Source organism: Microplitis demolitor, chromosome 7 (genome assembly GCF_026212275.2).
Source record: "Microplitis demolitor isolate Queensland-Clemson2020A chromosome 7, iyMicDemo2.1a, whole genome shotgun sequence".
Classification (NCBI taxonomy): domain Eukaryota; kingdom Metazoa; phylum Arthropoda; class Insecta; order Hymenoptera; family Braconidae; genus Microplitis; species Microplitis demolitor.
In genome coordinates, this window is record NC_068551.1 from 981,950 (window position 1) to 1,270,307 (window position 288,358).

General features: G+C 32.9%; 14 protein-coding genes and 1 non-coding gene across 25 annotated transcripts; 6 read left to right on the forward strand and 9 right to left on the reverse strand.

The window, feature by feature from the left end:
- Positions 1-8,802: 8,802 nt before the first annotated feature.
- LOC103575484 (serotriflin) lies at positions 8,803-71,783 on the reverse strand. Of its 4 annotated transcripts, none has more exons than XM_014442530.2 (6): positions 71,289-71,783; positions 17,971-18,062; positions 16,510-16,646; positions 15,363-15,508; positions 12,723-12,929; positions 8,803-9,823 (listed from the first exon to the last, which is right to left on the reverse strand). In XM_014442530.2, the coding sequence occupies exons 2-6, from the start codon at positions 18,050-18,052 to the stop codon at positions 9,580-9,582; spliced, it is 816 nt and encodes a 271-aa protein (XP_014298016.1). In that variant the 5' UTR covers positions 18,053-18,062; positions 71,289-71,783; the 3' UTR covers positions 8,803-9,579. The 4 variants fall into 4 exon arrangements, with proteins under 4 accessions (XP_014298016.1, XP_053596965.1, XP_014298017.1 ...); XM_053740990.1 differs by lacking the exon at positions 71,289-71,783 and adding an exon at positions 51,566-51,641; XM_014442531.1 differs by lacking the exon at positions 71,289-71,783 and adding an exon at positions 45,528-46,555 and having other exon boundaries at positions 17,980-18,062.
- Trnat-ugu (transfer RNA threonine (anticodon UGU)) lies at positions 53,391-53,463 on the forward strand. Its single transcript has one exon. It is a non-coding gene; the product is annotated as a tRNA-Thr (tRNA).
- LOC103575483 (uncharacterized) lies at positions 59,159-62,076 on the forward strand. Of its 2 annotated transcripts, XM_053740988.1 has the most exons (11): positions 59,159-59,312; positions 59,379-59,626; positions 59,791-59,883; positions 59,952-60,048; positions 60,117-60,231; positions 60,672-60,792; positions 60,878-61,029; positions 61,102-61,160; positions 61,235-61,346; positions 61,679-61,816; positions 61,898-62,076. In XM_053740988.1, the coding sequence occupies exons 1-11, from the start codon at positions 59,171-59,173 to the stop codon at positions 62,070-62,072; spliced, it is 1,452 nt and encodes a 483-aa protein (XP_053596963.1). In that variant the 5' UTR covers positions 59,159-59,170; the 3' UTR covers positions 62,073-62,076. The 2 variants fall into 2 exon arrangements, with proteins under 2 accessions (XP_053596963.1, XP_053596964.1); XM_053740989.1 differs by lacking the exon at positions 61,898-62,076 and having other exon boundaries at positions 61,684-61,774.
- Positions 64,146-65,586, reverse strand: LOC103575482 (dynein axonemal assembly factor 6). The gene is made up of 3 exons (XM_008555287.2): positions 65,304-65,586; positions 64,471-64,697; positions 64,146-64,403 (listed from the first exon to the last, which is right to left on the reverse strand). The coding sequence occupies exons 1-3, from the start codon at positions 65,416-65,418 to the stop codon at positions 64,146-64,148; spliced, it is 600 nt and encodes a 199-aa protein (XP_008553509.1). The 5' UTR covers positions 65,419-65,586.
- On the forward strand, positions 65,732-69,101 carry LOC103575481 (lysine--tRNA ligase). 2 transcript variants are annotated; one of them, XM_008555285.2, is made up of 6 exons: positions 65,732-65,838; positions 66,551-66,683; positions 66,759-67,208; positions 67,274-67,519; positions 68,000-68,779; positions 68,943-69,101. In XM_008555285.2, exons 1-6 carry the CDS (start codon positions 65,807-65,809, stop codon positions 69,030-69,032), a joined length of 1,731 nt encoding a protein of 576 aa, XP_008553507.1. In that variant the 5' UTR covers positions 65,732-65,806; the 3' UTR covers positions 69,033-69,101. The 2 variants fall into 2 exon arrangements, with proteins under 2 accessions (XP_008553507.1, XP_008553506.1); XM_008555284.1 differs by lacking the exon at positions 65,732-65,838 and adding an exon at positions 65,956-66,259.
- LOC103575480 (deubiquitinase OTUD6B) lies at positions 69,656-70,962 on the reverse strand. The gene is made up of 2 exons (XM_008555283.2): positions 70,752-70,962; positions 69,656-70,672 (listed from the first exon to the last, which is right to left on the reverse strand). The coding sequence occupies exons 1-2, from the start codon at positions 70,819-70,821 to the stop codon at positions 69,828-69,830; spliced, it is 915 nt and encodes a 304-aa protein (XP_008553505.1). The 5' UTR covers positions 70,822-70,962; the 3' UTR covers positions 69,656-69,827.
- A 432-nt stretch (positions 71,784-72,215) lies between the features above and the next one.
- LOC103575485 (39S ribosomal protein L3, mitochondrial) lies at positions 72,216-74,404 on the forward strand. 2 transcript variants are annotated; one of them, XR_549309.3, is made up of 8 exons: positions 72,216-72,446; positions 72,532-72,634; positions 72,714-72,950; positions 73,025-73,156; positions 73,224-73,384; positions 73,455-73,644; positions 73,708-74,021; positions 74,090-74,404. XR_549309.3 is itself a non-coding variant. In XM_008555289.3 (7 exons), the coding sequence occupies exons 1-7, from the start codon at positions 72,385-72,387 to the stop codon at positions 73,942-73,944; spliced, it is 1,122 nt and encodes a 373-aa protein (XP_008553511.1). In that variant the 5' UTR covers positions 72,216-72,384; the 3' UTR covers positions 73,945-74,404. The 2 variants fall into 2 exon arrangements, 1 of the variants encoding a protein (XP_008553511.1); XM_008555289.3 differs by having other exon boundaries at positions 73,708-74,404.
- Positions 74,405-74,699: 295 nt separating this feature from the next.
- LOC103575486 (importin subunit alpha-4) lies at positions 74,700-78,561 on the reverse strand. 2 transcript variants are annotated; one of them, XM_053740987.1, is made up of 9 exons: positions 78,420-78,561; positions 77,921-78,072; positions 77,443-77,545; positions 77,004-77,208; positions 76,722-76,882; positions 76,409-76,635; positions 75,698-76,298; positions 75,524-75,615; positions 74,700-75,322 (listed from the first exon to the last, which is right to left on the reverse strand). In XM_053740987.1, exons 2-9 carry the CDS (start codon positions 77,984-77,986, stop codon positions 75,230-75,232), a joined length of 1,548 nt encoding a protein of 515 aa, XP_053596962.1. In that variant the 5' UTR covers positions 77,987-78,072; positions 78,420-78,561; the 3' UTR covers positions 74,700-75,229. The 2 variants fall into 2 exon arrangements, with proteins under 2 accessions (XP_053596962.1, XP_008553512.1); XM_008555290.2 differs by lacking the exon at positions 78,420-78,561 and having other exon boundaries at positions 77,921-78,315.
- Positions 78,562-79,845: 1,284 nt separating this feature from the next.
- LOC103575501 (uncharacterized) lies at positions 79,846-87,848 on the reverse strand. Its single transcript, XM_053740428.1, has 7 exons — positions 87,626-87,848; positions 87,399-87,550; positions 86,780-87,049; positions 84,143-84,570; positions 80,257-80,460; positions 80,111-80,184; positions 79,846-80,034 (listed from the first exon to the last, which is right to left on the reverse strand). Exons 1-7 carry the CDS (start codon positions 87,815-87,817, stop codon positions 79,897-79,899), a joined length of 1,458 nt encoding a protein of 485 aa, XP_053596403.1. The 5' UTR covers positions 87,818-87,848; the 3' UTR covers positions 79,846-79,896.
- LOC103575488 (elongation factor 1-beta') lies at positions 83,858-84,949 on the reverse strand. The gene is made up of 3 exons (XM_008555292.2): positions 84,764-84,949; positions 84,143-84,570; positions 83,858-84,070 (listed from the first exon to the last, which is right to left on the reverse strand). The coding sequence occupies exons 1-3, from the start codon at positions 84,841-84,843 to the stop codon at positions 83,916-83,918; spliced, it is 663 nt and encodes a 220-aa protein (XP_008553514.1). The 5' UTR covers positions 84,844-84,949; the 3' UTR covers positions 83,858-83,915.
- LOC103575487 (ribonuclease P protein subunit p38) lies at positions 85,113-86,772 on the forward strand. Its single transcript, XM_008555291.3, has 5 exons — positions 85,113-85,284; positions 85,364-85,417; positions 85,476-85,592; positions 85,659-85,875; positions 85,981-86,772. The coding sequence occupies exons 1-5, from the start codon at positions 85,205-85,207 to the stop codon at positions 86,578-86,580; spliced, it is 1,068 nt and encodes a 355-aa protein (XP_008553513.1). The 5' UTR covers positions 85,113-85,204; the 3' UTR covers positions 86,581-86,772.
- A 1,086-nt stretch (positions 87,849-88,934) lies between the features above and the next one.
- LOC103575502 (serine/arginine repetitive matrix protein 1-like) lies at positions 88,935-93,479 on the reverse strand (the record flags this gene model as incomplete). The annotated part of the gene is made up of 1 exon (XM_053740429.1): positions 88,935-93,479. A coding segment is annotated over one exon (2,199 nt), but the record flags the coding sequence as incomplete, so codon positions are not given.
- Positions 93,385-101,574, reverse strand: LOC103575489 (cyclin-dependent kinase 5 activator 1). The gene is made up of 4 exons (XM_008555295.1): positions 100,448-101,574; positions 99,114-99,356; positions 93,632-93,990; positions 93,385-93,471 (listed from the first exon to the last, which is right to left on the reverse strand). The coding sequence occupies exons 1-3, from the start codon at positions 100,898-100,900 to the stop codon at positions 93,646-93,648; spliced, it is 1,041 nt and encodes a 346-aa protein (XP_008553517.1). The 5' UTR covers positions 100,901-101,574; the 3' UTR covers positions 93,385-93,471; positions 93,632-93,645.
- A 4,895-nt stretch (positions 101,575-106,469) lies between these two features.
- LOC103575503 (uncharacterized) lies at positions 106,470-108,444 on the forward strand. Its single transcript, XM_008555316.1, has 4 exons — positions 106,470-106,755; positions 107,728-107,993; positions 108,073-108,203; positions 108,299-108,444. The coding sequence occupies exons 1-4, from the start codon at positions 106,470-106,472 to the stop codon at positions 108,435-108,437; spliced, it is 822 nt and encodes a 273-aa protein (XP_008553538.1). The 3' UTR covers positions 108,438-108,444.
- A 4,124-nt stretch (positions 108,445-112,568) lies between these two features.
- Positions 112,569-190,497, reverse strand: LOC103575491 (protein gustavus). Of its 4 annotated transcripts, XM_008555297.3 has the most exons (7): positions 141,143-141,877; positions 136,565-136,600; positions 119,016-119,410; positions 115,674-115,903; positions 115,264-115,594; positions 114,848-115,006; positions 112,569-114,767 (listed from the first exon to the last, which is right to left on the reverse strand). In XM_008555297.3, exons 1-7 carry the CDS (start codon positions 141,175-141,177, stop codon positions 114,631-114,633), a joined length of 1,323 nt encoding a protein of 440 aa, XP_008553519.1. In that variant the 5' UTR covers positions 141,178-141,877; the 3' UTR covers positions 112,569-114,630. The 4 variants fall into 4 exon arrangements, with proteins under 4 accessions (XP_008553519.1, XP_053596453.1, XP_008553521.1 ...); XM_053740478.1 differs by lacking the exons at positions 136,565-136,600; positions 141,143-141,877 and adding an exon at positions 190,178-190,497; XM_008555299.3 differs by lacking the exon at positions 136,565-136,600.
- Positions 190,498-288,358: the final 97,861 nt, after the last annotated feature.

Below are 288,358 nucleotides of genomic sequence, written 5' to 3' on the forward strand. Positions count from 1 at the left end.
ATATATTTTTTTGATTATAAATAAAATGCTAGCGTGGGCCATAAAAATTTTAGCGTAAAAAAATAAATGCAGTAAATTTTTTTTACTATTACCCATAAATATTTGTCAAAAAAAAAAAAATAAATAACTCCCTTTTAATTTAGTACGCATAAAAAACGTCTATTTTAATGACTTATAGTCATGTCACTATTTCGATAAATTTTTTATATTTTTACGAGTTTGAAATTTATTTTTTAAAAAGTAGTAAATATATAATTTTATAGTCATCAGATTTTAAAATTTGAGTACAGTTAGAAATTACGAGATAAATTTTTAATGTCACTAAAATTTGAAAACACTTAGAATTATAATTAAATGTCAACATAAATTTTTAACGGTTCTTTCATCATTTTGCGATAATTTTAATTGCCGGGGCACAATGGGGCATGCCAAAAATTTTTTATCTATAATTTATTTTTTTGTCTATTAAATTTTATTCCCTCAGATTTAATGAATTTGTAATGAGATTTCAACAATGTTAATAAAAAAATTTTTTAACAGCCCGATTTCACCCTGGGCGTTTTGTATCATGAGAATTCTATACGAATCATGAAAAAAAATTTTAATTTTAATAATTTTAGACAAAAAATACATAGTTTGGGAAAAAAAAATTACACCCCTACAGCGGCATCTTTTGTTCAGATTCACCCTTACGTCATTTTTATTGCAATATATATAGAAAAAAAAATGACTTTAACAAACTCATAGGTATCGTATAGAAGCCAGAACAAATGATTTGTCCGTTTGAAAATGGGAAAACTTAGATTAGTGCATTTGTCACTCAGTAGTAACGCCCGTATAAAAAACCTCAAGATGCATTTTACCTCTTTCTATTATACTTTTTATTGCAACTACGAATTACATTTAACGTGAATCATCTTTACTTTTTTTTTTCTTCGTAACAACCTTATTTCTTCTTTCTCGTAACTTTAAACCCGTCCTCACTCACTCATTCACTATATATATATATATATATATATATATATATATATATTTATATGTATATATAGATATGTTTTCGTTCGACAGCTAAATGACTATTTTACGACACGTTCTAAATGGTGATTGGTAGTTGATACCCAGGAAATAGGTACTTTGAAAAACAATTTAACTATAATGTTGACCTTTTTATTTTTATAGACAGAAAATACTACTGGTAGGCGTCGTAGATTTATTATCAATAAAAATATTTTATTGAATCAATAACCCCAATAAAAAAATTATCTTCCGATCGACGTCAAAATTTCATTACAGACATTAACGTTTATCAATAAAAGTAGAAATTAGCAAACTATCATAATAGCCAACGATAGAAGTTTCACTTAATATAGAAACCCGAGGCAAAATGGGACACGGTCCTATCAGTAAGCGCCCAAGGCCAAATAAAACAGTTGATTCAAAAAATAATTTTTTTCGGCAAGTTTTTGGTTCCGCCTCATAGATGGGATAAGTTGAGTCTCAAATTTTTTTCTCAATAACCAGGTAACTGAATTTCACGCCAAAATAATAGTAAAATTTTTCCTGAGCCGAAAAAGGCCCAGATTAAAGAACATAAGGCTTAGTGGGCCCATAGTTGGGCCTAAAAAAACCGGGAATAGACTAATTCAATTTATCAGCAAATTTTCGACCTGTTTATCAAAAATAACAAAATTTCGGTGTGTTTCCGGCCAACTTTTGACTTTTTCTAAAAAAAGAATATGGCTTTAGCGAAATGTCGGCTAAATTTTTCAATTTTCCTTTAAGAAAATTTTTGAAATAACTGAGACACTACAGAAGTCCTAGCGGTCAAATGCATCATCCTATTAAGTCCAAATAATTTGTAAGCCCGAAAAATATTCATATATGTAATGAATAGGGATCGTCAAATAATAAATAAAATTATACGAACGTTAATTAAGACTGCAGTAAGTCTCGGTAGCCTCATTGTCTGTAGAGTTCACTACAGTCTACGTCACTAAATGTATCTGGATTACATTAATAAACGAAGACAAATGAACAACAGTGCGTCTAATAATTTCCAATTAGTGAATACCTAGTATGCTACTGCCAGTAATTCTCTAGTATCGATTACAATTTCTTCAGCTCTAATCAGAATTAAGTGATTTTATTTTTTTACATCCCTCGCCTTTGCATCTTCAATTAATAAAATATTAATTACACAACGCGGTGGGATTACTTGTTTGCCCGAAATAAATTCATCATATTTTTCTAATTAATTAGATAGTCATATAGATTATGAAGCATTCCATGCGTGCTTTACGAGAAATTTTCCACTTGAAAAGGAAAACAAACATTTAATCTAAACTGAAATGAAACTGGATTTAATCTAACTGCCGAGGGAATTATTCATCATGAGAACCGCAACCGGTCGGTTCAAAAGTAAAATAATATAAAGAAATATGTGGATGGAGGGTAGGAAATAAAATACATAGTTTACTTAATAGGGGTTTAGTTACGAGATAAATAACTCTGTAGTTTATACGAAAGATGAGTTCCAGTTCGCGATCGACAGACAAATGGGAGCTAAAACGGTCAACGGTCTTAAAATGTATTTTACACTAAAGACAAGATGATCCAGATTTGCTGGCGACCAGATCAAAGATTCTCTTGTTGAGTCTCGTGCCACGTTAACATAAAAGGAAAGGTTACGACCCACTTCGTCAGCATCTCAGATTATCTGGGTTTATTATTAAAGAAAATATATAATCTAAGAAAATTTAAGGGAGACAAATTTCGCGACCAAGTATTTTGATAAATTTTTTTTTCAAGCTCTTAAGATTGAAGTAAGATCGACACACAAAGAGATACCCAAGTAATTAATTTAAAAAAAAAAAAAATTTTTTTCCTTCTAATAAAATTAAAGAATTCATAAAGAAATTTGAATATTTTTCGAGAAAAAAATTTCTTTGAAAATTTTACATTGCCCATTTTACCTCAAGTACTTTGTATGACCAAAAGTCATAATAGTCATATTACAAATATAAAAATATATCAAATTTCGGAACTGAATTTCGATATTTAAAAAATTTCAAATTTTTAGGTATTCCACCTTACCCCGATTTTCCCAGTACATTGTTGGAGTGCTGATATTAAATGAATCTATATATATCTAATTAAAACTATAATTAACTGATATAATTGAGTGTAGAACGTATAATTGACACATATATCAATATTGTAGTTTAACTAATTTCGACTTCGGAGAACTAGCAGCTGTCATTCATTTCGAACGTCTAAAGCTAACTGCAATTATTTGTACATATATCTACACATTAATGCACTTTGGCATGTGTGTGAGTATAGGTAGGATTGTCATACGTGACAAGATATATATAACAATAGAATCCTTACCTAAGTAATTGCTTGTTTAGTAAAATGGCTACATTGAATAATCCAACGGTTTCTCTTCCCATTCCGGCAAACAGTTCACTTCAAATATACTCTGGCTCAGCTACTGAGGAGTCGCATCCGTTCTGTTTGATATTCATGCCGAGCTACTGCAAATTTTGATATGTATTCGACGTTATTGATAGGATACACATTCGCTTAGATAATTTTAGATTAAAAATGTTAATTAATCACGATTATGGTTATTAAGGGACTGGCTTTGAGCGATTTAATTCAAAAATTTTTCAGCTTTATTTTTGTAATTTTATTTTTAGCTCGAAAAGCTCAACATTTTATTAATAGTAACGTTTTCGAGTTGATTGACCTCAAAAACAGCAGGAAATTTTGAAGTTGGTTCTTCGAGTCAACCATTTTTCAGATTTCTTATCCATGGATATTTTCAAAAAGATTCTGAGTACTCAGGGGAGAATGGGTCAGCCAAAATTAAAATAAAAAAATTTTTAATAGATCGCAGAACTGAATCCAAGTAAATTTCCAGAATTCCCTCCAGAAAAAATTTAATTTACAGTCTTCCGAAAATATTATTCCAATAATTTATCAATCCGCCATATTTAATTACTAGTCTGCATTAAAAGCATTCGAAGGTGTGAAATCTTACCCCTAGCTTGTTTGTTCGCAAATAATAACGGGGATTAAAAGTGTGCATGTAAATCAGGTATTTTTTTTTATGTATTATGAATGTGCATCAAACATTTGTCACACTAATGACTGACAGTTATATTTGTTGCCACAATTTATAAATATTTTATTAACCGGGTGTAGATTAATCTTAACAGCGTGGACAAATTATTGTTGGACATGTCAAAGTCTGATACTAACAAGAGTAGAGCCAATGATGTTTATCGGATTTACAGAACCCAGTGTCTCCCAGTGATCAAAGGGAGTGTCGCAAACTCGCATTCGTTGTCCCGCGGGTTTGTTGTATTGGGTAATTTATATGTGAGGTCACGCGAGTAATCAGTCCGGACTCGCGTGGCTGTTTTAACCTAAAAGTCGATTCTATCAACGGTGCACGCGATGATGACAGGTTCCAACTACCAACTGTTATACATATATATATTTATATATATTTTATTTTTTGCAATGCCTAATACATATAGAAAAGTAACGTTTGCGTGAGTTGCGTGTGTTGACTTTTTTATATATTTTTTTTAACTACAAGTATAATCAGAGAAACTTTGTTATGACTCTTGAAAAAAAATAATGCATCGATAAATTCATACCTCTGTATTATATAATATAATAGAATGACTAAGTCACGTTTTGTATGCAAATTTTTTTCGCGCAATTGATATTTTAATAATTAATTTCTCACCGCGACCTGCGATGTTGCGCGACCTAATCCAAAAACATGGGCGCGAATATTTTCTGGAGTTTGAAAAAATTTTTGGTTAATTTTAAAATTTCCATTTTTCATTTTTCTGGCTATTCATAGAATTGTCATACATTGGAAAAGTATTCCAGCCACGTAAGATCTGATTATTTTGACGGTGATGAATTTGAAAATCATGTTTTTTAAAAAGTATTCCAGTTAGAGCCACTGAAATTTAGAATCTTCATTCCGAGAATTTTTTTTTTTAGCTGATAGTCGGTATGGAAATTGGGACACGATGGAATATCTGACCCGATCAGCAGCACGATTCAAATCACGACAATTTTTTCCTGTCATTTTTATCCGGAAACTTGAATGAAATAATAATAAGGGTAAAATTTTTTTTTCTGACAAAAGACATTATCAAAAAATTTTTTTTTAATATCAGATGTCCTTTTTACCCGCATTGTGCCCTCACTTAAAAATTTTATGACAATCAGAAATGAAATTTAGAAAAAAAATTATTTTTGCGACATTTTTTTCCAAAAATTGCCATTGCCATGGACTGAAAAATTTTTTGTTAAGATGGAGGCTTGAAAAAAGCAGAGTAATTGTCGCAAGTTAATTACGTGACAAAAGTTTAATTACTTTTAAAGCCACAGAAAAAAAATAAAACGGAGAAGAATAAGAAATTAGAGTAAGTTCAGTTGCATGAAATGGCTTCCCAAGTATTTTCTCAGTGGTAATTTCTACAGCAGTACTCAGCAACGAGAACGTACTTAAATAATGTAATGTGATTACTCTCAGCAACGTTAACTCCAAGATGTACTGATAAATTAACATGCGTATGTGCTGGGAGAGAATCTGAGCACTTTTGCATACGTTAGGGTTTAATTATATAGGAATAAGTAGCTGACATAAATTGTTAGTTTCCAACTCTATCGGAGCAACAGAAGATAGAATGTGTACCCAGCAGGGCTTTTTGGAATCTCCTTCAATCCAAGGATCTGCAGTGAATGGTATTTGCCTTCGGTAATCTCAGCTTCATCAACGCATTTTCAAATCTTCATCATATTATTATACCAGACTGCGTTTGCTCGACTGTAAATACCTTGTCGCTATTACCTACTGTTCTCTGAGACTCAATGCTAAATGTAATTTATGTTTACTAATTTATGCAAATAAAAATTTTGATATTTTTGCATTTCAATGAAGCTCTTGGTTATATATTTAAACTTTAACTTAGTATATAACGGTAACTATTTCAGATAGATAGGCTTTATTTATAGTATTTGGAAAGGAAATTTAATTTCCTACAACTTTGATCTCTTTAAAAATTTCTGTAAAGTCAATTGTTCAGAAGTTATAGCCGTTTGAACATTCATATAATTTTCATAATGATTCAAAAACATATTTTCAAAAATTTAAAACGGCTGTGGCTTCTAAATTATTGATGCTATGGTAATTTTTATGAGAAGGAAAATTGTAGGAAATGAAATTTCCTTTCTAATGACTAGCAACGAAGTCTAATTAAATGTATATTAACTCCCGTTATGAATAATGTTTTATTATTTTTTTGAATAAAATTAGGTTCGTAAATTCGCTGACACAGTTTCGGGCTCAGACTCGGTAAAAATATTGTAAAAAAGTAGCAACCTCATAACACCACTAAATATTAAGAGAGCTTGTTAAAAAACAAGTAGACAATTTGATAACTGGATATTCTGCACTAGTTCCCAACGTATACGTACATAATACGTAATAATAAACCGGATCATATCTTTCTGTGCCACGGCACCCGTTTTCTTACAAGTAAATATATATATTTTATCTTCCGGCCTCCGAGGCGGGCATCCCTGTCTTGAAACACTATATCCCTGCTGGCCCGACAAAAAGCTCGAATACATTTCCGCCAATTTAACAATACTAACGCCCTTGTTTATTTAACAATTCACTATTCCTTGCTAACATTTTATTTATTCCCAGGACCTATTCAAAATAACAAACTGACATTTTTTTTTTATTTCTTTATTTATTTATTTATTTATACGTTCTCAATCAATAAAGTATGAAATACCTGATTTATTTTATTAATCAATTAACCGGCTTTTTTTTTCTATTAAAATTTTATTTATTTTTATTTAATTCAGTATATGGATCAAATTTTTCAGATAAACAAAAAAATTAATTACGAGTTACCAAGAAAAAATAATTATATATGATCATATATGTTCATATATGATCAGATAGTATTTTATATATAATCATAAATGGCCATATATATTAATATCAATCTAATCATATATGATCATATCAAACCTAATCTGATATGATCATATTTGAACATATAGGATATCATATAAGTCATATATGATCATATTTGGTATTATGCATCATTAATGATCTTACCTAATGCCACGTATGATCATATATAGTCATAAAAGTGTATGGAACTTTATATATGATCATATATAACCATATTGTTTATGTATGATCATAAATGATCAGATAGGGGCTTTTTATGGGTCTAATCATGTCTGAGTGTGTTTCAAGGCTACAGATCTCTAGAACAGCTCATATAATGACTATATATATATATATATATATATATATATATATATATCAATTTTACTTAGAGTGATTCTGTAAAAAAGTTTTAAATGAGAGTAGAGTACCACTCAACAGTTCGCGTTTGAGGTGTTGAATTTATTTATTTATCATCTGAAAAGTCACTGCTGCCATTAAGTTGTGAAAAAAAAAATAATTTATTTAAAAAAAGTGAATAAATTATTGAAACTCAAAGCAAAGTATATTTGGTTATCGAAAAATGAAGGAGATAATAGGATGATTTTTCAACTCGATGGATACTCTGAAGGGTTCTTAAGTATCAAGCAAAGAGACATAACGAGGAAAAACGACAAGTTGAGACGCGGATAAGAGATAGTAGCATTCAGTTCCCGCTTTCCGTTCTCAGAAGACGGAAAGAAACTCTTCTTGCCCTTACAATAGCTCAGCCTCCTTCACCCCTCAATAACGATCCCTGCGTAGAGTTTTCCCGGGTTTTAATTAATGCGGCACAATCTCCATAGAATTACAATTAATTTTATTTATTACCAATTATAATTATCTTTATACATATATTTTTGATCACAAATAATTATCTCAACACATTTCCAACTTTATTTTTCCATGCGTAATATTTTATCTCAACTTATTATTTATACATCTAATTTATCTAATTTTAAACATTTTTCACATTTAATAATAGTTATTAATAATTTGAATTTTTATTAAATTAAAATACATTTTTTCACCATTTTAATTTTATAATTAAAATTATTTATCGACAAATATTTTACATTTTTCATTTATTAATATATATATTTATATTTATAAGTTATGTAACACATTTATCACTTAGATAATTTCAAATTAAATTAACTAGATATATATTTATATATATTATATATTTACTCAAGTTCGATGCACCTACAAAACGATAAACTGCTTCCAAAAAAAAAACTCTTAGTTTTTTTTTTTTTTTTTTTTTTCAAATTTTCGTGACGCCAAATTTAGTATCGGGGTAAATCGGGCCGTTAAAATAAAATGAGGGTAAAATGGGTCGTCCAAAAAAATAAGATATTATTAAATAAATTTCCGTAGAGGAATTTTGAAAAATTTCAAATGATCCATTTTGCCCCCTCTTTATTTTCCAAAATGGCCACAATAATTCTTACCCCAAAAAGTTTCTCCTTAGTAATTTAAAGTAAATAGCACCGTAATTTAAACTCGAGTTAAATATTATTTCATAAATATATATTATTATTAAATATGTATGTATTTATATAAGTATGTATATATAAGAACTTGAATATATGATAATAAAAATAAAGTAGCAAACAAGTTTTTCATTAAACTTTATACAGAGCACGGAGAAGTAGCACTTTGATAATGCGTATATATATATATATATATATATATATATATATATATATATATATATATATATATATATATATATATATATATATAGCTCTCTACTTTATGTACAGATTGCATGCATAAAATACAGACAGTTTATCGTTTACAAATATCAAAAAATCTCGCTCCCGATTTCCATGCCCCAAGGGAATTTTCACTCTAACAGTATCATATAACACTCGGCTCTCATGTACCCTTTATACGTTATATGCAAATATCAACTACATTATTTAAATATTTAAATACATTATACATTTTTTTTTACTCTTTTTCCTACATTTTGACAATCTCCCGAAAATAAACACATTTTTGTAAAAAATAAAACTGCACACCCCCAACTGCCTCTCCAGCTAAATTTCTATCCTCTGCAATTTTTCCAGCAGCGCAAAATAATAAAAAATGTAAACCAGTCAACAGAGGACACCCTAATAAACAACTTCAAAAAAAATTCCAATAAAATCCGTTGATATTTAGCCGAAAAAATCGAATCCGTACATCCGTACATTTTAACGTACGGATTTACGGATTCTCTGTAACTCGAGAACTACTTGACCGAATCAAATAATTTTTTTTTCTACGTATTCAGAAGTGAATTGTCTGTAGCCCGGGTGAAAAGTTTCGACTAAAATCCGTTTTGAAAGTTCGTAAAATTAATGAATAAAAAATTCAAAATTGGTGTGCATTTTTATTGAAACTGTTTTTAAAAAATTCCATTGGGGCAAAGTTTTAACTTTTGTACTGCATGACAGAATTCACATACATTTTAATATATTAATTAATGAATAATTTAGAGATTAAATGAAATTATCACTGTCGATGGTGGATTTGGACATCGGAGTTCACACAATCTTGTCCCGGCATCTGCAAGTAGCTCGACAAAATTGACGGCGCTCATGTCCCTGCTGTGTGTCACTTTCGCAGAGCCAATTCGGCCACGTTTCGTAGAGTTGTCGGCAATTAGCCCACAAGTCAGCCCAGGGACAAGAATTCTTGCAGAGTTTACCAACCCGACAATGATCCTTGCAGCTGCTACATGGAGCCCCCGCTTTGTAAGGCGTACCAAGACGATCTGGATAATTACCCCTAATAAAATAACAGATTCGTTAATTATTCAATTACCAATCACTTAATACTGAGCACTAACTACTTGATATTTAATTGTCAATTAACGAACAAACTTTTCACAAATAAAATTTAATTCCTCCATTATTTTGTTTTATTTAATTTTAAAAACTCGAACTAAGCTCCGAACTATTGATTTAATTATTTAAGTAATTATTTAGCAGCGGAATTTATAATTGACCGCTCAAAACTTGTCGACAATCCCGTGAATTTTATTAAATAATTTAGTATATTATGAATGTAAGATACTCGGAATGAGATTGCGGATGAAATTTTTTTATTAAACTTTAAATTTACTGCTAACTGTGCGTGTCATGAGTATTAAAGTTTATGAGTGTCTAGTTCGTTTTAAAATTTAATTTTTACCTAGAAAAATCTGGATTATAACTTTATTCTATACTCGTTATTTATAAAAAATATAATAAAAAAAAAAAAAACAAAACACGTACCGCTGGAAAATTGACCGTCGTATTTTGAAGATTTTTCACTGAGTAATTAAAATCTAATGTATATTAATGTTTAATTAGTGGAAAAAAGTTTTCCATTGTTGAGTTTTTATTCGTTTTTTCTGTCTCTAAATTAATCAGTTTTCTTTTTCCATCGAACGAGGACTTTTTCTTCTTGAAACTTAAAAACTAAGTTATTATTTAAAAATTAATTAAATTTCAGTCAATCTTTAAATTCGAATAACTTATAAACTATCGAGTTTAAAAAAAATTTGACAGAATAACTTTTTATAGCAAATTAAATTATCTACAAATTTATCTCTATACATTTTTATTGTATCTTTCATAAATAAGTCGCAAATTTTATTTCAAAGTCCCCGTTTGTGAAAAAGTCCAAATTTTGAATTCAAAAAAATTCACGCGTCTTAAAATTCAAATTCTGAGCTAACTATTGAAAATACGGCTAAAATACCTCTTAGCTTTTTTAAAGGAAATTAATTTTTCTACAAAAAAGTTAAGAATGACTTTTTCTGTAAGTTCAATAGTTTACACAGAATTTGAATTTAAAGTAAAGTGTAAAGATCAGAAATAATCGAGACAGTGAATAAATAAAAATTATAAAAATACTTTGTCTTAAAATAGAAAAGTCAGAGTTCACATAAACCGATAAAAAATAAAAAAGGCTCGTTTATGTCTCAGAATAAAATTCCAATGTCTTGAGTTAAGAAATGTCACAGAAAAGAATGCTGTTGATTTGATCAGTAGTTGCATTTATGTTTCTCAAACTTTTTCATATATTTTTCTCGATAACCAGTTACGGTATCACGTTTCTGCGGCTTCCGGCATTTTCTCGGCGATAAAAACGGAAGGAAGACTCGGTGACAGTTTACCGTAGTACAAAAGTCACCCGTCGATCGATCTACCGATTTTAGACACATAAATTCCCTTTTTTTATCATCCATCACTTTATTTATTTTTATTACAATCTCATGTCTGTCATCCATTATTAAATTTTTTTCATAAAACTCAATACATGGAAATTAAATATCTTAATAAATATATTTATTGTCCGTCTTGGAAAATTTATAGATTATTAAAGTAATATTTGGCACTCGCGCACCGAATTAAATCGTGATTTAGAAGCTTCACTAAATGCCTCTTTGTCACGAGACTATTATTGCTTTATGTGAGTAATAAATTTCTTGCCGATAATAACAAAGAGCTTCATTGAAAATAATTATTTTCCCTCGGGAAATAATTTAATTTAATAGACTTTCAATTTATTAAATTATCAAAATTTTGTCCGTTTTGCAAAATTTCAATTGAAATTCATAAAAATATCAATTCGAGATATAGTTTAAGAAAAATATACGAAAAATTTCAAAAAATCAATTTTTTTAAGTCCATGGCAATTTTCAGTTCGAAAATTTTGAGTTTTCATACAAAAAATTCAAATTTCAAGCTGTCAAAAAATTTTTTGAATTTTTATGCCATTAGTTTTTGGAAAAAAATTTTTGTAAATTATGCTTTCAATATTTTGAAAAAAAAAAAAAAAAATATATATATATATATATTGTTTTTTGAGCAATCAAGTTTTTGGTGATATGTAAATAAATGTCTGAAAATAAGTCGAAATAAATAAATAAAAATATGTCTCGAGTACAAAGATAAATAGCATTAAATTTATGAATTTACGATGTATAGTATGACCTCACGGTCGTTTGGCCGTGAGTCTTTGCAAGAACCTCAACTCTACTCTGTAAACTGTGGATCCGAAGATCTGTCGGCAGATATAAATGAAAAACGAGACCGAAAAATGCATTGTCTTTTTGAAGCGTACTATTTTATCCCGGAGAATGTTGTAGCCGCGACATCTGTTATTTTTATGGGACCCGCAAACTTGCATCCCATATTTTTCTCGGCTTGTATTAGAAAGCAAAAAGGAATAGAAAAAAAAAATGAACAAATAGAAAAAGGTTTGCTCTAGAATGGATGAAAGTAAAAAATGTTGAGTTAGAGCGAGAGTTAGACTCGAATTTATTTTCGTGCTAAAGAATCAGCTTGAATGATGTCGAAATACTCAGCGAGCATGACGAGAGTGAATAAAAGATTGTTTGGTAGCTTTTTTTTATATATTTATAGTGTCGAAAAAAAAATAAATCGATTCGAGTGCCGAAGGATGTTTGCCGAGTGGAGGAGGTGAATAAAATTTCTTTAACATTTCCGTGATGTGTGAATCGCAGAGCACAGAAAAGTAGAGTGGAGTGAAGAATAATAAAAATAAAATTGGGCAATAAATAACCTTTTGGGTTTTACGGTTTACTTGACGTTATTTAGCACGCGGTCATTGTTAATGTCCTGGAAAAAGTTCTGGATTTGGGATTGAGGAGGCGATAAAATTCAGTAATACTTACGCTGGACAGTAGTTGCAGACGTAACTGAAGTAGGGCTGTCCACGTGGCCCTCTGGTACCATTGCACTTTGCCCATCCGCAACCCACGCGATGGGTTGGCGCCCACACCATCTGCGTGTAATGCCCGACCTGGCTCAGGTCATTTTTTGCGTGCGGCCCGTATTTGAATATTTCGTGCTCCAGGTACCAGGTTTTTATCGCGAAAAACCTGAAAAAAAATTTTTTATTTATTAACAAAAGTGGGGCAAATCGGGCAACGGGATTTCATTTTTTACAGAGTAAAATTGAGGGATTCAAAAATTTTTGGATGACTAATAAGTAAAAGAAAATTTTAACGTTTCTTAAGCGGTCCATTTTGCCCCGTAATTTTTAAAATAAATTTCCAGATTAAAGTTCCATAAGTAACTGAAATAATAATAAATTAATAAAAATTTTATCTCACTAATTTCTTGTTAAAAAAAAAATCCGCAGGGCAATAAAAAATTTTGGCACTGTCAAATGTAAGAGTCAACAGGTGGCGTTGGCGCAGTGACGCCAAGAATGGCGTCTCGTATGACGTCCGAGTGCTCATCTGATGGGATTATTCTTTCCAGGCGACTGATTCTCACAATGCGAAGTAAAAGCTCTTTTAAACTTAAAAGTTTGTGAGATTGGACGGACGCATTCTCATAAATTGCTGACGCATATATCTCCTACCCCTGTCTTGAGAACTGAATACTCGGTGGCAATACAAATCGCTTGAGAAAGCAACTGATCAATCGATTCGCTAGATTTCGATCGACCATTTAGTCCATGCTCATTCGTACGTGTAATCTGATTTAGTTTCACTGCCAAATCAGAAACTTTCATGCTAACTCTCGACTACTCGATACCCAATACTCCCAACTCGGTATTGCCAAAGAGCTTTTTTGCTTTAGAATATTTTTTTTTTTATTATTTTCAGCTATCGGTGGCGAGAAAAAAGTTGTCGTATTCTCAATCGCGCCTCTACTCAGGATTAGATCCAAAAGCTCTCGACACCGTCGGCGAAAAACGAAACGTGATTCGATTCAAGGAATTGCACCAGTACCCACTGAAAATGGAGCCAAGACGATACTGATACCAAGACATTTAGTTTTTATATTATCGCCGGCGAAATAGCTTCAGTTAAATTCGTTTTATATAAGCAAAAAAAATTAACCTGCCACCCACCGCCCGACTCTTGTGTAATAAAAAAAAAAATATTGTTATATTTATTCTGCGAAATGTGACACGTAAGGGAAAAATTTCTTATCACATAATTATCTCCAGCTATTTTTTTCTCTTTTTGAAAACCTCACTTCCGTTGAATAAGTGGAATTCCCGTCCTATCTGATTACATTATACGTTTATAAAAAGAAACTGGAATAAGAATTAGGGTCAGCGGAGATTAAATTGTCAAATCGTAGATTTTTTTTTTTGGGTTTGCTTGGAAAAAAAAATCAGGTACCCGGGCTGAATTTTTTGCTCTCGGATCATTTAGTTGAGGGTCTGAAATTTGTGGAAAAAATTAATTTTAGTGAAATTAAAATTTTTTTCGTCGTTTTCAGAGGGTTAGTAATCAGAATTTCCCGAAATTAGTCCAGCGAGTGAGTTTATTTTTTGGGTTCGCTTGAAAAAAAATTCAGGAGTCTCTGCTGAAATTTTTTCTGCCAAGTTATTTAGTGTAGAGTCTGAAGAGTGGGAAAGATATCATTTTGTGTAAAATTAAAAATTTTTTTGGGAGTTTCAGAGAGTTTGTAATCAGAATCTTCCGAAATTAGTACAGCGAGTGAAAGTTTAGTTCTTGATTCTGGTGTAAGTAATATTAGAGTTTATTTAGTAAACCACAAATGGTTAGGACGGTTGAAATTGAAACTAAGAAAAGTGGTCAAAAGTTTACAAGAGTTATAGAGAGTAAGTTATAGGTTGCGGCACCTGACGACGCGCCCATCTGCTACCCATCTGGGGCGAATGTCACGTTCCGGAAATTTTAGCGCTGCACGACTTCAGATGTAAAACTACCAAACTTGCAAGATGCAAAGCTCCACTTATTATAATTAATACTAAGACGTCATCAAACATTAAGATTTACAAGTTTCACTGACACAACAAATCCTTGGCTTTTATTTTTTTCTTCTCGTCAGAAAAAAGTTTTTAAAATCCACACAATGACTACTGCTATTCTATAATATTTTATCTTTGAAACTGGCGGTATTTTTTACTGATAAAAAATACCAGTAGTTTTTCTCAACTAAAGAATACTCCCAGGTATCGTAACTCGTGGAAAGAAAGAAAAACCAATGACCCGAAACGCGAGACGGAAGCTCACAGATTTGCTCCCGTTTTCTCAGATATTTTCTTATCGCAACCTCGCCATTTTTAACCTATTAAAGAATAATATTTGCGCGGATTTCAATCGGTTGACATATATTTGATATGAATATCATACTATATGATCCGCGTAAAATGAAATATATTTTTATTTCCAAGAAATCTCGGAAATATTTCAGTTTAAAAAAAAAAATTCAGGTTCTAATAAAATTATTTAATGTCAATTTAAATTCACAAAAAATTCCAGAAGGGGTAAAATGAGCCGCATAAAAAATTTTTTGATACCAAAAAAAAAAAAAATATAACTTACCAAGGAACTTGAGCTGTTGAAATAAATATATTTTGTCCGCAGCTACCGAACGCGTCGATATGCAACCCCGTGGCATTGTCATGTGTGAGTGCATAGCAGGCCTCAGCCCATCTTTGCGCTGCTTTGGCGGCTCCGCTGTGCCATTTCTGAAACATTTAAATGAAAAAAAAAAAAAACAATAGATTTTAAATGCATAAATCTTAAAAATTGAACATCGACAGATACCTCGCGTACGACAAATATTTATAAATTTATTCGAAAAAAAAAAATATTAAACATGAAGTTTTATTGATCACGTTGGCTATTGACTCGGACGCGGACGCGGACATGGACACGAAGACCGGAGACAGATTGGAAAAAGAAAAAAAGCAATCAAAGTACTTTGACGGGGATATATATAAATATAATATGTTGGGATATAGAACATTTAATAAAAGGGGAGTAGAAAAAGAGCTTGTCCACTCGTTTATTCACCCGAGTTGTTCGACACTTTCACGCCTCATGATACAATTATTATGACAAGCCCGAGAAGAACAGTGTCAATGACCGTGCCAAGCTTTTGTAAGCTCTTATATAAAAAAATCTCCTTCAATAGAATGGAAAAAAGAGATAAATAAATAAACGCCCACAAACTTATTTCACTCAGCATTTTTTATGCTTAACAGCTGAATAGCCTTCATATATTTTACTTTTTTGTTACCATTTTTTTCTCCCAGTCATTAAAATCCCCAAGGCTGAATTTTTAACAACCAGAGCTTTCGAAAGAGGGTTCGAGTTATTGTTCAAAGAAAAATTTTTTATTTTCGTAATAAACAAAATTAATCAATACATTTTTAAGTAATTTAATAAAATTTTTCAATTTTTCAAAATTTTTCTGTAAGCAATTTTTCTAAAATCAATTTCAGTTTTCGTAAAAATTTTCCGATTGAATAAATGAAAAAAATTTATCCATTACTCTGAAAGTCTCTCCCTCCTCTAGAAGCTTGAATTGTTCGAAAAAACTTTCCGAAAATTGATATTTTAAAAAACTCGCATGTCCCTTAATTTTCCCATGACTAAAAATTTTTTCCTTGATCTGTATGTCCTCAGGCCTCTTCCCCATCAATCGAAAAATGATAAACAGTAATAGTAATAAAATAATAATTACCATAGCGAGCATGTTTGCAGCTGTCGGAGTAACGTGAGTCCGAAAAAAGTTGTGGTAAAGAACAATTTTCCTTTGAACTTTTTTATTACTTGGCGTTAAGACTCTCGTGGGAATCTTGTCACCGTACAAACGTGGCACTGAAACAAAATAAAATAAAAAAAACTCACTCTTTTTCTATTTCTTTTCTTCGTGTTCTTCTTTTCTTGTACAATACTGAAGAATTGTACAAATGTGGGTATATTTTACGAAACACTAGTTATAAGAAAAAAGCCAAAAAGAAAATCAGGAAAAATAGAGATGAAGAAGGAAAAAAAAAAGAATGAAAGTACATTACTGCGACACCCTCGAATCACCGCATAAAAACTTATACATGCAGACTTCTTGGTCCTTTCTTTTTATTTTATTTTCTGTTCTTATTTCGAACCGAATAACTGAACCCGGGACCGGAAAATGACGGAAAAAATTTAATCATAAAAACCGATAAACCATCAGCTGACTTTGCGTTATTTATAAAAGTATTTTTAACGATGCTATTGACGGTTAAACTTTTTTTATTGAGAATAAGTGATGTGTGTTTTATAAATTTAAAGCCCGAGTGATAAGAAAGTCAAATGTTCGTGCGTTTTAGTGAAATGAGGTCGAGCTAGTGGCTGTTGTTTAATCTACTTAAAAGGTTCTTTCCCAAGTTCCTGTTCTGTGGATTACCATATTTTTATTATTACTGAGTTTGTAATCACTTAATCGTTAGTCATGGTATTACTTTTTTCATTTACACACGATTTAATCGCTGATTTATATTTTATATTTATTATGATAATTAAATTAACCTAAAAGCTTATACCGGCTCTGCTCGGAACAACTTTTCAACTTATTTTACATCCGAGTTGACCAACACTACTTTTTTTTTCTTTTATTACTCAGAGATTTATTTTATTCATTTTTTATCTCGGATAATTAATTATTTTCTTACTAATTAATTGTGTGATAATTTTTTTTTTTTTCACTCGTGGAATTTTTTATAATTCATTACGTGCGAAGTTGAAATTTTTTTGAATTTATTATCGCAATTATAATTTAACTACTGACGGAAATTATTTTATTTTGATAATTAAAAAAAAAAGTACTTCAATTTATAATTTTTTTTTTTTATACATAAAATGTGATTTTGGAATTTTTTAGTCTGTAGAAAAAATTCGGTTTAAAAAATTAAAAATTCAAAGTTTTAATTTTAAAATTAAAAAAAATTTTGAGTTTTGAAAAAATTAATTATTGTGATTATGAATAATTAATTAAAAGTTAGACAATTTAAATTTTTTACTCAAGAAATAGAAGAAAAAAAAATTCATGGAAAATGTATGATCGAAATTAGGACATAAAAAAATGGCAGACATTGGAATCAAATGACAGCTTGAAAAAAAAAATGAATAATAATTACGAAATGAATAATAATTGATACTCTACTGGGCTTACTGCGATCCGTTTCCCAGGGCACTGCTGCTGGCAGTGCAGCGACCATGATAATAAACATCCAGAGAAGCCTCATTTTGAATATCCTGAAACATGAAATTTCAAAAAATCCTCATATAATTTTGCTATGCAAATAGAGAAGGTGTAATGCACATCACCATTATTGTTTATTAGCAAATAATGCTCGAGCTAGTTTTAAAAACACACTTTATCACACAACTTTCGTGATAACATACTCAGAAGTTAGACGATGAAAATAAAAAAAAAGCTAATAAGGCGAAAAGTAGGTATGAAAAAGTTTTCAGACACTCTCAAGTTATTTCTTTTGAATTTTCCATCTTACGGCTTCATATGCACTTCGGAAAATAATAAATTTTATTTACTGTTCTATCTTTTCTGTCAATTTTCGAACGTCTTCAATTTTTTTTTTTTTCTTAGAATTTTCTATTTGAATTTTTTTTTCCAATGGAAATGACTTGAAATTATAATTGAAAATTAATTTTCCACAGAAAAAAAATCCATGAGTTTAAAAATTTTTATTTTTATATGAAATATATGCGTGAAATATTAAATTATAATTTTAAAGAAAAAAAATTTGTGTATAATTATTAAATTATTATTTTTTATTATAAAATATAGCCATTAAAAAATTAAATATCCTGCAATTAATTAAATTAATAAAATAAATTTACGCCAACGATAAATAATTTTTTTAACGACCCGCTATAAAATAACTCGTTAAAAAAAATACAAGAGGAAAATATAAAAAAAAGAATAATAATAATAATAACCATGATGTCCTTGAAGAAACTCGTAGCCCCGTAATTAACTGTCCCATGCTAATTACTTTGCTCTAATAATCGTTAGAGTGTGTGCTAACGATTCCCATCTAATGTAATATTTTTTTTTTATTTTTTATTGTAATGACCTCCTCTCCCTATTTTCACCAGAATATAAATTCACACTGCTAGTATTACCCAGTAATTTAATGAACTTTATTTTTAACAACCCAAGTTAAAATACCTACCGCCCTTTTAATTAATGCGCTTTTAATATTTCATTAATTTAAATCAAAAACTCATAAAATCTAGTCCAAACTATATTTAATTAGCTCTCATTTGAATTAGATGTAACCGAAAAATAATTTATGGTTTTTGTTCAATTCCAGGTCAGGTTAATTCTCGAAAACTTTTTAAATTTATATTTAATTTTAACTCTCGTCATATTTTTTATCTATTGTCGAGCATTTTATTATTTCATTTTATTCTCTATTTCGAATAAATAATAAAATTTTAATAAATTACTATTGAAAATTCATTAATTATCAGATTGCATTAATCGAACGAGTGTTTAAGTCTTTGATCATGTGAATATTGTTGACTGTTTTATTGAGAGAAGCCGCGTGTCAAATAAATATATGTATATATAAATTAAAACAATTATTTTCTCTTTGAATAAATTTTATTGGACTTGTCAGTTCAAAGTGTCGAAATTAGTCACTTTGAATGAAACGGTTGAGGTGAAAAATTATTGTTTTTTTAAATTAATTTGAAAAGTATTTAAATAAATAAAAAAATTGAAAATTCGAAATACGGAAAATTTTCAAAATTTTATTCATTGAGTCTGAAATAAAACAGAAAATATCAGAAAGTGACGCAATGGATTTTCCAATGCATGAAAAATCATAAATTTTACTATAAAATCCTTCGAAGAATTTTGGAAGAAATTCAAAATTTGAAATACAGTAAATTTGCCGAATTTTGCTAATTTTTAATGAATTGAGTTTCAATGAGCGCGAATTTGAAAAAAAAGGCCGTAGAATGACGCAGTAGGCCTTTGAATTAGTGGACAATTAGGTCTCCCTTTAGAAAATTTTTGAAAAAATTCAAAGGTTGAAATTCAAATCCTTTCTTTGGTCCGACTCTCAACCACCACTTTTAGTACTAGCTCTCTTGATCAAAACCCGGTCAACCATTCACTATTCAATACTTTTTTTTTAAATAATAATGATAGTAAGTAGTATTCTAAAGAAAACAATAATATTTAAATAATTGAATATAAATGTGAAGTATATATATGTAAAAAGTGAAAATAAAAAAATTGTAACATTTATATTTTTAAAAAATATAAATGTAATGGAACGTATATAGAGCGATATGTGTATCCCATTTCAGTGCTGCCTTATCCAGTAGAACGATGTCGTTTAGTTCACAACACCCAGTAGCTCTATAACATCGTTCACTGTAACTCCAGCACCAACAGGATCTCGTTTTAAGCTTACGATTACGCCGGCAAAAGGAATAAAATAAAGTTATTCTAGAGTAAAATAAATGGTTAAATTCCAGTGACATCTGTGGATCCACTTTTTACAATTGACGTTTATTTTATCGAACCGATTGTCGAAAAATAATACAACCCTTTATATATCCAGCTTATTCATTTTTTACAATTGACAAGAGAAATTATTTTCAACTCTAAGTCGTCCACACATGCGATAACTCCCCGAGCGGTCAATTTAAAAATAATTTGGCTCGAGTAATAATTCAATACTCTGTAAAGAATCGGGAGTAAATTCAGTGATCGAGATTTTATTTAAATCCCAAGGGAAGTGAACTAATCTAGTCATTCACTTTGAAAATTTTTTACAGTGTAATTAATAGAGTTAGTTAATTAGCAAATTATATAAGTTTTTTTGAAAAAATTTTGTTTGGTAATATTTGATGTCTTTACTTGAATTTAACTAGTTTATAAATTTATCTGTCGTAATTAGGGCGACGTTCGATGCCACTAGCAAGATGGTCACTTTGAAACTACGATCGTTAAATTTTATCGCACTTTTATTTGACATTAAATTCTCCCTTTCGTGATTGGTTCATTACAAACTAATAGTTAAGCGCGGGTTTAAGTAAATAGTAAAGTTCAAAATTATTTTTATACGTGACAAAAAAAAAGTTAAGATCTCCATAAATCAAAAAATCGATAAATTATTTATAAGTAAATATCAAAAATTATTTTTTTGACAGGAGATAAATGGGGTAAGTTTGTCGTTTGTAAATTACATTAAAAAAAAAATTTCATTTCATGGCCATTCTGTCCTTATAGAAATAAAAATTCACCTTAACCCGCTCCATTTTACCCCAACCCTCCAGAAAATTAATAAAACCGTCATAAAATAAATATTTCATCAGTTTTTGAAAGGAAATTTGAACAAAAATTAATTTTTGTTAATTAAAATTGAATTTATTACAAAATTAAATAGCGATGGGCGATAACGATAACAATAATAATGATAATAATAATAATAAAAGTATTAACCGATTAACTGAAGTAGAACTAGAGGAACAGTTTAGCCAATTTACCAAAAAAAACTATGGTGCAATAATATCGTGGTCCAATATCGATTCACTATTTCCCAGTAGCATATTCTAAACGGCAGTGGCTGTTCGGTAGCTTCTCCCTGCAATTCTCCAATTCTCTTTATTCGCGAGCAAATTGAAAACATCTATTCTCACCGCGTAGTTGTCTCTGGAAAATGCCTGGAAATTCTCCCCTACTATACACAGATTCAATTCAAAATAAAACAATCCTATAAAATCGAGGTGGATTTTTTTATTCTTAAATAAATATATTAATAAATAAATATAAAAAATAAAATACAGTCAAGTGTCTGAGGATCTCGAAAAAAAGTATTTGAGTAAGTACTTTATAAGGGACAATGGATGAGTTTAAAAAGTAAAAAAGATACAAAAGCAAAGAGTTTGCAGGCCAGAGAAGAAATAAAATAGACAAAATGGCGATTGACTAGTGGATACTGTTCTTAGGAAGCAGAAGTACCCGAGCGAGAAAAAAACCCAAGAAAGTACTTTACAAGAGTCTTACAAAGAAAATAGTAAAGATGCAGAGGAAGCTATTTTTCCCGTCATTCACTCCTACGACTTATTCTTTTTACTCTTTTACTTCTAAGTAAAATAATTCTTTAACTTTCCAATGCCCATACTCTCTAAGTAAATTTATACGAGTGAAACTTTTTGCTGAAATAAAATTCCCTTTCCTTAAATTTACTCAATCAAGTCTATTTATAATAAATATTTACCTTCGGCTAAATATTTTACTCGTTTATTTTGGGAAACTCAAGCGCAGGGGACGCGGGAAAATTTTTTAACAAATGGTGTCCGGGAGAAAATGGGCAGTTTAAATTTTTCCATTCGATTTCGCGTGATTTTTACCGATTTTGGAAGAATTGACTGTAAAATGGGTCATGTGAAAAATTAATTACGTCATGCCCTGATCTGAATTAATTATAAAAATGAATTTATTTGTTTATAAATATTTATTAAAGTGATAGAGTTGATATAGTGAAGGTGTAAATGTCATTGGATGAATGTCTGTAGTGCAATTTCCCTGAGACCGAGAGAGAATCGTTGGCCCGTGCTATGACTGTCGATATCGGGCGATCGAACGAATCCCACACCACATTCGATTCAGTGCACGCTCACTCTGACCCCCTGCCGGGTCTCCAAGGAGAGGAGGTATCTGTCTCTCTCCCTCTCTCTCATTTCTCTTCTCATTCCGGTCCCGGTGAATATGCATGAGACGAGCAGCGCGAGAATAGAACGCCTTGCGTTTCAAACTCCACTATTCGCTGGCTATACAGCTGCAATAGTACTAGTACCAGCAGCTATAGTAGTCAAAGTAGTAGGAGTACTGTCTACACCAGGGGTTGCACCAGGGAACCAAGGAATTTACAACTCTAGTGTGAAAATGGAAAACCCGAGATCAGTATAGCCAATTGCGTTTTATATAGAATAGCAAACAATTTGTGAACTCGATTGGGATTTCTCAATGTTACGTTATCGCTCTGTATATTTGTTTAAATCCAACTATTTTACATATATATTTTTTTTCATTTTTACATGTCGGGTGTATTTAATTCTATTCATTTTATTCAAGTCCTTGATAAATCACTATCGATTACTATTGAAACTATCACTCACTTACTAATTTCCCGGGTCAAAAAAATAATAAATTTCACTCAAATGGATGCCAAGTAGGTCAAGTTAACCCAAAGTAAGTAAAAACCAAACGTGTTTTTCAATGATACTAAAGTTCGCCTACTTATAATAATTTTTTGATTTTTTTTTAAAAGATAAATTATTGAAAAAAAAATATTTCAAAAAAATGCACTTATAGATTTTTTAATTTTCTACATGTGCATATTTTTAGTTTTTGTTTTTTGTAATTTATTTGCTGAAAAAAGAAAACCGAAATTTGTTAATTGTCGACAAATTTAAGAATCGTGTTTTTGATCCATTTTTAATAAAAATTATAAAAAAAACTGCTTAATTAAACACATATTTCAATTAGGAAATAGAAAATTTTTCACCAGCAATAAACAATTTTGAAAAAAAAATCAGTAAATTTAAAGTTTAAAAAAAAAACTCCGAAAGGATTTTCCTGAGGTGAATCGAAATCTGGGCTCCATAAATCCGCAGCCAACCTTTTCGTTATACTCTACACTATATACACCCTCCATATACATCTATATATATATTTATATACACTATATATTCTCAGTAGCATTACCGGGTGAAACTTTTGCCTCTAGTTGCACGTCTACTCTTTTTGGCACGCCCAACACTCGTCTGCATGAATCACGATTACATTTCTCCGTAATAGTATATAATACATATGTGGTTGTTCATTTATACGTATATATATCCATACTCATACATATATATCTCGGGTAAAAAGGGGATCTTTTTAACGAGATCAAATTCACTCGCATTGCTTCAGCGTAATGAGACACGCTCAAATAAATTCAAATACCTTAAAACGAAATTTTGTCAAAAGAATTATTATGATATTATTATTAAAATATCTCAAGTATCATAATAATATATCATATATTTTTAATAATCTCATAAATATTGCGTTCATTATTCAACACAATTTCCTTTATTATATTTTTTATTTTAAATATCCGGTAATTAAATAATAATAATAATGATCGAATTCACAAATTTAATACTCAACACCCGGCTACATTTCGATGAGGCGAAATATTTAATTATTTATACACGAAATATGTGTAATAAATTAAACGCTGCTTTTGTAGATTTTTCAATTTTTTGAAATTAATAACGCGAGTAATAAATACCTTGTTAATTAATAACATATCGCGTAGAAATAAATTTATAAATTACAATGGCGGCTTATTCAATGCAAAACAAATATATGTGTATGTACATATATTTATTATGTAAAAGAATTTGGAATCCGAGGATGAATTTACGAACAAACGTTTCATTGATGTGGCTTTCATTGAAATAAATTAAATGGTTATGTATACTCGCTTTTGATGATTATTTTGCGCACTCGAACAAAACGTTTGAGCTTTAACCGCGACCTAATTCTATTTTATTTATTTCAATTAATTAATTATTTACATTTATTTCAATTTTTAATTAAGCTTCTGTCGACCACTAATAAGAAATTTAATGCTTGTTAATTTATAGAAAATTAACATCATTACCCGGGTAGAAATAGATGGACTAAAATTCGCCGGAAACGGCTGAAAAGAATTAATTTCACTGAAATCGTACCAAAATCATAGAATTTCAGTCACAGAGCCCTAAATTTGACCAGAATTTCGCTGAAACCATAGACTATTGATGGAAAAGGTCGAAATTTGACCGGAAACACACCGAAATTTGATTATTCTCAAAAAACAGGCCGAAAATTTGTCGATAAATTGAGTCAGCCTATTTTCGATTGTTTTAAGACTCAGCTATCGGCCATTTTTCGACCTAGCAAGATTTCAGCCCTACTTTTACTGCCTGGAAATTTTTCGGCCGAAAAAAAAATTTTATTATTATTTTGCCTCGAAATTTTTGTACCGGAGTTAACATCAAAAAAGGTATTTAATATTTTAAAGAAATTGGTGTAAAAATAAATGATAATTATTTTTGAAGAAATATATATATATATATAATGTACCATAAATAGGAATGAAACTTTATGAAAACTGACGTTATCTTTATTAATGACTGCCTCGGGATGTTTAGCCAACCCATAGACTTGATATAAGGATTATGTTACTAAAACCCACGATGGATTAACGATACTATTATTATTATTATACCTCTATCATTAAATCATTATTTATGATGCCCACTACTCGTTAGATATTACATCTCATTCAAACCTCCGGAATAAATGAATATATTTATTAATAAATAACCATACATATAAAACCCGATATTTCATTCCATTTAAAAATCGACTAATTTTTAATATTCAAATATCTTGTTCCCAATATTTTATTATTATTATTTTTTTTTTTTTATATATATACTTTTTTGTCGAGGACGGTATAAAAATAATTGAAATAGTTTTTGTGTGTTTTCTATTGACGGAGCGAATGCAATACAACTTTATTATTAATTTATACGTGTCGGTCATTTCAATATAAAAATTCAAAACAAAGGAAATGTTTCTAATAAAAACGTTGCAGTGATGTTTGAAATATTTATCGTAAGCAAAAAATTTCCATAAAAAGATTTTTTAAAAATTAAAACAAAGATAAAAAATATAAAGTAATTTTAATTGAACGTCAAGAAACCTGTCAATCAATTAATCACCAATCCCAATCAGTTCAATAATTGGATGTCTCTCAATGCTCGAACTAACCTCTTAATTTTAGTAATTTAAAATTAACCAAATTAATTTTCTCAATTTGAATATGACCTAAATCAATAAATCAATTGATAAAAAATTTCATAAAAATTTTTATTTTTTTTTTTTTAAATATATATCGAGGTGACATTTAAATAGAGTATCAATTATAACACGAGTAATTTACAGCACGCGAGTTTAAAATTTAATTAAAATCTTTAGACATAAGTCTATATATATATATATATGAGTAAACGTTAGTGAGTATCAAGGGAAACTACTAGTGGACATGCTACGACGTGTACAATAATCGTGTTATACTGTACATATATGTATGTATATGTATATATATGTGGATGCAGAATAGGGTTTGTCGATAACTAAACTTGTTGTTGTTGTTGTTGTATTATATGACAAGAGGAAGAGCACACAGTAGAAGCAGATGAGAATAATAATCATACGATAGTTGGAAGTACATGTGGATGATATGCCGATGCAATGGAAAATGGAAGATGGAAAATGGAAGACTATAGTTAATGCTCTGAGAGGAGTAGAGATGAATTAGGATCGGGATCAGGATATGAAAGCGGTAGTTTGGTTGTTCGGTAGCAGATGGATGCAGGAACATGGGAGCTTAGGTGGCTGATGAATGGGACGGCATCTGACCGAACTGAACTGAATGGAACGGAACCGAAGATTCCAGTGTTCTGTCGAGTAGTTATTAGTAGTTAATGTGTACGTATGGTCAGCCATTGTTTCGCGGGTGCATACGATCTGTTTCGAGCGATACTTAATCATCTGCTAATATACTTTGCTTCTTAATAATTAATTACTGGCTTTGTTTTATTAATTGGTGAGATGATTAAGATCGCAATGAATTTCCTTGCTCTATTATTCAGGGGATTACTGGCGTTAACGTGGGGCGTTAAATCCGGTAATAGCTGATAATGGGATATATCAGTACTGATAAATTTTATATATTTTATTTGAATGGGATTTCGACAACTGGCTGATTTGGTCAAGTATTTAGAGAGCGCTGATATCCAGACCTCGGAGATTTCGATAGAATAAAATTATTCTGGGAAAAATTCACAAGCTCGGGCTACGATGAAAGGATTTATAATTATAAATTTTAATCTCGAAAAAATCGATGACAAAAAAATTAATTACTTCACCGCCCCTCGGGATTAAAGACATACATCAATGCGTCGCCGAGGGAATTCTTCAATTTTTTTCCGCGTAATTACTTTTCGTTTCGTGCAAGTCTGCTGGGATTATCACGCACATTTTTTCATATTTTTTTTACTCATTACCCTCGACCATAAATTATAGTCTGTATATATATTTATAGAAAACCAGCCTACGCGGTACTGAAATAATTCAATATCATAAATATGAAATATCTATACATACATATATATTTTATATTCTACCTACTTACATTATTATTCTTAACTCTAAAGAAAACCCTGATTACAAATAGCCTGGAGGTGTTGTTAGTAATTTAACGCACTAGAACAAAAATAACCTCGGGATAAATTTCACAACTGCGTTCATTAAAACTTTCTTTTGTAATAAACTTTAAGCTTAAAGACAAAGAAAAATTATAAATAAAAGGGAAAATAAAACTAAAAGCTAAAAAACAAATAAAAATTCAAATACTACTTGAAAAAAAAAAAAAAATTCCAGAAAATTTAATTGAAAAATTTCTTTAAATAATTTATCATTTATTTCCAATAAATGACAAATATAAGTGGCAAGAATAATTTATAATCAATCAAGAGATGTCAATTTGACACCAAATATTTAACGTCAAAGGTTAATAATTAACAAGAAGATAAATGAGGTTAATGAGAATTTGAAATTGAGAAGGGTCTCAGATAGTCTTTTGACAAAAGAGAAGGTGGAAGAGTAAAGTATACTGGGACTGGTTTATAATGATAACAGGAAGTGTAGATGCATGAAGCAGAAAGTTAAAAGTCCTTGCGCCCCTGACAAGTAAATATACATGTCTATACATAGATATATATATATATGTATGGATCTATAGAGGAATAGCTGAATAGAGGAGGTTGTTTGCCGTTACGTGGGGTCGTTCGATAATCAATGAGGTCGATGCAGCAGAGTATAGAGAGCGTAAGACGTTGTTATGCCGCACATAACACACGCCAGTGAGTACTAGTCGGCTTTATAGCTACGTCATATGAATAAGTAGTGAGCTATTGGGTGGCTGAAACATGAAATACACATGAGATACGTTGTTGATGTGTTGCTCTAATGGATCTTATACCTTACTGACCCATCATTCATTCGGCCTTACGGGTATTAATTTATAACCACTGGTATTATGTCGATCCTCAATCATTGTTAGCATCATTTAACGCTTGGCTATTCATTTCAAGCAATAATTGTGATTTATCGAAAAGTTTTCGGGCTAAATGGACGTCTAAGGAGGGTTTTAGAAAATAAATTTAATTTCCTACAACTTTTGTCTGATTAAAAAATCTTGTAGAACTGATAGTTCAGGAGATAGCGGCATTTTAAGTTTTGAAAAAAAAATTTTAATTTAAAAAATTTTAAATAATTATAACTTGTCAATTATTGACTTCAGTGAATTTTTCAATGGAACCAAAGTTGTAGAGAATCAAATTTCCTTTCCAACGACCATATATGACTTATATTTTTTTTATATATTTACTGAGATACTGGAAATTAAAGCCTTGACTTAATAAATTTAAAAATGACCGTAAATATTTATGAAGTAATTAAAATAAAATAAATAATGAGTTTAAAAAGTTTTGTAGAATTTGTAAAATATTTAAATATAAATATATGTATAGGTATAAAGTTGTCCTATATAGTTGGATATTAACTAAAGTCAGAGTCGATCGGCTCATGAATACACGGAAAGTGTCACTTTGGGATGCTAATCCTAGTCTCGAGACTCTTGAGAAACTATTCTCACCCCTATCCAACCCACCCCTTCCGCAACCCAATCTGCCGAGCCACGTAGAAGAGGGTGCCAGAGATTAGCAACTGAGTAAATGTCGGCAAGATATTTTAGAAATTCCGATAACCGAACAAACAACTTGCTTCTTATAAACAGTTTACTTTTTTTTAAATTACACTATTTTTTAACGAAGCACTGAGTTTAATTATCGTAATTGCCCAAGTTTTAGTATTAAAAAAAAATTCAATTAAACTTGATAGAACATCGATAAGACATATCTGATTTGCTACAATTGCGATGGCATTAGTCTGAGCATTTGGACAAGCTTCTAAGAGCTAATACCTTGCGATTCCCTTCTACCCTCGTCTTTACCCTTGTCCTTATCCTCATTCTCATCCTTATCCTTATCCTATCGCTGTCTCTGTCCTTCCTGTGTCTAAAGTAACCACTTTTGCTGGTGTATCTCATCCCTCTTCTATTATCCCAATGAAATTTCTCTTTGGCCACAAGAGATTTAGACAATTCCCAAAATTCCTCATGCGAATCACTTATGTCGTGCAATACAACATTGACAAATTTCACGTTCTTGGGCTACGATACACTAATACGCTACATTATTGGGGATAATCCTTTCGAATAGACATTTATCTTTATTTACAAAAAAAAATAAAAAATGACCAATTTACGCATAGAAATTTTTTTTTATATTCTAGGGAAAATATAAGAAATTTTTCTGTGATAATATAATTTGCTATTAAGAAAATTTTTTAATTGAAATTTTTGGGTAAAAATTTTTGAAAATTCTAGTACTGGCGATACTTCAATAGACAAAAAAATCATGTGATTGATGAATTTTGGATCTAAGTGAGACAAAATGGCGGCGGTGTAACAAAATGGCGTCCTAATGCACACTAGCGCCGTAACAAATTAAATTTAAAAATCCCGCCATAAAAAATGCATGTATTTTAATTTTTTTGAAAAAAAAAAAAAAAAAAAAAAAAAAAAATTGCCGCTATTGGAGGAAAAAATAAAATCGATAAAAAATAGTAATAAAATTAGGGATAAAAAATGAACACGGGTGTTCTACAGACTGAGCATTAAGGCCAATTGAGTTAGGGGTAGTTAATGAATGCACGGAAAATCAAAGGCTCAGAGCTCTAATAGTACTATAGACTCGAGATAATACACGGTCGTAAGCAAAATTTTCATTAATAACTCCTTTGACTTATGATACTTAATTTTACTTCCCCGACTCTGGGTTTCCAACAAATTTAAATCTCCCAAGTTTAACTCAAGGGAAAAATCTTTATTGAAACAGAAAGCACAAAAGTTTTGTATAAATCGCAGGGATATAAAATCCTCCGACATTTAAAAGTTTATTAAATTTTTATTTAAACCTACACCCTAATTCGTACCCAAGCATTTTGTTATTTTTCTTTCTTACTACTCTTTATAAACTTATTATTAAAAATACCAAATGCTACTTTTCATTTAAAATTACTCCGCCGGCAATTTATTAAATTTTTAATTAAACCGAATTTCATTTCTTTAAATTTTATTTCAAATCAATAAAATATTTTTTTTTTTATTAATTACAAAAGTAAATTAAAATTTTGGATTTGAAAAAAAAATTCCTCAGCTGCCTCATAATGCCGGCGCTTAATTTTCCCTTCCTCTAATTAAATATTAAACAAATTTTCTCGTATTAAAATCTGCGTAAATAAGTAAGTAACAAGATGGAATTTTGTAATGATAATAATAAAAAATGTAATAAAAATAATTAATCCAAAAAATGTAAGTACTAATTGCATTAAGCTACTTACTCAGCAGTAATATATAGATAGCGTTAAAATCTCTGGGGTGCAATGTGACTGCAGGCTCTCTACAGACATCAGAGTACAATAATAGTGGTACCAGTATCAGCATTGTGGAGGTGAAAGAGGAGATACCACATTGGTCAGTAAGTACCGAAACGTTTGGTATTTTCCCAAGGGGACAGCTTCTCACCATAGCTGAACTGTCCTCTGGCTACTGAGATCGATAACAATGCATCTGTGTCAGTTGTAGTCCGACAAATTTCTGACCAGTAATTCGGACACTTTTATTTTTTTTCTTCGAAATTCGGCTGCACAATTTTTTAAAATTTGGCGGCAAAATTTAAAAATATAAATTTTTTTATAATTTTAGTTCCAGTAGGGTCTTATGGACATGTTTTACTACATACTTAAAAAATTTACTTTTGTTAGTTACTGTATTTTGAAATCGGGCAGCGAATGGTCGTGGGCGGGTGATAAAATTAATTAATTAATTAATTAATTAAAATAATAGGAATGTAAATTGAGTAAGTTTATTATAAACTTAAGCCTTAAATCTTGTGGGTGTAAAATTTGTTCTTGAACAGAAAACAAACCGAATAAACTGGTAAGTCGGATTAACCAGAGAACGAGTTTGCTGATTCAGAAGGAGCCCGGGACGGGATAAATTTCCGAGGATGTGTTGACGCCCACGTTTGTGTGTGGCCATAGTTTAAAACTACCCGACGACTTTCATTAGCTGACCGTCCTATTCTATCTAGTGTGTGTGTGGGTGGACAGGCGGACTCTCAGGTAATTCTCACTTACGAATCACTGAAAGCCCTCGTGTATTGTGTACTGAAGTGTGTCCGCAGGAAAATTCATCTCGACATTTAAAAGTCTAAACATTTTATGTATTTAATTGTATGTCGACAAAACAAATATTTTTTAATCAACAGAGGTTTCGTAGTATGCTAAAAGTTACCTACTCTTCCAGGTTGATAAATAGTCAGCACATGTGGAAATATTTTACAGAGTTTACGTTGGTTTAGAGTTTTATGCACTGATTATTAAAATATATACTTTTTAAATTCATATATTTACTCCTGAGTTATTTTTTTTTTTTCATCCTAATAACTTTTATATTTTAATACTAAATAAATTTGTATATATTTCAAAAAATTTATATTTTCATTTATTAAGTAAATTTTTTTCTTCAATTAAAAAAATGTCACTGAACAGGATTCGAACCTCGATCCTTCAGATGACGTAAAAATTCTTTAGAATACTGACGTTAATTATCTACTGAATTATCAATAATTACCGTAACCAATTGCTAATGTGATTAAAGAATTAATTATTTAAATTGTAATAAAAAAATGTAAGACGTCATTTTATGACGTAAACTATGAAGTAGCAGTAGAGATAACGGGCTTAATTGAGAGTATTAATATGGATAAACTCACACATAAGATTTGCATGTTCAAGTCAAATGCACTTACACTCCCGGTTCCACAGCATCTTCCATCAGTATATATCTCATCCTGAGAATTCTATTCACTTGTGCTCTTGTCTTTCTCCCATTTCATCTTTAATACTGAGTACTGAGTTCTGAGTACTGAGCACTGAAGTGAAGGTACTTCTCGCCCACTTCTCACCTGATTCCGTTCATTTCGTGAATATATATCTGTATATCTATATATACCTCACTGGGTTGATTAAAGCCAAAGTTCTCATCCAAAAGTTATCCTCTCGGTCTCTCACTCTCTCTATCAGTCTTTCTTAGGTCACAAGTGAAGTAATAGTCAGTAAGCGGCGGTTAAGATTTGCTCTGGTAGTGTCGTAGTAAAACCCAGAAACTCTTTGCGTCTCTCATTCTCGGTTTTCACCCTCCCTTGCTCAACCGTTAACTTCTTTAGTATAAACTCTCCAGATATATATGTATATATATCAGCAGTAACGTGAGTTCATCATTAACGTTCTTGCCATTTAACTTTTCTTTTTTTAAAACCACCGTTTTTTTTATCACAAACTCACCGACTGTGACGAATTGTAACGACGAATTGGATGATAGCCTCTAGATTTATGAGAATAAATCCTAGCGGTTGGTTTTTATATTTTTTATCTTTAGATTTTTATTTTTCATTCCTTGAACTAAAACCCGCCAATTAATGAGTTTGTTTTTATAACTCGAAATCAGGTCAAATTTAAAATGATAATATTAATTTTTTTATGACAGCAAAAAACATATTATGAAAACATATTTTGGTACTCTAAAATATCATTGAAAGTTTATTTAAGCAACAGCGTAGTAAAATAGTTAATAGTCATATAAAAACAGGCGCTCGCGTATTTACAATTGAAATAGATAATAAATATTCATGAAAATACATTTTAAATTTAACAAATAAACTTAACTCGGGCAATTACGTATGCAGAATCTTTAAATCAAAACATCTTACAAACAAATTACTCGTCTGTACACTACCCTAGATTAATATATTTATCCATTATTGTTTGTTTGTTTGTTTGTTAGTAAATAATTTATGATAAATGACAGATGCATTACTTAATTGCATTCTTATAAACAATCCAAGGTTCCTATAAAAAAATTCACCACAAAAATTTAATCTCTCGACTACAAAAATATAAATTCAAATTTTGATCATTATACATTTTTTATCATTTCATCTATTTTAGGTCATCAAAAAATTGATTAAAGACTTTTTCATTGTAATTTGTTTTAATTCTGCTCTACATACTCCCAAGTAATTAAAAAAAAATATTACAACCCACTGAAGCGAGAGTTTTATCAACAACCGTCACTATATAGATCAAAATATTTATTTTTGGTCATTATACATTTATATTATCAGTTTTTAATATTTTTTGACAATTTTTGTACTGTATTTTTTTTTAAATCTCATCTACAAGCTTCCTAATTAACGACAAAAAATATTGCAACCTAGCCGACTCTGTTTCATTTGAAAAAAATTTCTAATTATAACCGCAAATTTCAAATTTAATAGAATTTAAAGCTGCGTTAGTAATTAAAACCTACTTAATAATTTAAAAATGATAATTTCCGCGGCCCTTGACTGCATAATTACATGTCTATTGTTTCTTATCATAGTAAACCCATTGTACTTGAATAATTTTGCCAATCAAGAGAGAAGACTTAAGAGCAATTTGAAGACTAAGCCTTCATTATTGCAAATTAACCTTAATATCAGCGTACCTGAACATCTCTCAAGGCATTTCAAGCTAAATGAACAAAATTTGTAATTGTTTGCTAAATCTCATGACTTGAACATTAAAAAATCTATTTTGCTTAAAATGATCCTGATAATTATTGAAAAGTTTATCAATGAAAGTAACTCGAGCCATTTGATTGCACAATCAATAATATCTACACATTTCTATCGTGATAAATTGTCTGAGAATTGAAAGGCAGCTCGGAGTAGTGTATAACCACAAAACCACCCGCAACTTTATGCCGCACTGTGTCGAAACTACAAACGTTCAATCGACACTTTCCAGGTCAAGGATGTCACCTTACCTCCATTAATTCACATAACATTCTTGTATAAATAATGCCCTTAATTTATTTTAAAAAAAGAATTGTTTAGAAAAATAGATGAAATAAATAAATATTGGAATATGTTATTTATATAAAAAATAAGAGAGTAAATAAGGATTTAAAGACTTAGCGAGTGAGTGAGTGAATGAATGAATGAATATTTTTATGCAAATCCAGACGCTGACATTATTAAAATGAGTGTTGGAGTTTATATTAAATTTTATTTAAAAAAAAAAAAAAAAATATCTACGGAGAGTATAATAGAAAAAGAAACGAATGTCATAAAAATAAAAAATAAATTATAACTTTTTTCATACAGCTGATGAAATTATTCAGCAGTAAATAAAAGCTTAAATATGATGGATTTTTAAATTCCGTATTTAAAATATGACAAATAGATTTTTTTACAAATGTAAATTTATGCAGAGTTGAAAATGGAAAAGTTTTAAAATTAAGGCTGTCTATTAACACGCGAGTTTTTAGTTTTATTTTTTTTGAAAGGTTGAGTTGTCAGTAGGGAGTTTAGTCTGTAGGGTCTCAGCCGGTACGGCGTATGGGGCCAGATCGAAAGACTTTATAGCTGGGTGTGTGTAGTCGTGGCGCAATTTCCGGTGTAGGTTGAAGCGCGTTATCGAGCTTTTGCACGCGATGCCAATCTCGATACTGTCAGAACGATTAGAATACATTTTCGATGCGTCGTGTTTACTTTACACAATTTTGCTTGTTATACTTTTGATTTATTTTAATTTTTATGCTTTTGTCTCTATTTACAACCTGTTTACTCTATCGAAAAATGGCAACACTCATTTTTTTAAATCAAAATTGTTTTGAATCACAAAAAAATTAATCATACTGAAGTTAGCTGACGTCTATTAATTTATGAATTTTTTTTCAAACAATAAATTGTAAAAAAAAAAAATTTGAAAAAATTGCACCGATAGTTTTATAAATTTTTTACATGTGCAAATTTTTTGTTTTTATTATTTTGTAATTTATTTGATGAAAAAACAAAATCAAAAATATGTTAAAGAAGAAGGAGGGGTTGAAATTTAAAAAAATTGTACATAGAGCTTACATGGACTATGTGGGGTACTTCGGGTCACTCAAAATTCTGAAAAAAAATTCGCCCTAATTTAAAAAATTAAATGGTTGATTTTTCATAAAAAAAAATTTGAATCTTGATGAAAAAATAAATTAAAAAAGTTCTTTTAGATCTATTTTGGAATTTTTAAGTGAAAGCTGAAGGTTTTAGCTGAAATAACTTTTTTCATTTTATTTTTAACGTCAATTAGTTCCAGACTTATTGGCTGACGAAGCAAAACAGTCGAGTTCCGTTAAGAATTGTAATGGTGAAAAAAAAAGCCTTTCTACGTCAAAACCACTAAAAGCAACGTAGAGATATTTTGAGCTTTCACATGAAATTTAGCCACCCCGTAGTTACGGTTTGTAGACTTTCAATAACTTTTTCTGGCTACGACTTTTTTATTAATTTTCTCTGCATTTGTCAGAGGAGTACAAGCTATGGAGATACAGATCAAAATATCCTGACGACAGTCTAGACGTTTTAATTAACTAAAAAAATTTGCTTTATATAAACGAGCAAAAATAATGTAATAAAAATATTCATCCCTTTTAACAGGGATTGAAAATATTTTCCGACTATATTTAACTAGACCTTGAATAATTAATTATCAATATCCGGATAATCGGAGAATTATTGATGAGATAAGATAATCAAGACCTACATTTCATTGTAACTTTTTTTTTTCGATATCGATATTCGATCACTGGTTTTCTGAATTGATTACACAATTATATTTTGTAATTAACGAGTTATCTGCTTAATTTATCTAATGAATATACTGAAGATCCAAGCAAACGAGACGAACTTTTTTTTTTTAATCCTTCGATGCAAATTAAAATTTTCCAGCAAAAAATTTTTTCTTTGCAACCGTGGTCCATTTTACCTCATGGTTAATTTTTTCTGTCATTTTCTTTCAATAATGATGAGATTTTTTTCTAATTTTTCATAAATATGCATGTTAGATATATTTGTTAAAAATGCAGAGAATTGGAATAGATATTGGAGACCAAAAAAATAAGAACAATCAGTATAGTGCTCTCTTTATTTGTTCCAATTGCAAAAGACTCGTTTAAATGTGTACGAGTACATTTGACACGCGCGAATAGAGTTCGAAGGAAGATAATAATAAAAAAGTTAAAATAAAAAGAAAAGACAGGAAGAAAAGAAGTGGAGGAAAGTAGTAGTAGCATAAGCGTGGAAACGAGAGGACAAAGAGAGAAACAGAACGGGAATGCGGGTTAAAGGAAACGAGTAAGGTTGAAAGAGGGATGTACCTAGTGAACGGAAGCGAGACACGTTCATGGATAACGAACCGACAGTTCGGAATTTAATTTTGCCCCCGGGAGAGCGAACCAAAAAAAAAACGTTAAAATCAAACGTACACTAAATTCTACAGCATGGAGTTATTTTTTTTGTTTTATATATGTTTTATGATATCTAATTAAATATTTATGTTTATTACGGTCTAATTAAATTTACTCTGTCTTTGAAAAAATACACTTTTTTTTTTTTACCGCAATCGGAGTAAAAAAATTGAAGTATTATTTTTTGATTGTCGGTATTTTTCAGCAATTGGTGGAATTTATTTTCCAACTCGATTTTTTATACTTCATATTTTATTTCTCATTTCGTGTTTTACTAGAAATATCGCCAATTTCATTTTTAAAATTCAACTGTCGAAACCTCGAAAAAAAATTATTGTAATTTTTTTTTTTTATCCAATTTTGATTATTTAAATTTTAGACACGAAATCTTGGAAAAAAAATTTTTAACTCCATAATTATATTTATTATATTTTTTTTTGACTAAAAAATGTAAAATTTTTCTTTGAAATATGATGTCATAAAAAATGTAATAGAAATTTATTTATATTTTGATATAAAAACTCGGTTGTTTATAAATTGAAATGAAATTTTCCCTGAACTGTTGAAAAGCAAAAAAACTAAAGCACACTGACATCAAAGAAATATAAAATTACAGTAGCAGCCGGGGTATTTTTCTCGTTTATTAAATAAACCAGCACATTGATCACTTATCGTCTCTTAAAAAATAGTTAAATAAAAAAACCGATGCAATTAATTTGGTACTCTAAATCAGCCTCACATCAGCATCAAGTGCACTCGTTAAAAAAACTCTCGGAAATAAAATAAGTAAAAAGATATAATAGAATAGAATTGAAAAAATGCAAAGCCAAAGAGATTTATTAAAACGTGAGTAATGAATAGAGTCTTTGAAATGAAAGAAATGTGGACTACCGCTACTTAGCAGATGTCAAACAGAATAATGGACGCAGAAAACGACCTTAAAAATAATACAAAAAATAAAAAATAAATAAACAACAAAATAAAAAAAAGAATATTTATCTATTTCCATTTAATTCTCCGGCGGAAGGACGTGGGTGACCCTTTTTGTCCCTTAGGACAATATTTATACTCTTTGTAAACCTAAAATATTTTTTTTCTCATTCCTCCTCAGTCTTATTCACCTCAGCTCAGCTTGTCTTTGATACGAATACTACAGGAATGATATATATATATATATATATATATATATATATTTATATATTTATTCATCGCTTATTGCGTCTACTGACATGACATGATGAGGCTACACATCAAATGTCAACATATATTTGTACGTATATGTATTTATCATATTTATTCCCTCATGAAAAAATTTTCAGATTGAAAAAAAATAAATTGTCATTTTTTTATCAGCGAAAAATGTTTTGAATTTAAATTTCACTAGAAAAATTGCGGATTTTTTGTTACAAAAAAAAATTTTAAAAGCGTAAATAAAAATTTTTTTATTTAACCCCGGAGTCTTTAACCGGTGACTTGACGTGCTCGAAAGAGGCTTGGCAAGAGGCCAGATTCGAGAATTGCCCTCTGAAATACTACGGCGTAGCCTAATTTTCACTGCATGGATTTTTATAGAAAAAATATAATAAAAAAAAATATATATATATATATTATATATAAACAGAGAAGGATAAAAAGTACGAAAACTTTTTTCACGACATGAGTACGTGAGTAAATGAGTTATGTTGGACATTACGGGGTAAATTATAATCTAGAGCGTGTTTTTTTTTTTTGTTTGTTTTTTTTAAGAGAAGTGGGTTACAGCTAAGGGTAGTGGGATAATTAATGTCATTTTTTTTTTTAAATAGATTTAGGTAAATGAATAATTTACGGTAGAATTATTTTTCACAAACAAAAATCAATAATTAAATTATTTTAAAAATAATTTTTTTTTTTTTTAAATTCCCCATTTTACCCACATTTTTTTTTAATGTCAATTTATTCGTGTCATAAAATATAAGTGAGATGAAAAAGATTCAGTGTTAAAGTTCATAAAAGCATGTTCTTACCCCCACCCCTTTTCACGCGACGGATCTGCGGATTCGATTTTCCGGTTCAACTGTCAATTAAATAAATATCAAAACGCTCTAAACTTTAATAAAACATTACCAATCCAGCAGTTTAATTAAACGAAAAAAAAATCAAAATTACAATTAAAATTAATCTCTAAACAAGGATATAATTAAAAACAAATGATATGGAATTACTGAGGTATCAAACACGGAACAAAGTTTGTGTGCGTCAAAGTTGAGTAAAGGGTATAAGTTAAAGAGGAGTAAAGTTTGACAAAGTACTTCTCGTGTAGGTTCTGATCAGAGCGAAGGTGGGGTAAAAAGGCGCCTTAGAGTTGCTGACAGGCATGCGGCCTCGGTTTTAATAGAAACAATGTTTAGTTAGCTGCCGCCTGAAAGTACCAGTCGAGTGGCACCAGTGTACTGATGGTTAAAGCTCAGGCGCATTTTATGTACGCACAAAGTAGAGTTGCATTGGCATTAACAAGCCACGTAAATCCCTCACCAGCTAACACAATATACACAGAATCTCCATTCTCCCAGCCCTTAGTTTAAACCCTCCCACCCCTACTGGCACTAGTACTCGAAGTTCTGCTGGTACTGGTAGTGGTACTACTTGAAACTCTTGTATTTATCCCCTTTAGATGGGTGGTGCTGGTGCTGGTTGTCGTATAACTTGTTAATTAGTAAGAGCGTGTCGCTCTTACCACGAACCAAGCGTCGAAATTGCCCCCAATAAAACCGAGATAACAACGTGCGCCTTAATGTCATCGTTTGCGCGACCTACTGCTCACCTTTTTCCTCTTACTCTTATGTTCACTTGGGTTTCTGTTGTGCTACTTGTGTTTGTAATACTTGGACTTATTTTACTTAAACTTATTCGTCAGCTCCTCTTTTAATGGCTAAACCCAATTAACCCAACCAACCGGTACCCTACAGATACTTTAAACACTTTGCAGCCTTTTATTTCTACTTAACTTTTTATGGCTTTTGTTATTGCACGTAAAAAGTACTGAATGTTGAACCTAAATGTTCTTATTTGTTTTTTGACGTTAATGCTACTGGGCGCTGAATTTTAATGGTGGGCATGAAAATATTTACGGGAGAGATCGCTGATCTTTTTAGAGTTAAGAGTTAAGGGCTCGAGTATTATGATTATGATTATAAATGGACATCATAGGAGGTTTTTGGAAAGGAAATTTGATTTCCTACAACTTTTGTATCTTTGAAAAATCTTCTAGGATCGATATTTTTCGAGATATTGTTTTTTGAAGGTTTGGTTTCGAGGTTAATGAGAAAAATAATTATAAAATTTGAATAATGGGAGTAAGTGGTCGGATGCTTGGAGGAAAGTAGAGTAGATATAGTGAAGAAATAAATAATATATAACACAAGTAAGATCTAAAAGGGTTTAATGTCTGAGAAGATCCTCGGCTCGTTAGACGTAAACTCGAGAGGGTGAAAGTGTGTCATAAAAGGAACTTATTCATACACTTACGTACATACTTGGTATTTAATGTGTTCAACTCTCAGAGCTCAGTGCTCGTACGTCACTACGCGCTTTTACACCCTATGTCATAATCTCTTTATGTTCAGCATTTACCGTAAATATTTTAATATCACGCGCGCATTACGTAATAAAAAATCAGTAGAAACGGCCTCGATGATCAGAATTTAATTTTAATTAAACTTTAAATTAAAATAACTTGGAAACTATTGAGTCTACAAAAAAATTTACAAGGTTATTTTTTGTTGCAAATTTAATTCTCTATAAATTTATTCCTATACATTTTTATCGTATCTTCAATAGATAACTCACAATATCGATTTTAAAGCCAAGTTTATGAAAAAGTTATAAACTCAACGTTATTAAAATTCATGAGACTTTAAACTTAAATTCTGACTAAACTATTAATAATACCGCAAATATACTTCTTAACACTTTTGTAGGAAATTAAATTCTCTGCAAAAAAGGTCTTTACAACTTTATCTGTAAATTCAATAGTTTCGTCTTTATTTTAATTAAAAGCCAGGTTAATAATTTATCTAATTTTCTAATTTTGGCGCGAACATTTTTTCAAATAATTTCTATTGTAATTATTTTTGCATGACACAGTTTTGGAATAGACAATTGTAACTACAATCGGAAATTGTTGGTCATACATTAGCGAATTCTTGCGAAATGGTTAACGATTAATTGCCATGACAATTGGATCGTGGTGATTAATGACATGAGTTGTACTTGTGGGCCAACTGAGCGTGTCTGTCATGTGTACTTGAGTACACATACCCATATATGTGTGTTGACCAGTATGTGAGTATGTGTGAATGATTCGGAATTGTGTGTGAATCTTATCGGATGGAAATTTAATAGCGTGAGTTGACATCCCCGGGTTGTTTATCGAGAAACTCGTCCGCCAGCAGCTGAGTATAACAAAACAATGTGGACCGCCAGGTTTCAAAGCATCAATACTACCACTAGCTGGATATTCTCTTTGGATTTGTTATCCTCTATCTCTGTACCACCGCCACAAACCGGATATTAAACCGCAATTCAAACTGATTAATACTTGAACCAACATACACTGAATTTAGGTGACAAAATTAAAGTCGAATGATATTTGTGGTTGTTATTTCTATCTTGATTGTTTTTACTGTAAAGTTATTTGCTATTGATCGATTGTCATTGATTGCCATTTGTCAGCTTTACTATTTATTTATTTCAAAGTCCCGTTAGTTTTTGAATATTCTTTTAAGCAGAACTTTTTTTTCCACTTACGTTCCCCCACTATTTTTTTTTTTAATGAAGAAAAAAATTTTAAATAATTTTTGTAATTTTTAGGGGCAAGTTGGGCATGTAAAAGTTTCCTCGTTAAATAATTATTTATTGACTAATTAATTAAAAAAAAAATACAAGTCGTAAAAATTTTACAAGCGATTATTTTCTACCGAATATCTGTCAGCGTGAATTAAGTAGTCATCCGTAAATTAGTAGGCAGTATAAAAATAAAAATAAATTTTAATAAAAGAGTAGAAAAAAATGTTAATTCGAGTTGATAAAATGAAATGTCTATTTGAGGAGAATAAAAAATAAATTAATTAAATTTGATGTTAAAAGAGAAATAAACAGGAATATATTATAGAGATAATATCGAATATACAATAGAATATCTGATAGATAATATCGTATGTAAATATTTAGTAAGCAAACGTCATCAGCGTTTATGGTAGGTGACAATACATAGAAACGCGGAAATGAGGGTCCTGCTGCTAATGTTCGTACACGGAATTCCACTTAAAACCAGTAGTTGTTGGTTTGCTATTCTGTAATCATCTGGCTTTTATTCAAACTAAACACCAGCAAATGACCGAGTGAGACCGAGAGAGTCGGCGCTCTCTGGATCGACGTCGACACTAAACTTAGACCATTATTACACAGAGGGCCGGAGGGTTACCCAAGCCCAAGCTTACGCAGCCATTATATACCTTGATGAAATTGAAACCTTTTGTATGAATCATTTTCTCTCTTATCTTTGTTCAGGCGGGATTGCGTTATTATTATTATTTTACTTTGATCTCTGACGTTTTATTAAAATCTCTTCATTCGATATTTTTTTATTCATTTGAAATATTTATTCATTCAAAATAACATCTTAATTAAATTTAAAACGTCCAATTAATATTTTGAAATTCAGACATTATAAACGTGTTTGTCTTTTAATTAATTTCTTGTTAATTTATTATCATTTCTTTTTTTTTTTTTTTTAAATTGAATCTATTCAATTCCTTTGCTCAATATTTTTACAGACAATTTAATAGATTTTATTCTACATAAAGACTCTTTTATATTTTATAGTAAAAATAAACTCTACTTCTTTAGAAATCGACCGAAAAAAATTAATAGGCTTTCTTTTAAATTTTATAGAAAAATATTTTTAAACATAATTTTTTTTTAATATATTAATTAATTATAAGCAATTTAGGTCATAATAGGGACAAGATTTTTTGAAATGAATGGTTCAAATTTTTGATTTTAGGGCGGAAATATTGGTCTTATAAAAAAAGTTTTCAAACAAAAGTTGTAGGAAATTTAATTTTATAAAGAAAATGTCTCTTATGATTTTTTTATACGACCAATATTTTCATCGTAATTTCAAAATTGAGAATTATAATGAATGATTCAAATTTTTGATAATTATGAAAATCTTAATTTTGAAATTACGGTGAAAATATTGGTCATATAAAAAAATCATAAGAGACATTTTTTCTATAAAATTGAATTTCCTACAATTTTTGTTTGAAAAATTTTTTTGTACGACCAATATTTTCGCCGTAACATACCAAATTTGACATTGCCAAAAAAATTCTAATAATTTTAGGTGGCCCAATTTTCCCCTCACCTGTTTTTCTCTATCAGATATTAAAAAAAAATAAAAGCCGTCGATTTTACCTCACTGGCCTTATTTTCCTCTTTCCTATTTTTAAAATCAACAATAAATTTTCGCATTCGTTAAATTATTTTTAAAATTCAACATTCTAGAGCAGAAGTATAAAATTAAACGTAGCATAAAAAGTACAAAGTGGAATGCAGTTAACATGTAATAGATTCACTCGATCGCCTATCATCCCAACTCTCGAGTACTTAAACACTAATTTTACTTTACATGACTCTCGAAGATCGCGTGACTCTAAATACATACAAAGTACAGAAACAAACCACTCGTGTATACAAAATTTCAAAAATTGTTAGTGCTTTTGCCTCAATGCTGCCCCGATCCATACAACGAACTAACAACTCAGTAAACAATTTCATATAATTCTTATAAATTACCTTCAGATAAACGATCGACTTAATTTTTCACCGCAACAGAATTTATACTCGCGATCTCCTTTATTATTTTTCCCATGTGAAAATTAAATCAATAAATACTAGTTACGTAATATGTAATTGCAATCATTCAATATTTCTATCATGACATTATAATTTTAAAAATAAATATATATATTAATAATGCATTAAGCTATTAATTACTCATATGTAAAATAAGTTATGAGTAATGACTAATGAGTAATTAATTGAACACATGTCAAGCATTATTAATAATAATATTATAATTAATATAAATAATACATATATATATATATATATATGATAAATGCACAAGTGCGTTATGAAACAATTTATAATTAATAGCCAAGTATTATCGAAGTAATGACTATAAGTAATAATTAATTAGTCGTGTATACATTTAATTATCTGAGAGTATCTTTTACTTTTGCGTACTGGATCAAATGGATTTCAGTATCAAGTTCTCTTCTAGTTAATAGCGATCGTTAACCTTTATCGTGTTACTGATAATTTTAAAACTAGAAACTAGATCAACAAATGGGGGAGGGGTGGGAGTGCCTCGACGGACTGCGAAAATTTGATAAAAAAAAATTAGTCAATTTTTTTATGAATTTATGAGCGATATCTAGAAAAAACTGGGTTACTTGGAAATTAAATTAAGATTTCTTTTGGGCTTTCCGTGGCGGGAATTTTTGAAAATTAAATTTAATTTAAAATTTGAAATTGGCGGTAAAAATTAAATAGTAATTTTTGTGTAATTAAATGAAGGAAAATAAATTATTTTTTTTTAAAATCTACGTCATACGTGAATTTGGTTACAAATCGATGGAATTGATGGGCTCTGATCAAATGTGTCAGTATGTAAATTTTTTTACTTTTTTTTTTTAAATTATTTTTTAGACAGTGGGCGGAACAAAAGCATAAATCAAACGCGAGCTTAGTAAAATCCCTATAAATGAAAGCAAACTTTGTCATTAGTTCAAAAAAGGATTTTCGTTCATTTGTTCGGTGTACAGTTAAACCTTTTGTCAAAACTTTTAGAGAGATTTGTTGTGAACAATTAATTGACTGTTTGATATTTAAAATAAATGATTTTTAGTAGAAAAACATTTTTGATAAAAACATTTTTTCTATACAGAATACCGATAGAAGAAAAAATAATATTCAATTAAAATCCTAAATTTGATTAATAATATTCACAAAAAAAAAAAGATAATTTAATTTTATCTCTCTATTAAAAAATTTAAATAATACCGACAAGTAATAAACATTTTTTAGTATCAATGAAAAAAAAGTAAAAATAAACAAACAAACCATCAATTAGGAATAAAAAAAATATTATCCAGAAAACACCCAGGCATAATTGAATAGTAATAAATTCGGAGTTATAAATAATGACAAAAATGACGTATGATTAAATAACGGGCGATTAATAAATCAATTACTCTGAAACACCCATCAGCATAATTATAATAATGATAAACTATCAACCACGTGAATGTGAATTGTTTCGTCGTGTCATCGGGTGGTTAGACATCCCGACGCTGAATATCTGTCTCCGGACCGCAGTAATTTATAGAATGCCTATTGCCCAATGTACCCATGTTAATTCATCCACACTCACATCCTCTACCTCAACCTAAGCCTCTTTCTCTTTCTCTTTCTCTTCCTCTTCCTCTCCTCGTCCCCGGGCCCGACCCGTCCTCGGCATCGTCTCTGTCCCTTTCCTATAAAACCAGCCCACTCTCGACTTCTACTCACACAAACACACATGCACACAAATCGATAATTATGGCATAAATCATTATCGCAACATGATTTTGATGAATGATAACTGTCACTCGATTTTACATAATCAACTAATGCCAGTTATTTAATGAATTTCAAAATAATTTTAAATAAATAAAATTCATCAGAGTGTAGGGGAAGGCTGGGCAAAACGGACCACTCCAAAAATTAAAAAAAAATTTTTGTACATCTTTGGGTCTCCCAAATTTTTTTTGACTTTTTTAGGCAGTGGCCCATTTTGTCCGCCAAGGAAAAAATTTTTTTCTATAGCATTTGAAAATTTTGTTTATTTCAAATAAAAGTCAAAAATATTCACATGCGCAATCCATTATTTGCCCGCCCTTCCCTTATATATTCAAATATATATATATATATTTATATGTCACTAATTAGTGACCTTCTATTAAAATTATGTATATATAAAATTTATAAAGTTGAAAGCATTAATTAAGACACTCACCTAAGATATTACGCTGAGTGATTAATTAACAGTCTAGACGTCAAGAGTGTCACCTCTTAATACACAGTAACTGCTAATTACTTATAATACAACCCAATTAAACTTCGAGACGAGTTTATGTCATCACAATCACTCGATACTTGACAAATATAATTATTTATATTTATGTTAAATATCACTTTAATAATAAAATTAAATAAATAAATAATTTATTTATTCAAAAAGTCAATGACCAGCGTTGATAATTTATTTAAACATAAAAAAGTAATAATGAGTTCTAAGTTGGCCCATAAAACAGCCATCAGACAGCTTTGCACTAAAACATCTTATAAACATAATCGAACGGTCTAAGACCTTAACCCACGACGATAAATCACTACGTGTTGGGTTCTTATGTCCGTCTGGTTACTGCTTTACTAAACAACTTATAAATATATTATATTATACCCTTATTCTTTACTCATATTTATTATTATTATCATTATTAGGCTGTTGTTCGTGGGTCAATAACATGTCAGAATTTATAATTTTACAAGATCGACTTCTGACATATTTTGTTATTTATTTAATACTGATAACTGTCACTATTTTTTCTTCACTTAATTTTATTGGTAAAAAAAAAAAGTTATCGAGGCTCGAAATTAACGGAAGCTGAATTAAATCTTTAGAGAAGATTATGGCGAGATAACGAATGTCCAAATACTTGGGACAAATCTGATTGAGTTAAACTTCTGAATGACGTTTGAAATAGTCAGTCTGCGGTAAGAATCTACCACTTGAATCTGCAGTGAACCAGATGGTCACTGGGTACAAGTTAGCACAAGTAATCCTTCACCCTCTCTTGGAACCGCTGACCTTCCGCGGGATCTTAATTTGATTTAAATTTTTTTGAATTAATTTTTGAATTTTTTTTTTACTGCGAATTAGGCTGGGTTGAATGCTGGGTCAAGTGGTCGTTTTACTATTTTTTACTCGGACACACTGATAAATATCAATGAGAGAAGGTAAGATGAGCGTGTAGAACGCGACGCCGGCACGTATCGTACTGTCGGATTTAGCAGCGCGCGGCTCTGGGAACAAGCGCGTAAACCGGGTGGCGCAAACTCTTCGCTCTACTCCAGTCCTGTCCATAAGAACGCTCAACAAAAGTATTAAGTACTTGGCGTGTTCTTGGTACACTAGATACACCCCAGTAAACTACACTAAACTAGTTATGTACATTATATTTTTTTTATATTTATTTATACTTCCAGTCACATGTTAATGTTATGCCATTTTATTTTTTTATCAACGCAAACTTTTTGTTTATGATAACTTTTTTACTTACGATCGATGTAATATCATTGTTGTTTAAACTTAATATTTGTGTACAGTAAGAAATTTAATAACAACTTTATTCTCAAATGGAAATGCATTTTTTTAATGGAATGTTTTTTGAGATTTTCTTTGTGAAAGACTAAAATTACTGATACAATTTTTATTTTTCATAGTCAAGAAAACATTTTGACGGATTAGATTGTCTATTTTTATTGAACTTTAGACGACAGGAAGATTGAGAAATAAAAAAAAATTATTTCAGAACCAGTCCATTTATTTTAACGGAAATGATTATGGTTTTTTGAGATTTTCTATTTTAAAATAAAATATTTAGATATAATTTTATTTTTTTTTATCAAAGTAGACATTTTGACGAGTAAAATGGTCTATTATTTTTTAACTTTAGACGACGGGAAGATTGCAAAAAAAAATTTCTGGATTTTGAAGTCAGCCGTTCGGATTCAGCGGAAACGATCTTGGTTTCTTGATATTTTCTAATTGAAAATGAAATATCCGTCAATAACTTTTTTTGTATATTAAAGTAGTCATTTGAACGTGTAGAATGACGTATTTCATTTTCATTTTAAACAACAGTAAGTGTCAGAAAAAAATTTTCAAAAATTTCAACGAGCCCTACATTTATGTTTTGAAAATGTTTTTTGAGATTTTCTCTTTCAAATAATAAAATTTTATTATCAACAGTCATTTTACATAAAAATATACATTCCAACAAGTAAAATGACGTATTCATATATAATTTTGCCTTTAAAAATATTGAATAATTTTAAAAAACTCTTAAACGCTTGAAATTTCATAATTTTCCCTACGACAATAAATATATTAACTGCTAGCTATTGTTCCACATTGAAGTAAATTCTAAATGAAATATTTTACATCAACAATTGTAAAAAAAAATAATCTCTATTCCAAAATTTGATTCAAGAACTTAAAATTAAAAAATATTTTTTTATGCAGAATAAATTTGTAATCTGAATATAAAATTTATGTACATCGTAAATTTACTCGGGTTGTAACAATAAATAAAATAAAAATACTGAATACTTTATCAGAAATATTCAATAATGTACTCATCGTTGAATTCATTTTAGAAAAAGTCTAGTACATTGATGTAAAGAGCTTGCGAGTTACAAGTTTATTCATATTTCCGCGATCACATTTATCCTGAATCGTAATCGCGTCGAAAAGAAGAATCTTCGGATATATTCCCTGATTTTTATTTTTAAAATAAATAGAAAATTATCGTAATTTCATACGATAGAAAAAATTTCATTAATAATTAATTGCTACGAATAAAAAATAAGTTTCGCGAATAACTTGTTCTGGAAATATTTGAAAACTTTTCTCAAAAAAGCAGGAAACAAAGGGTTTGAAAGCTTTTGTTTACTGCAGCATTTTCTATTAAATAATATGTATAATATATATATATAACATATATGAAACATAGTTATGAAAAAACCTTTGACAAGTACTTGTGAAATAAAAATCTAAATAAATATTATAAAAATAATTATAAAAATATGTTTGGTTTTGTATTAAAATAACAAAAGCTTCTCCGCTGAGGTCTAATGGCTTCGAGTGCAGGGTAAATCATATTTATTGTCAAAAGCTATTTTAATATAATGCGTTTAATAAAAATATTTGCTTTTAAAATTTTTTTATAGACTAAATTGCTTTAGCATTTTATTAAAAATATTTTCAAAAAAAAAAAAAAAAAAAAAGTTGAGTGAATTTCGTTCATTAAAATTATTAGGTTTCAATAAATTTAATTGATTAAATTTTTATTGTTCCAATTTGAATGAAAATATAAAATTTCATTAGAAGACAATGTAATAAAATATTCAAGCCATAAAAAATGATAAAAGATAAAATTTATTTAAACTTATAATTGGGTCAACTTTTTTTTTTACGATATTAATTAGCAATTTATTAATCAAGCCACTCAATAATTCATGATTTCAAAAAAATCTCAGAGACCTCATTCTGAAGAATTTTTTTTTTTTTTTGTTTAAATTTTTAATTATTGGGCCTCAGTTCGACAAAAAAAATTTAATCGAAATTTTGAAGTTTTTGTAAAATTTTTTTTTGCCAAGCAAAATTTCGTTTTCGTACATTAGATTTAAAATAGATTAAGTTTAATAAAATAATTCAGGTTATCGTTAGAAAAACTACTTTTATAACTTTAAGTAGATAAAGACTTTATGTGTCGTGACTTAAAAACCGATAAAATGATTTAAAATATATTTATTTTTTGGGTTCGTCATTTTTTTTTATCAATACGATAAGACGAAGTGAAAAAAAAACTAAATCAAAAATAGGCCGACTATAATTTTTTTTTTTTTTATGGTAAAATTAATTGAGAAAGTTTTTAAATTTTTATAATAATTTTTTAACGAAACAATTTTCTAATTAACCCGTGATCCGAGCATACGATATTAACTATTGAAAATTAGATTCCCGGTCAGCATAAAATTTAAAGCCTCCGGCTTGTCCTATAAATCATATCACTAGAATCGATCCGCGAGCCCCGATAACCAAAAGCAATCTTCCCGCGTGGATTCTCCAGGTTACCGCGGCTTCATTTTTTTCTTCTTCACCCGCTTCGGGATCCACCGTACTCAACTTTTTCACCTTTTACTCTATTTTTAATTTACTTTTTGTTAATTCTTTTTCTCAGTACTTTCGCTCGTTAGGAAACTGTCTTCCAAAGTTCCGCGGTACTAATTCCCCGAGCAGATAAGCCGACATGTTCGCTAAGAATTGACAGAAAAAAAAAAAAATAAAAGTGTAGAGTATGTAGATTGAATTTATTATTTTAGTTAAACATTTAACGAGCAGAGTCGAAATCGCGCTTTTAATTATTCATTACTAAGTATTTTACTTCATTAAGCTTCTCATATATTATTTATCATAGAATACAATATTTATTCAATACTAATAAATTCCCATCAAAAAAAAAAAAAAAAATAATAATAACAAATGTTTATGGTGGCCATAAAACCTTTCTTTAAAATCTTATCTACTCATCAGGTCATTAAAGTCGAGTATATTAAACCTTCAGAGAAAAAAAATTATGCGACTCCCGATCTAAAAAATTTCAAATCATAATAAATATCCCGAAAATTAGCTAATAAGGCCATACAATAAACTTATCACGTTAAAGCTATTATACGTTAGTTAATAGTTCGATTATGCTTCATCATGATCGGAATCTCGAGCGGACCGAGTGGGCTTACTATCCGGTGAACAACAGCAGCAGCTCCAGCAGCAACAAGACAACTAAACTGAACACTAAACTAGTGTAGAGTCCAGGCCGGTCTGCACGGATAGTACTTTCCAAGTAAAGGGTTATGCAGCGCTTTCAGTGCGGTTGAATAGCTGTGCACTCCCCCCAACCTTCATTTATAGCCTCCAGCACCCTCCAGTGCTTTAAACTCACGGAAGAGTAAGAGGTTCCTTGGGAAGTTTCAATCAAGTTAAGATTAGTTAAGATAACAATGCATAGGCGTACTGGCGCTATATATATTCATATCTACACCCATGTGTTATAAATATATACACATACACATATATACATGTAGTAGTCGAAGCTGATCCTATAATTAATAGAGTAGGGTAATTGCAATTAGTTTAGGTATGTCGTTGGCATTAATGACGAATCATAAAAATGAACGTTCGATAAAATATATATATATATATATATATATATATATATATATATATATATATATATGCACATTATATACCCTTATACTCATGTGCATATTATATATTTATATATGTATGTGTATATGTGTGCTTAACTTCCTGGAGCTATAAATGGAAATGAGTGTGCAGTTGAGCTTCGGGTAAGTTCAGATACGGGAGCTGGATCCCAGCCTCAACTCAACAACTTCTATTCTACACCTTTCGAGAGTATAGAGGTTAAATGGATGCGCTAGGCTATAGAATAGTGTAGAATACCACGGTATGGAAAAACTGAGCTTTTTTTTTTTTACTCTTTTTACTGCCCCGGGATTTGATCTCGAGAGCTCGCGAGCTCGTGACATTAAGACCAAGTCGGTGATAAAAAAACCCGAGGAAAATGCACGAGATAAAGGTCGAGTAGGGCTGCTGGGTAATGTAATGTGCTGATGGGAAGTTGGTATTTATGTTCGATGTGAAAAGAAATTGACCTTAACCTTTTGTGGGAAAGGTTGTTATGCCTCTCTCAATTAGCTGAATTTTTTTTACGTCTGATAGTTTTTGTTGGGTGAGAAGTTGGTAATTTTTTGTTGCGAGATAATTAGAGTTTTTTTTTTTATTAGAAACCGTAATTTCGATTGTTTTTGATAATTAAAAAAAAATCATTTATTGAAATTTTAAATTTGAGTCCACAAATTGGTTTTTTTTTTTTTTTTTGTTTTAAAAAAATTCTAAATAAAAGTTTGAATAAAGCCTCGAGCGTTTGCTTACAAAATGAGCTGGGGCACTAAAAAATAAAGTATTAAAATTTGGTCTAAAAAAAAAGCCAAGTGAAAAATAGAGCACCAGTTCAACTCTTAAAAGTATTATTATTATAAAGAGGTATGATAGCGAAAGACAAGAGTTGTTATCGGGGTGTCCGAGTGACCTAGCAAGGCAGAGGCACAAACCCGTCCAACAAGTTGTCATTGTTCCGAGCGTGTGTGCCCCGGGTGTTCCACCCGTCAGCTATTACCTACCCTGCAGTACGAGGATACCAAATGGGCGGCCGCTACAAGATCCAAGAAAGTACTCGAGGGTCCACTTACTCTTGTGCACTGCACTACTAACACCAAAGCTCACACTACACCCACAGCACCTGCTCTCCTATATATATACCCAAGACATACGCAGATACATACTATAATAACAACAATGCCGTGTCAGAAAAGACAATGAAGAGTATACATAAATATAAATACGTACAGGAAATGTATAGAAGGTTAAAGCGACTAAGAAAGGAAATGTGAGAATGAGAATGCTAGAGAATATTCTATACGATCTTAAAATCCCGAGCTCGAGTAAGAGACTGTAATTCCTTCTAGTATTTAGATCATCCACAATGATATATATGTATATGTATATTATATATATTATATATATGTGTTGAGGGTACAGGAGGTTCACTTACCCACTTGACTTTATATTCTATCCCTAGACTAACTCCGGACGTGCAGCATTGCTTTACAGGAAATCTGCATGAAATTATTATTTATCTCGAGTCTAAATTATGTTTGCGTCTTTTGTTCTCGATTTAAACTTTTTTTAAATTTATTTTATAGTATAAATAAAATTTGAATAAGTATTCAATTTTTTATTTTATTAAAATTTCGAGGTCCATTTTACCCTGAGAATTTTAAAGGAGCGTTAAAAAGTAATGGCTGAGAAAAAAAATTAAGTATTTCGAAGCCTGGATTTATGAATTTTTATTTAAAAAAAAAAAAAAAAGTTTTTAGATCCTAGTCGAGGTAAATAAAACAGTGCACGTTAACATTTATTAAATGAACAATGAACAGAGTTTGTTATTACGTAGACTAAAGGAAATGATAAAACAGCTCCCACGTTGGTCACTTTGGCATTTGCCCACAAACCATCTTCGTACTGTACCACTGAAATTTAGTTTTGTTCCCGACGATAACAAGCTACTTCATATTCCGTGTAGTTAAATTTACATTTACGATCCACGATAACTCAATTGTGTTTGCAAATATTTGCATTTATTATAAAATATATAAATAAATAAGAGAAACCGGGGAAAAAATTATTAATATTTTTTTTTTAATTTGTATCAAATAATTGAATTACTCGGCAAATATTATATATTTTTTTAGCTGGATAATCAACAGCTTCAATTAAGCTTTCATAATTAATTTATTAATTGCGAATCTCCTAATTAGAAGTAATTAATAACCAGTGACATTGGAATTATTTTTAAATATTTCATTTCTCAGTTCTGTGGTTAATTTGACGGCTGTTAATTTCGTTGTAATTAGAGACAAGTGCTCAAGTACGTAATATATATACATATACATATATTGATTGTTGACGCATGTAATACGTGACTACATATAGATTCTATTATCGCACTGATGATCAATCGTATTGAGATAATGATAATAATCGGAATGATAATTATTAAGTAATCACTACATAATGTCAGTATGGAATTTACTGTCGACTTAATAAAAATAAAAAAAAATTTTTGACCTTAAGAAATAATTTACTGTGATTATATATTTATTATTGAAAAATTTTAATTGCCAATAAATTATTAAAAATTGAATTCTACGATTGTCAATCATTGAAATTTTTTCTTATTATTAGTGAAGGAAGTATATAATTACATAGAGGTATTATTTTTTTTATGAGAGATAAAAATTGCTGAGTCAAGGAAATAGTGTCTTTTCATTGCGAAATTGTATAATTATTATTTTTTTGTTGAAAATGAATTTTTGTACTGGAAAAATTTACCCGTAGGTGTGTTGAGTCTTATAACTGACTATAGGTTGCCCGGAACATATAGCAGCCTCCATAGCTCAGGGGTTAGAGCACTGGTCTTGTAAACCAGGGGTCGAGAGTTCAAATCTCTCTGGGGGCAAAATTTTTTTTCTTCGATTGTAAAAATAATTTGGCGGCTTTTAAATGACTGTCAGTTAAGAAATATAAAATTTCGACAATTTACTCGCGAAAAATTAAATAATTTATAAAGAAATTAAAAGTTGTGACTTGGAATCCCTACATTATCCAATTTAATTCGAAATTATTTTTTACAAGTTATCAATATAAATTTTTTTTAACCCATAGACCCGCAAAAATTTCTAATTTAATTTCAAAACAGGGATCAAGAGTACGAATTTCTATGATAGTAAAATTTTATTTATATTCAAAAAATTTTTTTCAATTACTCAGATTTTTAAAATAAAAATTTCATTACTTTTAATTTCATAATTGAAATCAAAAATTTAATTTTAATTATAAACATTTTTATTTAATTTTATCCACAGGTTTGCTAACGATGTAAAATCAAATTACTCCATAATATAAATACATATATATACATGTATATAGTGTAACATCAATTTATATAGGCAACACGTAATAAAGTTAATAAACGAGGTAAATAAACATAAAATGCGCGTATGCGCGATTTAAATTTATCCGCTTTCATAACCCGGAATAGTAAACTGCAATTTAAACATTTTATCAATATTTAAAAAATTATTTTAAATTAATAATTACCTCGTTATTAATTTATTTTAAAATAGAGAAATCAGTAACTCGACAATTTTTTTTTTTTAATGAATAAAAAAGTTGATTATGTTTAATTAAAATTTGTGGGGATAAAATGGCTAAAGAATTAAAATAATATGATGTATTTTTAAAAAAATATGTAATCCCTCTTTGGTGTTTAATTCCACAGAGGATTTTTGAAATTATAATAAAGAGCGACTTGCGTAGTTTTTTTTTTTTTTTTTTTTTTTTAACAAAAATTAGTAACATAGAAGAAGTATATAATCTGGACGGAATTTTAGTGAGATATAATTAATAGTGAACGTGATGAGTATCATATCATAGAAATGGAATGAAGATTAAAGCGGGAGCTGAGCCGTCAAAAGAAAAATCCTTTGATGTCTTTTTAGCCCTTTTGCGTCCCTCTGCTGCGCAATTTTCATTTTATAATTATCGTCATTTAAAAGCTATATTTATTTACATCTTAATCAAAAATTTTTCTAAGGATTCTTATCAATTTCAAATGAATAACAAATTTTGTGAATGCCTTGCTAGGGGATCGGGAAAGTAGTAATTAATTGGTTTTAATTATAAAAGAGATAAATAGCGGAGAAATTTTCCGCCGGAAAACTGTTAAAGGAGACGCAATATTGAGAAAGTTTGTACAAGAGCTATTGATATATTTAACGAGATATAATATCCTGTTGCTTTTAATAAGACTCTTATTACAAAGAACATTATTGATACGCGTTTTCAAAAGCTTCACTTCTGGGTACTGTGAAAAATTTTTTATAAAAAATAGAAAAGAAGAGTTTGTTAAAAATAATATTTAAAAAGTTGAAAAACTTTTTAATGGTTGCACTGAAAAAAGATGTTCAACTTTTAATTACTAAATAAATATTTTTTAAAATTATTACGGTGGCTAAAATTACATTGAAATGAAGAAATTTTCAAATTTCAGAAAAATACTAAAACTCTAAATTAAGACAGCAATTTTTTTCTTTTTTCAATGCTATTTTTATTCAAAAACTTGAAAAAATCATTATCGCTTTGCAAACGCTCGCAAAATGGAGTCGAACGTCTGACAAAATGGCGGCCTGCGCGCGCATGACATAGGCTCAGAAAAATTTATCGCAAAATAGGCTGGTGGAACGAAACCAAGCCCGTAAGCTTTGATATAAGAAATACATACGAGAGCAAAACGAAAGTGGGCAAGTTAGGCCACCAAAATTTCATTTCAAGAATTAAATCAAAATTTCAAATCATTAAAAAAACTGCAATCTCAGCCACTTATTGCTCTCTATCATACCATGGAATGAAAAATCCGAAAAACAATCTGAACTTTACCCCAATAATAATAACATAATATCTTAATAATGATCTGATAACCCTCGTCGTATTATTTACTCCAAATTCCTTAATCTCCGCTCGTCAGATCTCTATCTAAGTCCTTTTGATTGCGTTACGTATCGGCTTGATAAGGAACCGAGTTTGGCTATCGGTTGTAAATCCCAAGGCCATTGTTACATTATCCCAGAAATCTTTATAATTGTTATCTCAAAAAAGTTTTATAAATATATATAGTTCATAATTATTTTTCCCACAATCCCGACACCCGATCGCTTAATTTTTTATTTACTCTCTATTCTATTCCTTTTTTCCACAAAAAAGATCTATGTCTGTAAAGTATATAAATATATATATATATGGCGACTTTGCACACCAACGAACGCTAGTCACGTTTATAGACTTTTCAATTTAGTTTCTGCACACCAAGTGCGCTGCATACATGACGAAGTCTTGGTTGTGTCGGTAAAATCTTATACACAACCGTTTATATTTTCAAAGCGACAGCATTCTTTAAGCCATTATGATTTTTCTTTAAATTATATATCATATATACATATATTCATATATATATATGTGCATTTTTATATACTTTATACCCCAGGAAACAATGACACAACAATAAAAAATGAAAAAGAAGCTTAAAAAGTGAGAAAATATTGTATTTTGTTTTTTTTTTTTTTTTATACTAAAATGTATGTATAGTTTACGACAGTATACAGAGTGAAATATAAAAAGTGTTGAAAGGAATCATAGTTGGTGCAGCAAAGAAATGGGAAAATAATTGACTGCGACGCAGCTTGCAAGAGCTTTCGTAAATTTTATTTGATATATAGTTTTACTAAGAATTGTTGTTATTTATGGAACTGAAAGTAATACTACTCAAAATATATATATATATATATATATATATATATATATATATATATATATATTTTTGTACAAAATGTTATAGATGATTTATATATTTATTTATACTAATGGAATGTTTGGTCTTTGTTTCTTTTTCCTGTCAAAAATTCTGTCGGGCACGATATTAAATGCAATCTGTACCTCAAGGTTATGATGTACAGTCGTTTCAAAGTCGATTTAATATTCTGTGTTTTGGTTTTTCTTTTTAAAAAAATGTCAACTCGAATTTTTAAAACTCAATTTATTAGACGGCATGATTTCTTCTCATACTTTTTAAGACTTTTCACTCTGTATCTTTTAAACTATCAGTCCTACGGTTTTTTTTCACGAGACCGAAATTGTAGAGAATTAAATTTCCTACAAAAATGCTCCTGTTAACTTTTATCGTATTTTGATAACTCAGCCGGAAATTTGATTTTGAAAATTTTTTCGAAAACTGATACTGACTTCAATTAATTGATGATTTAAAATTAAAATTCGAGCTCAAGGATTAGAGATACGAAAAAAGTTCAAAAGTCAAAATTTATTTAAAATAAAATTTCCTTTCCAAAGACCTCATTAAATATATGTTTATCATATTTGGTTTCTGTAGAATTAAATTATTAATGACAGTTAGTAGCCGCGGGAGTTTTTGACGTTTCTTTGCCTTCACTTTTATTTTATTATTTAAAACAATCTTTTAGCTGAGTTAAATATTTATTCAGGAGAGAAAATAAATAAAAAACAAAGAAATATAATAAGTATAAAGAGTAATAATCGGTTGTTAGAGAGAAATTCGGTTGATTTGAAAAGTTTAAAAGATATGGATGTCAGTAATGAGAAAAAGAGGGTTAGAAAAAAAATATATATATATTGTAGGAAAGTAAGAAAAGTGAGGGTTGAAAGTAATAGGAGAACGTAGTGACGGTATCACTCTGACAAAAAGGGTAAAAGATCTATATATTAAAAGAGAAAGACGTAGATGAGTGGGAAGACTTTTCTGAGGATTAATTAAGCCAGGACGGCGTAAATTGCACGGGGTATCCGATCTGTTTAAAAAAAAATAAAGAAAAAAAAACATTAAAATAAAATAGAGTTTAAAAAAAGATAAAAAGGTCATCTCGAAAGTTTTAGCTCTTCTCAGTATTCCAGGAAATTAATTTAATGGAGAATTGAAATTTTCAATAGCCAGTTCAAGTAATAAAACTGAGAAAGTTAAATCCCAAGATTGATTACGGTTTTTTTCATTGTGTCAGTTGTATAGCTACAGACTGGACGTTTAATTGGCTCACTATTTACCCTCAGTGTTCTTTTATTTATTTATTTTTTTTTTTTTTAATTATATTAATTAACTTTAACCCCGCCTTTTTAATTTTATTTATTAAAAAGAATTTTATTGGGAATTTCAAGTCGCAATAACTCGCAGGAAATTTAAGATAAATATATGTCATATGAGGTCATTGGAAAGCAGGTTCAATTTTCTAAAAGATTTTATATAAATGTTTTGGTCGCATCTTTGATATTTTAGTTTTGTAATTTAATTCCAAGAAAATTTTTCTAGAAGACTGGTTCGTATTTTTAGATGCATTAATTTGAATTTAAATTACAGGTTAATTATTAGAGATATGAAAAAAATGAAAGAAACCAAATTGATAGAAAATTTAATTTCCTACAACTTTGCTCTCATTGAAAAATTTCATAAAATCAATTGTTTAAGAGTTACGGTCATTCAAAGAACGAAACAAAATTTGAATTGAAATTTTTTGTTTTAAATTTTCAAATTGCCGCTAAATTTTGCGTAAATAAAATCAATAAACGATTTAAAATTGTTAATTTTTGCTAATGAATAAATAAATGACAAAAAAACTAATTAAAAAAATAGAAAGAGCCGAGATAAAAGAAAATGTACCCATATTGATAGAGAAAAAAAAATCTGTCATGTGTCACAGAAAGGCTGACGTACAAGTGAAGTTTTATTACCCAGGCTTTAATGGCTTAAATTTTTTGTCAATCTCTACCATCTCTACTCTTTGCTAGTATTACTAGTATAGAGCTCGGGTCCATGTATTGAACACCGTAAACTTGATTTTTCGTCGCGCTCAGTACCTTATCCACCGAAAATTAAATTGTGCCGGCAATCGCTGTCAAATGGATTCGATGATAGACATCCAACAAAATTTTCTTTTTATTCTTATTTCAGATTTTTTATTCATCTAAAAAAAAAAATTCAAACCTTTTTCTTTTACTCCCTAACGGATAATTTTCTAGTGCATTTTCAATGAAAGTTAAAATTCTTCCGGTAAAATTAAAAAAAAAAAACCCGAGTCAGTCGGGGGTAAAATGGACACTAAAATTTTAAATAAAAATTAAATTTTTTATTGAGTATTATGATTTTTATCTCTGTAGCTAAAAATGGTCATCTCGAAAATTTTCAAAGAAATTTATTTTTTAAAAAAATTTTATTTTACAAAGTGGAGTTTCATTGTGACCGAATCAGTTCCATTCCAACGATGACTTTGTACACTGATAAAATTTTTAAAAATATAAATCAAGACGGAAATGTTGGATTCGGTAATTAACTTAATTACCTATAAGAAACAAACTATAAAAAAAAATATGTGGTAACTTTATATCAGCTTATCAATAGCTTCCAGCACTTAAAATAACGTTATAAAGGTAAATGAGTTTTTTTTTTCACAGTTGTAAATATTTTAGTAAGTGAATGGACTAGAAAAAAATTTTCAAATTTATATTTTTTACTAAAAGCTATTTTAATTTATAATTAATTTTTTTATGTAAATACTAGAATATTTATTTCATTGATAAATTATCAAATAATGAAATTATTTTTAAGCCAAATTATATTTAGTATTTATTTATTAATAAAAATAACTGCCGGTGCTTTGAATTATCAAGGATTTCCTAAAATTTGCCATCAAATAGTACAGCATTCATTCCAACTGTTCGACCATGGGCATGGTAAATTATTTAGCTTTCATTATTTAAATATATAATTTGTTAATGAGTAAAAACTTTAAATTCAAGATTACACACAAATAACCGAATGTAAATTCGTAAACGTCGAAGTAGACGTTCATGACTTTTTACATAAGGACAAGTTGGAGTTGAAAATATTTTATCATAACAAACAAATTGAATCGCTGGAATTACATAAAACTGAGGGATTGTTAGCTAACGGAAGTACGCCAGTTTATGTAACTAAATTAATATCAGGAATTAATTACACTGATATTAATACTAACTATGTGTTTAAAACTTTGAATATTGATAAGGTAATTAAATGTACTTGTGATTATAATTATTCAAAGGGCCGAGTGAAATAGAAAATTTATAATGCGTTTGAAAGTTTTATTTTAAATTTTGAATTTCTTTATTTTACCCGGTTCATTTTTATCTATTATTATTATTATTATTTATAATTTTAATTATTTTACAGTTTGTACCAGAAATGGGAAATTTTACTTTATATCATGATAAAAAAAAAACTGCATCAATTATAGTTTTTAGAAAATCTCATGGTTTTCATGTGGTAATTAATTTGTTTTTTATAATTTTTTTTCCGATTGTCATAATTTTTAATCACAAATTTTGTTCTAGGAAGGAAATATAGGTAATCATGTACTCCGTAGATTGCCACATATTTATTATCTAAACACAAAGTATGTGTATTTAAAATTAAGAAAAAAAGAACAAGGTATTTATTAGCGCAAAATAAAAAATAGAGCGAAATTTTAATTCAAAATTTTTTTCTCATCCAATTAGACAATGAGTGGAATAATTATGTAAATAAGACGGACTTGTCATATGATTTACAAGTACCTGCTTTGAACAATGTCACTATTAATTTTTTTGTCATACTTGACAGTTCTTCCGTAAGGTAAAGTTAATTTTTGAACCGGCTTCAGTAATTTTTGAATCTCGCGCCTAAACTATTGGTCCGACAAAAAAATGATCTGATATGATTTTATAGGAAATTTCATTTCCTACAAAAAAGGTATCTTTCAAAATTTATGTAAAATTATTCATTTAAAAGTTACAGGCATCTAAAGATTTTTTTCTTTTCCAAAAATAATCAATTTTATTTTTTCAATAAGAATTTTGATTTGTAACTTTCAAACTATTGACCTTACGGTAATTTTATGTAAGACCTTTTTTGTAGAAAATTAAATTTGCTACAAAATGTATTCTAACAATTTTTTTGTAAAATCAATAGTTTAGCCATAATCAAAATTTTTCAAAGAAATATATCAATTTTCTTCAATAAATTTTCTAATTAATAATATTATTATTAATTGTTAATGAATATATTTTATACAGTAATATGCGTGAGGAATTTATGGCAACACTTTTAATGTATTACAATTACATCGACATGTTTCACGGAAACTTAACATCTCCAAAAATACGATTTTCTATCAAAGGAATTGTCATCCCATCGGTAAATACACAAAAAATTGAACTTTTTATTTAAAAAACAAAACCTTAAGTTACAATTATCATTAATTATAATTTTTTCAAACAAGTTGAACGAATATATTCCATATTTGGGAAATAGTCGTATAGGAAGTTTATCTTTGAATATATCTAATGTACAAAAAACAATTCAAAAAATGGTGAAAGTCCACAATAATCTACTTAATTTAAACAACCACGATATTATCACAGTTATGTCACAGTATGTATGATACCAATAACAAAAAACCAAATAACCAACTACATATTAAATTTATTACTCATATTTTTTTAGGCGACAATTATGCGATAGAGATGTTGGTGATGAAACAGAAGATAATTGTTATGTTTCATGTAAATTATTTATTTATTTTATTACAAATTAATAGTGAAATTTAAAAATAATTGCTTGACTTTATATTTTTTAGCTACATACAGTGATAATATTTGCCAAGAAAGTAAATATCCAAATATTATTATATTAGTTCATGCCGATTTTCAAGGCTTCCATGGTATTTTTTTGGAAGCATTGTCTTCAATGTAAATATATATATGAATACAAATATAAAGAAACTCGGGGCAAAATAACACACTGATGAGACAAAAAAATTTTTTGTTTGAAATTACGAGTGACGTTTATAAAAAACGGGCAAGTTAACCGGCCCGCAAATTGCGGGAAATTTAAAATTTTCAGTTAAATTTATTTTTTCTTTATTTTCAAAAAATTTTTTTCAATCATTGTATTGATAACCGAAGGGTCTCATTTTGCCCTGAGATCCCTTAGCATCAAATTTATTTATTTTTGAAACCTAATTTAGATTTTATTACAAATCAGATTTATTTTTATTAATAAAAAAAAAAAATATTACTAGTTTAGGATACTATGAGGAAACAGACGAGCGTCAGGAAAATTGCACAGGATTCGTGCAAGAAGAAATTTTTTACAGTGACTTAAAATATCCTTTATCATGGAGTCCTTGTATTATCGAACGTTACTCCAATCAATTCAAGTAAATCATTTCTAGTTTCCAACAATTAATTTTTTATTTAAAAAAAATTTTTTTTCCTAACTCGACAATTATTTTTTGCAGGAAATCCGACTGTTCGTATTTCAATGGAGGTGATAAACATCTTATATTAAATAATACTCAACCATTTGGCCCTCAAAATATAACATTTAATGAATTATTTGCCCTTTCAAAATATTTAGTAAACGAATTTATAGAAGATGCAAAGAAAAAAAGTGCTAATCATACACACGTGTAATAAAATATTAAGTTTGTATATTTTTGTATATAAATTTTTTTTTTTTTCGTAGGTCTTAATAAAATTATTTAGATTTTATAAAAAAAAAAAAAAATAACAGTAATAATTTTTAAATAATAATAGGGGCGAGAGGAACATTCTTTTTTTTTTTTAATGATATTCAAAGTGAATAGAAATAATTTTAATTTTTGCGGGCAAAATGGAGAACCCCTTGAAAAATGTGAAAAATTTTGGGGATATCCCATTTCCTATATGTATATATATTAAAAATGTTTCATAAATGTTCGATGCCTGCATATTGAAGGCCTGGAATAGAGGCAATAAAAAAAAGCGATATGTAAATTTCGAGTATAAAAATAAATTAAATAGATAAATAAAAAAAATTGGTGAGAAACGTTATATAGAGAAATAAAAGGACCACAAGCTATCGTAAAACTGCGGTTCAACAAACACAACCAAATAGTAGAGATAACAAACCATCAATCTACCGTAAATTTAACGATTCAATGAATTGACGAATCCGTAACCCATTGGTTCATACCAATATCTACACACAAGACTAGGTTATAAAAAAATCTACAATTCAAAATATTTTTGATACCGTCATTCAATTATCTATAACGTCATTTTAGATTTCTGCTTCTATACATTTTTTATTATTTTATTCAATTATTATTTTTTTTTCTATGCCCCAATTTTATAAACTTGTCCTATACATTTTCAGCCACCGCCCAAAGAAGCGGATGTTTTAATAATTTGGGCAGATCAGTCTATGAAATAATTTCTATTTTCTAAATAACTGGGAAACTGCTCTACTAATTAATTCCAAAATTACAGAATACCTAATTTATAATACACACTCTCAATCAGGGCGGTAATTATTTGAATCAGTCAATTAACACGCGAGATATTTGCAATCCGTACATCCGTACATTCGCACGAATTAAAGTCCCATGACTTTGATCGACTGTAGCTCCTAAACTATCAGTCCTAGGATATTTTTTGCAAGGACTTAAGTTGTAGGAAATTAAATTTCCTACAAGATTGTTTCTTATCACTTTTGTCATATCTTCAATATGTCAGCCTTAAAATCAATTAGAACCCAATATTTGTAAATTTTCTCCATTTATCGTAATTCTTAACTTTGAGTTCGGATTCCAGCTAAAGTTTCAGAGATACAGTAAAAAAGCATAGGAGTAAATTTACAGGAAATTTAATTTCCTACAATTTTGGTTTCTTTAAAAAATTCATAAAAACTCATTGTTGCAAAGTTACAATCATTTAAACAATTACAAAATTTTTGGAGTAAAATATTTGAAAATTTTTATTGACTTTTTTAATATCCAAGTTTTCCTTTAATTACATGACAATTTTTATTTTTTTGTACATGGAAAATATAGTTCTAGAAATATAAAAATCTTTGAATCAAACAAACAGAACAAAAAAAAATAAATTTAATAAAAAAAAAACGGAAATAATAATAATAAAAATATATTGTCAATTGAATTCAGTGAATCGTATAAAATAACGTGTCCCTATATTGAGTATTTGATAACATACACCTGACACACTACACTCTATTTCAATATAAATACATTCATCTGCTATTTTATCCAACAACATTGTGAATTTAAATTCGTAACAAGATACAAATTTTAAAAAAATACTAAAAAAAAGTCATCCTCTAACAGTAAAAATATAAATTCATTTTTGTTATTACATTATTTAATTTATCCAGAGTTATTATTGAATTTAATTAAATTCAGCTGTATTAAATTTAAATCAATTCAATTTAATTGGATATTTTTTTTGTTTTTGTTTTGTTTCATCCTCGTCTATTTAGTTTGTGTAATTAAAATAAACGTGATAGTACTGATAAATATAAACCGATGGATTTATTAAAATTATTAACACATCGTTTAATTTATGATTCCTTCGTTAACGATAAATTTTTATGTCAAAAATAAACAAACTAATTATATTTTATTTATTCATTTATTTATTTATTTATTTATTTATTTATTTATTCATTCATTTATCAATAAAATAAATCCACAGGCCAGATTATTTAAATTAAAAATTGATACCGTCAAATTCGCGAACAAGCTTTAAAGTCAACTCCAGAGTATCCGTGTCATTATGCCACTTGGCGGATGAATTATTGGGATCAATAGAGTGCGGGGTTGGTAAATACAGCCGGTACTTGGGGCTGCGGATGTCGAAAAATTCCGACTCAACAGTAAGTTCAACACTTTTAACAGACTCGCCGGGTAATTTAACTAAAACCGTGATCCACTCGCAAGAGGCTGACCCGGGAGTTTTGAATCCCATCTATAGACAGTTTTTTTATTTTAAATTTAATTGCAATTTATTTCCTGATTGTAGTCGAAAAAATTACCCCCAAATAAATGTCTTCTGAAGTAACAGACTGCTTGAACTTAATTTCATATTCCGGAACTTCTCTGGGATCTAAAAGTTCGGCTGATGAACTGGTTGTCGCTTCTGATGAATGCCAAATTTCGTCACCTTCTGGTTTAAGTGGCGCATGCGGTCCAGTCAAATTTTTTGATGATGATGATGATGATGATGATGGCGATTCTTTCAGTGGGCCGATATCACCAGGCCCTTCATTTTATTATTTATCGAAATTAGTGATAAGTTTTTTTTATAATTAACAAGGCGCCAAATTTTTAAATAATTTTTTTTTTAAAAAAAGGCTGACGACTCGAAATAATTTTTTATTTTTTTTTTTTTTTTTTCGCGATAATCTTAACCCGGGAGTTAAAAACTTGAGAATGTTGAGAGTTAATCAGTTTTTGTTCTTTTCAATCCTGATAATAAGCCGAAGTTTCAATAGATTCGAATAGTTGGGGTAACAATCCCAAGGATTAATCGAGATTCAGAACCAATTACAATGATTTAGATTCAGTTTAAGACAATCGAAACTATTTAAGCTCGAAAGTTTATCAAATTAGTAAATCTACCGAAAGTGATTTACGAGTTATAAAAAAAAAAATAAAATATATTTTTTTTTAATGAAAACGGTAAAAAAATACTTTTTGCAAAAATTTAATTTTGAATTCAAATAAAATTTTTTTTTTCAAACCGACAAAGAAATTACAGGATTTTTTAATTTTTTTACGACTTTCCAAGTTAATTAATTATCTAATTAATTTTTTTTATTGGCGACCCCGTAATTGTAATTGATTTACATAATTGAAGAAAATATACCCAATTTACGTAATCCTTGTTGTGAAATATCAGTATCTGAGTCAGTATCATCATTCGGTGGATTAATCAATTCTTGTAATGCTTTCAAATCATTAAAATTCATCATTCCGTCCATGATTATCACTAATATTTTTTATAAATTTATGTATAAATAAATATCAAACACTAATTTCGACTATTGTAAAGGTTACACAGCTTAAAAAACAACAAACTCCGGTAGTCATGGTTACAATTTTCCCGCTAATTTTTTTTTAAATTTAAATTATTCAAATTATTTTAATGATTTTTATTATTATTTTTAAATTATTAATGTTATCTACAAAAATGTATGAAAAAATTTAACTGTTACTTTTTTTAGTAAATTTGAATTTTTAAAAAAAGCGCGGCAAAGTTAAAATTTCAAAATGCTGCCAATGGAAGGAAACGAAAACTTCAAGTGTACCAACGGTAATTGGAGGGTAAAAAATAAATTTCTGTAAAATAAAAAAGTATTTTGGAGCACGATGGCAGAGTCGGGTGAAAAATTATCAAAAAAGTGAGTAATCGATCAATAAAAATTTAAATCGCAGACAACTCTAGATAAAAAATTATCTTTTAAATCTCACAAAAATTATTCTCATAAATTATTAAGTCATAAACAAACTTAACCTATCAGTTATAATATTTAAATGATGCCACCCACGTTTTCGTTATCACAAATACTATAAAAATAATATTTATTTATGATAAAATAATTTAAATTTAAATACGGATTTACAGATTTAACAAATGGGGTTTCAGTGCTGGGAGTTTATTTTCTTTAATATTTAATTAAATGTGATAATTTAATTTTTGAAAATGTTACTACATATAACCAAACATATGAGTTATTTTTTCCCGGCATTGTCATGTTTGACTGTGATTAAACCATATGAAAAATTACGTCACATTTCTTTACATGCAGCCTCATTTAATCGGTACCAATTATTAAAAAAAAAAAAAATTGACATCCAAAAATGTTTAACGTCAATTCCAACTGTCAAAAATTTTTTCTAATAATTTATTAATTACTCAAACAATTGTAACTTTTAAATAATTGATTTTACAAAATTTTTTATCAGACCAAAATTGTAGGAAATCAAATTTCCGTTCCAAAAATGTCCCATAATGTCTAATTATCTCTAATAGTTAATGAAATATCGTCCATATTAATTAATAAATTTTTTTTAGTCTACTAATTAATTAATGAATTTATTTATTTATTGCAGTGAATTAAAAAGAAGACTAAAAGCTGAACAAAAGCTCAAAGAAAAAGCCGAAAAAGATGCCAAGGCCGCAGCGGAAGCCGACCCATCAAAAGAAAAAAAGGAGAAAATAAAAGAAGAAGAAATCAGTCCCAATGTAACCCATCTTGTCTATTAATTTAAATATTTAAATAAATTATTAATGTTACTAATTACCCATTAATTACTACAGGAATATTTTAAGTTACGCGTCAATGCAATTAATGAACTGAAGGATTCAAATGACAGCCCGTATCCCCACAAGTTCCACGTTTCGTCTTCCCTTGAAAACTTCATCGGAAAATTTGCGGAAAAAGTAAAACCCGGTAAAATTTTTGACAAGGAAGTCCACAGTATTGCCGGGCGTATCCACTCGATACGCAGAGCCGGCGCAAAATTAATTTTCTATGATCTGAGAGCCGAGGGATTGAAGGTTCAGATGATGGCCAACGCCAAGTATTATGAGAGCGACGAGAGTTTCGTTACTGACAATGATAAACTTGGACGCGGTGACATCGTTGGAGTACTTGGAGTACCGACTAAATCTAAACTAGGAGAATTTTCAATTTTGCCGCGCAAAATTACACTTCTGAGTCCATGTCTTCATATGCTGCCGCATTTGCACTACGGACTTAAAGACAAAGTAATTTATTTATTTAATTAATATTCAAATTTCGACTCTTTGTTTATAATTTTTACTGATTTCAGGAGACGAGATTCCGTCAACGTTATTTAGATTTAATATTAAATGCGAGTGTACGCGAAAAGTTTCAAATTAGAGCCAAAATAATTGCGTACGTGCGTAAATTTTTGGACGAGATGGGATTTTTAGAAGTTGAAACCCCGATGATGAACATGATCGCGGGTGGTGCGACTGCTAAACCCTTTGTCACGCATCACAACGATTTAAATATGGATCTTTTTATGCGCGTCGCGCCAGAATTGTATCTCAAGGTATTATTTAAAATAATTTTCAATTTAATTGACGAGAGTTATGAATTTTTATAGCAATGGCTGTAACTCTGAAACTTTTGGTTTTTGACGATTTTTTATAAGCATCAAAGTTGTAGGAAATTAAATTTCCTATAAATTTCATATCATATATTTGTATTGTATCTCTCATACTTTAGCCAGAATTTTAATTCTAAATAATCAGTAGAATAAAAATCAGTTTTCTAAAAGTATTTTCTTAAAAGTTGATTTCTGGGTAAACCATCAAAGATACGACAAAAACATATATATACAATTTTATAGGAAATAAAATTTTCTACAATTTTAGTTCCCATAAAAAATGTCCTAGGACTCATAGTTTAGAAGATACAGTCATTTGAAGTTTTTATTAAAACCTGAAGTTATGAAAATTAAACTTTCGATTAAAAAAAAATGAAATTGTTTATCGAATTAAAAAAGTAAATTGATGATTTAATTAATTAGATGTTAGTAGTCGGAGGATTTGATAGAGTCTATGAAATAGGCCGGCTATTTCGTAACGAAGGAATAGACATGACCCACAACCCCGAGTTCACATCATGCGAATTCTACATGGCGTATGCAGACTACAACGACCTGATGTCAATAACCGAGAGCCTGGTCTCGGGAATGGTCAAGAGCATCCACGGGAGCTACAAAATAATTTACCACCCCGACGGACCGGAAGGCGAAGGAGTAGAAATAGATTTCACGCCTCCATTCAAACGCGTCCCGATGATAAAAACCCTCGAGGAGAAACTCAACGTAAAGTTCCCCGAGCCGGAAAAACTCAGCACCGATGAGGCGAACAAGTTCCTGAGCGAGCTGTGCGTCAAACACGGAGTCGAGTGTCCCGCGCCCAGAACCACCGCGCGGTTGCTGGATAAACTGGTCGGAGAGTACATAGAAGAGACTTGCATCCACCCGACATTCATCACAGATCATCCCCAAATAATGTCCCCTCTCGCCAAGTGGCATCGCTCCGCCAAGGGCCTCACCGAGAGGTTCGAGATGTTCGTCATGAAGAAAGAACTCTGCAACGCATACACTGAATTAAATGACCCGATTGTCCAGCGGGAGAGATTTGAACAACAGGCGAAGGACAAGGATGCTGGTGATGATGAAGCCCAGATGATTGATGAAAATTTCTGCACTGCCTTGGAGTATGGGCTACCACCTACTGCCGGTTGGGGAATGGGTATCGATCGGTTAACGATGTTCTTAACTGACTCTAATAATATTAAGGTAATTCATTTATTTATTTATATGATTTATGCATTAGTAGTGATGCAGGATGACTGTCATTTTGAGTTTCGGCCATAAGACGGTCCGCTGACGGTCTTGTGACCATGACATGACGTAAAAAATTATTTGTAATAATTATTAATGAATAATTAATTTTTTCTAGGAGGTTTTATTATTCCCAGCAATGAAACCTGATGATAACCCAACCAAACACAAGGAAGATGGAGAATTAAAAACTGAACCTGACCAATAGAATGTCCTTTAATTTTTGTAACAGTTAAATAAACTCAACAGTTAATTACATACTGTTTTATATTTATTATCAATATGTAGATTTTTTTAAACATTTCGATCCTTAATATAAGTAACGCTTACATGTTTCACGGGACTAAGCTAGTAAGTGGCAATACAATAAAAATCACAAAACATTTAAATAAAAATTTTCTAATTGTGCTGTCGACTTAAAATAATTAATTTTATAAAATAAAATTTAATTTATAATTGTGCTATTTTTTATTCGTTAACTTAATTCTTATATTATTTTTACTTCGTTGAACTTTTTTTCGATAAATTTATTTTTTAAATTCACTTTTAATATTTGGCAGTTTAAATATTGTCGATATCAACAAAAAAAACTAATTAATTAATTAATAAATTTACAGGTAAATCAATTGTTACAGTGAATTGTAAAAATTCTTTACGTTGGCAGTAAATGACAGTGATGTAAAAATGATATTTTTAAAAGATCTCAAAAAAAATTTTTCAATTTTCGAATCCGAGCTGACGATCCTGATATGAAGTTAGCAGACAATTAAAAATTTTCGGATTTTTTTTAACAGCTCATTAAAAAAAAAAAAAAAATACACGTGTAGAAAATTAAAAAAACTATAAGTGCAATTTTTTGAAAAGATTTTTTTTTTACAACTAATCGTTTTTAAAAAAATCCAAAAACTAGTCGGCTTGTTTCAGAGTCGAGCTGGCAAATGTCCAGAAAAACTTAAACTGACAAAATAATTAAAAATAAATAACGTAATAATCAAAAGTAAAATCAACTGTCCTCATTTTCATCTTTAACAAACTTGGTAACAGAGTTGTAATGAGCACCGAGTTCATACATATGCCGATGGTAAGTCAAAGTTATTTTCTTACAGCTTTCAAACTCATCTCCAACAATATAAGGACTCCCAGTAGCCTGGACGACTTCGATAGGGCAGCTGAGAATTCGGGAGAGCACTTGGAGCTCAATGGCGCCTCCCCAGGCACTCGTCGACTCGACGTTGTCGCAGTACTGCTGGTACTGTTCCTCCGTCAGAACGTCGTCCGAGTCCGGATTGGTCAGGAATGGCAGGAAGTCATTGACGTTCCCGCGCAAATACTCGGCAGTTTTCTGTCTCAGGTCTTCCAGTCTCATGGGCACCCCGATGACCTTCAGCTGGTGCGACACCGCGTTGTAGAGACAATGCCCATCACTGGGTATCTCATAGATCATCAGGTCTCGTTCCACAAGAATTTTTTTGATCGTCTGGATCTCAAGGTTCCGTTTCCCGAAGACGTTGAGTGCCTCCGCTTCTATTAATCTCTGATTACGTTCCCGCTCCGCCAGAGCTTTTTTGTCCCTCCGTTTTTGTGCTTTTGATATTTTCTGCGGGTTTGCTTCTGCTTTATTGTCGTCATTTTCATTGTCATTGACGTTTGTGTCGTCATCAGTTGGCAGTATTATTGTTTCCTTTGTCGGTAAACCAGTTAAAGTTATTTGTGATAATTTGTAACTATTTAATTCTTCATCATGACGTTTGTCTAGATCTGATTCTAATTGTGCAATACGTTCTGTTACCTCACGTTTTTTTTTCTTGTCACCTTTACATACTGACTTTTTTAATACTTGAATTTGTGCTTTAAAAAAATTTATTATTATTATAATTATTAATTATTATTATTATTAATTATTGATATAATCAATAAAAATAAATACCTTGTAATTCTTTACGTTCTTTCTTGTGCTTTTGCAATAAAAAATCTTCACTATTATCATCATCAGACATTATTTATTATTATTAATTATTAATTAATTTATAATAAAAATAAGTATTTTATTTATTATTATATATTATTGTAGTAAATAATAAATAATAATTAATTTTTACACTCTCACGCTTGCAATAACCTCTTAAATATATTTTCAAAAATTGCCGCCAGAGGCGCGGACGAAACAAAATGGCTGCCGTGTGGCGGCAACGAAATTTTTTCGGAAAATAAATGACTATCGTAATAATTAAATTTTTGTTTGAGAAATTTTTTTTAATTTCGCGGCGATTAGAATTTATATAATGGGGGTTGTAACTTTTTATGATACCGAGTTTTCCTACCAGCCATAATTTCATTTTTTTTTATAATCAAATTATTTTCAATAATAATTTTTAAAAATTTCATAAGTTCAAAATATATTTTTCAAATTTACAAATCTCTAGATTTGCTGTAAAATAAAAATTAAAAATTAATAAAGACTCACCATCCTGCTCTTCAACATCTAGATGTCCAACTTGAAATGATCTTGAAGCTAGGAGTATCAGCTACTTGAATTCATTTTTAAAATCACTCACTAACTTAACTAACTCACGACACTTAACACTTAATCACTATTATCACTTATTAATTAACTAATTAATTTACACAACAATAATTATTATTTAAAAATTCCGCGATTACACGAAACGACCCGATCCCACGAAAAACCAGCATCAACTGACTATCATGGCGTCACTGATCAGCGAATCAAAAGTTTATTTCAATCAATTTTAAAATCGAATCGAAAATTTAAAAATTTTTAGACGCGGGACAACTTCAGTGTCATCAACTTCAATCGTTTTCAAAATCACACTAAATTGTTTAATTAACACACGTAATTTAACACTTTGTCACTATCCTTACTTATTAATTAATTAATTTACTTAACTATAATTATTATTTGAATATTCACAGTGCGACCGCAGAAACCGACCCAGACCCTACGACAAAAATGTATCAACTGACTATCATGGCGTCACTGATCAGCGAATCAAAAATGTTTTCCAATCGATTTTAAAATCGAATCGAAAATTTAAAAATTTTTAGACGCGGGACAACTTCAGTGTCATCAACTTCAATCCGTTTTCAAAATCACTCACTAAATTAATTCACACACGCTACTTAACACTTAATCACTATCGTTACTGGTTAATTAATTAATTAATTTACATATTTATTATTATTATTTAAAAACTCCGCGACTGCATAAAACGATCCGGATCCCATGAAAAAAAATCACCAACTGACCATCTTCGCGTCACTGATCAGCAACTAAAAAATTTTATCCAATCGATTCCAAAATCGAATCGTAAAATTCAAAAATTATCAAGCGCGCGCTCTGTCATCGAGTTTTAAAATCAATCTGCGCACAATCTACTGCACAGAAAATTCTCATTTTTTACTAGCATGTAAATTAAAGGTTATAAAATAATTTAAAGGCCCCTTAATTATAAATATAAAATAGTGTTTTCATATTATATATACATTAATCATAAATAAGTAGATGATAAAGTAAAATAATTAATTAATAAACAAAAATCATGGGGTCTTTTATAAAAATGCGCTCCGGATTAAATGTCCTGAGTAATTTATTGAAGCCCAGGTAATTTAAATTAATTATTACAACAATAATATATAATTATTCATTATCATTATCATTATTAATTATTATTAATTTTTTAAAAAAGACTCGAGGTAATGACGACAGTTCCATATCGTGAGCGAAACAGTAAATTAAATCCAAAGCCAAGGAAACGTCTCCCGCCCTGGCTGCCAAAGCAAACTCGAACAGTAATTACCTGATTAAATAATTAATCAATTAAATAAACAATAAGTAATTAAGACAACCTGATTTATTTAAATATTTTAGCTGTACAGAGATGACGTGACGTCAGAAAATCAATCGTTTGTCAAAGAATTACTGGAAACTAAGTACGGAACTCCAGATCCACTGAGCAAATGCTACTCGCCTTTGAAAGTCGCTCCTATTGAGCCAGCCGTTGAATGGTTTCCTGGGTCTAAAAGAACTGGAACTATTGCTCGTAAAATAGGAATTTATCCCATGTGGTTGAAAAATGGCAAGAAAGTTCTCACAACTTTATTACATGTATTTATTTTCCTCTGAATATTCCCTCTATCTAATGACTGGATCATCTAATTAATTAATTAATAAAATTACAGATTTGTGATAACCACGTAATCAAATATATTCCCCCAGAAGAATGGGAACCAGGTTTCAGGACCAGACACATAATTCCTAAAAGAAAATTGGGATGTTTGGTTGTCGGCGCCGAGAGCTCTGACCCGCAATATGTAATTTTAATTTATAATTTATCTATTAATTAATTAAAGAAAATAAACTTGATGTTCATTATTTTAGTTCACTAAACAATACTGCGGATTGTTCACCCAAGCTGGCGTGATGCCTAAAAGATTGCTGACGCGTTTCACTGTCAGTCCAAATGCGGCATTGCAGCCTGGAACTCCATTGCTGGCAACTCATTACAGAGCTGGTGATGTCGTTGACATAAGAGGGAAAACGTGAGATGAAAAATAATAAATTTCATTTATGAGTTGAAGTCTAGAGATTTAAATTTAAATTTAAAAATAGAATGGACCGGGGATTTCAAGGGGTAATGAAACGATGGGGTTTCCATGGTATGCCGGCGACTCACGGTGTCACCAAAACCCATAGACGACCTGGTAATATTGGATCCGGTGGTCAGAAGGCTCGAGTTATGCCTGGTACTAAATTACCTGGACACATGGGCAATAGATACCGTATATTCCGTGGTATCAGAGTAAGTTTTTATTGGCTATTACTGGATAATAAATTTTTACTAATTAACGATCAATGATTACAGATTTTGCGGGTTAATTACAAGTACAACGTGATATGGGTACTGGGGCAAGCATGTCCAGGAGAAACAAACTGTCTGGTCCACGTCTACGACACGGTGCTGCCTTTGAGATGGTCCAAGACACCTCCACACTTTCCTACTTACATCCCCAAGGAAGGCGAAACTCTGCCCGAAGAAGTATGGGCTGAAGACGTCCACCAGTTCGACTCGCCCACAATTGAGTTCGAGCCAGAAAAATAAAATCTTTTATATCGTTTATAGTTTTAATAAAAATTTATGTATTTAAAAAAATTACAACTCATTAATTATCACCCCAGGTAATTCAAATCAACGTGTAAGTGGTATAGGATGGAAAATTAGAGTAAAATTTAATTTTGAATTTCAGGCTCAACTTTTTTCGAGTCGCGGCAATTTTTAATAAATTGAGAGAATTAAATAAATAAGCAGTCATTCGCTCCGCATTTAATCTGCAATTTTTTTGCAGTGTAAAGAAATTGTCAGATGTCTGTTACTTTCAATCATAATTTTTTCAGTACCAGGCACACTTCAGTTTTAAATTAGGTATATAATTATTATTATAATTAATAGTATGACATAATAAAAATAAATAAAGTAATGCATTATTATTATTGACAAAAAAATTACTTTAAATGCTAATTTTATTGTGGCTCCATACAGAATGTCTGTAACGCTACTTAATGTAGTAAATTTATTTAAATTAATTGTCAGTTAATAAACTTGTTTTTATTATCATTATTATTATTAATATTACTTCAGTAATCAATCACTATAAATTTTAAACCGCCTAAAATATACATAAATTCATTTATTTTTAATAAATTTAATGAGAATGAGTATGAACCAAGACTCACTTTCAGTAATTAATAATTAATAATAATAATAATTAATATAATTATAAAGAGCAACGATTATAAGCACAAAACATATTTATTATTATTATTTTTCTTTCTTAATATCTGTAACTCGTCATAAAAAAACTTTTTACGTCATTAGTCATTACACAATGATTTTAATTATTCTTCAATTAATTAATAATAATTATTATTAAATCTATACATTTCCGATGTCAAAGATAAAAAATAAAGAAAAGTAATTATTTTTTAAATGGAAGATAACGGAGAATGTAAAAAAAAAAAAAATATTGTAACTGTAATTATAAATAATAATTATTTAAGCTTTATCGCAGCTCGTTCATGCTTTGCCAAATGTGACTGAAAGATTACTTCGGATGGTCTTTTATTAATTAACGTATTGATTTTGTCTTGAGATCCAGGCCGTGGTTTAGTCTTTCATGGCATTTGGAGGCCACATTGCGAATCTTGGTTCTGGTGCCGTCGCTCTCGGTGATAAGCGTGCTGATGGCCAAGCGCTTTTATCATCGAAGTAAAATTATTATTGAATTATTTTGAGTTAGAGTTAGATTTAGATTTAAATGATGATGATAATAGTGATGGTGTCTTTTTGACTGCGGCACGGATAAATAATTCGTTATTGTTTTTACGTCTCAGAACTTGAACCCTTCGTTCGGAATAGTCGCCGTTGGGTCGAAGTCGAATGATCCTTCACCGACTTGCGGTGCCAGGTTTGTGTCATCCGTCTGAGGAAATTTTTTTTTATTAATTACCAAATACTAGATAATTTACATTTTTTTAAGGCGATCTCAGACAGCGCCCCCTACTTTTAAAAAATTTTAAATGACAACTGTCAAAAGTGTATTAAAATTTTAATTAATTAAAAAAAATGTTGAAATTTTTTAAAAAGTAGGAGGCGGTATCTGAGAATGATCTTAAAGACTTACCTCGTCTGAGAAGTATTGCTCGATAATATCATAAGCTAATTTATAAATTTCTACATTCTCATGAGCTTGCAGCGCTTCTATTTTATCCAAGCCTATTTAAATAAATTTATTTTATTAATAAACAAAAACAAAAGCAAAAGTTATCGGTAATTAAAAATGAAATAAAAAATATACCAGAACACTCTTCGATCATATTAGCGAGCTGTTCAACTTCGGGACCGGCGAGCTTGAGCATATTGTTAATACCGTCCAGCACAACTTGAATAACCTGAGTGTCTTTACACGAGAGTAAATCACAGAAGGGCGCTATGACTCCTTCGTGAATTAACCGCGCGACTTGGTCCCTGTTTCCACTTATAGTGAAGTTGCTGATCGCCCAGGCGGCTTCCTTTTGCGTTTGGAAGTCGGACTTCGAGAGGTTGCGAATAATCAGGGGCAGAAGACCCGCCTCAATCACCGCCTCAACCTGGGACTGATTTCCCGCGGTTATGTTCGACAAAAACCACACGGCTTCTTTGCATATTTTGTCCTTGGAGTGAGTCAGCAGATTGTGGAAATGCGATAGCGCACCGCAGTTTAATACAGTCTGTGTCTGCTCGTCAGTTCCTGTCACAATATTGCCCACCGCGCGGAGTGCTGCTGTCTGTAATTTAGTTTCTTTGTGCGAAAGAAGCGGTATCAGTCGCGGTACAACTCCGCTATTTATCACCATCTGGATTTGTTCATTCCCACCGTCTGTTAAATAACTTAATGCCCAAACGGTATCAATAAGAATCTGTAATTAAATATCACATATAAATCAAAACCTTTGTAAGCTTCCTTTTTTCTAAATTTGAAATTTTCATAGCGGGAAGTTTAAAAAATAAATAATAAAATTATAATTACATTGACGTCTGTATGAAGAATGAGAGCGTTGAGTGCTGGTAGAATTTCTTGTATAGTTTGTACTGGTGGCGGTGGGTCTTTATTTCGACATAAATTGACAATTACCCATGTAACGTTACGTAAAAATGTTATTGGTATTTCTGGTTTGATAAATGTCAATAGTGGTTGTACTACTCCAAGTTTGATAACGTAATCTCGAGGTATTGGTCCATCACCAATGATATTTCCTGTTAAAAATAATATGCCGCGATAAGAACTCAGTCTTGAGTATATATTTATTTCATAAAAGAGTTTATTCAATTTGATGGGTTACCTAGAGCCCACACGGCTTGTTCACAAACATTTTGTTGACTTGAACGTAGTAACTGTAAAAATAGTGGTACTGCACCAGCCTGCATCACTGCTTGTGTCTGAGCAGAGGTCCCGCTTGCGATGTTTGTTAAAGCCCATGCTGCTTCAAATTGCAACGACGGACTGTAAATAATTTTTAAAAAATTAATCATTTACCCTCGGTACTTGCAACAGATAAGTCGCCTCCTCATTATCACTGAGTCAGATCCCCGATTTTAAATATTTAAAATAATAAAATACATACTTTTCATGTTGCTCAAGACAACGTACTAGTATCGGTAAGATTCCGCTTTCAATTAATGGATCAATTGGAGGATTACGATCAGATGAAAGTAATTTTCTGGCAGATTGCACAGCAGCCAACTGCTCAGCAGGATCTGAACTCGCCGCCTTTTGTACCAATTCCATTAAGTTTATTTTCGATAATGTCTTTTCAATGTCGTCTTCATCTAGAAATTTTTAAAATTCATTTTTAAATTTCCATAAACATTTACCGCTCATTCGCTCATTTTTTTCTCCGTTTAATTACCAACAAAAATAAATAAAATATCTGAAGGATGCTTTTACGGATTTTTATCACGTGCTATTGTAATTTATATAAAATTACGTGATTAAAATAAACCATTGCAAGGAATTAATTGATCAATTACATAACTAATCAATTAATTAATAAATATAATTACCAGTAGATTCAGTAACTGGGACATTTCTACGTTTTTGTAAAGTTTCCTCGCGTTTGTTTTTCCTCAATTCAACAGTAACTTCATTCCTCCTTCTCCTCATCTCCTAAAATTAAAAAAAAAAAAAATGATTAATTATCATTAAAAATTAATTAATCATCCAATCAACACGTGGTTTAATTACAGCCTCAGTAACAAGACTACAAAATATCATTATTAAATATTTGTGATTAATTATTAATTATTAAAATTAAAAAAAAAATATATATATATATATACATATATATATGTAATTATTTTATCACAATTTAAATGCCGAACATTCTAGTTCCCACGCCTAATTTTTCATCCATAAAAATTTAATTCCATGAAAAAAAAATTTTTTTAAGACGAAATTAAAAAGGTCTAGGATCATAATTATAAAAAATAATGAAAATATAAATTAAAAATATGTGATACATAATAATTAATGTTCACTTACATCCTGGTCTTTGCCTTTGTTCTTGAACACCATCATCCGATTCTTGTTTTGCATTTCAGCGGCCATTTTTTAACACTAACCAAAATTAACTTTTTGTTAACAATTACAAACTTAAAAAATGTTTGCTCAAATAAAATAATAAATGCCGGTTCCTAAAAATAAATATTCTGGGCTAATTAATTTATAAATTTGTTATTTATTTATAAACAAGTTTAACTAAATAAATATTTATTAATAAAAGAGTAACCCAACGTTTATTACGTTGAATTTCACTTGAGCAACTGCATTACGTCGCGTGGTCGTAATGTGAATAGTGTCTCTTTTATATATATTATATAGATAGATAGATATATATATATATATATAGTAGCTTATACTATACACTACTACGTTATACTTGATACTTATATATTTTATCAATATTCTTATCAAATGAGAACATAAAACATGATATAGATTTAAATTTTAAATTTGAATTTTTTGAAAAAATTTATTTTACCGGGTAATTTTAAATTAATTATTTTTCTATGGTATTTATACTTGAATGTCACTTTTATTAAAAACGTGGATAAGGATAAGTATTTTTTTTAAAGAAAAAAAAAATGCTGGTTGCTGGTTGGAAAAAAAATCGCAATCTTAAGCTCAAGACTGTGTCAGAATTCGCAGAAACAGAAAATCCTGGCGACGTGATGATGATTTCGTGCTCGGTGGAAATGGATTTTGGGCTTTAGTTGTGGGCTTTTGACTAATGGGAAAACAAGACGCGGGAAACTGATTGGCCGGTTGTAGATTTAAGCTGTGGTGGAAATGGTACTTGAATGATAAATTAGGAATCGATACTCATACAATCGATACTTTTAAATTTTGCGCCGAGTTGGCGCTACTGCGCGTTGCTGTACTCAGCGTTCAAATTTTTGCTAAAGTGGGGGGCGAGAGTATCGCAAAATATCGATTGCTTTGTAATCAACTGGCGGTTCGATAGCGACAGTCAGTATCATCGAAAATGGCAGTAGTAGTCCAGATACTTTACGTTTAAATTGAAACCCAGTATTGCAGTTGTGTAAAATTGTGCAGTGATTTTAAAATTTATCTTTTGTTAATTTAAATTGTGCAGTGTTTGTGAAATGTGAATTGTGTAATGTGTCTGTGGTGTGAAGTATTGAGTGTTCAGTGCTAGTGTAAAGTGTTGCTGATGACCGATGCTGATATCTTCCTGATTCCTGAGCAAAATCATCTGGCATCGTCTGGTGGGGAAATAGCAGTTAAGTGACGTTGTTTAGCTGCAATACACTTGGAGCAATTTAATTCAAATCTCCAAGTGTATTAGGATACCCTTCTGCATATTATTTTCCCGCCAAGGTTTGTTCAAACACTCTAGTGTTTTTTTTTTAATATTTGAAATATTTTTGTCATGTTTCGCCGCCATTTTATTTTAACATACGAATTTAAATTTGCCTCAAATTTTTAATAATTTATTTTTCAAATATTTACATTTACTGCGCAAATAATAATAATTAATGAAGTATATAACCCACCAAGGGAGGGGAATAGGGTTTTCCAACCCGAGTATATATTTGAGCCGAAGGTGCGGCTATTTTTCACTAGATCTCTATTTGAAAGTTTAAATTATTGCGCTAATTTTTATCGTTCGTTTTCCATGAGAGAAAAGTACGACTTTTTTCCCGCTAAGCAGGACAGAAATTTAAACATGAGAAATTATGCTATTGAAAAGTATCAATTTTACATATTTTTAGTTAAAGAATTCGAAGATTTTATTCAAAATCGTTTTTTCAATCTAAAAATCCTAAATTCAATTTATTTATTATTCATCAATATCTTAAACTTTTAATTTTTTATAAAAATAAACACAATTATTTGTGTACAATATAAAATTTTTTATTTATTACATGGTTTTAAAAAAAAAAAAAAAATGATTAACATAAATTTGATTAATATATTATTAAATGATAAGTAAATTAGCTACTGAACGTGTTCATGCAGGTTCTGTAAGCGTTCTCGTACTTAGGAGGTAATCCACCGTTGCACCCATTTCCGCCAAGATAATGAATGCGCACGAAGTCATCGCAGTTTACTACACCGTCTCCATTACAATCCTATGGTACATTCAATAAAATATTTAATATAAATTACACAAATAAACTGAAAATAAAAATAAAATAAATAAATTACCTGAGCAAAACGGTCCATGTAACCTTGGACGGCGTTAGCGGCACAGAAGGGATCATTTACACAGCGAGTCCATGCTGTTGATAAATTTAATAATGATAATTAAATATAGTTAAATATATATGGTATGTAATTGGAATTAAAATTACCGCCATCAGCATTTGGTGATTCATTATTGAGCGTTGGCTTTCCACCGTCAGCCCAGTAGGCCCAAGTGATACGAAATGGACCGCAGACATCGCCAAGACATCCGGTGCTGGTATCGCATTCAGAAGCGGCTTCACACATGCATCCCAAGCATGTTTTTGGAATCTGCTGCGCCAAAGCTGATTTACCTTCTGGTGCTTCTTGTGCTGAAGAATAATAAATAAATAATTTTTATTACTCGCGTGCTTGGAATAAAATAATTATTTTTTATTATTAAACAAATGATTTAATTATTTAGATGAGGAAGAAAACGTGACTGTGATAAATAATTAAGGTTTAGGATTTTTTTAAAAATCACTCCGCATACCGAGTGAATAGGGAGTTTTTTTATTCTGATTCGGAGTTTCAATGTTGAAATCAACCCTTACTCCGAAGCGGAAAAAAAAAACTACAGCAGAACAAAACAGAAAATATGATTTTAAAATCCTTGAAGATCGCGATGTTGTATTGATGAGATCGCATTGAAGCTCTCGTGAAACCAGATTCCCTTGAACTTGTATTTTATTTAACAAACTGGAATTCAAAAAGTTGAGATAAAGGAACTCGCGAAACCGGATTCCGATTCATTTTATCTGATACTTTATTTATTTATTTTCGGGACTTAAATACTTTGAATCCAGCATATCTATATATAAATAAACGTATGTAAATTATGTATATGTATATATAGATTGCAATATAAAAAGTTTGATAATGGAATGATGACGTAGCTTTACGCCCACGCGGGTGTTTGTCCTTCGACGACCACGCAAACCAAACGAAATCGGGCCTTAAAATTAGAGTTGATAAATATTTTGTTATGGTGAATATGATTAAGGAATTGGTGGATGATGAATAGTGGGCAAAAAACATGTTTATAATTTAGATGGGGGTTTAGATATTTAAATTTATTTGAAAGCTGATTGATGACTGTAACTGATGATTGAGTAAATTATTATATATTATATGGGGAAGATGGGAGGTCGTTTTCTATTGTACCCGTCACTAGATTATTTAATTTTAATTGGAATAATAAAAAAATAGGTCATACATTTATCTATTATCTAGTCAGATAATTTATTATAAATTTTTTTTTTTTTTTTTATTAAATTAAAATTTAAATATGGAGTAATGTAATTTTGAGTTAAAAAAAAAATTATTAAAGGAAATTCAAATTTGTTTTTTTAACTTCTAAATAGATTTAAATTATTAGTAAAATTAAATCTATCTGTATAATTCAAAATTAAGGTCATTGTAAATCGAAATTAACTTTTGTAATTATCAAAGTACCGTAAAAAAAAATCATCAATAAAATTACTGAGTAATTAAAAAAAAAAAAAGAATTTTTTAAGAAAACAATTAAATCTGTCATTAAAAATCTAATTATTTGAAAAAAAATTTAAGTTTACATAAAAATTTTTATGAGTAAAAAAAAATTTTCTTGTAATTTTTGAAATCTCAAAAATAGTTTTCTAAAGGAAACTTTTAGTAAAAAAAAATTTTAAATGATAATTATAATTTTGAAAATGACTTACCGTAAACACAAGCAACGACAAACAATAAAACAAAAATTTTCATTGTTATTGAAGTATTTAAAAATATAAAATTTAATTAAGTAAATAAACAGACAGACAGAAAGATCAACGAGAATAACAGTAAACTGGATACCGATTCGCTAGATCGTGTCTTTATATACCAGGCTTCAATGTCGCGAGTCGTCATCCCGCGAATTTAAGTGGGGAATCCAAGAACGTCCATTGCATCCACCGTCGAGCAATTACATGTACTCACTAGATTTCAATTAATTCAAAAAAAAATTATATTAAATATCTTAAATAACGATTTTATAAATAGCATAGATTTTTCGCCAATAATAAACTCAAACTCTTTTTTTAGCGGCTGTTTTTTTCCTTTTTAATGGAAAAATAAAAAATGAGTGAATAAAAAATCTTGTCATTTCATTGTTTCTATTCATAGTAATATGTTACATTATAATTGAACTTGAAGACTTTTAATGATAACGATCAGTAAAATCCCAATGATATAATAGAATTATCAGAATAAAAAATAAATAAAGAATTTAATTTTTATAAATTACATCCGCGATATATTTTTTTAGGTAAAAAGAATTTTATTTACTTGTAGTTTATAATATTTTTTAAATTCTTCAATAAAAATGTGACCTTTTAAATAAATAAATAATGAATCATTAAAAATATCATTCGAATTATTTCAATTACTCAATCTATATAATATCGATTACGATTTTTTTAAAGACAAAGAAATTTAAAAATGAATCAAGTGACCAAATAAAATGAAAATGCTTCAGATTTATTTGTCTAAAGTTTAAATTTTTTTTTTAATGACTCAATTTAATGAAAGATAATGGTTTAGACTTTTTCACAGTACTTGCAATTAATTAATTATTAGTAACGAGAACTAATTGCTCAATATATATATTTTATGTATATATATAATAGAGACTGATAATAAAAGTGATGACGTATTTTTTTAACGAGTTAGAGAATAAAAATTGCGGTTATTTATTGAAATTGTTCCGGTAGAAAAAAATGATATGAGAGTAAAATATTTTTATTTTAAATAAACCGGCTTTTAGGAAATATATACAAGAGTTTTAAATTTTCGATGCAGACGAGTTGGTTTTTTTTTTTAACTCATTTTAAATGAGAAATAAATTTTTTTTGAAGAATAAAAGTTATTTTAACGATAGTCATATTTCATACAAATATATGGGATGTATACACGACATATGGGCAGTAAAAAGGGAATTTAACTTTCTAAAGTTCGGAGTTCGATAAAAAATGACGTGAGATTAAAAAGATCATGAGTTTAAATTTTATAGTTGTAAGATAACCTTTTTTTTTTTAATGAAGAATATTGAGATTAGAAATAATTGAGATAAAAAGTAGAAGAAATTTATTTTTTAATGGTCACCTTTGACTTATAAATTTTTTCTGTCATCGAACTATCGGAAAAAATTTTAATATTTTTAAAATAAATTCTGTAGTGTTAGTGGCTGCAATCATTCAATTATTTGTGGGAAAAGTTTTGTAGATATCAAATTTAATGGGAATTTTGTCCTCTATACTTTTATTCCTGATAAAAGTTACTGTCAAGTCAATACTTTATAAGATAAATCGATTTCTCAAACAAATATTTTAAAAAATGTCATTTTCTACTGAAAATTCAAATAAATCTTTCGAACTATCAATCCTGTGACATTTTTTGTCAGAATCAAAATTGTAGGAAATTAAATTCTCTACAATTTTTATATCTTTGAAAAATTCTCTAAAACTGATACTTTCCAAGTTATAGCCTTTTATTTGCTTAGACATTTTATTTTTTTCTGAAACTCAAAATTACTAAATCGTAATTAATTTAATTAATCAATCGATAATTATCACATCGTCAATACTAATAGACAACGTGAAAAACAATTACTGACTCTCAATCAAACATTCAAGACTCCGCCAATTAAATTACTAATTAAATAAAAAATAAATTACTTACAATTAAATTAAATACAAAGACAAAACTAAAAAATTATTCAAAAACGAATTACTTTATTTAAATTCCAAAATAATAGACGGTTAAATAAAATTTAAATTTTATTGAAAGCTGCGATGTCAACTGACTGAACATGATCCTCAAAGTCCTGAATCATCTCGGTCAGCAAATCAACTGACACTTTTTCATCCTCGACTACGCACATGATCTGTAGTTTGTTGATTCCATGACAAACTGGCACCAGTTTAGCTGAAAAAAACACCACCCATTAGTCCACGAAATAAATTAAAAAAAAAACAAAATTTTAATATCAAGACTTACAAGCTCCCCAAACAAGACCATCCATCTCAATAGAACGGACTTTGTCTTCTATTTCCTTCATGTTGGTCTCATCGTCCCAAGGTTTGACATCAAGGACAATACTGGACTTGGCAATGAGTGCCGGCTTCTTGGACTTCTTTTCAGCGTAAGCTTTGAGTCTCTCCTCTTTAATTCTCGCAGCCTCAGCGTCTTCTTCTTCGTCTGATCCAAACAAGTCGAGGTCGTCATCATCATCAGCTTTGGCAGCAGCTGGTGCTGATGCTGGTGCGCCGACGCCCAAACTTGCTGGTATTTTTTTAGTACCAGGTAATTTTGACAGCTCATGAGACTTGATGTGAGTGTACCACCTCAAGACATGGGGATTTGATGCAGTCGGTGCTTGCCCAAGTGCTTCAAGTACTGCGACATCAGCTTGAGATGCCTGCCAACTGCAATTTATAAAATATATCAGCAAAAAACAAATATATGAAAGAGAGTAAAAGAAATAACCCAAGATTTGGATTCTTGAATTTTTGGATCAGTTCCAGGACAAAGAATTTGTAGAAAAAAATGAAAATTATGTATTTATAAATTTAAAAAAATGCCGACACGTGCTAAATAATTATAGTTATATTTAATTACCCTTCGACGTAACTGCGCTCTGATAAAAAAGTATCAAGATCCTTAAGACCTTTGGGAGTTTTCAAATCACCGATAGCCATTTTTTAAATTATTTAAATATTAGAATATTATTTTTTAATAAGATAAAGGCAAGACAACCTCAAAAGTATGATACGTTGCCGGAAGAAAGAGAAATTTCAGCAAAATTATAGAAAGAGAACGAAGGAATGGACCGGCTGCAATGGTGACGTTTATTCCGGGAGTCGGAAACTTTTAAAACGTGCTCTAGTGTTTTTTTCTGTAACTATTTTTGAATTTGCCAACAGTAAGTACTGTCATTTATTATTATTATAATTATGAAAATTTGAATTTTGGTGTTGGTTTAGAGGTTAAGTTCAAAATTATAAATTTAAATTAATTAATAATTGTCGTGTAATTTTTTAAAATTTAAATATTTAAATAATGAGTAACAAAAAACAAAAAAATGTGTCTGCTAAAAAGTCAATGCGCAATGTTTTGGCGCAACCATATGAATTTATTTGGTAATTAATTTTAATTGTTAATTAATTTATTATTTTTAAATATTTTCGAGTAATTAATTTATTATTTAAATAATTACAGGCCGATTTTAAAAGACACTGATGATATTAATGAATTAAATGACACTTTGAAAGAGTGAGTAATTAAAAATAATTAATTTAATTAATTATCAATTAAAATTAATTTTCTGTAGATTGTTACCCAAGAAAAAGAGTGACAGGAAATTGAGCTGGACGCAGTTACGTAAATTGAGTAAAGAAGAACGCAAGGATTTAAAAAATAAAACTGGAGATGAGCCGGATGTCAATGCGTGGGTTTTAATTGATTAAATTAATTATTGATTGAGATGTTAATTGCTGGTAATTATTTTTTTTAGTGATAAAATAATTGTAGGAGTAAACGCAGTGACACGTGCGGTTGAAAAAAAAAATATTTGCTGCATTCTGTTAGAGGCAGATGTCGATCCCATGATGATGATCAAACATATCGTGGTGATGGGACAGAATAATGACATTCCAGTTGTTCTGCTACCTGGATTAAAAAAAACAACTCTGGGAAAAATAGGGTTTGCTAGTCTTGTACTAGGACTCAAAGTAATTTTATTATTTTTTTTTTTTTAAATTTCTTTATTCAGTAACTTTAGTAAATTAAAGTTTTTTGTTTTCTTTCTGATAAAAATTACATTACATTTTTCACAGAAATCGGAAACTGAAGAAAATTCTCATTTTTATAAATTATATGAAAAAATATCAAATTTATCAAAGTCATTCCCGAAGCCTAAAGATCCTGAGGAATTATTCAAAGAAGATTTACTTGATCATAATCAGCCGGACTCAATCATTCAAGACTTGTCATCAGTACCAAAGGATTCAAATGATAAAAAAACATTTAAACCTTTCGTTCTGTCCTCTAGTATCTACAAATATCGCGGCTCTGTCTCAGAAAGAGTTTTCATTCCCCCAGAATTTAAAGTTGAAGCTGAGGACTTTATTTCGCTCGCTGACATCAGTGACCTGAAAGAGCCCGAGCTTAAGGTGTTAGGAAATCGCTACATGGACATCGATCAGAATAAAATCCAAGAAAAAAATCAAGAAGAAGAAGAACAAGAACAAGAACCAGAAGAAGAACCGATGGATCAAGAAGAAATAAAATCAATAAATAAATTAAATAAAAAACTAGAATTATCAATTTACCAACCGCTCAAAGTAAAACAAATTCAGAAGAATCCAAAGCGTTTGAAGGCAACAAAAATTCCCAAGTCGAAGACGAAAGTTCCCATTAAAAAGAAAAATAAATAGATAATTTATTTAAATTTATTTATTACATTTTAATTGGAAGATTCTATAAAATATTTACAATTTGGTGTTATCCGTTATCACAAGTACGCGAAATATCAATTAATTAGTTAATTACTTAAATGAACATACGTATGTACCAGTCTTATATACATTTATTGATAATTGATATGGATGGGATGTGAGGGAGATGCAGATGCCTCAGATCGGCAGAGTCGGCTTGACAGAAGACTTGAACATCCTGCCGAAGAACATGAGTCCTGTAGTGCCCCCGGGGATGTGACTCACGAGGAATGACAAGAGCGCTATTATTTGCAGGACTGCGCACAAGACCGTCAGAGGTGTCGACTGAAGGTGCAGAGCGAAGTACAGAGTCCCTGATAATGTCAGCAAGTAGGACAGTGTGAAGCAACGCTTCTCTTTTGTGAACAGAGACTTCAAGTAGCTGATAGGTCCCCAGAGGAAACAGAAACTGCAAATAGATTTTGGTGAGAGGTTCAATTTGGTGGTTTATTGATTTGTTGATATTTTTAAATTTTATTTGAAATTATTGTTTTATATTTCGTCATGTGAATTCATTTTTTTTTTTTTTAGTTGAGTTGGAAGTTTTTGAAAAATTTTTTTTGAAAAGAATTTGAAATATCATTTATTTAAATTTTGGATAAAAACAGTGTAAATTATTTTTTAAAAACGAAATTAACAATGATTTCAAATTATAAATTAAAATTAATTTTAAAATTAGAATTTAATTAAAAAGAAGAATGAATTATATTTTTAATAAATAAGTAAAGTCTTAAATGAGTTGGTAGTAAATTAATTACCTCATTAAAAAAAATACACTTCCTAGTGAATACAACAAAGCAAATTTACGTGCTTTCAAAAGTAAAACAGGAATATAAATAGCTGATAATGAAAAACAAAGAACTCCCATAAATATACAAATGGCGAACCCAGTCAGCCGTTGGAATTTCGTCTGATAAACAAAATGATAATTAAATTATTAGTGAGGGTAAATTTAAATAGATATGTTTTGACGTGTCAATCTAACCAGACTGGGACAGCAACTCCGCTGTGTGTCTTGTAACCATCCTGGCTCCTCAGTGTTTTCCTCTGTTGATTTTCCGAACCATTTTCCCAGCGAAGGCTTTGGTATCGTCACTGTCGGGATCGTTAGTTTATATTGTTTTTCATTTTTGTTACTCAGTAAATACTCGCTCAACTCTCTGTTTAAATCGGCCATTTTTAAATCATAACCTCTTTGCTCCAGTGCTTTGACAACTCGAGTTTCAAATTTATCGACAACTTCTTTATCAACTCAACTGCTAGATTATTTTTTATCAGATATAGATAAGACTTTATTATATTATTTAAAATTTTATACATTAGAAAACTTCCGTAATTTTTATCAGAAAAAAAATTTGATTACAATTTCGAAGAATAATTTTATTGATAAAACTCTAAGTAATTAATTTTACAGTTGAAAATTTTTTCATTTAACGATGTAAGTAAATTATGAAATTATTATTTGAAACTGTGATTTATTTTAGTTTTTTGTCTATTAATTTTAAATTTATTTACTGAACTTTTTTTAATTTTATTTTGAAAAGTCAAATTTTAAATACCAACTTCCAATTAAAATTTTGCTTAAACTATTAAAGTTACCACTAATTTCTATTTGAGAATTTTTTGAATCGAAGCTTCTTTACGCGCCTTCAGGATCGGGATATAACACGTCCTTTGTTTCCTGGTATATATTATATGTAACTTGTAGTTTTATCTTGTTTTGTCTTCTTGACACTGTGTGACCATTTTCACCCAAAGTAGTTCATAACTTTGCCTTTTTTAAAACTAACTACACAACATCAACATTTATTGTTACTTTTTTGGTATTCTTGCAGGAAAAACTCAAATTTCGAACAGAAATTTTTATTTATAAACGAACGAAACCTAAAGTTTCCTGAAAAAATTTTTTAAAATTTAATTATTAATTCTTTAAAGTTTAATTAATAAATTCCCATTCCTTATTATCAACTTATCACCCCCATCGCACGTTCTAGCAGCACTGCTCCCACCCTTAATTTTCCCACTCTTCAATAATCACTACTTCACCTATCAAGAAATTTTTAAACTCTAAGTAAAAAAGTCTGAAAAATTGACCCTGTGAGCGGATCCCAAAATTTCCCGCCGTTTCCGAACTCGATTTTGAAAAATCCTCTCGCAGCCAATAACTTTCTTCTTTTAAATTTCAAATTTTCATAGCGGGAAGTAAAAATTAGGGATAGAAAAATAATTACAAATTTTTTTAGACTTACATTTATTTTATTTAAACAAATCAACATTGACCTCATATTACGGGTTTAATTATTATTATTATTTTATTTTTTTTGTTTATTTAATATTATTATTTTTCACTTTATATTTATTGTTGCACAAATAATCGCTCTATTACAGGGATAAATATTATTCCATTAATACGCTGAATTGTTAAGTTTTCGATCACAAATCATTCGGGGCTCAGGAGTTCGGGCTCGATATGTATATAAATATAAATATACATATACATATACATATATTTATATACATAGACACACACAACTAACAAAAGATATGACAATTACTCGATATGAGTCTTATCCAATAACTAGTAATAGTTTTACAATAAAATAATAAATAAATAATTATCACAAACAAAACAAATCGGATGGACGAATAATTTAAATAAACAAGTTATTGATAAAACAAAAATCTCATCAGTTAATTAATATCCTCATTGAGATAACAGGGTAATGAATCACATTTGTTTACAATGCTTACAATTAGCTGGTTAAATTATAGACGCTAATTTATTTAATGTAATTAAATTAGTTTTTTTTTCTAGTCTAAATAAATTTTGGGACTGATTAATTGATTACAATAATCGGACTAGCATTAATTACTATAGTAAATAATAAATATATCGATACATTTTATATACAGACGTAAATATACCAATCAATTAAATAGCATGCGCACAATTGCTGCCTATTTATGACACTTTCAGTAACTAAGCTTATGATTATCATTATTATTATTAATTTTTTTTTTTCCGAGCATTAATCAATGCTGGTAATTAATTCAACGAATGCTAAACTTTAAAATTTTTTATGTAATTTTTTTTCTCAGTGATTGAAGTAAAAATTGCATCGGAAATTTTTGGCCGTAAAATATGAATTTTTAAATTATTTTCTACGAAAAAAAAAATTGTTTACATTTTTTTAAAAAAAATTTTTGCGACCAAAGAAATTTTTAACAAAAAAAGTAATGAAAGTTTTAAATATTAAAGTGTCTCCTAATATATGAGTATGATTTTTAGACAAGACTTCATTTTAAATTTGAATTAAAAGTACCCTAAGCCCGCGCTTTTACAAAATGCCGTTTATGAAAAAAATCGGATGAAGCGCGAGCAGTTTTTTAACATCTCTGAGTATTTTATATTTTTCTATTTTAGCTTTTACATTTTGAATTATTAAATTAATTAATTAATAAACAAAAAAAAATTTTACCTAACCCTTAATGCTACAGAATCGTTACGATTGTATTTTAAATATTGCACGACCCGGCGCAAGACCATTTGATAATCAACTGACAACAAAATGGCCGCCCTCCAGTACTATATATATATTATTATTAAAATAAAAATATAAGTACCGAGAGAGTCCGGAATTATAATAAAGTACCGGCAAGCGCGGCAAAATATTACGCCCTTGCATGAAAAAATTTTAATAATAACACAGTTTTTTTTTATTTATCATTAACTTCGCTACAAATGCGAACGAATATTCAAACGGCTGACCCGACGAGACATTTCCCGCTTCAACTATTTTTCTTATTAATTATTATTATTATTATTATTATTATTTATTTAATTAATTAATTAATATCCCACTAATCACGGATTTTTAAACCTTATATTTGTCTGAGCGTTAGATTATTATCTATACTTAAGTATATTATATATCAAGTACTATAATATTAAGTATAATGTGTTACTGAACTTCAATGGCTACTTATATGCTACGATTATTTACCATTAAGTTATTAATGAATATCAGTTATTAATTATTATTTATCATTATACCGCTATCACTTTTATTAAAACACCGGTAGTTAATTAACCGATGGACAAAGTCCTCTCGTCGGCAGTCTCAGCAAACAAGCTCATACAAAAAACGTAATGTAGTAATTGTAATATTATTTATTTATTATTTTATTATTTTTTGTCTACGGCCCGATTGTTACTCGTACAAGCCCGCCATGTTGCCCCTGAGCATTAATTTCCTGCGATGAGAATAATATATTACGATATTTAAATGCGATTCCTATCGTACCGGCAGTCAATTACTATTACTAGCAGCGCCATCTTGGCTGGCGTCCATTAACTAGTCCACTTCCATTTTGTTGTCATTAATAATATTATTTTTAAAAATGATGTCACGAGAATTTAAGTCCGTAAGAGCTGGATAAACGCGTAGGCCGCGGCTTGTAGTCAATGTCAAGTTGTTTCAACAAATAGACCGGCCTTTGGTGTTGTAACAAAGATAACGAGGAAATAATTCGCATTGTCCACGGTAAAAAGTCTGAGCATATATCTCAAGCACGTACTCACTGCAGGCAGTAATAAATAAACTCGTAGAAAAAGCCATTTACTTATTTTTCAATCCATTTTAAACAGTCGTCACGTACTGACGTATTTCGGACTCGTCTCCCCAGGGGTAGCGAGAAGCTTCCTCGCTTTTTGCACGGCTTGGCCCACGATGAGCTTCGCGGGAACGTGACCTGGGGACTTCTTCGCTGAGCGAGCGCTTGGTCGGGTCGATTCCCCTGCTGCGAGGCAGCTCCAAAAAGGCATTGGAACGAGTCAAAATGGGTCTTTGGCGCTTGGGATCCTCACTTGCTGCACGTACAATCACTGTGGGTGGTACCAACATACTTTCTTTACGTGACTGAGTGCTTTCTGCACGGCCACGCAGTTTTTTGCGCTTTGATTCCTTGGTGGGTTTCACGGGTTCCTGGTAAACGGGCGACGGAGTGCGAGCTCTGACGGGACTTGGCGGTTCCATGGGCTTCCAGATCGGTGGTTCGAAGTCTTCTGGAGTCATGATTCTCTGCGGTGACTGCTCGGGCGATTCGTCTTTCCAGGCGCCCTGATAAATCGGGAATGGAGATATTTGATTGAGGAATCTCCAGCGCTCGCGTTCCTCGTCGGTTTCTTCATCTTTTAGATCTGGAGCTTTCGGCGGCGGGTGACAGGTGGGTGTGATGTGATACTCGTCATTGGCTTCAGCCTCTTCAGGAACCTCTAGGATGCTCAGCTCTGAAGCTGATCCGTCGTAAGGCGTCCATTTGATCTCGCTGATACGTTTGGGTTCGCGTTTCTTGATTCCTACTGACGGCAACGGCGAGTATCCCTCATAAGGCGCCCACTTGGCATCGGTGATAGTTATTTCAGGTGAAATCAAACGCTTTACAATTCGACTATTGACACGTACAATCGTTCTTGGATCGGGTTCTGGTGATAAGCTTCTTCGTACACTGTATCTCTGCTTTTCCTTCAGGCTCTTACTCTTAGGGTCACCATACTTTATTTCTTTCTTTTCCGGTTGCAGTGAAAAATGCGTCATTCCAGCCCACCTTGAACGTTGAGCTCTCCGCGAATCTTCTGGACTGACAACCGGGTCCTTTGGCTCCCACTTTTTAATAGAACCTACAACAGCTTTCTGCTGAACAAGTCTACCTCGCTCTTTCTTAACTGGTTGACGGGTATCCTCGCTCGCATGCTTCTTCAATTCTGGTCTCTCGACTGCAGCTTCTGATTCGTCAGCCGTCGGCGTCAAGGATTTGGAAAACAAGGTTCTATTTTCTTGGTCCTGGAACCGCTGAGCACGTTTTTCGTTGACCGGCGACGGGGATAGAGTCTTGGGCTTTGGGCAAGTGCACCGAGGCTTGGGATTTGGCAGAACCTCTGGCACCTGAAGAGTTCGTGCCGTTGGCTGAGTGCCATCACGTGCCATTCCCGAAGCATCGCTCGAGTGCTTCCTCAAATCGTGAGGCGGACTCAAGCGATCTGGACGAAGTGACCACTTGTCAGTTTCTGCACTGTGATGTTTCCTCAAGTCACTGCGGTCTGGATGCCTTTTTTCCTCGGGTGTGAGGTCATGGCAACTGCACTTGGTGCGACGATTGAGGTCAACATCAGTGCGCGACGTGCTCAATTCCCATCGGTACTCCGTGTTATCTTCAGGCTGACGTTTAAGATCCCAAAGAGCATCGTCCGGTGACAAATAGTTGCTTCCCCACCTAGAGGATGACGTCTCAACACTGCGGTACTTTCTCAAATCCGGATGAGGTTTCTTGAAGTGCGGCGACACATCCGGTGGAAGCGGCAACGTTTTCTGGTCACAAGTGCACACCAATCCCGTGAAACTGCTTTCGAGTGGTGCCGAGCCAACCGCGTCCAAGTCTTCAATAGTGTACGAAATAGCATCCTCACGTTTTTTACCACAATCCGGACAACGGCCCGATATACCAGCGCTGCTTCTGCGTCGTCTTAATAACGGCTGAGAAGGCGGCTCTAATAATGAATGCTGATGACGTAGGGCTGATGCGCCTGATGTGGACGGGACCGGTGGTGGCGACGATGACGGTGTCACCGACACGTCAGGCCGCGTACGCGACTTTTCCTCGTGCTGCGGGATGTCAGATGGGCTCGAGATCCCATTCGTTTCTGGTGATGCGGTCCAAGAATTCTCTGTAGCTTTGTCAAGCTGCCTTGGTTGGAACTGCGACTCCGGAGACGACGAGACTTCGCTCGAGACCACTCCCAGTAAGACTCCCGCGTTCCCCGATTCCGCAAGCCTGCCAAATAAACAAACAAACACATCTATTTACCAAATGTCCTGTTCAATCTCATCAGCAGTCGCGCCCTGGTAGTAATTATCCGATTATAATTAGTACCAAAGTTCTTATAGCTATCTACGCTTTTCTAAATTGTACAAAACGAGGCGTCGTTACGTACAAGCCGGTTTGATTTTATAGACCCATGTTCAGTGACGGACGCCTCCAGGGGGTGTCATATACCTTGAGCTCGGTGAAAATCTCCGTGAAGAATCCGGGCTCGCTGTTGATGCGCAGCATTTTGGAGCTCAGTCGGTTAACAATCAGCAGACATCTGTCCCAGAATTTGTCTTTGCTGTCTTCCACCAAAAACGGTTTCAACGGGTAGCTTATTTCATTTCCCATGTAGCTGTAGCTCAAATACAGACACGTCAATACCGTGGCTTGTAACTCACGTTCCGAAGCCTCATCCCCGTCCACCAGTTCGCGTACCAGCATGTAGACAAAGACCACATTCGCTGGATTGATGAACGCAACATCCTGAAACAAAGTAAACAACACTTTTATTCCTCAATTCTAAACACCTATCCACCTGCTCACTAATGAGTAATTCCAAACCCCCAGATTCCGTATCGACCCGTACGAAATGCTGAGCCGAATCGATGCCCTATTAAAATAAATCTCCCATCCGAGCCCGTCTGCCCCACTTACATTCTACTAATTAATGAAAATTACCGCAATAACACGCCATCAGAAGACTCATTATAATATCTATTCATTAGCAAACGCGCCCCTTAAACTTTCTATGCTAAATAATTAAAAGCTCTGCTACGTCTGACGTCAGTGGCAGCAAGCTTCTAATTTTAGGCACACCCGCCATTACCATCATCATCATTATCATCATCATCATCATCATAGTTAGCACTATCACAGATGCTAATTATTAACACATTTGTCACTCTCGCTAGCTCTTTAGCTTAATTTACTCTGTTTGCAATGGCCGAGAGCAGATAAGAGCCAACCAGGCATGTCTGCTTAATAAAAATGGCCTGGCTTGATCCTTATAAAAGATAGCCAAGTGCTGGTATATCGTCATTAGTGAATTGGAGTGTACCGCTCGATTTAGACCGTGCATGACGACGAGTAGACCGTGAAGCTGCTCGTGTCGTTGTTGCTTTGCATGCTGAATATTCCTGGGGACAGAGCCGCTGCGAGAGCATTGGCTGCAAGGTAAACACACGCCACTTGCACACATTGTCAACATCATTGTTCTTCTATACATACATATATGTGAGCGTGTGTGCGTGTGTGTTGAGGTAATGGAGGTACATAAAATGATGGCAGCGTTGCGCGACCCGTGCACCCAAGATCGATGCCCTCGATATCGCCTCTGCGCGAAACCTAACCTCGAAACCATTGCCATTATTCTCGCCTTTACTGTGGCCTCTGCATTTATGAGATGCATACCTTACTCGTCATTGAAGAGCATTATTGTTTACCAATAAGGTAACGTGTCGTCTGATAATCGAATTAAATTACAGCTATTAAAAATTATTGTCTGAGAATTTCGATTTCAGGTTATTGGGAAAGTCTTAGATGAAATTTAAATTTTACAAGGGTTTTAATAAAAATATTTTCGAAATTAAAACACTCAGGCTTTTGATAAATTTTCAGTTTAAATTGAGAGCTTTAAATTTTTTATGAAAATTAAATTTTAATTTTAATTTCTAGTGGATTTCAAAGTGAATTTATTTAAAATTTAAATATTCAAGAGATTTTTATGAAAATTCATTGAAATTTAAGCTTGTGAAGGATTTCAAGAATAATTTATTCCATTTTAAGTTTTCAATGTAAATTTAAATTTCGAAAGAATTTTTTCAAAAAAATTTAAAGAATTTATTTGAAATTGAAATATTTGCAGACTGGAAATTCACTCGACAAGAAAATATTCAGTTTCAATGAGAGTTAATTCGAAATCCCGGAATTCAAACCTTTTCACATAAAATTAAATTCGAGTGACCTTCTTTAGAAAATTCAACAAAAGTTTACTTAAATTATTACAATGGCGGCAATCTAGCTAATGCCTGTAATAAAGACAATGTCTTATTATTATTATTTTCTTTTAAAATATCTTCAATAGTAGAGTTTCTACTCGTGACACTAATAAGCTGGCGTTAAATCTGTGTCAGTTTACAAGAAAGCCCGAGGTTTTTCTGTTCTTTCATGATTATCGCCCACGCATTTGAGCGTTAATAAGTAAGTGTGCAATAGCGACGTGTAAAAAAGCACGACTCGCTGGCCACCTCGCCATTCCAACCATCGTCCTCACGCTAATGATGATGATGCGGTTTTTTTTATACTCTTCACGCTATACGGTCGTCGACATGACGTTTTTTTCCCGCGAGGTCTCACTGCTCGTGTCATTCTATCGATTTTATTTTTTTATGTTAATAATAACATCAACTACAACATTAAAAAAAAAAAAAAACTATTAATATTAATAAGAGGGTAAATTTATCGGCTTAAACTCTCAGTAAATACCGACATAGAAAAATCGAGAAAAGTCCAAAGTAAGCGACTCCGCTTACACTAGTCATGAAGTTACAATAATAATTCATATTTACATATATATATGGAAAATGTATAAAACAAAGACTATAGCCACGATCAATATTGGGGTGACTGCCCTCTTTACTGCGGTTTTTAAGTATTTCGCAATAGTTGTTAACTTTGCCCTCTGAAAACCGGGAAAATATTTTTTTTACATCAATTTTTTTTATTTATAGTCTCAAGTAAGTGTAAATAGATGTTTCTAGGCTAGTAAATCAATACAAACACGTGTGTTTTAATGTATACGTATTTGAGACAATAAAAAAAAAAAAAAAACAGGAGAAAATGTCAATCCAGTTGTGGCTAATGAGATTAAATGATTTACTTTTGAAACTAGAGTATTCTGCACGTTTTTTAGTTTAAGCACAAGGTCATTGGCAGGGTCACGTTGAAAAATGATAGAATTGAGGGCTGGAAAAATATTTTTGGGTTGATGATAACTTGGAAATGAGATTTTTTTGTAAGGACGCGCAATCATGGAGAACATGTTGGTTCTGATACACCTGACCTTTTACTCGATGTATATTTATGCATTGGGCACGAGGCCAATGTATATAGTTAACATATATTTGCCAGCGGAACCGCGGGTAGTATAAACATGAACGTTTTACCCCCTTGTGAGCAATTAGACGCGCCGAAATTGCAGGTTTTTTTTTATTCTGCTGGTCTGAGTTGACGAAAGTCGCGATGAGTCATCGGGGCGTTTAATTTCGATTAGAATTTATAATCTGGGCGAGGTGGGACGAGCAGACAGTTTCGGCGCAAAGGGATAAGTTTGATGGTAAATGTGCATGTGGGGAGAATGTGGATAAGTATATGTGCATGTGGGGAGAATGTGGAATATTGAGATGGAAAAATGTAAATTTTTCAGTCAGAGGTCAGGGTTTATGGACAGAAATATCGCAGGGCTCGAAGGCAAAGATTGCCGCTGGCAAAAAAATTTTAAGAAAATGCTTGAATTTGATAAAAATGGAAATTTAGGATAAGTGGGAATTTTTCGAGGAGATATTGTTTGAATTTATGAAAAAGATTAGGGAGAAATGAAAAAAGTTATGGTTTTATTTACGAATGGTTTAAATTTATGGAAAAAGGTTTTTAACTTTAAACTGTGGGAAATATTGAAAATAAGATTTACAATTTATGAAAAATATATAAATTTGTCTTGAGAAATTTTGAAATTTATGAATGTGGTTTAGAATTTCAGTAAATTATTAAATTTATCAACAAAAGTTGAGATTCACACCAAAAATATTTTTTTCCGTGAAAAAGTTTAAATATTTTTGGAATACGTTGAAATAGTAAAAAATTGTGACAAAAACTCGACTTTTAGTGGAAAAAAATTTCGGAAAAAAGGTCCGGGTCTTGTTTTAAGCCATGAAAAAAATTTTACTGAACGAAATTGAGTCAGAAATTATAAATCAATGTTCGAAATTGAATAATAAAACCTTATAAGGTCTTGGTGACGAGACTGTGAGAGCGAAATTTGTAAAACCGGGAAATGGAACCGAAATCCAGGGTTAGAAACTAAATATCCGAGGATGGGAAATAGAAAGTACTAAGGGGACGTAAATTTTTAGCAACGCTGCACACCCTCGCCCTCGTACATGTTTGTATACAATTCCCTTCTGTTCGGTGGTGATCCACCCTCGCCACGTGACCCCATCACTGCATTGCTTCAGAGACACCCTCGATCCAGCCCAAGCTCTAGCTCTAGCTCTATCCCCGACCCCTACCCAACCCCAATCTAACGAAAACCCTCATCTTCCTGACGCTATGTAACGCTCGCAGACGCGCGGGGGTTCTTTTGAGCTTACGCATGAAAAATTCCTCAAGTCTCTCAATCTTTATTTCCACTCTCATTAAAAAAACATTTCGCTCATAATAAAAAAAAAAAACGTTTAATTATTTTTTTACCCGCATATTTATTATTTATACTCTCGTCGCGACTCCGACTGTTAATAAAATAATAAAGACCCAGATATTCAGTTTATCGGAAAATATATATATTATTTTTAGAACCTCAGCGTCATCCCAGGGGTTCAGATTCATTTCTCGTAAGTTTAAATCCCGGGCTTTAGAAAATAAATGAGTACAGACGGAAAATATAAAATTTTCATTTACTAGTAATTAATTTTTCTCTATCTCAAAGCAAGTCGAATTTGAATTTTTATTGAGTTATTAAACACTTTTTTTAAGCTGACATTTAAATGCTAATAAAAAAATTATATTTTCATTGGAGAATATTTTTAAATAATTTCATTAATTTTTCATCCTCGGCTCTATTGATTTTTTTTTTTTTTTTTTTTCGATAAAACTTTTTTGTTAGCAAACTGGATTTTAATTAAATTTATGGGTTATATAATTAATTTATTTAATTTCCTTTTAAATATACGTATAAAAACATAAATTAAATAAAATAATACTGTACGGAAGCCTGGTTGATATTTTATCCGAAGTCATAGATTCTCAAGGGTGTTATTCTATTCCAATGTATTCGTTCATTACTCTGTCGTAATATCACGTTACAGTATATGTACATATAAATATATACATATATACATACAAGAGTGATAATTATTCCCTCTAATTAACTATAAAATTCATAAACTTCGCAAAAATATTCAAATTATCAATTTTTTAATTTTTAAATTTACCGCCAAAAATGTATTCCGGTCGCGACTTTTTGAATTTTTAAAAATAGATACAAGTTACTTAATAATGACAGCTAATTAAAATTACAATTGAATTTATCAGAAATAAAAAATTTACTTACAATAATTCAAAATTTTGTTTAAAATAATTTTCGCGCCCAAAATTCAAAATTCGCGCCAAGTAAAAAAAAATTTAATTGCCGGCTAATAATTATAATTTAGTTTTTTTGGACAAAATACATCAGCAAAATTAATAGAAGTGACGAAAAAAAAATTTATTTTTGTCATTTTTTCAAAATTTGTTCCTTGACTTTCAAAATTTCCGCGGCCAAATTGAAGGCTTTCTATTTAAATAATGATTAAAAATTTGTGTGACCCTCGTATACTAAATAAATAACTGACCTGCCATCCCTGAAGTAGCAAACTCCTGTCTACGGTTCTCAGCCACATGACTGCATCCCCAGCTTGAAAATCTCTGAGTCTTGTGCACTTTCCATGCAAGTAAACTCCAAGGCACCTCAGTAATTCGGATGTCGATGCTTGGATTACTGTTTTCCTTGGCCCTGCCGGCTGTGGCCTTTCTGATATTTTTTCACATTTTAAATTGTGCGTCGTGTGATTGTTGTTTGACGCCGGGGCTTTTGTCTGGGAAAGAAAACAATAAATTATTTATTTACTGAGAAAATAAATAAAATGTAGGGCATTTTATTTTAAATTCCATTGTCGTGAGTACATTTAATGTCCTTGAAGTAAGTGATTTCTATTAATGTATGAGTATATATAGACAGAAGTATAGAAAGACTGTCACAAGTCACAAGTGCTTAGACTTTGTCACGTGTATTCGACATAAAAGACGGAAATGTATATAGATAGTTAACGTCATAAATTATATTAAAGTTGCAAGTTTATTATGATAGTGTAAAAATATTTGTTGTGACTTGTGACTGAATCAATAAATTTCCACGGCAATTTCTGATTGCATCCAGCCGGTAGAGAATAACACGATCCCGAGAAGCTGGAGGAGGCGTGCGCGGATTCGTCCAAACAAACTCGACTATACCATCGATTTGCATATAACTCTATTTAATTGTGTACGACTGGCTTTAGTGAGATGTATAGAGACTTATATCCACAAATTTATATTATTTATCAAGTAATTCATTACTCGATAACTCAATATTTATTTATCGATGCAAAACAGCTGGAATTTTTTATTATTTTCATTTTAAATTAATATCTTGGTAATTATTTAAGATAAATAGACATCATGGATGGTCACTGAAAAGGAAATTTAATTTTCTACAAAAATAGAATGAGTAAAAAATTTCCTGAAATCAATAGTTTTTAAGTTATGGCCATTGAAAGACAGATACTTTTTTTTTTTAATTCTAGTTATAGAGATTTTGGTTTCTAAAGTTTGAGAGGCTGTATCTTTTAAACTATTGATTTTAGAGAAATTTTTAAAGAGACTAAAGTTGTAGGAAATTAAATTTCCCACAATTTTAGTTCAGACAAAAAATGTCGTAGCATCAATAGTTCGTGAGATAAAGCGATTTAAAATTCTGAAAAAATTGCAACAATAAAAAATAATGAAGCCAAAATAGTAACTTTGAAATTATTGATTTTTGATAAAATTGATAAGAGACAAAAGTTACAGGAAATGAAATTTCCTTTGGAAAGAGCACCCACAACGCCAAGTTATCTCAATTAGTTACCGATATCGTGACTGAACCAACCTGCGGCGTCTGGATATTTTTGTTCTTGTCAACAATAGGAATGTTATCAAGCGGCTGCCTGAAAGTAATATTTTTATTTTTGTTGTTATCGAGCTTCTTTTTGTTGTTATTGGTGGTGCTAAACCGCTTCCAGGAGAGCGCGTTGATAAACAGCGAGTGTTTCTTGAGATTTTTCTCCAGCGCATTTTTTTCCGAAATTATTCTCGCGCTGTCATTATTCAAATTAATGTTATTATTTTGCAGCGAGTTGTTATTCGTCTGCGGATTGTTGTTCGTATTAGCAGGCGCTGGTGCGACCGCAGCAACATTTTTATTTTCCCTATTTTTCGCGTTATTGAGCTGCTCGTAATTAAAATTGTTGAGAGTGAAATCATTGGGATGTTGGCTCCCAATTGGCGGATAGACGGACGAGTTCCGTCTCTCCTTGGGGCTGAAGGACAGGACAGTGCCCATGGTGACGATGTTGCTCGTCGGCTCGCTGTTCTGGTGTAGAAGCTGGGGCTGGTGATTTATCTGGACAGAACTGTGGCTTTTAGTCAGCGTCAGTCCTGTTGTCGTCTGGCTGATCACCGTCTGGTGGGTCTCCGTGGGGTTCGGATGCAGATGGACCTGAAGTTGGTGCAGCTGCTGGTGCTGGGGCTGGCTCTGGATCTGGACTTTGGCTTGAGTTTGCTGAGGCGGTGGCGGCGGAGGTGGAGGTCGCGGAGGACTCGGGGTCGTGATTCGCGGGGGTGGCGGAGGTGCTCGAGGTATTGAGACCTCCCTAACGGGTCCCGTCAGCGGGGTCGCATCCCCTGGCTCAATGGCCTCCTCCACGACGGGACCCACAACTTCACTCAAACGACCTCCCAGCCTGATGCCTTCACTTACTTTTTTTTTCACTATTTTATCACTCTAATTATAATTACTACTGTCTATTACCGTAAAGACAAAACTTATTCTATAGTTATTACTTTTTAAAATTATCTAGACTACTGTTTTTGTGTTTTTTCCGTCCGTCGTCTTAACAGCCACTGGCCAATAAGCGACTACACCAATAAAACCAAGTTCGTCGCCACGCACCCTCGAAGGAGAAAACTCCGCGACTAATATGGCGCTCGATCAATACACTAAACTCGGCGCGCGTTCGCGACTACGAAATATTTTTTTTTTTTATTTTCAAGTCCTAAAAAAGTAATGAGCCAACAATAATAATAACAAAGTTTGTAACAATAAAATAATAATTAAAAAATTGAGTGAAAAAATAATCTAGTCCAAAAAATTAATTTTTTCACTCCACAGTTTTTTTTTTTTTTTTTTTTTTTTTTTTTTTTAAATTTCGATAGCACTAATTGGTTCACTAAAAATTGCAATGCAAACTCAATAAGGTTTAAAAAGTAAGAAAATTTAGCGAATAAAATTCGTCGGCTGCGAGCTGACGTGTGATAAAAAATCAGTTGATAAAATAATCTGGCTCACGCTGATGATGGTGGTGCCAGAGCGATGTGAGGTGTCAGCCCTTGGGTACGAGATGTACGTCCACTAAGAGCATCACCCCGTATCATCGGCACCGCCGTCGAAGTCGACGTCTACGTCGTGGGACGCATGTACACGATAACACACCACTAAACGCCCCTCGCGATTTATGCGCGCGCACTCGTTCGATAAAACGCCACCAATGTCGACGTCGGACTCGAGGGTGAGACGGGCTTTTTTAGACGATAATATTTAAATTAACTATTTTTTATATCATCATTAATTTACTGATCATATTTTTCGACACAAATTTGTCATGAATTTTTTTTACGGACATGGAAAAATTTTTTTTTCTGTTTTTTTCTTTTTTTTTATTCGAACTTTGCTTTAGGGTTGAAGGATTAGACGATGTAATTCGAGTGAAGGAATGACGCATTGGGTATCTGTAAATAAATATATATTTACATATATAAATATATAAAAAGAAATTTTAGATGTTATAGAGTTCGTTTGCGGTCACTCGAGGTCATGATACCTGGACTGTGAGGACTGAGTATTATACAGAAGCTGAGGGTCTGCAGCAGAGTATCTGATGTGTGTGGGACGCGGAAAGAGGATGAAACGGGAGGAAGTGGATGTACTAGTGTACATGTCGATGTCCAGGATAAGGAAGTGGGTTTATATAGATAATGGGTATTATACGATGGCTTCGCTCGAGAGTTTGCGGTACTGGTTGTTATAGCGCTTGTAAGCTCCCATTTGGCATTACGATAATCCACTTAAATTTTTTTATCAACTCATTATTTTATTATACAACTTTTACTGTCATCAACTTATTACTTTCAGTATTCATTTACTGGCTTTAATTTTTTTTCGTTGTTCAGGCTGTAACTTTTTAACTGTTGGTTTTAGGACTTTTTTTAATGAGACAAGAATTGTGGGAAATTAAATTTTCTACAAGATTGATTATAATAAAAATTATCGTGGAGTTGATAGTTTGAAAGCTACAGCTGTTTTAAAGCCGAGTATCAAATTAAAAATTTTGAATTTATAGTAAAAGTCAATTCTTAAGAAGGGGACACTTTGAATTTAATTTATGGCTAAACTATCGAAGATATGACAAAAATATATGAATACTTTTTTGTGGGAAATTAAATTTTCTACAATTTTGGTTTCTGTAAAAAGTACTGAAAAATCAATACTTTTCGAGTTACAGCCCTTTAAGCCCTTAATTTTCAAATTAATCCTGAAAATGTAATTCAATTGCTTTAGCGGCTGTAACTTTTGAACAATCGATCTTAGGAAATTTTTTAATCAGTCCAAAGTTGTAGATAATTAAATTTCCTTTCCAACGACTATATATAATGTCTACTTTGCTCATATATTTTGCGAGATATATCTGATTGAAATAAAAAACAATTTTACTACAGTTCTATCTCCATTAATTATAATTATTATCATTATAATTTGTACAAAAGTATTCTTATTCACGAAGTAATTCCTCTTTACTCAGAGATATTTCATAAACTAAAAATTCATTTTTCATAAATTTTATTTTTGACAAAAAATCAATTTCCATTTAAAGATAACCCAGAAATGAATGCAATCAATCAATCAGCTCTCACTCAGTGCATTTATATAATCAAGATCTTATTCCGATTAATTTGCGATAAGAATAAACAGAATCCAAGTTTAGACTCAGATTTAAAATAAATTTACAGGAACTTAAAAGTACAATGCGAAATATTTAATAGCGCGCACGATTGCTCGGTTTCATTGATAAAAAAATAAAAAAAAAAGTTTGCATGTTAACCAGTAGTAAGAACCATTAATCGACCAGACATAAAGACGCGATAAACTGATTGTTGATTGTCCTGACGAGATAGAGGCGCAGATAAACCGGCACTCCCTAAATCGCGTGGACGGAGATCGAGTCCGTCTGTTGTTGGGCGCCCGGTATTTCTAGCAACAGAAAGTGACGTTGGACAAAAGCTAACAACAGGCCACGTAATAATTAGCGCATTTGCTCAGTGTATCTCATCTGTGTGTCGAGTTCACTATATGTATAATGTGTTGGTGGTCGTACACGTGCTGCCAGGTCACGTAATTCAAAACCAACTTGCGAGCTAATTGAAAACTTTTTTAGCCGAAGCTAGTAACTAAATCCGTGCGGTTTTAACTCTACTCAGTTAACTTTTTATTATAAAATATATAACATGTTTTATTCAGTACAAAGATTATAATTTATCAATTTTAATTAAATTTTTTTTTAATCGATAACTAGAGAGCAAAAAAAATTATTTATTTATTCAACTTTTTTCTTATCAAATTAAAAAAAATTTATTCATTTATTTAGTAAAAATTTCTATGTTACGTTTGTTGGCAGCATTAGCCGAAGGCTTAAGCGGCAAACAATTCGATTTGGGCTTCAAAATCAATCACAGGCCACTAAAACTACCTAATAATGATTAAAATAGTTCATTTTGACTGATAATTAGTTAAAAAATGGGATAATCCATACGTTGGTAGCATAAGCCGAAGGCTTGCGCGGCAAACAACTTGCTTCGAGTATAAAATTTGATTTCTATATGATTAAAATTACTTTTATATTGAGTTTTGTATTAAAGAAAAAATTACTGGGTAGAAATATAATGAGTTTCAATAAAGCGGGGGGTAAATACATTTTTTATTAATAAAGTCGATTACAGTTTGCAAGATTGGAAAGACTGATGAAGCATCCATAAAAAGAAAGATATAAATTTATAAATAAAAGAGATCTATAAATAATTTTCCTCTGATATCGCGTTGGCGTTCTCACAACTTGTATCTCGCTCAACAATTTTTTTCTATGCCGTTCATTTGCTCTACAATTTTTTTTCCCATCCCGTATCGATGTGACCCCGATTTGCGATCTACCACATTCAGTTACGTCGTTATCTTGCTGTTGCAGATTTATACAATCCAATGACTCAGTAACAATGCATTTGTTTCTCTATTTATTCACACTGACACTTTTACTTACTCTTCGATAAAAAATAATAATTTTCTCATTTTTTTTATTTATTAATAAATAACTTATAAAAATACATTTTACAGTCTCTAGACATTTGTTGTATGTTAATAGTTCATTTGATACAATAATTATTGCTTGTATCTAGTAAAAATGAGCATAATCTGCATGTTGGCAGCATTAGCCTAAGGCTCGTGCAGCAAACGACTTGATCTGATCATCAAAATCAATTCCAGGTCACGAAAAATATTTATTAGTTACCGTAACAATATTTTTTAATAAATATTTAGTAAAATACAAGACTAGAACTATATTAGCCGCATTAGCCTTAGGCTGATGGAGCAAATGGCTAATTCTAGGCATCAGAATCACTTTTATGTTATAAAAAATGTCTATCGAGTATATAAACACAATTTTTTAATATATATTCAAGTAAAATCAGAGCTCGAATGTTCGTTGGCAGCATTAACCATAGGCTGGCGTAGCAAACGACTTACTCTGGGCACTGAAATCAATTTTATGTCACTTAAAATACTCATTGTGTCCTTTAATGATATTTTTTGATGAATATTTAGTGAAAAACGTGACTAGAACATATGTTGGCAGCATTAGCCTAAGGCTCGCGAAGCAAGTGACTTGTTTTTTGCTTTAAAAAAATTCAGCATCACTAAGCAGACATATTAGCTAATAAAATTGCTTTTTTTAACTGCCCGTAAGCAGAAAAAAATTATTGAATATCAATTTCTTAAGAACGCAGTAAAAGTTGTTCCAGACATTTTAGTTTCTTATAACATCAAATGCAACCATAGCCGTACTTTTAGTCGCTATGTCGTGAGTTAAGTACGAAATCGTCATAGCAACCCCCGTACACGCACTTGGCACTACCTACCCCAATCAAAAAAATATCCCTTCGTGTTTTATTACTTTAGTATAAATGTAAATTAATTCAAGTCATAAATTTTATAAACAAAACTACTCCATAAATAAATAATTAAATTTAGGGAATAAATTTTTAAACTTTCATCAGCTAATAAATATAAAACATATGTTTATCGTGTTTACTTATAAAAGTAGGTGAGGTAAAATGGACACCGTTAAGTTTTTCACCTTGACTTGATCGATTTGTTTTTCGTGATTTTTTTTTATTCAGAATTGACGTCACTGAAGTATAAAAGCTTTAACTTCATTGAAGTTATATATATAGAGTTGAAACAAAGAAACTTTATTTAGTATATTGATGCCCATATTTAATAAATTATAGACGTGACATTGATTTTAAATTAATAAATATTAAATTAATTTTATAAAAATCATAATAAAAAATATTTCATGTCCATTTTACCTCGACAGTTTTATTTATATTTTTCATTATGAAAATCAAATTATAACTGTATATTAAATTAATTTATTCATCGAAGCAGATGATAAGTTTGAAATACAATAAATTACTTTAATATAAATAACCGTAATTTGAATTGTAAAATACTTATTCCGCATTCGGGTTTTAAATAAACGCGGGATAATAAAACAATTTTAGTCTTTGCACAAAAACCGAAGATGAAGTACCGAATTCTCGCATTTATATTTATCGAACCTATATTCGTTCATTTTGCGGATGCTTTGCCGCCTACGGTGATGTTTCCCGACAATCAAACGACGATTTCAAATCCGATTTTGAGCCCCACTAGTCCTGGGAGCAATATTCCGATGCTAAATACGGTTTTAAATACGACGGTAGTGAGAAAAAATGAGTGGTGGCCACCTAGTGACACTGAAGTAATGCAAACGTCACCTTATTCTACAGAAGTACATCAGTCAATGCCTCCGGCTTATTATTTGCCTGGTAATTATTCATTTTTTAATTATTTTCAAGTCGAAAACTGGGATAATTTTTTTTTTACTGTCCGCAGACATTTTTTATACATTATTAGTGCAATTCATTAATAAATTACTGATTGTGTCCAGTAAAAAGTTGAATATTACGTATGTTGGCAGCATTAGCCAACGGCTTATGCGGCCAATCACTCGCTCCGGGCTTCAAAAACAATCCTTGATCACTAAAAATACTTGATAACGTTTAGAATAATTCATTTAGAGTAATAATTAGTGAAAAAATGGGATAATTCATGTGTTGGTAGCATGAGCCAAAGGCTCGCGCGGCAAATTATGGGCTTCGGGTTTTAAAATCAATCTTAAATCACTATGAATACTTAATAATGTTCAGACCAATTCATTTCGAGTAATAATTAGTAAAAAACCAGGATAGTTCATACGTTGACAGCATTAGCCGAAGGCTCGTGCGGCAAACAACTTGCTCAGGTCATTAAAACTCGATTTTACGTGATTAAAAGACATTATAAATGATAAAAATACTTTTTTCAAATGACTATTTAATTAAAAAAATGAATTTTAAGCACAAAATTAAAAAAAAATTCAGGATTTTTAAATTTACTTACTACTGATTTAAATTACTCGCGTATAGAAGCGAACGTCAAAAACATATTTGATAAAATTAGCTCTCAATAAAAAACATAAAATGTTCAATCGATAGTAAACCAAATTATATTACAAAGTAATGAATTTTATATAAGTACTTTAACACATTCCAAATTAAATTCTCTAGTACTTTCATTATCTTTAACCTTGACGAAATCCATTTCCTCGCTCTTGATTCTTATTTTCTCATCTGCGCTTTTATCCAGACAAAGAACTTTCGTTAGACTTCAAAGTCTCTAAACTTTTGAAATTTATTAAAATTTTATTCTGTTTTTAAAAGACAAAATAAAAAAACTATTAATAACCATAATAATTACAGAACCAATATCACCGACATTAGCGTATCGCAGTGAACCTTGGACACCTTACGGTTATCCTGAAATTGGTTATCCCTTAATAGGACAGAATCCAAACAACCAATTAGGAATGTCGTCTAAATTTATGACCGTCGCACTGTTTATTGGTCTCCTTACACTATTTGCTATAATTCAAGGATCGATGGTCGCTGCGAAACGCAAAGATGATCTCGTAGATGCGCTATCGTCCCGAAAAAAGAGAGATTTGTCTTTCGAAATCGATTCCATGGTAAATTCAGAAACAATCAATTAGCATTCGAAGTTTTGAATGAAGTAATAAATTAAAGTAAAGTAAAATCAATTAACAGACTCCAGAGCAAGAAGAAATTTTGAATACTGACTCGAAAGTGAGATGCATCCAAAGGACAATTTGCTTGGAAAACCGGGAACTGATGACCGACTTTGGGCACCGAGGGATTAAAGTTGCTAAATATTTAACGTTAGTATTCATCAATTTTATTGTTCAGCTATACAATATATTTATTTATTATAAATATAATCATGTTTTACATTTATAAATAATCAACAATACAGACGTAGTGTTAAAAAAACATTGAAACATATTTCCGGATGGGATCGTCTTGTTCAAGATGCTGCGGCCGCTGGACTCCGTGGGGATGACTGCAATATTATTTACCGTGATTGCGTACTTCCGGTTGATAAGCCGCATTAATGATAATTGTACTGTGAGCTGACGTAGAAATAAATGATGTAACAAATGAGATGAAAATAAAGTGAAATAAATTTTGTCTTCATTTTTTTTTTTTCGTTGATTGATTGGGAGGGAATTTTTTAGGGCAAATTAGTTTCCTCTTTTTGTCAGGTAGAGAGTTCGTTGACATCTCATCAATTTTATTCAGTGGAGGTTGTATCAGGCGTACGGCTGATAAAGAAAATGATAGATGTCGGTAGTAATTAAAATTATTTTGTCCCGAAAATGTCCCGGAGGTGTCAGAGCCCTTTTTTATTTGAAAAATAGATAAATTTTTCTTATTCAATGTGAAAATAGTAATTTCTTTATATTTTCTATAACTTTCCAAATTAAACTGCCTGAAAATACTGGCAACCTTTGGCTCATGTTCGGAGTTAAACCTCAGGGAAAAAATGAACGCCGTGTTTATAAATTTTCCTTTGGTTCAATTTCACAGCAGCGGACACCTCGTGTCGGGTCTGCAGACACTCCCTATTCAAGAAACCCATGGTTTGCTATCTTATGGTAATGTAACTTTATCGTGAGCTATACTATCTACATAGGGGTTCTCTATTCCAGAATTTTATGCTTATACCTGAAGAATCTCTATTACCTACGACTCCGTATTTACAAAAGTAATTAAGGTCATCAGTGACATTGCTTCAGAGGGGTTAGGATTTTTCCCTACTACCCTTACTCCCTCTCTACTCAAGTGTTCGCATGCGCACATGAAAAGAGAGGCCCAAACATTTTCTACCATTCAGTGAACGAAGTGGAAGCGTGGTTATTGCAAAGTAGTTTATATTTTCCAAAACTTACTTCCATTTTGGAAAATATTCAAGTGATATCATGAGCAGGAATCAAATATGTAAGTACTTGGTTAATTTAATAAATAAATAATTTAAATCGATATTTTATACTAAAAAAGAAAAAAATAGATTTTCCAAGGTGGGGAGGCTTAATAAGAGAGCATGCATCTGACAGAAATTATTTGGACTTCAATACAACCGATAAAAGGGGGACACCGTGGCTACATTTGGCTGCAAAATGTGACTGCCGACAATCAATTTCTGTTTTGGTTAGACATGGGGCTTTTGTTGACTTCAAAGATAAGTATGGAAGGACTGCACTTCATATTGCAGTTCAAAGTGGAAAAGCAATGGCCATAAAGACTCTACTGAATTTGGGCGCTGACATTAACATTAGGTCCAATAATGGCCGCAATCCAATTGATGACTTTTATCATTGCTGTTATGTTAGTTGCTCTATGAATTATAATTTTGACATTAAAAATGACGAGAGAATAGAACGGATTTTGAATGAACATATTTTCAAATTGAAACTCACTGGTTTTTATGTGAATGAAAAAAATTATGAATTGGCTTGTCAGTATTTAGATAAAAATAACAAGGATCCGGATGATGAAAGTGATTTTGAAAGGAGATGTAAATTAGAAATAGAAAATTTGAAAAAAGAAAAAGTTACGGACAATGTTTTTTTGTATGATATTTTGACAAAGCATAGATACTTAGATTTGTATGTGAGAAACGAAAAAATTGTAAATGTCTTTTATTCAAATAACTATTGGTCCAGATTTCCGTTATATTTTCACATAATAAATGGAAGATTTGTTCGAGGGAAAAATAAAAGTCTAATGATGGAAAAAATTCGTGCGCATGGCTCGAATGAAATTTTGAGACAATTACCAATGGATTGTTGGGAGGAAATAATGACTTTTCTCCATGAATATGATTTGAAGTTATTGGCTGCTGCTTGTAGTATAGAATTGCATTAGTATAAATAAGGTGTCATGTAGATTTATCCTGGTTAAAAATACTGATTGAAAAATATTGAGAAGCGGTCACTCCATGCAAATTGTACATCTATATATACAAACAAATAATTAAAATTTTAATAATACTGAAAAAAATTCGACTTTCATCGTTTTTAATTCTTTTCAATAAATATTTTCAAACAGGGTAAGTATCACCATTGTCATCATTCTTCACTTAAATTGTAAAATTTTTTTTCTTGTAAATATATTGTAATTTATATTATACAATAAAAATAAGGCTAGAAATTCCAAAAATTCCCACATCAATCACTTGTAATTAATATTGTTTCATTTTATAATTTTAGTCGTTTTATTTATAGTTTACTTTGTTTTAGTTTTTTCTTACGTGTTACTTTAACTTTTTCAATCTTCCTGTGACATATTAGAGCTACAACCAGTAGTTATTGGGCAGATAGGGGTCCAAATATATACATACTTTCCTACATGGATTTCTATGGGTTTCCATGCAATCCCACATTGATTCTTTTGATAGAGTAGATTTGCTATAGATTTTTTTAGACGATGACAAGCTCGAAATTATTATAAATCAAAAGACTGATTTAACATCAGAGAATTAGCCGAAAAAGAAATTTCGATCGCACACCCTCAAGGTGTGCAGTAAATTAAAAATAACCTACCGAAACTAAGAATCAAAACCACGAAATGTTTTTTTCATTTATTATTTATTATCATTTTTTACAACTTTATAATCATTTTAATCGCATCTCTTACAATTAACGTGTTGTCCTGCTACTCTTAAAAAAACCTCACATCAGCCTTAAAAAAAAAAACTATCTTATTCTTCCTTGTATCTCTATCTCTTACCAAGTCTTAAATAAAATCGACATTGATAATAATAATTATTTAAAATAATTGTCACATACAAAAGAAAATTCACTTAATAATCAATCAATAAACAACTAATATTCATCAATTATCAACTAATACAATATCAATTACAACTTATATTTAATAACTAATAAATCAATTAAAGACAATTATTAATAATATTTACAACACGTTAACTCTAGTTTTAAATCGTCCTTTCACATAAATCTACCACTCGCCCGATTATAAAATAGTATTATTATAATTACAAGACAGTAGTGCTTTATATTTTCCATCCAAGTTTGCATATTATATTTTTTTTATTTTTTTCCAAATAATAATCAAATTTTTAATTAATAATCAATAAATAATAATAGAAATTATTATTTATTGCATTAATAATTAGTAATTACTTAGCTCGTGCTTCCAGTTAAATCATCACTTTATTTATTTATTTATAAATTATTTATTTGTACATGTACTCGTTCATGTTAATAATCGTGTCTATTTTCATTTATTTATTAATAAACTTTATGTTATTCATTCATTTATTTGTTGTTTATTTATTTATTTATTTAATACGCTAGTAAATGTGCTCTGTGTGATGTTTAGGCTTGGCGGTGTTACTTTGTTTCACTTTGTTTTGCTTTGTTTCACTGAACACCCAGATGAGGATAACCGAGAAAAAATAAACAATAATATTTATATATATTTTTTTATTCATTTATATATAAATGATTATATATTATTTCTCTTAATACATCTCATTTTAATTAAATGACCCTTACTTAAACTTTTTATTATTTTATTTACTTTGTTTCTATACAATCAGTGTAATGCACACCCACGAATTTGAGGTTACAATTCGTGATTGTTTTCTTTAATTGTTTTATTTTATTTAGATTTCTTTTACTTATAGTTTGTAGATACAAATTATTTTCTTTGTTTGTTTGTTTTATTTAGAATGGCAAACTGAGAAGTAATTAGACAAATACACGAGGGTGTGCAATTGTATTTACAGGGACGGGCTACTCTTTTGTGAGATCATTTTTTTAAAAAATCAATTGTTTGTTTATTCTTTATATATTTTAATTGTTTGTTTAATTGGTTTTATTAATTAACGATTGAAAAAGTTCGAAACAAAGTTCAATTTGGAAGACAACCTGTATTGCGCAGGATTGTTTTATTTTTTTAATTACTCATTAAAAAGTAATCAACTTTATTTTTATAAATTAAGATTTTAAAAAAGTCTATACTGGGCGCGAAATCTGCATTTGTAGGTTAGAACTTTGTTTGTTTGTAGAAATTGAGGTTAGAAAAGAAAAGTAATTATGGCTGAAACAAAGAAATGAATTTCGCCTTGATCGAAACCTACGAAACAAAGCTCTTGTTTTTATTTAAACAATCGTTTATATAAAAATCAATTTATTTAAATGACTAATTTTAATTAATTAATTATTTTATTTTATTTATTCATTAATTATAACTTGTAATTACAATATACGCATTAAAAAGCTTATGAAAAATTATTCATAAGCTTAAATTACTTTCTTAATTTTTTTCTTTATAGAAAAAGCAAATTTTATTCATTTATTTTTTTTTTTCATTTTAACCATAAACCGCACACTCTAGCTCAAATACAAGAACCTTAATCTTACTAATTGTTTTTAATCCTCATCTTAATCATCGAACTCATTTAATAAACCTGCCTCTTATTTCATACACACCATTAATATATATATACATATACATATACATATGTATATATATACATATATAAAATTAATTAATCAATGTTTAAAACTAACATGCTTAGAAAATATTTTTTTGAGTCTATGGAAGTTATAAAGTTCTTCCGTCAATTTATCAATAATTAATAACCAATAATTAATTAATTAATTAATAATAATAATAATTAATTAATCATTAATAATCTTAATAAATCACTATACACACTCGCAATTATTTAGTCCATTATCTATATTTATAATTATACATAATATATATATATGTATATATATTTATACTCCTGATTAAAAACTTCGGTTCATTCTGATTGAAAGTTTATCAGAAATTGGAAAAAAAAATATTTATCGACCCATCTGATAAATATCCGATGGAGTTTGAATCAGATTCAATTGGAGTTTTTAATCAGGGATATAAAAATATATATTTATATGTATATGTATATATATATATCGAGAAACCGCTCGTTGCACTTGATTTTTAAATTTTAAATTTTCGTCGACGCAAAAAATGTGCCCACAATTAAAATAATAAATTATGCCTTTTAACGCTGGACTAGACTTGCACCTGATGTTTTGTTAATATATTGTTACTTAATTGGTTATTTAGCGCTAGCTAGCGAAGGCTTGTAAAAATAATCCACGGCTCGACTAAGTCTAGATTTTTTTACTGGCCAATCGTGGATTATTTTTTTACAATCGGTTCCGTCGTGTCTCTCAATAATTTTCATGGTCAGGTTTTTCATACTTTTTTTCGTTAATTAATTTACTTAATTATAATGATTATTTATTTATAATTAAGAGAAAAAATAATAAAACAAAATCACACTTATTTTTATCACGTAGATAATTATTTTTCAAATTAAATACTTGGAAATAATAATTATTCATATTATTTTTGACCATTGTACTAACGATTAATTTTAAAAATCTGGTAATTGTAATTAAATATCGATAACATAAAAAAATAACAAATAATTATCTAATAATTTTCTATAATTAATTAATTTATTTATTAATTTACCGACTCTGCGGATTTTTTATCATTAATAATTATGGTTCTTGTATTTTTCAAATTATTTATTGAGATTAATGACGTAATTAATTTTTTGTAGATGTGAGAATAATATTCAAATCAAATATTAATTATTCGATTCCAAATTTGAAATTTTGAATTATTTCTCAATTTAATTTTCAAATTATTCGATCACACTCCAATTACTTAGTTCTAATTTCGAACATTAAATTTTATTCTGACATGTGATAAATTACAAAATTTTTTTTCGATAATTTATCAATAAATTGAAGTATTTGAAAATTTACAAAATATTTTAATTTTTACGAATAATTCAAAAATATTCAAATTTTTGCAAATAACTTGCATTATTGAATATGGGCTTAAATCGAATTTTTAATATTCGGTCTACAAAAAAAAAAAATAAATTTCAAATTATTCGCACACTTCTGGTAATTTATAAATTTTAATAGAACAATTATTTATTTTTTCAATAAATATATGAGACACGCGGTTACTTGTGGGCATGAGACCAAGGTCCTGGTTTTTGTTGCGACGATGCGGTTTAGTAGCAGTCGAAATAATAAAATTATTTTTATTTATATTCATATCTTTACTGTTAGTATTTAGATTTAGGTTTAGATTTAGATTTTCAGCGGTCGCTGTCGCTGCTGCTGCTGGCGGTTTCGCTGACGATGACGATGGGCTCGTTTGGCTGGTTAGTGTGGCTATTTTACCCTCAGCTTCAATTGGTTACCTCCTGTCGCGGTAGAGGAGATAAGTTTTCATAGCTTGAGGAAGGTTTAGTTCCTGGATTTTTTCCAGCCGGTGTTTGCCGACTCGCTGGCGGATCACTCGCCGGCACAGGTCCATTAGTGGCAGTGGTTCGGCTGCAATTTTATACATTAATTAGCATACTGTTCATTGGCAAGTTTTCGGAGTGATAGTACTAGAATTTTTTTAGACTTACGATCAAGACCGCCGATATATTTCATTGTTATTTCACAATGGCCCCATACTGCTGATACTATTGGGTAGAGTTTGCGGCCCTTTAAATTACGAAATGCTACTCCTAGATACTGACCATCCACTACGAAGGCTAGGGTTCCTTCATCCATGTCTAAGACAACTGTAAATATTTTATTTTTATTATTAATATTTATATTTAAATTTTTATAATTTATTAATTATTAAGTTAATCATTTTTAATTAATTTGAAATATAATGAAATTTATCAAAGAAATTTTTATACAAATTTTTATTACAAAGTTGTACTTAAGATTTTTACTAAAATGTTTTGTCACAGAATTTTATCAAAAATTTTTATCACAAAATTTTGACTAAACTTTTTATTTGAAATTTTTTATGAAAAAAATCAAAACATACCCAAAAATTTATCTGGTACAACAAAAGTTTCATCAGGTTTCAATAACGAGGGATAAACATCACCCTGTGAGTTTTTCGAATCATGATAAAGTCTATTTCTAGTGAGATCCCAGCCCCAACTGAGCGCGTTGTTGCCGACTAGGCTCTGATAACCGACACTGTGTAACGGCGCTTCGGCCGTCGCGACGCCCACCACCGCGTGAGTGCCTCGTTGTCTCGTGCTCCAGTGCACCTCCCAGACGTGCATGCCCTTAGTGTACCCCACCTTCCCTCGTATGCAGTCTGTGCTCTGTGCAACGGGGTGTCGATGGAACGTCAGTTTGTCGTCCTCCTGAAACCAGACCATCAATCAATCAATCATCATCCCTCCCCCTCTCAATAAAAACATAAATATAAAAAAGTATGCGTACTTTGACAAATATATTGAGACTTCTGTCCTCAGCGTTCCACCCATGGTGGACTTGTGTGTCCTTGGTGGCTGATGGCATGTCAAGTAATACATCGAGTCTAGTTGGTCGTGAAAAATCTTGTGCTATTTCTCGTGGTACCACGGGTTTGTACGCTACTGCAACTCCACCCCCGATACCAACGCCGCCGCCTGCTCCGGCTCCGCTTTCGCGCGTCACGCTCTTCACGCCACCTAAAAAAAAGTCAAAAAAAATATAAGTAAATAACTAAAATACTTGTTTATTACAATTACTCTGTTTTATTTTTATTCGTTTGTGCTTTGCACCAGCTACCATCCACACCCCATTTACTTTTTTTTTTTTTTTTTTTTTTTTCTACTGTAAACTTAATTACTTGCTCGGCAACAATACAAAACCTACAATTATATCCTTCATTTTAATTAGCTTAATTAATTCTTGGCATTACTTTTGTAGTTTTAATTCAACCGTTTAAATGCATCATCAAAGAATACCTTTATTGTTATTCTTATTACTATTTTTTATTTTTTTATTTTACTTTTAGATAAATTAAAATTCTCAATTATAACTGCGCATACTAAGTAGTCTAGCATTTAATATCTCGGAAAATAATTGAGTAAATTAGATCAATGGGTTGTGAAAATTATAGCTGGGAGTCTGATCTCTTAATTGGGACGGAAGAGTTATTTTGAGGACAATTAAGTCGGGGATTGGAATTTTAGGAGGATTAGAAATTAAAATAGAAGATGGTAATTTTCTGGGGAGAGTTGTTGAGTTTTTAATTTTTTATCAGGAAAAGTAGTGGTGGGAAAGTGATTAATGGTTAATGAAAAGTGTAGGGGAATGTTTAAGCTTTAAAATGAGCGCAGGAAGAAGGAATTCGGGTGATTGGTTAAGGAGATATGACTTTTTGAAGGGTTAAAAGTCAAAATAGATGGTAATTTTTTGGGAAATTGGAAAGTTGTTGGGTTTAAAATTTTATATCGGGGAAACTATTGATGGGAAAGTAATTAATGGTTAATGAAAAGTGTAGGGGAATGTTAGAGCTTTAAAATGAGCGCACGAAGAAGGAATTCGGATGATTGGTTAAGGAGATATGAATTTTATAAGTTTTAATTGTTTTCTTTAGGGGCTGGAACAAAAGAATTTAATTTTTGAAGGTTAAAATGAAATTCAAAAAGTGAGTGACGGATATCGAGGCGAAATTTTAAGTCTAAAAAATAAAGAAGAGAGAGCGGGGTGAAGGAAAAGTTGAGGATCAGGACAACGAGGATAATACGTAGGACGGATCGTAAATTTATCTGGATAGCAGGAGTTGAGCTGCAGACCGAGCCGTTGGACAGATTAATGAAATGCCATAAATCGATTTTTATTGTCTGGAAAAGAGGCAAAATGGGACGAGGAACGAGGGACAAGAGACGGTAGCTTTATGCTTTGGCTCAGCTTTTCTCTTCCCTCGGCAGCTCAATGGCTCCCTCATTTTTTACTTCACTCTATACTATTTCATTTTATTTTGGGTCTTTTTTATGCCTTTTCTTCTGCCAGCTCCCTATGCTCTGTGCTCTATATTCTGTTTCCAAGCGAAGAACCTTACAATGAGCTTAAGCTATTTTCTGAGACGGTTCCTGACAGTCTAGGTGGACCATGAAAGACATAAAATGGTGTCGTGGATTTTATTTTACCAAAATGCAGAAAATAAAGATGAAATATAACAGAAAAAAAAAAAAAAAAATATTTAAAATATGAGAATGTCTTTGGTGACAGAATTCCATGTCATAAATAAATATGATTTATTTTTTACATTCTTTTAACAAAATTTATTTTTTTATCAAAGTAATTAATTAAATATTTTTACCCAAAGTCATGGATCTAAAGTTTTATCTAAATTTATTATGAGATATTAAAATTTCAAATATAAATATTTAAAATTATTGATTCAAATTTTAATTGAATTTATTTTAACTGAAGTTCATTAAATTTTTATTAAAATTATTCATTGAAAACTTGAATGATAAATTTATTATTTAAAAATATTGATTGAATATTTTTATTTAAATTATTTATTGAAAGTCAGTTTTATTGTTAATTTTTAATTTGAAATTATTTTAGTTATTCCCTACAAATCATCAACTAAATGATTTTAAATTTAATTGTTAATGAAAAATCAATTACTTGGATTTTTGAATTTAATTTTTAAAATTATAAATTCAAGAGTTTTAAATTCAATTTTTTACAGGAAATTTTTTACTCGAATTTTAAAATTGAATTTTTAAAATAAATTTTGTAGTTGAGATATAAATCATTAGTGTTTAGCAAATAGACATAAAAAAATAAAAAATATTTGTGATAAAGCTATTAAAGTGTCGTAAGAATATAAAATAAGAAAGAAAGAAAAAAAATTCATTAAACTTTTCAAGATAAATCGTCGCGACGTGAAGAAAACTCTTTTATCATACAGCTAAAAAAATAAACAAATCGCAGTAATGTAAAAAAAAAGAGTGCGAATGGAGAGAAAAGACGGCAAGAATAATGTAATGTAATCTAATGTACTGTAAGATATCTTGAGCAAAGTCGGGCCGCGGGTGTGGGTGGGAGCAGAGTGGGAGTGGGAACGAACGAGTTGTTTTAAAAAGATCTTCAGATGGCCTAGTTGATTTAAACTAAACTTGTTGTATCTGAAGTAGCTGAGAAGTTAGAACTTGTATTTAAGTCCTCATAGGATCTAGACCTTGACCTCAGTACGTATATGTATAAGCTAATCTCTTTATATTTACTCGATACCAACTATTTATCAACTTGTAAGCTCTATTTACTGAGCTTAGATATTCGTTTTCTTATGAAACTGATATAATTAATCACATCTTACGAAATGTATGAGATAAATATACATAATATACGGTCATTCGAAAGGAAATTTAATTCTCTACAACTTTGGTCTCTTTGAAACTTTCTCTGTAATCAATAGTTTCAAAGTTACAGCCGCTTAAACAATTAATTATTTTTTTTTTAAATTTAAATTCTCGTAAGCGCATCAAAGGGCTTTATCTTCAAAACTATTGATTCTACGAAAATTTTTATAAGGACTAAAGTTGTAGGAAATTTAATTCTCTACAAGTTTTGTCTGATAAAAAAATGCCGTAAACTCAATAGTTTAAAAGTTACAGGCTTCTAAACAAATAATAAATATATTTTTCAAAATTCAAAAATACTATTTTGAAAACTATCGACTCTAGAGAATTTTTCAAAGAGTCAAAAATTGTAGGGAATTAAATTTCCTGTGAAACGAGTACCAACAAGGAGTATAAATATCTTAAATAAAGTAACCACCTGATAACTTTTGGCCCATGGTCATGCCCCTATGGTGGGCGCGATAGTGTGGGTGGTGCCGATGGTGGTGGGAATGATGACGGACCTCAACGCAGCCCGTCGATAGCTTTTGCCGATAGGGTCTCGTCCCAATATTATTGTGATGATGGTGTCCGGTGGACAAAGGTACTCCACCTTCTTGAACAGCAACCCGTCTGGGGCTGTCACCGCCTACTACACCACCTCCTCCTCCAACTACGACACCTCCTGCCCCGCCGTAGCTAGGTCCTCGTGTTCCTAAGACACTGAGATCTCCCACGAGTCCGTTGGTGCCTCCGGTCGCGCCAGTCGTCGGGCCGGTCCCCCCGGATCCGCCGCGGCTCCCGCCACCGTTCACGCAACGAGTTGATTTATACCTGAAACAATCAAAATCATTATCATTAACATCACTGTTTCCAAAAATAATCAACAATCATAATAAAAAAAAAAAAAATTAAATTAAATTTCTAAATAAATCGATAGAATAAACTATCGAAGAAAGCCAATAGCGGATGGATGACACATTCGATTGAGCGATACCCTTCTTTTTTTTCTTTTTTTACATATATATTTGTGTATTGTGTAGTTTTGATGGTAAAGTAGAACGTGACCACGAGTGCTGGCTCAACAGTAACACCAGCAGAACAACTCAGACTCACTTCCGGTCTCTCTTGTACACTATACACGTTTCCGTTTGTGGAAAAGCGCCGGACGGGCATCCTGGATCCGTTGTATGTTTTCGTTCATCATTATCTTTTTTTTTTTCGACTCAAATGTCTATTGTTGATCAGCTTTTATTTTTATTATGTATACATTTGCCCAACAATTGCTACTAAATTGACATTTAATTCAATTGGGGAGAAGCAAAATGGGACCGAAAAATTTAAGGAGTCTATTTTAGCTCTTTTTCCTTCCTTGGAAATATTGGGGACAAGTTGATTGATTGATCGGGAAGTTGGAAACTGTTAAATCTCGGGCTTGATGTTGGAGATGGTCATTGGCATGTGAAGTTTGTCGAATGGAAATGGAACTGAAGTAATAGTATCCGACTTGTTATGTCGAGTTGAGAGAATAGATGAAGAGATGAGGATGAGGTGGAGGTGGGTACAAACTCCTCGACTCATCGTGGATTTCATAGGCAGCAAAGGCGGAAGCAGCATCGAATGTTTAATGCTAGCAGAGAGGCACGGTATTGATCCGTTTCCCCTCAGCTTCAACCACTGCTCCCCTTGGCACTTCACTCTACGGCTCCTCGTTGTAGCAACCAACCAAAATACCCTCTGTGTACATTAAACTCAACTGTCTCACTACCGCACCCTCAAATTTAAATAAGAAATATTATTTATGTGCTCAACTTTTTTCTATAATTTCGTTGCATTTTTCATTTTTTTTTTTTTTGGTTAGAAGAATTGATCAGCTCGAAAAGTAGCCCAGTGCTCAAGAAATACTTGAATTAATACGACAGATTTTTTTTTTCATCGATTTACGCAAATTTGAAGCCGAAAAACCGGATCCGTACATCCGTACACTTTAACGTTCGAATGTACGGAAGCTCTGTATCTCCCGAACTAGTCAACGTATCGCTTCCATTTTTTTTTCATTTTTTTCAGAAGACATTTCCCTACAGCCCAGTAAAAAATTTCACCAAAAACTCCTCACCCTTCATTTAAAAAAAAAAAAAAAATAATAAATAAAAAAAATTCCAGTCACCAATCGCGAGCCGAATTAATAAACGACTAAATCAAACTCGCCGCTAATCAGTATCATTAATAGCCAGTAAATTAAAATCAATAGCTTAATGAACACGTTGGGCAGGTATGTAAAAAATGAAAATGTGACCAGCGCATCAGACTAGATGGCTAAATAGAAGGATTAGGTGGATTAACTGGTTGAATAGTAAACTAGTAGGAATAATTAATGGACGTGTGTGTGTGAGTGATACTAAATACACTAGTATATCTTGATTGCATAGTGTGGTATCCGCGGAATCTCCGCTAATCCTCGATGTTGCCGAGTTGAATTGGAAACCTCATTGGCAATCAGTGGAAGCGGGCGACCCTCTCGCTCACTCTTTATATAAATACATATAGATATAACCAAGACTGGTAGTACTGGGTGCGTGTATATCGAACTATAATCCCATCCTCGTCGTTTGTGTTTGATCGATTCCTGCTGTTTCAACGTGTCAACGAATCCCCAATATTCCCAGGATAGGCTTCCTCACGCAAATCCTCTGCCAAAGCTTTGCATTGTTCGCTCGCTCGCTCTATCTATATCTATCTATCTATCTATCTATCTATATATATAAAGTGTACAGAGTACAGAGAGTACAGAATACAACTATACACAGCAAAGTAAAGTATATATGTACAGATATAGATATAAATGTATATAGAGCATAGCGAAATCCCCTGGGGGCTGGAACTACGGTTACAAGTACTGTAGGTACTGGTGGATGCACGTGAGCAAGCAATTACTCCTTTCTACCTTTTCATATATATATTCAACCCGGAGACAAACTAAATAACCAGATAAATCTATATAAACATTTAAGATAAACAAACTCTAGTTTATATCATTTAAAAGTTATATTTTAGTTTCTGTTTCAAAATTTATTTAGCGTAGCTCTGATATTATTTTTATTTTCTTTAAAATTTTTAGTTTAAATAATTTTTTTTTTTTTTTTCGGGGTTATTTTTGTTGGGAAGTAATATTTAGTTTGCCTGAAAAGTTTACTATTGTACTTAAAAATTATGTAGAATGTTCTAAGGCGGGAGTTTAATATTTAAAATAGTCGAATTAATATTTATCAATAGACTTTTTGCAAGTTTATTTAAAGAGTATGGAGTGTAGAGTTTATAGAGTACTTTGTTCTTTGCTGTATATAGAGTACAGAGAGTACAGAGTAGTGAAGTAACAGCTGACAACCAGGTTTCAACCCCACACACCTGTTCGCCAGCTGCCACGACAAAGGGCCATTTCGTGTGCAAGCCCCGAGGGCCTAGACGGAAGCCTTTGTCAGCTCGTACGTTCGATGATTCCGTCTCTCTTTCTATAGACTACTGACTCCAGCCTTTGCTATTTCTTCTCTTGTCTCTATTGTAGACCGTATTTTTACGGTCTCGGTACATGGATTTTTTATTCGCCATATCCATGCTGATATTGTCGAGCCCGGCAAGGCCACACCCCGCGAGACCGGGGAATATCCTGCTGGGCACGAAACAATCCTCGTTCAGATTAAAGTCATTTAGCGAACGATGTTTGCTGCTGTTTTAAATATTATTATTTTCCGCAAGGTCAAACTTCCTAGAGCGCCTCGGTCTCAAAAGCCGGATATTAATAATCGGGACCGGTTTTTTGCAAAAAGTTTCATCTCGTTGGCATTTTTTTTTTTGCTGTTGCCGTAAAAAATGGTCTTTATATTTTGTGAAGTTTATTTCATCAAACGGCGCTACTAGATTATTAATAAAAATTTATACAACCTCATAAACTTCATCACTTCAAAGTTACAGAGCTTTCAATAAAAAAAAGTCCTGAGCTAAAATCGATAGTTTAAATTTTCTTTCAATTATTTTTTTCTGTATCAAATCCTAATATTTTTCCATCAATCCCCAGATGTCCATATGAGATTTTAAAAAAATCTAAATGAATATTTTTTGCTGAAAAAATAGGTCAAGTCTTAAAATTCCAATCAACTGCTCTTTTTATTTCTCGTCATAAAAAATCTTTTTCTTTTTCTATACACTTCCAATTTACCAAAAAAAAAAAAAATTATATTACAAAGTAACGTCCCCTAAACCCAAAATCAAATTTTGACGGACAATTTTATAGTCTAATAATTTTTTGTCCCGATCAAATTACAAAATTGCCACGTTCTAAAAATTCCTTTATCCCAGAGCATTCAATACAACACCAAAAAGAAGCACACAAAAAATTTCACAATAGCATGATAAATTTCGAAAAAAAAAATGCATTCCAACTTTCCACTTTTACATTACTCCAAAATGGATTCTCGTAAAATAAATCAAACAAAATGGCGGTGGGGTCGTGAGCAGTTAAATTTACCAACCAACAGCAATCACCCATCTATATATATATATATGTATATATATCTTCATATATATTTACCGGGACGTAGGATTTCAGGTGGCGAATATCTAATGATTGGGTTTGTTTCCGGGATTTATCGAGTAAATTGCAAACGATATGCCAGCAAATGTAATCCGATAATCGTGAGAATGATATGTGTGAGTGTGTGAGTATGTCAGTGTGTCCTATAGAATAACAGCAGCCAGTACATATACAACTAGACTATAAACGATATATAATACGTTAATCTGGCAGTAACCGCGATCATTTTAGAGCTTTAGCATTAGCTTTAGCTTCAACTTCCCTTGATCGAGTATTAAACGTCCAATGAAATTAGACTCGATATTAGCTGGCTGCAGCCACTACTCTAGTCCCAGCCCTATCTATCCACTGTAGTACCGAATCCATGCCACGGAACATGAACCATTTATTAAACTTATACAATCTCGATCCGTCTATACCCAGATCAAGCTGCTCTGTGGCATAACAGGTCTATCGATTCGCTATAATCTACAGTATTTAAGTCGCTGCGACCTGGCTCGAGCTCCGAGTAATATAATATAATCAAAGATACGATTACAGAGCAATGAATACTGACGAATCGAATCTATTCTTTGAAAGGTCTTCAATAAGAAAGTGATGACAAGATGATGAATAATAGCTCGCTGGCTGGGGTTATTTCATTTTTTATTTTCTATCAGCTATTTGTCGTTGGTTGAGAAACGTCGAGACACGAGACAAGAGATGATAAGATGATTGGCGACTGAAACGCCTAATTTACATCGAGTATTGTCGTTGTAGTAAACTCTTGTTGCGATTGAGGAGATACGGATGTCAAGTTGTTGACTTTTTAAATATTTAAATGTCTTACATTTGTATGGGCCTTCAAGTTGAAGCGGACAATAAATAACGATAATGATTTTTTTTTTTTAAATAAAAATAAAGTGAGTGGTAAGAGGTAGAGGTAAGATGGTTCTGTCATAGAGATTGTGATGATCGTTGATCCAGTCGCGAATTAGAGGCCTTTCGAATCCCGATTACCTGATTCACTTTCATTTTGCAATTACGGGAAAAATATTTTTTTTTTTTAGAGAGATAATTATTATTTTGACATTTGGCGGGAAAAAAATTAGTTAGTGTACATGAGGTCATTTTGCGGAGACGATGGAACGTAAATGTTTTATTTATTTATGAGCAATAAGATATGACTTTTGTTGACATGAAAAGTCAGTCAATTTTTTATTATTTAATTTATTGGTTTTTTTTTTCTGACAATAGATTGAGAGTAAAAATAACAGCTGGTTATTTTTTGGAGGTAAATTTAATTTGATAAATTTTATGACAAAGATCGAGTTTAATTTGATAAAATGTCAAATTGTCAGAGTAATGCAATTAGGAATTTATATTGAGAATATATTTGAATCGGAATGATGAAATATTTAATTGGAAAAAATGAGTAATTGAAATATGATTGAAATTTCATTTTTTAAACCTGAGGTATATTTGTAACTGTAACTCATTAAGTATTGAGACTACAGAAATTTTCATTGAAAACTTAAATATTAAGAACTAAAATCTCTTCAATTTTGGTCTCCGTGAAAATTTCCGTAGCGTTAATATTTAAAAAGTTATAATCGCGCGAATTGAAATAGAATATAAATTAACTTGTTTCCGGTATAATTACTTGTTTTAATTATCAAAAACTGATGTAACTCATTAAGAATTAAATTTATGTCAATTATTAATAAGAGGTTATTTGTAGAGAATTAAATTCTCTACAATTCTTGTTATAGATAAAATTTTCGTAATATCGATATTTACAGAGTTACAGCTCAGTTCTCTTGACATAATTTTTTAACAAAAAAAAATTGTCTGTTACATAAAAATTTTCATAAATTTCTAGTCGGCAATAATTTTTTTTTTTAAATTTTAATCTCTGTGACAGTGAAAGTTGTGACTTTTAAAAATGTTATTATAAAATCCGCCTGATTATCCAATAGAACCTTTTAAGTTATCCTCAATTGGACAAAAAAATTAATAAATTTAATTAAAGTTAGGACAATTTAAAAATAATTGATAAAATAATTTAATTAAATGAAATAATTATCGCGAGTTAGTTGAAGAAATTTTTCCAATAATGGATTTAATAAACTTTATAGTGTGAAAAAAAATTATTTCTCAACTTATTTAAGATATCAGACCGCGTAAACGAGCCTGAAGCTTTTCTGTTCTCGAATTACACTCCACCACTTTACTTTGCTCACGAACTCTGTACTGAGCCAATGAGAAAGAGATTGTAGAAGAAAAAAAATAAATTGGTAAAAATTATTAAATTTTATTGTTCTTATTGCCATTTAACTTGCGCGCTAAAATCCTCTTGATTTGAATTACTTTAGAAAAAAAAAAAAAAAAAAATGTAGAGTCGAGTAAATACTAGTGTGTATGAATAACCATTAGTTATGAGTAATTACAGATGATAATAATAATAATAATAATAATAATAATAATAATAATAATAATAATAATAATAACGATAATGATAATAATAATATTAAAAATTTATCAACTTGAACTTTAATTAGTAATATCTTATTAAGTATATAAGATAAACAGACTTTGTGGGTGGTCATTGAAAAGGTCATTCAATTCTCAACATTTTTGATCTCAATATAAAATATCAAAAAGTTAATATTTCAAAAGTTATAATCATTTAAAGAATTGAGTAATTTTCTGTGGTATATTTTTTTACTCCAATCCTAAAAATGGCTGTAACTTCAAAACTATCAATTAAAATTAAATTTTCACGAGAACAAAAATTATAGGAAATTAAATTTCCTAAAAAAATGTACTAAGATATTTTTCTGATATCTGTGATACTTTGACCAGAATTTTAATTCAAAGACATTTTCAAAGAACAGAAATTAAATTTTTCCATTCAAGACTCCTTTGACTCTAATTTCCAGTTTAATTATCAAAGATACGGTAAATATGTATCTAAATAAATTTATAGAGAATTAAATTCTCTACAATTTTTGTCTCAGTACAAATGCCCCTAAATTCAACCGTTCAAAAGTTACAGCCATTTTATCAAAACCATTTGCTCAAATATATTTCTTGTGATTTTAGAATTTAAAAAAAAATATCCGACTAGTAGGAATATTAAAAGCAAATGTTTTATAAATAGTTGAATCGTAAACGATCTCAATGATGAAATTGAGAATTGAGGCAAGAAGATTTTTCTCAAGGACCAGGTTGCCATCGAAGGAAAAACGAAAGGCGTCTCGATAGTTTTTTTAGCATACACTCGGACATTAATGTGTGTGTTTATATTCCACTCACGCACGTGTCTCAATGATACTTGTGTCTGTCCGTATATTCATGTATTTTATTAAACTTGTCTATGTAATGTGGCATAGAACCTTCATAACATAATGTAACATTCACGCGTAGGCTTTATCCTCACGGGACATGACAGGTTTTGCATTGCCTTTTGCCTTTGTCCTTGCAGATCTCACAACTCGCGAATCACTTGACGACACTACGCTACAACAGCTACAACTCCTATTATTGTCAGTGCAACTTTTATTTAATAATATGTGGATTTAATAACTTATTACCTCTACGCCAGATTATTTACTTTGTTTACCGATTTAACCTCCGCACGTCACCGTTTTAGTGTTTATTTTATACATTTTTTATTTATTTACTTTTACCAAGGTTACGTATATATATTTCAATATATTTACAAACATCTACATATTTATGTTAACAATTTTTTATATTTTTTTAAACATGACATTTCGTCATGTCCCTAAATATTATTTATTAACGGCTGAATTCATTTAATTGACCAAATGGAACTGAGACCGTTTACTTAAAAGTCAGGGTTCGGATTCAGTCCAGTCTTTTAATTTTTATAAAACGAGTTGAAAATTATTAGACCTGAAAATTCATAGTTCAAATTCTACTTGAACTTTTATAGAAAAAAAAAATTATTCAAATTTCGACGGGTAATTAGTAATTATAAAAAAAAAAAATAAGACTGTAAATATAAAGTTCACGGCTCGAATCCCATTCAAGTTCATATTTATTTTCATAAAAAATAAATTTGTATCAACAATGAGCGTTATTAAGTATTATTACAAGTGAAAAGTGTGTTTTGATGACAGAAAAAAAAAATGATTGGAATTAGTAATTGAATAATTAAAAAATAACTAAGAATAAGACTAAGACTAAGAATAAAAAAATGTAAATAAGAGGAAATAAATAGAGAGAAAAAACAAAGTTGCAATGGGACAATGAACAATCGTACATTGTTAGGAGTTATGGCATTGTTACTCCACCATGCCTGGACCGTGTTCACATAATTAGGCTGTAAACGTTTCGAGACAATCACCATTGTCTTGGCGACCGCCCTGGCAACGATCGCACCCTACCCCCGATTAAAGGAAGCACCCGATTCTTGGTGCGCTCGTGGGCAAAAAATCCCCAATAACAGACTAAAGACTAAACAATTAAATAAATATATAAATATATATAAGTATTTGTAGAGAAAATGGCGCCGAGATAAATAATTCAGAGGATCTTTGTTCTTATTTAGTTGAGTGGCCGGCATGAGTTAAGTAGATCGCCGATAGCCAGACGTATATCATGTCGACGTTTGTTTCGTCTATCTATAAATATATGTATATATGTATATATGTGTGTAATACAAGCAAGCCACGACAAATTTTATCACTTCTTCTTAACGGGCAAGTGGAAATTCGTATTTATTTATGTTTCGTTCAGTTTTGCTGGCGGTATAGACTAAATAAACGAATAAAATGGACCCGGTGTGGCGGAGTTTGGGCGGAACGACAAAATGGCCGACGGAATGAAATGGAATGGAGACTATCGTAAACCTTGACGTTTACTTCTCGAGATAAGAGAGATAGGGTGAGTTGAGACGAGATAATATTGAGAGAAATGAAAGGGATCTTGATGCCAAGTTTTTGTGTAACTTGATAAGAAACACGGCAATGAAACTTGTAAGATCCAGAGGATGTTTTAAAGGAGATGACAACCAAGATGACTTTAACATTTTTATTTATTTCTTTTTTTTTTTAATTTGTCTGAATAATTTTATCTGATAGCTTTCATTTAAAATTTATCTCAATTATTTTTGTTTATATTAATTACTAATTAGTTCTTATCAATGGCTGTAATTAATTAATCAATTAATTAAAGATCTTTATATAAAATAATTAAAAATCTTGTTATCAATTATTAATTGTAAATTTGTTAAATGAATTAATTAATTAAAAATCTGATTGATAATTTTCGAAGGTGATTAATAAAAAAATATTAACTTGAATTTCATTAATTGGCATTGAAAAAAAATTAAAAAAAAAAAAAAAAATTTAAAAAAAACGTTAAACATGACTGGATTTAACAAAAGTCGACTCAACCAAACCAGCTACAGCAGCATAGTCTAGAGAGCTTGGTAGCCGTGACCTTGTCTGGTCTCGACCCCACTGTAAAACCAGCTCATGTATTCACACACACACACACACCTATGACATCCTTCGCGACTGCCCCCCACCACTTTCCACGAAAGAGAGAGGTGTAAACACTTGTGAAGACGGTTAGCTATATAATACATGCTTTCATATATATCTGTATACACATACATATGTAGATATGTATATTTACACATTTATAATGCAGCTCCAGGTCAACTCCATTGGCACAAAAAATTGCAGTTGCACATAAATACTAGAATTTTTAAATTTTAACCAACAAATTACTTAATTTTGATTAATACCCTCAGCTAAAAATTTAACAAAACGTGCGCTCGTTAGTTTGTGCATCAGCGTGAAATGACAATGGGCGTACGTATCAACTGAAAAAATTATTTCAAACAATTGGCTTTGAATTTCGCTCTTTGTTAAAATCACAATTCTATTTTTATTTTATTTTTATTTTTTTTTTTTTTCAATTTCATTTAACAAGATCAAGAAGTTTAAATTTAATTATTTGCTACTAAGTGCGAAAGCATTTTAAACAAGAGCTTGTAACATTTTTTATTTATTTAATTTTATTTTACTTGGGGACTTTTATTTTTTTCTGTTTTCTTTTAATTTTTTTTTTTTTTACACAACGTCGTTTCGCTGAACTCGTTCAAGTTCTTGTACACGATTACGCACTCGTGAGAGAGTACTTGCACTTCTTTGTTCATATATATAGATATATATGAACAAGTCTTCGTATATATGTTTAGTTATATTGCATTAAATCCAAGACTAAAACTTTAAAAGACTAAAAAAAACCCAAGACCGAGTCTTTAACTTGACTCAACTCCACGGGGAAGTTGAGCAAGAAAGAAAAAAAAATAAATAAAAGACTACACTAGAATGTAGGCATCCAGCAAACCCGCATTGTAAAAATCAAGCTTTTATTTTTCAAGGTTTTTTTTATGTCAACTTGATTCTTCATATGTGGATTATGCCTTTATTTTTAGAATTCACATCAAAGATAAAGAAATTTCATATTTTTCCCCTACAGAATTTTTAAAAACTTTCTTACCGCCAGCGGCGGATGTGTCGTTCGATAAATTGCATTATGTTCACCAAATTTAATTTTTTTCCATCAAGTTGATGGAGTTTATTGTTGATTTTACCAGGGGCTGCACACAAAAGTGTCCTGAGTGAAACAAAAAAAAAACCAAGTCGATATATCGAGTAGTTTTCAAGATACAGAGTTTCCGTACATTCGTACGCTAGAGGTTGCGGATGTACGGATCGCGTTTTCTGAAGCTCCTATCACGAAATTAGTACTTTTTTTTTCAGAATATCGTAGTGTGTGAACTGCGATACGATTTCGAGTCGATTAAAGCTATAAATAATTTAAATATAAATTTATTACGACCGACAGCTGGTGGGTCGGGATGAGTCAATGCCGCACCAAATGCTGTAGCTCAAGTAATATAATGTAAAGGAAATGCTTGCGATTGAGATGAAGTGGTTACGTCAGCTTCAACAATCGTACCAATTCAATCTCCTTTCCTTTCCCGTCTCGTCTCTCTCTCGTCTCATCTCATCTCATCTCCAGTCGGTTGAACCCTCGGTTACTCGGTATCCTATCGTTACAGCCATAGTACAGTATCTGTCCCTGCATTTGTTAAAAACGTTTTTCATTCGCATCATAAAATGGCCCCTTGACAACAAGATAAATTATTGCTCAAAATATAAACCTCGAAAAACCCAAACCCAAACCCGAGGCTTGAGCGATGAAATTATTTTATACCGTAATGTATACCTGAATATATATATATATATATATATGTATATACAGTTTTTTTTTTTATAAAAAATATGTATAATTTTTATTAAATATCACATTCATAACAAAGAGCCCGCATTACATTCTGCGGGATCATTGTAGTTGTGAATTAAATCAAAGTAAAAAAATATTTTCACTTTAACAATAAAGTTAATGCAGCCTCAAACTAAAAGAACCTTAACAAATATAATGTCTTGGAAATCCTTTGCTCAGCCCAAGTAAATTGTATGAAATAAAAAATGTCCCTCATAACCATGGGACCAGCTGAGTCCCCTGCCACTCGGGTCATTCCTCTTTCTTCACAATCCAACATATTCTAATAAAAACTTTTATATAAACATATATATAAATTTATGACTTACAACTATGACAAAACTAAAAAACGTAAATAAAATAATTTACTTTGTTTGCAATGAGAGTAAGTCTACAGTGAATTTATTTAGTTTTCAAGTCACATAGCCGGATTATGTGCGACAACGAGTGAAGTTAATGTAATGTAAAGTCCAACCTACCACTGAGAATGCTGCTAAAAAGAAGAAAAAATAACTAAATAAATAAAGTGTATGGGTATACCCTAATGGAAAGAAAGCTGACGAGAAACACGCACGCGAACACGTGCAACGGACGTGCGGGTGCTTTCGATAGGGACATATGTCAATGTGTGGATGTGAGTGTGTGCTGTGTGCGTGGGCACGCAAGCAAATGGATCCTATCCCTTTTTTTCTTTACCATTTATGTTGTGCTACGAACCGCCCGATAAACATTGGCCTTCTTATACTTCTGTATATATATTTATATACATTATATGCTACCTCCCCGGTTCAAAAAAAAAAACCCAAATTTGATTTTTTAGCTTAAATTTAAGTCAAATTTGACTTAAATGGATACTAAGTAAGTCAAATTAGCCAAAAACGTCTGAATTTGACTTGTTTTGGTTAATTTGATCTATTTGGAGTATATTTGAATCAAAAAGCCAAATTTGACTTAGCCTAGACTAAGTTGACTCAAATTTAAGTCAAAAAAGTCATATTTGTTCTATTTTGACCCGGGTTCGAGCCTTAGATGTCTTTATATATTTGAGAAATTTCATAATGCTACCTTCAATTATTTTTTTGATGTAGAAATTTTGAATTGAAATGTATTTGACGTTAAATCTCATTTTTCACGGTTAGCTTGTTATTATTATTATATAATTATGATATATATTATCAATTTATATGTTAATTTGATGTAATCATTTTTTGGACAGCAACAAGAGATTTTGATCTCATGGTCGGATAAAATTTACTATCTATCAATATATACATATATATATAGCTATATATGTGTCTATATATATATGAAAAACTAAGTTTTATAACATAAGTAAATTAGTTACAATGCTCTATGTGTCTGTATACTTACAGACAACTAAAATATATAACTTGTGAGAAATTTCCATATGAATTGAATCAATTTATAATTCATAGTTATAAATAATTTATAAAAATAGTATATTTACACTTTTTACAACTTGTTTGAGTTTAATGATACCATTAGTTATTTTTAAAACTTTAATTTATTTTAGTTCTTTAACTATAGTTATCGTACTAATGGATATTTAAGCGATTAGTTGATTAATTAATTTAATTATGAGTAATTTGTCGGGTGTTTGAAGTGAAATTTATTTAAATTTATACTGGGAGGTAATGGAGACTTTTGTCAGGCACTAAATTTAATTTCAAGTCGATTCGATTGTAAGTTCGCTTGATACATCGAGTTCGTACATTCGTGCGGCGGAATGTGCGGATGTACGGAAATGCGACTGGAGGGAAACTATTGAGAGAAAAAAAAAATACAAAATTTCCAGTGAGACAGAGAAAGTTTCTGGGTGGAATTTTCCAGTAAAAATTGGAAAAAAAAATTTGTTTTCAAGAAAAATAAGTAAATTTTAACTGAAAATCTCTCGTGAGTAATATTTAGCAATTTTAAACGAAATGCTTCTCTTATATTCTAGTAGACAGCACATAAAATAGGACAAAATACAGCAGAGAAACTCGTAGAGAACAAATGAAATAATTTTCCGACGTAAAGTCTCAACTTAAAGCGACTTTAGCTTTCAGATCTTTCTTTGCTATCAAGATATCTAATAGCGCCAATTGTCTACGACAAATGACGCGATCGTCTTTATATACTAACAAGAATATCAGTTTATATTATCTAGATCTTTAAGAGGCACTGAACTAAAAGCTCTTTTACTTTATTTCATTTTATTTCCACCGTATTATTTATACAACTTAAGGTTTAAAAAAAAAAAAAACGCTATTGGCATCGGGGGCTCTGACCGATACCGGTACTACGCAAGACGACTTTTTATTATATTTTCTTTAGCTTCCAGTAAGTCCCTCAGTTAACTTTTATTTACTCCGCAGTATAACGTCATACCATCATATGATTCATTATTGTCGGCCATCGGCCTTCCTTTCACTAATGTAATAAATAAAACAACGCCCTGAGATACTCATATGCTCAATTCCACTTATTTATCATACCACTCGATCCAAAAATCAACTAATTAACTAATCAGCTAATTGTTTACTTAAACTCTTGTAAAACTCACAACCAAAACCCTCTCGACTAAAATTTCAAATCTGCCAGAAATTTACCGCAAAGCCGAAAAAAAATCAAAGACAAATTTTTAATAATTCAATCGACTTTTCAAAATTCAGTCGCGGGTTCGAATCCCGGTTATGGATTTTGTAAAAATTCAATTTTTTTTAAACCTCATATTTATCACCAATATAAATATATGTGTTAATGTATTAGTAAACAAGACTTATTAACATTCATATATATATATATATATGAAACGTTCTTACATAAATAGGTCAGCGAGTGGGCAAATGTAACGATTAAGTCTGGTAACTGTCAAATGTATACACAACATACAGAGTGTACGTAATATATTTATGACTGCTTGCGAAAAAAAAGTATAATCAAAAGCGTGAGCGTTTTTAAATATTGTCGAAACGTTTTCACTTATTGTGCTCTCGGAAGAACGTGCTATCAACTTGACTTTTCTTTTTCTTATTAAATGTTTTTTTATTACATATGTAATTTACATTATGTTGACATTTAATTTAGGTCATACACTTTCTCTATCAGCGAGATAAAAAAATAAAACTTTAATTTGAATAAAAACGAATTTGATTGTCTATGAAATTATATAGATATGAAAATTTGAATATGGGGCCAGAATAGCGTAGTGGAGATTACAAATTAAATGTTACAAGTTTAAAGTTGTAGATTAGATTAGATGTCAACTATACATTATACTTGATATATATGAGCTGAAGCTCGTGTGGAAATATATGTATAGATTCAGGCAGAGATGTAGGAAGAGGGAGAGGCAGAGACTGTTCAAACTACGGTCTAGTGTGTGTAGAATGGAGTCAAGTAGAGTGGATAGAGTCGAGAGCATGTATATAGGATGATGGTGCTTGATGTTAGTTATAATGAAGTCGTGGGCGGATTTTGGAGGTTAGGCGAAGGATAGTCCAGCGGGAGTGTCCGGGCTTAGGTTGAATTGAGGAAGTTGTTGCGATTAAACGGGAGCCAGAGTAATGTTGTGTATGGGTTATGTGTACTCTGTACACTGTCTGTGTATTTATGGATAGAGGGCATGCAAGTGGATAGTGGATTGCAACGCATGACGTCAAGGACCCAATTAGGACTCGTTAGCTTGGGGATTCACTCGGGTTACGCTCTCACATTGTGCTGCCGCCACGTTTGAAAGCTTGTTGCCAAGAGAAATACCAACGCCACACTACAACCGCTTTGGGTACTCCAAATTATATTTTCTGGGCTTAAGTACTTCTGAATGAGTTCAAACGTATCCCAGTCTACAGAGAATGTCTAAATTGACACGGCTGATTTTTTTCCGGATCGATTTACGAGGAAATTAGCCCAGAAAATTGAACCCGTACATTCGTACTGTTTTATGTTCGTATGTACGGAAGCTCTGTATCTGCCGAACTAATTGACGGATTGACTTGATTTTTTTTTTGTTAGCTTTAGAATACTTTTGTATGTAGCCCTATTAATGATTATTTAAGTAAATCTTTTAATTATGACTTTAAATAAAAGAAAAGTCGAATTTATGAAATGAGAATTTAAATTTGGCGGCTGGTATAAATATTGTAGAGGTAATAAAAAGAGTTAACTAAATTGTGTACAGAAGTACAAGGTAAGCCAGTCGTTAAATGTAACAGCAGGAAGAAACCGTTTCTAATGTAAAGAGAGGAAGGACTTGCAGTGGAAACGAAACAAGAGAAGCGTCGAGCCGCGACGAACGCGGGTTCTTTTATATTAACCTACGCAGATACTAGCCATTCTACTGACATCGTAATCCGTTTTTTTGTTCATATTCGGTAGAGAAAAAAGTAATGAAATTGAGTAACTAAAAAATTCATAGCCTTGGACGTTAAAAAATTTAAAAAGAAATAGAAATGAAAGTTATAATAAAGTGTAATAAAAGTAAGAGAGTGAAAGACGTCTTTGAATTTGGCAACCGATGTACGAGTCGGAAGTTCCTCAAGGACGGCCGGATGCCAAGAAAACTAAGTTGCCTTTCTCAAAAGTTTTTATCCCTTTTCACTATCGTCCCACTCATCGTCGCATCACCTCAACCTCATATATATTTACACAAGTTCTTTCTCTACACGTGCGTCTCTTTCACTGGATCCTGACTCCTTTCATTCGTGCTATAGGTTCTTTTGACAGAGAAGAGCAAACTATTGCTCTTCATCTCTCATCTCCCTTCTTCTGTGGCCCCTACGAAATTTCAAAGTTTCTCAAACAAACTAAAACCATCCTAGAGAAACGTATTCCCGATATCTAATAATGGACGTGACTCTCGCATTTCTTGGCAAAGAATCCAATAGTTGATCTTATGTTCTATTGAAATGTAACGAAACTATATATATATTTTTGTTTTTCCGAGAGCCAATAATTGAGATAGAAAATTTTTAATTAAAAAAAGTCTTCAGTTTGATCAAAATTTTGTTTTAAAGAAAATTTAATTTTTTTTCAATTTACTTGAAGGAATTGAATGATGCTTTTCATCAGGGCTACACACAAACGTACTCTGAAGAAAATAAAAAAAAAATCAGGTCAATACATTGAGTAGTTTCGGAGATATTGACTTTCCGTAAATTCGAACGTTAAACTGTACGGATGTACGGACTCCGTTTTTCTGGCGAATTTACATACGAATCGTAAAAAAAATGCATGGATCGGGTTCACAAGAGTCTTGCCCACGAAACAGATGACATTGAAAGTTATTTTGATGATTACATGAGTTAAATTTAAATTTTTATTTAAAATTGAACCTTGGAGGTCAGAGATGCCGAGTAAGAAAGTCTGAAAGAGAAGTGATGAAATTAATGAGACGTACGCGAAATAAAATAAGCTGAAGCTGAGGAAGTTGTGAAGCAACTTAACATTAATGTAATGTAAGATCGCGAGCACATAGCGCCGTTGAATGAAAACAGCTGCTCGAATGACGAGAGAGAAATAAAGACCACGAGGTAAAAGAAGAGGACAGAGAAGGCTGAGTGAGAGGACGCAGGGGTGGAAGTGGTCGCGAGGGCGGAACAGATGAAAGAGACGCGAGCTTCGGAGTGTAAGTGACAGCACACGCTTGCGCGCTAACGTCCTCTCCTCTTTCTACGTATTGCTATGTATATATATTCATATATTTTACAGACACAAAGAACCATCGAGTATCGAATCGAGTAAGAGATGTTGCGAACGAAGCCGCTATTTCCATTTGCAAATAAACCGTTGGCCCACCCACACCTCGCGGACCTATACTATATTTACTAAGCGATAAGTAAAGAGGCTTACGGGTGTTACACACGTTCAATGCGCACGTGCTCCAAATTCGTTTCTGTACCACATTTATATATCTATATATATATATCAATTATTCGCGATTGCGCTGTAGAAACATCAAAAGATATTTTATTTTAATTAAATTAAAATATTTTTCCGTGGAAAAAATAATTCTTTTGATGTTTCAACCAAAGAAAAAAATACCTAATTAACCGTAATTTAAAAACTATTGATTGAAAGAATGATACCTCGTGTCTTCATTTTTTCTCGTGATACGGCTCAGCCTGAAAGAAAAAAACGACAGGCGTCAGTACACGGTTTCATTTTAAATATCTCGTACGCCGCATAAATTTATAAATTATTTTTAATTTTTTTTCTAACAAAAAAAAAAAAAAGAAGGAAATAATGTATTCGTGATATTAATCTTTAAAATATGAATATCTGTATGTATATTTTATTAGGATCATTATCATTATATTTAAAAATTTTATTTGCGAAATAAAACGGTACTGGGATTTATTAGAAAGTATTTGACGTGTTTAGAAGGTCATATTCTTTGTTCTGTTTCGGCATTTACCAAACTTGTATATTGTGAAATTTACACATATATATGTATATAAGTATATATGAATAAGGAAAGATCTCGAAATTAGTAATGGATGTTAGAGATTGATCCGAAAATTAGTCGACAATTAACAATTTTCGGTTTCTTTTTCAAAATCATTAAAAAAAAAAAAAAAAAAAAAAAAATTGCACATGTAGAGAATTAAAAAAACTACAAGTGCATTTTTTTTGATAATTTATTTTAAAAAAAAAAACCCAAAAAATGACAAGTTGTCAGTTAACCAGTATCGTTAGCGAAAATTGAAAAGCACAAAGTGTCGAAATTTTGTTTAATTAAAACAAACTGTATTTAGAGCTTACAGAATAGAAGCTTACATATAATTTGAATTATCACTATATATCTACATAGATTTGTATATAATTAAACTTTGTACTTATGAGTATAGACGTAGAGATAGAGAGATAACCGATACGTTAATGAACGATTTAATTTGTTGTTCACTTTAGTGTTTAGTGTAATGAGAATTGGCTCGTTAGGAAATCCGATCACAGTCTTCTAAGTCTGTCATTATAATCACTATTATTTACTAAAATTATAAAATTCACTGTTATCATTATATTCACATCAAAGTAATTTCGCATTACTTTTATTGCCACTAATTAGACGAGCAATTCTAAGAAAGAGTTTTAAGGAAATTAGTAATTTAGGGATCAATAGTTTTAATAGGATTTTGAAAAGAAAATAATTTTAATGAAATTGATGTGATATAAATTTGAATTACTTAGAAGCGGTCTAAGCTGTTTTTTCTCACACTTAAGTCGACGAACGGAAAATTTTTGTTGCACTTGCGCAGTAAATGGAAACTGTCCACATTTTTCTCTTGAGCAAATGAAAATTTTTGGAAAATGGAAACGTCGATCGCTGGGTGATAAAGAAATGTATCGGACCGCGGTCTTAATTCTGCGATGGAGGTTTCGTTTGAGAGAAAAACGAGCAGAAATTACTGTGGACCTTTGAGCAAAGATCTTTTCAACATGTGGCACACACGCACACACACAGAGGACTAATTATAGTTGATATAGTTAAGTGAATAGATGGTAAATAAATATAAAGAGACGTTACTGACCACGACGCAGAACGCACTGGGTGTATTTAAAGATACAAGAGGATGCACTCAAGTTTGCAGACTACAGACTGTAGCTTCTACTTGGCCATCGGTATATGCCATCATCGGCTCTTCCTCGTATGCTTACGGTATGTGCACACGTGCAACACGTGCGTGTAAGCATAAAAGGAAATTCAACACATGTATATATATATATATATATACATATATATGTATATATTTCAACGATGATATTACAAGACTCAAGTCTCGTTGAATAAAGCAGAGATAGAATTTTATTAAATGAATTTTTTGAATAATTAAGCTTTTAAAGAATTAAAAGAAAAATTTTTGTTACTCTCTAATTAAATTTTTATTAATTTTGCACCGAGTGTAAATTAAAATTTTTGCTAACTTCTGAGGAAAAAAAAAATTTTCTGGAGCAATTAGAAATTTTTTTGAACTCCAAAAAAAATTTTTTTTCTGTGTAGAAATTGAGAGAAAATTTTCAATTTATGCGCAGTAAAAATTTCAAGAAATATTTTATGGAATTATAAAATTTTAATACCCATTAAAATTTCAATTAAGAAAAAAAATTGAATATTAAATTAAAAAAAAAATGTTGTCTTAACGATAAAAGATGCAAGTGTTAAATTAATAGTATTTATTATTTTTATTAAACCGTTGGAAGAGAAAAGTCGATGGTTATCACCCATTACATCGTGTAGCATGTAATATATGCTCATATATATATATAGAGTATTGCAATGAGTATAACTTTGAATGTGATTATAACAAGCGCGTTCGCTTTCACTTGACATCATTTATTCACTTGAATAGTGGATCAAGTCCACGGGATACTTTTTTTGCTCGGTAACCTCTCGGCACCGTCGTCGCATTTATTGTGCAACGGTATATAATTATGGGCATTACCATGGATGTGTACGAGATTTCATTGCATTCACAAGACCTTGATTTTTTTTTTTAATTAAATCAATTTATATTTTTTTTTCGAGTGAAAAATTATCGCAATTTGGAGCTCGAGAAAAAAAAGTCGGAAAATGAACAAACGTCGATGAGGTTTTTCATTATTCCCCTCGAGTTTTATTCGTTGAATAACTCGAGTTTTTTTTTTATTATTATCATTATTATTTTCTGCACTTTATGAGACTTTAAAAGCTGAAGATCGTTACACTCAATGAAGCTTTCATCGATCAACGAGACAATGGACGCATCATTTGTTCCTTCTATCAGTTCTTTGAGCTCTTTTATTATTTCTATTTTTACTGAATTTTTCTTTCATAATACGTGAGTTAGTGAAAATAAAAATGTTAAAGTTTAAAATTCATCACAATGTTATAATATCGATTCCCTTTTATAAACATAATGAAAGGAAAAATGTTTTTTTGCATGAAAAGATATTTTTTAGGGAGTTTCTAGTTTTAAATGCGAACTGTGTTCACTCGCTTCAACTTGACTGAATTTTTTCCTCCATCAATTTTGCGCATGAGTAATTATTATTAATTTTTATTTTATAATAAAATATATAAAGCGAAATGGATTCGCTGGTGTCGGTGCTGATGAATACGAGTAATGAGTTTAATTGAAGAGCGAATCACTTTTTTAGCTAATTAAAAATTCAAAGTTTTTAATGACACTGTGTAATATTATATAGAGTTTTATGTTTCTTTATTAAAATATTTTATTAAATCGGAGAGACCAGATCGAGTTTTAATGCATATAATCTTCTGATTACTCTGTCGTTAAGATCAAATTTATTTAAGATTATACATATTATATATACATAAATATATATACTATGCATATATTTTTTTAATTTAAATTCGCTAAATAAATCTTTCTCGAATATTTACTCCTCCCCTTTGCTAAATGTAATAAAAAAAAATTTTGGAGTAAATAAATATTTAAAAATGTTAATTATTGTAATTAGAGCTAATTAATGTGATACAGTAAATATTTAAATATTTTTTTAAATTCAAAAAAATTTTATGCAGGAAAAATATCAGTGTAAATGTTGCAGACATATAACAATCTTTAAATTATATATAAAAAATTAAATAATTAAATTTTTAAAAAAATGCACGTGAAGATTTTTGAATTTTCTAAATGTGCATTTTTTTTTTTTTTTTTTTTTTATAAACATCTGACTTAATTATTTTCAAATTTTTAAAATTGTCAGATGCCCGCTTACTTTATCTTTGAAAAAAATTTTCAAATTGCGCGCGCATAATTAAAAAAATTTTTAGAAGTAATTAATGTAATCGTAGTTCATAAATAAACTGATTTAAATATTTATTAAAAATAAATAATCGCGCGTAAATTTGAAAAATTCAAATTTTTAAAATTGTAATTGTTTATAATAAATTATTTTGAAATTCGTAAAAGTTGAATGCGTGCGCATAAAAGTAAAAATATTTAAAATTTATGAATTAAGTCTGAAAGTTATCATAATTAGCATACGTCACGCTTAGAGATAATAACGTCTGAAATTCAAAAACCCAACTGACAAAATTATGAATCATCAAAAAAAAAAGAAAGTAAAGAAAAATTTTCCAGTGACTAAACCAAGATTAGTACAATCACTCACGCGCATCCTGTCCTTGAATATTATTTAAATACTACATACAATAATAATAAACATTTATTAATTAAAAATTCCACGAATAAAAACACATCATACGAACGACAAAACTTGAGAATTCACAATATACACACAAGTGTAACACACACGTGTTTATTTAATGGCGGCAAACATCCGATTAAACAAAACTCGCGTCCGAGCCAGCCAACTGCCTCATAAATTTTATCTGCCCACGTTACCTCTATGCAAAACCTCTATCGAATATAAATATTCATAATATATATAAATCTATATATATATATATCTATACACATATGAAAAATATATATCCCAATTATCAAGTCAATTAATTACAATAAATAACCACAGCCCAAGCCACGCCAAGCCAACATGGCGGATTTGAATTTCGCGGGACTTTTCAAATTCAAAAATTTTGCCGCGAATTTCAAACGCCGCAAATAATCACCCACACATTTTGCTCTTATCAATTGAACTCTAACAAAATTAATTAATTAATTAACAAAAATAATTATAATTAAAAAAAAAAAACTTACGTCCGTCGCGCTTTAACCGTCCAATCGGTCATCATTGTGGTCTACGACGTATCCAACGATCGAATTATAAAAATTAATTATCCACACAATTGAAAAACTAAGTTGTAAATCACGTTTATGTTTTATTATATTTTTAAAAATATATATACTGATATATATATATATGTATTTATTCCTAAGTAAATTTAACCGGGAATTTAAAATTAATAAATTAATATTGCACTCGCGCACATAAATATTAACTAATTATTCAATTAATTAATTATAAACGATGATAAATAAAACTAACAACACACTTAGAATTATCTCATCGACTTTTGCTCCTCGATGGCCGTTGGCGCAAGCGTCACTCGAACAGTTCGTCCGGGACGCTCAGCAATAAATCGTCCACGAGACATATAACGCAACAAATAATAACTCTTTGTACATGTATATGTATATATATATATAAAAAAATATATATATACTGTCTTTAAACTTCACTCATCAATCGTAGTTACAATAATCGACGATTACCTCACGTACAATGCGTAAAAAAATTAACGACCAACTTTTACGGTAAAACAAATGACACTCGCGTCGGGCTTTTATTTATTTGTCTGATGATTATAAATTTAATTATTGTTAGTTACTAATATTTAGATTGAGTCTAGGCTGGTTATTATTAAAATTATTTTTATTTATTTAAATTTAATTGAGTTGCGTGAAAAAAAAAGAGTCGCGAAGCTGCCACGACGACGGCCCAGCGAAGACTAAGAATGAACGCGCCGAACCCGACGCGCATGCCGACTGGTGGGGACGGATTGCATGCGCTCGGGAGAAGGGTCGCCAAGTGAGGAGTGGGAGTGGAGAGGGGAAGTGCAGTCTCGTGTATGGGAAGACCAGAGCCCTGTGGCCCTCGATTTATTTTCAACGCCAGTCGTTGGCTGGATGTAGATCCTAGACCCTAGACCCTAGACCCTAGATGCTAGATGAAGTAATAGAGCTGGGGACAGAGGATGTAAACGGAGCCCTATATTACGATCCCCGAATTTAGGATCCCATGGGCTTGGGTTGGTTACGATATTGGGGAGCGACACCCTAAAAGGGCGATACTGATTGTACGGAGGGTCACGGTTTTGTGTTAAAGGGACTGGGTTTGTATGTGTGTGATGGTAAGTGCTGATGGAGATTTCGATGTCGACGTGGATATGGATGTCGACGTGGATATCGATGTGGAGGAAGGTTCGTTGGGGTTTCATGGACTGGCAAGGCTATAGGGTGAAAGGGAGGTTATAGACCTATGGATACCCATGTACACGAATGTCCTTGTATTTGCTGTGGAATTAATATGAATTTTAACGGAGATATCGAGGGACTTTTAGCTTTTTTTATTAATATGAAAATTTTAATTTTATGGATTTCAACGAGGGACGAAGCTGGGAAATGCAATTCGCTTTTGCCGAAAATAAAGTTTGTGAAATAGGACAGGGAATAAACGCATCTATTTTGAAAGAGAGTTCTGTGGGTAAATGGCTGAACATTTATAGAAAAGTTTGGGCCGATTAACTTACGCTGAAAATTGCGGGTTTTTATTTAATAATTCTGGAGCTTACTTTCGAACTCGACTTTCTGTAAAAAACATCAATTTGGCAAATTGATGAAGCAAAAGCTCACTAATGGCTTCGAAAATATTTCAGCTAACTGATTTTTTTGTGAAAAAAACTCTGTTGAAATCAACAGATTTTGAGTAAAAATAATTGTTTAGTCCAAGCTCGAGTAGTTTTATTCAACTTTTGGTTTTTTTTTATTCCCAGCTCTGGCAATTTTTATAAAAGTAATTAATAGAGCTTCAAACTAGAGACTCTCAGCTTCAAATAAATTTTTACCCATACATTTTTTTAGATTTTTCTATACAGTAGCAATTTTGGGATTTTTTTTTCAACAGATTAATTACAAAAAAAAAATGCACTTGTAGAAAATTAAAAAAACTATAAGTGCAATTTTTCAAAATATTTTTTTTATAATTAACAAAATTATAAAAAATAATTAATGAATTAAAAAAATAATGAAAATCCGAATTTCGTAGATGAAAAAGGTTGAATATTGTAGCAGGATTTTGGACATTGAAGAAGGTTAGATGGGATAAATGTATAATAAAAGTATATATGTATACTAAAAAAAAGATAGAAGTAGCAATTCCGTAGTCTGTAGTCCATAGTCTGCATCAGAGAAAGCAAGAGAGCAAGAAAGAGGGAAAGCTGAGAGCTGGCTGCAATTAGATTGGACTTGGGATGAGAGTGAGAGGTTTAGGTGTCGCGCGTCTTGAATTTTTATGCGGCTACCCCTGGTGCTATTTCCGAGTGGATGGTAATGTGTCTCCGTGCGGTTGAAAATTAATCGTTGTGGTTTACAGGGTAATCTCAGTCTCTCAACTCTATATACATACACTTACTTACTTATTTACTCGCTTACTTACTTACTTACTTACGTACTTAATAAACTTTATGTACATATATGATGTACATGGCACATCTACTATACGAGTACATAGTATGCACTTTGATTGTAACCAACCGATATATATATATATATATATATATGTATACACTACTTCCGATATGTTACACCGGACGCGATTTCTCTGGCGAAATATTTTTATTATATTTTAAATAATTTTATTGCGATGACGTAAATGGAGAATTTTTCGTTGGGTTAATTCTTTCACTGTTGTGCGGCTAATTTTGTTATAATAGCAATTGTAATTTATATAATTATTATGTATATATTGTGTATAACAACAGTAATTGGTTGTTTTTAAAAAATGAAATGGAAAATTTAATATCGCGGTGAATGGGAAAGTTCAATATGCAAATTAATAAAATATGGAGTTATATTAAAATTCATTATTAATGCTGTAGATTGTATATTGTGGATTGGATAATTATTGGTGATTATTAATTAATAATTAGTGTCGATACATGAAAATATTGAATTACGAAATTTATTTCCGACAGTAAAAAAAATAGGTGACTTTTTTTTTATTTTAATTTATACTGGGGTCAGATAATTATTTTTTGTCATTTTTGAACGGGGCAAAACGGGCCGTCTTTTGTTACTTCCAATAACTACGTATAGTAAAAATTTATCGAAATTTGTTTTGCTGAAAATTTGTTGCTTGTGATTTTGGTGGGAAATTTAAAAAAAATTAATTCGAAATTATGTTGTAGTATAAAAAAATTTCCGACGACTAATTTTTTATTTTTTTTGTAAATATTTATTATTTCTGGTGTAACTGCATCTAAAATGAGTTTCATTTAGTGCAGCTTTGAAGTTTTAAAATTCTTGAGTAACCCAAGGTTAAGCAACTGGGACTCTCTAAATTATAAAAAGAAAAAAAAAAGCATGAATCAGGAGTTTAGAAACTGTCCAGGTATAGAGACCTGGGGCTCGAAGGCCCAGGTAGAGAAAAAAAACACGAGACCAAGACTAAATGACAAATGTTGCAAGTTGGTAACCGAACGGAGTACCTGGATATCGGTGTAATAAAGGAAAAAAAAAGGAAATCTTGAAGCCTCAGCAAAGCCGGATAAGTAGGGACAAAAGAATTAAATTCAATGAAAATTTTTTCAGTATAATATCGATGGATTTTAAAATTTTTTAATTTAGGTTATGTTATTAGTCGCGCGCATGCGCCAATTCCACTTGCGGACGAGTGTTTTCGCAGATAAAATTAATTTAAAGGTGGCTTTCTATGTAATATGTTTTTTAAGAGATAAAAGTATTTGATATCCGCCTGGAACTTCATCTCAGAGTAAAATGAAGTGAAGTACATTGAAGTTCAACGCAGCGTAGTTTCGTCGAGTCCCAGAGCTATATAATATTAATACTGACTATAAAGACTCCTGTGTTGTGGTCTCTTGGGACATGGGACTGAGCTACATCGACTTATTTTTTACCACCTCGAGTTCTTGCCTCGACTGACTCAACTCGCGCGCCAACTTCTCAGGGTGAGCGACTTCTACTATCCGCCATCCTCCACTCGACCAAACATATAAATTTATATACATATATATACTTTCTTAAATGCGCCGGGATATCCAATTTGTTGGCAGCCTCACATTCGTCCAATTTCACTCAACTTTATTAAAAAAAAAAAAAAAATTATTCATTGAATATTTGTTATTTATTAAATACCATACAAAGTATTCAATAAATCCTCGATCTCGAGCAAATTGATGGATCGAGTGGGGAATAATCGATAAATGTTCTCTTGTATATTATGTACCTGCTCCTTTATACTCAATAGGAAAAAAATCCTGATGAATACACCATCAGACCTTCGAATGACGAAGGTCAAATGCGACTAAAAATGATCGATTATCCTTCGAAATTTGAATGTAAATATATACATTCTACAAGCTATACTACATTGTGCCAAAATTTTTACTTCCTTTTAACAAAAGTCTTACTTTCTACGTATCCAGAGTAGAGACCTTTCGGTTTTAAATAAAGCTTAACAATTATGCAAATGCTCGGGAGTCCACAGCCTAGTGTATAGATTCCATCGAACAATATTCCAGCACCAATTGAGTTAAATTAATTTGGCAATACTCCAAAATCGGGGCATTTATATTCCCATCGGGTAGAGACAGAGACAAAGATAGATATAACTAAACATAACAAGTTTACATAAATCGTATATTTGCCGGTAGAATGTCATGGCCGTTTCTAAGACGCACGTGGAATAATCTTATAACATAATATATATAATGCTGGTATGTATAATACACCATTCACATCAACATCCTCGATCATTACTATCTCCGTGTATATCTATACGAATAAGTTATACCGTTACAAGTTGAGTCAATTATAGTTGAATAATTAATAGCCAGGTGGATTCACATTACAACAAGATCTAGGACTGGAAACAGCCAAGATTTAAATACTAAATTAGTGAGATGGTGCAACGAAACCGGACTAAGACGTCCTTGACTGACGTTAAATTTCCTCAGTATCAACCAGGCATTCTCTTGTTATTATCCAGTTTAGCTGTAGTCTGTAGCCTGCAGCCGAGTTTATGCAGGAGACGAGGACGAGGATCAAAAGGGAGCCTCGACAAGGATACGGCAGACTCACAACCGGGCCTTTGTTATGGCCCGTGGTCGTTTCCTCGGACTCTGGGGCAGTTTGGCTCTTCTAGCATGGGTTGGGTTCCACGGAGTATAAACTTGAGAGAAAGATCGTGGGGAATAAGAGAAATAAGAGAATGTGTTAGCAGAGGAGTAGACCCAGCACCGAGTGAATGTCAGCTTGAAGGCCGGCTTTTGTCAGTTCCGAGAGTGTCTTTGGCTTCTACTGTGGATCCATCCATTGCTATATATATATAGTTACCATTAACATGTGTAGTGTATACACACACATATATATAATATATATATAGACGTATGCTGGCGAGGTTGTCCACCAGCCGGTACTGCCCGTTGCTATACAGACAACCTATATGTCCCACTACAGTCCTATATATCCATTTATATATCGCACATGCAGCTGGCCACGATGTGTATAGATAGCCAGTACACAGAGTGTACGCCGAGTATTGCTGGTGCTGTTGGTGGGGGCAATGACCACGAGGAACAAATCCACGGCGAGATGTGTAGAGGGACAGGGGACGCAAAGCGTCATTGACCGTGTGCTATACAACGCTGTCGCTAGTTCGCTTAACTTGGTACTCTGGATGGCTTCGCACGTCTGTACACTGTATCTGTGCGATGTGTGGATGTGTGGATGTATGGATGTGCGAGTGTCCTCTAACTGATATGTTTCGAGGTGTTGCGACACTCTGGGTCTGGGTGTTGTATCTTGCACTTGATTACCTTTGAACACAACAGCACCAGCAATTCAATACTCCAGACACTCGGTATCTATAATCCAGAATAGAGATCTAGATGTTATGCCGTCGTTTCGGTGGCGTTTAAAATTTATTTCCGACGCGGCATTTCATCCAACACACATCCAGACTACATTAACGAGCTACGATGCGAGCCAGAGCATAAATTGTACTTAGGTTACTCTGATACCGTTTATCATATCTGGATTACGTTGGATGTTCTAGCCAGCACTCAATCATGTTGTGAGTTGAATTGAGCACTTGGGGTCCATGTGTGTGTATGTTAATGCAGAGCCAGCTATCCCAGTGGCACATAATTCGAAATGGTGGCTGGTAGTTGACGGTATTAGACGCAGTTCGCACCCGATCGCACATTCTGGGAATGCAGACTAGGATACCGCATCCAGTGGCTCAAAATCTCATGCGACGGGTCTCCAGGCACCTCATCAGCATCGCCAGGCTGCGGTTGGCTCCTCTGGGACTGCTCTAGAATAGCTATAGTCGATGACGATAATTCGTTGGACGGCAAAGCGACGCGACGACGGTAATCGTATTAACCAACGTCACGTTACTTGCTGGGTTTGGTTCACTAGTACACACATAGACTGGATACATACATATGTAGATACGTAACAGGAAATTCTCTGCAGCGGTTAACGAATGGTGTGAGAAAGAGACAGTGAGTAAGTAAGTAAGATAAATAGATATTAGAGAGTAAGGTACCGAAGAGCACTTTGGAAGGTGCATTAGCGACCGAAATGCCGCGTTTAAATTTTTGCCAAATTGCATTCCTCATACCCGCTATCAGAAAATAACCAACACCAGAGATAGCTCAACCAAGAGCTAAATAGAACAGAGTAGAGTAGAGTAGAGTAGAATGGAGCACAGTGGAGTGGGAACACCCAGAGAGTTTAGTGATAATCCAAGCTGCAGATGCTTTAATTTTCGTCCCCGTGTTTGGTGAATTTTTTTAATCCCCAGCAAGTGATGGGAAATAGCAGTGGCTCTTCCAGCAGCCCAAGGTTCTGAGCTGCGTTGCGTTTGAATTAAGGTGATGGAGCCGGTAATTTAAATAATTGGATGAAGGCTGAGGAGTATTATTTTTATTACTCGCTTTTTTAGCTAGAGCTCCGCGCCGTCTACCTTGGAGTAGGTCCGTATTAGTACAGCACCTGCCCTTAGCTTCACTTTTATTTATCCCACTTCTATATGCTACAGCACAACTACGTCTGCCGGCTTTTATTTCCTTCACTTTTATACTTTATATATATATTATGTTCTGTTTGTGCGCCTGTGTGTGTCTGTGTGTGTAAAAGTACAGTCTCGCTCATCTTTCTCCTTTATTCTCGGCAATCCATCCTCATTCCGCAGGTATTAGGTTTATACCTGCCGTACAGTTTGCTTCAAAAATTTTTTTTGACTCACAACCAACTTTATTATCGCTCAGGAATTTTGTTTCCCGTAATACGACTTCTAGTTCCTCTGACTAATGCCCAAATTAGGGAGAAGGAGCCATTTCATTTGAGCTGTACTACAAGGAAGCTTATTTACTTCTTGTTTTAATCCTGGGTTTCAGTTCATTGTCCCAGTGCTCTGGAGTGTTTTCAGTCAAGGCTGAATTTGTAAACTATTCCAAACGCTATTAATTTCACTACGTAGGAATCTAATGAGAATGTCTCCAATGTATGTAGATGAATATGAATCATGTCAATAAATTTTGAGCAGACAAAAAAAATTTGATAAAGTTCCGGGATCAAATGATTCGCTGGTAAATCCAATCTTTGATTCCGCTGTGCTATTTGGGTCAATAAGTCCTGCTGTGAGCTTTTGCGATAAATACTGACAGCATGCAACTTCAAACAGGTTTTTTGTTTTTTTTTAATCAGGAATAGCTGAAATTTTTGAATGCTAACGCGAAATTGCGTCGGGTTATTAACTAATGGTTTGAATATTTTATCGTGAAGGTGAAAGGCGATGAATTTTGTTGTGTAGTATCTGTATTATAAATCAAATAGACTAAAAATTAATAACAGCTGATTTCAAAATCGGTCATCTGTTTTATAGCAGCTGGCGATAACTGTCGGCTTTTTTTTTTCTACCGTAAATTTTGTACTTTCGAGTTTTAATTATTTTTTTTTTTGTTTTGGGTGGGAGAACAGGCTTTGTTTTGAATCGAGGTAGAAATATTTACTGTCGGAAAAATTTGATTTATGAACAATTTTTGGTATTGAAAAAAAAATTATAGAAAATGTTTTTTTTTTTTTTTTTATTTCGGATGTAAATTAAATTTTGCATGGAATTTTTTTGAAAAAACGAATAGAAGTAACTAGTTTATGAACTTGAGCACAAATTGATATAAATTTTTAACAAAATAAAGCGATTACGTAAATTTATGCAGTCAAAAATAAAATTTATAAAATTGATTATTTAAATTAGATTTAAAAGATAAAAAAATTTTCTCATGGAAGATGAAAATTGTTCGCTGCAATAAATTGAGAATAAAATGACCTACAATCATTAATATTTTTAGTCACAAACCCGGTCAACTAATGATTTTAAAAAAATAACAAAAGACCAAATGAAAAAATTTAATTTCCGTCCCATTTGAATTCAGTTTCAAACAATTTTTTTTTTTTATCACAAACTAGTTGCACTTTTCCATCCATTAAATTTCCCGAGAACTATAAACATTAAAATCTCCCCTCCCCCATCCATTTTCCCGTAAATAAATAAATTTCCAAACAAAATCCATCTCATTTCGCTTCATCCCAGGCCAGCTTCCCCAGTAAAAATATAAATTCAATTTATCACCCGAAATAAATTAAAAAAAAAAGAAACTCTTCATAAATAAACAATTTATTTAAAAACAAATTGAATGAACGTAAACACTGTAAATATTTAAACGTTTAGTTGAATAAAACAGTAATAGCAAAAGATAATTTATCTGATGACACAAATACAATTTTATCGATTGTCAGTTGGAAAAATAAAATAGTTTGTCATATGAGTGAGTGAAGGGGGAGGGTGATAATAAATTCGAATCGCCAGAATAATCCACGGCCCAGCGTGTATTAAACGTGCTGAACAACCTCGCATCATATATGTACGCTATTTTCATTCTCCTATTCAATATCATATATATATACCCCCGTGGGATCATGTAATCGATATATATGTATATATATTTCGCTTAGCGACAGTGAAATGAAACGATTGTGGTTAAAGGGATGAGAAATCCGAGTACTTTGATCCCCTGCAGTCCTGCCTCTTCTCCTACTTTACTTTATAATTGTGTTTTTTTTTTTTTTTTTGGTATTAGTATTTATATTTTCCTCTGAGCGTAATACAAACTCGAGCTTCAATGCTATTTACTCAGTACTTTTCATTAAATTTAATTTATACAACATCCTCTTATTATGTATATGGACTTAAATAATATTTATCAACAGTTTTAGTATTTTTTTTTTTTTTGTAATTATTTTAATCTTTGAAGAATCATTTGTCGGATTATTTTATCATTAATTAAAAGTTCTTTTTTGCAGCTATTTTTTTTTGAAAATAAGTGCTTATTGAAAGCACGCGAGTTGTTTTTGAATTAAATATGAAATTTGATAATTTAAATTTTGAATTTGAATACTCGGTATAAATTTTGAATTGATGGTTTTTTTTTTTTTATTACGGATAATTCAAAATTTTGAACAATTTGTATACTTGCTTACAGTTTTGAAATTTTTGACTACATAATTCAAATTTTTCGTAGAATAGGTTTTAAAAAAAATTTTTAGATGACAAAAATAAATTAGTTAACAAAAATATCCATTTAAATAATATGAATCGTCAAAAATATGTATGACCTTATTAATTAACCAGCAGAATGAAATAAAATACTATTTTCGAATACGGATGTCATTTCACTGAATAAATTTGACATGAGTATATTTGGCCATAGATATTTTTACCTTCAATAATAACTTTAAGTTATGAATTTTTTTTGTAAGTCAACTCCTTATTTGATAAAAAAAAACTTTTCAAATAAAAATTCAAAACTAGATAATTTTCGTTTATGAATTTGCGACTGTAGACACAAAATATAAATTTGATACTTCAAACATTTATTATCATTTAGAAAAAATAAAGCGGTAGAAGAAATATTTATTTAGGATTTTGGATTTTCTAAAAATTTTATCTCTACATGTGGTCATAAAAAAATTTTAGAACGCAAGCATTGAAGTTTACCCTTCGAAAATTTTGAGATAAATTTTAATTTCAAAAGGTCCTGAGAAAATTTTTTTTATCTCCCGCCGTCAATATTCCGAAATATAAAAACAAACCAATAAATCAGATAGAAAAATCAATAAATCAGTTAACTGACACTTCCACCCCTATTATCTTCTATCGAATAATAATTTAATATTCTCCCCTTTATTTTCATCAATAATTAACAACTTCTGACTAAATTTCATTTACACAGCCGTAATATATAAATATATATATAAGCTTCTATTTATTACGGAAGCAATTAATTATTTATCGCGATAATTTTAACAAAACTCTCATCGTTTTCATCATCTCCATTCCCCAGACATTAGTTTTCATTTATTTAACTTCAATAAACAATTAAAAATTCAAGTGTCAGACAGACTAATTTAATTACCCTAGTTAAAATATTTAAAATACACCGAAAAAGGGCTGAAAATTCTAAATTTGGCCGAAATCGCGTTCAAGTCTTCGAATTTTAATAGAAAACGCCCGAATTTTTAATCAACAGACCGGAAATTGACTGAATTCCTACAAAACTTTGAAAAATTTCAAGCAACTCAATATAGAACATAAATTTTTCAAGTTTTCGACTATTTTTAATCATCGGCTAAATTTCAGCCATTTTCCGGCCTTGTGTTCACTACCTGGGCCTTCTGTCAGTCACTTTTCAGTCGAGAAAAAATTTCCTTATTTTTTCTGCTTGAAATTTCTTTACCTGGATGACTTTTAAGTCTATAAACTTTTTGAAAATTCAATTTAAATTTTTAATTTGGGATTGTTGTAAGCTAAAGAATCTGTAGGATGCCTAGACCCCGTACTGGGGATTGATACTAGAAGGAGTATGCGAGCTGAAGAGGAATAAGAACAAGTTAACGATGTAGGTAATGGGTAAGAGTAATGCAAGAGGTAGAGGCAGCCAAGAGGCAGAGGCAAGAGGGCTGGTGTATAGCGACAAGATATTGAGCCAAGGAATTCGGAATTACTTGTATTGGGTTTAGAGGAAGTGTGCAGCTGGTCCTTAGGGATTGGCCAGCTGTTGAAGGTACATATATATATATATATATATATATGTCTATAAGGCAGTATGAGGGAATGAAGTTTAGGTATGTATGCCGATCGAGCGCACGTCCTTTGGGTCGTGAGAAAGGACGTAAGACGACTTTGGACTTTGATGCATTTTCAGCTATCTGCTTGTGCACTCAACCATTACGTCATTATAGGATCAAGACTTTCAAGTCTTCGGTTTTATTATACTATGTTATCATTATTCTATCCTCATATATGTATTTATCTAAGTCAGACCCAATAAAAATTTATGAAACTTGTACTTCGATTTATTTTCCTTCCTAGCAATTTTTAACTGCATTCAAAATTTCAAATAATATTTTAACCTGGGATAAAATGGGTCGACCGAAACTGCGTTAATTTTTTTGTAATCATTGGCGTTAAAACTGTTGCTTGGATTTCTAGACCAGAAGACCCGGGTTCGAATCCTAGGACCGGTATTTTTTTTTTCCAAATTTAAATTAAAACCAAATTTCGATTTTTGATCTCAAATTTTACAATTAATAAATTAATTAAAAAAAATTTTTCGCAAATAAATATTAATGGGTTTAACAAAAAAAAAGTAAGTATTTATAAAGTATTGATGTAAGTAGATAAGTATATCCAAAGTTTGAAATTAAAGTTAAGCAGTAAAGTGAGATCGATTGTAAATATAATAACAATAATAATAATAATAGCGAGGTTGATAAATGATGTACACACATTTGTCGATACAGTTAAGCGAGCGAAAACAATTCTACTAAGTAAACTTGTGGTTTCTCAAGCGTTATAGCTTGACGACTACGACTACGACTACGACTACGACTACAACTACGACGAAGCTTCTGCACCGGACACCTGTTGGAACAGTCGTAAACCCATTCGAAAGTTTAACAATGTAAATGGAATAGAATAACGTCTTGAACCATAACGCACATGACACTCATATTTATATATATTTTATTTACCGATTAGCGAGTATTTGGTAAAATTCGCGAGCTCTGCTCTTTGAGAGCTGAGTAATTGCTCGGCTGGGTGCCGGTTCTTTATAAATAGTAACTATATATAAATTATGTATACATGTATATATGGATGGATTATATTTATCATGGGTACATAAAATGAGTGAGTATATATATAAAATAATTTATCAAACACGTGTTTATCTTGGTCTGGTATTTAGCCTGAGTTAACGTATTTATTGCAACGTCGTGCAGCAGCGCACTTGATTACAAGTAGCACTATTAATAAATCTTTAACACAATGTGAGAAGGCGTTACGCGAGATTATCTCGTGGCAAATCTCCTCTACTATTAGCACCACCACCACCGCCAGCAGCACTATCGGCAAAAGTATTCTAGAGTAGGCTACAGTTAAGTACCAGCGGCGCACGAGTATGAGCATAAACTGTAAAAGTAAATCCGCAGATTTCTGGTTATTCCCTTTGCTCAGCTCGTAAATTACTATCTTATATCACTTTAAGACTTGTACGTAATCCACATTTAGATCGTATAGAAAATTGACTTGTTTCCATTTATTATTATTATTGTGTTGTTGTTGTTGTTGTTATTAAAATTTTTTATTATTCTAATGGATTACATGTGATGGCTTATTTATTTTTCTTTGTCACGAAGTAGATTGAAATTTAATGGCAAATTTAACTTTACCTTTTTTTACAAAATTATGATATAATTTGGAAAAGGGATTGTTGGAATTTAAATATGCGCGGTTTTATATTTTATTATTTTTTTGTAGAATTCTCTTTAATACTGAGGTCCAGAAAAAAATTGTTTTTCATGAAAAAACAAAATTTCGATAAAAAATTTAAAATACATAAAAAAATGAAATTTTTGGAAACTGAGAAAAAAATTAATTTTGAAAGCAGTTAAAAGGTCTGATGATTTTTACAGAGCGTCTAAGTCAGCCTCCATTTTAGAGTGAATAAAATTTGAACCAAGTGCATGGGCGCCAAAATTTAAATAATGCTTAAGATTTTTCTGAAATGTTTTCAACACTGTAGGATTTTCATATATATTTCACTAAATAGCTATGAAATTCTACTACGTACTTAAAATTTTTCGAGTGATTTTCGGATTAATATCAAATTATCAGTATTTACGATATCAAAAAAATCCATGACAGTTATTATCATGAAAGCTCTCAATAAGCCAATTGAAACTTGAACATAATTCACCCGTCATTTAAAATTTCGTGAGAATATTATTTTCCATATTTTATATACCGAGTTAAACTGTTTAATATAGATATTATTGTGCATATATATATTGGATTTATATCGAAAAATATGAAAAAAGGCGATGCATTGGGTTTAGTATTGTATTAAGCGAGGAAATAAAAATCAATAGAAGCCAGACATATGAAATACACAATATTGAATAGTTGAGGATACAATTGGCGAGTGCAGAGAGCTCAAAAATATCTTTTCTGGGGACATTCTCGCAGCTGGTGGCTGCTACAGCGATGAGGATGCTTCCGAAACATCAGATATATTATATATATATATGGTAACATAGATACTTATAAAGTTTCTCAACTGTCATCTTGAAATTGAAAGCGTGGGGAGTTTTTTATTTTTTTCTTCTCTCGTCGACTTTGCTCGGCTCGGTTTGGAATATTTTTTTCACTCCCACACTCGTATGCTGGGTGCTGTAGCTGTTGGGACTAGATACGGGCTGCAGTGAGGAGTGCACAGTACACTTACTTGCACGCTGGGTGGTGTAATATGAGATATATAGCCGACGAGATTCACAGTTCTCGTAGGACACTCGACAGATGTTGGAGAATATACAGTAAAGTACAGTCTAATGTATATTATATGGTATGATGGGAAAGGTATATGGATGGTGAGTAACACCCTAGTTGCTGAGAAGAAGCTTTACTTGAAAAGAAACTCATTTGAGTCCCGTGGGTGCAACAAAAGAGAAACGTGTCTCTTACCTCGACATTTATTATCATCTTTACTTCTTCACTTTTATAAAAGACTCCATAAAATCTACTCATTTCAACACTATTTTATCTGCTAAATGTTTTTTAATTACTTTACTTTTTTTAACCGTTCGAAGTTGGGAAACTTTTTTATTTATAAATCAGAGTCAGTGTAAAGTCAACTCAGATTGTTGGTCATTGATTCCTCTTGACGTTTGACTCCGGAGTTGAAACCAAAAGACAGACAACAGTTCAAAATTCAAGTTTGAATAAAAAAAATATTTTTAGACTTCTTTGTAAGCATGAAAAATAGTGGAGTCAAATTTGACTCCGGAGTTAAAAGTGGATATAAGAAAATTAATTTCAAATCAACTGACATTTAGATACAAGTTTGTTTCATTGATTGACAAGCATAAAAAATTACCGGAGTCAATTCGGAGTTAACGTCTTATTCATTAACTCCTGGAGTTAATTTAACTCGTAGCAGTTAAATTAGTTTTCTGAAGAGTTGATGATTTGAATAAAACGCTAATTTATAAAATATCAAAAAAAATTGACTCCGGAGTCAATACAAAAAATGCCAGAAAAGTACGATAATAAACTCCGAATCGAGTAAAAATTTTTTTGCAGCATATTTGCGATGTACTGAGTACCGAAATAGATTAAATCGAGTAAATGAGCGCGCAGTTTAAAAGTATTTATTAGTAAATTATTTAAAAGTCGGTTGTCGTTTAGCCGTCCATAGGTCACTGTAATAAATCATGAGACATAAAAAGAATACTCGTGCTTTATTTATGAGCGCTTGATTACACATCATTTAATTGACGCGTTGGCAACAAAACGTGAGATGCGATAAAAAGCCGGTGAAAAAATAAAATCACCAGCACGTACTCCAGCATCCGGGTTTTATTTTTATTTTCATTTTAAAATTTCAGCCCCGGAAAAAGTAAACTTTTATTGATAATTATTTTTCTTTGATTTTCACTGCAGTAAATTCTCCTATTCAGGACTAAACGGAAGTATATATATATATGTGTGTATATATTGCGGAGGCGAGTGTTGAACGTGCGTTTATAACCCACGAATCGTGATATAATGTAAATCGTTTTATCCCAGCAAGACTTCTCTGTATCTGGGAGCACAATGATGTCAATGGTACAAACTCCGTTGTCCGTAACAAAATTGTAAGCTCTTCTATTATACTGTATATGCTAAGTATATAAATATATGGATAGATAGACATATAGACATATATATTTATGTATGTAAAAGTGTTATATATGGAATGGAAAGAGAAAGATGGAAATGTGAGAATGAAAGGGGAAAGATAACCCGAGACAGCTCTACGTGACTCGACGTCTTCGTCGGGTCGGCACTACGTCTTCTCCACTGACAAGTGAACGCTCGGAACGACTATCACTCTCAATATTTCGACAGATCTCTGTGCGGTGAACGTTGTGGAGCTCAAGACTTTCCCTTCAATCTCTTTCTCCTTTATATACTATCATATATATATCTATAATCTATATATATTATACCTTACCTAAACTATCGCACCAGTACATTTACATTTTAAATACTCTTCACTCTATTTTATAACTGATAACTTCACTTAATAGAATGTAAAATAGACTTTGAAAAAAAAATTTATGAAAATTTTTCTAATCTTTTTTATTTCAACCGGCGATATCTTGCGAAATATAAGAGACAGGTAAGAAGTATAGGAGTGAATTTTGTAGGAAATTTAATTATCTACAAGATTGTACTCAGATAATTTTGTCGTGTCTTTGATAGTTTGGCCAGAATTTGAATTCAAAGAACCGATTTTGGAAAACAGATTTATTCATTTTTGATAGAGGGAAACTTTGAGTGGAGATTCTGGCTCAGCTATTGGAGATACGATAAAAATGTACAGGAACAAATTTGTAGGGAATTAAATTTCCTACAACTTTTGTATCAGTGAAAAATGTGGATAAGTTGATGGTTTGAAAGTAACAGCCGTTGAAAGGCAATTAAAATTTTCGATTATGTATATATTTAAAAAATAAAAATAATAATTACAAGGTAAACGAATTATAATTTAAAATTTCCTTTGAAAGGTGAATGATTAAAAGAGTTAGACGATTACGTGATTGGAGTTAGTGCAAGGAAGGAGAATGTCGCTCGGTTTTCATTTTCTTTCGCAAGTAGACCGTTTCTAAACTTAACCGTACTGATATCATTTCCGCGTTTTAAAATCTTTATATATTAAACAGCCCGCATTACATACTTTCAAAGCCGCGGAAAAGGTAAATGAAAACTTTTTTACCCTCTAAGAAATCCATCATGTATCAAAGTAGTGCACTTTCCTTTGATCCCGGTTAATTCGATTAACGCACCGATACCGCCCCCGACAGGAACAAGCTAAAAAACCTCATTTTTTTTAAATTAATAAAAAAAGATTAAAAAATGAACACCATTTACCCATTCGGAGCAAAGTTAAAAGGCTTTAAGCCGGGCCTTGATCCTCAACTAAAAACCCCGAGCTTTCACCTTTTATTTAAAAAGGGGGAGGGGTTCTCTAAATCCTGCGATAAAAAATTGAAGAGTATACAATCAATGAGAAATTTCAATTTTCTTGGAATGAACCTTCAATGCATTTCACTTCGATAAGCTCACAATACCCACATATATATTCATATATATAGATATATTCAAGTATCACTAGTCTGAATGATTAATTTCTCTGATAAAACTTGAAATAGCTGTATCTTTCAAACTATCGATTTTATCGCAATTTTTTACTAGACCAAAGTTGTAGAACATTTAATTCCCTATAAATTTTAATATCAACATTTTTATCGTATCTCTGATAGTTTAGCCAGAATTTCAAATTTAGAGTGATTGGAACTGATATCATTATTTTTTATTAAAAAATAACTTTGAACTCAAATTCTGGCTAAATTTTTCGAGGTGCGGCAAAATTGCACATAACCAAATTTATAGAAAATTAAATTTCCTATAATTTTGGTCTCTTTAAAAATTACGCTAAAGTCAATAGTTCAAAAGTTACAGCCATTTAAACATTTTTGAAATTTTTTTTCAAACAAGATTACTATACATTTCTATATATACATATATAGAGTATCTATAAATATACCCACACCCTCGAAAATATTTTCCCTTTGCTCCTTTTTTCTATCGCACGCTGTGTGCTGTCAATGAACACTTACCGATCTCACCGAAAACTCTTTGCGCAAACTCTGCGGTATCCGCGACATTATCTCGCTCGTGTGCCAACGACACGCCCAACGACATGACACATAGAAAACCTGTGCTACTACCAACTAAACCAAGTCAACCCAACCGAACCCAAGTAAAGCCAAGCCAAACCAAACCACACTTTGTTGTCGCGGTAAATCTGTACAGATTCGCACGACAACGCTTTTTAATAAATTCCATAAATTTTCCTGGCCTTAAATTTTTTTATAAATTTCATCGTATAAAAGTATGATAAGCTAATGATTTAACTGACGTACGGTGTAGTATAAGCGACGAAAACATCAAGAGTAAGAGGTTCAATAAGAGTTGTGCGAGTACCTATAGGCTATAGTCGGGTGAAATAGTTTTAAAAGTAGAGTTTAGTCGTAAAAGTCATTTCGTAGCAACGCTTGAAAGTGACATTAACGGTTTTCAGCATTTACGGTGACATTTGGTCTTATCGTCAGTCGTAAAGGGAAATCGAAAATTGCACATTGGCTCATTGATTACTCCCTGAATGTCTTTCATCGGTTTTTCTTTTTTTTTTCCTATTCCAAACACATATAAATAGCAGCTACACAGCTACAGCTTTTCCAATTCCTGCAGGATTATAGCGCAGACATTAATAATATTTTGAGGTCGACCTCTGACAAAAACCTATAAGCTACAAATTAATTTTAATCAAGAGCGATACGATAAAAATAAAGTGCCTGCATTCTCGGAATAATTCTGAACCGCCTCTTAGTGAAGGAAAAAAAAAGGGCATCCACATAAAACCATGGATTTAGATGATTTACGAATACGCCAGTCAGCTACTTATAAGGCAGGAGCTCTAAAAACAAATTAATAATGCACCGAGTTTGGCATAAGTTCTCGAGGCTCCGAGCCAAAACTTGGATACATCCTGGTATACTGTAAAGACCCAACTATATCCAAGTAGCACAGGAATAAACGGAGTTTCCATACCCTAAGTACACCATACTCTTCCTACTGGGGTCCAAGAACGCATTAGCTGACGCACATGCAAAGAAGCTTTTCACTCCGCGCCCAGTTTCCATTTCGCCTGAACTTTGATACCGCCCATGAGTATTCATTAGTTTATCCGTTTAGATTTTTTGCCCATTCATGCTCGCGGCTGGTTCCAAAAACATGCATTCGTAAAATCCTTCCTTAGTCTCGACTTTGTTGGGCGTAAAATTTGTAAACTGAAAACTCCCTTTCATCGGAGAGACCGGGAAAGTTGTAAGCTTGTAAAGAACTCTTTGAGTAACCGCAGAATTTCAAACTCTCATCGTTTGAATAGATTAATAGCCTACCTGGGATGTTGTAAATTCAAACCAAAACCTCTCACTGTTCCAGCATAATTTCGAAAATAACTTTCGTTGCGTATCTTACCTCGAACGCACCCGCAATGTTATCAGCAATAATGCAGCCGGAAGCCGCGAGCTTCTTACAGAACTAAGACCCGGAATAAAACTCAGGCTTACCTGAAACACATGATTGCCGTGATATATATATATATATATTATTTGAATAGAAATTGATCGGACGGAGTTTCCAAGTATCTGGCAAATTATAATCAAGTATTTAAACAAAATTATAAAGTCAAAGTTTAGGAAAACAAAGAGCAGTTTCCTTTACCCAGTATCAGCTCGAGTTCCGAGTCCCCAGTTCCCAGTTTCCAGTTCCCAGTTTCCAGTCCCGAGCTCTATCCGAGTTCCGAGTCAACTCTAACCAGAATAGATTGTACTAAAGTAGTAACTAATGTAACAAGAGTAAAGTGTCGATCGTGGTTGGGTTCGTTCATTGAGTATGTACCAACTGGTTATATCAAGTTACTGTAGTTTCCTGAGAAACAAAACCCGCCTTTAAATATATAGCGCACTGCCGCCGACTGACTAAACATATTCGAGATAACGCAAAAGGTGATGTGTATTTTATGTTAAATAACTGCAGAGACTAATACAGATACCGAAATAGTTAATTTATATAAGAGTCGCTTTGATATTAGCACATCTCAGTTAATGACAAATTAACTCAGTCGAGCCAGATGATGAATCCCATCTACATCTCGGCACCGACATTAACACAGTCCCGGGCTCGTCTTGTAGTCCCAGAGTCCCAATATTAGTAATCTCAAGTACATTAACTGTCTATACAACCGTATGGAAACGTCATCATACATCAGGTGCGGTGATGAGATATAACATTTGTGTTTACATACAAGTACACGTCTCTAGTGTATCGCGAATCTCATCATAATAATTATAGATATACACCAATTTAGCTCTAGCCGTCTCTTGAAAGATAATTCCCATGGTTGTAATTATAACCCAGCTCGCATTGCACAAACTGAAAAATGACACTGTTTTTCGTGTAATTAGCAATTAGTAATTAAAATAAATTTATATTTTAAGGCTGGGGGCTGATGAGTGACGCAATGTTTGTTCTTAAAAATAAAAAAGCTGACAGGTGTTTGTTGATGCCGGAGATGCATTAGGTGCTTTACGAGATGTGGAAACGGAATATCGAAGACTGTCGAGGCGAGTCGAGTAGAGCAGAGCAGAGAAATAGAAGAAGACTTGGAGGCAAGTAATTTAGCGAAAGAAACGAGCGAACGTAACTGTTCGGTACGTGCCGTCCTCGTTATTCTTGGAGGAAAAATAGGCGACGTAAAGTGAAGCAAAGAGAGCAAAAACCGGAGAATAAATGACAGAAATAGAAGACTGTTGTCTAGTGTCGTGTGTCTGTAGATACAACAAAGACTGGATGGCTGAGTGATGGGATGCTGAGTTTCCTGATGTTAAACCTGGGTGATGTGATCACCTGGCATCAAAGGAAGGCACTTGCTGGAGCGGCGCATTGCAAACGAGACCTTTCAAGACGGCATGATCATTTCTCTATAGATACTCTGCTTTAAATCTCAAGTTTCCTATGCTCTGCAATTATGCTTTAGGTATCTGGGTATCTGGTATATGGTTTCTCGGATGCTGGTTCTTATTCGTATTCTTGTTCCCTCATATCTTTCAGCATATATGTGAATCACGAATGCAATCATGGAGTACTATTGCTTATATTGCCTTGATATTGCTGGTTCTTGCAGTACGGGAATCGCTTGCACGACTTCTCGGGTCTATCTTAGCTCACATTCACAGAAAATTGAGAATATTCCTCGTGTTTTTCCCTCTGTTTTTTTATCAACGCTGATTTTTATGCGAAATGTCTTGGAAAATTTTGGTCGGGCGCCAACTAATGAAATTTAATTTTATTACATTTTATGATTTGTAACTAACGAAATATATTTACGGCAAAGTGTCAAAGGAATTTATTTAACACTAAAGGTTATTAAAGTGTTTATTTAAATTCTACGGTCTTTCGGAGCAAACGACTCGAGTTTATTTGATTACGCTAAGCATTTATAAGCTCTCATTAAAATTACATAAACGTTTACTGGTATAGAGTATCATAAAATGAGGCTATTAATATTTTATCTTGAAATTGCTTTAATTGTATTGCAATTTTTTGCAACCACTTGAAATATGAAATAATCTTGACAGCGGGTTTATTTTTCCTACTTCACTGAAACCCGATAGTAAAAGCAGATTTGAATTGTTGATGGTAATTTTTATCGTCATGAATTTTAATAGTTACGAGTTTGTTTCCATTTCTTAGATTATTAATTTAGCAAATGGAATCTCGTTGTTAGAATCCTCGGTTATCCGAAAAGTTGTTTAGTAAATGTCGAAATAAATAATGCGGTGAATGTGATTACATAAATTTATTGGGTTGGACTAGGTCACAATGTAAGTAAGTAAAAGTTCACTTATGAACCAGCAGCCTCAATGCGAGGAGGTGATTTAAGTGTAGACAGAGCATGTCCTTGGGTGTAAGGTGTGTGTGAGATCGAGGTATTGTTCGAAAACAGATGTGACATTGCACTTTGCTCGTTGGCATCACGATCAGGAGACAAGAAGGAGGCGTGGGTGTGAGGAATGAAGCGCGAGTAGAGGCGTGAGGTGTTCGCCGGTTTATAACACAACGAATAAGACGACGACGGAAGGAGACATGTGCGGAGATTGCATGTTGAGGTATGTTTAATACCGCAGCCCAACATACATCTAAATCATATTTCCAGGCACATTATAGATGTCGTGTGCAGAAGACGATTAACATATCGCAGAACGAGTGAATCGTGACATTTCGATGGCACTTGAATTCATCTTTCTTCGAGATATTGGAATACTTATATATTTTATGGATCTGTGTAAATATCGTGAGCTGTGGAATAAAAATTCTTGAGAATTCTGCTGCTGGATCGAAATCAGAGACTGAGCTGAGCTACGGTGCCCAGAACCCAGTTCATTGGCCTCCAATGCATAGGGGACGTTGCCCTATCTAATGACATTACGTGGAGAGCAGACCGAATTTCAATCATGCTGATTCTAAAACCTCCATATGGCTCAACTTCTCCCGGCTATGACGTGTCGACCCTTTCAATAGGCTTGAAAGCTTAGCATTCAGTTGCACTCGTCCAGTGGTCCTAGTGCCCAATACCCAGTTCCCAATATCCAGTACCCAGTCTATAGTTCGGAGCCCACAGCCCCTAGTCCCCTTTTGTTGGGATCACGGAGGGTTAAAAGTGCAATAAACTTTGCCAACCCTCATAGATCCTTGCTTGGGTTCAGTTTTTCTAATTTTGGTCTCTGGATCGAAGTTATAAATTTATAAATTTCGTCATGAGAAACCTGGGGGACATTGACGGGTAAGCTGTGATGTGCTCATTAATTTCAGGTCGCTTGATTGGAGTTAAATATTCAGGTGATATGATGGTAATAGCATCTAAATATCATTTGACAATTAAATCGCATTTAGAGGGATAGAGATCTGCGGTTAAATTCCTGGAATTTCTAAACTCGAATTAAACTTGTCATCAACTTGTCGCTACAACAATCACCAAAGTTTCGTCATCCCTTGTACAATTTACTCGTTTATTTTTCGATCCCACATACCTTCTGCCAAATACAATTACGTGTCTTTTAATAAAAAAAAGCTTTAGATAAAAATAAATAGAGAATACGGGCTGACCGTTATAAACGTCAGTGTCTTTCAAGGATCCAGTCCAAAGGCGTCTTTGTGCCTGTAGATTTCTCAAGCGATCTTTGGAGCAATCGTAAGTCATCGCCCACGGGCAAGTTGTACTGTCGCTTGCCGAGGTGTGTAAAAGAATAACGTGTGTGTTTGTGCTGTTGTACTTTCATACGGTCCGTAGCCTCCACAAACACCTGTAATGCAATTAATAGCTCGGCATTGTTGCCGTCTTGGCTTTGCTGAAAAATCAATTTATCGGCAGTGTCACACTTTAAACTTTATTTCCAACACCAGCACCTTATTTTAGTCGAGTAAATTTATGATACACGATGAAAATACTCTTAAAGTCTTGTGTTGCAAACAGAAAGCTGACAAACAAAACTGATAAAATTACAACAAATCAAACTAAAATATTTATCTAACCTGTTTGAGAAATTAGCGAGGGTTGTTAGGATGCTAGGATATGCTGTACTGTAGGAGGCTGTTTTATTAATTAATTAACCCGTATCAAGGAGAATGAGCCAACAGTTAAATCACTGGTTTGTCAATACTCTCAGCAGTACCAGCAGTTGAGTGAGCAGCTTACGAGCCAGAGCCAGAACCAGGGCTGGCTCTGCCTCCATCACTCTAAGCACTAATTTACTCAAGTGTCTCTAGAAATGTACATTAGTAATTCGCGCAAGCGTTAAACTGAAGCTATTTCGAATTTCGCTGTTCGGAATGACGCCTTCTCACGATTTCTGCAGGTACCTGGCACTTTGCAATCAGGCTGCTTCACATTGACATCGTGACCTCGTCGAAAACAAAGACCCTTTTAACAGCGCTCACATTATTGCGCCGACTTAAATTCGGTGCAGTAAAAAAGTACGGAATGGGTAAACCGGTTCGACCGGTTTGCCGAAAATGATTCGTTTCCAGACGGCGAAGGGTTGGTAGGGTTGAAGGCTGGCTGGTAGGATGCACCCAGGACGGTCATGGGAAACGCGGTTAACTGTCTCTTCCGCTGGTGCCATAAACCCGGGTTACCCAAGTAAAGGAGACAACTGAGTCCCTCGAGTCCCTGCCAGATAACGATTCTTATATATACCAGACTAGAAAACGTTTTGTGTCCGCAATGAGAACTTTTAACCGTTCAACTTCTTCCACAGGCACTGTATGCTACTCCTTTTTATTCTTGCTCTTTTTTCATCAGCAGTAACAGTCTTGCCAGCCGAGTATATAAAAGTCCCACGGATGCTTTTTTACGTTCCCCGAAGGATAAGATATAAAACTCGGGATTTAACGCGATCCTCACTGGGAAATCGAATTTATTATGATTCAAGTTTGAGTTAATTCAAGTGACTGAAGGGAAAGTCGTTAACGCAGCTAACTACAACGTGGGAATCTAAATTCCGAGGGTATAATTTTGGATTTGTTGATGGAGGAGGATAAATTGTAAGACAAAGCAGTAAACAATAGTGAAGAAGAGGTAATTTGAAGGTATAGCTCGTCAATGAGAGGGTTTCGGGGTTTAGACCCGGTCTCAGTGAATTAGGTTCGGAGATGGCCAGCGGACTGGTACGGGTGTGGGTCTCGTTCAAAGGGTTGGACACACATTAAAGGACAGTTTGACCAGTGTAACGAACGAAAGGGTCGCTCGCGGTGGACACTGAAGCTATTGCTTATTGTGTACCCTCTGACAAAGGACTCTCAAGCTTTAGTCCAAAGTAAACTTACCAATGAGACTTGACCCGAGTTAAAACTTTCCAGCTGTACATCTATGTTTCTCTCGGCGTATTCCCACCCTCTGGCTTTGTTCTCACTCTCACTCTCGCTCTTTTCAATGCAACGCCCAAAGTTATAACTTCGGGTTAACGTTTGCGAATGAGCAAGACGATTAAATGCGATTAGTTCAATTAAATATTGTTTCTAAGAGTTTAATATTAAATAACATTATCCTGAGTGTTTTATCCGTGACCCAGCCTCCGAAGTTTTGATTAAAATCTGTTGTTCCTATTCGGATAAATAGTTAACGCATAACACTCATACTTTTGTGAACCTCAGCTATACTAATAAATGTAAATGTAAATTCACATTGTATATATATATATGTGTACTTCTGGCGTGAATTTTACCCAGCTAAATGTCTTGGATATTCATAAAGCGCTTCGAAAATCCTGAGATATAGTTCACACCGTCAACACTAAATTTTCATGGCTCCGAGCCTGGGGATTAATTCCCAGAGACTTTATGGGATACTTTGATGTCACTAAACTCGACAAATAATCTTTATTAATTGCTTACACTGCTTACACTCATATTTATTTATTAAAATTAATTAATCTTATTAACGAGTATCGTTGGTTAGTCCTTTTAGTTACTACTCTGAGGATTATTTCCGACTCCTGGTCTTTGATTTTGAAATATCTGTTCCCAAGTTTTATTTAATTACAGTTAAACTTTTAAAAGTTATATATTTCTCACGGCATCCTTGCCAGTAACTTTATGCTGCTAAGATTTTATAAAAGTATTTATTTTATAGTTTTATAAAGAAACTTTTAGTCGAGAGCTGAATTTATAATTTTTTTTACTCATAACCAAACCACCGACTACTGTTTTTAAGTATGAAAATATTTTACGGTAGCAGGGGACAGTTTTATCAAATTCGGTTTATAATAATGCGAAATCATATTTTTTTGAGACTCGGGGTAAAATGGGCTTCTTAAAAAAAAAAAATCCAATGGAATAATTTTTCTTTTCTAATGAAATTTTAGTTTAGTCTCAAAAAATTTGATGCCAGTATGACTGAGCCATGAAAATTTTAAATGTGAGGCAAAATGAACTCTATTAAAAAAATTAAAATTTTTTACGGTTTAAAAAAAATTTTATGGGCCTCCGTTCCCCGAAATTATGAAAAAAAAAAAAAAAAATATTTTATTGTCAAAATAAATTTGTACTGAAAATTTAAATACTCATAAATAAATAATATGATAAGTCATGATTACAGACATTAAAAAAACTCAAGCCTTGGCATTTAGATTAATATTTTTTTTTTTTATTTAATAAACCCATTGGAAGTTTTAATTTTCAATCCTTAGATCAGTTGAAAAAAAAAAAAACATATTTTAATAATGTATTAAAAATACATAATATAAGGTATGATTGTCAATAATGAGTCAATTGACAGGACTAATAAGTGATATAACAGCTCGTAAAAACGTGATTGCACGCGACCTTGTCAGAGCCAATCACGGTTACGAAAGTACCTGACGTTCCTTGCAGTTATTTATTTATTTAATTAAATAAACTTTGGAAAGCCGGGATTCCATTACCAGCATTCATACATATATATAAACAATTACTCGTATTGTCCATTTGTCTATTTCGATAAAAATTTTTCATTGCATAGATCATTAACGCAAAAAAAGTCGCATGCATTTGAGTGATAGGAAAACCTTGCGAAAGTTACATCACCAAGGCTGAATGTTATTTATTTTTTCATACATTAACATTATATTAGACACACATATATGTTAACATATATCAGGAATCACGCTCGACGGAACGACATTCAATTTTAATTTAAAAAAAAAAAAATTAAATAATGCGATTACTAATTTTTTTTATGTGGAAAAATAAAATTATTTCATATGGAATGATTTTTGTTGGTTATCTCATTTGGGAAATTAAAAAAAAAAATGTTTTTAATCACGAAATATTTACGGACGGAAAAACAATGGAGTTTAATTTTTCATGTGGAGAAAAAATAAAAAATTAAATAAATAGAGGAATAAATGTGAGGGATATAAATATGTATATATTTGTATTTGTATATATAAATACATTCTGATAAATTTGGAATGAACGAATGAGTTAACACGAGAATAATTCGAATGGGGCTACTCGGCTTGGACTAAACGTACACCGTACAGTACTCGAACAGACAAAAAATACGCAGTGATATAATTGCGCTGGACATTTGTCTTTACGCATGGCCGATGACCAGCGGTACGTAGTATTAAATATATGCGAGGTAAATAAATAAAAAAAAAAAAAAAAAAAAAAAAGAAAAATTTATATATATGTGTATATAGTAAATATTAAATAAAATAAAATGAGAAAAGGAGTATAAATATAGAAGGAAAAAGTATTAAAAAGATAATATGGCGGACAGCGGGAATGAAAAGCGTTTTATTCTCCATGACGAACAAGCGTTGTATTAATTCGCATGAGCAAACAATTATAATAGTGGGAATTTTATTTTTTATCCAATTTAACGTTTGCCAATTTTTACTTTTTGTTTTTTTAACTGTAATTTTTTACGAGATTATTTATGTATTATTTTCGATCTTGTGAGTTTGAATTAATGCCGCTGCGGATTATATTCAATGGTCAGTAAAATTCATTTTTTTTAATTATTAGCTACAAATTTATGGGAAAAATTGATTACAACGCCTATATTTTTTATAAAATACGATTTATTAAACTACTAGCAATTTTTCATAATTAATCGGCTGCAATAAAAATTTTTATTTATTATAATTGAACTAGGGTTAAAATCATTTTGTGTCAATAGAGCGATAGTCAAAAGTATTCTCTGGCTGATGAAAAAAAAATAAAGATGATAAATTGAATATTTCCGAAGATATAGAGGTTCCGTACATACGAACATAAAACAGTACGGATGTACGGATCCGGTTTTTCCGCTTTCCTATCAAGCAAATCGGTTCAAAAAAAATTCTGTCATACTTCTTGAAGTCTCCCCACCATACCTGCACACTTTTGCAACTATTTCGCAACATACCGCTAATTTATAAATAGAAAGCTCCCAACTTTTTTTTCCAAAACTCTAAAATTTGTTTTTCAATCCCCGATATTCCAGTTTCTATTTGAGGTAAACAGATACTTGAGGTGCTCGTTGCAAAGGGAATTGAGTGCTCTACAACTTTGGTCCTCTACCAAACTGCCCTAGATCCACTAGTTGAGAAGTTACAGCCCTTTGAAGTGAAAGTTATGAAATATTTATCGAGTCCGGATCTAATGGTCTCGATATATAATTAAAGTGTTTTAAAATAATATAAAACAGGAGTTACAATAAATAATGCGAGTTCGTTGAACGCCTACAAGCCCGAGGAGATCGACGGATTGATCATACAGTGGAGATCAAGCTCAAGGCCACGGTTGAGACTCGATCGGGTCTGAACCTCGGCACCCGACAATGAAAGGGAGATGTATCTTGTATCAGTAATTCGTGAAAGGACTCATACATTCATACATACATGCATACCCGCAATATACAACATATATATACATATATGAAGTTGGATCGTAGAATGTGGCCGTGACTAACGAGAGGAATCGGTCGCACGAGAAACACGATGTGGCCCCGGGTAAGTAAAGTAACGGGGTGAAGATATATATGTATATATTTATATATATATATAGAGATGAAAGAAGAAGGTGAGATGGTAGAAAGAGAAGTGAATAAAAGAGTAGTTGAGAAATATGAGTGGGTGTGAGAGGGGGTATAACGCTTTATGCATAATTCATAGTCCGCGTCTTCCCCGTATTTTCGTGTTTAAATATTTGAATACTCTGTTGGCTGCAATGTACTAAGAGGGCAGACTAGGAAAATATTCTCCACCTCGGCGAGTTGGTTCCCCGTTCGGTCGTTGCCGAGTTGGGGCCACTGAGAATAGAGCGAAACTCGGGGCTGGATGACTGAAAGATTCTTGAGGTATCTTGGGAAAGATTCTGTTCTTCTTTGTTTTTAAATTTTTATTTTTCTTCCCTCCATTACTCGTGTTTTTTAAGTACGAGAAAGGATGGAGGGTAGGCGGGAAAAGCGTGCGAGATGAAAGCGCGATTCAACAAGAGGTTATTGCTTGGACCCAGTTTGTTTTACTTTTTTCATTTTTTTATTTTTTACGTCATAAGCAGGAGCATTGTCTTGTTCATCTCCACCGGCTGGCTCTGGCTTACTTATTTGAATCCTCGGGAAAATTGCGTCGTTATGAAAACCCACGAGAACTTGAATACCATCATCCACTAGTCGACGTCGACTAGAACCTCCGAGATGAGTCTGAGTTGAGGGAAATGCAAAAAGGGACAAATATAAGTGAGTCGTTTTAATTTACATTTATTTTAAATGGATATTAATGCTGCGATGAAACTATTTCATGTTTAATTGTTATTATTTTGATGTTTAAATTATTTTATTTTAATTGTAAGATCGTGAAACTGTTGAGTTGAGGATGAATATTTGAGAATGAGGTCGGTTCCGACCTCTAGGGTAAAAAGCTTTGGAATTAAAACTTTTTTTTTGCTAAAAGATCTTCAGAGAATGGTAAAAAGCGCGTCACAAAGTGATGGAAAATGTTTTTTTTCATTTTTTTTTGTCGCTGACACACGGTCAGACCTCGTGCGGATTGTGGCGCAAAATGTGGCCTCGTGATAGAAAGGAAAAAAGTTTAATAAAAGATGTAAAAAAAATGTGTAAAAATAAAAAGAGGGACAAAAGAGTCTCGGAATTTTAGTGAGATAAGGGTAAGTGTGTGGAGTTTTTACATGGACATTTGCAAGAATTACCCACCAGTGGAAAATAAAAACGAACGAGAGAAGAGAGACCAAGTGGGAGGCGGGACGGGGGCTGGAACTCGCGTTTTGAATGACTCTGAATAAGTGAATGCCACTCAGTGAATAGGAAGTTTCAGTTAAACGAGCTTTAAAAAAACAAATAATAATAATAATAATAATAATAACCTGTAGCAGAGATGCGGCATGAAAACATGGTCCGAGAAAAAAAATGTATGAAAGCATTTTAAAATATTATGACGAACAAAACGCTAACAGCGATTTTACCTAAATTTTTTCAACATTATCAATTATCCAGTCGCTTGTGTATGGGAATTACTTACGAGTGATTCTGTAATGTGATGATCGAGATTTATTTGAAAATAAAATTTTTTAGTGTATTTGTTTATAAATATATGGATGTAGGATTGAGCGAGGGGCGGACATGTAGCAAAAAGCGAATACGAGAACTCAATCGTTGAATTATATCCCGTAATTGTGTTGTAGAGTTGAGTAGAGATAGAGAATTACGGGTTTTACACACGTGTACGCTCGGATGGTCGCGATGAACGAGCGAGTGGGCGAGCGAACGAATGACGATCGACATACGCGATTTTTGGGCTCGAACACGGTTTTAGTGGAGGCTTGTATGTTTTTAAATCAATGAATGACTCGATCTACATTTGATGCTTTTCACTGCACGCCACTCGTTCACATTCACGGTGTGCTTTGAATTATTCACATACCGACAAATGAAATCCTACCGGTTTATTTTTACATTTTCGATACATATTTTCGAAGCGTCATTTATTCACTGGCTCATGCCCCAGATGACGTTAATAATGACTGACGATTAAATATATTGTTAAAGCTGCCAGAGGCGCCGGAAATTATTACAACCAATGGGGCGCGTGGCTCATGGAACTTTTCGAACGAAATGTAATCCATGAGCATGGATATTTATATTACTCATATATATATTTAATTGCAGAAACATAATTGTTGCTTTCGTATGTTTTTGACACAGGCATTATTTTCCGGTCACATTGTTTCCGAGAACTCCCGAGCAGGAGTAAATAAAACCTGTAGAAACAACAACAGCAGCAGCAGCAGCAGAAACAACAACTTGGATGACTGTATCTGGTGCTACTTTAGCAGCAGAGCAGTAGCAGTAGTAGTGTGTTCTCGTTGATTGTTTGTAACAAGTTATTAAGCAAGTTTCGCGGTAATTTCACGAGACGCTACGAAGTGGTAGATTGCGGCCGGGGGAGAGGAGAGCAAGGGGGCTGAGGGGAATAGCACCCTTTGGAAGCTGCTGAGAATATGTACAAGTTGCCAGCGGGCGAGAGTTATACGGACAGTTCATAATGTCATTTGGTTCGTGGACTCTCTGCTTCGTCTCTTCACCACTACCACCGTCATCCAACTACAGCCCAACTATCTTTGCCACGGCGTTGCCGGCTGCCAGTGATGCTCGTGTTCCTCATCAAGCTTTCCCGTTGGTTATATTCACCAACAGAATTGGATGCCGCTGGTTACTGGGGTTCGCTCTCCTAAATAAATATCCCGAGCCCTCATTTATTCCCCGTGGATATTATGAGCTAAAGCGGATGGGGTTCGCCGATGGAAAAGCAAATATTTCATCAACTACCCCCTGAAGCTCATAGCTTACGCTTCCACACGATCAACTAATACCACCGTTGCAGCAGTAGCACCAGCAGCAGTAGCAGCAGCGCAACACCAACCGGCCTTATCGTCACGGAGTACTCAACGATAATCCCCATCTCATGACGTGAGTACTTTAGGATCAATGACAAGAGCTTTGCATCCCCAGATCCTCTTGCTTAACGACAGTTGATATATATCCGGATAGTTCCTGTCGTCATCCTCGTTGTGTTTGAGAGCCAACTTTCCTTAGTACCTTGGACTCCCCGAGCTATAGCCCGATGACGACCTCTGGGACTCGTTCCGGGTTACGACTCAACTTCTTATGCTTCAGCTACTGGATATTCAGGCAACGAATGTGTAACCCTGGGATTCGTATCTAGGGTTACGTTAGGTTAGTACTCCTGCAGCTTTAGGGTTTGCATCTATACATGAGTGTGTGCATGTGTGTGTGTGAGTCTGTGTCAGTCACCAGGGGGATGAACCCGAGCCAACAACTGTCTCTCACTGTGTCCCCAACATTCCCGGTGTCTGGCTCCCTTGATCCTCTCACCCCTTGAGTTTGGCTTTAGTCCCCCCGAGCGGTATGAAGCATCTCTCTGTGCTCACTCAGTATAACCCAGTGGCTGTAGCTCGTCTCTATACACTCTACACAGGATATATAGCTATTGCTCTCAGTGTGATGGCTGCACCCCCGCGAGGATCAATACCAACCGGTGGTTATCGTGCCGATACTGTGTGCACTCGCTACCAAATCCACTGGGGCAACTCACTCTCTTTCTCTCTCAGTACTTCTGTCCTCGTTCGTGTCGGCGTGTCTCTTCCCTCTTGAATTCAAAATAACAATAATGCCTCTTGTTTCAACCCATATCCATACCCATACTCATACGGCCTAGGCTTCTCTGGCTCCTAGTCATCCAGCTTCAACTCCAACTCAAACTCCGACTCGGGATTTCGCTCCTGCCTGTGCAGGCATCAGCCCAACCGGCTTTTCACTTCCCAGTATGTATATTATCCGACCAGAATATGTTGCCGAAAGGTTTTCAGTAACGAACCAGCTGAAAAACCTCCATCTACAACTCCATTGCCATCTCCAGTGGCAATTAGGTGCACACACACACACACACATCAACCGCCCGCGGAGCCAAAAGGGCGAAAAGCCTTTTCTCTTTACGTCTCGTCGCTTCCTTTTAAAGCACGATAAATATTGTTTGCGAGCGAAAAGGGACTGAGAAAAATCACTCTGTATACTGTGCACCCACATTTAAATTTTTTTATTCACGTTTTTAGTTTCCCTTTGCCGGCGGGTAATGTTTGCTGGGGCTTGTACTTGTAGCAGCGTGTCATATCGCTGATGGATTCAGCAACCCCCCAAGCTTTCAGATATGTGATGAATAAGTCAGATGCCGGATCAATTGTCCTTCGTTTACATTTTTTATTTTGCATAGGGTATTTATTAATTAGTAAAGTGCTCCAGGAGACACAGCTCGTTTGTTCAAACATGTTCACTTTTTATAAATATTTTTACTGAATTATTTCCCTTCGCTGTTTTATTTATTTTATCCTCGGTTCATATTTTATGCCTTTGCTACTCACATCTCGCTTGTTAAAATTTTATATATTTTTTAATTACTCGACTAGGTTATTTTCAATAGAGACTAATGAATTTATGAATCGAGGTCGCAGGTTCAAATCTAATCCGTCGTATCTTTTTTTTTAAATTATTATTATTATTATTATTATTATTATATATAATTTAACAAAAACGTGTAATTTAAAAAAGTATTAAATTAATGTAAAAAAGCCGACATTTAAAGTCGTTAAAAAAATAATTATTAATAGTTAACTTTACATTGTAGCTATTAGCAGTGAAAATTTGCACTTTCGATCGGTTTGTGTAACTATATATCGTTTTGTATACTCACTATACAGTCTACACTTTACACCAGTCCACACACACACACAACCGAGCATAAAGTACCTGGGTAGTAATTTATACCGTGTTTGAAGCACAGGAAAAGTGCTTATTCCATTCTACCTCTTCGTGATGGTGAATAATACCTCGTGATAAGTTTGTTAAAAAAACTGAAGAAAGAGTAAAAAGAAGGAAAAAAATATGTAATACGAGTCAAGAGGGTATGATGCATCCTGCTACTGCAGCGAATAAAAGGAAAATGACTATCAATTTACTCTCTTCCTATAGCAGGAGAAAAGTGGTGATATTATTTATTACCCGGTGTATTGCGTTACCTTATAATTTCTGTAAATTTATTATATTTATAACTTTATAAGCTGATCCGCTGACAGATTAAACTGATTTGTCGGCTATATAGTCAATCAGGTGATGACGGCTAATGACAGCCGTTCTATTATCGACGTCGCTGAGCCGTGACAGAGCCCCCCGTCTTGGGACGATGCCTCTTCCAAAGAGGAGAAATATATTTATTCTCAATAAAGGATAACTTGAAAAGGATCTACTAACGAGACCCTATTCTCGATCACGTTCAGAAGTGGGTGTACTTGGTTCCAGTGCGCCATCGGTCTTGTGTTCGTACTTTAGCTGTAGATGCAGCTCTCTCTGTTACTTGAACTACTGTAACTGGAACTGAAACTGGTATTGGTGGATGATGGTGGCTCAAGTAGACGTACTTTCCCAGCTGGTACGCGTCAAACTTTACGAATCGATATCATACAACGGGTTGAGATAAGAGCTAGGAAAGGGGCCACGGAAGCTGGAAAACTTGAATCCAATGCATGTGTTTGTGTATATATATATATATATATATATATGTGTATGGAGAAGAAGAAGAGGAATAGAAGGGAGAGAGTGCCACTGAAACGAATAGAACGAATTTAAAAGCGAAAAAAGACGAAATACGACTGAGGATTTCTTGAGTACTTCAACAGTACTTCTTTAGCCAATCGCTTTAATGATTTCCAAAGTTTTTGCAGTTGAATTGAAGGCTAAGAGTTTAGGATATTTTTCTGTTTGTGCGAGCTTTTTGTTTACTTTCTTGCTGAAAATGAGAGTTGAAGGAAGACGGGGATGAAAATGGAGATGGAAGGTTTATTAAATGATTGCGGGAAAAAATAAAAGGTTAAGTTACTGGTAACGATTTGTACTATTGTTATTGTTATGTCGTGTACTGTGGCGGTTTAATTAGCTAAGGCAGAGTTATTATTTACTTTAACGGTTATGTATAATAATAAAAATATTTATGCCGGGTAAAACAAAGGAAAAGAGATGGAGCGTAATAAAATTGTCAATAAAACGTTTTCAATACGTCGTATAACGGCATTGTGTCGCCATGGATTCTATGACGTGTTATAACGTCGTGAGGCGATCGTATAAACGAGAGTCGGAGACAAGACCCTTGGATGGGTGATACAATCTACGATAACATTCGCAGCATCGCGCTTTAATGCTCGCTATGGCCTCGGAGATACGTATTACCGTCATACGGTCCACTGGTGAGTACTATTGCGTTTATTGCCTGACAATTCTACTCGATGACACTAATAAAAAATCAACGGTATACTATTTTATTGTTTGCTGTATATTTGCATCCAATAAATAACTTTTTTTATTTTCGTTATTTATTCATCAAAAGTTCGGTTGCAATAAATTATTTCTGTGACTGAGAATCTCTCAGCGAGGAGGAGGGATTTAGATTTTTTTTCGCGAGAAAACAGGACATTGGAAAGGGAATTTTATTTTATAGACTTTGATCCTGAGTTAAAAAATTTTTAAATTGATAGTTTTTAAAATAGTTAAACTTTATAAGAACTTCTTAAATGTTTGAACGACTGTAACTCTTGAGCTTTTGGTTTTACAGTATTTTTTATAGAGACTTAAGTTGTAGGAAATTTTATTATCTATAAATTTATTTCTAAGGATTTTTGCGGTATCTTTGATATTTTAATCGGAATTTTGATTCAAAGTATTCAAAATATTGATAGAAGAATTGGGTTTTTGAAAAGGTTTTCTTAGAATTCAAATTCTGGCTAAACTATCACAGATATGGTGAAAATATTTATATACAATTTTGTAGGAAATTAAATTTTCTACAACTTTGGTCTCATTAAAAAATGTTGTAGAACCAATAGTTTAAAAGATACAGCCAATTATACTCCAAAATAGCGGGGAATTCTAAAAATAACTTTTCTTTAAATTGGCGGTAAATTTGAAATTAAAATTTTTAATTACTACCTCTATTGTATATTTGTGATATGTTTTAAAAAGAGCTAATTAAAGTTGTCGTGATAAAAAAAAATATTTCGAAAATTTGGTTATTTTAATAATTAAAATGAATGTTGAATTTATTTATAAATTAATTAGTTCTTTTTAGTAACCGCACATTAATATAACCTTTTTTCTGTTTAGCCAAAAAATAATTCACAGCAAAGTACCCTCGGGTTGACGGCGAAAAAAAAAAAAAAATAAGCATGAACATGCTTTTGTTGTGCCGTACAAATGCACCGTGTGTAAAAAATAAAACAAAAGTATGAAGAAAAAAGTACAAGTAAAAAGGAGGGTAAATTACCTAGGGGGCTAGAAAAAAAAAAATAAATAAATGTATGAGTGAGTGGTAGTCCATAGTCACACCTCTGGCCCGAGGGTTGACGCCCTAGCCGTGTTGCGTCATATATATATTCTGCATCAAGTGTGGTGCTCGAAGAAGCCGTGTTTCCGCACAAAGACCCACGGCCGTCAGTAACGAGCCGGAAAATCAAGCTTATGCTTTTGGATCTGCTAGATGAGTCTCATCGTGTTCCTCCTCACTAATGTACTCCAAAAGCTCACTTCATATTGCTCTCACATGTCCATACATATATATATATATATATATATACATATATGTGTGTACATAATTCACCTACTTGTACACTTTTACTCCTACTAACCTAGCAGTTGGTTCTCTTACCGCAACAGTCAGCCAACTAGCCTCTGGGCGGCTTCCAAAACCTAATTTTCCTCTCACTCCCTTTTGACCGAAACTATTTCTTCAGTTTAAATTTTATAAATCAATCCATTGTATTTATTTATCATTATTTTATTTAAAATGATATTTTTTTTATCAAAATTAGGTACAAGTTTTTTTGGATCTATTTTGAACAAATCCATAAAAAAAAATTGGAGGAGGTTCATTATGCCCCGGTTTCTCCTATTTATATGCAGACGTATATATATATATATATATATAGGTATGCATGTTTTTTTTTTAATTAATCTAGCTGTCAAAACAATCAGCTCAAGTCATTTCTATTTTTAATTTGATAAAAAAATAACAATAATAATAATAACAATATTAATTTAATTTAACCGCAAGCTACACAGAATATGATATACGTATACATTGGACGTAATAAAACCGGTGGTTTTCTCGTCCATCTCACCCTTCCTCCGCCCCCGGCCGCTGGCGGTCTATAGTCAGTAGTCCTCACTATAAACTCTTTGTTTCGCGTACAAAGGAAAACGGGGATTTTAAATCTCGATGTAAAATAAACGACGGAGGGATGATTACTACCACGTGTGCTCGGATATCTGCATGGATGTAGGGAGGTATTTATACTCTTTGGTGGATATATAAAATCCTAGCAAAAACGACACCAGCAGGTGCACGAACACCAGCACTATCGTGAACACACGCAACCAACGCGATTTATGAATAAATAAATTCCGGCGTTTACGCGAATTGAAATTTAACTGAAAATCGCTTTTTTATCTGATAAGATCCGAGTATTCAATTGTAGGCAATTCCATTCGACGTTTTTTTGGTTTCATTCTTTTTTTTTCATTTAATTGTTTAATTTTTTTTAAGAAATTTCTAAAGCGACGTGTTTGGAAAATAGATTTTTCAAATTAATTTTCTTTCTTCTGAGGAAGGATTTGAGAAAATTTTTACAAATGTACAGAAGTACAGATTTGATAATTCATGGAAAAACTCAAAATTTTTATCAATTCAAAGTTCTCATGAAATTTTTGAACAAATTATTCAATCGAATTTTGAATTATTGGAAAAATATCGATTTGGAAAATGACCAACTTCGAATGTACGAATGCTTGATTTGAAAGATTTTGGCAGCGATTTCAAAATCATGTCAATTTTATTGACTCACCTAATTTTGAACCCAATTTACCAAATTGTTCTACAAATAAACGAATAAAAATAAAAAAATCTTGATTTTTTCCGGATATATAAAAAAATAATTGAATATCCAGCTCGCTGATTGCCCCAATTATTTAAATGCCGAAGAATATTTAGAAGAACTGACAGAAATATAAAATAATAAATGTGAGAAAATTCCGATTCTCAATTCTCCTATTCAGCCTCTTAATCAATGGAGCGTATTAATTATCGCCATTAGTGAATTCATATATCGTGATAGTTAAGTTGATATATAGATATAAATAATTGAAGAAAATATAGTGTGCGGTCATTGACATTCAGGCATTTGATTTCCCAGACGTAAACTCGATCAACGAAAATATACATTCGCTATTCGAGAAATAATTGCGGGATATAACGAGTTATTGGTTTTTTTCCGTAGACAGGCGTTGGCATACATGCACACTTACACACGGACACGCCCGAAAACAAAAATAAAATAAAATGAAACGATACAAAACACAACAATACAAAAAAAGCTGTTTGTATCAGTACATTCGGTAACGATAGAAAATGTTCGACAGGTCAATTCGTTTGCCCGCAAAAAATCTATAAACAATAAACAGTGAAATATATTTTTAACAATCACAGCCGAAATATATTTTCTTTATGAAATCAAATAAATTTGAAAAAATATACATCTATCTCAGTAACGTCGAATGACGTCATTTTGATGATCGCTTAGATCACGAGAACTTGACTGACAATTGACGTCAAAAATGATTCGGTCAACGTCATTGATTTCGGTTATTGACGTTAAATAATTTTTCGGTCAATTTTCCAGGATTAAAAGCGCGGGAGCCGCAATTAATTCAAAAATTGACAGTTGGTCAATTGTCTGACGATTGTCTAGACATTTATCAGAAAATTTGTCTACCTTACATCACTATTTTATATATAAATATTGAAAAATAATTGGTAATTAAGAGAAGTTAATTTTTGAGTTAATTGGGCGGATGATACGAAATTGCGGATTCAATTCACGTGGATTTAAACGACTACATAATTTATTAACGACGCAGATGTTACAAACAGCTGTTTAATAGTTAGCTTGCGTCGCTTTGGGTGCTTTAAACAGATTCTCTCTTTCTTGCTCTCTGTTTGTATGTTCTGGTGTAGTCTTGCGTTGTGTGTAGCATAGAAGACAAGAGGAAAATACACCCCTGTGTGATATGCTGTCAGACAACCGTATGTTGTGTATAACCAACGATCCAAAGATGCATAGATTGCACCTAGATTTTCCGCCCTGCTGAGCCACTGCTAACAGCCAACAGCCTACTTCACCACTTTCAGGTCAATGAACTTGTACATTAACCGATTTTTTCCTTTTTCTTATTCTCCTTCATGCACTTACTCAAACATATATTTTTACTTCATTTTCACGCTTATACTCAATTTCATTTTTTGTTTTCGACATGGAAATCTAGTCTGTGAGTTAACTTTTAATTACTGCCGGTGGAATGAACTGAATTCTCAGGAGTCAGTAAAAATATTTTCTTTAGTAAAAACGTTTCTAATAATTTTTAATAAAATCTCCTGTAAATTACGAATTTTTTTAAAGAAAATTGAATTCTAAAGCGGAATGTATATTTTTTTGATAAATTTGAAGTTCATTTCAGCAAAAACGAGACATTTTGACTCAACTGCGCCGTATAGTTGAAAGTAATAGTCCATGTAATTTAATTTTTTTGACTTTGACATGCAAATTTTTTCTTTTACATTACAGAGAATATAAAAAATAAGAAACTTGTTTACAGAAATTTTTTTCAATGGGAAAAAAAGTTTAAATGACTTTGGATTTCGATAAAAAATAATTAAGACTTGGCTATAAATTTTTAGTTAACGAGGAAATTAATCAGCTCGTGAAATTCGCGGGAAAATTTAAATTTGAATGAGTCTCAAAAAGCCAGAGCTTTTGAAAATTTTGAATAAATAGATAAAAAAAATTTGTAAACACTTACAATTACGCACTCGTGTACTATGTAATTAATTCTCTTACCTGAAACATAAAAAAAAATTGCTCAGCATTTAAAACATAAAAAAAAGCGATTAATATTTCTTAGAAAGTATTTAAGAACAAAAAAACGTTATCATAAATGTTAAAGTTTAAGATAACAAAGTGTAGACAAACCGGCATTATCATCAAGATATATACATTCTGATAAAAGAACCAAAGAGAAAAAAACCCTGTGGTAAAAATAAAAATGAGCTCGGTAATCGCGATGACAATCATAGTCACGATAAACTTTTCCCGTACCCTCGGTCGAGAAAGTTGCTACAAAAAGTAAAAATACATAAATAAAATAAAATACAAAAAATATATATATACAAAAATGTAATAAACGACAAGGGTCTTAAAGAAGCGGTCGCCCGTAATTTCTCTGCCGACCGCGATAACGATAACAACGAAATGACAATAGTTCGTTAGGTTTTTTTTTTTTCGTAAATTATTTCACGAATTAATGAATCAAAATTCCAAATTTGTATGGTAATTTTAGTGAATTATTCCCAGGTGCTGTATATTTATAAATATATGCATATATTTATAAATGGATATCAGTGAATGTCGATTGTCTGGACGTTATTTTGATCGTGATAACGTGTCGAGCAGTGGACACATTGGTTGATTGAAATAATAATCAAAATGTAAATGTTGTGAACGACTGAATGGGTGGAATAGACTGGGGGAGAGGGATGAGGGGAGTATTTGGATTGAAATATTTTATCATTATAAAATTTGCATGTCCAGGAGAAAATGAGAGAAAGATTTTGACATTTATATGTATATATATATATATGAATAGAGATATTTGGTCATAATGCGACTAGTATTTATGTTGTGTGCATATCCTATAGGATATACTACTCTGTATGCATCAGGAATAGGTTATCGTTGTGCAGGTTTATGGAAACAAAAAGTCAAAATGATGCATTCAATGTTTAAACAACGGTAGATTAATGCAATTAATGCACGGCAGCTGCTAGTTATCATTAATTAACGTTTTGTGTCGCTCTGAAAGTAGACAATTGATTGTATTTCTGTATTATTTGTTTATATGGATAAATATGTACACACATATGTGCGTTTAATTTGAATTTATCAATCATTTCGTAATTTATTTGTCTAGCTCCGCTTTATTCCATTTTATAATTACTTTTTTGTCATTAACTCCTCTTTCGTTTTTATTGAGGCTCGTAATTTTTGAAATGTTAATTTTTTAACAAAAATTTCAAATTATAATTATTTCCACTGTTAAAAAAAAAAAGTGAATAAAAAAAGTGAGTTAGAAAATAACGAGACGAAAGTTCATTAAAAAAATAACGAACATAAATTAAAATCCATGAACTTTGTTTTTAAATTTTTTTTCATTAACTACTTAAATAATTAAACCTGACAAATAATTAATCACCACTCTAAATTCAAACAAACTAATTATATTATAAATTTTATAAATTCACAATATGCTGGTTCAAAAAAAAAAAAAAAAAAAAAAAAAAAAAAAAAAAAGACTTGATTATTTATTGTTTCATTAACTTATTAACTTGTAACTTATTCCCATAGAAAGCGATACCATTAAGTCAATTTCGTTATAAAGGGCAGCCATTAATTATTTCATGAGTTTAAATTTATTATTCGCTCCTACGTTTTTTCAATCACGTAAATATCCACATACATGCGCAGACACATAATAGTAGGCATTATTTATGGATATTTACTCATATTTATCTACATTTATTGACATTACTGTACACACGTTGATCGGTAATTATTTAACCCATTATACCTATGACTTATTATTCACCACTCGCTGTTTGACACGTACACACAACAACGCCAGTCTTTCAAATGCCAAGGCCTTAACAAATCTCGGTCACACGCAATTATTACTCAATACTAATTAATTAAATGCCTCTAAATAATTGCAACTTCTCAATTATAATTATTCAGCTGTGAAATATTTTATTTAATTGATTTTAAATTTCATTATTTAAATCGCCTAGAGAAAAAATGATAAAAAGTAAGAGGTAATTATTGGATCTACGAAAGTAAAGCAATTGTGGACCTCAATTTTTCTGGCTCACAGAGCATAATATCTAGTTACTGTGTGATGCTCGTAGCTTACGTCAAAATGGCCTGGGCGCGAATCCTCTTACGCTTACGATGACAAGGGATGAAATCCGAGACGAGATTCACGCTCCCACGAATGATACTCTAGCTATTTTTTAACTTCATTCCTCCTTTATTTTTTATAAATTTTTAAAACTTTACTTGCCTGAATTTCACAACACTGACATCTACGCACTGAATTTTTTAAACATAATCCTCTTTAATAAAGTACCAAATTTTCTTTCTCTAAGATTTTCCGACAATTCTCAAGTCAAAATGTTTATTTTACAGACGACTATCAAAAAATTTATATAAACCTTTGCTACAAAGTAAATAATAGGGTAAATTCAGTGGTTTTGTAACCATCGCACTTGGCGTCATAGTCAGAATGTCGGGGTTGAGTAAACATTTAGAACTAGTCTTGAAATATCTCTAAAATCTAATGACCTGACCTGAGTAAACCACTTCCGAAATGCGTCCAATGCTGATCCCTTTCCAATCGTCATTAGCATTTCCACAAATATTCTCATTTATACCAGAAACTGTACCCACTAAAGCGTCTTTCGGTCTCCCGTAGAAGTTCCAGTCTGACAACGAGACGTAACAGACCCCCGCCGCGGAGCGGAAAGCGGCTAAAATTTGCAAAGAGTTATGCGATGGCCATAAATATCAATGGAACAAATGAATCAAGAGGTTTATCAGCATATTCCAGTAGAACATTGAATACAGACGTTTATCAATTGAACGTTGATGATTACTGGGCAGGAGCCCATTGAACCCAATAACTAAACATACATGAGTCAATTCATTGGAGCGAGACGTCGACGGATTCTGTTGGCATTAGGGGTGTTAGCATTAGTATTAGTATTAGTATTAGAGATATTGAACATTATTGTCCTATATATGTATATGTAGATATATATACTGTGATGATGTGCGAGGCGTCGATGAGCATTCGACCGGAGCATCATACCATCAGAACGGAGTAGTTACGAGAACCCATCAGTGCTAGTACAGCCTATCGCGTAGCATGCTAGCCAATTTGAATGATAATCGGTTGGATGCGATTGATTTATGACGCTGAGAGATATGCTTCTCTCTACAGTACCAGAGTACCACTGTACTCTAGATTAATCATCATTATGCGACATTATTCGTGGGTGAGTTTGGCGACAGCGAACACAACCCGCCAGATAAGAGGGACACTATGCAGGGTAATTTTTCGAAATAATTTCGGGAATGGTATCATAATCATAGTGAAGGTGCTGATGATGGTGATAGTGATGCTGGAAAGCTTCTACTTTTAAGCAGCTGGAAAAAGGCTTATTCATTAGATGTGACATTAAGTGGGCTAATAGATGCGATGATGGTCCTCTGTTAAAGCAATTAGCTCTTTTAGTTGCTACTCCTTGGTCCTTATTCGCATTCTCATTTTCTCTATGGTCTTTAGTGAAGCTTTAGCTAAAAAACCTAAAATAAAATAATTTGACCACTGGAGGTACGCTCTGGTGAATGGAAGTTCGCTCATGCTCGGAACACTTAATTTTTCTAACAAATTATTCTGCGGCTGAGATATTTATTTGGTTAAAAAAGCAGTCTATTGTTTTTGGGTAACGTAATTTAAAATTTTCTAATGACTCTTTAGTTTTTGTTTGATGATTTTTTATTCCTGGTGAGAAATTGGAGAAGAATGAAATTTGCAAAAGTAAAAGGAGTAAAAAATAAATAACTGGTTCACGATAAATTGAAAATGAAATAAGAGCAATGTATATATCATTGGGTAAACGGAAACAGCCGGGAAGACAAATACTCCCTGAAAATAAGTGGAGAAAAAAGCGGAATGAAAAAGCTCGAGCCGAGTAGATGAAGGGAAGTAAAATGGAAGAGTAACTAAACCGAATTCGGCAACAAATAAATCAATGAAAAGAAACATGACAGTTGTCTGTGTGTATCTGTATATCTGTATATTTAGCCATTGAGGAGAATAGAAGAAGCGAAAATAACGCCGGGGAGTAAGGGAAGTAATATAGATAGAAGAGCTAGTAGTTTAGAAAGAAATCGAGGTCAGATGCTGCTTCTGCTTCTACTGCTTTTGGTATATAGAGTAGACCCAGAGCTGAAGTGTTTTATCAGCCAATTACGTGCACTGCGGAAAAAAAGCAAGGCAGAGAGAAAAACGGGTGTACCTTGGAAAAAGAGTAGTGAAAATGGAGTAAAAAAATGTAAACGAAATGGAAAAAAAGGGCACGTAGAAATGAGAAGGAGATAATAACAAAAAAAAATAGACTATGAAAGAGACAAGAATGGGAGTGTAGTGTACTGGTGGGTTTTTCACCAGCGTGCACTCTTTTCGCGTTCTGTTCTGTTGAGAAGGAATAAAAAAGCCAAACGAGGCATCTGCCTCATCCGTGTCTATACTCTGCATCAGTGGGCTACTCCCCTTGGTGAGGGATAGGTTGAGGACTGCTGGGTAGATGAAACAGCTGTGTGGTTTTAGTATAAGGTGGATATATATATACATATATGTATGGGTAACACATGACGAGCTGCCGATGAAAGGAGCGAACGTGAGTTCGCGGTTGTTTGACGGTGTCGATGTGTAAGAGCCCGAGTAGCCGAGTATAGTTTAGCACGGGCGAAGCCTCGGCTCACGATCACGAGGAGAAATGGATAGACTGGCTAAGCTCAGTTTTGAGGGAACGAGTAAGAGGCAATACAAGCATTTGGGTGGATAGGATAGAGGGTTACTATGCTGCTCTTCCTTCTGGGAGTTTGAGTGGGAAAGAGAAAAGAGTGAGTGAGACGGTGAAGACTGCTCCGAGTGAACCGACGACGGCGACGACGATGGGAGTTTTAGTTTGTATGGAAAGGGGACGATAAAGGCACGGAAAAGGATCTGGCAACGTTGTCGGGTCGATAGCAGAAGAGTGGGACCTGCTATGGGTATGGCAACCTCGGGTGGCGTCTGCTTTAAACCAGTGATACTCATTCGTTTCTTCGGGTATTATGTCCCGGACGATTGTCTCTATCTTAAATTTTGCGCCCAAGATTTTTACTGGCCCCGAATTTGCATAAACTGGGAAGACGTCTCGCAGGTTTCGATTACGTCGAAAATGATGAGCCAACCAACTTTGAATTGTTGCGCAGGAAGACCTTGTAACTCTTATTCTTCTTTTTCTTCTTCTTGTTCTTCTTCTTCTTCTTCTTCTTCTACTCTTCGGATTCTGGTCCTTCCATTAAATGCTTGCTCAGCGATCATGGTTTGTATTGGTCGGGCAATCGATCATCAGTTTTCGAGGTTACTGAGTCACGACACAGATGCAACTAATACTGATTTTATATGGTTCGGATTTCGATTATTAGGATAACCATGACGCTGCAGAGTCCGAGGAATTCTTTTTATGTCTAATAAACTGGACATTGAAAATTGTGGTGGGAGAATTTTCGGTGATAGGATAAACGGCTTTTGAGCCTGGGCTGGTTTTGATTAAAATAATTGTGCTGTCGGGTGTGTTGTAACAAGAGTAGCGCGAAAATTTTTGTCATTATTTAAACGAGATAAAAGGGGACGAGATGGTGGATGTTGATGGAGAGTTGGAGGGGACAGGAACAGGGACGGGGTGCTAACTCGCTTCATTCAGAACACGCGGACTAGCGTAAATGCGTGGACGACGAGAATTAATAATTTATGAACGAGGAGACGAGCGGTATGTAGTAGATACACGATGATGCAGTAAACGAGAGAACCTGGGTGATAGATAAAGATAGATTGTTTAGCTACAGATACAGAGTGAGAGTGACCCGGTACCGGTGGATTACAAAGCCGCCTCTGGCGTATACATCCACCTATATATATTTATATATACATATATATATATATCTGCGGTTCGTTGTAATTACAGTTTGTAATTAATATTATACAATATCGCCCACGGTTTGGCACGCTTCATTTATTCGTGTATCATCAATGAAAATTTGCTTTCACTTTAGATTTATGAAATCCACGTACTCACTTGTGTATTATCTCACCAGCCATAATACGATATTATCATTATTATCCTTATATATACATAAAAATGTAAGTACGTATTTCTGTGGAAATGCAATCAAATTAAGAACCCACCGTAGCGGGTTTTCCAACTCTCTGGAATACTTGAGAATTCTTTCCTTTCAATTTTTTATTTATATATACTTTTTTATGGTTTTCTCTTTTCATTTAAACCAACAGCGGCTCGGAAGCATCAGGAAGGCTCCAAGTTATGAGGGAAAACTCGGTGAAGAAACCTGAGTGGAGGGTAAGATCCGGCAGGCTTTTCATCACCCGATGTGCTGCTCTAGGGTATCAGTAGTTTAACCGCCATGTTTTTGTCTTGTGTCTGCGGCCAACTTTTCTTCAGCAGCCCAGTAGTCTCTTAGCAACTTTTCCCACCGCCTCGGGCACCTTTTAAACATTTTTTATTATTTTTTTTTATAATACCCTCTGCATTGCCATAGTATCGATTCATCCATTACGATGATGCTGATAGCGCTGATGACGATAATGATGGTTTTATACTTTATTGCAATACCAATAAGACAACTTGTTTATTGATTGGCCTTTGATACTCGGATGATTACATAGCAAGTCATAATGACGATGCTGCTGCTGGTGCAATAGATATCATGATAATCATACAATTGAACGCAACATCTACGCTGCGTTCGGTTCACTCGGTCTGATTGATTGCATCGCCGTCATCATCAACATCATCGTGATTCTCATATCCCAGTAATGGTTGTGATTAAATATAAATAAAGTTTATAGGAATCAGCACATACTTAATATCAATTACGAGGATGCTGGGAAGTAGAGTAAAGTGAGATGCCGTCAGAAGACTTGAAGATTGAGAAGGAAAAGGAGATGGAGAAGCATTAACAGGACATCCAGCAGAAGGAGTATAAACCTACGCAAAGTTATTCATGGAAGGCTGATTTCAAGATCGGAATTATATTGGGATTCGAGCAACGCTTCTTGCAAGAGCCACTCCCGAGTAGTAGAGTCGAGGAGGAGAAGAGCCGAGGCACTCTTCTCTTCAACTGGATCTCTGGATCCTCCTTGAGGAACCACCCGAGGTTCCTTCGAGATTCCTTCATTAAATCTGAGCCAATGGTAGTTGTAGGATTCAGGAGCAGTAGTAAGTGGTAGTAGACGCGAAATGAGATAGATAAGGACCGAGAAACGGAATTATTGAGAAGAATGAATAAAGACAAAGAATGTCATGGACCGAGACGTTCAATTCCCTTCTCCCCTTTCTCAAACAGTCTTTATATATTTCTCTTTTTTTTTGTCCCTTTGTTTTTTCTTATCCTTCGCTGGGTTTGTTTTCATTTTCCTTTTTTTTTTCGAACCCTACCATTCTCTCTCAGTTACTATGTCTTTAGGCTGCTTAATTCCACATCGCTCCCGCAGGAACAAGAAAAACCCACGATGTTATATTTAATACGATAGACTATCTTTCATCTTTCATCTCTCGTCTCCCGTCTCTCGTGGGAGGGAAAAGGATCTCGGGGAATTTACCACAGGTATTTTTACAATGATAAAATTGTCGAGATCAATCGATGCCCAAGCATCTGAAATATTCATCCCGGTTTATTTTTCCCTCACATTCAGTTTATTAACCATCGGTCAGTTTATCCAGTTAAACTTTAATATCATTATGTACATTAATAATAATAACAACGATAACAGTAAAACACAAACGGATATTTTGTTTCTGGCCAACGTCCACCTGAACCGCATCAGCATATTTTCATAGGCAACTATCCGCAAATATTTGTAACACATTCTCTTTGTGTTCACAGGTAATACGAACAATCGGCTGCAATTCGAGCCAGAGCTCCGCAGTACAAAGATCGCTTTTGGTAACGTATTGTGTTTATGCGATCCTTCGTAAGTGTGTGTTGTGTGTGCGGGTTCTCTGTGTCAGATGAAAATGGAGAATATTGTACTGGTCCATGTATCTCGATCCAATCCAAAATAACACCCGATTTCCGACGAACCGATTGCCCAACTTTATAAAATAACAAAATCCCATACAAAGGAGCAGGCAACGACTTACGGAGAAGGAGACCGAGAAGATTGAGATATGCATAATTGATGTGTCTTTGCCTGACATTGTGAGAACAAGTTTGTCATTCTGTCTACACCGGCAATAAAATGTTTTGGCGTCATGACAAGCGTAATCTAATTTCTGTCAAAATAAACAAACTTTGTCCGTATTTACTTTTACAAATTCGACAAATTCAAAAGTTATTTATTATTTATAAATAATTTTTAGTTAACCCGTACTCTCTACCTGTTAGCAAACTAAATAATAGTACTACCATAAAGAGATTCATTTTTCGAGTCGGCTATCGCATTGAGCTAAATGTGAAACGTTCTTTTGGATGGCTACCAAAGTTCTGCAAAACTTTTTCAATCCAAGTTTTATTTGATCAAGTCGCTCAGCGCGAAATCAATTCGACAAGTTTATTGACTATTTCAACAGGGATTGTTTGGAATTAATAATAAATTAACGATCAAGATTGGATTTAAATAAAATGTAATTATAATAATAAAAAAAAAAAAGATGCTCTGTCGAATTAGCTGAGGCAACTATGCAAAAAAGTGAGAGGCGTAATTCCACATTTTTTCGCATACATCATACCTGCGATGGAGATCTATCGATTCGTCGAAGGTCAACAACAGGAGAAAGAGACTACAGTTGGCCCTGAGCGTTGATCAAGCCTATATTATGTATAAATATCTTGGTATTGGTGAACGCTTGTATGAATATGAGTGAGTTTGGTCTGCGTTTTAGTCTGAGACGGTGAGAATAAAAAGGTAAGGACGAGAAGGGACGTTAAAAAAGGTGGTATAATGCCGGTTCCACGTGAAAGAAATAATGATAATAAAAAAAAAAAGGGAAAAAAACACTACATAAAGAAACAACGATGATGAAAAACGTACGAAAGAATCGTCAGGGACAGAAACGGAAAGAACGGTTCGTTGGCTAAGGAACAGAAAAAGATAAATAGTTTTTGTTAAGAGGAAAAAAAACATGTACAGTAAGACAGAAAGTGAAAGAGTGAGAAAGATTCGCCTGGAGGAACATGATTCGAGCCTTCACCCAGCTGCCCAACCGATCAGAAACGACCTTCTCGCAATTCTATGTCCTTCTTCAGCTCTCCCACTGGCTGATAGTATTGCTCGCTACTTCAGCATCGCAATAACAACAGTGTGATCCTCTTGAACGATTGTTGCGACGACCAAATGAAAGGACAAGACACATACATGCTTACACACTGCTCAAGTGTCCAAGTATTTCGCTTTGCTTGGACCGTTTATTTGTGTACAATCGTAAAACACATTAACCCAGGCGCTATTCAACGCAACACACACATAGACACACTCAGACACACACGAACTCGAGTGATCGTGGCATTGTACTCGAAAGGATCGTTTGTCGGATATCGACAACTCCGTGGTAATCGTCGTGTGCGTGACTACATCTCGTGTCGATACCATCATCGGGCTGCTCGTTGTCGATTGTCGACAACGCCGTAGCAGCGAATCCATCCAAGCTGTAATTCAAGGTCAATTGTGCTCGTGTTGGATCTCATGCCACCCACTTATATGTATAAACTTACTTGGCTACTTACTGAAATACAGACATAGGAATACTGCTGCTGCTGCTGCTGATCGAGTTATTGCTCAAAGCGATCGACAATTACGATTATAAGGAGATTAAGTGTATACTTATTCACACGGTAATTTGTTCTATTTTTACACTATTATGAATGGACGTCTGGTAACTAGACAGCTGTTAACTTGATACAGATATAAGGTTTCAATGAAGGCAAACAAAAAGAGTGTATCAAGCAGAAAAAGTAGAAAAAAAAAAAAAAAAATGTAAAAACGACAAGAAAAAGGGAAAGCAATCTGTCATAGTGTTATATCGCGGCTCTAAAGAATGTGACACAGATATTAGCCTCCTTGAAAGTGAATGACTGAATAGTAGTGAGTACACAGCTCAGTAAGACAATAACAATAAGTAAGTAGTTCCTCTCACCTCGTTTCCATTCCACGGAGTAGAGCTTGCGGGCGTCCCTCGAGGCCACGGGCTGCGAAGGATAATCTCGCCCGTAGAACAAGATTTCGGTTGTCGTAGCTGTCAAAGGTGTCACGGGGATCCGAACGATAACGACGTGCTGGCAGTTGACGTCTTCGATTTTGGTGAAATTGTCTCGGGTGATAGTTCTGGGGGATTTGACTGAATGGCTGATGATGCGGTGATTGATGTTGACTTTGGTGACTCTGTGATTGTTGGGGATGGTGCTGATGCTGCTCGAGCTGGTAATGATGGATCGGGACTTGGACCTGATGAACCGGTCCAGGCGCTCTCCACCATAAAACATAGGGCAGCGATCCGGCGCTACCGCTCGGTTTCAGTGATACCGTCGGCAGCAGACGATACCCCGGGTTGTTTAATTGGAGTCCAAGATGATGATGATGGTGGATGACCGGTCGTGACTCTTCCGCAAAGAGGGTGCAGTCACGCCAAAAGTGGCTGCAGGGTAACATGTCACGGCGACATTTCTGTCAGCCCACCAACCGCACACTGACCAGGCTTTTCTTGTCCGGTTTATGTTCGTGGCTTTCGTCGAATCCTAACCCAGTTAGTCTGCTGACAGCCGATAGTATCAACAGTGACAACCGGTAGTCGTATGTCAAACCCTTATTGGGGATGACCGTCTTTATCAAATCAAGACAAGGAAAACAAAATAATTGCGATGACAATAAAAACAACGTAACAACGACAACAAACACACGTTTTATAAGCACTGATGATCTTCGTCTGTCACTTTATCATGATGATTGAAAAGTCCTTGAGCCACATGTACTTACGATTGATTTCCCGTGGGGACAACTACTATCACTACTACTATTCTACAGCTGTTGTTACTGGTTCAGTTACATATATCAAGCACACGAAAGAACTCAGAGTTACGACGTAACACGAGCGAGCGGACACTTGCTACTGGACGGTTGCGCGGGAACTACCCTTAATTGTCGTCGGGACTATGATCAGAACTGAAGGCTCTCTCGGGAGCGTGTTAACTCCCGAGTACACAGAGTGTCTGTAGATATATAACAATAAACGTCAATGCCACACTAAGCTTATCAAAGTCTTTAAACGAAGCCTTATTGTAACACTTTTCTGGGTACGTCGGTTGGTCATCACCCGAGGATTTTAATGTGTGTTAAATATCAATGATAATATCATTAACTTTGAATGGTAGATGGATAAAAAAGGCGCCGCGAAATAAAAATTAAATCAAGAGGTTGTTAGTTAAGATTTGTATAGGAAAATCGTGTTATAAACAAGAAGCACACGGAGCCTTATAGGCAAAGAAGCACGCCAAGTGATGACACATACAAGGCGCGGCTCCACCACGGCACGGCACGGCTTGCCTTGGTTTGGCTTGGCTTGCTTGACGTTTTGCTCGTGTTCCTTGCAAACGTTCAGGGGATGCCGACGCCTCCTCCCTCAAAACTCACTACTCGCTCTCTTCTACAGCGGGCACGCCACACCACCGTCGACCGGCTTACGTCGACTTCCACCCCCGTCGAGTAGCTAACGGCGAACGAACGTCGAGCACAACCCCGACAATACGACGCGCCACAAATTTCAAACACCGCGACTGCGCTGTTTTATTTAACAGGCATGACACTTGTCCGCTTGGCGCCCTGCTCTCTTATATATTATACCATACCAATGTATACATATATATATTCCTCTAATTAATCCTGCTTTTTACCCGAGTCTCATTTATTTTAGATTCCGTCTTCTGGTCAATGTAAACAGTTATTTGCTTTTAAAATGAGATTCCTTGGAAATATGTACACAGTGATTTTATATGCATGTATATACATATGTGTATACATATATATTTTCAATTTGAGTACAATCGACCGAGCTGTCACGAGTAATTTAATCAACTCTCGACTGTAACAACCAAGGTAACACACCAGCACAAATCCGTCATTGACAGTACACGTGTAAAATTCACTAGTAGCCTTGTTACTATATTTCCATCCATGCACCCAAGCACTCATATATGTTTTATTGTTCGAAATTTGAACGCTAGAACATATTATTAAAATAGCATTGGCATGCATAATAGGACCATCAATGATGTGGTTTTGGTTTCGCGCTATGACCATACACTATTCTCGTGTTAAATATATACTTGATGTAATACATATGTGGATGTATATATATATCTATATATGTCTAAATATCCATACCCATAAAGTCATTCATATTCAGTATAAATTGAATATTTGAGGTCTTGACGTGGCAACTGAATTGCACGTCAAAATTGCATCCGGTTGAATGGTAGAGCGCGTTTTGAAATTGTTACAAAATAAATTGAGAAAGTTTCCTCGTGCAAAAAAAGTTTCCTGCTGGGGAGAAGTAAAACAGGGTGAGGATATCTATTTTTTCAGCTGTAAACTCCCGAGTTTTGAGCAACGCGTTGCCTATCTGAGTAAACGTCGAGGGAGGAAAAAAGGAAGGTCGTCGCACGTGCACCTGTTTTCATGACCCTGCAGGTGGAACTAAGATGTACTAATTGTGGAAGGGGTTTAAGTACCAATGACCATCCTTGACCTCGGTTCCGGCCATCGACTGACGAAGGAACGTCTGCTAGTCAGCTAATCTGGTCTGGTCTCGTTCAAAAGTAAACAAAACTATTAAAAAGTTTTAATTTTTGTTGATTACACCAGGGAGTTTAAAATTTACGGTTCTTTTATGGTGTTTTGGTGATGGCGCTGTCATAAATAAGTTTTCTAAAAGAGCCAGGAAGAGATGAAGGAGGAGGAGATAATATGTGAATGTTATCGTTGAAATTATACGATCTCTTTAATCATTAGAGGGGTTACTGTGTAAGGAATTTAATTTACAAGCCATTCCTCTACGGTCTACGACATTCGAGAGAATATCTACATATATATATCTAAATATATATGTATATAGATATATAGGATGAAGTAGTAGTCAGTCCCCTCGTTATCCCAGTCTCTTCTGGAGTTAGAGAGCCACTTGGAGTTGAGTAGGGGAGTGAGCATTTGTCAGGAAGCTTGACGCGGATGTAAATGACAGTCTTGAATTTGCTACTGAGTATACCGTACTACAGTATTTTAGTTATATATATAAAGATACATATATATATATATATATATATTTAAACATACACAAGAAAATTCAGATTCTATTGCGACTAAGAAAACGTCACAGCAAACTTTTAGAAAACTTTAAACTTTTACTACAACATAAATATATATATATGTGTGTATGTATTCACAACTTGGACTCCTTCTTGTTCTTTAAGCTAATAGAAAATTATCCAACGAGAAATTAAGCAAGTAATCAAAATTGTTGGCGAGAATTTCAATTACACATTCAATTAATTATTTTAATTAAATTATTGCTGATAAAAAATTACGGGATAAACCTTTTAGGACGTAGTCGAACGAAATTCCTGTGGAATTTATATATATATATTTTTTGTTCATTAAGTAGTTGGGGGTTAAAAACAAAGGACTTCGATTATGCGTTTTATTAATAAAGATATTAATAATGGAATGTATGAACGGTGTGGAGGAGTGAAAGAGAGCGCGAGGGTTGAAAGGAGATACGAACAGGGTCGTGAAATAACCTCAGTCGCCCCTGTGTACACTGGAAGCACGTACCCCTACTAGCACGAGGGCGTTGGGCCGTCGGGATGTTTTCCCGTCTACCTATTGGCTGGATAGGATTCGCATGCGCGAATCTCCGACCTACCCCTATTGATCGCACGCGGACTACTACTAACTCAGTACACTGTAGTCCACTCATCCTCTTTAAAGAAACGACCGAGTGTGTGTTCTATGTGTGAAGAGGAGTTTAAGAAAGAGGGAGAACAGAGGAGAACAATTGCACGCAAGATCCCCAAAGATACGAGACTTTTACGTCGAGTCTTCATTGCTGCCCCCGACGTCGACGCCATTACTACTACGCCAGGAGCCTTGCCGTATAACAAACACAAGTGCTGGTGGCTGCTATTCCGCTAGGTTATGTCGGACAAAAAGGTCTGCTGGTGCACTAGGGTGTGTTTTATAGCCCGAGCTTTATGCGCTACTTTGCACTATCGCCCATCAAGAATAACTTGAAAGTCTGCACCAACACTGGCATCTGGGTGATGCTTTGGTCTATAACTTGTTTGTTGGCTGGTGGATCTCCTGAGCCAGCATCATCACCCTGAGGTCATGGTGGTGTCGCGGTAACATGGGTTATGATGGTTCCTAGTCAGCGGTCTTGGTGGTATCAGTATTGGTCTCGGTCTTGGCTCATATGCATATTGAAATGCGGGAGATCCAACTACCTGGCGGTGATGGTACTCCCTGGTATTACTGATGGTTTAAGCCGGTAGTGGTACTTGGTGGCAGCAACGGTAGTTGTAGTGGTGGCGATCGGCCTGGAGAGATATGAAGATGCCAAGAGGAGAATCGGTATAGGTTAATTTGCCAGGAGGGCATCTCATAAACCCGTTGTTGGTAACTTTCACATAGTTGCTCAATAAAGAGATGTATATATATATATATATATATATATATATATATATATATATATGCTGACGATCGAGATATTATTCCTAATTTGGTTGCGGATTGAGAGATCCTAATATGGAGATGACTGAGTTTCAAGGTTGATACCTGGACTGATGAAAGGGACAGGGTGACGCGTTTCGCCATCCTCTCTATAGATTTAGATAATCTTGTGCGCTTATACACTAAGCTGGTTCCAAAGTACGGAGTCTTTTTGTTGGAAGGACTCCAGAATTGAGCGGTCTCTGAAAGGAACTGGATCAAACACCGGCTATAGTTTTTGTCAAAGCGGTTATTGGATAAAAAGTAATATTAGAAGCGTTGGTTTGTATTGGAAGAATTATTGGCTCGGCAAAGCGAATTGACAGGTGAAAAGTTATGGACGGTGTTGTAAATTGCATCGATAATTGTCCTTGGCTTTTGCAATCGTAAAAAGTGTGTCGTATGAAAATTATGAGATTCTTAGCGGCGGAACTTGGAAGTCTCAATGTACATATATATATATTTATATACCTGTAGTATATATAATGTGAAAGCTTGGAAGGAGTTATATGGAAAGGCTTGAGGGAAGATGTACGAGCCAACGCGTGTACGTATATTACCTGCTCAAAAGAAAAGAGACGGATGTTCTTTATAGTATTGCGTCATCTTCTTTGTTGTAATATTGCTAAATACAATAAAGACCTTTGAGCAACAGAGAAACAGCGATAAAAAAAATGTCAACGCATTCGCACAAGCGTTTGCTAAATATGAATGACTTTTTTTCTCAGGTTTTTATCCTCTAGTCTGGTAAATATTCCGTGAGATTTATGAGCTGGTATCTTGAACGAAAGTTGAGAGCACTTTAAAATTAATTTGAATTTCATTAATCAATTCATACGATAATTCACATGAATATAATAATGGGGATGATGGGTATGAAGTTTTAAAGTTTCTCACAACGATAATGTCGATAGTTTATTATCTGACGAGCTCCACCAAGCCAATTTCAAATTTAATCCACTGGAAAGTCGCGAATGTACCTCATCCACGGCGCTCCAAGCACGACCAAGTCAATTCACGCTGCTAGCAATATATATAACTATATATAGCCAGTAAGATGGAGAGAAATAAGAAGAATGAGGAGGAATGGCAAGGAGGCGTCAAGTATTATTAAAAATGAGAACAAAAATGTGAGCAAGATGATATTAAAATATCTTGCCACTTGGCCATCAATTTGAAATCACCCTTAGCCCAGCCTCAGCCTTATTTAAGTTTTTAAAACTTTTATAAATATATATACTTAAAATTTCATAACTTTTTATTTAACACCACCCGAGACAATACTTTGTCACCGGAATAGTATTCGTCAGTATTTCGAGCGACTCTTGGAACCTGGGCGTAAAAACAGATTTGCAATTTCCCGTAGTGTACTTCTCTTGTAACTTTATTTGACATTCTCTTCATTAGCTATTATTTTCTTTTTTATTATTCGTTTTATCAGTCATTATTATTGTTATCATCTTTTTTCCTTTAGTCGGTATTTGCCAGTTGTATTGAATAGACTAATACCCTCAGAGAACCCAGTGAGTGTAAACAAATCGATCGGTAGGTGTTCAGAGGAGAACCAGAAGAGCCAGAAAAGCTGGCTACGATCTACTTAAAGTTGATTATAGACAACACAACCACTAGACACTCATTTGCATTTTGAGACAAAGGAAAAAGAGTAACTAAGTCTTAAGCCCTGATGACGTAGAAAAAAATTAGCATTGACGGTAAAGGAAAAAATAAGATAAAGTTTTTATAAATTCATCAACTGCTTCCTCGATACGCTATCACGTCAGGACGTTTTACGATTTATCTTCATTCTTACCGCAAGTTATTTTAAAGCTTTTTATACTGATAGACAAGCTCTGTAGCAGAAGAGCTGGAGGAACAAGAAAACGAGGAAGAGGCAGAGGAAGAGAAGCGCAACCATGGCTAGAAAACTAGATACGCTGGACTAGGGTTTTAAATTTTTCGTATGCAAATTTGCAATCGCGTAAACGAGCCAACCGCCCGTCACGGATTCTACCGGTCGTGTACTGAGAGTGAGCTTCTCCGATGAAAGATTTATGAAGCTGAGACGAACGTACACGAAAAATAACATCTCTTTTTTAAAATAAAATTAATAAAATCTAAATAAAACGTATAATAACTCTGGTCTAGATGAGGAACAAAGGATATGAATTTGTTTTTCATTCATTTGTATGAATTGTCTACGGTATTTTATTAAACGAATGAAAAAGGCTGTTTATTTAACGGAGAGCTAATAAATATTCAAGGAAAAAGAACCGTTTTAGTAATAATTTTCTTTGAAAGTATTTTCGGTTAACTTCTGTCTGAATTATTATCGAAAACTGGCTCCTCATATTTTTACCATTAATTTAACATACTCGGCTGGGATGACAAGATTTTTATTTCCACGGTATGTGTGTAATAAAATCGATATGCCGATGGGTACATCCGTCTATATCTGTGTCTCTATCTCTATCTCTATCAATAGTTTTTTTCTTCTTTTTTTATCTATATACTTTTTGTTTTTTTTGTCTTTTATGTATCAGCGAGCTAGCAAGCCATATAAACTATATATAGATAATACTGAGTATGGTATGAGTAAAATTTTTCCGATGAAAATCCATGAGTTCTTTTTCATAGCGGAAAGCATTCGAGGACACGTTCTGAACATCAATGAAGTGTACATCCTGGATTTTTCAGTGTGTCGTCAAATGTTACAGCCAGCGAGGGGACAGGATTTCGCTGGAGGACAGAAAAATAGAACCGATGGAAGTAGGCAAAGGCCCGATAAAGTGGGAAAAGGGTGCTGATGTAGAATCAAAGGAGCCTCCTTTCAAGACCCTTTAGCTCTTAGATTGCTTCTCTTCTCTTCTCCTTTCTTCAGCTTCAGCCTCAGACTTTGCTATTCTTCTGCTTTATACTTCTGCGGACGCCCGGTGAAAGTAAAGTCAAGACCATGGATTGAATATTTACGAAGGAGAGAGCAACTCACTTGATACGGAAAATCGGCGACCGCGGTTATATATTGAGAGGGTACAGAGTCAGTAAAAAAGTAAAATGTTTTGAGGGCAGAAGGGTGGAACAAAGCAAGACGAGGGTCGGATGAAATGACGGGATCCAGGATACCGACTCCTATGAATCTACTCTTTACTTACTATCGAAAAATAATCGACAAAGGAAAATACAATTGGAAATTTAATCTCATCTCGTCCTTTTCTTTGTTCATCCAACTGTTCCGGCCCTTAATCCGCCCTTATAACTCCTTATGTCTACCTTTTTACTTAACTATCGTTTTATTTATCAACAATTACTCTCCGTCCAAGTGACGTTTCGTACCGTAAATCTTTATCAGACGAATTTTAAAAGGTCCTGGACACTTCGGCAAGCAAATACCCATCGAACAGTGAATCAACACTAGAGACAGCTACCAACCAGCAAATGGAACTATTACGAGTTTTTGTTTCCGTATCAGAAAAAATTAATGGTCACTGTTATTATTAATTGTATATTCGAACAAAAAGAGATGAAAAAATAAAATAAAACAGCTGCAATAAAATGATAAACTTTTACGAGTACAAAAATGGACGTCATGCATGGAATGAAAAGAAAAACCACAAGCTTTTATAAAAACCACTATTCAATGTAACGCCATTGTTTCACAGCATTCTTTTTTCGTTTATATCTGAAACTGATGGTTTTCCCAAGCTGCTGTAAACTCATACACACGAGATGAGCAAATTATTTTTTCATTTTTCTCAATACCTTTTTCATTCTTTTTTTTTTTTTTTCATAATTTTTATTACTCTATTTTTTCTCCATGGCGTAGAAAAAAAAGGATGATGCGAAATGAGAATGTCTGTGGATTCAAGACGAATATATACGGTATGAGTAACGAGTTGCTGGAGTAATCGGGATTTATCGACGTCCGGAATATATATGTACACTTATACACATATATAGATATACGTTGTCAGGTGTATAACGGACAGATCGTTTGGCCAGTGTGCAATATAGCATCGCAACCCATAAATCCGTTATAGTAACAGTCTGTCGGAATACTTTGACGTCTCCCTTGTGCGATCTCACTAAAATCCTACTGTGCCCAACTGTGCTCTGTGTACTTGGATGCTGGAAACTCGCATGCGTACACGTTTGCGTTGGTAAGTGTGTGAGTGTGCAATAGCGATGTGACGCCAAGAGAAAGCCGAGGGGTCAGTTGGCCTCATAAAAGTTTCAGGACCTCGTGAAAGCTTTAATAATTTACGTAACTTGCCAACTTTTGCTGATTTTCTTTCTTGTCTTTTCTCAGATAACCCGCGGAATTACTTTTTTAAATAAATTTTATATTAAAATGGCAGATCGTCGCTTTGCTTTACATTTCGACCTCGCGTTAAAAGGATCCGTAGTTTTAGTAAGCATGGACACGTTTCTAGAGCTGGTGATTTTTTTAGGGACAGAAAAGTTGTGAGGTCATAAAGTACTTTGGTATGAATAATAAAAGGTAGTAAATTCAGTTCATTAATGTTAACGATGGATTACAAGATACCGCGGGTTATTTGTGACGGCTGAAGGGTTGAATTTGATGAAGATGGGGTGGAAAGTGGTGACGGGGATATATAAATATGGTAGTGGTGGTATCTCCTGTAGCGTTAACTGGGGTGACGTACCCTGTATTTCACCATTGATTGCGTATCGTGTACACGACGCGTGCGTAGATAATGCACGCAACGTTGCTGTGCAAAATGGAATCTGCATTAACTTTGCTTGTAGTTGTGGATCGGGGGATAAACACACAGGGACCTGGAGTTGTGTGGATGCATATGTGCTGCCAGAGGATCGTCATCTGCTATAAAAGCTGGCTTGTCGTATCTCCGTGGGTCCAGCTGACATTGCCAGCACTTGGTCTGCGTAACTCGGCCCCCACGGTATGCCAAGCTTTTTGTTGATGATTTTCAGTCCACCCTGTTGTAGATTAAAGGGTTCGGGTTCGAGGCTCGGGGTTGGGATTGATCCGACGTACGTTCAGGCTGCAGCCAACCCGTGCACTAAACAGTTGCTTAATATTCAGCTATTAATTATTTACAGAATAAAGAGTTGTAATAATTGCTGTAATTGAATTCCGTAATGATCTATTGCTCTAAATAGCGTCTGGTTTTTTTTTATCACGAGCGATAAAAAATTATGGAGCGTAAAATATAAAACCATGGGCTTGTTAAATTTTCGGTTGTAAAAATTTAATCCTAATTCAGCGTCGGTAAAATATGGGTCATTAGCTGGGGTAATTTTAACGGATACTGCGTAAATAATTTACGTCTATAAGATTACAGAGAAGTAAAAGATCACAAAGTTTTCGATATCGTCGAAGTAACGAATTGTCGATACGGGGCTTCTGAAACTTTTTTAAATTACGCTCTTGAGTCCCTTGATAGTGTAAGGTTGATAACACCGATCCCAGTTTTATACATCTATATATATATGTATGACTGGTGAGTTTTCTCGATCAACCATTACCGTAGAGCAAAGTTATTTAAAAATTTTTCTCGAGCTTTTCATTATTTTATCTCTCAACATTTTTTAGTCTCCTTATAATATTATAATCATTATGATGATTATTATTATTGGAGAGCTGAAAGAGTGGAGAGGAAATTTAACCAGAGCTCGTTGATATTCTTCGAGTGCTTAATTACGACTTTCTTCATCGCGGAATTAAGGAACTAAAGTGGACAAGAAAAAAAATAGTAAAGAAAAAAAAAGTTTGCGGGTTTCGTGTCGATGGCTATGACCGAGAGTTTCACGGAAAAGGTGAAAGAGTGAGAGACAGGTCGAGGGAGCTAATCCCGTGTAATGAAGTAAGAATAAAATGCTTTCCGGAACGGGTTGGAACGGACATATATATATATATATATATATATATATATATATATATATATATATATATATTTATATAGATATAGTGCAGGTATAGCTATAGAATAGAAAGATTTCCTATCTTCCGGTAGGTGTACAAGGGGATGAAACTTTTCACAAGATTTCTTATCAAAATGCAAATCCAACGAGCGGCATTGGACGCCCATTCTTCCACTACTCTCTTGTCGCTTCTTGTCTCTTCACCGTCTCGTCTTGTCGGTTTTTTCTTAACTTTTTTTTGTCCTCTCTGAACTGTTTGTCGCAACACAGAAGAGAAAAAAAGGAAGGAAAAATAAAAAACTAGACAGTGATTTAAAGTCACATTACCACTTTGCCTTAGCGCGTTCTTATTCTCGGAGCGTCTAATTTTGTCAACTAAAAAATAATTTACGAAGCTATTTCGGGGATCTATTTTTCTTAATTAATAGTCCATTTAACTGGCCGTTGCGACGGTGATAATTATAATTATAATAATAAAAAGCTCTACGAATACTTTAAGACAGACTTTGTAATTTAACGGAAGCGAAAAATTTCGAGATGAAATAAAGTCACTGAAGAGTCAGATGAGTTTTATTTTAATTAAAAATAGACTAGAGCAAATAGAACGGAGTATTTACAGAGTCAAAAATGAATTTAGCAAACGAAAAATATTTTATGGACAAACAAACCTTTTTCACAATTATTTTTTATTGTAAATGCGTCTCGTATTTGGATTTCCATACACCGACAGTTGTAATCACAAAAACGGATTTACAAGCAGCGGCAGCAGCAGATCGATTGCCAAGTGAAAGAAAAAATGGGCATAGTATGCTGATTTTTCCACATCGAATGATCGGCTGCATGTCGAGTGGCAATCGAGATTGGAAATAATTCGCATGCTCCGTACTCTACTTCCATTCTATACTACTACCTCTAACCATTCAGTCCCCTCGTGCACCCCAACTAAACCTAGCCGGACTACCATTTTCACTCTCCCCTATTCCATAGCTGCGATTCCAACCCCGTAGAAACGGTCATTGCAATTTGCAATTTACAAGGTGCGTTTTACAATTTAGATGACGGTCTGCTATTGTCTCGGTTTACTGTACGCTTATGACAAAAAAATCTGAAAATCTCCAGAGCACACCGCACTTTTGTATAGAAATTTTCCATCTCTCTCTTTCGGTCTCACTTTCAAGTTCCCCCGTTGCGCCCCCATGCAGCGTTGAATGGGTGAAAATATCCGACACAAGCTTCTGCGTCAGCTTTAATACTTTGATACCGCAGATTCAGCTATTTCGAATTTCATTTAGCTTGTGTGCACACCATCTAAGTTTCCATGCACACGACCTAAGTTTTGCGAGCGATACTGCCTGTAGTTTACTGAATAGTAGATGTACTTGTACTTGTTCTTGTAGTTGTAGTTGTAGTTATAGTTATAACTTGAGAAGACCCGAGGTGTGCATGGGTGTGTAAGGGTGTGCATAGGCCTACTTTGAATGATACTTGTGGCTATACACATATTCAAAGTTTGAAAGTGCAAAAGCCTCGGAGGGTAAAGTATCGAAGGCCAACACTCTAATGCGATCCCTCGGCCTCCCTCGGCCACCCTCGTCAACCCCTTTGTGCTCCAAGTTTAATATATATCCAAAGGGACGAGGGATTCGAGACACGAGACATGACTTTGTCGTGTTTTACTTTGCACAGCTAACAACAAATAACTCTGGGTCTTTAGCTTCTCTTCATGTATTATATATTACATATTATAATAATAAGGAGGAGGTTCAACTCAACCAAGAGAATACGGTAGTTGTGGAGTCTCTGTAGTCCGTACCCTCGTCATCCACTTGAGTATCATTCGACCGGATAGACTGAGGAGACCCTTCGCCGCATTGCTGGCTCTATCTATTTCTACGTTATGTACATATATATTTATATGTATAAGTATATAGTTTGTTGGGTGTGTATATATATATATATATATATATATATATATTCAGTGAAGCATCGATATATCCATCGAATCGAATCAAATCGAATCGAATCACTTGTGGTGATCCTCACGGCTGCCCGATCGTAAAGCTCGCTACGCACGTGAGCTGCATTTTAAAAATTGTACTACTGCGGTGTGCAGGTAGATACTAGTGCCTCAACTTCGTATAGTTATACTTGTATTTATATAAATGTACACTGAGGCAACGTTGACGGGAATATGGAGAAGTGGATCTTGTATAGTTGATGGGAAAAATATTTTTCAGTTCACGTGTAAACTCGGAATTGTAAACGTACGATCAACCTCCAGAGCATTACTCACTTTTGTATATTTTATATTTTATTTATTTTTTTTATTATAAAAATAAATAAACAAAATTATTTATAGATTATAAAATACGCGTTGGCTTAAAACAACCCGGCTATTGTGGAAAAATAATAGCAATTTTTATTGTGAATTTTACAGCTCATTTGGGTCACACTCTACAAAATGGTGTGCATATTAAAAATGAATGAAGACAATCCAATAATGGGAATGCCTCTCTGACAATAAAAATAAAAATTTATTGTTCCCAAAGTGATTAAAGTCTGGTATTTATATATTTATATACTAGTGTAATATATATTATGAAAATGTAAAAATGGTGTGCATAAAATATAATAAAATGATATTTCATAAGAAATAATATAATAAATGTCTCAATATCTGATATACAATTACATAATTATATTTATAGACATCCATAAATATTACCACAAATCATCATTTAAAGTGTCATTATTAATTCAGTAATATACAAAATTCCGTAATTAATGTTTGAAAAGGCGGTTATACCAACAGGTTTACGATTTGTATGCTCACAGATACATTCACTAAAATTTAACTCACTGTAATAGACAACACGGTCTTGCAATAATTATCACATTCGATTAAACCTCTCCCAAACGTGTTTACAACGGAAATGAAGTCTATAACCACTGTGAGTAATTACTCTCGTCGATTGGCTTGCCAATCACGCTCTCCGCAGATCTCTAGTCTGAGTGCATTAAAAAATTATTGATTTCAACTGAAACGTGCTAGACATTCATTTAACATCCGCACATTTATAGCCACCAATAAAATCGCTAAATAATATATACTGTAAATCGAACGCATATATACATATATACACGTACATAAAGCTATAGATCAGATGAGTATAAATGGATTAACTTATTCCGAATTGTCGTTCTTGAACATTTGTCATAATTTCAAAGTGCATTTGTCTTTCTCTGGTAATTTAACGATCTGTCGCAATCATATATATATATATTCATACACTGGATCGTATATATGTGTATACAGATGTATGGTTATTATACCTATATATGTGTATTTATGTATTTATGTATGTAGTCTGGATAAATTTACATTAAGAACGTTAGTTAGCAACTTATTACACAGCAAATGCTCGTGATACCGCGTGGGAAATTCAATCGTGAAATATATATCTATATATATACATATATATACGCACGTATTGTGTAAAACATTAGCGATTTTCTATCAGGGTAAAAGGTATATAGTCTATACTTAATGCATGTTATGCTAGAGCAGAGACCACTCTGGAGTTTGCTTTGAGAAAAAAAAATTAAATAATATATATATATATATATATATGTATGTGTATATATTAATAGTATGTCATTAAGAACAGTCATATGCGATGGGTGTAGATAGTATGACAACAATATAACGTCAGTTGCATGACACGTGTGCACGTACAGTTGAGTTTTTAACCCCTGTCGCGAAACAATAATATGTATTTTTTTTTTTTTTCTATTATTTGATTTAACGACATTTTATATAAAGTATTTAAATAACAAAATGTCGAGGTCAGGCGTTTTAGGGAAAAAAGGCTTTGTGCTGGGTTTTATTCGCAAACGTGTGATATGAAAAATCGTGTCGGGGATAATTTAAACATTATTTTAATTCAAAGGCAAGGAAAGTTAAGAATAATAACAATAATAATAATAATAATACTGGGGAAATAGTTTGTCACGCACGAGCTTTAAATAAAGATTAAGATAGGCGGTATGTAAAACAGCGCGAAATTACACATGAACATTTTTTTCTTGTGTAAAGAATTGTTTGTTACTATGAGTAGAAAAAAATAATCTCGCTGTGTATCATAGTGTCAATAATATAATTCTTTACAAATATTTAGTTTTACGTTGGGCGTTAATGTATTTTTAAACCTTTTTTTGTGTTCATGACGAGTAGAAAGGGCCTTGGTGTGCTGGAATCGTTTCAAAATTTTGTAGGGTTTTTTTTTGTCGTGGAGTAAAAAATTAAAAAAATACCGAAGTACTGAACATTTATCTCGTTTATTTACCGTTTTATTTATTTATTTATATTTTTTATCGCTCGAAACGGGAAATCGCGTGTCGCGCTTGTACGAAATTCAACTGCGATTGTTTGCGTGCTACGGGGGTATTTGAAACATGGTGTGTACCTTACGAGGCAGCTTGAACAGAGCCAGAAAATACGTTAACCCGCGGGAAAAAAGGAAGAAAAAGAGACAGTGGAGTAAAAGCAGAGCCTCGTGTGTAAGGTTTGCGTGAGTCTGACGGGATTTGGTCTGGGGTTGACGGGGGTCGAGCGAGAGTGGGTAGTGGGTTGTGGAACGGGGTTGGTGCTTCGAAAAGGGGGTCTACGGTACCTCCGGGCGTTGTTGTAATCATAGTTGAGTCGGGGGCGGCAGCGATAGGGCGAAGATAAGGGAACCGTGCACGAAATAGAGGCAGAAGCAGAAGTAGAAGCAGAAGCAGAGTAGTAGAAGCAGTAGAGGCAGCATGGAGCTTTATAGACCCATGGTATAGGGGATTGGTTGGCTAATAACGAGAGCGTGTGAAGGCAAACCCGTACGCCTTTACTTTCGAAAGCTCTATTGCTGGAGAAACTGGCAACCACAAGGCGTACGTGTTTCGTTGTGTAGCTCTCGGTGGTGTTAGTTGCTGGTGGCTGCTACACCAAACGAACCCGTCGTCAGAGGGAGCCCGATCGATACACGCACCCCTATGTACCGTGGACAAACTTTCCGACACACTTAAAGTTATTTAAATATCCACTTTATTCCATTCCTACTACAGCTGACCCTTTAAATTGTAACTTAACCTCTTGACCTTTCTTATCACTTGTTTTTTAACCTTCTGGCTGAACCTCTTTCGTTATTCCTCTAACCTCTTCGCCCAGCACAAAGAGAAAGGTTAACAGCCTCTTTATTATTCCTTTTATCTGTAACGTTCCTCGTTCCTACTTTTATTCCAACGCAGTTACTTTTTGAATTTAAAGAACACGTTACGAGAATCTCTTCTCCTTTGCTATGAATACACACGATTTAAATCTGGTTTAAGAGAAATTGTCTTGCTCTGATCCTGGTCATGATTTTTATCATGGACATCCGAGCTGAACTGCTTGTAACTTTGGCCTCGCCGATTGTTTTCAACCTTCTGGTGAGTTTTTTAACCTCTGTTCATTTCCTGGCTGCCCGACGATGTCCTTCAGCGCCCGACTACTTTCATAACCTCTTGGTTACTCCCTGGTATTTTAAAACCCAGCTTGCTGGCGCCCAACTACCCCCAATGCATGTTAGACAAACAGTTGTTTTTTTTCTCCTTAGCAATTTCTGCGCCCTCCTTTCTCCTTAATAGCCAAGAGAGTGTAACGACCACTTGCGGAGGAAAGATTTAACAGCTAAGTACAGATAATGGATGTTGATGCACGCTTTTTCTCGTGTACTTAACTTTCTTCAATGTTTTTTAAATTTCTCATTGTACAGCACTCTAGCCCTACATTCGCTTCTCCTTTTCCCTCTGCTATTTCAACCCTTATTACCAGCGCTCCTTGTCAAGCCCCGGCCTTCTTTTATTACTTTCTTTCCTCTTCTTTTTATTTGTCTCGGTCCTGGTTTGTTTTTTTTTTTTTTTTTTTTTTTTTAGTGATTCGAAAGAAAAGACGATGAGTCGTTTTTCATTGGACAGAAAGGAACTGTGATCGTAACTCGTTACGACGAGGAGAGTTTGCTTTGGAAGAGGAAAAAGAATATCAGGAAGAAGAATAAAGAATAAAGAGAGGGAGATGGAGAAGAAGAATGAGAAAGAGAACTAGAAGTAATATCACAGTTGAAGTAAAAGCAGAAGTAGTATGGGAGGAATGGATGAAGAAAGGATCTGGTGACGTAAATTCAATGGTATCCGTTGTATTGTGCCAAAGTTTCCTAAAAATCTTCTTACTCTCCGCTACGTAATATGAAAGAATCTGACAGTTGAAAGTTGCAAGAAAGAGAGGGCCGAAAGTTCTTGCTAACAGCACTTCTGTCCACACCAACTCCAACTCTGTTGTTGTATTACTGGCAATTTGTCGTAAAGCGTAAACTTGCACCAGAATAATGAAATGTTTGAATTGGACTACTTTTCTCAGCTATAACATATTTAAATAATTCAATTCGTGTTGCGAAACAGAACTTAATATCTACTTTACCGAGAAAATCCATTTATCAAGAGCAAAAGCCAGAATTATTGTTCCCATGGCTAAAGATGGCCTCCCTGGGTGCAAATCAATTTGGGCATAAATTACCTCGGCAATAAAAATAGCAAACATAGTAGATGATGTATAAGAGGGTAAATTAATTCGCGTGCCATCAGTCTCGGCATCCGTATAAAGAGAAAATGGAAACGGAAAAGCCGCTAACGAGATATCGATTCTATTGTTAGAGAGGGTAATTAAAAAATAACGCTTGCTTCCGGGGTTCGGCTGGCGTACATCGTACGGGATGGAATGAGCATACCGTCTGTATTTGGCTTCTGGCCATGTGGAGTATGCACAGTGTAGTGTACTGAAAGCGTGTGTGTATGGCAATACAGCTCGACATTGTCCTCGGCAGTCTCGTCTTTGGTCGTCGAGGCAGTTTTCATAGTAATCGCCGAGTAGCAGTACCACCAGTACAACCGTGTCGGTTGTGTATTATATATAGCTGAGGGGCGCGGCAGTCAGTCTGCGAATAAATTACTCGAGCGATCGATTGACGATGAACCGCCCAATCGTAATTTCTGCTGTAGGGCTTATGCCTCGCTGCGGTACCCTCGGGCTATATTCCAACAACCTAGCCTGTCGTTTTGCTATATAGAATTGGTGATAGTGTATATATATAGGGGATATATATGCGGGAGTAGCACACGATAGCAGCCCAACCACCGTGCAACAGAACCTGCCGCCCAAAATATAGTGGATTGGATGAGCAAGTCGTCCGAGAGGCTAATTCACCTCGTATCAATCCATGCGAATTACTCTCTGTACTCAGGCTCCACCAGCTAGCAGTTATCTGCCGGTCCTCGTCTCTCCAGCGAGTGGGTGAACTAACGCTTCCTCTCGCCTAACCAATTTTCCTATGAGTTTCCGATTAATCGACGAATTGCTCACTTCTGTATTAACCCGAATCAGCAAAAGTACTCATAACATAATCTTCAAAGGAACATACGACTGATAAAGGTATCGACGTGACCTGGATCGAAAAACTATAGCTTGAGAGAAATTACCCTCTCGAGAGGGATTCGTGGAAAACTATTAATTTCGATATGCATATCATTTTTTTTTTTTTTTTTCAGGATACTCTGCTGAAGGCATCTGCTATCGAAATCCCAGCGTTTGATGTAAAAAAAAAAAAGAAAAAAAACCCGGACATGTTTTTCAATAACAAACCGAAGAGTAGATGTTTCGCAACCACTGACCGAGGTCAAATATTTGAATAGAGAATCAGTAGATCCGGAGTGTGTTGGACTTAGTTTTATGTTTGAAGCGGAATGTAGCTAACGAAAAAGAGATAGCCGGGCATCGGAGATCTGCGGGAGCATAAACATCAGCGATCGTCAGCCTTGGAACGAAAAAACGTAACGGTCATTCGCCCGCAAGGTGAAGAAAAGTTGGCCGTAGCAGGCACTGACCGGAGCCAAGGAGACGCTCGAAGCGATCGGCAACGATTCCGTCCGGTCCGACGAACCGGTCGCCCCTCGTGCCCCGCTTCCTCGGCAATCTTCCCGCATCCTTCATAGCTTTCATACACATTTCAGTCTCTCGCCCTTCCTTTTATATACAACACCGTTCTATGTACTCTTGGCTATATACTCCGCACTATACACTATATACTGGATACCAAGACCCAGCCATCACACAAATATATATATAATACATACATATATATCTTTTCTTTACTTCCTTTCCTTTCGGCCGTCTCCCATCGACCATCAGCACAATCCCTCAAATAAAATCCATCCATATCCAACTACGGACTACAAGAGCTGAGTTAGTAGAGAGTATTCCAAGTGTAGCCAATCGCCGTGAAGACCGGTCCCGGAAAATTACCCGTCCGCAATGATCCACAGCAATATGCTTCCAAAATAACAATGATAATAATAATAATGGTAATAATAGCAGTAGTAAAAGCAATAGCAATGGTAATGGGAAGAAAGTTATTCAAGATTCTTTTTATGTTAACGTTAAAAGCACTCGTGAGATGTTTATATAGGCATTTGTTAAAAAAGCTTATGTAGCGAGAATAAACATAAATAAAAGGCGCCATCTAGTGTCGGGTGAGACACCAGCAGTTGCAGCACAACAACTGCTGAAAATTAGATATATACGAATTCTTAAAACAACGGATCTGTAAATCACAATATAAAGGACAATAAACGTTATTTCTCCTCGGCGAGTACATTTATAGCAGTATTTTCAAATCTAGGGAATCTACGGCGCAGTATAATACGGTTTGGAAAAAATTTCTAAAACCATAAGATTATAATCTATGAAATAGAATTTTACTGGGTATGGCCACGTAAACTGGAATAGCTTCTACAAGTTATTTTTAAGAATAAAAAATTTTGCTGACGGTACTAGTTTTTCATAGCCCAGGTTAGAACCTCGTCACGTCACGTTTACGCCTTGAACCCCTTAGCGGCCCGTGTCATCATAATCTTTCAGAGTCTTTCTCACTCTAGCAATTTGTGCAGGTAACTTTGTCTCTGACTCGACAGAACACTGTGTTCGTGTGTTTATGTGCTCGTGTGTGTGTATGTGTGTGTGTGTCCTAGCTGCTGGAGCTAGATGAGTTTCATCCTCCAGTATACCAGAGTTTTCGTTATAACATATATATAACAAGGTGCAAGTCGTAGTCTCTAGTTTTCTGCGAGCAGTGTCTACTGGTAGCAGTCTGGTGTCCTGGTCTCTTAGTGACAGGGTTGTCTTGTCTCACACACAAGCCGGCCAGGAGATTTAGAAAGCTCGTGTGACTCGTCTCGTAGAAGCTCCAATTAAGTTGGTACTGCATGACGCGAGAATGCACTCACGAGCTCATGACAGTCGGCAGTTGTGACAACAAACGTTGTTTTCTCTCTTATTTCGACTCTAAAACACCATATTATTCTACTCGGTTCTTTTATAACTCGGTCTTCTCATTTTCTCTACCCAACATCCTGTGTTCTCCCAGCAGAACTACGCTACATTCTACTGTTCATGTTACTCACTCTCGCTTGTTTCACTTTGGATTCGGCTTCCCCGGCCTCTTTGTCCTCCAGAGAAGCTCCAGTACCCAAACACTCGAGCTTTGGGTAAAAGCTACCTCTGCAGAACATCAGCCGCATTTTACATTTACAGAAAACTTTGAATAAAATTTAATTCTCCAAAGTGTGTGTACTGCGGACAACTTTTCAACATACTGTATGCCGAAAGGTACACAACCGATGCTGTACCCTACTTCTGGACTAAAATCTCAAGAAAATGCTGTTTCGAGAAGCTAAGCCGAATCAAAGACTATCGCGCTCGTGTGTGTTCAAGTTCCAAGCCAATGGACTTTTTCGTCACGCTTCTGAAGGCTATTTTCGTTACCAAACATTCTCTCTCCACTTAAACTGATTTTTTTATTCCATTCCTCTTGATTTTATCTCAAACTCTTCACGTCCCGAGCAAACGCTGGGACACTTCTGCTCAATATATATTTGGATTTATCAGTTGCTATATAGCCAGCCAGCTGCACATGTATTTATATTAATATATTTGTACTTGTGCATGTACCAGTACCAGTACATGCACTTGCGGTTTTTTTTTCAAGGCGCGAATTTACGATATTTGCACGTGCTCCGAGTGCTAAAATCCTGCTATGTGATATTTTACATCCTTAAATCGATACATGAACTCGTAAATTTTTTTTCACCACTTGCGAGTGCGCGCTCGGAAATATTATGAGTGAAAAAAAAAAAAAAATAAAATGAAATGATAAGTTGGTAAAAAAATCTTTACATTTAACTTGATATTCTGATAAAAAAGTCATGAAATATTTCACCGAATCTATAAATTTATTTCTCTTCATTCCTTTTTCACAAAATAATATATATTAATATTTTGATAAATTCGGTCATGAAACAATGGACTAGTAATATTACATAATAATGATAATAATAATAATTTTTCGGTTTCTCGAAGCGTAAACTTTTCGAAGCCAATGATCATGAATCATGAAAAGTTGAATTATTTAATAAAAACATTAACTTTTAAAATTCAAATGGATGGAAACAAGCAACTGATTTAAAAACAACGAGTGTATTAACAAGTTTGGGTTAATATTTTAAAATAAAGTATGAAATATGAAATTAGCTTCCTACAAGTTTTAAAAATAAGAACTCTCTTAAAGAATCTCGAAATTTTAGCGGTTTATTAGAGAAAGAGTAAAGCGCGGTAGGTAATTAACAAACTTTAAGTAAAAATAAAAAAACTCTAAACTTCCAGCCGCGTTCCCGTTTAATTTCGCTTTCCAGTCTATGAAAATGTAAAATAATTATCTGGGTGAAAATATTACGCGATCCAGATTAAAACTAATTAATCTACAATGAATAGAATTTTTTCCAACGATAATCGAAACCAGCTTATGAATTACCGGCAATTGCTCGAACCCGGACTACTAAAAAAATAGTACCCTGTAGTTTTTTTGTTTGTTTTTTTTTTTTTTCTGTTCAAAGCGTGGAATCGAAGGTGCCAGACGCAATATACACTTCGGGTTGAATCCACAGCTGAGTCGCACATGGCATCGATGTGTCAAATACACTAACAGACACACTTTCGATGCTTGTGTATAAAATTTAGCCGTCAGAGGAAGGGGCCGATTGGGGAAGGGGAAGGGTCCGATGTCAAAGTGGGGGTTCAGTGTTGGTTGTCCCCCAGGACGATGCCCCCAGCTATTGCGAACCGTGTGGGGCTCAACCCACGTCACTCACTTGTTTTCCCTTTTCCTCTTTCGGCCCTTGACAATTTTTTTTTCCTTCTCACTTGTAATTTTATATTGCATAGACGCTCATACCCATGTGTTCATATGTATATTTATGTGCTTTAATGTAATTTCTATACATATATATCGTGGGAAGAGTATTAATAATTTAATACGTTTAATTCTTTCTACTGGGCGCTTCAAGTGTGCTCCGTCGACCAAAAATTTATGCTGCGTTCAATTCACTAGCGTCAAAGCGAGGTCACTATTTAAATAAATATTTAACACAAAATGAAAATATATATGTACGTATATGTATATGTAGGTATATATATGAAAAATAAATATAATAAAGAAGAAAAAAAAGTGGAAAGCAGTAAATAAATAAAAGAGGTAATTTAAACTCTCGTCAATACAGACGCTAATTACGTCACCGTTATATTTACTTTGTCGAAATAACACGTTGATAAATTGGAAATTTGATTTCTGTTTGTATTTATATGAGTTTGTTTATTTTCTGAAAAATATTACTACTGTAGAATGGAAACTGAATAAAATATACATATATATGTGGATATATTTTGATAATGTTTGTCATAGAATATGAATAATTAATAAAGTTGCTAGTGGGTAATAGATTTAATTAATATTGCGAAACAATGCGATTATGATAACTATTAATTAATACCTCATAAATTAGCAAAGTTATCAGACCCCTTGGGTAAAAGTTTGATGAATGGAATTCATGTTTTATGTACACGTATTTTATGATTATGATACATATATATGTATATATAATTGTAGATTTATGTGAACAGTGGAAACAGAAATGGCAATAACGAGGGCGAATATGGATAAAGTTTTAGAGGACTATGCCGTCAGTAAAGTTTGGCAATTAAACGGATGATATTTACTTTTTGAATCGACCGTCGACAATCTAGGGGAGAAACTGCCGACGATGGGGAAAAGAAAAATTGCTAACGGTTGGTCGATAAGTAAACGAGCGCGCGCTGCCATCTCGCGGCCGGCAGGTGAAACCGCGGCCGTGGGTAAGTAGGAAACTGGGCGCGAAAAAAAACTATCTGTAGGTAGGGAAGATTTCGCGGGATAAAAACTAATCATTGAAATTTTTCCAATTAATTTTTTGTGACAAATTTAATTTTAGTAGAGACAACGCAATCACTAGATTTTAATTTAATTGTACATCTCGTGTTGCTTTCAATTGGCTTCGACTGGCCAAAGTTTTCTTGTTACTTTTTCTATTTTTTTTTTTTTTTTTTTTTTTTTTTTTAACTATCTCTTTGTTTCAAGTTTGTTTCGTCGATAATCAATTACGTTACCTTAGCGTGGAGCGGGAAGATGCTGAAACACTGTTGTGTGTTGATTACATGCCGTACTTGTGGGAATTTAATTCTTACCTGCAACAAGAGAAACGTACAATTAACTTGGAAAAAAAGTAAAAAAAGGGGCATTGTAATGCAACGGGGATTACAACCCAATCTTTTAATTTAATTCTCTAAACAAAAGAAGACAACAAAATAAAAGAACCGAAACTCAAACGAATTTAAATTTTACATAATGAAACTCATTAAATATTGCAAACCTCAAAGCTTAAAAAAAAAGCTTTTTCTGCGGATAAATTTTAGTAACTTTTTAGGTAGATGTTGATAAAGAAGACAGCAGCAGATAGTTACCAAGTTAGCATACTTAAAAGTTTGTGAGCCCCTTTACCGGCGCAACAATCGATTGGTTAAATCAAGTAATTTAATAAAGCTGGCTGGCAAGTAAACTAAGTGAAGTAGTGCCAGGTAGTTAACTCCACCTCTCAATAGTTCCTTGTGTCTATCCGTTTATTGAGTGAATCAGTGGTACCGAGAACGGAGAAAGGTTCGTGGAGATGGGGACAGAGATGGGGTGAAGAAGGGTTGAGACCTCTTACAGCCCTGAGACAAACACTAATCATGGGAATCAAGTTGGATTGATTTTGTTGCTTACTGATGTAGTGTGGCGTAGCTAAGTTAGGGCAGACTAACTGGAGAGCTGCCTGCTGTAGCAGTTGGGTTAAATTATATCAGGAGAGGTATATGGTAGTATAGGAAAATACCCAACTTCCGGTTATATTCCGAGGTGTATAGCTCCCGGAGCCTGTAGCAGTCTGCATTGAGGACCGAGTAGTCTGTAGCCAAGAGGTCTAGCCTAGTCTGGCGTAACGTCGAGTCGGGTGGCGATGTGTACGCCCGGGAGCCTCACGATTCGTTAAGCAATTCTGAGTGAGTATGGCAACGAGGTAACGAGCCGACCTCTACCTGTTTCAGTGTTACGGGTGGTAAGGGAGTACAGGGGTCGAAGTAGTCTGTGCTGGGTGACTGGTTTGAACTGGCTGGGGTTCATGTTGGGGTTCATGCTGGATTTCAGAGACGGGGAGAACTTGAGGTGAGAACGTGACGTTGAACCTCAAACATTCGCGAACTGCCTCGAGAATTAGTCGATTATGTGAACGTGCTAATGTTTAATTGATAATTGATAGAAATGTCCATGGTCGGGCGCCATAATTTTCATATTATATATATTACCCACTTGATATTTAATGCATTTCCATGTGTGGGTTTCGATTCGATCTGAATAGAAATTCTGCAGCTTGCCGAAATGCATTAGTAATGTACTCATGTCTGGTTTTGATTCTTCAGACACCATTTTCCAAAGGCTTAATTGCAAACTGAGTAATTATCTCGACGGTATAATTATGAGTATCGACTACTCTGCAACCTATTCAATCCTGATTTTCTCGCGTATATTCGCGCTGCTATACAAACTAATATTACGAGGCAATTATAATATAGTTTCGAAGTTAAGCTATATATTGTATGCTCGCACAACTCAGATTCAAAGTTTTATCGAAAAATAGTAGCAAACGAATCGTTCTTGCTTAAAATTTACTAACTAAACTCATGACAACTTTCGAGGGTGCTCTTATTCAGTGAGAAATAGTCGCAGGAAGGATTAAAAAAAAAACACTATAAAAGTTTCAAGTCTATAGATTTTGTGTCTTAGCCTGAAACTCCACTGGACTTATTGTTAATGAGTGATCTCGGTCAGGGACTTGGCAACTTTTTTGTTGGCTAATTTTTGTGGCATATAAAAATAATTATATTGACTTTGATGATCAGTAAATTGTAAACTAGTGAATTTTAGCCGTAGGCAGAAGTTTGAATTTTCAAATATTCGATGTATCATCATTAACGTCAAGTTTTGCCGACAATGTACCGCCTAAAGATATCAAAATGTCACGAATAACCGATCAAATAGCTCCGTTAATAAATAAACAGACAAGCCCATTAATATACGGTTATATTAATAACGTCCGAGTATGCAGTAGGACAACGCTAATAGGATATTTATAGAATTTACATTCGGAAAATTTACCCAATAAACTTTCCCAACATTGCGCACGTCCCTATTACGGGCTGCATGTAGTTACAACGGTAACATCAACAACCAGCCAACACAACCAGCTGTAGCATTATTGAGAACGCTGGTGTTGGCGGCAGCCTAAAGGTAACCTCCAATGCAAACTTAAATATGTCACATTTAGGTGAATTGTGGATCTTGAATTGCTTATTAATATAGATATATACTAAGCTGGTAACTCCTTTCACCAGCAGTGAGTCTGTCTAAAATGCGCCTTGCAAGTTTCCATTTATTTCAAAACAGTGTAACATTCCCCCACCCTTTCAAGTGAGCTTCACTCGGATTTATTTCAACCAACAAAAGAGTCTACTTGGCGTATATTTAAAAATGAAATGTATTACATACACACACGTATACTTGCGAATATAGAGCTGAAATAAATATATATTTATATATTTATATCTCCGGTGAATATGGGGTATAATACAATATGCAAATGAGTTTGAACATTATCTGAGGATCAACAGGATAAGACGAATTAATCTTAATCCCCGGAGAGGTTTTATTTGACAATAAACACTGTTTTAAAGTTGTATAATGAGAACAATGAGAGCGAACGGAACAACAGCTTTAATGATCCCATAAACTATGTATGCTCTATCATTCTCAAACTCAGGGGAGTGTTTCTCGGGTTGGGGATCTCTGGAAAGTTAATTCTATCTATCTGGATATCGTATAAAGTCGGTATTTATTTATTGAAACCTCTGGTTGGGTGCAGGAAAGCTACCGAGGAAACGACATTAGAATCGCTCAAGCCAAAATTTATGAGAAGAAGACGGGCTGCATGGCGAGCGAGAAAGCAAAGCGAGAAGCTGGATTGAGATGGAGCGGCGAGATAATAGAGACAAAGATGAAAATGGTAATGAACAAGAGAATTGGGGGCAGAGATAGAACTCGACGTCTAGTCTAGCATCCCACTGCTACCAGCTTACAACTACTCACCAAACGACATTTGATTGCATGACATTTTCATGACTATCACGACACTCTGTTCTTGTGGATGGTGGTAAGGAAATTTAGCTTGTTGCCGAGATTCAGACACCCTCCATTACTTACCAAGTAGCAGACTAAGACGTCAGTTGATTGAAAATTCACATGCAGACATTAACTATGAGCTTCACTGAGGACCGAGATAGAGTGTCTGGAAATGGGGGCGATTTAATCGGGATAGATTTTTATCACGTGGAATTTTTATCACTGGGGTCTGTAAAATCTGGCAGTCTGGGGTAGTGTTGAGAGCAGAATAAAAGGGTATGATGATGACAATAAAAAAAAATAAATAAGGAATGGAACGGACGCACGAATGGACAACAAAACGACGCAGTATAAGAACGTGCTCCAACTGGCGATACGCCGAACAATGACCGGCTGTTACGTCTACTGTTGAGTTGATGCCGTGCCTGATGCTTCCAAATGAGACATCCAGGACATTATTACGAGTTGGGTGGAGTTGAGAATGCTACAACGCCTCTCATACTTGACTCCGTACTCGGACTCCTGCTTCTACTGCTGGTGCTGCTTCTTATTCTGTCGTTTCTTTAGCTCAGAATAAAAATACTGAGATTTTCGAGGGAATCACGACCCAGTTGAGACCATTTATACGACTGGCAGAATGATAGAAAAGAGGTAGGTAGAGAAGACTCGGACAAAAAAGGAAAAAGAGTAAAACTTAAATAAAAAGGATAAAAAAGATGTTGAAAGGACAATCGGACTTTTCTTTTCGGGTACGTTTAAACAGAGACATTATTGGCTCTGGGAGTTGGGTTGGGAAACTGACTCTGTCCCTTGAATACGAAACAAGTTGGAATAAAATAAAACCTACGCGATATTGACTAAAAAATTGCTAAAAGACAGAATAAATTAAGTGATTGCACGGACTGCGAGGACAGCGAGGACGAATATGAATAATAAAAATTACCAGCTAAAGATTTCGAGCTGGACTTACGGGTGAAATTTATTATATTATAAAATTACTGCGGCAAGTTTTTGTTTAGACAGGAAAGGGGAAAATCAACGAAAGACAAAGCTTAAGTTTTGGTTTTAAAGACTATTGGTTCAGCCGGGAAATGACAAAAAGAATAAGAATAAGATTGGGAACAAAAGCAGAGGAAAATAAGGAAGAGAAGGAAGTAGTCGTATTTCTTATATACTTTTCTTGTCTCATTCTTTTCTTCTGCATGCCGGGACAAGTATTACGAGCGTAATAAGAGCAAAAACAAAAATAAAAGATGATAAAATAAAAATAAAAATAAAAACAAGTGTAGTAGCGTTGGTGGAAATCCCAATGGTAGCAGCAGTAATCCGTAGAAAAAGGGATAAAGCACAAAAGAGACTGTAATGGTAGCACGTGGAAAGTCAAACGTCTACGTGTTCGCGGCATTTCCGGTCTTGATATCATCAGATATCCTACTACTGATAACTGGCTGGCACTTCTCCAGATTCTACGAGTGCCCCATTTCGCTATATACACTGAGGATGATTCTCTTTTAGTCCCGTCTACGGATTTCACACTGCCCAGTTTCCCATTCCGCCAATGTCCCTCCATTTCCATCTCCATCTCCATCTTCATCTCCGTCTCCGTCTGCCTTCTCTTTTTCTTCCTTTTATTCTTCATCAACTCTTGCTTTTATTATGTCCAATTTTATTTTATTTTTTAGTGTTCTAGTTCTCTGGCATCTTCATCTCCATCTTCATCTCAATCTTCATGTACCAGTGGCAGTAAAACTAAAACTGCTGGTACTGGTACTGGTATTGGTACTAATACTGGTACTAGTATACTAGTTACACAACTACACCAGCGTCTACAACTACGACTACAACTTGAACTAAAACTTGCCATTGAGAAAAGCATCCAGTAGCTGGCAATAGAACCAGAGAACCATCACAAGCATTGAATTCGTAAAAGCTTGGGAATTTAATCCCCAGCAAATGGTGATCGACGTACCCGATGAACCGTTAAAATTATTCAAAGTGTCACGCACTCTCTCCCAAAGGGTTCAAACAAACGACGCGGAATTTAAAAACTGAGTGAGAAAGCATGCGATGATGAAATAAAAAAAAAGTATTTAAAAAAAAAAAAACATCAACGCCCTCAAACTGAAGGTGAAAAAGCACCCGGGGTAGAGTGTTACGTAATGCGGGTACAGCGCGGATGTTTTTTAATGGAATGGCAAGAGGTAAAAAATAAAAATTACGCGGTCCGTTAGACGGGTAAGTACTCCGAAGTGGACACGCGGGACAGTGTGTCGGGGACGGAGGACACTGTTAGTCGTTTGTCAACGACAGTTTCCCAGTCACCGACGTTTTTCACGTCGACAACGGCTAACGGTAGCCGAAGCATTACACTGACTAGTCTGCTGCTGTACACTGGCTTTCCTAGCAGCCCAATACCGGGTAAAGTTACTCCCTGACACTTAGTGCCCTATACATTACAACTAGATCCTTTATATATTTATATACTCGTCCCTATATATATTGCACGTCTACATGCGTCCGTGTGTGTGTTTTGTTTTGTATACATGAGAAACACTAACTTGTTATCACGTCAAATGTTCCAGCTCACTTCCGTTAAATTTGTTTGATCGTTTCGATTTAAACCCCGTATCGAAGAGCAGGGAGACCAGGGGGAGTTTCGATCAGAAGCTTTTCAAAATTGGCTCGCGCTCTATACTCAGCTCTATTTTACTCTAGTCTACTAAACTCACGCGGTGGCAGCAGCAGCGCGGGAACGGGTGATCAATCGACGGCGATTTGTCTAACAAGCTGGATGAATTATCGGTAAATCCAGTGGCTAGATTGTTGGTGACTGATAGATTGCTTGTGATTAATCCCCGTGACGTGAACGACACACGGTCATTAATTTTTCATTGGCACACATGTACATCTCGCACCGAGTGTTATTATGGCTGATGATAATTGTCCAGCCGTTTTATTTTCATATAGACGTTTTATGGTGATGGCTGTCATTGAGGAATCGGCTCTTAAATAAATAATTTATGGGAGACGATCGATGGCTGATGCTTGATAAAAAGAGAAGGAAGAAGTTTATATTAATATGTAATAGTTTGTGTGTTTGCGCCAGAAATTTTAATACCGAGCTCTAAATCTCGGTGCTAAGATTTATCGGGAGGCAGAGGCAGTTTGGCATACACGAGTTTAAAATTGAAATTCACCCGCGAAAACTATGCGGAATGTATATGAGTTTAAAAAATTGTTTATAAATAATTTAGTAGTAAATTAAATGTTTTATCTGGGACAATTATTTATGGAGGAATTTAATTGTCAAATGTTGTGATAAATTGCGATAATAATTCAGCTGTAAGATATTTTGTTAATTTAAAATTTAAATGATTGTTGCAGTAATGACAGTAGTAATGGCCTGCGTAAATTAACGCGATTGAGTTTACCCAGAGTTCGACGAAACTTTTTTTGGAAACAAAGTTATTCTGGACTATCTGAACGTCAATAAAAGTTATTTAAGAGAAGAAATGGAGAAAAAAAAAGAGGGTGATAAATATATAAAACCTTTGGGGAAGCAGTCACTTTTAAACGGTATATCAAATTTTCATTGTGTCACGGAAGAATTATCGAGGCACAACGAACTTTAGCACGATTTCTACTGGAATACTTTTAAAAACTCCCTCGCGGGGTAATAATTCTTGTTGAACAATGAAAATTTAATATAGCGTTTAGGTCAATCTTTCTCTTGCTAAAAATTATAAAGTTTAAGTTAAATATAAATTTAAACCTCGCGTGTTATTTCTGCGACCGATGTCCGCCTCACAAGAATTCATTTTTTATGTCCATTTAATTCTTAGGAAATAATCAAGGAAGTTTCTAAATAATTGATAAAGGGGGCAATATGGACCGATGGATATTTTGAGAGAGGAAAAAGGTCTTCAATTTTTTTAATGGCGACTCGGACACAGGGAAAATGGGTCAGATTTAATTTACTACCGAAAATCTTAATGCGAAATAAAATTCAAATTTTCATTGACCTGTACAGAAAAAAAACGGATTTTTTGAAAAAAAATTTTATAAAAAAATAAAAATATGAAGGGTCAAATTAAAAGAGGTTTTGAAATTTTTTCAAATTATTAAAATGCTATTATTTATAAAGTACTTAACCACCTTTGAACTCGATAAAAGTATCTAGAAGAATATATACATGTAAAATTTATTTTCGATCTGATAAGATTTGAAAAGTTACCGCAGTGACATGGCGTAAATTTATATAGATATATGTAAACTTTTGGAAGACTGATATCTTTAGAACCTACTCGACGAAATTAGATAGTGGCAAAATTTTCTAAGAACCTGTCCTGCGCACAATGACAAAAGGTAAAACTTCTCTACATAAAATCTACCCACAAATTTAACTTGCAATGTTTTTAAACTTCCCGCGAAAATCGAAAATTTTCAAAAGGTGCATTCTGCCCGATTTTCAAAAATCGACTTTTCCTTCTTAGATCTCGACGTTTCATAACCTCAGCGAAATATTCAGACTATTTTCCCGATTTCCGAATGTCTGGAGATATTCTATTTCCACAGAGAGCGAAAACAGCGGGGTTTTGAAAGTGGGCAACCGATTTCCATATTTTTTTTCCTCCAACCATCCCCATTTCCTGTCACCGAGTAATTACCCACGAAATAGGTTGTTATTAATGCTGCTTTAACTTTTAATTTAAGTTTGTAATCAATAGAGTAACTATCCATCATAATAATACGTCGGAAGGCTTTGTAGCAATGTACTTAATTAACCATACATAATGCATTCACTGTTCATAAATTTGTATATATGCCGAGGCTAAAATACCGCCGTTAATATTGTACATAGTTGTACTTATACTAAATTTATGTATATATATATACATATCTACATATTTATTTTAGTTTAATGAACCTAATTCAATATGTTTAAGCATGATGAGTTGTTGACAGCGCGTTGTTAGAGTGAATTAATTGAAATAGATATATTTTCCAAGTTAATATAATTATCATCGATATTTTGCTAACAATAGTTTATATATATGTATGTACTATACATATAATAAATTAGTATAATGTGCATTGTTATCATATAAATGTTTGTAGTTAATAACAATGAGTACTTTTATGAACAATAATGGATGAGGCTGATAATTAATTAAATATTAATTTTATTTTTTTTAAGTAAACTTTGAAATATATGAAAATTAAAATTTATTAAACACATAATATTGTATTGCTGTGATTATTATTGCTATTGATGTAAATGGTATTTTAAATAATATGCGTTAATTAACATTTCATTAAAAATTGATGATGATAATTATTATTATATAAATTTGTATTGTTATTCTGCGAAAATTGAGGGAAAAATGAAATCGGATCAACGGAACAGAATGATAGCGAGTATTAATAATTTTATAAATAAACAATAACTTTTAATTACGAAGGTATTTTATATATTTTGTGAGTTGGATAGAAGCAGATAAAAATTTGAAGCGAATGAACGAATTTTTGTAAAGAGTAATTAATTATTTCAAATGCTTGAGATTCTTTCGAGGATTAAACAATGAAAAAATTACTTTATATTTTCACAGCACATGCGTCACATTTTTTTTTTTTTTTTTTTCATATTTTCAATACTGACGGAAAAAAAAAAAATAAACAAATGAAATATTTTCTCTCTTCAATTAAAAAATTTTATTAACTCTGTGAAAACATTTACTTTAACGTGAAAAAACGGTTGTTTGTTAAAATATACGGGACAAAATAACATTTAAATTGAATACGCATAAAAAAAAAAATTACAGGTGACGATTTCACAATAACGAGCGCAAGGTCGCGATGATTACTCAATAAAAAATAGTTTAAACGATTGTTTTAGTGAGTTTCAATTATACTACAGTAACATGTCAGGTATCATGTTATCTATTGGCTGTATAGTTTATAGTTTATACTATATAAAATGTCAAATATACATTCATAAGATTGACTTTAAAGTGTATCATAATATAAACTGTGTGCATATATCCAGTGGATCCAGTCTATCTACCGAACATCATATATCAAAACATTTTGATCCCTTTCCAAAGTATCCGTTAGCTTTAGCTATACTCCAATTCTCTTGTCTATATTTTCTCTCTACATAAGTGTGCGTGTGTGAGTGTGTGTGTGTGTTTGAGTGGTAGTTATATGTCATGGAGGCTATGATGTAATATAATAACATGTTTCTCTTTATTCATTGATCGTCAACATTTATCGGCGATCGAGAATCGAGAATCGACTATTGCCGATTGCTTTTCCGAATCTCATCGTGTTGTAATATATAGTGGGATAGGATGATACAGTAACCGATATCTGTAAGATTTATCGGCGGAATAATAAATAATAATAATGTCAATATTTATGAACATGATTATTAATCGGTACGACGTCGGAGAGTAAAGAGGAAGGATTTACAGAGTCATGAATAAAATATCACTTATGGATCGTTAGCCAATAGGCTGTATATAGATAGATATTTTTATGTTTATGTTTATATTTATATGGCAGTAAGTCAGCTCAAGGACACACTTGAGATAATAAGGACCGTTTATTTTTATTGATGGATTTTACCGCAAGATCAAAATTTTTTAAAAATATTTATGGTGATACTTATTTGTCTACGGGTGCGTTACATAATTTTATGTACTTGAGACTTTTTATGGTGAGGAAAGAAATGGTTACGAAATGGATAAGGTATAACGAGAAGGAATTTTTATGAAATCGCTATAACTATTTTTTATATAAAATTGTGAGTAAACTAGTGAGTTTAGCTTGAAAGTTTGTAGAAGATTTTTTTTAGAGAATTTAATTTGCTACAAAGTTGTAAGGAACGATTTTAGAGATATCTCGAGTAGTTTGGCTGGAAATTTGATTTTCTTTTATAAAAAATTTTTTTTGATGTTTTTTTTTTTTTTTGGTTGCTTCAAAGTGAAATTTCGGAAAAACTATGGAGTTTAAAAAAAAGTTGTAGAAACCTTTTTTGTAGAAAATTTAATTTCCTACAAAATTGGTTCTTATGGTTTTTGTTGTATCTCTGAAAGTTTTGCTGGAATTTGGATTTGAAATGTAATTTTATGAAAAATAAGTATTAGAATTTTTTTCTAGTGTATTAAAATAAATTTGTAAATTATTCCATCTAAAAATATGTCGCGAAATTATTAATTATGCAAATGTACTCTATATTTTTATTAACAAAAAAAATCCACTCCATCTTATCTCACTCCTCTATTTTCCGAGCGAGCAACTATTTACATACTTGGCTTTAATTTTTCTTTGTAATTATATCCATTGAATTTAAAAATCACATTTTTTTATTTATTATCATTATAATTATTTCCATTTTTTACTTTTTGTTAATTAACTTTATCAAAGGAAAGCATATATTTTCCGAGTACTTTATCTTTTAATTTAACTTTTCATTTCGACAACACGTTGCGGTGGTAATAATGATGCTGGTATGCTGCGATCCTTTTTACACAGCCCAAAGAAGGAAAGAGACGGCAATAGATAAATAGACAGATATAAAGATTGTGATAATCTTTATTACGTTAACGACTGAGGCATTAAAAAAAATTTCAATGACCAGCAAAATCACTAGTTTTATCTCATAAACGATTATTACTATTTCGCTAGCATTTAAGTTTTTTTTAATATCTTATAAAATATATCAGATAAACCAACGTTTTAAATAACAATTTTTAGGAAATTTTATTCTCTACAATTTCGGTCTCTTTGAAAATTTTTCAAAAATCAATCCTTTAAAAGTTACAGCCGTTTAAAAAAATCAAAAATTTTTTTCAAAAATTTCTAACTGATATATTTTTTGAATCGTTAATTTTATGGATTTTTTATGTTAATAAAAGTTGTAGGAAATCAAATTTCGTTTCCAAAAACCTCCCATAACATTAAATTATTTTCAATAAGTACCGAGATAAAGAAATTTTTAAAAAATGAAAAAAAATCTGAATTATTTAATTATGTAATTAAAAAAAAAAAATAATGAAAAGGGGGTGATTGAAATTTTTTACCTCCCAAATTGATTATATTTTCATGTCGACTAAAAAATTGTAAAGAAAATTTCTTTTTATACCGAGAGAATAAAAGTGTTGAAAACAACCGTCAGTTTATTTTTCCTCTTTGAATTCGCTTACACACGCTTAAATATTATGCTACACACTTATTGAAGGAATATTGTGTATATATATTGAATATGGCGGCGTCTAGTGTGTTTGTATTGGCACCGCAAGCTATTTTGCAGGCATGGGTGTGCTCACACGATGCTCAGTTTTGAGAGCCGTGCGAATACCCCAAAGCGACTAGTACTACTACTTTCACGTATGCTACCCTCGAAGCATATTCACGGATATCGCGGATTCGACATCTCGACGCTCAGCAAGAGGAATGATCGAATCGACTTTTTTCATTCTTTGATTTTCACAATATTTTTATTTTTTACCCGAAAAGGGATTTCAGGCAGCCGTACCCAAACCCACATACTCGCGCTCCGATCCCGATCCTAGTCCCGATTCCGATCCCACACATCAGACGCTATCTCAAGTTTTATTTAATATCGCAGTACCCATTTTCATTTTTTTTCATCCACTTTTTATCGTTACTTCTGCTTTGTAAGAGGAATTTTATTTTTTATTACAATGCTATAACTCAAGTGGCTTTATCAAAATATTTTTTGTAATCGCTGAAATTTAAAACCCGGGAAAATTTCAATTTTTAAATTTACAAAAGATTTTTTTTTATCGTTTTTGATTTTTTAAGTTAATAAATAGTAAATTTTACTGGAAAAATTAATTATTTGTTCAAATGTTCGTTATCGATCGCTGGGAAAAAGGAAAAAAATTGTAGAATTTTCCTTTTTTTTTTTTTTTTTTTTATTTTATGCAGAGATAATTCATAAAAGAACGAGGCAAAATGGGACTTAGAGACAATAAGATAAATTTTTAAATAACAGTAAAAAAATTGTCAGACGTAATGAAGTGACCTAAAAAAAAATTACTTTGAATTTTCCGACTTCAAAATTTCAAATTTCTTTGAAGGAAAAAAATTTTAAAAATCGCGGTTTTAAAATTAAAAACAAAATTTCGAGTGGCCCATTTTGTCCCATTAATGTGTTTTGACATTTTGTATGTTGGTATGAAAAATGTCAGTGGAGAAAAGTGAAAATTAGGTACAAAAATCGTTATTGATGAGGCAAAAAAAATGGCAGGCCACTTTTAGATCGGAGGTCGCTAGAACGTGTAAAAAAATGCAAACTATATGTCGAGCAATTCTCAGACTCCTGACCTGCCGGAATGTACAGCGCATTTTCTGTACTATTTTTAGAGACATAAATATATGAACCGAGAATATGAAATCGCCATGAGAATATTTCCGTTGACTCAGAGGTCAATATAGCGTGCTTTGGAAATGTTTATGATACATCTGGAAGTATTTACGGAAGCTAGCTTATATAAAATATATGTAAGAATATAATAAGAAAAGAGCTGGTATTCGACTTTACATCATATAACTGCTATATATATATATATATTTCTATTTATTTTTGCATAAATTTAAATTTTTAATGCAATAATTCACGTCAAATTACTCAGAATTATTCATAGAAGTGATAAATTAAAATTTATAAATATGATAAGAAAAAAGTTTGGTAAAAATTTCTTAAAATTTTCCAAGATTAATTTTTTACTCATTAAAAAATTTCTCAAGATTATCTTACACTGAATCTCCAGTAATTAAATTCTCGGCGCCTGACTTTAAAACTCCATATCCACTAGTTTTCCGAAAATTTTCCAATAATCAATAGTTAATGAATATTTAACAATTAATAATGAATTCCGATGATTACAGCGATTTCGCGGGCATGGACTTGAATTATTTGGGTTTGGACTCGGGCGCTTTGACTTGTAAGCAATAAAAAAAGTATCAGTCATGCGTATTATCAATATAATGACAGTTTTTACCGACGGGGGCGAGGTGGCCGCGTCGGCGCCAGTCCAGCTCGGACGATTAATTGAGGATTGTGAGTATAATTAATGTGGTAGAAGCGAGCGATCGTTAGGATCACAGACGAAGCGTAATCGCGGTGACATAATCGTTCCGATTGCGGCAGCCCGAGCGCTAATTATTCGAGAACGAGAATTACATTGCCCAAGGGACATAGAGTCGAGCAACGGAGAGCTCACGCCCGGCTGGTCCACACTCCACACAAAACAAGTAAACACTCCACCGCCAGTGCCACCGCCACCGGCACCAGCTTCAATACTAACACTGGCACTAACATAACCGTACACTCACCTCTCAACTCCACTTGCAACACCGGCTAACTTGAATTCGATTCGTATTGTACACTACGTCCGACCGTTTCAATCGATCTTGATGAACGATCCGCTGGGACAGATTGCGTGGTATGTTACGCCTGCTTGCTTCTATTTCTATGCTATCCAATCTTCCCTTTACCCTTTATCCCTTTGTCCCTCTATCCTCTATCCTCTATCCTCACTACTGTGTCCTATTGACTCCTCTATCCCTTTTGTTAAACTTCTATCACTTGTATCACTTTATTATTATTAATTTAGAGAAAGTAAACCGGAAAATCCACCCTTCATAAAAACTACTAATTTTCATTTATACTCTTCAACCGCTAAATCATTAATTCGTATTTATGTCAGCTAAAAAAAAAATATTTGGAAAAAATGCACTTGTAGTTTAGTAAATTCTCTACATGTGCATATTTTTAGTTTTTTTTTTTTTTTTTAATTTATTTGCTGAAAAAAAAATTTGGAAATAGAAAATTGTCTGTTAAGTTCAGGATCATGAGCTTTATTTTAATAAAAAAATATGAGGATACCTTACTTTTGATCAGGATTGCCGTCTAAGAAATTCTATAGAAAAGACTCAGCTTGAGTAGCGGAAAGTTTTGGAATTTTTCCGCAGGGTCAACAATTTTCCATATTTTTTTTTTTTTTGACAAAATAATTGTCAATTTATTGAGGAAAAATTTCAATTCAATTTTTAAGAGATGATTTCCTTGTGGGGCAAAATGGGCAGTTAGAAAATTTTTTTGATGATTTTGTATTTAAATTAATTGTAAAATTTTCAGTGACAAAATTTGCTACGGTGAAATTTTATTTAATAAAAAGTCAGAGGCTTGTTTTACCCTACGGTCTTATAAAATATAAGAGACGAATAAAGCGAAGGTAAACCTAATAATTCTTTCTGTAAAGTATTGCAAAATCAATAGCAATGTTTTTTCATCAGGTGTCGAAGGTTTGAGTTTAGTGTATAGTAGCAGTCGGTGGTCCTCGATCGAGTGGAGATTGCCATCAGTAGACAGATCGTCGTATAAAAAATAAAATAAAGGTTGAGTGGAGAGTGGAGAGTAGAGGGTATATAGTAGAGTGTGAAAGGTAAAAAGTATTCGTAATATTATACAGTAGTGTTGGGTATTAGTTGTGTAGATAGCGAACGGTGCTTGAGATTACACTCCATACTCTCCTTGTGGTCCTGGGTCAAAGAGGACGATGAGAAGAGATAGAGAGAGTGATAGACTGAGAGGGTTGATCGATCCGATCTTCACTCTCACTCTCACTCTTACGCTCTGTCTCTTGCTTTATCTTTATCTCTCATCTTTATCTCTGTCTATATATTTCCCGAGCTCGGTTGTACCGACACGGAAACTTCGGAGACGAATGGCGGATTATACCGATGCGAGCCTCACTCACGGTTAAAAAAAAAAAAAAACATTGACTGAAAGTGGTCGGAAGAAAAATAAAAGCTAAACTTGGGAATAAATGCCTTTAAATTTATTTCATTTTTAAAATTAACTAATTCCCTTAGTTTTCGGTTTTATTCAATTTTGCTGACTGATAATTACTAATTAATATATTTAGGTGAAAACTTTTTTATCGAGTTATCATCCATTTTAATTAATAATTATTATCTACAAAACTCCGAGTGTTATTAATCACTTTTTATTAACGTGAAAAATAAAAAAAAAAATCCCATTGATTTTAAAAAATTTTTCATTAATAATTTGAATTGCGCAATCTTTGTAATTAGTCAACGTTAATTTTCATTACCTACAAAAAAAAAAAAAACCAATAATTTAAATTAAAAATCCGTATCAATTAAAATAAATTAATAATTCACTAATTACTCAGAATTTATTCTTCTAGTTTGTCGCGAAAAAAAAATTTACCCCATAATACCGCGATTAATTTTTTTATTGAAATGAGAATAAAGAAAAAAAAAAAAAAAGGAGTTTATTATTAAAGAATATCTGGAGCTTCTCGACGGCATATTATCCGACATTAAAACCACTGAAATCACATCAATTCAAGTATCATCACTGATTCTTTATTCAGCGAAATAAAAGCCCGTGTCGGCTCATACTTGACTTTATGCGGGTCAAAAGGTGAAGTCACCAATATTATCGAGCAAGATCTCGAGATTACTCCCCACCGTGAAACCAAGAGCATCCATAATATATATCTGACAAATATATACTCGACACGCGACACTAGTCACTTTTTCTTCTCCCCCTCGGCTTCTCATCCCCGTCTCCCATTTCCGGTCTGCGTCCCCTGGCCTCCATTATTACATTTGTCTCTGAATCTCACCTATCTTGTGTGGCTTCTAGCTGTCGTCAAGTTCTTTCAGAGCCGAGATTGCGAGGAACTCACGTCTTCCTCTGCTCGTCGTTTCCCATTTTTCCCCTGGGTCCATAAAATAAAAAATAAACCTAATAAATGAAAGTAGCCACGTGTAAGCTTGTTCAATCTCTAGTCGATCAATCTCTTGAGCGCAAACTAACGTCAATACGCGGCATTTTTCTTTTTATTTTTTTTTTTATCATTTTTATTTTTATTATCTCTATCTCAGAATACCGGGACACCGCTGAACTTATACAACTACTGGAATAAGCTTTCTTCACAACACCTAAATCCTTTATTTTCCACGTACAGCATTCCCGCCTCTATCACCTCCTTCATCTTATTCACCTGCTCGTACACTTCGTCATCTTGTTCTATCAGTTAACGTCAGAAAATAAATATAATATTTCAAAGCGTCGTCATATCTGGTGATCGATAATGTCATTTTTTAAAAAAATTTAACTTTCAGCTTCTTCTTCTTCTTATACTTGTTCTTTATTTTACTTAACTTTTCCACCTTCTTCTCGAGATTTTTTATGCGAATCCCCGCAGTGTCAGAAAAGGATGCAGATTCTCTTCTCCTGACAATTTCATTTATTTCCAAGAAAACTTTACTGAGCAATAAAAAACCCAGTCAATACAGATACTCTTTAAAAGAATTGTAGATGGTCGAGTGCAATATAAATTTATTAAAAATTATATTTAAATTAAAGGCGAAAAAATCCGCTAGTGAAATGGGTCACTTTTTTTTTTTTTAACTTCAGAGCAAAATATGGGTATGGAGTAAAATAGGACACCCAAAGTTTTTAAATTTGAGATTGGGCAAATTTGAGAGAGGGCAAAATGGGCCAACAAAATTTATAATTTTGAATAATGATTCTCATCAATAATAAAGTTTTAGATAAAAAGAATTAAAAAAAAAAATTTCCAGACGACCCACTTTATCCAACATTAACTTTTCAATACCGCTCATATTAATGTAAAATAATTATTTTCCGACTGAAAAGTAGAGAAAGGAAAAAAAATTAATGAGCATTTTTTCTCGCGAAGCAGCTCCTTGTTCTTTACTTATAAATAACGAGACTTTATACACCTGAACATTTATATTTATGTATGAATAAAATATAAAAGTAATAAAGAAAATATAAAAAGAAAAAAAAATGGAGAGAAGCTGCGAATGAAATATCCGATTACGTTTTATGGAAATTCAAGCGTAACTTCCTTTGTAATTTCAAACTCATCAATATTCTGAATTCAATGTGCTTATGTATTGTGTGGAGGATGTAGAGTGACTTTCATGCGTGTGTGCATCGGTGTGTGTGATGATGGACAGATCGAGCGTAAGAGACAAGAGATAGATAAAATGTGGAGAGAGCCAGGATGGATTTTAGATAGACAGAGAAGCGGAACGGGATGCAGTTATGCAGGACCTAGGCCAACTGACGTTTTATGCCGGGTAGTAAGGCCTTAGTGATCTGTGTACACAGGTGTTACCAACGGGCTATATAATCTATTGACTAGGTTAAAGTACTGGGCACGGTACTCTGGATTGGCGGGCGATTTAAACGCTTTACGTCGTTACGTCTGAGTAATTTTGTTACACTATCCGGTTACCGGACACGTGGTCGTGTAAAATTTTGCCTAAGTGGATTTTTTATCGGTTTCTCATGAACTCTATTATGTTACTTTATTTGATTTTTTTTTTTTTCGAAAATATATGCTAATTTTTTTTAATTAATTTTTCAAATAAATGAATTGGAAAAATAAAATTTTTTTATTCATATTTGATTAAAAATTTTCGAATTTCATTGCACTGCCTAATGCAGAGTCTAATTTTTTAAATAAAAGTTTTGAGAAAAAAAAAATTACTTACAGAAATTAAATTTTTCTTTTGTTGATTTTTGTACATGTATAAAAAAAATAATTTTTTAATTACTATTGTGATTATTGTTACCAAAAATTTTTAAATTAAATTATCGTTGGCACGATACCAATAAAAATTTAATTTAAGCTCTAAAACAATTTTCTAATTAAAATTCTCATTAAAAACAATTTGTAAAGCCTATTCATCGCATACTCGTATTATTTAATTCCCTTCCAAAAAAAAAAAAAAAATTAATACTTATCATAAACCCTCTTAACATCTAAAAAAAAATCGTATTGCACTAACAGCGACAAAGCTTATCACTTAAAATATATTCGTATATTTAAATTTAAACATGACACATGTTTAGTTGTCAGAACTTGAGGCTCCATATGAATTTAGTAAACAGCGATACGGACACAGACAGAAACAGACATAGATACTAACACAGATAGAAAAGGGGACTGGACACACTGGACATACTGGACACCAAGTAAATATAACTCCCATCGGGATAATATACTATTACGTCGACGAGTCAGCAAGTTATATTAATGTCCACCGTGTCCCACACAAACTCACCGACACTCTTATACCCCAGCAGTTACACACAAATATATAAATAACCATATATATGTAGACAGACATTAGAGTACAAGTAAAAGCTACAAGAGGTGGAGAATGTTGTTTCGAATACTCGCAACTTGGGATAGGAGTTTATACACTTACAGATCGCGATTATAAATCCAGTATGTACCAACATATATATATATATATATATATATATATATGTATATACATAAATAGAGGATGAAGCAACTGGGAAGACAGAAGAGTTTGTTGGCTACTTGTAGTTGTAGTATTAGTTGTAGTTGTAGCCGTAGTTAGATGATGTCGTAACGTGGTTTCTGTTCCCGAAGGATGCATATACGTTACCAAAACAAATTTAAGTCTGTCATGAAGAGAGAAAAAAAAGGTTGGAATGAATACCAGGATGAGTATGAAGTGGAGAATGAGCTGGAGGATAATAGAGAAAATGAGGCAACAAGGAGAGAGAGACTCGGGCTAAAATATGTTTGATAAGGAAGAAAAGTATTTAATGCCTGAGGCAATAGTTGAACGTTAGATAACAAAATAGATGCGGGGTGGAAGAGTCTGCTGGAGGAAAGGTAAACTTAAGCTTGAGTTGGTTTGCTTACGTTACTGGAAATGTAAATAAGTTGTGATTCTAAATATTATACGTGATAGGAATACTGATGGTTTGGTTCCTGGCGCGTTAAATAAAGTTGAATGTGGATGTGGATGTGGATGCGGAGGCTGTTGTACTTTTTTTACGCGGATATAGAGGAAATAAGTTTTTGTGATGAATGGGTTTATTTTTAGAGGGATTGTGAGGTTTTGCGGACGTTAAGTATAACGAATTATTTTTGTGACAATAAATTTTTTTAGACAAATTATTCTGGTGATTCATATTTAGAGCGCGATTTTTTTTTTTTTTAAGTCAAGTAGAATGAATGAATTATTTTTTAAAAATATTTGCTGTGAAATTGATGAAAAGTAAGACAATATTAAATTTGATCTGTCTAAACGCTAGCAAATTTATTTGATAAAAAAAAAGTGGACTCTGAACTCTAAAGTAACGGAATTGGGGTATGAGAAATTTGTTTATTTTATTGTGGATAAATTAAATGCTTGAGAAAAAAATCACAGCGACCTTTGCCCCTCGGGATATATTTTTATTGAGAGACTTGATGACAGTTATAATAAATTATATTTGTTACTAAAGTGACAATAAACTTCAAGGCAATGTGACAAATTATGTTATAAAATAATAAATTTTATCAAGTACTTTATGACTTGTTTTTATTTGAAATTATAAAATAACGCGGAAATTGTCAGCATGCCGAGGGTGACAGACATGAATTTTTTTAAAGAGACAAATATTTAAAAGTCGGGATCCGCGCAATAAATTTTTGTTTAAAAAATTCAATAATATTTTTTTTTTATAAATAATAAATTTAATTGAGCGAATGTATGACGTAAAAGGCAATGAATAAATTGTAATATTTGTGAGAACTGTATAGATGCGAAGAGAGAAAATGTGTAGAGTTTGAGTGAATAAAAAATGTGTAATAATAAAAAATATATCGAGCAATTTAAAAACTGTAAAAATGAAAAATTTCTTTCTTTCGTTTAATAAAACAATTTTTTATGGATAATGTACCGACAAATATATACATATATATTGCGACATAACGGTATTTTTATTTTTTATACAATTTTATTTATGGAAGGGTATATCTGTACTTCATCGCTCGCATATCGAGTTGATGTATTGTTTTACAATAGAATATGTTTGAGCTGTTGTAAAGTTTTAACAACTTGGTGATGCCGATTCGTGCATACTATTTCGAGAGAAGTGGTTTTAAAATTGAAAACGCGGGCATGTGACACATGTTCGTCTCATTCTTTTTGCAACTTGTTCTTATTTGTGTATCAAATCTTTTATAAACCAAATACTTTAAAAAAAGTAAACAAACTTCTGACTTTAAATTAAAATTTTTTATGTAATTTTATGTATGAGCTAGTTTTTTTAATGTTGAGAATTTACATTGAGGGTAGAGTATTCGAAGTACGATAAATATGGATACGTTGTAAAAAATTTGCCAAGTGTACGCAGATTAAATCGGAGTTAAATTTACTGCAAAGGGGGTTTATTTTAATATTAAAACTCTGGATCGGAGTCAATGCGGATTTAAATCAAATCCAGACTTCGAAATCACTCCCCGAAAAGACAAACTCCTTATTTACTCAGTATGCGAATTTATTTTTTTTAAAAACTCCAAAATTCCAAGTGACAGAGTTCCGAAATTTGAATAAAATCTATAATTACTCCGAATTGTTTACAAGGTAGAAAGTCACTTTTAGGAAATTTTAACCCCTACAAAATTCACTTCAGAAACTTTTTTCGTAGCTCGGCTAATTCCCTCACTATTTTTATTCAAAAAAAGTATTTTTTGAACGGCTAATATTTTGAATTTTATTTCACTGATACTGTTTTCCATTTTCTAGCTTAATTATCAGAGATACGATAAAAAAGTATAGAAACAAAATTACTGAAAATTAAATTTTCTATAATTTTGGTCCTTACAAAAATCACCATAAAAACAATAGTTTAAAAGTTACAGCCTTACAAACATCATAGAATCAAAATCAAATCTCATGTCTCGATAATTAAAAAAAAAAAAGTCTCTATTGGTTTATGAGCTCTCAATATCTATTTCCAATAATTAAAAAATGTTTTTTATTGAGCATCAGTTTCTTAGAGCCGTATTCTAAATAAATTTACCCAGCCCTAGATCCCGCGTTGACGCCAACCCTCACGGGACATCAGAGGCTCAATGACACGGATGCAGAATCGCTATATCATCCCTCACTCCCAATCCACTAACTCTCTTCTACTTTTTTAAAAAACCATTACATTTCGTCGCATCCTCTCAACATAAAACCGACTACTGACTACCGACTACCCAATACCCATTTGACTGTCTGCTGAAAGGTTCCATGCACACGTACCGGTCTCGTGCCAGAAATTTATTTAAAAAAGTTTATTGCATCGAGATCGTGTAACGAGTTTTCCATGACATAATCCTGGGTCAGGTAATACCGCAACGATTACGTCAAAGTGAAACCGCTTCTTGTATAATAAGTATATATAAATATATAAACATACATTCGTAAATACATTAAATAAGGTAATACTCAACGTATAGACACAATGTGGCCTGGCCTGGCCTGGCTTATGCTACTCGATGAATTGGCTTTCACTATCCTTGGACTCGGTACTTTTTTTTAAAACTTTTTTATTCAAATTAATAGCCGGCAATTTATTATTTTTTATCGATTAGCTCGGATTAGAGAGGCATTGATACATAATATGTATAATATAGGAAGCATTATGAGTAGAGAATAGAGTGGAGTAAGTGAATAGAGAAAATAAGAGTCCTTGAATATTAAAACCTTGAATACTATTTTAGAGACGAGTTTTGCATCATATCGTTGAGACTCGAGCGATTAAGCCACTTTGTTATAACACGAGTGGACGATAGCAGTAGCGCATTCGGAAGCCACTCTTGCATATTGAAAACACAAGGGGCCTATATGTATATATATATGTGTTTAGCTATGTATGAGGTAGGTATACATATGTGTAGCAAAATGTATATAGGTGATTGTCATTGATCGATCTCGCTCTCACTAACGCGGCCTCGACTAAACTCCGCTTCACTTCTGAGCACTCGCGACCTCTCGATCATAGATTCGAGAGGCCGAAGCGCGATTTCAGCCATTTTACCGCTCAATAGATTGAAAAAAGTTTGTTTTTTTGTTCCTTTCATTCAACTTTTTAACCTGCCCTCAATTTATATTCTTTTATTGAATTCTGGGCTGATTTGCTTTGTTTCATACTTTTTATTTCGTGGTATATTAAATTAAAAAAGTTACTCGCTTGTGGAGAGATAAGATTTTTTTTTATAATTATTTATTTTATTGGTATCACTGGAGAATATAAATAGACATTGAGCTTTTTGAGTGGAAATTTAATTTTACTGGACTTTTGTATCGGGAAAAAATATTGTGGGATGTTTTTAATCAGTCGAGTGGATGTAACTTGTAAACTATTGGCTTGAGGAAATTTTTTAATGAATTATAAATTATAGGAAATTTAATTTCCTATAAATTTGTTTCTGTCACGTTTTATCTTATTTTTAATAATTAAGCTAGAATTTTAATTATAAGTTTCCAATAAATTGAAAAAAAAATTAGAGTTATAAAAGGAGGCTTCTTTGAATCTAAATTCTGAGAAAACTATCAAAGATACGGTAAAAATGCACATAAGCAATTTTGTAGGAAATTAAATTCCCTACAATTTTTTCCATAGTAAAAATTACCGTAAGATTGATAGTTTAGGAGATACAGGTCTCTAAAGTTTAAAACAACTACATAACTGCTCGAAATTAGGTAATTGCTGAGTTATTGATTTTCTATCATTTATCACTCATGTTAACGTCATATAAAATTTAATGATCTTCTCGATGAGCCAACTAAGAATAACTCATGTTATTTAAAAGTAAACACGACAAAGAATAAATTTCCTTGATAAATTCTCGTTCTATTTTAAGAACTGGATAAAACGATGTTTTTTAATTCATTTCGTTGTTAAATATTTGAGATGCATACTATTTAATTTACGCATCAATGAACTAATGAAACTCCGAAACACGCTTTTATACACGATAAACAAGAGTTCCACGTTTATGGCAAAAAATAACTCACAAGGAAAATTCAACTTTTTTCCTTAACTATACCGACAATAATAATAATAATAATAATTAATATTACAATTATCATTTTTACAGAATTTTTTGTTCTTTAAACTCAGCAATTTAGCGAGCGGATGTGATGTGAATAGCGAGTAATAAAAACTAAAAAATTCGTAATAAAATATGCACTCGTATTCTCTCGAAAATTTAAAGCACAAAGAAAAATAATAAATTTTTCGTCCAAGTTTAACAATTAGTGTATTTATATAAGTGAGTTACATGTTTCACTTGAGTCTAGAGTTTATTCCAATTATCGCTATTTATTAGCCCGGAGAATTCCAATTAATTTGCTATAAATATATACTTAACAATATATTTTGTATACATTTCAATTCTCATGTGGCGATGGACCATGAATTTTTTATATGCATCTATATGACAGCAAAATATAACACGATTTTATAGAAAAGTTTTTTTTTAAATGTCTACTTTCCGTACTGGGCAAGAAGGTCACCCAGGATAATTTTTTTTTTATTTGCATGATTTTTCACTTAAATTTTTCGGGATTAAATTAGCGATCGTAAAATTTTCACTTTATATTTTTTTTTTTTCAATCAGGCATTAGAATTTTTTTTTAATTACGTTAACAGTACCAAATATTGACAGAGTTCCATTTAATGCTCGGGTACCTAAATTCTCTAAAAATGAAAAAATTGGTGAGTTTAATTGATCATTAAACGGTACTCAGTCAATATTTGGTACTACTGTCCTTTTACTGTCCTTTAAAATTCATGGAAAAACTAAAATTTTAATTATTTTTTAAATTTCATTTTGACGACTTTTTTTATGTTCAAAAAAATATGCAATTTTTTTTTCTGCAAAATACTGTCTCACTTTATTTAAACTACTTGGATATATATAAAGTCAATAAGGCTGAGAATTTATTGTGTAACACAATTGATAAAAAAATTTTAATCAATTCGTTTATTCAATAATGACAATGTGGATAAAAGCTGGATAAACGAACTCGAGAGAGCATTTGAAATAGTTGAAAAAAGAGATTGACGTTCAGTCGCGAATGCACAACCGATGAGTGTTATATATATGTGTGTGGGGAATGCGATTGTGTGTTGGATAAAAGGGAAGAGAAATAGTATAAGTGAAAAAGGGGTTCTATAGCGGTACCAGTCGCAGTACCAGTACTAGTACCAGTACCAGTGGCAATGCGGATGCCAGGGTAGAGATTGGTGGCAGAGACAGCCGAAGCCAGAGACAGAGGAGCTGGCGGGAGTTTAAATTCCCTTATTCTCCCGAATAAGAGTGAGTAGTCTCCCGTGAGAACCTTTCAACAGGTTTCACGGGAAATAATTTTCCAAAGGAGCATATAAAATTACATTATCTCGGAGCAAATGGAACGGGCGGAGCCGGGGTGGGCGCTGAGTGCGCGAGGGTCACGATCTTTCAATCGGCAATTCGAAAACTTGAATTAAATCACGGCAATAGCTTACGCACGGGTTCGCATTAAGTTATTGTACGTGACTTATTATATCGTTTCTCTTTTATCTTTCCGAGCTGTTAATTGCTTTCGTCTGATAAATTACGCCCGGTTTTAATTAGTTATTATCTCGAGATTTGGTAAATTCACTCTATTCATTGCTTTTAATAATTATTTTTTAACATTTAAATATTTTATCGCTGAAATAATTTTTGTATAAAAAAAATATTTTCAAGTAAACGTAAATGCAATTAAAAAAATTAAGGGCTGAAAAAAAAAAATTTCGATTTTTTTTTAATTTTTCGAGCAGCAAAAACACTTCAATTTAAAATCTATAAAAAAATACCTTCCAAATCACCTTTCAATCGTTTCAATAAAAAACTTTCATTTTACATCAGAATAAAAAAAAAATATTTTCCTTCAATAAAAAATTTTTATTCCATTACCTGAATTTTTAATAAAAATGTTCCTCTAAAATAGAAATCAATAGATCAAAAAGTGCTTTTCTCACTAAATAATTCTATCATGGCCTCAATTTTCCAGCAAAACAATTTTTTAAAAAAATTTAATCAGCGTAAAAATAATCCAATCACTAAAATCTTTAATAAAAATGAATAAAAAAGGTTGACGTGAAATAAATGAAAACTATAATCCCATAACAATTCTGATAAACCGTCGGAATAAACCAAAGAAACATATGATAAATTTTGTGGGCCATAAAGTGACCAAAAACGTGCGCCCTGGGAACGCCCGCGTCCGGACCGGAATAATTTAAAAATCAAATAACAAGATACTAAATGACGTGGGCAAAGCCTCCGCGGCCGTCACTGCTGGTAGTGCGTAATTCGGTGATTTCATGCGACTATCGAACACATGCCGGCATAATACAATAGAGAGCAGCGTAATGTACATACAGAGCTCTGGTTAAGCAGAGCAGCGGACACGACACGTGCGCAAGTATGTTTGTAATGAGGACGAAAATATAATGCAATAAACAGATCGCCCTCAAAGTAGAGCCACTGGAGTCTAGTGTCCAGCATCCTCAGAAAAGCTTCAGGATCCATATCCAGTTTTATTAGCGAGTGTACAAAGACTGGGCACGTGTCAGTATGTACGTGATTGGTAGCGGAAAGGCGTTCCCGGGTAATTCTCTCGGACACTGTACCCCAGGGAGCACGCCGGAGTCGAGGAAAAGCAACAGACTGAATTGTATTACTGAGAAAGTTCTCTCTTTACTTGAGTAGACTCGGCTCTGCTCTACTCTACTCTACTTTACTCTATTCTATTCTATTCTATTCTGGTCTATATAGTTGCCTCCAGCAACGCAAGTAGTCAACTAGTACCAGAACCAGTACTGGAGACTAATACTACCGAAAGCAGAGCTTTTATCTCAACGAAACTCTTTGTCTTAAGCATTGTTATCTCGTTCCAACCAGTTTCATTATACGCCGAGGATCTTCGTCTCACGGTGTTAACTCCGACGTTCATCTTACAAGCTTCTTCAATCCGTCCACCTCCTATCCTATCCTATTCCATTTCATTTCATTACGTAACATTTTATTTTCGGTACCGTCTTGAGTCTGCATATTCATCGTCCGTTTTCAACCTCCGATGTCTCTGAAGCCGCTTTTTGTTACAATGTTCTCAGTATTAGTTTTGGCTCCGTCTCTGTCTTGATCTTGGTCTTGGTCCTGGACTAATCTTTTGACTATTTGATCTAGTCCAGGTACACTCGAGTCCGAATTAAATATCTCGGAGCTTGTACTATAGGAGGAGAGTTATGTTACGGAAATTAAAATACTGACAATGCAATTTGAGTATCAGTCAGATAATTTTTCACGATTTCAAAATTTTGGGACTGGTAATTTTTAAATTCAATTAATTATTTATGACAAATTTTTTAGACGGCCCATTTTACCTCATATATATATTTTTTGTCTCTTCAAAAGGATCTGATTACTCTGCGCAATTTTTAATAGATCGAAAACAATAATCGACTAAAAAAAAAAATGTCGAAACGATAAATTCGAGATTTTTTAGTCGCAAAGAAGAAAAAAAGTTAAAATGGTATAGAATAAATTTTATTATACTTGTAAAGTTTCTTCAGGAACATAGATGTTTATACAATAGTAAAGAAAAGTGTGTGGTGAAAATATATATGACATATTTTATAGGGTTCTTCGTTCGACAAGCCGGTCATATATGAGTACTGAGAAAATTTCCCTCCCGTAATATTTCTAGCATCATTTTATTCATATTATATATTATGTGTATTATATATAGATATGTATAATGTATATATTCGAAAGGACGGAAAAGTATCCGGACAAATAGACGAACATATTCCTTCCGCACTTTAAAACATACTTTACAGCACGGGATGTATTTTTGGCAAAAGTTTTATACTCATATGTCATCCTTAGACTCTTTACATACTTCCTTTTTGTGGACCCCCGACGGCGGGAACAAACAACGCCATAGCGCTCCCTATCATTTTCTCTCGTGCTCTACTGCTTCACCGAAGTTACTTACATCTTCATATATATCTATATATATATTTATACTTTATAGCAGTGTGTGTCTCTTTTAGATAAACTTGGACATAAATCGCGAAATGAGAGAGAAAAATGGACGCTAGAAGCCAGTCGAGTGAACGCGAAAAGCGCCGCGGGAAATCTATGAAAAAAACCCTAAAGAATGTGCAGCCTTATTTATTTTTTATCATTATTCTTTTTTATTTACTATTATTTCGTTGTAAAGAAGGTAATTTTGAGAATCCCGAACACTGATTCCGACAACAAAAGGCACTGGGAAATTTTTTTATGAAATTTTTCTGAATTATTTACAGCCTAGACCTGAAATATTGCGAGCTATAAAATTTAATTATGAAGAAAAAGATGCTCTTAGACACTTTTCAGGTTTAAAAGGGTAAATGCTGGTCTGTAATAATTCAGACTCAATGGTTTTTCAGAAACTTTATCTGAATGAATAAAAATGAGATAAAATTAAATTTTTATTCTCGATGGAAAAATTCATCGATTAGAAGAAAAAATTTTTCTCATACGCTTCTATATTATAGTTTCTTAGTGCTGCCACTACTATATGCATTTACGGAAACTGTAACGCGATATTATTGGTTATTTAATTTTCACAAGAATATCGATGAAATAAAATCAATTTGTTCGTTAGTTGGCAATAAAATTTATGTTGTCATAAATTTTTCATAACATAATATTCAAAAATAAATGGAGGAATAATATAAGGGCTTTTTTCCATTTCAACGAACTACAGCTGAGTAAAAATACTTAAAAAAAAAAAAAAAAAAGAACCATTTATTGCCTTATTACTCGAGAGGAAAAAAAAGTAAAATCAGTTATTCGGAATTTATATTTTTCATTTCGTCAACTCCTTTCAGAAGCAGGTCTCCAGTATAAATATATATATGAACGAATCACGATTCATCGGGCAGACAAGTAGACGAGCAGAAGTGAACCAAGTGGGTAAAAAAAGTATTTGGGATGAAGAAGCGACAGCAAGTCAAATGGAAATTCAGAGCGTCAGCGGGAGAAAATACCGAGTGATGGCTCTGAAAATTTTTCGATCCTCGATTTCGCAATCCAGGAACGCCCAGCGATACTATAAAAAGAAAAACTCGTCCCTTCTACTCTGGAGTGCCAGTAGAAGCATAAAAAATAAAGGAAAAATAAATTTTTTCTTGACGGAAAAAGCACGCGGATACGTCAAGCGCATCTGCTCGTGAATTTCCTCCTTTCCGAGTTTTCGTCCGTTTGACGAGAGAAGGATCGTGAGAAAACGAGCCACTCAGTGCTCGCGGGCGAGCTGCGACGATTGTGGAGATACACTTGGTGCTCTACTGAAAGAGAAAGAAGCGAAGAAACTGTAAAAGAAGAAATGCAAGAAGAGGTTCTTCAAAAATGTTCTTTTCACGATTCGTTCATCCGGCAGCCGGCTTCACTCCAGAAAGAACTCAACCAACTCATCGCCCTCTATTTTCTATTTTATACTTTCTAACCTTCACTCCTCCCCTTCCACCCCTTGTCCTCTTCATCCCGGCTCGGTTTTTCATTGGGTTTTAGTTACTGCACATTCTCTACTTAGAAAATACCCGAATAAGATTTTTCTTTGCGTAGCAACAAAGCGGCGAAAATAGCAACCCCAGAAACTTGCAACTAGAGAACCGTTTGGTAGCAACTAAATTTTTTTTCTTTGGAGTTTTAAGTCTTCAGTGGTTAGAACAATCGTCTTGGTCCATTTTTATCTTAGCTCCTGTTCTGACTCTGTCTGTCTTTGTTGAGCAAAGAAGCTGCGGCGATCTTGGGCACGGTCAGAAAACCCAGAATCGCTTTGAAGCGAATACTTTTTTCCGTTGTTACCTTGCTAATAGCTGCTACGCTTTTTCGTTTTGCCGTTACAGTCTTTTACTCTTTCAGACCCATGTGCAAAAAAAAAAATGAGGGAGAGAACGGGGAAGTAGAAGAGTCGAGTAGGAGATGAAAAAACTGTGAAAATATTCTTTGCTCTTTCCGATCTTATGAATAGTTAGTGGATGTAAAAGCTCTTGTTGACCGGAAGCTTCTTCCTACTTTTATATATTTTTATTCAGCATATTTAAATAATGAGCTAATTGATTTTTCCATGCGAGATCCCCGGAGCTAAAAGCCATCTGCCGGGGGCTTGCCCAAGTTAAATAGGGTACTTATCAATGGGGGTTAAATGCTGCCGGAATAAAACATGAAATTTAGTTTGCATATGAAAAATTTACGTATTCTCAGAAATGCATTTACATAATTAAGTCCGAAAATTTTTCGAATGCTCGTCAGTTAGTCGCCACTAAAAAATGATAATAGTCTCTAACGCGAAATCAAAGCAACAAAAAGAGAATATAAAATAACTAATGCCCTTGGTAATATTAAAATAACCTTAAGGACTCTGTTGTGCTTGCAGTATATACCTAAAAGCCCAGAAGCTTTTTACTTTGATGAAAATAGAACTTGCTGCACACACGAAAAATAAAAAATAGGAAATAGTGAAAAAGGGACTGGAGTGAGTGAATATAGTGAGTGGAAAACATTGAGAGCAACAGTAATATGATTGGCTGAGAGTAGTAAAAGTTTTAGACGAGACAGGAAAGTTGATATACAAAGGGGGTGAAACGTAATATATTCGTTGGCTGCTAATATCCGGCGTGTTGCGGAATACGGTTAACTTTGCCTACTCACCAGTAGAACACGGACATGTGGTTTTAGCTATACTTTAACAGTCATATATATAGATATATATCTAGCAGTGATACTACTACTGGTACAGTGAGATGGTTCGCTGGATGGTGTTACTACTAGTTGGTACCGTAGTAGTAGGGCACAAGTTCGAACAGACGGACAGACGGGTTACGAATGAGCACTGTACGCTCGTTGCTAACGGACACATTTACTGATGTACCAGCGTATCCAATGAAATAGAAGCTAAAGAGGAACAGGAGCTGCAGAAATAGAAGACAGAAGTAGAGATGGAATTGGCGTCGGAGGCCGAGGCAGAGCTAGAGGTGAGGCTCTCCCTGAATATAAGGGTGAGAAAAGAGAGATCGAGCATAAATTTAAAGCGTGAGCCAACTAATGTTGCTGAGAGCTTCCAAGTATTTTAGATAGAGGGCTTACAGGAAAGGAACAAGCTTAGAATGAATACGATCAACGCTTTGTCCAAGTCGCCGATTCGCTCGGGATTCTAAAGAGAGTTTGTAAATTATAGGATTGCTATCGTCGACCGGCTGTATAGACTCTATTTGGTGTTTAGACGGTAAATTTACTAGCGAGGGTGGTGGGTGAATTATTTCTCTGCAATTAAATTGCTTTTAAGATACTCCCGATCACTACGGGTCATTAAACACTGTCGGTTTTATTTTGTTGTTTTGTTGGTAGTTTGTTGTTGTTATGGTGGAAATTTGCGAGCGTGTTCGGAATCGGCTAGAGTTTGCTGGTAATTATTTGAAATCAAAATTCAGTGTCTCGAAATTTGGGGGAAAAAAATTATTTTAGACTCTATTTTGCAGGAAAATGAAAAAAATTTTTCACAGCAATGAAAGTTCATTTTTTTTCAGTGTTTCCGTTTTATTCGACTCTTTTACTTGGGATTAATTAATAAAAAAGGCAAATAATAAATTTTAAAATAAAAATAAATTTAAAATTTAAAATGCAAAAGATGTAATTTTCTATAAAAAAAAAAAACAACTGACGTTATAATAAAAAATAAAGTAAAAACTCATATGGCAAGACAATCTCTAATACCCTCTTCCATTATTCATCCCCATTTAATTCCATAATTTAATCTCGTCCTTAAATAATTTTGCCTCTTTGTTGTCCCGAGCTTTTACGAACCCTCGCCCTAAAAAGCAGTCAGCAAGCAATAAGTCTTAGAAATAGTATATTATAAAATGTTTACACAGTGTCCAAGATTCCGTCAAGAAAACGGTCAACAGAGAACAGACACTCAGTGTGGGATTCAACAAGAACGAGGACGAGGACGATGCACTCAACTCTCGGGTTGTGTAAAGTACTAGAGTAAGAAAAAGTTTGAATAAAAGGACAAGAAGCGTGCTCTGGTATCTAAAGTAAAACCCACCGGTGCTCTGTTGTGTTGCTTATTCTTCAGCTTCAAAGATATAAATATTTTCAGTGAGCTTGTCCTATGTGAGCTTGAGTTTTACTCGAAAAACACTTTACCAGAGATGTAGTGTAAGGACCAAGATGAGGATGAGGGCAAGGGTGAGGTAGAGAGTGAGACTGAGGATGTTAAGGAGGATGAGGAAGATGCGGCGCCTCGTTTTCACGTTCTCGTTTATATTACCTCTTTCTCAAACTCACGTATTTTATTATATCATCCCCGTTCTCGTTCTCGTTCTCGTTCCCATTCCCGTCCGCGTTACCGCTCGCGTTCTCTTCCCTTATTCAGTGTAGCAGTCTAGTTGTCCCCGACACGGTGGGTTCTTACTTACTGGGATGAAGGCAGAGCAAGAGGTAGAGATAGAGGTGAATAAGGTGAGGGAGGTGAAGCTCGAGATATAGGTACTGGGGTCTATCTATCTAGCTGGTTCGGCTCTTCATCGTGGCCTTTTACAGGACGAGGCGTCCTTTCATGAGAACACGCTCGTTCGTCAGATACTATTACGCCTTAATGGACTGTGAGCTTGTGAAGAATGACGTGAACTTGGGTAAATCAACGTCCCAGTTCCCCACCTCCTACTCATTCTGCGCTACAATCTAATGGCTCTTATAAAATACTCCTACATGACGTCTATTTACTCGCTTTCAAACCCTACGGTTACACTTATTACTGTTATTAAATTGTTGGGCAATTTTTATGGGGTTTTTTATTTAAATCTTCCTTTCAAAGACTAATTTTATTTACGTTTAAAAGATGGAAAGATGGCGCTCTTTTGTTTGTAACTGAGAAATATGATTTTTAAAATTAGACGCTAGATTTTTTTGAAATGGAAGAAATGGTTTCGAAAAAATTAATGAAATTTAACTGGGTCGAGTTAAGAAAATAAAATAAATTATTGGGTTAATAGGAGAATAGCGAGTAGTTATTTTTTCAGGATGATTACGAAAATTTACAAAGAGATGATAAATTTAAAAAGCGAGTTACTTATTTAAGTATCCATAAAACAGAATATAAAAAGCATTTGAGTCATTAATTATTTAAAATAAAAAAAGTTCATTTTTAAAAAAAAATATCAAATGAAAATAAATCGGATCATCCGTCGAGGTTTTAATTTTTAATTTCCCACTTACACTCAGAGGAATTTTATACTTAAAGTTATTTTCAAAATTACACAGGTAAAATATCATTTCTGTTAATAATTAATAAAATTATCGATATCTCACGAAAAATAAAACTTAAGAAATTTAATTTTCTACAACTTCGATATATTAAAAAAATTTCAAAAATCAATAGGACAAAAATGGCAGCCATTTAAACGATTTTCCATTTTTCGAATTTAATAAATCTAAAATTTATATAATGGCTGTATTTCCTAAACTATCGATTCTATGAAAATTTATTAAGATATAAAAGTTATAGGAAATTCAATTTCCTACAATTTTTGTCTCTTTAAAAATTTACGTAAAGTTGATGGTTTCAAAGTTACAGCTTCTGAAACACGAAATAATTTTTTTTTTGCATGTAATATTGTTCTAAGTGTTTAACTAGCCGTATTTTTTAAACCGTTGACTTTAGGCAAATTTTTATAGAATCAAAAATTGTTGGAAATTAAATTTCCTTTCCGAAAATGTCCCATGAAGTCCATTTATTTTGATTTCTCGCCTAGATATTAAAGAAAATAATAATTGCATAATTTGTAGAAAAACGTCAGTGCAATTATGAAATGAAATTTAGTATAAAAAAATAAATAATAATGCTAATAAAAAATAAATGTTAATGCTTGTATTTAGCACAGATATTTTAATTGAGTAAGTTACTTAAAACGTTCATCTGGGAAAACGTTACGTCGAATAAAAATAATTTCAAAGCTGGTTATACAAACGAGAAAAGTAGTAAAAATAAATCCCAAGTGAGACGCTTTAAATCAGCCGGGTTTTAACGTTCATGCAAGAGTAAAAAAATGCTTAAAAAAAAAAAACCGACATTTTATCCTGATAAAAATTACGACGTGCTCGTAGTGTGACGGGTATAATGACTGCAAAGAAACCTCTTGAGATGAAAAATGCTCTACAACTAGTACGCTGATTTTTCGTCGCGAATAAAAAAATTAAAATAAAAAATACGTGAGTCAAAAAAAAAAAAAAATTAAGTTAATTTGAAGAATAAAGTCAGAGCTTTTAATTTAATTTTACTATGTTTCTTCTTCTTTTGCTTAGCAATTTTTTTTTTTTTTTTTTTTAATTTTTTTCATAACTTTACTTGCATAAGTTTAAGTTATATCCCGAATAAGCATGTGACCTGCAGCAAATTACTGTGCAAAGATCTTTTGAATTTTATCGGTCGTTAAAATAAATTTTTTCTTTTTTTGAATGACTGATTCAGAAACTGAGGATTAAATTAAAATTATTTAATTTTAACGAGTGAATTGAAATCGTCGGGAAAAATCGATTTGAGAAAATTTAATCGTTTGATTAATTGATTTAAAATTAACTCTATTTTGTTAAATTTATTATTTATTAAAATAATTAAATAGATAATTAATTTTTTGTTTAAATTTATTTTTTATTTTGGAAATTTTATTTAATTTCTCATAAATAAAAATTATGGGAGGTCTTTGGAAAGGAAATTTAATTCCCTACAATTTTAGTGATTTGAAAAAATACTATAGAATGAATGGTTTCAAAGTTAGCGCCATTTAAAGGGTTATGTAAATCGTTGATAGCATGTAATTACGCTCAAGACTTTAAATGACTGTATTTTTCCAACTATTGGTTCTATGGTAATTTTTGTAAGGACTAAAATTATAGAAAATTTAATTTCCTACAATTTTGATCCTTTTAAACTTTACCGTAAAGTCAATAGTTTAAAAGTTACCGCCTTTTAAAGAACTCTATAATTATTTTTTAAGGATGCGATTTTATCGAAGACTTCCAATGCCCATATCTTCGAAACTATCGACTCTGCGACAAACTTCAAAGAGACAAAAATCGTAGGAAATCAAATTTCCTTTCCAAAAATATCCAATGATGTCTATTTATTTAAATATTTAAAGTAAAAGATGAATTACTTGAATGAAAAAGTAAAATGACCAAATAAACTTTTCCGTTTCCATAAAAATTCATGACCTACTTCGTGATTTATTGAAGCCTAAAAAATATCGGACCGTTATAACTATTCCAATTTAATAATCTCTATTAAAAAAGTAAAAATAAAATAAATGGTATATCCAAATACTTTTTAATGACTTCCTGCTCAATGGGAAAAGTTAAAAAATTATTTAATAAAAAAAATTCGAAATATTTTACTGCGCCTTGTTAAGTAACGTCAACAATAACAGTAACAATAACAATTATTATTTTTATAATAATAACAATGACAATTATAATAATAATAACAATAAAATTTAACAGCAGAGCTGAGTTTATAATGAAAATCGATAAACGTAACGGAGTAAAGCTTGATGAGATTTGATGAAAATTAATTACTACAATGTACCAAATGAATTAATGAACCATGCTGTATGAATTTACCCATCTATTTTGTAATTTAATACTTGACAAGAAATAAAATGGAAATTACACTCGAGTTTATCTTAAGGAAAATTTATATATGTATATATACGTATGTTTATGTTGAGGGCGAAATAAGAATCGAGAAAACTCATGAATTTTCCTTAATTAGGATTCAGTGAAAAAAAAAAATTGCGCGAATTAAAAAGTGGGTATATATATTTTGAAAAGTTGCATGTAATTTTTTGACGTCTTTTAAAATAATTTATTTGAGATGAGACTGAAAAGCAAAAAATATCAGCGAAACCTCACTTTCTATGGGTTGAAAAGCGAAGAAAAAAAACATTGAATAGACATAAGTTATTCAGCAATTTAAATTTACCATAATTTTATTTTTTTTATTCAACTCTGAATCAAACAAACTTTTTAAATAAAAATTCGTTTCTAAAACCTTAAAAAATTTTTTACAGACTCCATTCAGTTGATACTTGCGTTTATTTGAAAAAAATTTCCACAACTGGGTCACTCTTATAAATAAATAAGTCCTTATTCGATTTTATTAAAAATTATTTTTTACCCCTCTATAAAAGTTTAAAAAATAACCAAATTTTCAAATGCAGTCATATTTTGATTACATGCTAAAAAAAAATTAGTTATTGTATATATATAACAAAAAGTGTATCAGAATAAACTTCCTCTCGTGTTTCACCCCCAGTTAATTATAGTTTTCAACAAAAACAAAGAAGTTTTGTCAGTAACTAAAAAAAAAAAAAAAAAAAAAAAAAAAAAAAAAAAAAATAGAATACACGCAAGTGTATCGCGTGCAGGAAGATTGATTCTGTATGTTATCATTTTTCTCAATAAATTACAAAGCACTAGAAACATATGTATCTCTCTACACATTTATATTTATACATAAGCGATATATTTATGTACAAATATAGGAGGTATTATAAATTGCAATTAATGTAACGCAAATATTATCACTACGACTATTGTTAGTAGGAATTAAACAGTATGTATTAAATGTTAAATTTGCCTGGGGTAAATCTATGCTCGCAGGCGATGGGTGGCTTTAACTAACATCCAATAATTTATAATTACACCGATAGTATTTGTAGTAATGTGTAAGGTATAACGAATAGTTTAGTGTTTTGTAGACGCAAAGGTATAATGTCAGTAGAGAAAATCGATAAATGTATATTTGGATGACGTCGATGATATTATTTGCTTATTCTATTCTCATATTCTGTGCAATCATCACTGATGATGCCCATCCTGATCCTACTATCCCCTATTCTCTGTATATTCATTAGTGGTTCGAATCCAAATAATATTATTTAAATTTTTGAATTTCCGTCACTAATTTCCCGGCATATTTAATGTCAAATATTCATTTTGTTTAGTTATATATTGAGTTAATTAACATTTATTGGCCAAATAATTCTTCGATCGTTTATCTACTCGGGTGTAAATTAGCTCGGCAATACAAATTATTAATGTAATTAATTATTTAATCAGTTTGAAGTCGATGTCTAAATAAATAGCGCGGGAAAAAACAAAATTTCGGGCGGCAATGACTTTAATTTTATTATTTATGATAATTAATCGGGTAATTAATTGATTATTTTTTCTGGGGCCGTTGTTTGAAGTGTCCTCGAAGTTATTGATAAGGAATTTAGTCGATTTGTTGGATACTTTGATTTAAACTGTGTTTGCGTATATGTGAAAGTATGTGACGGGGTCGAGGAAAGAGAGAATTTGGTTGATTAAATTAAATGTTTTATTAAATTTATATCGAAATATATTTTAGTAAAATGCATGAGTAATTTATTAAAATGTCCTCTTTGTAATAGAGTACTTTTATAAAATTTTATTGTGTCATATGAATTGTAGATTAAATTCAAATTTAAAAATGAGTAAAATGCTTCTGTTTGAATTGTAATAAAAAATGAAAATTAAATTTACTCGTTATTAAAATATATGAATTTATATTTTTAGTATTTTATACATTTATTTAATTACTAGAAATTTAATTTTCGAACAAAAATTTATTAATATCTCTGAATTAAATATATTTCTGGATAATTTAATTAATACTTTAATTTAATCGAAATTAATTAAATTAATTATTGAAAGTATTTAAATTTGAATTAATTTAATTTATCGTAAATAATTATTTTGAAATAACTTTAAATATCCTGAAAATTATATGGCAAAAAAATTTTGTTTCTTTTTACCGTTCGTTTTCTTTTTCCATTAAAAAAATATTAAACTTTAGAATTAATTAAAAAATGTATTAAGTAATCCGTGAAAAATAATTATAGTAATTTAAATTGAAATTTTCCATGCAAAAAAAATTCATTAAAATAATTGAAAGAAATTTAAAAAATAAATTTTTTATATATTAACACTATAATAAAATTAAAAAATATATGAAAGCTTTTGATATATATTAGAGAGTTATTATTAAAGTTATAAAAATGTCACAGTTTAATAATTAAATCGAGGCGACTTTTTTAAAACTAGAAGGTATTAAAATTGTCATTATCCATGTCATCACCCTATCTACTTACACACACACACACACGCATACGTCCATTTGTATATATATAGACATACATATGGTTAAAGTATAGAGTAGAGTCTCAGAATAAATTTATGCTATTCACAGAAGGATAGAAGCTAAAGTTGTGAAAAGTTTTAACGCGGGTAAAAGCGTTAATGGGATTCATCCGGTGCACTAAATTAGCACTTTATACTGTCGTCCAGGTAAGCTCTGTAATAAAGTACGACGTACATCAGTGCACTGTACAGTACTACAGTTATAACATGTTTCTTTAGAAATAATAAAATAAAAAAAACTTTTTACTACAATAGGGCTTTCTGGAGAACCGACACACCTAAATTTACTTACACACACATACACATACAGACACTCATATATGGAGGGATAGGGAGGAGACATCTTTCTTCATTAATGCCAACCACAAAGCAATAACTTAGTTGGTATACTTGGATGTAGTTTTAAATTTAAAAACAACCCATTAAATAAATCAGTATACACTCAACACACTACCGCATTATGTACTCATTGTGTTTACACAACAAACTTAAGGTCGACGACATAAATGTGACATTTTCGTTCGCTCCATAGACTGAAAACAACTAAAAACTAAAACAACTTGACTACTGCATATAAAAATTTTTCATGCGTTAATATTAACGTGAAAAATTTTACCATTTACTTTTTTTTTTAAACTACTATTATTATTTTTTTTCGTGTGTTTGGTAGTTGGAAAGTAGTTTTAAATGAATTATTTGATATCTTGGCGAGGAATCAAGATAAATAGACTTTCTTAGAGGGTTTTAAAAAGGAAATTTAGTTCCCTACAACTTTTGTCTTAATAAAAAATATCGTGAGACTGATAGTTTTAGAAATAATTCCGGTTTAGAGGCTTAAAAAAAATTAGGGGTTGATAAGAAAATTTTTTGATTGTTCAGAAGACTGTATCTTTCAAACTATTGATTTTAAGGTAGTTTTTGTGAGAACAAAAATTGTAGGAAATTTAATTTTCCGTAACTTTGATTTCTATAGAAAATACCCTAGAGTTGATAGTATTGAAGATACAGCGCTAAGTATTTAAAATATACAATACATTTTACAAAAAAAGGCATTTGATTGTTCAAACGACTGCGACTTTTGAACTATTGATTTTAGAGACTTTTCCAATCAGAGCAAAGTTGTAGAGAATAAAATTTCCGTTTCAATGTTCACCTTTGATTTATATTTATCTCATATATTTCGCGAGATATAGCTAATTAAAGTGAACGTAAATGAGAAATTTTATTTGCTTAAATCTAATAACTGTTTTCAGTTTAAAAAAGTATTTCTTATTAAAAGACCGTAAGATTGTTCGTTTCCTCGAGATTAAAAGAGTAATTTTGATATCCGCGAAACAAAGAAAGCTACCAGGGTGAGACGGCAACTTATAATGCAGCGATAAGCTGAGTAATTATTTGAGTTTTATAAAGCAACAATTGTAGCATGGGTTAATAAAGTACGGACGTTAAAATAAAAACATGATGACAAGCTTGTTGCAAAGAACCATTTAATCTTTGACAGTTGATGAACAATATCACTTTGTACTTTTTTTTTCTCCCCTTTTATTTAATTTTTTTATTCTTTTCAGAGGGATCTGATGCATCAGAAGCCGTGACTTTAATAACAGGGTTTTCCGAGCAGTGCCGTTAGAGTCCAGCATCACAAGTAACATTCTCAGCACGCTCGCATCGGTAGTCGTGCTTGCTTTGCTAGCTAAAGGACATCACATGCCGTATCCGTGATTTCCAATTCTTCCAACACTGACCACAATCGCCGAGAAAGGCATTTTACCCGAGAGTCGATGATAAAATACGTGACTGGTAAAAAATCACGATCCCGGCTTTCATTCCCGTTCCTTTGTGGACCAGGGAAAAATCTAAAATTATTAAATTTTAACAATATATCGAGCGGAAGTGGTTGGAGGGTCAAAAAACATCTAAAATTCAAAAAAATTAAGAAGTAAGAGTGGAAGCAGAATAGGTAAATTCGAACAACGTTGCTAATGCCTCGTTGAGAAAGTCTTTTCCTCAGAAGAGCAGACGGGATTTGCGTTCGACGGAAATACGAGTAGACGTTGATCCGAGAGTTTTTCCGGGGCGCGATGTGCTGCATGAGATGGGAATCGCGGTAATAACGTCGCTCAAGTATAAAGCCAAGTTTAGTGTGTATGTTTCACCTGAAGCCTCGGCTTGGATGGAATGGCCTAGGCTGGTTCTGGGTTCTAGGTTCTGGGTCCCGGGTTCTGGGTTTATATCTCGTCTGTAGATTGTACAGATGCCTGAGAGTGAGTCGGATGAAAAGCCACGTATACATGGATAGAATAGGATAAGGTGTGGGTGTGGGTGTCTGAGTGTAAGTAGACGCGAGTTTGTAGCTTAGTTGTGTGAGTGCAGGCAAGCGGAGATAAAGTTTGTATGGGTGTACATGTGCGATGACAAAGTAGCAGTGGTCCAACTGGGTTTCCAGGGATTTGGGTCGAACTTACGTCTGCCTAGGATTTTGTAGCTCTCGGCGATCGTCAGGTAGTCGCGCGTCCGTCCGGAATTGAGGGGGATGAAGTTTTCATTACGGGCATAGAGACTAGTTTCCTTTTCCAAGGGTTTATTCATCGGTGCGAAAAAGTTGTGTCCAAGTCCGAACCGACAGACGAAGGAACAGAAATAGACGTAGACGTAAAGACGCAGACATAGGTTAGCTCTTGTCGTGAAAGTATAAGGAATAGTTGGTGACAGTGGTGAATTTACTTTAACAATAGCCCAACTCGGACAGCCGAAGCCCGATAATCGAGACCTACTTACGATTGTCAAGTCTCTGAACGTTCCGATAACGCTTTGCCAGCAACTTCGTTCCAACCTATACTCTATTTATTGATCAATCCCTAATACTCTGTGTATGGTATAGGTATAGGTATAGGCTCGGATGGAGATCCTGATAGAGACGGAGGTGTAGAGATGGATTGAGAAGATTTTAAAACCCTAAGAGAATGCGAATCCGCTTGGGAGACTAAAAAAATAGTGTATTTGTCCAACTACCGCAGTAACAAGACTTTTATTTTAGTGGATGTGTCGAGAAAGGACGGTCACAGTTACACAAATGCACATACATGGACTCACGCGTATCAACATCTAGAGATTCAAGCTCAGAAATAGTCAGACCCGAGATGAGACGAGGCGAGACGAGACGAAAGGGTGAGAGCAAAAATGGCTGATTCAGCTGTTCACAATTGCCAATTCACGTATCAATATTCCTTCACGACTGAATAATCGTAGTAGTTTCTGTCACTATTTCAATATGGAATTGTCATGGTTCACATGTATTACCCGCCCGAGCGAGCTGATTTTTCCTAGTAGTATATTTATTATTATTCGTTTTTGGTTTAAATAAATTACATAAATATAAAAAAAAAGTTGATAAATTATATAGCAAATAAACTAGCGCCCGGGGCAAAATATGTATAAGGTAATTCTCCACGGCTAACTGGGATGTTTCTTCTTTTTGGTGATGCTTCGTAGTTGTTATGCTGCCTGCCGGGTAGTAGTGCTTCGAAGCGCTGGTGGTGTTTGTCGGCGGGGAATAGAGGGAAAAAGTCCATTTGTCAATGTACAAGGGTGCCCGCGGGCTTATTTGCCAGCACAAGTTCCGCAGCGAGTGGGTGAACAGGCGGAGAATGTGTGTTGTACCCGCGGTGTGAAAGATGCGCAAGTTCTTGGCAACAAAGCAATTTACAGTTAACGCTTCCTTTTTCTGGGAGTGAGTTAAGGGAACCGGGTATATAAGCCACCACCTGTCGTCTTGCTGTTTTTTTATCCAAACTCACTTATCCTAGTAACTGTTTTAGACCACAATACAACAACTTCTTTTTCACTTAACTTGAACTCTATTACCCGGTAAACTCACCCGGATTAAATTATTTCGGTTAAGATCAGCGTTGACGCGATTTAACGCCACGTGGCTGAGGTCAGAGCCTTCATTTAAAACTAGCTGGCTTGGCTTTTTCCGTACGCCAGAAAGTCATGCTCTATTTTTTTTTTTTTTTTTTTTTTTATACTGTGGTCGACGGTAGTTTGAGGTGACTGGAAGCTGGTAGCTGGTAGGATTAGAAATGAGTCCGAGGACGGAGACAGTTGAATCATGAATTGTAGAGCATGAATATTCCGAGTGATTCTGGGTTGGATCCGGTGACGAGTTGTCGGGTCGTGGAGCTCGGGATCCCAGAATCACATGACTATGACGTTCTCTCACTTTTAGTTTAAATACACTGGTAGGAATCGTGACAAACTGAAAACCGTCGAATCGCCTAATAACTCGTGTCAACGTTACTCCGGCTGCGACGTCTGACTATGATGATGTTGAAGCAGGAGATGAAGCGAACTGAGTGCAACGAATCGGTTATGTACATGTAAAATTTATGTTTAAAGTAGTAACGAGGTGTTTGATATTGACCAAGTATTTATACGCAGTTGTAGCTGAATAAATCTATATATATATATATAGATATGGATATTTTTTATCACGGGCTGGCGGGTCGCTCGATATGGTTCGTCAGCTTGATGCAGCCCCAGTGCTTTTAGCGATGAATATTGAAATCCATCAAAGCGCAGTTAACGCAGCTTTCTAAATGATGAAAATGTGTCAATCTGAAATGATTAACACGTTTTTCCTTTGGCGAGCTACGGTTATTTATCGGTGTTTTAAAAATAATTTCGGTATCGAAACGTCAAAAGCACAGATATATATTATAATTTTATAAATAGATTATTTAAATTATCTGAATAGATAGCTATCATGGGCAATATCTGATTCCGTGACTGGACAATTGTTGAATCAATAGATTCGGTGAATGTGGGCGGGCGTGAGCTTTTATCTGTACAGCCAGAGGATAAGATAAACGAGTTTACGTTAACAATGCTCATAATATAACGAGGAGGAGGATATGCATTGTACTTGTGCCAAGAACATCCTGATGGTTATGTAAAGAGAACGAGTGGATCGTGAATGTAAGAGCGACAGAAGTGGGATATGCGTATGTGAAGGAATTACCGTTATGCAAAGAAGGAATTGCTGCTGTTGGGTACGGAGGAAAGGGTGAGGGAGAGGAAGATGCTGGAGGGAAGGAGGATGAACAAGAGGATGAGCGGTATTGTATTAATGCAAACGGCTGAATCGTAGCCGTTAGCTTTAAGGCTAAATTTCGAATCCAAAGTGCACTCGTGGAGATAGTTTTTAGCAATATATATCTATATGTATCTCCATTCTTTCTATTTTTATATTAAATATATTACTAAAGCCGCACATTGTTCTGGCTTGGAAGGGACCGAGAATCCAGTGGCTATAGTGTTCTTACAGAGTTGAGTTTTCTAAGCGAGTGAACTAAAATTTAACCGGCTGATCTCTTGTTTCACCAATTCTAGGCGACTTGTGAATTTATATTTGGCGCCGTAGTACCATTCCAGGCTCCCTTTGTCTTATCGTCTATGTGCGCGGTAGTTATAGTGATCTAGGTCCTCACACTCTTTTGTCTCGTGCAGCTTCTCCGTCCTCGTTCCTCGTTTCTCGCCAGTCCCAGACTGCTGTCCCAAAGAGTCACTGGAGGAGCTGAAAGAAAACGAGCAATGCGAGGTGATGGCAGAGAACTACTCGGGCTCACGTCTCTACCCCTGAGATATAGAAAGCTGAGAGAATTTTCGAGAAAAACGATCCCCGCCATTCACTTGGCACCTACATTGTTCGCGTGGAACGAAATTTTTCATCCCAAAAACACTCTTTTTCATCCAATGAAATACGAGTCGCGAGAATTCATCTTTGTGTGAAAGTATAACGGGCACTTTTATCTTCCTTCAGTTATATATACATATAAATATATGTATGTATATATCTGGCATACATATAGGATGTATCTACATATATATTGTACAAGCAAGCTTAAAGTAGAGTGAGCGAAAGGTGGAAGTGAGATAGCGCTGAAGAAAATTCAGTGAGACCGTTTTCTGGCTTGAAAGCGACAAAATTAGAGACTATTTCTCGGATCTAGGTGACTGATTACTTGCGATCATCATCACGCCGCGACAGCTCGCTCTTAGCCTCGGAGAGGTTCAGACCTGGAATGAGAAGGTGCCAGTGGGGAACCCAACCCAGGAAGACCCTGACACACCAAACTCTCGTGGACTTTATAAAAGATTTATATAGCAAAGACTGAGCTTTTTTATCGTCGCCTTTCCTACCAGCCAACCAACCATCACCCTCTTACTCTCTTTCCTTCTTCTCCTCTTCTTCCTTGTTCTCCTCCTCCTACTCTTCTTCCACTTTCTTGTCTCCAGTGCTCGCTCTTTCTCGGCTAATCGATTTCTCCGAGCTCTTTCGTACGGCCGACGCTAATGGAAGTCTGAAATGTTCGCTTGTCGATAACTAAATTATTCCAAAGTGGACGATGCCTCTTTTCATCTTCCTCTTTTATGCATCCCTCCACACACTCCTGTCTCCTGGAATGTTCACAGCACGAAAGTACAATCCGTAAATTATCCATAAACCGATTATTCGGAAAAGATAGCGCTAAAAAATTCATAATAACCATCAGCTACGCCAAAATTATAGCCTTCTCTTCTTCCATTCATATTAATAACGCAAGATATATATCTACTGAATCAAACATTCAAATCTCCCTCGCATGAGGAGAAATGATAGTCAAAAATATATATTATAAAATCAAATCATCATCCAACTTCCTGGATAATAGTCTTCTTCTCCTCATCAAAATTTATATACACACCAGTGTAAATGCTTCTGGGAATTTTAACGGGGCCAAACAAATATTGTCTGTCGACACCCGTGCCAAGTTAACCTTCCAAACGGTCGGCCCTCCTCCAAGACAGCTTTCTAATGGGCTCTGATAAAGGACACATTGTAATTAAGCCAAGGTTGCTAGCAACTTTTCACTAAAACTCTCCCAATAAATTTTCCTACAATCAAAGTCCTAATGAACAGTCCAAGGTCTTCGACCCTCGACTCTTACTCCGACTATTGGCCGCACTGGGTTACACAGAGTATCGATCGAGGATGATTTTTTAACGGCGCTCTTCCGACGCGAAATGCGAAAGGCGGACGTTCGACAAGCCCATTAATCCTTGCTAGTCTGTCTATTCAGTATATATCCATATATTTATATATGTATATATAGGCAGGCGCGGTGTTCGATTAATAAAATCGGGAATGTACCTGTCGATGTCGGGAGCTATCACGCACTGGGCGGCAGGTAAATCGCGCATGAGGTGTCAAATAAACTGAAAGACTGAAAGAGTAGATCAGACAAGGACGGCAGTGTAAAATAGGGAGGGTAGTTGGTTCCACAATTTCCGCAGTCAATACGGACATCCCGTTGAGAATTCAACGCGTGTGGCATATTGTTCAACGAGGCCAACTACGTGAGCCACCAATCGCCCCTCAACTCCACCACTCGCTGGCGCACTGAGCTCTGCTGATTTATACCCAGTATATATCCATATGTACAAACTATAATAGTACAGAGGTTGCAACAACACTTGCATTTTATCTGCAATTCTTCATTCCATATGCAGCTCTTTCTTCGGGAACCTTATTTATAGCCTTACTCGTGCGATCCGCGCGTAAATCTCACAGCCTGTCACGCGGGGGATTGCCTGGGGGGATTGTTTGGCTATTCCCATGACGTGAAAGCCTTCTCCATGTTTACCAATACGGTATATTTAGTTTGCCAAAGCTTTCGGGACCTCTAGACTTTGGGCTCTCCGGAGACCCCACAAGTTCCAATATTTCTCTGACGGTCTTCAGCACCGCTAACCACACAACTTTCAAGATACATCCTGGCTGACGGGCTCATAAGCTTTGACTCGAATCCTCTTTAATGCAGCTACAAGCTGCTAAATTACTGGTCTTCAATCAGAATCTAAAATGCAATATGCTGATCGTTGATTGCCTATTCCTGGCGCTATTTGTTCATTATTCGCTTTCAAAATTATATAAAATAATGTTGGCACATAAATTTCAATAATTGAAGTTGAAAAAGCAGAGGAGGCTGTCGCCCGACGTTGCTACAACCGCAATGAATTTAAAGTGCCCATTGGACATTTACGTAACTGGTAGAGCATCGCGACTATGTTCTGCCGGTACGAGGAGTACAAACTAATACAATTACGCGTACCACGAGTAATTCAGTTTCACGATTCACTCTTTTGGCTGTGTCTCTTATTTATCTTATTAGTTTCAGCAAGTCGCCTTTTGTGCCTTTTGTGTAAATTTTTACGGTCACTTGAATCCCGCGTGGTTTTTGGCTGGTTTAGCTTTTATATTCTATCTCAGATCTCGAGTCTCTCGTTCCGAGTCACAGTATAAACCATTTGACAATACAGGTGCGAATAATTACCCACGAGATGTTAGTCTGAGAGCAGAACGAGCCCGCACAAAGGGAATACACCATAAATGGATATAAGCGCCTCGACATTGGAGAAACGTTCTAATACGACTCGGTCCTGGCGGTTCCAGCTCGAGCTCTTTGCCGTAATCTCCATATTCAATATCTAATTGCGAGAAACCGGAGCTCAGTGAATGTACTCGCGCTCACAGCTGCACTCTGTCTCGTTTCCTCTTTGTCTTTGTCCTTGATTAATATCCGCCATTAATTGTCTTTCCGAGAACTGATAATCAAATCCATTTGACACGTGTTCTCATTTCGCAAATAATTGTCTTACGATATTTTCCACCAACTAAACTCCAGCTTTAATTCTACCCAAACTTTAAATCAAAAACCAGAATCTCTAATTACTCTAAATCAGTTCACAATTATTATTATTATGATCAATGAATTTATGACAAGGATTTGAAATACAAAAATAATTTCATCAATTAATAGCATACTTTTAACTAAACAGTGTTTCCAAGCATGTGGGAGTACACGCGGAAGAACGAAATGGAAAATTTTCAACTGAATTGAATTATTTGTGAAAACATCGAGGTTTATTGATCTAAAACCGCTTAGTATTGATTATTAAAAGGTACTTTTGCCACGATCCGAGTGTAAGATAAATATTTAAGTAGCCTCGACTAGACGTAATTTATTTTTGAACACGAATTAGCCCGCGGACTGAAGAATTAAAAGTTAAATACCGTGGTAAAAAATTATAGGAATAGTAAAATTATTTTTCACTTGAGCACGTTCTATCTTTTGAAGGCACACATCCAGTTATAGCCTGACAACTAAAGTGAAGTGAAGATGAGACACCTGACGCTCCCTAGAAGCTTTCCAACCCCAGCGTGACCGATTATCCCGCGTGTCACGTCATTCAGCCCGCCATTCGTCTTCGTCTTACACTATTGATTAGCACTTTAACCACTCGGAAATCTCGACTGAAAAACCTCGACTTCTCATTCCCTTTAGTTGTATACAGCGACATCGAAAAAGGCGCCAGTAAATGTTGGCGAAATAGCTGGTGTTTAAAAAAAAACATCCAAGAGCTCATTAAAAATAGTTATCTGTAAAGTGGGCAAACAGGGATATTAAAATAAATGATTGTGTGTCTGGTAGGATGAGCACGAAAGCACTCTCATCGGTTGGCTGTTGTTTGGCAGCCTTGTTGTTGATTTAGCTTCTAGCCCGATAACCGCGGGATTTTAATCCGCGCGAAATCAGGGAGAACCCGCCACAGCATTTTGGCGACATCCGATTAAACGGGCTGTTGTGTTGCACCCCCCGATGAACGGGCGTTTCCGTTATTACGAGCAAATTGCTGCCCTCTGACAAAACAGCTGACTCACAATACACACAAACACACATACTTTGGCATTTACAAATATGGACAAAACTATAGCGCAGTGCTCATTTTACTTGCTCTGGTACTTGTGTAACATTATATAGCTCAAGCTTACTGCTCTTTTACTTGCTCAACACACACATGCATACACACATACACACACGTGCTCACAATTACCTAGTCTATAATTTGTTACGTGTATGTACAGGAACATTATAAGCTGATAGTAATACCACTATTGTACAAGCAACAAAGTAAAACAACGCGAGTAGGTGGCGACACGGTCAATGGGATCTATACACTAGAGGGCGCCCATTTTGGGCGAAATGGTTATGAGAAAACTACGTGTCCCAGGGGCAATGCCAGGAGTTTCCTTTTTGAATAAACGCCGCGATAACGACACTAAGGACCACCGCGCTTTCTCCCCTTGTCCTTTCCCCCCTTTTCTTTCCCGCCATAACCGCCGAGGGAATATAAAAAATTATTAGAATATGGAAACAACCGAGAGTGCAGTGAAATTTGCATCAGGGGAAATTCAGCTGTTAATATCTCAAAAATAAGAAGCTGGAAAAGTTGAGGACAAAAAAAGTTGAGAATAAAAACGAGAATGAGAATGAGGATAAGGATGAGAAAGAAAATGGAGAATAAAAGTCTTTAGAGTTACATAATGTGCTTAATCGTCCCGGGTCTTTTATTGTCATCGTATACAGATTCAAATCCGCTCATCGTGCTCTTTTGTCCGCAAATTAGCTCATTATCTATTTTTAAATTAATTGCCGGATCAAAAAGCGGCGAGCTTCCGCCAGTAGAGCTACTGTCAATAAAAGGATTCAGATTCCACTCGATAATGCTGGGATATTATCGCGATAGGGTTCAGTCTGCGGGTTTATGTGCACGAGTACTTTATATATATATATATTTATGTGAGCTTAATAAAATTGACTGTATGAGTTTGAATTCAAACGGCTCACACTTTAACCCCTTTTTTAATAATAATGTTTTTCGCGATAATAAAACGATAATATTTATCAACATGAAAAACAAAACTGCCCCAATTAACGTTACGATCATAAAGGACTATTAATTTTATACATTTCAATAATATCAACATTAATTTTTTTTTTTTTATTTTAATAGACCAAAGTTGTTATTGTTTTTGTTTTTATCGCCCTACGCAAATAGTCAATTAAATTTATTTTATGTACATATATATATATGAACTTTGTAATAAAATAGTATACTTTTTATGGAATTTATTAATCAATAAAAGTTGCTATTCATGTTACTAAAATTTTAATTGTAAGAAGCATTAAATAGTTATGGCCGTCATAATTTTATTTTGGCCTTTTTGATAGACATGTCAGTAATCAAAGGACGTTTGTCATTAATAACAATTTAATGGACGCGTACATGTCTCGGCAATCACTCAAAATTATAATAGCGAGGGTGGGAGCTGCGGTATTTTTATTTATAGATCAATAGTATTTTTTAAAATGTTTAATTAAAGTGTTTAATTATTTTTTGTCGGGTTCTAGTATAAAAATGTATGAGGCCATTATTAGCATGCAATTGAAAACATGGAGGTTTGAATAGTTGCAGTTTTTAAACCATTAGGGGTTGAAATTGTATTTTTAAACTGCAGTGGAAAAATTTTAGCGAAATGTAAAACTTTGAAGTATACGGAATTCAAAAAATTTTTTTTGTAATTTCTGGGCTACTGCTCGATAAAAAAATTTAGTTACGATTCATTGAATGCATTGAAAAGCTAGCAAATGTAACTTAAAATTGAAATTTTATTCAGCTTTAAAATTTTTATTTTAAAAGACTAGTCCTCTTTTGTCGTTCGATAAAAAAAAAATTAACCCGGGTAATAAAAGTAAAAAATAATGAATTTTTAAAAAAATTCATTAGAAATGAGAGTAAAATTTTTTATGTGTAAATTAATTAAATTTTTGGCTGATTGATACAAAAATTTAAATTAAATAAAATTTATAAAACGAGTGATTGATCTTTTAAATCTATAAAGTGAAGAATTTATCATAAATAAAATAAAAGCGTGCGCGTCGGGTAATTACAGAAAATCATTACTATAATTAAATGCAGGCTATAATAAATATGAAAGAAAAAAAAAGATAAAATCACGTTAATAGGATGTCAAGTGAATTCTCGAGATATTTTATTTAATGATGTAAAAAAAGGGAATATAATAAAATAAAATAAATTTATCAGATTCCTTAATCGATCTGAGCACTCTAGCAACTAACGACAACATTTCACTTGACTCGACTACGTGCTCGCTCCTCCTTCGTAGTTCAGTGCTTTTACCTTGTGTATATGCCATATACTTGTGATATATATACATATATATGTATATAGATGTATGGATAGATGTATATAAGTATGGTAGGGTGCGGAGCATTTGCCCCGAGCTCTCGTTATTGCAGGGCAGCAGCGCGTAATTTTCCCCGCCGCCAAAGGATATTTCCGCAGAGAGATGCGCGGAACATTTCCTCCTTTGACCCGGGGAAACGTCCGTCACATCTCACAAGTTTAATAGTGAACAACCTCTTATGTGTCCAAGTACGTCCTCTAACGTTCCCACAATGGCGTCCTACCGGAAACAACCACTGTATTGTTACTTACTCTTTGTACAAACACACACACACACACACACACACATTCATACACACATACTATATAAATATAAACTACTCTTCTTTGCCTTTTTAAACAACATATTAATCATCTTGTATTTATCTCATTCTCATATTTCTTAAAAATTTTTTTTATTGAAAAATTTTTCGAGGCAAAAATTTTTAAGTATTTTCTGTAATCATTACCTCTATTTTTTTTTTTTAAATATTTGTAGCCATTAAATTATAATTATCTTATTTTTCGTGAACAAGGAGAATTTAGTGAAAAATTTAATGAAAATAATTAACAATTTCCGATACATAATTTTTCACATTTTTGTCGATATATTTGCCACGAAAAAAAAAATAATAAGTAATCAAGAATTTAAAGAAATATTCAGCTAATTTAATTTTCCAATATCACTTGCATTTACGCGCTATTTTTTATTTATCTTTTGAAAATATTTCAAGTATAAACAAAATTTTTTGTTTGCGTGAGTTAATTAAAAAGAAAAATGGAGGAAAATGTTTCATATGCTGACTGAGTAAATATTAATATATATTTCCCCGTGTCTATTTACGATAGAAAAATGTGGTCATTTTAATTTACGTATCTCTTTTAAGCAAACAAACGGAACTAGATACTCGAGAGGAGGATTGAAAAAATATTTGCCGAAAAATGTTGCCAGCGGGAATAAACAATATTTTTTCAACTAAAAAAATTAAAAATATTCGTATTCCATACCCAGAACATGGAACATCAAGTCTACTCTTTAATCTATTTTTCAGCTTTAAAATTTTTCATTCACTCACCAAAGTTACGTCAACAGTTTACAGCTTTTCTCATATTATTTTAGCGCCTCATATTGTCACAAATTTTTTTTGCTCACATATATACATATATGAGATTAAAAATTTGAAACAAGCGCATAGCCAACAACTTTTTAGAAAAATTCTAATAAAAATAAAATATTACTAGAAAAAAAAAAATTAATAACTTTTGTGATAAAAAAATTTCCATATATTTAATTATTTAGTATTCGAAACATTTAAAATAATTGTATGAATAATTTATAAGCTTTTGAAAAATATACTATTAATATTCCGGTTTATTAAAATTAACGGGTTTTATATATTATCTCTGATAATATAATAAAATACAAAATATAATGGAATTCATTTATTCCATTGACTATTTTTCACAATCGAAATAATTACCTCTGTTAATCAATATATCGGGGTATAAAATATTGACATATCAATAACAACGTTATTGGATATGTATATATACATATATGTGAACGTGCATGTGTGTTTGCATGAATATTGAATAATACATATCTGCATACATGCATCAGTATCAACACAGAACTGATACGTTTCAATCGTAATGAATGAATTTAAATGAGTATTTTTTACCAAATAATGTCAGACTTTTTGACACATTAACTTATTTTATTTATCTCTCTACATAGTTCCATATATTTTGACAGTTATTATTTAATATTATATATTAGGTTACTAGAGATTATGTATGAACGTCAATCAAGGCTGTATCCTGTGTCAAATCGGTGGAATTTTTATTGAAAAATGAAGAGAAAGTGCAAGCAAACATGAACCTTAAGTCGAAAAGACACTTTTTCAGCATCGATGTCACCGTTTTTTATTTTCCATGGGAATTAAAAAAAATGCGACTAAATTTCAAGTGATTTTTTTTTTTATTTCGGGCATAATGGAAAAGCTTCAAAAATGAAAATTAGTACATTACGCACCTAAGGCGTAAACAGTTTTTTATAGCGTCAGGATCAAAATTTGAATTGAAATAAAAATTAGAAATCTCAGATTGGGGAGAAGAAAGAGCTTTTTTTTTCTAAGTGGCAGGAATAATTCAGTTCATAGAATTATTTATCGTTCTATCCGACGGCTCTAACGAGAACGAAGACTCAAAAAAAAATAGAGTAATAATTGAATGCTAAAACCAGAGATGTTTCTGTTAGTTAAGCCATTTTTGAACAAACAGGTTTACAGCGACTCATTTATTTTTTAAGCAAAATAAACTCAATTATGTACAAACAGTTCCTAAAACGCGCGATATTTGTCTTTTCGAGATGACAAACTCACACAAGACAAACAAGCCACACTGTAATTAGCTTTATATATATATATATATAATTAGTAGCTGTTGAGGCAAATAGATGAAGAGATGCAAGAAAATGGAGGAACAATAAATGCTGGGTAAGATGGATCCTCTTTTATGAGCTAGGGTGGAAATAATCTCAAGATTATGGTATTATTATGAGTCATACCTCTCATTATTACGCTGCTTTATTATTAATGGTAAATAAACTTTACGACAAAACTAATCTTTGAAATTTTTACTTTTTTTCAAATTGATCAATTTTTCAAGTAGCAATGGTTCAAGAAATTCGTCGCTATTCAAAAAATTAATTAATTTACCAGAGTCGAAATTTATATAAGACTTTATATAAATTCCATTGTTTAAACTACTAGTTTGTATGATATAATTTTCTTGTGACCTTTTGTCCTTTCATATAAACTATAACTCCAAAAATAGTTAAAACAAAAAAAAGAACTACGAGTGAATGAGAACTAAAATGAATGAGTAAATGTAATGTCAAACTCGTTTACGGACATGCCACAATTTCCGGCAGATCCGTCTGGAAAATTCTATGCATTCACAAGTGCATCGAGCAAAACGAGAAAGCTATATAACTCGGACATTTCCACGCTGGGAAAATATCCAGGTGTCATGAAACTACATCCATATATTTTCAAAAAAATAAAAAAGTAAAACAATCCATACATTTATATCCAGACTCGGACCAGTCTGACCCTCCTCACTAAGCTTTGCCAGTATGACATAAATTTGAAACCTCTTGGAAATACTTGATAAGACCGACTCGTTTGTATAAATGAAGACGAAGATGCAGACGAAGACGGAGATGGAGATGGAGATGAAGTAAAAACGGAACCGGCGGAAAGAGCGGAATGAACCGGACGCGTCATTACAACTACGTCTTGGTACAATTTCTCAGCAAAGCACCAGCATCAGCTCCAGCACTAGAAGCATCTTAGTCAGGTACTTGTGGATTTAGCCGTGCGATTATCCAAACCAGAAACGAGAAAAGCCGAGCATAACTACCCATCCCAAGTTTGACGATCGTCATCATCCCAACGGCACTTGTATTCCATCTTGGGCTCTAACTTGCTATGCATATCTCTACATATATATATGTATATGTATATGTATATACTGAGGCATCGTTGATAACGATAAGACGCTCGTCTGAATACAGACTAGGTCGCTCGGGAGATTTTCCCCGCTGTGATATAACAACAGCCAACAATGTATATCTATATATATATAGATATATGTATACATTTATATTGAAAAGACAAACTTATATGGGAAAACAATTACCGCGAGATGTGGATGGAGGATCAGACAGAGCCTTTACCGAAAATAATCCTTGTGAAAAATCGATTTAAAAGTTTTTCTTATTGGGCGGGGTTTAAGCAGCCTGGAATATTGGGGTACTTTGGGTGTTTTGGTTTATTTTAGTTTTTCATTTCACGAAAGAGTGTAATACCATGCTTGAAATGCACCCCCAGAGAAAACACAGACGGTAGATTCTGGCTTATGGTGAAAGCTCTTATTTTTTTTCGGGCTCCTCTGCCTCTGGTTCTAGTTCTGGTGTTGGTGTTGGTGCTGGAGCTGGCGCTGGCGCTGGTTCTACTTGAGCTTCTACTTGGAGTTGTTCTTGTCGAGAAAAAGGAGAAAGATTAGCGAGAAAATGAAACGAAAAAGGCATTAAGTATTCCGAGTTGTTGAGAGTAAAGAGAATAAAAGAGAGTGAGTAAGTTGTTTGAAAGCGAAACTCGGCTACGGGGGGAAATGTTACGTCTTGGAGTGCGCTATAAGAACCAAGAAAATAAAATATTTTGTGTTAGATACTCTGCCGGAGAAACTCTCGCTTAAATTCGAATTAAATGTTGTTGGGTACGTTTGTTTGAGTAGGCGCTCGCTGAGTGGGTTAGAAGGGTGAGGGCGAGACGAGGTGTGAGAGTGTGTGTGTCTGTGTGCTGGCAAACGAGTAAGAATTTACTTTGGCTAAAAGTCTGTATGTGTTTGTATATTTAAAGACGTGGGGCGTGTGTTGTTTGGATATTAGCTCACAGTCGATTGCTCGCACTTTTAATAAAATGAGATCGCAGCTAATTGGCTCGCCGCATAAATGCTTTGAGTTAAATCCCCTCCTCCCTACTCCTCTTTCTACACCGGGTTTATAATTAACCGTGAATACAAAGCTATTGTAAATTATAATTGAGGTGGTTGCTTATGCTTTTGAAGCGTGTAGTTTAGATTGGATTTAATATGGATTATTTAAATAATTCTTTAATTGCATTTTATTCACCTTTCAAAGCTTTATTCCATTATGCGAATTTTGTTGCTCCAAATGAGTTTCATTTTTATAATTATGGAAAACCTGCTAATTATTTCACTCAACTTCTCAATTTTTAAATTTATTATACTTTTTTTCTTATTATAAAGCTTTGAATTTTGAGAAATAGCATTTTTCAGCAAAAACCATGGATTCATTTTTGAAAAAAAATTCTTTTGCGTTTTTTTTTTAAAATTACTGATTTCTTTACCTCATTTACAAACCTGTAGATGAATAAAAAAAATCATTGTCTGGGAAATTTGAACAATGGAAACTAGCTTTGAAATTTTGAAATAAATGTTTTGAGAAAAATCAAAATTTTGAATTTAAAAAATTAATTTAATTTTTTTTTTATATTTTCAAAGCTTTGTAAATGCGATATGTAAAGAAAGAAGAAAGTGAATAAAATATTTTAAAGTAAAATTTCCAGAGGAAAAATATGAGTTGTATAATTAGCAGAGTTAAATATTATTAAAATAAATAAAAATAAAAGAGGATAATTAAGCAAAGTTTGAACTTTTATCTGTGAATATTTGAAGAGGATTATTAATTTGTCATGTCAATATCTATTAACCGTTGTATGAATACATATACATATATATATATGTCAGTATCCATGTGTATTTTATATTTAAAAGTTACCCCAGTAGACTGCCGATCAGTCTAGCTCAGAAACTCAAATATAAATCCGCTGAGAATCCCGTCGGGAAAACTGAATAATTCAAAATTCATGAGCAATGTTTAAGTTTCGTTCGCCGATGAAATTATCGATATACGTCGCCGGCAGTTTCTCTTATTTGTCATTTTAAAAATTCAGAAACCCTTCCACTTAACCCACCCCACCATCTATCTCATTTTCTCTTTTCCATCTCTTTCTCCCTCTTTAAGCTCATCTACATAAAATCTGAAATATTATTTAGCCCGCTAAGTTTGTCATCAGCTCGGAAACCCCCATGACAATAAAAAAAAAAATCTAAAATAAAATATCTGAAAGCTATTTAGCAGACATTGCCATTAAATACTTTTAAAGACAGACGTACTCGCGCATTGTTTTTCCCACAAAGCTCGAGACTAAGATTTATGAACAAGAACGACAAGATGGTCTTCTTCTAGCCTCAAGCCATAACGACATCAACCTGCTCTACTACGTGTAAAACTCTCGATGCATTTACGTCCAACTCTATCACGGGCCATTAAACTTTCAAGAGTCGATCAGCAGCAGCCGCCGGCTTTTTATAAGACATTGGACCCAGTGTTTCAAAACTATCATAATCATCGTCGCAGTCATAAAAAAAATCATAATACATAATACATAAATAAGTAAATAAATATATATATAAAAAAAAAAAAAAAAAAAAAAAATCGAGACAATCGTCCGAGTCTCAACTTCAGCCTCAGACTCAGACTCAGTCTCTGTCGTCATCAGTTGCCTTATTTTTATTTTTTTTATATATATTTACTTACTTACTTTCACCCCTTATATTTTCTTTTGTTAGTTATTTTTTTGTTGCCTCGTACAACATCCGCACAGCGTATCCCCGAGTTTCTGAGGGGATTCAGCCCCTCATGCTTAGTGTCAGCCAACTGCGAGACCATGGCGCCACAAAACAATCAATTTGCGACGCGAGGATATATCTACTTAGTGAACCTACGGTGTAATTTAAAAGAGAAGACGGACTAGCCAGCTTTTATATATGACTGTATATGTATATGCACATGTATGTGTGTGTAAGTATTATATATACGTATCGATAATCGATATCCGATTATGTTCCCACAACCACGACCACGCCTTTGGCTTTTCCGTATCGCTTAATACCTCTTCATCTTAACCCTTTATTTTCCCGTCATCCTTAACGCTTTGTGTTTTTTTTTATTTTATCTTACACTTGCTATGACGCTTCCTATATTTTTACATTATATATATTAGGGTGTATATAAAAAAAAAGTTATTTACTAATACGCGCCTGATACCTACTTTACGATGCCGGTATTTTTTAACTTTTTATGAGCAAATCCCGGTCTTTTATTTCTGAAAAAAAAACCGAGATTGTGGTAACATTTTTTAGAAAATTGCTCTATTTACTAAATTTATTAATAGTTCGGGTGGATATTTTTTTAAAAACCTTAGAAATTGAAAATAAATTTTTTAATGAAGAAATTTAATTTATTAGATTAAAAATTCAAATATTGCGTTAAGTGTCACTTTAAGTTAAGACGCTCCGCGATGTTGATTTTTTTTATTTACTATACTTATGCTTATAAATTACCGTTGAATATTCATTAAAAAATTTAGTTAATCATCTATAAGTAAGTAATTCTAGCCATCAAAGCAGCGCTGGATTAAATTTAATTCAACTTCGCCGAGGCGTTGAGATTAAAATCTCGTTAAATTAAATTTTTACGGTTCAATTCCGACAAACTATTTTTTTTTTATGGGCTATAAGTGCTAAGAAGCGTTTTCGATAAATTATCAATAAGTCAGAGCATTTATCAGAAAGGTATTACAATAAATTTGACTCTAGTCCGAAGTGTTGATACTGAGACCTCTGTAAATACTATTGTTGCCATTAAATTGTAACAAAATATTTTTTTCCAGAGTCTACGAGTCCTAAACTACCCTGGAAGAGAGAAAGTTCTTTGTTAAGGAAACCCAAACATTTATAAACAAATATAAAGCCATAAATACAAGAGTTTGAATAGCCCGGGCACAATCGACGTCGGATTAAAGTTACGTCTTAACAAAACCCTTCAAACAAGTGACAACCGCGGTAACCAGGTTACCATTTATTTTCCTTCCTTCTTCTTATTATTTTACCTTTTTTCTATTACCACGTGATGGGATCGATAATCGAATGGGTTTGTGAACCAGCCAATGGATGCGATCGTATTTCAAGATATCGAGTTATAAATTTTTTTTTACTTCGAATTCCAAAGATCCTTTTGTCAATAATGCCGTTCATACATTTTATATTTTTATTATTTTTTTTTTTTTTCATACATTGTAACTATATATTTTTATTCGTTTATTATTATTTTTATTAAATTTTACATTTGTTGATAAATTTATTGCCAGCATCCAGTTGGTAAAAAAAAAATGCATAATAATAACAATAAAAACAATAAAGTGTGACGTTTAAACTAGTTAATTTTTTTTTTTTTTTTTTTTTTTTATAAACAGAAAATATTCCGTCTCTAATTTTAATATTTTTTTTTTTAGTGGATTGTTTTTATTTTTTTATTTATTATATATGATGGAAATGAGTTTTGCAACTATGTCGGGCGGTCCAATTTAGACGGCTCGTATAACAAATTGTTGTTAGATAACGTATGCAAGGCAATGACAAGAAAGTTTATTATTATTTTTTTTCATTGATTTTTGTTGACCCTATCAGGATTTTAATGTTTTTTATTTATTTTCCATTCAGTAGTTTTTTTTTTTTTTTTTTTTTTTTTTTTGAATTTTTTCATAACCGTATTCCCCATGTGGAAATATACCGTCGAGTGTCAAAACAAGTTTTTATCGGAAATAAATCGGGCAAATAAGAGTTTAAAATACGAGTAGTTTTATCTGGTGTACAATGTATGGGTAATATTTTTCACGCGTACTGAGCTCTGGCCAAGCTGCAAGTGGGATTAAACTCGCGGACAAGTAGAAAAGCGTATATAGAAGAGTAGAAAGGTAAAGAGGGATTTTAGCAGAAGGATAAAGAGCAAGAGTACGAGTAAAAAGAGTGGAATGACAAGTGTACAAGTATGTAACATTCATATATAATATATAGATATAGATATAGATATATGTTACGTTATGTTATGTTATAGGTTTTAGGTGAAGCTAGAGGTAGGATTTTCGAGGAAGCATTTCACCAAAGGCTCTTGTACGAACAATCCGCTGAACTCAAAGTGTAAACGTTTACGATTGAAGGGGATTTAGTTTGTTGTAGTGGTAATACTGAAAATATGAGGAAAATGGCTCTTGGTACTATATAAGATCATGGGGCTAAATATGGATATGAAATTTGTCGAGGAAATATTTATCCAGTATATTTCATGATTCAAAGGAGAGTAATGTAATTCCCTTATTTTTAATCAAAATCCACTTTTTTTCTAAAAACGATATATAATTTAAATAATTGGCTTTGTAATTATTATTTACTTCTTCTCTTTTTAAATATTGACAGGCGAATGAATTTATTTTGCAAAAAAATACGAACTGTATGTAAAAAAAATATTGAGCTAATTACTATTTAAAACGATAGCTTCTTAAATTTGTTTTTTTGTCAAAAAAAAAGTTTGACGTCACTGAAATGTTTTTTAAAAATAGCGCGCTAACCAGATAATGACGAAGTGGGTCGACGGGAATTTTATTATCTAGAACTGAGCCAATAATTGTTTTCAAATAATTACATTTAAATATTTGCTCATGTACTTTATCCAAAAATTGTAATATGAGCAAATATTTATACAGGATTTATTTATTTGTTTTTTATGGTCTGCTTAATTTCGGAGCAATGAGAAAGTTTTCCTGCTTTTAATTGAAATTTAAAAAAAAAATAATCTCTGCAATCCCTTTTTAGGAAAGTTCGAAATAATGAATTCAAAAATACTTAATACTTTCATCAATTACTGAATTAAAACTATAATAATAATAAACTTAAATTAATTAAAGTATCAAACCGTAAGTACTTCTCAACAGAAAATAGAGCCGGCTTTATTTCATTTCAAAATATGTTTTAATACCAAAAAGTACTTGCAACGCTCGAAAATTAATTTTACTAATTAATGTTTACGTCACGGCCCGACTTAAAAAAAAAAAAAAATTTTCCTCACAATGTCTATCAAAAAAAAAATGAACTGCCAAAATTATGATAAAAAAATAATTCAATAAATAATGAGTATTCTTATAAAGTTTAAATGAATTTAAATTTAAAAATTAAAACTTTTAATACCTCCATCATCTAAAAAAATATTCATTCTTACATCAAACATACTAGCTAAAATAATTAAAAAACTTTTCTATTTCATAATTAATTTCATCTTTTCTCTCCTCACTTCCCGTTACTTTCATCAAATTTAAATTTTTTCCACAAACACATTTTAAAAAATTTTTTTTTTTTTTCATTTAAATAAATAGAAGATTAATTTTATAATTGTCTGTAAAGTTAATTCAAACTCCATTCATTCGTGTCGAATAAAAAATAAAAATTAAAATAAAATGTAACCTCAAAGAATAAATAATTAATCATAAGACAAAGAAGGGAACTTTTAAAAGTTGGTTAAACTTTTCTCAACTCGTTATTTACTATCACTCATTAATAATAACAATTATTATTATTTTTATTGCTGTAGATATATAACTACAGTTTTAAATAACTTTGTTATGATAAATTTTTTTTTTATCGTAATAATAATAAATCGTGGAAAAAAAAAAGGAAGAAAGGTATCAAGTTATTTAAAATTACGGTTACTTAATTAAATACTTTAGTTTACATAATTCATTGTTATTATATTTATTATCAGTAATAAATAAAGTTAATCCGAGTTTGCGAGCCGAACAAAGAACAATGGAGTTTGTAAATAGCTGCAACAATGATGAGCAATTTAAAAGATAGATTACGTAAAAGAGCCATGATCGAGTACTCGGTGCACGGTGCTAGGGACTCGGGTATTACAGAGCACGAGACAAGGCCACGGGTATCAAGGTCGCTATGCAATTATGTTTGTACATGTATGTACGATATAATATATTTATCGAGACATTCAATAGAATAAATGGTTTCATGCTCCGCGAGGTACGAGTCTATAAAAAGACGACAAATTGCCTTAGATCATTTTTTTTATGGTTTTTTTATTAATGATTAGTAATTTTGTAGTTTTTTTTTTGTCATTTGACTGTAAAAAATTTTCGCAATGACCGAGGATTAAATCCGTGTGAATTTGAATTTTTAAAAAATCTGTAGTCACTCCAAATTGACATCCGATTTTTTTTCTGGTATTTTGATACTTTAATTACGGTAAAATATTAATTGTTTTTTTTTTTTTAATAAAATTTATATGATAGAAATATTATTGGGAATTTTACTTTCCATAAATTTTCAGCAGTAAATTTTTTTTCAATTTTATTATTAAAAATTGAATTTATAAATAAATTATTTTAGATTTGTACGGAAACTTCAGAAAATTGAATATTTTGTAAGCGAATTATTTTCTAGATTTTATGGAAAAAAAAACTGGAAATTTGTATTTTTTTTAAAATTCATTTTTGCCCGCAAGAAATTTTCTCATTTTCCTTGGCCCTGTCCTCCAAATGGAGTACCACGCTACGGATATAGAATAAAAAAAAACCCGGGTTTATTTCCGGGGCCGATCGAAGATTCAATTTACGAAGAGCGTCACACGCGATTGGATTAGTCGCGATTCGCCGCTCGCGAAATAAAAAATATTAAGCAACTGAAAATAAAGCTAGCTGGGAGTATTAATGTTAAAAAAGTTTAAAACTCGATCGGAATCCTTCTCACCAGTCGCTCGCGGTCCACAAACGGTAACTTAACTCTCAAAATCGGCGATTCCAATGATGAGCGCAAATGCATTTCGCTGGATACGAGTATCAGCAACTCGACTACTTTTTTTTCTTTATATTACTCGTCTTCTTCTCTTTCCTTCCCAACTTCGTCAACCGAGTCCAAGTCTACCAGGACTTTTACTTCCACCACTGGCACTACCGCTACCAAAAACTTTTCGATCCCTTTTGCCCCGCAAGACTTAAAACTTTATCGTGCCTTCTTTGAGCCTCTGAATGAAAATAGAAAAAATAATGAAAACGAGAAGAGGAAACGTAAAAATTGATAAAAGAGAAGAAAGGGAAAAAAAAAAAAACAAAAAAAAAAAAGAAGGTACGAATGGAATTTTTTCACAGGCAACTCGTCGAACCGGAATATCGTGATGAAAAGCCCTTTTTATTTCTCTATTTTATTATATTCTCTTTTTAGTTATTTTGGCTAAAACATTTTTCAGCCCCAGTCTTTGGCTTTAAATTTATTATTATTATTTTTTTTTGATTCGCGCTGCAAAGCTGAGATTATCGACACGTTGTCAGCGGCCCGCGAACGCCGCAAGAACCGACGACTAAGTTAGCGAACTCGGGTGACAGTAAAATAAAAATAAAATAAAAAATAAAGTTTAAATTAAACGTCTGCGACTTACCGTCTTGGAGGCAATTTCACACTGATAAAGATATTTTTCACGATGAATTGCGATCTTGAGATATTTTTATTCCCTACTTAGAACTTGTTTCCCAGTTTATATACCCGTCACACCGACGATTAAACTCCATTAGGGCTTTCAACCAAATAAATAAATAAATAAATAAATAAACGCAATACAATAAAATTATAAATTTTCGTCATTAAATAGTAAAAGAACAGTAATAATAAAGAAGAAATAAAAGTTAAAATAAAATAAACAAAACTAGTGAAAAATACACAGACACAAGCACATGCTGAGATTAAATCCCAGGCTCGAGATTAATGTTGACAGAAGAAGGCAACGTTTACATTTTCATTGGCGCGTGAGTGAACACGAGAGTCTGCTGCTGTTGTATTTTACTCTACACTCAGTACTTGTACCGGTGCACGGATATAACATACGAACAACCGAATACACCGACGAGCGAATGAACGAACTAACGTACCAACGGATCAACGAATAAACGTACGTACGGGGCCTCGAGTACAGAATAACAGGAAAAACCGGCGAGTCAAGTGCCGTCGTGACACACGACGTTCTCTCCCCTTGGCCTTCTCTCCTTCACTACCCTGGCGCAGCTTCACCTTTACATGGACTCAGATAGAGGCCGACTATATGTATTTTGTCGGGAAAACACGTGGGATCAACTGAGACTGCGTGGAAATATTTCGCGCAACTCTGATCCGAATTTTGTTCCACTGTCTGCTAGTAGCAGTTACTAGTTACTGGAGCTGGCGATGGGGGACCGCAAGTACATTGTTATTAGATATAGAGAGAATGGGGGTGGGAAGTCTATCGCGACACGATCCTCATGGCGGGAGAGAGCTCGCGGAACTGAGTTGTAAGTCGTGGGTTTGCGAACGGAGAATCGGCGAGGGGCGCCGTTGCGGGCGCCTCTGACGCGACTGACGTCGAACGAGGAGGCAGTGGCTGCAGAGACCCAGGTCTGGATGCGAGGACGGATATAAACTCGCTTCGTCGTATCCGGCATCCGCGTCGTCTTCCGGACGATGAGAATCGGCAAGGATGCCTTGGGTTCTTTCTTTTAGTTCTCTTTCAAGACTTTTATTTCTGATTCACCCGGAAAACCGAACTGAAATTGCTTACTAACTCATCTGCGACAGATTTAATCGACGGTGGAAATTTCGGATTTTGGGGTGCGCGGGTTACAACTCGGGGGTTGTAATTTTTAGCTCAAGTTAAATTGGAGGTTAATTTTCCCTCCGGTTCATTAAAGTTAAAATTAAATATTTTCAAATGTTTTTTCAAGAAATCGATTATAAAAAAAATTTTTTTAAAAATATGCACATGTAGAAAATTAAAAAATCTAGAGGTGCAATTTTTTCAAAAAAATTTTTTTTTATAATTTATCATTTTAGAAAAAATCCAAAAATTATTCGTCGCCGGCTGACTTCAGTATCATTTTTTTTTTTTCGTATGAATTTATATGACAAATAAATATCACGCATTAAAACTAATTTCGGTACTTAATAAATTTTTATCACAATTTTTTTTTTATCCACAGATATAATTACTATCAGTAGCAGACACTGAATACTAAAAACGTGATTTGCAACCCGTTTAATCGGGAAACCGCAGCAATAATTGTCGATTTTCCTGCGTGGTTTCAGCACACAACATGCAAACAATAAATTTAAAATAAAATAAATTCGTAAATCACACCGACACTTTCCTATCACACGCACCGAGAAAAACTTGACTTGAGTTATATTTATTCCCCATATATGTATTATCAAATCAAATGCCCAACACACGTCCGCTATAATATAAAATTTTCATTCAAATTTCATCCTAATTCTCTACTCTACTATATGCTCTCTGCTTTTTACTTTCCAGATCAACCAACCTGTTTTATTTATTTTTTAAGCCCGGATTTTTATTTATAAGTAAAACCACATAAATTTATATTTGAAAATTAAAAAAAAAAACTTAAGCCTGGGGATTTTGTAAATTAATAAACCCGAGGTCTGTAGCCGTCATAAAAAAGTTTAATTTTGTATGAAATTCTCGGCGAATGAATGGATCGTTAATACGTTACTCTGCAATATTTATACATTACCAGTACGCAATTTTTTTTTTCTTTTTTTTTTTTTTTTTTTCATTTAGTATCTTTTTACCATCTGTACATTTTCCATCAATTTAATAGATTCGGGCGTTAACATTTTTTGGTATAACGAAAAATCATATTTTGACTTTTAATAACTTTTTATTTTTTTTTATCTTTTAGGGCAGAGGGTAAAACTGAATTTTAATTTATGAGATAACTGGAGTTGAATTAACTCAGCATCGATTGTAGGTCGGACCCTGTAGTACAGACCAGTGTACGAAGCTTAAAATATTGCCAGTCATGAGCAGATATTGTGATGGTGGAACAGAGAATTTGCTTGCAAGTAGAAATAGATTTAACAGTCAGACGTGGTACGCTATTCACAAATTAACTTAAACTCATTATATATTAATGGTAATAGCTTTTAATTTAATAATTGTGTTTAAATATAAATTCATGACAGTTTCATGTTTAAAATTTGATATTTATTATTTAATGTCATGGTTTTAAAGAGAGTATTTTACATTAAACAGATTTCGAAGTCAGATTTAATATTTTGTGGTCAATAATGGATTTTAATTTTTAATTACCTACGGATTTATTATTAATTTAGTTTTTAATGGGTTTTAATAATAGTTTAAGATATGGAGCTTTGACATTACATGACGTGATTTTGATTATTAATTTATGGAAAGTATAATTTTTAGAAATGATACTGAAGTAAGCTGACGTCTTATAAATTTTGGATTTATTTAAATACTATAAATTATAAAAAAAAAAAAACAATATTTAAAAAAATTGCGTCCGTAGTTTTCTTAATTTCCTACATGTGCATATTTTTTTTTTTTTTTTTTTTTTTTTTTAATTGAGATGTTGAAAAAAAAATTGAAAATTTACTCCGGAAGAAAGTTATTAAAGTGTAGCTAAAAATTCGGACGCATATAAAAAAATCCGAATTATGATAAAAATAGCGGGTTAATTTAAAAAATTCAAAGTGACAGTTTATGAATGTAACGATTCCGTCATCGGAATTTAATTAGTTTAATATAATTATTGAAGATGATTTTAATAAATATCTAAAAATAACGATTTGATCTCCAGAAGCTTCCGGTCCCCGAAACCTGGCCTTTGCCTGATGAAAAAAATGTATGCAGCCGAAAAAATATTTATTTGAAAATCAAACAGGCAAACAAAATATGTAACGAATTTCATTCTGTATGGAAGTTATTGAAGATTTTCTTATGAATAACATATGTTCTGACGCTGTTCGATATTCCAAAGGGAAATCACGGGGAAGAAAAAAAGGATGCCAGAAAAAATAAACCGAAACACGAAAAATTCTAAATAAACAAACAAATATAAATATGAAAAAAAAAATAATAATAAAATAAAATAACGCAAATCCATAGAATTTATGTCAGTGTTTGTTTTTCTGGAGGATTACCCCCGACTCGTAGTATAGATCTGTATTCCAGCCGACGTGGATGACGAATCGACATAGCAGGGGCCAGAGGCTTCGTTCATAAATCTCTCGTCGGACTACAGCCAACGCTAGGATATTCAAGACGCGAATGCCTGAACCTGAGGCGCACAACTCAACTCTTTTCACAAAGTCGTTTATAGCTAAAATCCGAAAAAAAAACTCCCCCAGCGTCGGATCCAATTGAGGATCCATAAAGTCCCTCAACTGCTGGGAGATAAAAAAATTTAAATGTAAACAAAAATAGGAAAGCAATAAAATATAAATTTATATGGAGCGCACTAGCGACATGTCTACAATTGTCCGCCACTCAAGTGAAAATTACATTTCAGATGTGTATGTGTTCCGGTGCATCAAACACAAACAATTCAATTGAGCGAATCGAAAAATTCAATAAAACTCGAATCAATAATTCCATTGTTAGTGAGCAGTTATTGAGGAATAAAAAGTCATCCAAATTATTAATTAAAAAAAACTCAATCGCTAAATTCCTGACGATAAAAAATCAAACTCCGTTAACGAAAAAAGGTAATTAAACTTTTTTTAGGCATTCAGTGATTTTATTTTTATTTTTAAAACTCCGAATCAATATGCCGTTAAATTTTATTATGAAAAATCCTCAGTATTTAGAGATTTAACAAACAATTCATCCATAACAAATCAAGAAAATCTCTAGATCAATAGGATTTTTTTCTGAATTGGATATTTACGGGTGAAATGGAATCCCAGCAAACCTTAAACCTGTCGCTTTACCTAAAAACCCGAAAAAAAAATAAAACTGAGCGAGCAGGTGCATTGTCGGAAAGCGCCGATGAAAATTTAATGCTATCCTGAGAAAATTCTGAAAATGCTGCAGTATATATAACTCATTTCCACATCTCTCCTTAAATTTTCCACATCTGGGAAATATTTCCTACCCCAAAAACTCGAGCTGCACATTACCGCCGTATCATTCCCACCCACCCAAACAAGCCAGCAAACAAACAAACAAACAAAACATGTAATTAAAATGGGCAAAAACTAAAATGAATTAGTTTCATCACTGTTAATTAATATTAACTACATACTTGAGAGTAACTATTACAATTACAAAATACCTTAATAAACTGGCGGGCAATTAATCTAGCTCTTGGTTGCCTCAAAATTCGCAGTATAAAACTGCTTACTAAACTTTAAAACATAGTTAAATTTGATCGTCATACATATTGGATACTCGACTAGCGTGAGCCAACATTGTGAAAATTTTCCTATAATATTTTGCATTATTACTTGAAAAGTTGGCGCGTAAGTGACTACTCGAGTGATTCCGGAAGGTATTTTCCATCATCACTACAGTAGTTACCTACAAGTAAGTGTGCTGCATATATTTATGTTTCTATATACGTCGTGGATTACACATACATACATATATATATCTATGTGTGGGTCTTTGTATGTATAGAGAAGCATACACTTGTTAAGATACAACAGCGATGGAAACAATACGGCCCGGATATTAACATTATAGCGAACAGCAACTCTTGATGAAAGTTAGAGCAAGATACTGAGGAGTCACTGAACGAGTGAGTGAGTGAGTGAGTTGTACTACAGGGTCTTTCAGTCTTACTAGGGCTAATATTACAGGCCAGGATTATCGGGAAAGTGACATAACGAAAGGTATTTAGCCTGAGGGCCTCTTGTGGCGATGAAAATATACTGCTGCTGGTACTCCTGCTAGTACGTTAAAGGTTTGATGGTAATAGTTGTTAGTAGAGCATAGTAGTGGTGTATATTTTAGTTCATCATCATTTCCCATCAGTAGGTCGTAGCTTCTAGCGGTATCTGAATCGCGAGCTCGTCTATCGGTGTAAGTGTGGGTGTGGGAGTTGGGTTATATAGTCCGTAGTCTACAGTCTACAGTCTAAAGTCTAGAGACTAGGATATAGAGAGCAGAGTGTAGAGCGTAGAGTAACTGAAGCTGCACGGGGATTTAATATATACATCTTCTTCAACAAGTAAGCTCTTGAACGAACTGCATTCGTCGGAAGATTGAACCAGTTGCCCTCGTATCTCTCGGCACTACAAACTGGGGGACTACAATAGTTTTGAGTAAATGACGACAAGATAATCAACAAGACCAAACAGCGGGTACATCAAACTTTGTAGAATTTAAATCCCCGAAACCTCGAGGAATTAGTATTTCTGGATAGACTGACTAGTCAATGAGAATTCTGGCCTCTGAAGTTGTTCCCGTCCAGTTCAATGTCGATCCTAGTCAAACTAAGCTATTTCTAAATCACCCTATTAATTTCGGCAGTCATAACGATAGAGGTTTAATAACCACGTACACTAAAATTAATCTAAAAGTTTTATTTATATTTAAGCTATTAGCAAACCAAATAATAATTTTGATCCTGATGAATTGATGCCCTAGTAAACCGATTTTCGATAGCAAATCCGTTTTAAACTCTGAATAATTGTAATGGAGAGCAAGTAATTGTCTATCTAATGATACTTGGAAAGCATTAAACGCTATTGTATGGACCTAATTAGTTTAAGTATTCAACAGATTTTCTTTAATTGATTGACCTGAATTCGACAATTGACTTACGAAACAGTTATAAAACTTTTCTGACTGACGATTTAAGTTTCTTCAGAAATTTACTAAATTTTCATTAACTTCAGATTATAAGCAAATATATACTACCAAAAACTAATTCAGTTTATCATCGAATTAAATTGTCCATAAAAAGAATTATCAATAAACAAAAAATTATCAAAATAATGGAATAGCACAAATAAATAAAATTTAAACCAGCAGCTTGTTAATATATTTAGTAAAACACTCATGTAGTCCATTTTGCCTCACTTAACCTTAAATAAATAATAATAATTAAAATGTCAATAGACAATTAGTCGGCATTAATTTAAAACGCCCCGTGTCACGAATTTAATTTGCAGGCAGGTTCCGCATTTTATATGTGCATTTTAACAAAATAAAGTGAAGTTGAAAAAAAAATAAGGGACAGTACACATGAAATGGTACTATTTAAATGAATTTAATCCACGAACGGGTACACAGTAGTATAATAAAACCGAATTTTCAATGGGCAGACGGTGATGTTGAATGCCGGGTCTGTTGTTGGTAACACATATCCCGCCCAGCTCGCTATCTCCCGGTATCTCCCTACTCGCGTGCACTCGTCCTGGTACCCAGTTTCTCTGGAGCCTCATCCTCGCGTGCTTCATCTGCCTCTCTCTAAATGCTTATACCCTAGACTGTATAGTAGATGTATATGCTCTCTAGTGTAGATTCAACCCAATACATCCTCGGCTCCGCGTGCTCTTCATTCTCAACAGAATCTCCCTTAGGTTCTGCGGTGGCGTGTATCCTCATGCCACTGTAATAGTTGTCTTTCTCGTACTATAACGACGAGGAGAGACTCAGCAGCTGACTCTGTTACATACAACCCAGCATACAACCAACCAACCGAGCTAGATGAGAACGTTTACCGACTACCACGTCGGACTACGCATGCATGACACATAAATTATAGGGATCCACTAACATAACCTCGGGACTTCCGAACCCAACCGAGCTATTTTACATCCCCCGAGTCGTCTATTATCATTTGTGCATGAAAATCTACTGAATTTTATTCCCTTTTTTCGGAGCCTTGTACTTTATCTCGCTGTTGTCTTTTTTTCGCTTTGTTTGCATGCTCACTTTTTGTTTCAACGGTTGATTAAATTTTTTTTGGCTTTTCAATTTTAGTCCTTTGTTACTGGATTTAATGCATGTAATGTATATTCTCAAGAGCCGCTTCTATGAATAAATTTATTGCAATTTTTAATTTTTTCATATTTTCACGGGCAGAGTGGACGCTGAAAATCGCTATCCGTTAAAATGGCCATGGAAAAAAATTTAGCTATTTGAGGACGTTTTCAGCTTTTGACCTCCATGAATGAAAAATTACATGAATTGAAAGCTTAAATTCATTGTACTCTTTTTTCTACATGGAAATGAATCTACAGCGAAAAATCGCGGTTCTGAAAACTCAGGTTTCCAAAATTTTAAATAAATCTAGAGGATTTTAGAATATTGTTGACCTAGTTGAATGCTAAATAGTATTAGTTGATGGCTTATACTGCCGAGGATGCTAATTATGAACATTAAACAAATCCACCATGAGAAATTAGCCTGAGATAGATTGCAACAAACATTTTGCCGTAAATAAAATTCAAAATTCAATTTTTACCGCAACTATTTAATTTAAATTTTTTTAAATATTTCCAATAATAAAAAACTACTGAGCTTTGAGGCTTTGGGTATAAAATATTCAAATGTTGCCTTATTGGTTGCTATTGTTTTGTATAAAAATAATTACCAAAATAATGATTTGATATATTTCATTGAAATTTGTTATTTTATTAGTAAAGTTCTAAAATTACATTGGAAAACAAATGAGAAATTGAGAATGAGGTAAAATATACAAATGAAAATTGAAAATGAACTGCAAGTGACGGTAGATAGGGACAGAAGTGGCCCAAACGAGAGGCGAAAGGGGAGGGTCGCAGTGATGGTGATCGTGGAGAGTTGAGTATTTGATTATATTTATTACCAATGAAATAGCGTAACTTTATTAATTAAATACAAATCAATTACACCGGGGAAAAGTTAAAAGTTTATTTTTTTTCAATGAAACGAACTAACAATTAACAATAAAGTTCATTTAATTATATTGGTAAATTAGTTTTTTTTTTTTTTATTTTATTTTACCTTTTTTCCGACGTTTTACTGCTCTATTTTTTTAATTTTGTGAATGGCCGTCGAACACGAGTTGTATATAGGCACCTGGTATTTTTTTCGATTAAATGAGAAAAGTTGAAATTGAAGATTATGCTCAGGTTTATTTTTAGTTTTTCAGTTAATAAGGAGCTCATTTTTTTTTTTAAATTTAATTTCAGTCTCACTTAATTTATTGGAAATATTGTAAATTAAAAGTTACGGTAAGTAAATTGGATTTTATGTTTTAACTTGAAATCATTTTCTTTCGTAAAATTCAACAAGAATTAATGAAAAGTTTTTCTGCTTGGAGAATTTCAACGAAAAATTTCAGTTCTAAAGAAATCTTTACTTTTTTTTTCTACGCTATAATTTCTAACGACTTTTGAAAAAAATTACGACTTATACCTCCGACTTTATTGACAAAGAAACCAAAGAAAATTTATCGAGATCATGAATAAGAATTTTTTTTTCAAATTTATATTTTTTGATCTTAAATATTTGGAGATTGATTTGAAAATTTAATAAGACCGGAAGTTCGAAAGACCTTTCAATTACCGTATAAATTATTAAAATCCGTCGCTTAGTTCCCAAAATAACGATCCGTGCATTTGTACACGGCCTAAAAAGCGGAAAACCTCAGTTATGATTCCCCAGACCTAAAACTTAAATTTCCATAGAAACGTATAATTTCTAACCTTAAACTGCAATAAATAACTTTGCTCAGCATAAAAATTTCTCAAGAAAAAATTTAAAACTCGCGTCAATCAAACCGTCAAATCTTTTTCTCTTTCACTCCACACCCAATATTTCGCTAAAACTTTATCTCCCTATCTTGAATTTTTTTTTTTATTTCCCATCGTCAACGATTCACAAAAAATCAAACTTTTCTATTCCGATCGAAAAAAAAGTCAATAAAAAATTTTATGTTTTCAACACAATGCATTTTGCATAAAAGTCCAATCTTTTTCCCTATTCCAGCAGGACTTAAAAACTAACTAAAATTGAAAAAATAATAATAAAAAAAAAAAAAAAAAAAAATACTCCAGTGGGATTTCAGTGCACCGATAATGGAAACCTGCATGAAATTTGATGAAAAAAAAATTTTGATATATTTATCAGAGCAAAGTAACAGTAGTCAAAGTAAGAGATATATGTAGACACACAGCAGAGATCGTAAAAAAGTGATATATGTGTCTCTACACGTGACATTTCGACACTTTGTGACGTGAGGAGAAGTGAGAATTGCGGTACATATGTATGTTTATACGTAACCGCGACGACAAGTGAAATAGAAGTCGTCGGTATTCATATTTACTCATACATCTACACATGTACTGAGTGTACACGTAAAGTCGAAGGCCTTCTTCACCTTTCTTTCACCTCGAGAGTATTAACTACAGCTATTTACGTATTCTATTCATTTTCGTTTTCACCACAGAATTCAAAACAGCCTTTTCTTGTCATCAGTCTGCTCGGGTTCTTGTTCATCCTCAACTCTACTAGAATAATATTTCTCATCAGCATCAGTGTCTTTTACAAGACGTCCCCAGGCTAACAAAAATCCCCAAGCAAGCAAGCAAACTACCGAGAGTAACTACGCAATGTCGCCTGTTAAATTATTTGCGAACCTTCTCTTTCACCCAACCTACAGCTAAACCATTTTTGCTTCATTTTTAAAACTCAGACCATCTCCTAACCTCGTCTCACGTTTTGTTTTTACTTTTAAACAGCGAAACGCCCTCGTAATCTCTTGGCGCCCTCGAAATCTGGGTAAAGTCTGCGGGAACTAATCTAGGATTTAAGTATAATCTGAGTTTCTCCATAAGCCCGTTGGATTACGGTAAAAAAATTTTAACTAAAAATAATATAAAAAATTGTCGCGAATGCAAATAGAGAAATGAAATCTTTTAACATGTTGTACTCGGGTTATAAAAGTGTTGGAAAAAAAAATATCAAGAGAAAAAGAATAATTTTATTAACTTTAAACACTTTTTACTCTGTATTGATTTCGGATGTAGGTCAGCTGTAAATTATAATTTTTTTTTTTTTTTTTTTCCGGAAAAAAAATTAAATTCAATCTCGTATTTTCTCTAAATATTTTAAACTAAAGGATTCGGAAATTTGTTGGGGTGTTTGGGAAAAAGCAGAGAAGTTTAAATTTCAGCTGAGCTGAAAACCACGGAAACAATTAATTGTAAAAAAAAAAAAAGTTAAAAAGCGGAAACATTGGAATTTCGCAGGCTTAAATTGAACAAGAGTGTTTGTTGTGATAATACAAACAGACAATTAATTACAAGAGATTGTGTTTAAACAATAAATGGAGTGAAAAATTTTTTTTAAATTGCGAATTATCGATACAATGATGAAAAGAGTGAATGGAAAATTAATTTAAACATTGTGTGATTTAATTGATTTCGGATTAACTAACAAATGCTCGAATACATCAACCCGTCTGACGGTCGGTCCGAAAACTCGTTTGTCCAACTCTCCGGTCTCCTCGTTGATCAATAATAATATTTGCCATGGAATGACAATTCTGATGATATTCGGGTCAGGATTATATTTAGAGCCGGTAGTTTCCATAACACACGTGGAGGTCAGTAGTTTCCCTACGAATACGAGGAGGTTTCAAATATATAACCGGGCTCGTAGGCTTGCGCCAGCAGACTTTAATGCGAATTCCGAACGTGCCGGGGTGCTGCAGGTAAATAGTTATAGTTACGACAGTAAATATATATATATAATATATACAAGACGTTAAATTCAGGCTGGATAAAATTTTCGGGAGGTGAATTTCTTATTTGCTCTTTAAATATATATGTATTCTTGTCATATACACATTTTATTGTAGAGACAAGTCTTTGCTTGCGTAAGCGAATGTTGGTCAAGGCAATTGGGTTAGTAAGCAGATCTCGCTTGCAATATTATATACATAAATACATATGTCGTTGTTTTTATCCATTTTCAGGACAGACATTTTAAGAAATTGGAAAAATTTATCAAATGCCCGAGATATGAATTTTTTATTGTTACTGTATGCGAAAAAAATGTTTTACTTGACTTTCACTTTTTTTTTCTTATCATCGATAATATGAATTCAAATAGTGGACCGATAGATGAAATTTATTGCACTGAATAATTCAAATAATAATTCTTTTAAAAAGTGTGTCAACTCTAGTACCTAAGTCTTATATGTATTTAATTTAAAATATTTTTTTAGTTGGGTCTTTTATGATTGAATGGATGATGAAGTGATGTGATGGGAAATGGAAAAACCAAAATGAGAAAGGTGACTGTTGAGGACTGAAGCACGCCAACCTATCAGGTTATCAATGTGAAGGAGAGTAAGATAGGATGTTGAAATAGAAATAGGGATATAGATATAGATATAAAATATAAAGGACAAGAGTGGAGTAAAAATATATATATATATATATATATATATATATATATATATATATATATATATATAAAAAGACGGAAGAGTGAAGAAGGATAGAACATTAAATGCGTCGAACCGTATACCGATCGATTGATCCTGTGCTAGCCAGTAACGACTACGACTAGGAGAAGGACGCGGAAGAGGACGACGTTATCGAAACGCGAATTTCGCAAAGTGCTACTCGTTTACTGTAGAGCTATTTCTACTGTCGATCGAACGGCAAGTTCTTTCCAAAGGATTCCTCGACTCTTTTCTGTCCCTCTCGCTCCCTTACTCACTCACTCACTTATTTTCTTTTTATTTTTTTTCCTGTCCTGCTTTTGCTCAGGATCGAAACATTCCATGTCCTTCTCTATATCCACTACTTTATCCCAGAGTACTTCTGTGTGTGTCCTGTTCAATTTTATATCTTATTACAGATGAAAAAGACAAGCTTATTTTGAGGTTTTTAGATATTTTTTTTATTTTTAACTAAAAAGCTCTCGTAACTAAGTGAGACGTTTGTGGTTTTCAGATAAAATTACAAATAAATATTTCACATAAATTTCGCTTAAATATATACGGCAAGCTCTTATTTTTTAAAATGAAAATACTTTCTACTCTAACGAACTAAAAGATCAAAAAACTTTAAGTTATTTTTAAATTTTGTCTCCAAGAAAAAAAAAGAATTTTAAAGCTCTTCAGCTTTAACTTTGCACCCTTTGACTGAAAAAGATTTTTTAATTACTAAAGGTAATTACGAAGTAATTATTGCAAAACCGGCTATGAAATTTAAAAAAAATCCAAAAATAAAAATTTCACTTTTACTTGAATTTAAAAATTATCTGCATCAAAAATTTCCTCTGTCTTTTTGAAAATGACTCGATAATTAGTCAAAGAAAATTCCATAAATTTCCTACTGACAATTAGCAAAAAAAAAAAAATAAAATAAAATAAAATAGTGGATTATCCGAAAAAAATAAAAGTACAGAAAAAAAATTAAGTGAACTCATTGACTATCCTCATTCCAGCACGAGCTTACACAGACAACACACGAGTGTAAAGCTCCGGATTTTATTGGTAGCTTGCGGGTATAAAATCGATGCCTGCTATGACGTGGATTCCAAAATCCGAGAATTTTTATGTCCTACTAAATTTAGCTTGCTCTGACGAATGGTTTTAGCCGTTGAAAAGAAAGAAAATAATAATAATAAAGTAAAAATAAAAGAAAAAAGGAAAATAGTAATACTAAAAGATGAAAATAAAAACTAAAAAACGAAAAAAAAAAAATCCAAAAAGAGAATGAAAAAGAATATAAAAATTGATATCAAATATCAAATAGATGCTTTAATCTTGCTGAGGTGGCTTATTGTCTATGGCCATGAAAACTGCTGATACTTTTCACCTCAAATATTATCACTCACCCGATATGCGCATATAAACCCATAGCGTATGGTAATTTTTTATCTCTGTCTCGAAAAACTGCTGTTCTGGTCTCTCTATTCTATCTACTGTACTACTAGACTTTGTGACGCACGATTGTGGTTGCTTTATATATACATATATATGCTACCTTTCTACCTCTGTATATATATATATATACATATATATACAGCAAGACCGTGAGGACGATAAACGCTCGGTCGTACGGAAACTAGTGCAGCAGAACCAAATGCCCATAACGGTTAAATTTTACAATATCGATCCCTTGACTCGACCACCCCACACTCAATGATCAAGTGGATATGAGTTATATACGAAAACAAAAAGGAACTAAACGAATTCATATATATAGAAACCTTCAGATAGCTCTGATATTTCATTAGCACACCTTGTACTCAACCTATTCCATTTAACAATATCAAACTTTTTTTTTCATCTTCTAGCTCGGTTTCATTTAAAA

Bases quoted from the DNA above. Each gene is read 5' to 3' on its own strand.
- LOC103575484 (XM_014442530.2), bottom strand. From the start codon at position 18,052: ATGAGGCTTCTCTGGATGTTTATTATCATGGTCGCTGCACTGCCAGCA. The intron at 15,509-16,509 runs GTAATTATTATT...TAAATGTTTCAG, and splicing joins CTGCAAACATGCTCGCTATG to AAATGGCACAGCGGAGCCGC. The intron at 12,930-15,362 runs GTAAGTTATATT...ATTTTTTTTCAG, and splicing joins TCAACAGCTCAAGTTCCTTG to GTTTTTCGCGATAAAAACCT.
- LOC103575483 (XM_053740988.1), top strand. From the start codon at position 59,171: ATGAAATTATTTTTAAGCCAAATTATATTTAGTATTTATTTATTAATA. The intron at 59,627-59,790 runs GTAATTAAATGT...ATTATTTTACAG, and splicing joins AAACTTTGAATATTGATAAG to TTTGTACCAGAAATGGGAAA. The intron at 60,793-60,877 runs GTAAATACACAA...TTTTCAAACAAG, and splicing joins AAGGAATTGTCATCCCATCG to TTGAACGAATATATTCCATA.
- LOC103575482 (XM_008555287.2), bottom strand. From the start codon at position 65,418: ATGGACGGAATGATGAATTTTAATGATTTGAAAGCATTACAAGAATTG. The intron at 64,698-65,303 runs GTATATTTTCTT...AATAAAATGAAG, and splicing joins ACAAGGATTACGTAAATTGG to GGCCTGGTGATATCGGCCCA. The intron at 64,404-64,470 runs GTAATTTTTTCG...AACTGTCTATAG, and splicing joins CAGAAGACATTTATTTGGGG to ATGGGATTCAAAACTCCCGG.
- LOC103575481 (XM_008555284.1), top strand. From the start codon at position 66,141: ATGTTACTACATATAACCAAACATATGAGTTATTTTTTCCCGGCATTG. The intron at 67,209-67,273 runs GTAATTTATTTA...TACTGATTTCAG, and splicing joins ACTACGGACTTAAAGACAAA to GAGACGAGATTCCGTCAACG. The intron at 67,520-67,999 runs GTATTATTTAAA...TTAATTAATTAG, and splicing joins CGCCAGAATTGTATCTCAAG to ATGTTAGTAGTCGGAGGATT.
- LOC103575480 (XM_008555283.2), bottom strand. From the start codon at position 70,821: ATGTCTGATGATGATAATAGTGAAGATTTTTTATTGCAAAAGCACAAG. The intron at 70,673-70,751 runs GTATTTATTTTT...ATTTTTTTAAAG, and splicing joins AGAACGTAAAGAATTACAAG to CACAAATTCAAGTATTAAAA.
- LOC103575485 (XM_008555289.3), top strand. From the start codon at position 72,385: ATGGGGTCTTTTATAAAAATGCGCTCCGGATTAAATGTCCTGAGTAAT. The intron at 72,635-72,713 runs GTAATTACCTGA...TAAATATTTTAG, and splicing joins TGCCAAAGCAAACTCGAACA to CTGTACAGAGATGACGTGAC. The intron at 73,645-73,707 runs GTAAGTTTTTAT...CAATGATTACAG, and splicing joins GTATATTCCGTGGTATCAGA to ATTTTGCGGGTTAATTACAA.
- LOC103575486 (XM_053740987.1), bottom strand. From the start codon at position 77,986: ATGGCCGCTGAAATGCAAAACAAGAATCGGATGATGGTGTTCAAGAAC. The intron at 76,636-76,721 runs GTAACCCATCAA...TATTTTTAACAG, and splicing joins ACAAGCCGTGTGGGCTCTAG to GAAATATCATTGGTGATGGA. The intron at 75,323-75,523 runs GTAAGTCTTTAA...AAATTTCCTCAG, and splicing joins AGCAATACTTCTCAGACGAG to ACGGATGACACAAACCTGGC.
- LOC103575488 (XM_008555292.2), bottom strand. From the start codon at position 84,843: ATGGCTATCGGTGATTTGAAAACTCCCAAAGGTCTTAAGGATCTTGAT. The intron at 84,571-84,763 runs GTAATTAAATAT...TATAAATTGCAG, and splicing joins GAGCGCAGTTACGTCGAAGG to TTGGCAGGCATCTCAAGCTG. The intron at 84,071-84,142 runs GTAAGTCTTGAT...TGTTTTTTTCAG, and splicing joins TGGTCTTGTTTGGGGAGCTT to CTAAACTGGTGCCAGTTTGT.
- LOC103575487 (XM_008555291.3), top strand. From the start codon at position 85,205: ATGAGTAACAAAAAACAAAAAAATGTGTCTGCTAAAAAGTCAATGCGC. The intron at 85,418-85,475 runs GTGAGTAATTAA...AATTTTCTGTAG, and splicing joins TTAAATGACACTTTGAAAGA to ATTGTTACCCAAGAAAAAGA. The intron at 85,876-85,980 runs GTAATTTTATTA...CATTTTTCACAG, and splicing joins GTCTTGTACTAGGACTCAAA to AAATCGGAAACTGAAGAAAA.
- LOC103575501 (XM_053740428.1), bottom strand. From the start codon at position 87,817: ATGGCCGATTTAAACAGAGAGTTGAGCGAGTATTTACTGAGTAACAAA. The intron at 84,571-86,779 runs AGGCATCTGCAT...TATAAATTGCAG, and splicing joins AAGCCGACTCTGCCGATCTG to TTGGCAGGCATCTCAAGCTG. The intron at 80,185-80,256 runs GTAATTTTAATT...ATTTATCAACAG, and splicing joins ATCACCAAATGCTGATGGCG to CATGGACTCGCTGTGTAAAT.
- LOC103575489 (XM_008555295.1), bottom strand. From the start codon at position 100,900: ATGGGCACTGTCCTGTCCTTCAGCCCCAAGGAGAGACGGAACTCGTCC. The intron at 99,357-100,447 runs GTTGGTTCAGTC...TTTCTTTCCCAG, and splicing joins AAAATATCCAGACGCCGCAG to ACAAAAGCCCCGGCGTCAAA. The intron at 93,991-99,113 runs GTCAGTTATTTA...ACTTTGTTTCAG, and splicing joins TGCTACTTCAGGGATGGCAG to GATGTTGCGTTCATCAATCC.
- LOC103575503 (XM_008555316.1), top strand. From the start codon at position 106,470: ATGAAGTACCGAATTCTCGCATTTATATTTATCGAACCTATATTCGTT. The intron at 106,756-107,727 runs GTAATTATTCAT...TAATAATTACAG, and splicing joins TCCGGCTTATTATTTGCCTG to AACCAATATCACCGACATTA. The intron at 107,994-108,072 runs GTAAATTCAGAA...ATCAATTAACAG, and splicing joins CTTTCGAAATCGATTCCATG to ACTCCAGAGCAAGAAGAAAT.
- LOC103575491 (XM_008555297.3), bottom strand. From the start codon at position 141,177: ATGATGACCGATTGGACGGTTAAAGCGCGACGGAC. The intron at 119,411-136,564 runs GTATCATTCTTT...TGATTGTTTCAG, and splicing joins AGAAAAAATGAAGACACGAG to GTATAAATCAACTCGTTGCG. The intron at 115,595-115,673 runs GTACGCATACTT...GTCTGGTTTCAG, and splicing joins GTCTCAATATATTTGTCAAA to GAGGACGACAAACTGACGTT.